This window comes from Paramisgurnus dabryanus, chromosome 2, assembly GCF_030506205.2.
Source record: "Paramisgurnus dabryanus chromosome 2, PD_genome_1.1, whole genome shotgun sequence".
In the NCBI taxonomy this organism is placed as follows: Eukaryota; Metazoa; Chordata; class Actinopteri; order Cypriniformes; family Cobitidae; genus Paramisgurnus; species Paramisgurnus dabryanus.
Window position 1 is genome coordinate 57,258,520 of NC_133338.1, and position 288,358 is coordinate 57,546,877.

Consider the following 288,358-nt stretch of genomic DNA (forward strand, 5'->3'; position numbering starts at 1 on the left):
CTTAACCAACATATATGTACAGAATTTATGAACAATGGTTAAATAAGAAATTCAGAATCTATTTTTGTACGTTCTCTTTGTTTTAATTTGTTTAACTGAAATCTTAGATCTACATGGTTAACTTGCATTTTAGTATTCTGAACTAATAATATGGTTGTTCAAATATATAGGCATATATCATATAAATATCATATTATGTATACCTCATATCAAATATCTGCATTTCATATACACATATAATTACATTTGTTTGCATTATATTTGAAAGGTATTGTTATTATATGCTTTAATGGTATATACTACTGGTAATTATGCAAGTTAAAATAACTTTTGCCACACTCCCTTTAAAATACACAGATTATATCAAAATTCCACTCTATGTTCAATATGCATAATAGAGAAGAAATTGGTATTTAAATGGGATCACCTTTTGGGACAAATTACTTTGAAAAAGGAAATGAGACCTTATTTACCATTCGCACCAGTATCATGAAACATCTAATGATGTCATTTGTTATTGTAACCTTGCACAACCATTTCCTTCCAATGAAAGTCAAGTTTATCAGTGTTCAGCCATTGCATGTCATGTGGATGATGTTCAGATGTTCCACATACAGTGGTGCATTCTCAGTGTGAGGAATTCCTTCACCTATGGAGGTCTGACTATTCTACGAAAATACCTTCTGCCAATAGGTAACAGAGGATTGTTCAAAGTGTCAGACAAATTTCAAGGAAAGGATCCCACTAGACACACGTCTCTCCGTGGTGGGGAGACACCTTGAATGAACAGAGCACATGAGTTTCAACTGACACCATGGACTTTGTACAACAAACTTCAACCAGATACAGGTGCTCATCTTTCAAAGAATGTTACAATTACACATGATGTATGCAGACCAAAGATGTCCAAACAAAATGACCCCTTGGGTACTCTGAGAGTGCCCCAAGTGGTCAGGGGTGGAATTGTAGTAGCTGTTTAAGAGATCAGCATTGGGTTTGCTTGTGGAGATACCCATAAAGCAATAAAATCCCCAGGTGGTGCTAATAACCAGGACTCAACCTCTCTGTCTTCCTTTCACAAATTCAGTTCACTAAAGGTCTATTGAATCTATGTAATGTCATATTCATTCTATGTTGTGATGCTACAAAGGTTTCATCTTCATGTTTGGTTTCAATTTAAAGGTGATGGTGCGATGGTTAAAAAGGTCTAATTTCTATAATACTAAGAGAAAGTGTATCAAAGTTTAAAACTTAAAGACATAATCTGTACTCCTGTGAGGGGTGTCACATCATGGGAAGATCTAGATTACAGATGGTTAACAGTCCCATTTGGTGCTCCTTCAGGTCACGAGAACCGACCAACCAAATACTGATTTGAGATTTTATTATTCTTTGTCTCATTCTGTGTATATAAGGTGGCTTGGCAAGAGACTCGGAGAAGTATTCTTTAGCAAGAATCTTCCCCACACTTTGGGTGTGTGTATTCAAACATCGTGGAAGAAACCTTTAACAAGAATCTTCCTACACCTCTTCAACTTTTTTTGGGTGGGGGACCCCTTAGATGAGAGAGGCATGGAGCAAGGACCCCCTAATACTAAATGTTTAAAACAGAGATATTTAAGTAAGCAGTAAGGTACGAGAGGCTGCCTTTTCGTATTAGGCACAACGCAAAGTGGAGTAAAGTACAACTGATGACCAATCAGAATCAAGGACTGGAACTGTTTTATAAATAGAAACAAACCATATTGTCACACAGCCATACTATATTAACATGCATAATTTTTTTGTTAAAGTAGATTTAGTTTTTATATTAATAATAATAATATAATATTATTTTAAGTTATTTGCAGTGTAATATATTTTCATTTTACTGTGAGTTGCACAAGGGCTTTCAGTTTATAAAGAATACTGATCATGGTGAATGGCACAAAGACTGTCTATTCTGGTGGGGATAGAGGTTGTGCTACTTTATAATTCTGAGGTCTGTTGCCTTTCTCGTGTATCATCATTGTCACGAGTTTGAGTAACGCAGGTTTATTTTCTGTATAGCTTCATATCAGACTCAGGAGAACAACATGCAACGAGTCCGAGCGCATCTCTTTGGGGCAACTTTTAGAGAGACGGATTTCAAACTGACTATAAATCTTGCACAAAGCACCATCACGGCGCGCGTTTCATTCATTTTTAAAATCGAGCGATAGTTTAAAATGCAGGCGCGGTGTGGTGTAATTGCCTGTTGAATTAGCGCTTTAAATCTGAACCGCGTGAAACAGCCGTCCAAGTTCAGAAATATAGATGAGACAAGATGTCCCAATGATTCTAAAATGACATTCTGAAAGAAAGACACACATAAGATTTACCTGTTTTATGATGACTTCTCTGTCGCTACTGCTGCTTCCTGAGTGGACATTTATAATCTTTAGATATTTTATTTTGGTCCGCTGGCTAAACTGAACACGCGCCTTCTAACCTATGCGGCCACGCACGTGCACAATTTAAAGGGGACATGTAACGTTTTGTACATATATTTTACGTTTTAAGCCAAAAATAGCTTGTCGTTAAACATAATTTGGCGGACCCCCTGCAGTTCCGTCAGGGACCCCCTGTGGGCCGCGGACCCCCGGTTGAAGACCCATGTCCTACACCATTTTAGGTGTATTATATTCATGATAGAAGTACTCTGTAGCCAGAGTGTCTATTGCCAGGTATGACTTTGTAACGTTTGCAACTGTTGATCATTTTAATTGGAATTGAATCATATTCTGTATTATATGATATTCTTTAAGCTGGAACCTGCCTGGTATAATAAATTGTTATAATTGATTCATTTTAATTCTTCAGAAATTGTATTGATTTATTTTAATTCTTTCAGAAATTATTATGACTAGTAGATTAGAAGGAGTCTGGGATTACCGCAAGATTATTCTGTCAGGATATGATCACACTGGTGTTTTGATGGTCGAATGGAGCATTGGGCACATTCATGAAAACTCTCAGATTTATGTCTATCACCTGCCTTAGCAAGTTGCATGAGCGCTAAACTAAAGTAACTATTTTTATGATCGGAGCAAGCATGGAGCGGCCAGACATAAAAATATTAGTTTTCCCGGCAACCTCTGACTAAGATCAGACTGACAATTTTGTGTCCGTGAGATATACGCAACGGCCGGCGTATACTCTGTGCGATACCGGGTCCCTAATGAACGAATAACTAAGACTATGGGAATTTATAAATAATCAAATATCTAAATTATGATCAACAGATAATTGGAATAATGCACTACATTTTTACTTTATTAAATTGGAGTCAGATTATAATTTAAATACAGAGGTCAAAAATTTTTTAATTAATCCTGATATGGAATTATTCTTCTAGAAGCGCTAAGGACGGCAAGAACACCTTCACCACACCATTGGATTCCGTCGTTGGGCCAATAGGGTGGCGTCTTACAGTACATGCAAACATATTTTGTCCTTCATCTTTGCAAAAAAAATATATAAATTATAAATGAAAGTTTTATCAAATGCTTCAAAATCAACCTGACAGTACAAAATTGAATTGATAAGAATAAAAGGTTTAACAATCTAAAAATAAATTGAATTACCACAATAATAAATTCTTCCAGCTATTTTATGCATACATTTAAAACAAAAAAATCAGGATTTAAGCACTACACTGAAAGCCCTAATGTTGTTTGTACTAAAAAAGTCATGTAATCATTGCTAAAATTGTGCATTTTGGATTAATAACGTAACAATTATATTTATTTAAACTTAAAAAATGCAAGTGCAATGGACTTAAAATTATCAGTACAAAAGTCACAAGGTTTACCCATCAGCCTTTGCTACTGAGCATTTTTTTTAACTCTTGGTCAAAAAATAACAACTGGAACATATAAACAATTTCTTTTTGAGAGTTTCAATTGATCAGTGTTTTCCCTGTTCAACTCATTGTATTTCTCTTTACTATTGTTAGATCAGGTCTCCACACTACAGACAAAATAAAAACGATCCAGCCCGGGACGCCAGATCATGTCAGAAAATATTTAAGTTTACTTGTTTAACAGGCTTCTGTCAGTTAAGAGGTTGATCATTCGTTGCTAGAGAAGAGCACAAGCAGAGGACGTGAGACGAAGGATTAGATGATAAAATAGAACAGAGTTTTATTAATGGACAGCTTCAGTTGCATATGTCTCAATGTTCAGACCTTGTTCAACCCTCGTCCAACAAGCATGAATTCAACATGCTCTGTTATACCAAAACTTAATAGCAACATCCTACAAACCTTAAGCTTCCATAAAAATTCTCTTTATTTATCTCTGTTTACAGAGAGACAGGACAGCTCGTGAAACTTCACAAATGTGAGATAACTATAAGACTGAACAACAATGAAATCAATAAGACATATGAAATATAGAAATATAATGAATTAATGAATAATATAATAAAATATAGAAATATAATGATGAATGAATGAATAAATAAATAGACAATATAAATGAATAAACAATAATGTAATTAATAATGATAAAATAATATTAAATAATCAAATAAACAATTATATGGATAGCTAATGATTATGATGATTATGTAAATAAATGATTAGGAATAAAACAAACAAAAACAAAACACAATAAAAAAACATTCTGCACGTGAGGATCTAATGTAGGATCCTTCACTAAAATGGAGAGAATTGAACTTTTAAATGGACTAACTCCTTCCTATGTTGTGGATATTGCTAACAGGGTATTTAAAAATAGATTCTTTGTATATTTGATAACACTTGAACAGACTCTAAGATATATTCAAGCCTGGGCCAGTGATCAAACAACATTGCTCTTTAATCTTTATTAATTAAGTTTAATGTAAATCACCAGACAACAAAAACACCAGTCTACATGACCACCACGTGATGTGAACTTGAATATTACATTTTTATAAGACCCAGATTACTCATTTAATTGAGTTCAGTCAACTTATTGGGGTTTTCAGTGAACAAATTCAAAGGTGGACTTGGAAAAGATATGGCTTTAAGATATGTTTTAATAAATGCTGAAATACACAGAAAGACAGCGGCACAAAAGTAACAAGTGTCAATTTCACCCCAACAGGAACTCCTGACATTTAAACCTTATTTACTTTTATTTTGAAAAACTCTGAGAAGTCAAACTTCAGGATGTGTTAGAGCACTAAATGACCTGTAGATTGATCAGTACTTTAACAAATAAAATAAGAAATGCAACTTGTAATTAAAAAATATGACCACTTCAGTAATTTACTCTTCATGCTCAATAAAAGCTTTACGGACCTTACCGCAGGAAACGATGATGAAATCATGAGATATTTGGCAGCACTATCAAGGGTTACCTGCTGAACGTGCTGGAATGCAAATGTAGTCAGGGCTCTGAGAAAATCACTTTGTTTCTTTTTTCCCGCATTAATTTCGATCCTTTCGTTCTTCCCTATTATTAAGTCTAGACTTAAATGAATGTTTGATTAAACTACCTAAAGGTCCTAATATATCAGAAGCCTAGTTTAACTAAAAGGGGACGTGGTGCCCTCAGGAGCTCAGTGAAGGTAAATAACTGATGAATGGGTTTGGTTCAGGTGAAGGGCAGAGTCTCATACAAGCTCCTCTTCTGCCAATGTAATCTAACATCATTTATCATCACTGTTTGTGTCCAGATTTCTGAAACTGATCATTATTGGTTTGTCTGTTGGAGGTGTTGAGTAGAGATGCTGTGATCTGTGGGTGGGATGGCTAATGGAAAATAGAAAGTAAAATATATTATTGTGGACCTCTGCTTATAGCAAAAGGTAAAATAAACTAAATTTGACTAAAATCATTTACCTCAAGTTCTTTATAAATCAATTGTGTATATTTCTGCAACAGTTCAGATGTTCATGTTTAACTGAGTCGACTATATGCAGTGTTATCGCTCCTCTATCACACACATGTTAAGATGAGAACTGTGGCACCTGACATAAGCAACGTATCAATCATGTTTACTCTTTCAATTTTTTTTATTAATTATCTGATTAAAAAAGCGCAAAGCCCGAAACAGTAATAAAATTAATGTTTTGTTAAAAAAATTAGAAGAGAATGTGGTGGACATCTTGTGGTCCTGTATGAGCTCAGCAATTCCCTATCAAAAGCTATACTCGATGCTGCACTGCTAAGCGCTATGGGGAAACGTCTTTATTGTTGACCAGCTGAATATAGTGTGCAAACACGTCAATGGAATTGACCCGGAGGTATATAGCCTCGGTTGATAACGACATCACAGCGCACCCGATGCGAGGCTATAAAATAGATGAGCACCAGCTGTGTCATCAGGTCTTTTTATTTTCAAAAAAGTCCCATTGAAGCCCCCTGTCTTCAATGTTAAAGGCCCCCCATGTTCCCGCTGTCATTCAAGGTGCAGGGTTTTTTAGCATTCCCCCAAAAGGAAATGACAAAATTAATACCATTATCAGAGAGTCTGGCAGCTTGGAAACTTCTGCCAAGCGTTTCTGCTTGGGTAATAAGCACAGTACACATAGGATACAGAATCCAATTTATTCATCGTCCTCCGCACTTCAATGGTGTGATATTCACTTCCGTGAGACTGGAACGAACGCACATACTGTTGCAAATAATACAAACTCTACTTATGAAAGGGGCCATAGAACATGTTCCCCTTCCAGAGAGGAGGTCAGGCTTTTACAGCAGATACTTCCTAGTTCTAACAGTCAGCCTAGCTTTATCACCCCGCACATTGTGTTAGCACATCTACTTTTTCTAGGGTTGAGACTCAACACCAAGAAATGCGTTCTTTCTCATGCCCATAGAACGACTTATTTAGGGATAGTTTGGAATTCGATTACGATGCGGGCACATCTGTCTCCCCCACGAATCGTGACCATTCAACATACCCTGAGCCCTGAGTCATACCCTGAGTCAGGCTAGGCCAGGATCTCACTGTTAAACGATATCAGAGGATATTAGGGCTCATGGCATCAGCATCCACTGTGATTCCTTTGGGACTGTTGCATATGACGCCGTTTCAGTTGTGACTCAGAGCCGGAGGGTTTCATCCAAGGGCCAACCCTCAAAGGCTAATAAAAGTGACGCGCTGCGGGCTCCGTACACTAACTATGTGGATAAGACCCCGGTTTCTTGCCTTGGGTCCCACGCTATGGGCGACTTGTCATCGCAGACTGCTAATGACAGACGCCTCCCTGACGGGCTGGGGTGCAAACTTAGATGGTCGTCCAGCTCAAGGGGAATGGGAGGGTCATCAGCTCAGTTGGCACATCAATTGCCTAGAGTTGACGGCTGTATTTCTGGCCCTGAAATACTTTCTCCCCCAACTAAGAAGCTGTCATGTCCTAGTGCGGGTAGACAACACAGCGACAGTCTCATACATAAGTCACCAAGGAGGTCTGCGCTCGTGCAATTTGAACAGGAGAGCGAGGCAGATTTTTCTCTGGGCTCAGGAAAAGTCCCTGTCACTCAGAGCAGTGTACATCCCGAGGAACCTGTATGTAGGAGCGAATTTACTGTCCAGGCAGACATTATTGACTGGGGAATGGAAACCCCACCCAGACATAGTGTCTCAGATATGAACCTGATTTTAAGGAGAGGAAGTGGACCTCTTGGCCTCTTTTCAGATGTGAAGAGTACCAACTGAGGGACACAGTCTTGTCGCCTGATGTTATTGACACTATTTTCAGTGCTAGGGCTGTAATGACACGAAATGCGCGGAAGCAAATGCAGGTGAATAAGACAATGTTTATTAAATGTAAACAAAGAGAGAGTATTCAAAGTCAATGCGGAAGTAGCACAGTCCGGTGTTGTGGGCAATGGTGACGAAGACTACGGTGGAAGTTGGTGATGAAGGTATTGAGTGCGACGTAGGTTGAGTGGTGAGCAGTGGTGAAATCCAGGCTGAACACGGGGAACATCCACACGAAGACGACGACAATACATATCCAACTGAAACACGTAATCCAATGAGACACGAAACAACCACGCAACACAGGAGCCGAACATAGAGTGAGAATCTGGCAGGGAACAGAAAGTCATGTGAGTATTTATGGAGGTGATGCAATGATGATCAGCTGGGGTGAGTAAACAAACACACACACACACACACACACACACACACGACACGGAGGAAACAATGGATTTCCTACCGTGACAGTACCCCCTCCCCTAGGACGTCACTTGACGTTCCCAGCCTGCTTTACCTGTAGATTGTAATCATCTATAAGGCGGTGATCCAGTATATCCCTAGCAGGAACCCACCTTCTCTCCTCCGGACCGTAACCTTCCCAATCCACCAAATACTGAAATCCGCGTCCCCTCCGTCTAGAGTCTAGAATACAATTAACCGAATACGTGGTCTCCCCATCAACGATACGAGGCGCGGGGGGGGGGGGGGCGGGGCAGGCGGATTAAGACGGGAAAAAATCACCGGTTTAAGTTTGGATACATGGAACACGGGATGAACCCTCCTGTATGCCGGAGGAAGGTTAAGACGCACTGTTACCGGATTAATGATTTTGGTAACAGAAAACGGGCCAATAAATTTGGGAGCAAGCTTGTTTGAAACGAAACGCAACGGAATATTCTGGGTAGAAAGCCACTCTTTGACCGACGACGTAACGGGGAGGCTTCGACCGGTGGCAATCGGCCTTAGCCTTGGTGCGCGACCTTGCCTGGAGCAAAGCTCTACGAGCCTTGGTCCAGGTACGGTGACACCTCTGGACTAGAGTGTGTGCGGAGGGGACAGACACCTCGGATTCCGTACTGATAAAATTAGGTGGTTGGTACCCTAAGCTACACTTAAATGGAGACATGCCCGTAGATGACACTGGCAGAGAATTGTGTGTGTACTCCACAATTGAGAGTTGTTGACACCAGGACGAAGGATTCTTGGAAGCCAAACATCGCAACACCTTCTCAACGTCCTGATTGGCTCGCTCGGTTTGACCATTGTTCTGGGGGTGGAACCCTGACGAAAGACTAACAGTCGCTCCTAGCAATTTACAAAACTCTCGCCAAAATTTGGACACAAATTGGGGACCCCTGTCAGAAACCACGTCTGTCGGGAGGCCATGTATTCGGAAGACGTGATCAATAACAGCTACCGCTGTTTCCTTGGCTGATGGTAATTTGGGCAAGGGAATGAAATGAGTCGCCTTCGAGAACCGGTCCACTACGGTTAAAATCACCGTATTACCCTTAGAGGGTTGGAGGGCGGTAATGAAATCTAGCGAGATGTGGGACCAGGGTCTCGAAGGGACAGACAACGGTAAGAGGAACCCATCCGGAGGTCGATTGGAAGTCTTACCAGTGGCGCAAACCGAACAAGCCAAGACGAAGTCGTGGACGTCACGAGCCATACCAGGCCACCAAAATCGTTGGCCCCACTGGAGAACGTCAGACCGTAACTTCTCCTGCACAAACAATCGGTTCGGTGGGCAACGAGCCGGGGGCGTTACCCCTTCTAAGGCTTTCAAAACCTTCGATTCGACCTCCCATCTGAGCGCGGAGATAATGATGGTCTCCGGTAAAATGGGCTCGGGAGTAGCAGTACGATCGGAATGCTCAAAAAGACGGGATAAAGCATCGGGTTTGATGTTTTTGGAACCCGGCCGGTAAGAAAGTGTAAAATCGAAACAACCGAAAAAAAGTGCCCACCGAGCCTGCCTGGAGTTAAGTCTTTTGGCGGTTCTAATGTATTCGAGATTCTTATGGTCCGTCCAAACAATGAAGGGTACACCCGACCCTTCAAGCCAGTGACACCATTCTTCCAGTGCTAGTTTGACTGCCAACATCTCTCGATTGCCAATGTCATAATTAACTTCCGCAGGAGATAAACGGTGAGAATAATACGCGCAAGGATGAACCTTTCCGTCTGAGGATGCGCGCTGGGAAAACACTGCTCCTACCCCCACCTCTGATGCATCGACCTCCACTATGAATTGACATGAGCGATCAGGGGTGACGAGAATGAGAGCTGAAAAGAAGCAGCTTTTCAGTTTGGCAAACTACCTGAACGTCAAGCTAGGGGAGGTCAAAGCGTTCAGAGGCGCGGCTAGTTGGCTGAAATTGCAAATAAAACGCTGGTAAAAATTGGCGAACCCCAGAAATCTCTGCAGGGCCTTGCGAGACTCTGGGGATGGCCAATCTACAACAGCCTTAACCTTTTCAGGATCCATGCGAACACTCTCAGTCGAAATGATGTGTCCTAGGAAAGAAACAGACTGTGCATGAAAAACGCATTTCTCCACCTTGACAAAAAGCCCATTCTCTAGCAACCGCAGAAGCACTCGTCGTATGTGTTGCAAATGTTCCTGGAGAGACGAAGAAAAAAATCAATATGTCATCCAGGTAAACATATATGAACTGATCTACCATGTCTCGCAACACGTCATTGACGAGTGCTTGGAAGACTGCTGGCGAGTTCGTTAGCCCGAAAGGCATGACGCAGTTCTCAAAATGGCCTATGGGGGTGTTAAATGCAGTCTTCCATTCATAAACACACACACACACACACACACACACACACACATGACACGGAGGAAACAATGGATTTCCTACCATGACAAGGGCTCCTTCCACAAGAAAGAATTATGCCTTTAAATGCGGTGTCTTTGAAAGCATGGTGCACGACACATAATGCAGATCCTGTTAACTGACAGATTGCTATAGTTCTGAGTTTTCTGCAGGAAAAGCTGTCAGCAGGCTTATGCCCATCCACTCTCAGGGTTTATGTGGCCCCTCTTTCGGCTCGCCACGCTTTGGTGGATGGGGCGCCACTTGGGAGGCATCCTCTGCTCGCTCGCTTTATTCGTGGGGCAAAACGATTGAGGCCTCCAGCAAGAACTAAGATCCCTTCGTGGGACCTAGCTATAGTCCTTGAGGGTCTGGTTCAGACCCCCTTTGAACCTCTAGAGTCAGCGTCTGATAGACTTTGACACTAAAGATGTTTTTTCTAATGACAATAACTTCTTTAAAAAGAATTGGGTATATGCAGGCTCTGGTGGTCTCGCCTCTTGTCTAGATTTTGCCCAAGAATGGTGAAGGTGATTTTGCTTCCTTATCCTGATGAATGGGGATACCTGCCTAAGGTTCCCTTTTTGACTTCACATCCGGTCATTCTTGAGACTTTCTGCCCTCCGCCGTTCACCACGCCAGAGCAGGAGTTATACTAAAGATTGTGTCCAGTCCGTGCTCTTCAGACTTATGTCCACCGCACTAGCCAGTGGTGTAATTCAGAGCAATTGTTTGGCTGTTTTGGGGGCCGCAACAGAGGTGCTGCTCATGTCACTCCAGGGTCTCATGTCCGCGAGGCAACATCTCAAGCTGCTGTCTAAACAATTAGTTCCAAGAGGGGGTATCCCCCGCTGCTACTATGAGAAAGGGAGGCCTCCTTACAGAGCATTTGTGTTGCGGCAGGCTGGTCCTCTCCGCAAACATTCATAAGATTTTATAGCTTGGATGCTCATGTCACTCCAGGATCTCATGTCCAAGAGTCAACATCTCAAGCTGATTGTCTATACCATTTGTCCATAAAGGGGGTATCCCCCACTGCTACTATTAGTAAGGGGTGCCTTCTTATAGGTGTTTTTGAGGTAGCAGGAGCATCCTTTCCGCACACATCCACTATTTTTTGCTTGGTTGTTTATGTCTGAGATTTTCATGCGGATGACACAGCTGGTGCTCATCTATTTTATAGCCTTGCATCGGGTGAGCTGTGATGTCGTTATCAACCGAGGCTATATACCTCCGGGTCAATCCTATTGACGTGTTTGCACACTATATTCAGCTGGTCAACAATTAAGACGTTTCCCCATAGCTCTTAGCAGCGTAGCATCTCGTTCCGCTTTTTCAATGAACAAGGTTACACTCAAGTAACCCCTCCGTTCTCTTACTTCAACAATGACATTGCTTTTATGATATAAAATATATCTTTTTGTATAATTTGATTAACCTCCTAAGACCTGGATGTCCACATATGTGGACATGAAATTTTATTGATGTTTGCACCATAATACTTTATTCTGTGTGACTGGAACCTGTTGTACACAAACATGGACAAATATACTGCTTCATGTTCTTAGTAAACAATTCGATTGTTATATTTATTGATTCTTCCTAATCCCAAAATAGCTGGTAGAAATCTGAATAAAAGACAAACCAAAACCATGGAATATAAAATCACTTCATCTGTATGTGATAATGTGTACACAGAACATTTAGACAAACACTTTTTACCAACTGTACAGAAGCAATAATGACTGTGACAGCAAACTAGTCAATATAAAATAAATATACCTTTATATACAGTCAGTCTTTTTCAGGGTGATTCAACATTGACCTGTAAATGAAACACATGGATTCAATAAATCACAGGATTTTACATATTTCATACTGGATACAATTATAAAAATAAGTATTTTTGTTTGGCTGTATGGTTCCATTAACACAAAGATTGCTTTGCACAAAAGTTTCTTTGAGGTGGAAGTTTTAAGAACCTTACAAATTTCTTTGTGGAACCAAAAATGTTTCTTCTGTGGCATCACGGTGCAGATTTGAAATTTACCTAATGTTTTAATTGATTACATATTTTACAGAAATATGTTATTTATTATTTAAATTAACAAAACCTGCATTATTGAGAACATAATCATACATAACAACTTTTGGTTTTGTTTATAGATATCTGTTGTTTTATTAAAGCTGACTTTTAATTTACTTCACATTAGATTAAGCTAAAGTCCATTAGCTACACAGGGTGCAGAAATATAGGATATGATATATAATTGCCTATTTGTGTTATACAATTATAATCTATAACAATAGTATTTTAATAAAGTTAATCAATAAATTAGTCGATATAAAAAATAGCCGTTAGTGGAAGCCCTACTTGGGAACAACTCTGTGACCATTCTTGACTGGCCCAGCCAGAGCCCTGACCTTAACCCAATTGAGCATCTCTGTAGAGACCTGAAAACGGCTGTCCACCAACATTCACCATTCAACCTGAGGGAACTGGAAAGGATCTGCAAGGAAGAATGGCAGAGGATCCCCAAATCCAGGTGTGAACTTGTTGCATCATTCTCAAGAAGACTCATGGCTGTACTAGCTCAAAATAAGGGTGCTTCTACTCAATACTGAGCAAAGGGTCTGGGTAACACTTTATTTCGATAGTCCACTTTTGACATTTTACTAATTATAAGTAACTTTGCAACTACTTATCAACTACCAATCTTTAGAGAATTAGTAGACTGTCTGCTTAATATCTACTTACACTTTATTGTGATGATATCTCAACAGACATTTAACTGACTATAAGTATCTTTTCAGGTGCATGTCAACTTATTCCACTAACCCTAACCTCTTCCCTAACCCCAACCCTTACACTCTACTAATACTCTAATGACAGTTAGTTGACGTATAGTTGCAAATTATTGAAAGGTAGTTGGCATGTAGTTGCAAAGTTATTTATAGTTAGTAAAATGTCTAAAGTGGACTATCAAAATAAAGTGTAACCAGGGTCTGAATACTTATGACCAAGTGATATTTCAGGTTTCTTTTTTAATAAATTTAAAAACATTTCTACATGTGTGTTTTTTTCTGTCAAGATGGGGTGCTGAGTGTACATTAATGAGACATATAATGAATTTTTTTATTTTAGCAAATGGCTGCAATGAAACAAAGAGTAAAAAATTTAAAGGGGTCTGAATAGTTTATGTACCCACTGTATATAAGCATTTCAAATTTATATTTTATATGTAAATGTTTATTGTTAATTACAGTAATTAAAAAACAAGATATTAAGCATACGTAATTTATCTTTGCCAGAGGTGGAAAGTAATGAATTACATTTACTAGGGAGAAGACGATAAACGTGGCACTCATCTTATTATATGTTCATATAAACGAGCAGCAGAGTTTTGAATGTATTGTAATCTCTTGATATTTTTTGCAGAAAGGCCATAGAGTAGTGAGTTACAATAATCTAGTTGGGATGTGACAAAGGCATGTATTATTGTTTCAGAATCCTGCTGACTAAGTGAGGGTTGAATGTGAGATATATTACGTAGGTGAAAAAGAGCTGTCTTGACCACTTTACTAATGTTCATTTAATGAAAGAGTAGAATCAATAAGAACAACAAGATTGCGAACAGTCATAGAAGGTATTATTAAGTCACCATCCAAATATATCTGCTGACCAGAGAACCTAGAGACAACTGATTTAGAGCCAATCAGTATAATTTCCGTTTTATCAGAGTTAAATTTAAGGAAATTTCCTGCAAGCCAATGCTTGAGTTCCTTGATGCAGGTTGTTAATGCAGGTGGTGGAAACACTGAGGTGGGAGGTATGCTGAAATAAATCTGAATGTCATCAGCATAGCAGTGAAAGTTAAACCCATATTGTTTGATAATTTGTCCAATTGGAAACATGTAAATAGTGAAGAGAAGAGGGCCCCGAAACAAAGCCTTGAGGTACACCAGAACAGATAGATCTGGTGGATGACTTGTGCTTCTGCTATACAACAAATTGTTGCCTTCCTGATAGGTAAGAGGAAAACCAGTCAAAGGCTGTGCCAGTAATCCCAATTGCTGTAAACCACGACAGCAGTATCTCGTAATTTACAGTGTCAAATGCTTAGCTGAGGTCTAATAGAAGGAGAGTGCTGAGAGAACCAGTGTCGGAAGCTATGAGGAGATTGTTTCAGTACTGTGCAGTGTCCGAAAGCCAGACTGAAAGGGCTCATTAAGGTTATGTGCTGTCAGATGGCTCCAACTGAGAAGCAACAACTTTTTCCAGTATTTTAGATAGAAAAGAAAGGTTTGAAATGGGCCTGTAGCTACTTAGAGAAAGAGACCATGTTTTTTTTAAAACAGGGGTGACAGCAGCAATCTTAAGCTTAGATGGAACAAAACCAGAGGACAGTGATTTATTTATGAAATGAGTGATAGGTTGTGATAGAGCAGTCAGGCAATGTTTTAGTAAAGAGGTAGGTGCAGGGTCAAGGGGACTAGTGGAAGAATTAGATAGCCTGATTATCTCATCAACCACTGTAGGGATAGTAGGGTCAAAGCTAGAGAGGCTGTGTGTAAGACATGAAAAGAGTGGTTCATTAGAGGTAACAGCCGGAAAGGGTTGATAGGTTTGAAGTGTTTTCCTCTGAAAAAAGTTCAGGAAAGCATCACAGATTTGATCGGAATCTTCTAGAGACTGTGTAGGTGGCTGAGTTAATTTTTAATTTTTTAATCGTAGCAAATAAAGTTCTTGGCCTGTTTTTGGCCTTATTAAATAATGTTGAGAAATGGGAAGATTGAGCCACATTAAGAGCTTCCCTGTACGGCTGAATGTGTTCAGTTTATGCCTGAGAGTGAACAGCAAGGCCAGTTTTCTTATAAAGCCTTTCTTACCAACGGCCCATGGTTTTCATAGCCCTAAGGTCAGCATTCGACCAAGGAGAAATGTGAGAGGATGGAACATATCTAGGTTTTAAAGGGGCATACTGATTCAAAATACTCAAAATACTTTCATCATAGACATTATGAATTTCCTCAGCACTAGAGTGGTTGGAACAGGAAGAAAGGTGGGAGTTATTGATAGAAATAGAAAATGACAGATGATCAATCATCTTCCAGGCACGATAATGAATCAAAGATTTCACAACAGACTTTGGAATTAAAATATTACAGGAAAATTTCAGGGCAGTAATATCAATACCAGTAGAGCATACTAAATCCAATGTGGCCACGAACATGAGTTGGAAAATCTATATATTGCTGCAAATAAAAACCTGACAGACAGACATGAATTCATAAGCATAAACAGTATCACCATCAACATGAATATTGAAATCCCCAAGCAATAACTTGCTTACAAAGCTTTAGATTGAGATGAAGCAATTGTGAGCAATTCACACAGATCTGATAAAAACTGAGTGTTCATCCTAGGAGGCCGGTAAACCAGTATTATAAGCAGAGTAAAGTGGCCAGTGATTTTAAAAGTCAAATATTCAAATTATGTTACATCATGGAAAGAGGAAAGTTCAATATGAAGACTCTGGCAATGGATTACCGCCAGGCCCCCACCCCTGCCCCTAATCCTGGGTTTACTCAAAATACTGAAACCAGGAGGTGAGAGCAAATTGAGTTTAACAAAGTCATTTGATGTTTGCCATGTTTCTGTGAGCAACAACATATCATAGTTATTATCAGAGATGAGGTCTCGGTGAAATGTTCCTTTACCAGTCAAAGAGCGAGTATTAAGTAGGGCAAAATTACAACATTGCTGCACACTTTTATTAACCCTCGTGTGGTGTTCATATTTTTGTTACTTAGACAATGTTTGTGGGTCTAGTGGACCCACGGCATTATTCGTATCCTAAAACAATGCAGTCATACAAATTTATGTATAACTGTTTACAGATGTTTACTTTAGCCTTATTGCAAGTAATATAGACAGAATTTATGGTTAATATTTGTCATTTACCACTAGTAGAGGACTATTTATAGATTAAAGTGCTATTCGTTTTTGTGATATATGAAATAAGAGAAGAAAATTCTATTCTCTCCCAGATATTGGGGAAAAACATGTTTATCTTAAATAAGTATTAATCACTTTTTCATCTCAACATTTTACCATGTAGCTGTGTTGCATATGCATTTCTTGCATTTTATAGACATATACTGTGTCGTCCTGTCCATCTTATGTCCACACACACTGCAGTAAAATGTGTTGCTATTGGCTACAACCTAAAATGATAAAAATGCTTGGATATAAATTTTTTCTTTCTCTATTTCTACTTCTCTATTTACTTTCTCTCTCTCACGCACTCATACACACACACACACACACACACACACACACACACACACACACACACACACACACACACACACACACACACACACACACACACACACACACACCATAGGTTTTGTGGTAAACCCATGGTTTTACAAATGGTAATCAATACACCAATTTACCATGATTACTACACTTTTACTATAATACAAGCATGGTTATTTTTTGTAAGGGAGATAATGGTAAAATGTAGAATGGTTCCTGTTAGACAGAAGGTAAAGTGTTTGGGACAGTGGGGCCAGATGAGTGTTCATGCTTGATATATAACATGTTGTATCCTTGTGCTGTTACAGCAAGTGCAGAAGGACAAAACTCTGACATGCATCCATCACATATGTACAGACATATATACAAACACACTCATGCACTCACAGGAGTCCCAGATAGAAGAAAAATAGAGTAAAGTTACATAGCACATTCAATTTTTTCACTCTTATTAACCCCGGGTCCAGTGGACCCGAACACCACATATGTAATATAAATGCGTAGGGGGGTGAACAGTGTACAGTAATGATAAATTTGTTTATTTTTATGTTCTTTATAGAAAATGAGCCAAGGCCAATGAATCTGAGGTTGAAACAATAATTAATTGCATAATTTTTCTTTTAGTAAACATTAAAAACGGGTCCCACAGACCCGAACACCACACAAGGGTTAAGCACAGAGTCATTTCTAGATTTTTCAAACGGCCTTAAAGCGGATAAGCAAGCTCCGCGATGTGTGAGTAATGAATATTACTCATTAAATGCAAATTCCATATATTTTTTTGGAGCGTCTCCAGATGCTATACACCAAATACGACTGCTTTACACCAGATGCTTACACCACCAAAGAAAATGATGCAATAGAGTGTATTTGAATAATTATGAGCCAAGGAGACAGAGAAAATAAAGAAAAGAGGAACAAATTTTTAGTTTTGAAAATAACGAGGAATTTTAAACTGATGGTGGTGCTCAAGGGTTTGAGATAGAGACAAATTTGCTTTGGGAACAGTTTAGACGATCTTATACTGTATATGTGTGTGAAATTTTCACAATAACAAAAAAAGAGCCACAGCCCTTCAAGAGCCCTTCAGGGATTGACCCATAATTACAAAAGATACAAACATTCAGTGATGCTCAGGAAAGCAAAATCATCAAACATTATGGGGTGATTTCCCGGACAGGAATTAGACTAGTCCTAAACTAAAATATATCTAAGAGCCGTCCAAACTGAAAACAACTTGTACTAACAACTTAAAGGACAAGTTCTGTATTTTACACTTAAAGCCCTGTTTTCAGATTGTTTATGATGAAATAAAACGGTTTTGACTGAAATTTGGACATATGCTGCTGGCCGAGAATTTTCGTTTATGTGGTATCACCCCCCCCACCCTCACAATGGCTGCATAGGTTTACAAAGACGTGAAACTCACGGAGTGGTCAGGGGTGTTCACTCAAAAATCGCTGCAAAAGATGCTTTCCAACAGGTTTTATCGTAATTTTTGTCCAACTTCATTGACTTTTATTAGATGTGCTGTGAGGTACGATATTACTCCGCCGCCAGAAACGGAAATGAAGTTGTTTGTATTCTTGCAATTGGCAAAGGTGGATTATCACCACCAACTGGGCTGAAGTGTCTATTATTCATTAGTGTTGTCACGATACCAAAATTATTGGTTCGATACCGATACTATGTCAATGGTTTCGATTCCGATACTTTTTCGATACTTTTTCTGAAAAGGGAGAAACACTCTCAAATCTCATTGCTGTGCTTTATATTAAAAACGGGACAACATTCTAATCATATAACACACTAATAAATGAACATATGAACAGCAGATATATTAAACATTTAAGCAAAATATAAAATATATCAAAATTTAAAAAATAAATTAGAGCAATGGCATTCAAGGTAAAAAAAGAATAATTTTAGCAGCATTATCTTAGTTTTTCTCTAGTGAGCATTAGCATAGTAGAAAAAGATAAACAAGTACTTAAACAAATGCATTGCTTTTTGTTTGTTAATGTTAATACATTTATATGATAAACAGATTATAGTGTAAATGTGAAAATATACCTCACTGAACGACATGAGGGTTAATAAATGACGTGTTTTTGTGAACTTAAAGCACAACAGTATCTGGGTTCATTTACTTTTTACCACAGTAAAAGTATTTTCTTGTCAGCTAAAATGCTGTCTAATTTCCTAAGTCTGATAACTGAGAGGCGATTGTATTAACTTGGATCATTACAGGCAAAACGTGACAACACGCATATCAACAACAATTTGGTAAGCCTAGAATTAATACTTTGGGATGATTATCAATCTCTCGTCGGCGTGTCGGTCCTTCAGTGCTTTGCTAGCGCCGTTAGCACGCGGCTCTGTAGCAACGCATATTTGGCTTACTTCACTTGTGTCCTTCGGGTTCGCATGTTTATTTGACTCGCATCCGAAAAAACCTCCACATAGCAATGCTGCTTGGCTTTCTTGTACTGTTAAACCAGAGCGAACGAGATGAGTAGAGGAGACGGAGCACTGTATTCACGTGCACTGTGTGTGTGGCGCCGTTTAAAAGAAAAAGAGAGAGAGCGAGAATGCGCAGCTGGTGTTTGCAGAGTTACATAAAAAACTCGCAGCTCGTCTCGGAGTATCGATTCCGTGGGACACGAGTATTGGAATCGTTTTAAAATTTCAGTATCAATTTGTATCGAAATATCGATAATTTTGACAACACTATTATTCATCTCTCAACGGAAGAATTTACGGGTGTGAGGCGTTTGGAAAAATAGGTCCACAAGTTTACAACGAATGCTAAAACACCTGTTGGAATGCGTCTTTTGCAGAGATTTTTGTGTGAGGATATCAGTGAACACCCCTGACCACTCGGTGAGTTTCACGTCTTTGTAAATGAAAGTTTAATGCATTTTAAAAAGGATTGTGTTCAGTGTTCCATTGTGAGGGTGGGGGGAAACCGAAAATTATTGTGCCAGCAGCATATGTCCAAATTTCCTAGTTAAACTAAGGCCAAGTCCTGGCTTAAGGTAATCCCTGTCTGGGAAACCACCCCTAAAGGTATAGTGGAAGATTCTCCTGAATTTTAGAAAAGAACCACCCTCTCTGCCTTTTTAAAAAAATGCAATTGCTCAACACTGCGCGGTTCGTGACTTGTGCCAGGGCATTGCTAATCATAGCTTACATCAACTTTTACCAGCAGTGATTTTAAATGGATTTCTCCAAATAGCATGCCAAACTTTATGTGTCGAGTAGAAACTAAGCGACTAAGGCATCAGTGCGAAGCCCAACCTGTGTGAAATATTCTCCCAAAAACACTCTGGTCTTGTTTCTTTCTTCAAAGGCCTTTCTTATCTTGTCATACAATTCGTAAACACTTTTTCTCTTGCGACCCTTAGACATTTTGAAAAAAACACATTGAGAACGCGAGCTTCAGTGAATGGCTGAAGCCGTAGGCCACCACCTCAAAGTGCGCATGTGCAGAAAGCGACCTAGGGACGAGCACGTACGACGGCCTTACATAAACATATCACCAGAATGATTGACAACTAGGATGACCAATAGTCTTGTTAATCCACCCGGAAAAAGAAAATCCTCCGCTATACCTTTAAAAGCTGATCAGTGTGAAATGTCATAATTCAGAATTGTAACGTAAATAACTTTATGTAAATAGTTTTAAAATGACTTTATACTTGCCTGTGTTCTGTTGTTTCACCTTCTCTTTATAAGGGCGTTGTGTCCAGGACAGTTTAAAATCAGAGATGTATAATGACAGAGCAGACTCCAGCTAAAATTCATCAATACACACATTAATTTATTCACATTTAACACACTTACAGTATCACATCTCTCTTTTTATAACACATTAATTTATTTGTATTTAAAGACCCTCTCAATTTTTTCTAACCTGAGAGAGGATTTTGTCGCTCAGAGCCGCTGCATCAACACTGGAGAGAAATTTCAGTCTCAAAATGTTTTTTTTTAAAACACCTAAAACACAGCAAACACAAACTCAACAATCATATACATATTCAAGCACAACTTTACAAGAGAGCAAAACAAACAAATGAAAAGCAGACCATTTATGGAAAATCTCATAAAAAAAAACTTCCATCTAACTGTAGAGAATTATGTATCAGAAATTACGTTTTCCATAGACCTCCATCTCACACACAGTGACATGACCAGGTCCAGGTATGATCACATTCACATAACGTCCCTCCATTCCATCACACGCATAACTGACGGTACTGGTACTGACAGTAAGACCAGATATTACAGCACATCTAGGCAAAGAGAAAATCAATCAATCTCTGGAAGTCTTTAAGTAAATCAATATGTATGCATTAAGGTACGATAAGCTGTGCTGTATCGTAAATAGGTATTGTTACTTATTCAGGATACAGCACTTGCCTCGAGTACCTTTTTGCTTTTAAAAATGGTTACCACACAATATTAAAGTAGAAAAATATATTAGTGCAACTTTCATGAAGTTAAATGAATAAAAGCATTCCTTCTGCCAGAAAAAAATAGTCCCTGACAGTGAACAACAACGTTCCAAACCGTTCTCAAACTGACCCGTGTGGTTGTTAAGGGCGCAGTGATACATGGAACTGTTGGGTGAAGCGGTCATAGCCGTGTTTTATTAAGCGGATTTAAAAGAGGAACTATATTGTATGGCGGAACAGCACTTTTGGGAGTACTTCGACTCGGCGCAGTAACACCCTCCCTCTCCCTTTATGAGAGGGAGAAGGGGAGCGGATTTTTCAGGCGAGTTAAAGTACTCCCAAAAGTGCTGTTCCGCCATACAATATAGTTCCTCTTTTAAATCCGCTTAGAAAAGCGCTACGTTTTATTTTGTACCACCAAACTTGGTCGTATAACTACTCGTCTTAAATAGGAAAAACATTGATGTGTTTGGTCACTTCTAAATTTATCTCTGATTGGTACAATTGAATGAATGGGGCTAAGCTAAATGCTATCGAAGTGTGGCAGCGCGCTCCAGCGCTTAGGTGCACGCACACAGATGATAGAGGGATGTATCAACTCTTCTTAGTTAAGTTAATAACATATTTTAATATTGAAAATGAGTAGATTATTCCTTTAATGGTCCAGGAGAAATCCGCAGAGATGTGGGTGCCCAGAAATTTAAAGGTAATGACAATTTCCACCCTATCTCCATTTATAAGGAGGGGGGTGTAGTCCTGTCTGTACTTCCTGAAATCCAATATTAGTTCTTTGGTTTTGCAGATATTCAAGTTCAGGTTGTTTTCTGAGCACCAGCGTGCCAAAACCCTCACTTCTGCCCTGTACGCCGTTTCGTCCTCATTGAGAATACATCCCACTACTGTGGAGTCATCTGCGTATTTTATAATGTGGTTGGTAGATTGAGTTGTAGAACAGTTGTAAGTGTACAGTTCATACAACAGTGGGCTCAAAACGCAGCCTTGAGGAGATCCAGTGCTGAGTGTGAGTATGGAAGAGTAATGTGGACCGAGTCTCACAGTTTGTGGGCGACTCGTTAAAAAGTTTTTAATCCAATTACAGGTGGGTAGGGGGATCTGTAACTCTATCAGTTTACTGTACAAAATGTCTGGTATAATTGTGTTAAAAGCTGAGCTATAGTCCACGAAGAGCATCCTCACGTAACTATTTTTGTTTTCCAGGTGGCTCAGCGCTGTATTAAGTGTAAGGGCAATGGCATCCTCCGTGGACCTGTTTGCTCGGTAGGCAAACTGGTAAGGGTCGAAGGAGGGGGGGGAGGCAGTCCCTGATATGCTGGGAGACCGATCGATCCAGACACTTCATGATTACAGAGCAATCGGTCTATAGTCATTCGGGGTGTCTATAACAGATTTTTTAGGAATGGGAATGATGGTAGAAGCCTTTAGACATGTGGGAACGGTGGCATGTGTCAATGAGAGATTGAAAAGTTTAGTGAGGATTCCTGCCAGCTGGTCTGCACATGCTTTAACTACTGCTCCTGGTATGCCAAATAACTTGATTCTTCTTGTTACTAATATGCATGGACAACACACTTCTCATTTTCAAGGCCCTGCTTGCTGCCTGTCCTAGTGTTGTAGACAAGACCACCTAAACCGAAACCAAGACATGACCAAGAGCAAGACAGGCTGAGACCGAGACAAGACTTTAAAGGGTCGAGACCAAGTCAAGACCAAGACAGGCCGAGACCAAGTCAAGACCAAGACCAGTGTAAGTCACTGCATTAAAATGTGGAATATGCATATGATTAGGCACTTCTTCTGTGTGTGTGTGTGTGTGTGTGCGTGCGTGCGTGCGTGCGTGCGTGCGTGCGTGTGTGTGTGTGTGTGTGTGTGTGTGTGTGTGTGTGTGTGCGCCATCAGAGAAGTTGATAAAAGAATCAAAGGCATTGCAGATATGTTTGAATTTATATGTGTCTATAAGCAAATAAAAGTGAACAAACACTAAAGAGCTGAAATCAACTTAACCATTTATTCTGAACTGTCTTTCCATGGCTTGCCATCCACTAAACACAATGCAAGTGTTTTTAGTAATAAAATTAGAAAACTGTCATTGGGAGAAACTTAAAACAATGCTTAAACAATGCCAATATCATATGCCAAACCTGAATAAACTGCATAAAATTAATGATAAAAAATACATTTGTCATCAGTTTTGGTCTTGACCGGTCTTGAAATAAAATTCAGAGTCCTCTTTGTCTGAGACCGAGACGAGACCGAGTAAAAATGCGGTCGATTCCAAGACGAGACCAAGACCTTTAAAAAGTGTTCTTGATACCGGTCTCGAGAACTACAACACCAAATCAGAAAAAAGTTGGGACACTGTAGAAATTGTGAGTAAAAAAGGAATGGAATAATTTACAAATCTTATAAACTTATATTTTATTTACAATAGAATATAAATAACATCAAATGTAGAAAGTGAGACATTTTGAAATGTCATGCCAAATATTGGCTCATTTTGGATTTCATGAGAGCTACACATTCCAAAAAAATTTGGGACAGGTAGCAATAAGAGGCCAGAAAAGTTAAATGTACATATAAGGAACAGCTGGAGGAGGACCAATGTTTAGGAATAGGAATGTTGTCCCATTCTTGTCTAAAACAGGCTTCTAGTTGCTCAACTGTCTTAGGTCTTCTTTGTCGCATCTTAAAATCCAAAAATTTTCTGTGGGTGACAGATCTGGACTGCAGGCTGGCCATTTCAGTACCCGGATCCTTCTTCTACGCAGCCATGATGTTGTAATTGATGCAGTATGTGGTCTGGCATTGTCATGTTGGAAAATGCAAGGTCTTCCCTGAAAGACAACGTCTGAATGGGAGCATAATGTTGCTCTTAAACTTGGATAAACCTTTCAGCATTGATGGTGCCTTTCCAGATGTGTAAGCTGCCCATGCCACACGCACTCATGCCACCCCAAACCATCAGAGATGCAGGTTTCTGAAATGAGCGCTAATAAAAACTTTTCTTTTCTTTTGTCCGGATAAAATGGCGTCCCAGTTTTCCAAAAAGAACTTCAAATTTTGATTCATCTGTCCACAGAACAGTTTTTCACTTTGCCAAAGTCCAATTTAAATGAGCCTTGGCCCAGAGAAAATGCCTGCGCTTCTGGGTCATGTTTAGATATGGCTTCTTGTTTGACCTATAGAGTTTTAGCCAGCAACTGCAAATGGCACAGTGGATTGTGTTCACCAATAATGTTTTCTGGAAGTATTCCAGAGCCCATGTTATGATTTCCATTACAGTAGCATTCCTGTACAGTATGTGATGCAGTGCCGTCGAAGGGCCCGAAGATCACGGGCATCCAGTATGGTTTTCCAGGCTTGACCATTACCATTAGTAGATTTAAGAAATTATATGTATAAAAAAAATTACAATTATATAAAGCAGATCAAATGTAGTTTTTTTTCTTTTAGTCATTACATGTAAGATGAATTTGGGTCTTTGTGTTGTGTGTAAAACAAATGATATGTAAAAAGGATTGGCGTAATAAGCATAAGATTCAGCCAATACCTTTTCGGTCAATCTTTTCTTTTTAATATTGTTTACATGGTAATTTAATGTTTGTGTTTATGTTTGCTTGTAAATTGTCTTTTTTTCTTTTCTTTTTTTTTAAATTGACCGAAATAAACTAACTAACTAACTAACTTACGCACAGATATTGTTCTAGATTCTCTGAATCTTTGGATGATATTATGCACTGTAGATGATGATAACTTCAAACTCTTTGTAATTTTGTTCTGAGAAACTGTGAAAACTCGTTCTCGCCGCAGCATTGGGGAATTGGTGATTCCCTGCCCATCTTGACTTCTGACAGACACTGCCACTCTGGCAGGCTTTTTTATACCCAATCATGTTGCCAATTGACCTAATAAGTTGCAAATTAGTCCTTAAGCAGTTCCTTATATGTACATTTACATTTTCTGGCCTCTTATTGCCAGAGGTGGAGGGGAGGGGAGGAGTTAGCTATCCTCCATTTGTTTGAAAACAGTTCAAACATCAACAAAAAGTGACTTCTCACAGATTCGCTTAGATCGCCTTTAAGCTAATCAGGCCACAGTTTAATTGCAACATGCATTGCTAGCACAGCTTACTGATAAGACATTACAATAAACTAAAACACTCAGGGGAAAATAAACACATAGGTGCGGTTTCCCAGGCAGGGATTAGACTAAAATAAATCTAAGAGCTGTCCAAGCTCCAAACAACCTGCACAGACATATCTTAAAATACATCAGTGCCCTGTTATTGCCTCAAAATGTACACAAGTAATGTTTTTAGTAAGGCATGTTTTTTAAAACTAGTTATATTTCCTAATTAAACTAAGGTCTAGTCTTGGCTTAAGCTAATTCCTGTCCGGGAAACCACCCCATAATGTTATAATCGTACTTACAGGTTGTGGTTTACGTTGTTTCAAATAAAGTGGGTACTGAACCATCTTTCATTGCCAAACGTTTAGTAAATACCTCCGTGAAAAAGTCATTTTAAACACTGATTCTTCATAACACAAACTTGCCTTCACAGCTGAAAACACTGCATCTTCTTGATATGATGTTTACACACTAACTAGCTGAAGTGTCTGTGGGCAGGTCAGAGTTTTTGTTTCTCCCGGGCAAGACTGTAGGCGGAGATTATTATGCAAAGTGTTCGTATCTACGTAGATAGAGACAGGCTGGAGATTCAAACTATATGACGACTTGTTTCAGTGATTCAGAGTCAACTCCCTACTTTAGAAGCCAATAACTGTATTAATCGTGCACTTTTTGGTTTAACTACTTTGCACATTGTTTATATTGATGGACAGTTACATGACACACTGCAATACAGGTAATTTTCGATTTTGGATTTGCGTGGCTCTTTAAAGTGCCCCTTCTGGCGTCCGATCATTTTAGGAAACTGGCAGAGGTTCTGACATGCTCATACATTTGGTCTTTTTTCAGTTGCTTTAAAACATAATAATGGCAAAAGTCTCATAACACTGCATTCAGAACAAACTGGGCTACAAAATTAAATGAGCTACATGTATGTACATGTTTGTGTTTTTGAGAGAATAATGTTTATGCGTGGTTTTTAAAAAAAGCAAATATTTTAAGTCACTTGATTTAAGTCCACAACCCATACTAAGCATGTTTTAACAATACTTTTCAAGTTATTAAAACCTGTTGCTAAGGATTTAAGTGTGCAGACGTCTTCATTTTCATTTACTACTTTATTGTCTGGCACCTTATTGATCGTGAGTGCAGTGTTACTCTTCAAACAAGACTTTTCTAAACAGAATCTAGTAGTCTAGAGTTTTTTCTTTAAAATGATGTGAAAATCATCCTGCCTTCTCATTCACATAAAACTATATATTGATTTAGAAAGTGTAAGACACAGGGGCCATATGCGAGAAGGATTGATTGACAGCTGAGGAAACAAAGACTAGCATAATGAGCTGCATAATGAGCCTTTGGGCAGGAATGTGAGAGAGAACTACAGTAAAGAATGTAAGGACAAAATAAATGTATACATGTTTGTTTGAGGTTTATTAAGAAGTTAACAATATAATCAAAATAGAAATGAAGGTCAGTAGGACATTTTCAGTTTATTTGGAAACAAACTCTATTCAAAAACTTAACTTGTATAAGAAACTGATAAACAACAGAGCTGTAAACTTCATGTGGCTCATGTTACCATATAACTTTATGTCCAAAAAGTGTGAATATGTTTTTCCACTTCATAGTTTTGTACTGATGAGATGGATGCAGACCTTTAAGAGAGTTATAAACAGCTGTTAGCATAAATTGTCCACAGAAATACCACATAAGCTTACATACATAACTGATGGGTAAATATCACTGATAGCCATGGGTGGACTTACCATTGGGCTTGATTGGACTTGAGCCCAGGGGCCCCGGCCAATAGGGGCCACCGTGCTTGCTTGCGTTCGTTTGATTTGTTCAGTCGTTTTCATTTTTTATTTTACAGCCTATTGGTTGGTGCGGAATTGTTTGGTGCTGTATTTAATTCGTTAATATATATATAAATATATATATATGTCAGTCATCTTGGTGCTGAATATGATGCGTTTACTGCTTTTGAAACCCATAGATGCTAGTAGCACAGCGCCAGTAGCTAGCCTACCTGCATTTTCAAATAGTACACCTTTGTACCTAAATATAATGGGTAAAAATGTACCTATATCTGTACCTAAATGGTAAACATTAGGACCCATTTAAAGGGTACCGTCCCAGTGACAGCTTTTGTACCTTTTGTTCTGAGAGTGTGGGGCCCAAAATTTATTCAAGCCCAGGGGCCTCCACCCTGGTAAGTCCTGGCCTGCTGATAGCACTAGATTCAAATAAACTATCATGTACATAAACTAAATTAAGAACATCTCAGATAAACATCTGCAGTGATTAGTTTTATAAAAAGCTGTTTTCATATGCCCATAGACTGATCATCTAGCTTCTGTTTTTAACAATGTTTTAATGCATTTCTATAAGCGCGTATGAACTTTAAAAACACATCGCATATGGCGTCTATGTGCGCGATTACTCGCGTCTTCGTGTAAACAACACGGCCCTCATAAAAAATGGTGTCACATGTAAACCCTTCTGAAAAAAACAGCATACCAGCAAGACCAGCATATGTTGTGTTTTGGTGCTGGTTTGCTAGTGAACACCAGCTAAACCAGCATCAAACCAGCATCAGCATCAGCACCAGCATTAGCACCAGCTAAACCAGCACCAAACCAGCATTAGCACCAGCTAAACCAGCATTAGCACCAGCATAATTCCCATGCTGGTCCATGCTGGTCTGATGCTGTTTTTTCAGCAGGGAAGTGCAATGTATGGATTTGCGTTGCATGTAAACAATATATGGAATCATATTACATCACACTTAAAAGATCATGCAGTGCATCCTTACTGAAAGTTGCCACGAAGGATACGAAAGTGAATTACTGTGTCTAACACTGTACGGCATGTAACAGTTATCCGCCATTACGTGAGTTTACACGGCCTCCTTTGGTAAACAATGCAAACGTTTTCAATCCTAAGCGTGCAGTCTGCTGAGGTCGCTTATGTAGGCTGATATGCACACGCCATAACATATTACATGATAGCAAATATAAATGAGGATAAATAAGTTACTTACTTTAGAAATATATCCTCCTCCAGTGCGTCTTCCATTGTTCTTCTTCTTAGGTAACATTAACCTTAAAGATAAACGCTTCTCTTCCTTAATGTCCAGACAAAAATGAAGATCTTCCTCACGTGTGTGTATAAAGTTTATCATTCAAACATGCGGTAAAGTCTTTAAATCTGATAAAACTTTATGCTTTTTTGTTATTGTTTGAATTGTTTGTCTGTTCATTACCATGTGAACAGTGGGTACCGCCTCTGGGCGTGACCGCATTAGAGATAATGAAGTCAGCCAGGAAAACTGTATTTTCTTTACTTCAATGCAGATTATATAAACAGGCATTATTTACTTGTTTAAAAATAGACATTTCAGGCTTTCTTTGGATATTTGTATCATGTTTGTGTGACGAGTATTCGCGGAGTTTCCATTGATTTTTGTAATGTGTTTTGAGAGACAGCTGGCAGAGACAGAAATGTCTAAATGCGCACCCTGTTTATTTTCTTTATTTGACAAAAACACAAAGATTTGTTGTTATTGTGAATGTACACAAATGAAAGAAGACCCTTTACAGTTTCAAATGATGTCAAACACATAAGTGTATGATTGTTAATGATGGAGTATTTTAAGTTGATTCTGCTATGATAAGGAGAAAACACGTCAAAACGCGGCGCTGCGTTTTTGGACCCCAGGAAGTTGTGGGGTTTATAATGTAGTGCTAAAGGGACATGATGGGAGTTATTGTCTTCAGCATTTGACATCAAAGTATGATGAAAGCAGACAAGGCTCAACAGCATCCTCGCAATACTTTGATGTCAGATGCCGATCGGTCTGTGGCACCAAATGAAGTCAAGTGGAGAGCAATGATAACCGAATATGACACCATTGGCAGGGGAAGAAGGAGGGACATTTTAAAGTGTTAAATATGCTAATTTCTCTGGATTCAAACATTGCTGAAAACATGTACATACGCATGTGAACAATATATACAACACTCTGATATTTTGATATTTTCATGCAAAAATGTTCTTATTGTGTTATTAAAACTGATTTTATAAATAACCGTACATGGGATTGTTGTTTCCATTGTTTTCCAGTGAGTCTCCAATCCGAATCTCTGCTCCATTGGTTTCTTCAAGATAACCGTCTGATCTAGCAGTGATGATTATTGTAATCATCCCATAATAATCCAAGAGATCCAATCTCCACCATGGTGTAGCTTCAAGTCCGGTACTGGAGCAATAGGTATCAACTGATCCATATCTTATTCCATCTATGGCGTTTTCAGCTACCCTAATGTAATATGTTGATGGCTGTATAACTGTTCCTTTATGTGCTAAATTCTCTAAAAAGAAGATGTTTAAATCAGTGGATCAGTCTTACACATGAAGTCATACATTTACATACACCTTAACCTGCTAAATGTTTTTATCATTAAAAAATTATTGCATGATTTTTATAAGTATCAAGAACAAACTCTAATACTATAATACACACTTTAATAACTACATTTACAACAAATAATCCAGTTCTCAAGTTACCATAAAGTACGCTTGATTCTGTGGAATATTAACCAGAGAATCAATGACTGTATTTATGGTTTGACACATTCAACTGTTTACTGGTCTTCAGAAAAACCCTCAACACAACCCAAATTAATGATATATAATTACAGCATGTTTAAAATGTCACAATGTAGGTGTGAGTAAAAATGTGTTGTTTTGGGGTGTGTTCTTTTAAATGCAAATAAGCTGATATCTGCACTAAATAGCAGTGCCATTGTTGGATGTGGTTGGAATGTTCGAGCTGCACACGTGACAGATCAACTAAGCAATATGATGACATGTGAGAGGGCTGCGTTAAGAGAACGCTTTACTTTCTGTTTTTTTTTTTCAAAACAATCGCATCCCAATAACGAAAGCGCGCCTGGGCTCGGATCAATAAAAGGACAGTGTGAGTGCGTGCTTCTGGGGGAGTAGGGAGGGGGGACAATCACACTGGGGCATATTTTGGTTTGGATAATATGAGTGCACCCTAAGGGTGGTATTATATTATCCTTCTGACATCACAAGGGGAGACAAATTTCAATGAGCAATTTTTTCACATGCTTGCAGAGAATGGTTTACCAAAACTAAGTTACTGGGTTGATCTTTAATAAATTTTCTAGGTTGTACTGGGGACCCAAATTATAGTCATATTTTCATGTTATGTCTCCTTTAAAGGCGTTCTAAGCGAATCTGCGAGACGTTAGTTTTTGTTGACGTTTGAATTGTTTTCAAACAGACGGAGCGTAGCTAACTCCTCACCCTCCCCCTCCCTTCCGTGCTTTCATGAACGCGCCCAACCCCTACCCCCAAATCCTTCTTGTCGTTTATTGGCTGAAACACTTTGTTATGGTTTGTGTTTGTAGGTTTGGCCACTATGTTCTTATTGCCGTTTGTGAAGCCGGGGCTGTCTACAGAGATCGCGTTTTTTTTACAGTTTGGTCAGCGGACAGGCAGCAAGCAGATAGTGAGGAGATGTTTGCTGTATGTAACAAAAAATGTTTTATGGTCTAAAACGCGTCAATTCGCTTAGAGCACCTTTAATAAAGCAATATGGCTCGAGTGTGATTAGGCCAGAGATGCAATTACAGCCGTGATGATATAGAGCTATATCACACGAATCCAAGAACGATATTGCTTTTATACAATCATTTGATGGCACAAGTTTGAAAAAAAAAACTAGAAAACAACAACAGAGTAACACACGATAACCCGGATGCTACAACTCATTTTGATAGGTACAGTTTAATATTACACAAAATTAAATATAAATATTTATTTTAACAACATATATGACATTATATTTACAAATGATTAAACCAAATAGTGTGTTCATGACATTTGAACATCTTGTCTTTTCTTAAACCGGAACTAAACAGGTTTTTCTCGCAGAAGGTCTGCATTCATTATAAATGAGGAAATAAAATATTTTAAATCAACATTTAACGTTCCTTACCATGCTAATGCGGTAAATAGCCATGTAATAACCGGAATAATGTACAAGCAACAGGTTGTTATCGTAAAATAACACACTGTCGGGCCTTATTTCTGCATATGAAGTCTCACCTGTATCATAGACCTCAACCTCACAGAGAGCGAAATTAGATGTACGTCCAGTCAAGACCACATTTATATAACGTCCCACCATTACACCACATGAGTAACTGATAGTTTGACCAAATTGAAAACCTGAAGTTACAGCACATCTAGAATGAGAAATAATCAGTTAATCTCTAGAAGTGTTTAAAATTATATCTATAAACTGATGTCATGAATAACTTTACCTGGGATTGTTGATTCCATTGTTTTCAGTGGAGTTTCCAATACGAATCTCTGCTCCATTGATTTGATCAGGATAACTAGCAGTGATGACTACTGTACTAATCTCATAATAATCCAAGAGATCCAACCTCCACCATGGACTCAATTCATATGCAGTAACAGAGTAGTACGCATCTTCAATTGGTCCATATCTTACACCATCTATAGCCTTTTGAGCTACAAAGAAGGAATATGTGGATGACTGTGTAGCTGTTCCTCTACGTGCTAAATTTTCTAGAAAATAAACATCAAAGACAGTTAAACAGTCATTGTGGAGATATAAACACATCTGTGATAACATCTGAATCTCATCAACCCTCATGTTCAGTATAGACCTTTTGCGTGTTTGCAAACAGAGATGACGTTTTTTTGTGGGGCAGAAAGTGACAGCTCTGCAGTAGTGGTTTGAAGTGTTTTAGCGTTAAACTGTAATTTTGATAGATCTGGTGTTCTGTCGCAGTCTGTTTCCCCTATGTTTCTCATTAGTGTAATGTTTCTTATAATAACATTTTATTGAACCATTTCATTGAAACAAAACATATTTAAAACAAGATTTTAAACAATATTAAACATATAAACAAGTAAAATAAAATAAAACCAACAAGTATAAACAAGTTTGGAAATATTTAACTCTGGCAAATAGAACACTAGGTCATAGTTTTAAGTTTAAAGTCCATCATCGACTAAAAGGTAACATTTCACTGTGGTAAAAAGAACACTGGCCCATAGTTTTACATATCCTATTTGAATTTCATTGAACACTAAAAATAAATGCATTAATCTCTGGCAGACAGACCACAGTGGCCTTTAGTTTGAAGTCGCCCATTCAGACTCCATCAGGGACTGCATGAAGCTGTTCACATGGGGGTTAATGGCTACAAACTTTGGTGTATTGACACGAAACTTGGTATATGTTATTACAGTCATGACCTGAGGGTGCATGCAACGTTTCGTCACAGCGCCACCTAGTGGTCACGAGATTTGAAAAATGCCTATTTTCGCTTAGAACTACCGCAAACTTGACTCTAAAATCATGAAGGTGGTCTTGTTAGATTCCTTGAGGCATGCCGAGTCAAACGATATCGTTTTTTGGTCGGCCATTTTGGGTGTTGGCCATTTTGAATCTTCTTCTTAAGTTCAGTATTTCACAAACGCAATGGCGTATCCCTACAAAATGTAGTATGGTTCATCAGTGACATGTTCTGAGCGCACCTATAAATCTTTAAGCTGGCGCCACCTAGTGGTCAGGATATGTAAATAAATTATTTTAAATCTTTATAGCATTTGATTCAATTGCCACACTGACGTAAGACATCACTTTATAAATTCCTTGGCTCATGCTGAGTCCGACGGTGCCAAAAATGTCAAAGTCAAATCTACTTCCTGTCAGCCATTTTGAATTATATTGCACACATACTTTTTCGAACTTCTCCTAGAGCGCTTGTTTGATTGGCTTGATTTTTGGTACGCATCATCTAGAGACACTCCAGACAAAAAGTTATCAAAAGCTATTCGATATACCTATCTATTGTCATCTAACGCATCAACGAATACGATGGCAAGCACGCAAAATGTATTTGAGTCTGTATCTTCGCAAAACTTTTGCTTATTGATATGAGACTTGGTATATGTCATAACAGTGATGACCTGAAGGTGCATGCACCGTTTCATCACAGTGCCACCTAGTGGTCACGAGATATGAAAAACACCGATTTTTGCTTATAACTACTGCAAACTTGAGTGTAAAATTATGAGAGTAGTCTTGTTGGATCCTGTGTCACATGCCGAGTCAAGCGATACTAATTGGTTTTCGGTCGGCCATTTTGGGTGTCGGACATTTTGAATTGTCTCATTAAGATCAGTATTTCACAAACAGAATGGCGTATCGCTACGAAATTTGGCATGGTTCATCAGTGACATGTTCTGAGCGCACCTATAAATCTTAAGGATGGCGCCACCTAGTGGTCAGGATATGTAAAGAAATTGTTTAAAGTCTTTATAACATTTGATTCAATGGCCACACTGACATAAGACTTTAAAACTCTATTGATTCCTTGATATGTCCGAGTCAAACCTACTTCCTGGGCGATTTTGAATTATATTTGATTTTTGGTACACATCATCTAGAGACACTCCAGACAAAAAGTTATCAAAAGCTTTTTGGTAGACCTATCCGTTGTCGTATAATGCATCATAGAATGTGAAGGCGAGCACGCCGAAATGTATTTCAGTCTAGTGGTCAAAAAGATTTGGGGCTATATCTCTGCATCTCTTCATCGTATTTACACCAAATTTGGTGGGTGTTATAACAGTAATGTCCCGAGTCACCATCTATTGTTTCATCCAGTGCGTCCTATTGGTCAAGAGATTTGAGGTTATATCTCTGCATCTCTTTATTGTATTTACACCAAATTTGGTGGGTGTCATCACAGTCATGACCTGAGGCACCATCTATTATTTCGGCACTAATGCAAACATAGATCTTAAATCATGACAATTATCACGTATGAATCATTTTTTGCCATATTCGGCTTAACCCCGGTATTGCTGCTTGCAGCTATATTTTTCTATTCTAATTATTAAAAAATTTCCAATTGATTTCATCGCTCCAGTCTGTCCGTTTAAGGGCTTATTGCAACCATAAACACATACGTTTATCTTTAAATGGTGCATGCTTGCAGTGGCTTAACTGTGATGTCGACTCGCAAATGGTCTATAAAGTGAACACTTTCCTCCTTTTTCACATTTAAATATATCCAAATGATAGTTTACATCTAATCTATTAATTTATTATCAACAAGGTATAAAGTTCCACTTAAGTTATACACACAAAACGATTCTTAAATATTTAATTAATATAGAAGTTAATGTTTCACTAGTTCGCCAGAAAAGGATGCAGTTGGACAGGGAGGCCTGAAGGCTGCCTGATATACGCCCATGATGATGATGATTGACAGGCCTGAATGTTTAGGCTCCTCCCAAACCTACGTTTAGAACTACATTTAGCAAAAATTTTGATATCAATACTGCCCTACAAAGGCAAAAGACCTTAACTCGCTATAGTGTAGAACTGAGAAAAAATTACTTTAAAGTTTCGACTTTTTAGTGACTTTAGTAGTCAGTTATTTTTTCTTGATTTAAATTTCCTTGAAAAACAACAAAATGGACTCAAGATACTTATCCACATGATAATGGAGGTTGTGAATGTCCCAAAAATATCAATAACTCATTTTCGACCAAAAACGAAGTTACTGCCTTTTGCCTTTTTAGGGCAGAATAAACATTAAGAAAGCCCTAAAATAACCGAACACCAGAAGATAATGATCAGAAATGATCCTGAAATCTAACTAAAGACATTTACAACTTTACATGACTTTACATTTGTTTGAAATATCATAAACGTGTTACCTTCTAAACTCTCTGGAATGGAAATGAGAACTGTTGAAAGAAAGAAAGTGTTTAATATATTAGATAATATTTGACATTTAAAAACATTTAAATTAAGTTTATACAAAAAGTCTTTCATTGTCAACTTTTAAAAAGCAGTATTAAGATATGAAAGAAGAAACACAGCAACTGTAATGTTAAGATCTTGTTTTTTAACATCATCATGTGTGTCAGCTGCTGTACTCACCACAAACTAAAATCAGATGAATGAGTTTCTCCATCACTGACTCTATAAAGATCATTAAACAGACGAGAGAGAGAGATTACTGAAAAGAAATGAGAGAGAGAGAGAGAGAGAGAGAGAGAGAGAGAGATATTATGAATTATAATGATGATATAACAGACCTGTGTTGAGTTAGATATAAAGATTTCTCTCTGTCTATCTCCTTATTTTCTTCTTTACTCTTCAGTCAATCCAATATATCAGTTTGTCTGCTTGAATTTCAGTCTCCTCCCTCCTCACAACATCACTGATAGTTTCATGAGATCATCTCACATCATCTGACCTCCAGAAAAACATCATCTGTTATTTCAAGTCTTATTTTAAAAACAAATAAGGAACAAATGCAAAACTGCACATTTAAATAAGGACCTGACCCGTTTAAGTGCCAGGCTTGATTTCTACACCTAATGGAGAAGATCAGCAGGTGTGTATGGTTGTTTATTCAAAATAGGCAGACCTACGCACAGGCTACGGATAACCTACACACAGTAGCTACGGCGTAGAGCTTACGCACAACTATAAATTGGGCTTAAGATGAGGATGTCATGTTGAGTTCTACTTGATCAAAGTTAAAATGGTGTATAATTCAGTCTTGCCTTTAGTAATAACGGAGCACCAACATATGGAAAATTAACTTTTTACTGTATTTTCCGGACTATAAGTCTCACTTTTGTTCATAGTTTGACTGCTCCTGTGACTTATAGTCAGGCACGACTTGTAAGTCAGTATGAATTAATTTTGACCTACATGAACCAAAAGACAACATAACCGTCTACATCTGCGAGAGTCCGCTATAAGCTGCTCCTGTATTTATGTAATTTAATGGATTCAGTGATGTGGAATGATGAGCCTGCAAACTTGATGCTCATTGGCTTGTTCTGTTTACTTAGCTTATTCAGCCTTCCGGGTATGTTCAGTATGCTATTGTGTATCGTGTAAATAACTGATAATGTTACGTTAACATACAGACATTTATTCAGCCTGCTGTTCTGTGTGCTATTGTTCAGTTGAATAACTTGCCTTTCCAGAAAAATTTCTGTTCTTCGGCTTGGATTTTGTGAAATCATTTTATAAATAAACGTGACGTAGTCCTTTGCGACTTATGATAAAACGGTTAATTGGTTGTTTTTATGAACTAGCTTCAGATGTGTTAAAAGCAGCATGTTAGGGCTGGGTGACATGACAATACATATCGTAGCGTTAACATAAAGTGTGAATTAATTCGTTAACATAAATAGGTCTATCGGGGTAAACGATATCCATGCATCTTACTGTGGCCAGGAATTATTGTAATGTTGGAGTGGAAAAAGAAGCATGGAGGCAAATGACTAACAGCATGTGATGTGCTTTGTGTTATTATAAGTGCAGTATGCAGTGAAAGGAAATTCAAATTCACCTTTGCAGGCAATATTTTGTGTGCACGCTCTGAGATGGACTGTAACGCTGACAACACTTTTGGCCCTAAGGCCCTTTTACACGGGACACTGCAAGAGGTGGAATCGGTGCACAGCTGCCGTTTCTCTTGGAGATGAAGTGTTTTGTTTAAACTTTCACCTGGCCAAGCACTGGATGACCAATTTCACATGTATTCTGTCTTGTTTCAAGATACAAAATACTGTTTTTGAATTTAAATAAATTTTCCTACACAGTATTTTTTATTTTAAATACATTTCCATGTATTCATGCCCATCTCTGAATAAAGGGAGCCCATATCGGAGCAGCACACACTGACACTCGTTGACTTCTCAATACTGAATCAGGTAAAGTTCATCAGCCCTGTTTATTCTGTGGTGCATTGAAGACACTTCTCTCAATAGGTTTTGATGACACAAGTAAACACGACTGATTTTGACAGAAATGGAAATTTTGAGGAAATACAGAAGAGAAAGATTCAGCATGCAAAATGAACTCAAATTTTACAATTTAGTGAGTAAATCAGAAAGACAGATGGCAGGCAACCTTGAATAACCTTATAATACTTTGAATAAAATAGTGAGATTGACAGTTTTGGCATTGTTGCAGTAAGTGCTGTGTGTGCAATTCAAATCTAAGACATGCAAACTGTGTGGAAAAGAAAACAGCTGTCACCATTCAAACATCTTCTAAGAACTCTGTGGTAATTTTCTCTAAAGCCTTTAGCACTAAATCTTCAACAAGACACCAGTGTTAAGAGAGCGTAGAGTATGTTTTCAGTTTGACAGCAATACTGCACAATAAGTGAAGTGGGAAATTTACTGTCTAGTCATTGTGCACAAATTCTGTGAGAGTTGTCCTGTGGTTTTATTCAGTTGAATTCTAAAACACCAGATAGCATCATTAGCGCAATTATAATTGCCATGAAAGACACACACCTATTAAGGTGATTGATCAATGAATTTGACCTTTATTTTTAGGAATGTAGTCACACAAATTGCAAAATATGAGAAACAAAATCACATTGAGTATTCTTGTGACAGGTGGAACCGTGCAAGAGACAAAATCTGCATCTGAAACCGCATACACTATGAGTAGAAGGCATGTACTGGCCATCAGACAACCAGGAGATTCCCGGTGGGCCGTGGGCTTTATGGACCAGTGGGCATTGTAAAAGTTTTTAAATGTAATTATATTACTTGCTGTCTTAGTCAAACTTCATGTCTTTGCATCTCTCACTGGACAAAAGAAGCTAATGCATGCTGCAAGACTGACAAGTAAACAAGCATGTTGATTGCATGGTGTATGTATGTCACACTAGCCAATCAGGATCAAGTTATTACAAACAGCTGCATTTGACTTCATGCATCGCTGCGCAGAGTGATCGACGTACAACATTTGTGTATTGCGAGAACTATTCAAAAGCTGTCCTATCTGGTATCTTCCACTGATTAGTCTGCAAGTAGTCAAAAACAATTTACTGAAATCAACTGACAAATCTAACAAAATCTCTGAACGTAATAATGAAGAAGTGGAGAAAAATAAAAAGCCAAGCACTCAAGAAAAAGAACTCCATATGTTAAAAAATGTATATTTTTTTCCTAGATGTAGGTAATGATGTGCTAAAGCACTTATAAATCTTGTTTAACTCTGTGTTAAAAAATCACTTATTATGACTTAATATAAAATATTACTTTAATTTTTAATGGTCTGTCATGGACCCCAGCACCACATATGAGATACTGTTTGAAAGCTTAGAATCTCTACTTTCTGCAGATATGCATCTCTTTGAGATATGTTTTACTCTAAGTGTGATGGATGCAAAATTACACACTCACACGTGGGGGTTGATTCTTCTTGTTTTTTTATCTTTGATAGAAAAATTAAATATAAATCAAAACCGGCTGGTGACCTGATACTGCAGACATTATAAAAGTCGCAGCAAAGACTATCAAATCTGATACATGTAACAATGTTACATAAAATACATGGTAACATCGTATAACATGAAACTGTAACTCAATATATCTTTTTCACATAACACAATATGTGATAAATCATAACTGGTAACAAGGAAAACATCAAGGGTTGCTAAATACCACTATTTAACATTAATATTGAAATAAACATTAAAGTAACATACCTTTGATAGAAAAATGAAATATAAATCAAACCGTGAGGTGACCTGAGTACTAGGGATGTCCCGATCAGGTTTTTTTGCCCTCGAGTCTGAGTCCGAGTCATTTGATTTTGAGTATCTGCCGATACCGAGTCCCGATCCGATACTTTTATAATACATAAAAAAAAAAGAATAAAGAAGAGCGAAAAAACAGAACCAGTCCAGGATGTTCCTTATGTCATGAGTCTAACTCTGTGCCAGCGCATAACTACAGATGTGTTAAAAAATAATGAATATATACTATATATGTTCAGGGGTTAAATTGGGGTTTGTTTTGTGGGGAGGCTCTGTTGGGAGGGAGGGTTCGAGGGGTAACATGTTTAATCCTGATGACAGCAAAGCCACTGGTGTGTTTCAATGACATTTTGTATCTCTGATAGGATTTTATAAGTTTCAGTTTTAAAGCTTTGCCACATGTTGACCCAAACTTTAAAACCTGAACTTTAAATTATGCAAATCTATGAGTCTGACACCCTATATGCATTTGGTGCACATGTCATTATGCACAATTGATCAAACTTTGAATGAAGTTATAAGACTTAACCTCCTTGACTCATTCTAGGCATAAGATGGGCTACCCAAAAAGACTCAATTAACAAGAAAAACAACATACTGATTCAGCAATATCTCTTATAAATTAGCCATAGAGATTCCCTAAGCTGGTCAGCAGTTAGTTATAAAATACCTATAGTTAGGTCGTGATTCATTTGTATAATCAAAATACATTATTTTATTAAACTATACAATCAGTTGTATCCAGTTAGCTAGTTAACATTTTGTAATGAGATGAGTGACATGGCTATACATACTTTAATACTTTGTTTCTAGACTTCTATTAATTTTTTTCGATATGGGCACCATTCTTACCTCTCTCTCTCTCTCTCTCTCTCATCTCTACAGTAATGTCAAATGATCCTGCGCGAATGCGCGTTCTTGAGGTTCTGAGTGAGACGCGGAACTGCGTCTGAGCACATGTTGACAATAACGATCAACGCATCGTTTAAATGAGCGGTAAAAACGCGGTTTTGTCGTGGGTTCCTTGCACGCACGAGTGTGAAGCCTATGAATGAAAGCACGTCAATAGGCTTGTTCGACTTCATGCGGCGCCGCAACAATCGACAGCCGGGTGACTTCAAACTACCGCGAGAGTGATCCGCGAAATCATACGGAGGAGTTTGCTTTTAAATCGTTCTCGCGGAACTTTGACGTTATGCAGCACCACAAGAACCGGCAGCCGGATGAAGTCAAACAAGCCTATTCTCTTCAGTTCACACGCACCAGCGCAGCGCGTACACTGGCGCGGAGCAGAGCGAGAACTTAATGGATTTTAAACCCTGCATATGTATCCGAGTCCTGATCGGGAGGTAACGTCCGATTCCGATCGAGTCTGAAACCACGTGATCGGGGCCGATTTCCGATCACGTGATCGGATCGGGACATCCCTACTGAGTACTGCAGACATTATAAAAGCTAGAAGATAGGGAGTTCACATTCACACAACTATATTATAATTGTTCAGCATATCTTTAGACACAGATAAGGCCTACACATGTGACACACAATGAGGTTCGATACATTTCCACCCTGATAACTAATTTAACATAATAAATTTAAGCATATGTTCATATACTACATGTGTGTGATCAATCACATTGAGGATGTTCACAAAAACCACATTATTTCCACAATTATTTCATTATAAGTTGGAGCCCTGAACGCAGCAAAGACTCTCAAATCTGCTACGGTAAGAGAAGCAAAGAGGGACAAAATACAATATGTGCAGTACCATCACTGGCCACAGGAGGGAAGCCTTTGAGCACACAAACCATTCTAATGCTTATTTTTTGGAATTCATCAAAAACTCTTTAACTTAAATGTTCTTTTTCACACCGTTACATCCACCCTCACTGAATAACATAAAATAATGGTATGGCAGGTGCAGTATCACCAATAGATCATACATTTGCATAAAAAACACCTTCAAAATTGGAAGAATATCCTGTTTAAGGAGCATCAAAAATACAATTATCCCATAAGGATGAAGTGATGAGAGAGTAGCGCTAAACTCTCCCAACAGCTTCTGACAGTAGAACATCTACATACATTCAACAATATTTCCCATACACATTTGTTCATAACCTTACTCAAACAAAAAGACAAAGCCATATTATCCCATCAGAGTTTGTAAGGTTACCCATTCATCATGTATGTTCCTTCAGTACTATTGTTTAACACCAACAAACAAAAACATTTGAACATACCATTGCATGTTAACGAATGGCTTCTTAACCAGAGAAAATTGTTCGTACAGCCTGAACATTGTGTTTCGTATCTTGAGCCATAACCTGTAATGACATAATATGTATTAATCTGTCAACGTGTCTAATTATACGGCCAAAATGTGATCTGACTTGCGTAATCGAACTAGAATGCTGTGGTTCATTCTCAGTGTTATTCACAATTGTGTCGGTAAAAGTCTGTGAATGAGGTAGGGTAGACAGTACTGTCTCAGTGTTCATTTTATGTGAATCTGATCTGCTGCCTGCATTGTCACAAGAAACAAGCTCCCTTGTAGCACTCAACCCTTCAGGTGTGTGACATTCTGGTACAACAGGAGTGACTTTAGCTAGAGGGTCTACCTGAACTTCAGTTGGGTTTTGGTCAGACTCATCTGTGACAGATCTTACAGGTAACTCTGAGGCCCAACGTATGGTCATGGTCCTACTATCAGATTCCTGAACTAATACAAATTCATCCACATTGCCAATATTAGCACTCTCACATGTGGGTAATGACTTGCCCTTTGTCCTCATAGAATCATCAACTGCAACACAACTGCAACTGTCCTCTTTGTATTTAGACACATCCGCATCTCTTTCTAAGGGCTCAACCTCTACTTCACTCAATGACTGAATGGAATGCTATCTCGAACAAGAGTTGGATATGTCTAAAAACTGATCAGACAGGGAAGTCTACATGTTCACTGGTAAGAAGTTCACTAACATCAACAGGTTCCGATGAACAACTTTTTCCTGACCTGTGGTTTGGTTAAGGATCTTGTAATTGTGAGTGTCTGGCTTACAATCAACCACAGTGTAGACTGTCGACTCCCATCTGACAGCGACTTTCTTTTTACCTCTTTCAGTTTTATTTGCAAGGAGCACCTGATCACCTATTTCAATGACCAGTCCTTTCACTCTTCGGTGAACTTTGCATGTCTTTTCTGCTCCTTCATTGCATGTTCTTGTGCGATCTGCAATGCTTCTTTCAGATCTTTGGTCAAATTAGACACAAACCTCAGGGTTGTGCAATTGTACCGAAAAGTAAGTGTCTGCAACTGTCTAGGCCAGTCCCTCTTTTTATCTGGAGACAAAGCTCATATAATGTTTCCGAGGGTTCTATTAAAGCGTTCCACACTTCCATTACCCATCGGGTGATGCGACGTTGTGCGTGACTTTTTCACTCCACAAGTCTGCTTTCAAAACTCGGACCCTGATCACAACTGTCATGAGTTCCTCTCAGGATCTCAGTCACCAAAGATTCTGGGATTATGAACTGATGGTGTTTTATTCTTGATAGCTTGTCACGAGACACTCTGTACAAGATGCCATTTCTGATGCCCAGTCTCTGAATGACAACTGCTGATTCTTGTGCTCTTTCTCTCCTCGCAGGTCTACGTCGACGTTCAACAATAATACATGACTCGAGACAGAATCCTGTCATTGAGCTGTTTCTCTCGTAGTTCCTGTTCTGAGTAAGCTGGTAAGGTATCCTGTCTTACAGACATCATCTGAGGTAAGTGGTCAATGACAGACATAGCTCGCGTCCTGGCACCGACGTTCCACTCAACGTGTGAGTTCAATACAGCAGAGATGTCTACTTCTGGGAAAGTCAGAAGATTTTGCCGAGCTTTATACTCACATGAAAAGTCTGAAATAAGGACTCTCTGTCTTCTATCCAAATCACACAAACGTTTAAAGGCCTCCTGCACTGATCCAGTAGACATCCCTTTTTAATCGGTCAGAAGAGCTCCGTATGGCTCCATGAGTAATCTCTGTGTGACATCCGTTTTGACAAAAGGAACCCGGCTTAAGGCATCAGCGACTGTGTTTTGTGGACCAGGCACATAATTTATACTGAAGTTGTAGCTAGCCAATTTAGCCACCCAACGTTGTTTAGACCATTTCAAGGCCAATAACTCCAAGCAATGTACTGGGTAATTTAGCTGTGAACAGCTAATGGACTTACTGGTGAAGGCTACAGGCCTGGCTTTTGTTTCCCCTTCCGGGACTTGTGAGAGCACAGCCCCGATACTACCTAGAGAGGCATCTGTTGCCAGTATGAACGGACGGTTAAAATCCGGATGGGCAAGGACAGCACTCTCGACCAATGATGCTTTTAAACTCTCAACCGCCTGGTCTTGGATTTGTGTCCAATCACCTTCAACTTCTGGTTTTGACAAACCTGATTTGGCTTCTTCAGGCGCTTTGTCTTAGTTTTCTGACCCTTCAGAAGACTGAAAAGTGTCTTGGCTGTGGCAGAATAGTTTAGAATGAAGTGCTGATAATAATTCACCATTCCCAAGAACAATCTTATTTTTTTCTGGGAAGGTGTTATGCCTTCTGGCTCCATTAGGTCCACATTGCTCAGCTTAGTAATGCTTTCGACTTTACTTGGATCTGTGGAGATACCTGTTTGGTCGATAACATGCCCAAGGAACTTCACCTACTTCCTCAGCAGGTAACATTTTTTTGGAGCTGGCTTGAGATTGTATTTGTGGAGTCTGCCGAACACCATTTCCAAGCAATCTATTGCAGTTTTCTCATCTGGCCCTTAGACGATCAGGTCATCCAGATAACACAGGAGACTGAGAAAATTTTCATCCCCGAAAATGCTGGTCATCATCCCTATGAAGCTACCCGGACTGTTGCAAAGGCCTTGTGGTAACCTATTATACTTGAAGAGGCCCATAGGTGTCGTAAAGGCAGTGAATTTGCGGTCCTCTTCATGCAGCGTCATGTTATAGAACCCGGACGTCAAGTCCATTGAACTAAACAAGGTGTTCCCGCCAAGTGCTGCCAGATAATCTGCCTTGTGTGGTAGAGGGTGCGCATCTTTCAGTGTTTGTCAATTCAACAAGCGAAAGTAAGTAAGTAAGTAAGTAAGTAAAATTTATTTCTATAGCACATTTCATAGATAAAAATCACAAAGTGCTTCACAACAAAAGAAGAATACACAACAATAATAAAAACATTTAAAACATCTAAAAACAGCAAAAGTACGCATTAAACAACAGAGGTACACATAAAACCAGCCCAAACAACCCTACAAACTAGTAAAGGCCTCTTTAAAAAGAAGGGTTTTCAACTAAGTTTTAAACGTTTCTACACAATTCAAACAGCGAATGGAAGGAGGCAAGGCGTTCCACAACCTAGGTGCCACAGCTTGAAATGAACGGTCCCCTCTTGTTTTAAAATAAGTACGGGGGGCAACTAAATATCTCTGATCTGTTGATCTCAAACTACGTGAGGATATACTCGGCTGTAACAGGTCAGTGATATAAAGGGGGGCCTGTCCTTGTAGGGCTCTAAAAGTTAGAACCAAAATTTTAAAATGTACTCTAAATTGCATTGGCAGCCAATGGAGTGCAGCTAGAACAGAAGTGATATGAGCCCTTTTACTAGTATGGGTTAAAAGCCTAGCAGCGGAATTCTGGACTGTCTGAAGACGGCCCAGGTTCTTCTTATTAAACAACACAGAAACCCTTGGAAAGTTAGAGTCGATGTTAAAGCATCTCTCTGTTGACCAATGTTCTGATATTACGACTTTAATAAATGAATATGTGACTCTTTTTCCAGATACTCCCACCCAGACAAATCTCCTTCAGCATGATATTGATGTGGGGGATGCCAAACCTGTACGTCAGCAATACTATCGGGTACCTTTCGACAAAAAGCGAAAGCTAGAGTCTGAGGTTGAGTATTTGTTAAAAAATGGTTTGGCGGAACCGTCTTTTTCAAGCTGGGCATCCCCTTGCATACTGGTTAATAAAGCTGATGGCTCTTCTAGATTTTGTACAGACTATAGGAAGGTGAACGCATTAACTAAACCTGACTCGTTTCGGTTACCAAGAATTGATGACTGCATTGATCAAGTTGGATCTGCCACCTATGTTAGCAAATTTGATTTGCTAAAAGGCTATTGGCAGGTGCCTTTAACATCTAGAGCCCAAGAAATCTCTGCATTTGTAATTCCATCAGGATTATATTCCTATAAAGTGATGAGTTTTGGCCTTAGAAACGCTTCCGCAACATTCCAACGACTAATGAATAGAGTTATCGGAGGCCTAGAAGGGTGTGCTGTATACTTAGACGATGTAGTCATCTGTAGTGATACTTGGGTGGAACATCTAACTCGGATTAGGGCTTTTTTGATCGTTTGGTTGATGCTAATCTTACTGTAAATTTGCGCAAATCTGAATTTGCTAAGGCCACTATTACCTATCTTGGAAAGGTTGTAGGCCAAGGTCATGTCCAACCGGTCCGTGCTAAAGTGACTGCCATCGATCAATTCCCTGTCCCTACCACAAAAAAGGAGCTTATGAGATTCCTTGGAATGGTGGGTTTTTATAGGGGATTTTGCCCAAATTTCTCTACGGTGGTGGCTCCACTAACCAACCTCCTTCGACACAAGGTCAAATTTGAATGGTCCACTGTGTGTCAGAGAGCATTTGAGGATGTTAAATCTCTCCTCACTGTGTCTCCAGTGTTGGCTGCACCCAAGTTGAATAAACCATTTAAGTTACAGGTTGACGCAAGTAATGTAGGAGCGGGTTCCGTCCTGTTGCAAACCTCAGATGATGGTGTGGATTGTGTAGTGGGATACTTTTCCAGAAAGTTTAATTCTTATCAACTGAATTACTCTGTGATTGAGAAAGAAGCTTTGGCTCTGATTTGGGCACTGAAGCATTTTGATGTTTATGTGGGTTCCTGTGGAGAACGATTGGTGGTATATACCGATCACAATCCTCTAACGTTTCTTCATTCTTTACAGAATCCAAATCAGAGACTCATGAGGTGGTGTATCTTTTTGCAGGGATATCACCTTGATATAAGACATATTAAGGGAACTGACAACGTGATTGCGGATGCTCTTTCACGGGTATAACGTGAATTGTTATGTTGTGGTTTTCCTGTTTTCTCTTCCTCCTTCCCAATCTATCTCTGATCCTAGGGCCCGAGGTTGAGGAGGGTGATGGGGGACGGAATCCTGAAATTTGGAAGACTCCATGACATCATTGTATTTGGGAGTTATTTTTGTAAAGTATTGATGTTAATTTATATTTATGGACATCCCAATTTAGTTAGTGGGGGGTTTGGTTTTTTTTTGTTTTGGGTGGTAATCCTGGGTGGGGGTACACTTCAGTGTCTCTCTGCAGTCCTTGTTTTGGGGTTGTTGAGGATGCGGAGTTCAGTATTTAAAGTTGCCCCGAGCTCGGCAAGCCACTGAAGACTAGAGAGGCCAAGGTAGAGTTTCTATTTAGGTAGGAGGTTGGGGTGTTCACTTTTGGAATTAGTTTTTGTTTAATTATTGTGATATGTATATGTATCAATTTTAAGGGGGGATGTGTGACGTGCCTTGGGTTCATCCCACTTTAGCCGGCAGGTGGGATGGGTCTTTATGGGTATTGTAATTTGGAACACCTGTTGACTCCTATTTAAACCTGTGTGATGTTGTAATGGGTGCTCTTTGTTCTGTTACCCCTTTGGCTTTTGGTTCATTTTTGCGGTCTCCGTTTTGTTTATTCTGGTATGTCTTAATTTAGTTATTTTGGATGTTTGTGCTTGCGTTAATTATGTAGTTTTATTTTAAAATTATATTCTCTTAAGTGATTTATCCTTGTTTAAAATGTTTTGAAGTTTATTTTTGTTAAATAAATTTCCTTTGCAAAGAAATTGTTTTCGTTGCCTCCCTCATTTGTCACGGCGTGAGCCGGTCGTGACAATGCTATGCAGTGCTTGCAGTGCTGTCTTTATCTTTCTTATGACATGGTCTTTCAACGAATTACAGTACAAACAGTAAAAGCGTAAATGTAAATTTTGTCAAGTCTCTTGCAATCAAACTCGCACATAACTTATACTAAGTGTAACTTACAATTTACAATACTTGTTGTCAAAACTTTAGCCATAGTTTACATCAGAACATCACTTCAGAGTAAACTGTTATATTGACAACATGACTAAACAATCACTATTTGCTATTTGTACAAAATTGTTGTGAGAAATGCACTTACTCTTTTGCAAATTGTGAGTATGATTCGAGAAATGTACCAAAGCGACTGAGAAAAACTGTAATAAGGTTTTCACTTTAATGTTCCAATATTTTTTTTTTATTCTGGGCAGGAATTTATAAAACTGCATTTAGTATCCATCATTAATAATGTCTATAGTGAATCTGATCTTTTAATAGATGTGTTAGCATTGTGTTAATGTCCCGATGGTTTACATGAAGTTCTGGGCAATAATTCATAAAACGTGGGCACGATTTAACTTAAATGAGGGAACGAATTACTAAAACGTGGACACGATTTAGCTTAAAAAAAAATGTTACCATGTCATGAGACGGGCTCGGTATGTTGTCATTTATCTTTGCATATAATAATTAAATTACATTTTCATTATAAATTAAATTTTTATCAAATGCTTCAAAATCAACCTGACTACAAACTTGAATTGATAACAATAAAAGTTTTTAACAATATAAAAATAAATTTAATTAGCATAATAATAAATTCTTCCAGCTTTTATATGCATACATTTAAAATAAAAACATCAGGATTTAAACACTACACTGAAAGCCCTAATGTTGTTTGTACTAAAAAAGTCATGTAATCATTGCTAAAATTGTGTGTTTTGGATTAATAACATAACAATTATATTTATTTAAACTTAAAAAATGCAAGTGCAATGGACTTAAAATTATCAGTACAAGGTTTACCTATCAGCCTTTGCTACTGAGCATTTTTTAGACTCTTGGTCAAAAAATAACAACTGGAACATATAAACTATTTCTTTTTGAGAGTTTTACACTCTTTGAAGTTTTTTTTAAATATTGTTCTGTTGTAAATTATAGTTTGTTGTGAAGTCACCGTTCAATTGATCAGTGTTTTCCCTGTTCAACTCATTGTATTTCTCTTTACTATAATGGAGAGATTGAACTTTTAAATGGACTAACTCCTTCCTATCTTGTGGATATTGCTAACAGGGTATTTTAAAATAGATTCTTTGTATATTTGATAACACTTGAACAGACTCTAAGATATATTCAAGCCTGGACCAGTGATCAAACAACATTGCTCTTTAATCTTTATTAATTAAGTTTAATGTAAATAACCAGACAACAAAAACACCAGTCTACATGTGATTGAATACGTTGACGTGATGTGAACTTGAATATTACATTTTTATATGACCCATTACTCATTTAATGAAGTTCAGTCAACTTATTGGGGTTTTCAGTTAACAAATTCAAAGGTAGACGTGGAAAAGATATGGCTTTAAGATATGTTTTAATAAATGCTGAAATACACAGAAAGCCACCACATTAGCAGTGGGAAAAAAGTAACAAGTGTCAATTTCACCCCAACAGGAACTTTTTACGTTTAAACCTGGTTTACTTTTATTTTGAAAAACTCAAAACTTGAGAAGTCAAACTAACACTATTATTAATTCTAGACTTAAATGCTTGTTTGATTAAACTACCTAAAGGTCTTTATATACAAAAGCCTAGTCTAACTAAAAGGGGGTGTGGTGCCCTCAGGAGCTCAGTGAAGGTAAAGAACTGATGAATGGGTTTGGTTTAGGTGAAGGGTGGAGTCCTGTACGAGCTCATCTTCTGCCAATGTAATCTAACATCATTTATCATCACTGCTTTTGTCCAGATTTCTGAAACTGATCATTATTGATGCGCTGTTGGAGGTGTTGAGAAGAGATGCTGTGATTTGTGGGTGGGATGGCTGATGGAAAATAGAAAGTAAAGGATATCATTATTGTGGACCTCAAGTTCTTTATAAATCAATTGTGTATAAATTTGTGCAACAGTTCACATGTTCATGTTTAACTGAGATGACTATATGCAGTGTTATCACTCCTCTATCACACACATGTTAAGATGAGAACTGTCACACCTGACACAAGCAACGTATCAATCATATTTATGTGATTACTTGACTGATTCATTATCTGATTGAGAAAAAGTGCAAACCCCAAAACAATAACACAATTCATGTTTTTGTTAAAGTTAGAAGAGAATGTGGTGGACATCTTATGGTCCTGCATGAGCTCAGCAGTTCTCTTACTTCAACAATGACATTGCTTTTATGATATAAAATATATTTTGTTATATCATTTGATTAAATAAAATGTGCTTCCTCCATGGACTGTAAAATCACTTCATCTGTATGTGATACAAATATTAACTGCACATAATACAAACCCCAAAATACTAATATTATCATCAGTTATCAATAAATAAAATAACATTACAGAGAATATACAGTAAAATTATCTTTTTAAACTAAATGAAGTGACTGTAACGTGTACACAGAACATTTAGACAAACACTTTTTATCAAACATACAGAAGCAATAATGAATGTGACAGCAAACTGGTGAATATAAAATAATATACCTTTATATACAGTCAGTCTTTTTCAGGGTGATTTAACATTGACCTGTAAATGAAACAAATGGATTCAATAAATCACAGGATTTTACATGTTTCATACTGGATACATTTCATACTGGATACATTTCATGTATCCCAGTGTAAATGTTTTGTGCCCCGGTGTAAATCTCAAGTTTACATTTTAGCAGTTAACTTGTGTATTAATTGACAAAGATAATCGCGGCAAAATGGATTTATATTCATTGTAGTTACCCAATTCACGTTTGAAAAACGCAGCACTCGCACAGACGCACCATTCATGTCTGCGCGCACAGCCTCACAAAAAAAGTCAAAGTGACGCCACGCGATTGAGTTGCCTTATGAAAACATGAAGAGACTAAAGTAAGTTTTAAAAAAATAATGATAATCTTATTTTGACCTGATCACTATTGGCTTATGTAAATGAACATCAGAAAGGTTTTGTGCAAAGCAGGGAAAGGGAAGCAGAAAGGAGAGATGATAAGTTTTAGGGAGGTAAGACACATTACATCTTCACCCAGTCAGGTCCTAAACATTAGAGGAAAACCTGTCAATAGTCTAATTGCGTTGTTGCAGTCAAGACAGTCAAGGGAAATACAGGAAATTGTATAGAAGTGTTGCACACTTCTTTCACACCGCAGGCTTTGAAGAAAAAGTAAAATAAAAAAAAATTGGGGGGCCTGTACCCCAGTAGAGTTTTATGTCTAGTTGAGACATCTTATATCTGTGTGTAAAAATGCCATATGTTTCCTATTTACAGTTCTGTGGGCTGCCATTGACTTCCACAGGGGAAAAATATTACCAGGGATTGACCCGTAATTACAAAAGATACAAACAGGAAAGCAAATTCATTAAACATTAAAGGCTGATCAGTGTAAAATGTCATAATTTTGTCTTGTGAGTAATGTAGATTATTTACTGTAACTAGTTTTAAAATGACTTTATACTTGCCTGTGTTCTGTTGTTTCACTTTCTCTTTATAAGGGCGTCGTGTCCAGGACAGTTTAAAATCAGAGATGTATAATGACAGAGCAGACTCCAGCTAAAATTCATCAATACACACATTGATTTATTCACATCTAACACACTTATAGTATCACATCTCTCTTTTAGTAACACATTTATTTTGTTTTGTATTTAAAGACCCTCTCACTGTTTTTCTAACCTGAGAGAGGATTTTGTCACTCAGAGCCGCTGCATCAACACGGGAGAGAAATTTCAGTCTCAAAATGTTTTTTTTTAAAACACCTAAAACACATAAAACACAAACTCAACAATCAAACAAAGATAAACACTGATATTCAAGCAAAACTTTACAAGAGAGCAAAACAAACAAATAAAAAGCAGACCATTTACGGAAAATGTCATTAAAAAACGTAACCATCAAACTGTAGAGAATTATGTATCAGAAATTACGTTTTCCATAGACCTCCACCTCACAAAGAGAGAGATTAATTACACGTCCAGGTTTGATCACATTTACATAACGTCCCTCCATTCCATCACACGAATAACTGAGGGTACTGGCAGTAAGACCAGATATTACAGCACATCTAGACAAAGAGAAAATCAATCAATCTCTGGAAATGTTTAAATAAATCAATATGTACGCATTAAAGGGACAATATGCAATTTTTGGCTGTTAGATGTCACAATTAAACAATAACAAAGGCGTAGCTTGAAGAAGTTGTGTATAGGGATGTGCTTTGGATTCAGTATTTACATCTGTAACAATCTCATAATTATTTGTATTTGTATTCAGATGGGTGGGGCTTAACCGAAAGTTTGTCAAATTACATGAAATTTAGTTTTTTATTATTATTATATTCAAATATATTCATGCACATCTGACATTTTTGTTTTGGTTAAAAAAAAAACATGAATTTGAAAATAAAATGCAGGACTTATTTGATGTTAAAAGAGTTATTAAGAGAAATAAAGTTCGGAATCTGATTGATGTTAAAAAAGTTATTAAGATTGTTAAGTCTTGAAAATTATCTTCCTCGTGCTGACTGATACAAAGCGTGCATAGACGGTTGAGTGCGCAACCTTGATATATAGACATACACAGAATTACAGTTTAAAAATCTGTTTTGACAAGAATTCACAAAAGCATAATAAGCATTACAACAAACTTGCTTATGTCCTATAAGTGCGAGTTTCACAAGGGGTCGGTTTCATTCTTAGGGTTTGTCATTGCCACTGAAGAGTTACGTCACGATCCGGCCAAGGTTGGAGCAGTCGCCAAGTGGCCAGTTCCCGACTCCCATAAGGCGCTGCAACGCTTTCTGGGTTTCGACAATTTTTATTGCTTCTCCCCTTACTGCACTTACCTCCGCTAAAATAGGGTTCAGATGGAATATTAAAGCCCTCTCGTACCAGCTGGGCCCTAAAAATGTCAAGCCTGACGCCCTCTCTCGTTTGAGGACCCCGGGGTGGAGCGGGTGGAAACCATCCTCCCTGAGGGGAGGGTGGTGGGGGATCTCACCTGTGGAATCAAACAGCGAGTGAGGGAGGCCGATTGCGAAGAGGTTCCCAGTGGGTCGGCTGTTCGTTCCGGTCATGTTCGTTCGCTCCGTTCGGTGGGGCCACGAATCCAAGTTGGTCAGCCATCCTGGAATTTGGAGATCATTGTCTTCCATCCTTCAACAATTCTGGTGGCCCAATATGTCACGATAATCCGTGACAGGTTTTGCATTTGTTCCGATTGTTGTCACCTGGACATTCATTGACTGATTACTTACCTCATCACACCTGTATGTCATTTTGTCTGTCTATTTCAGCCCTTGTTTGTGTAATGTTCACTGCCGGATTATTGTCGCCATTCCCACGTCTGTTCTTGTGCTTCATGTCAGTGTTCCTGTTGTGCTTTTCCTGCCCGTTGTTGTTTCTCGTGTTTTATTTTCTGTTTGTTAATAAATGTTATTTATTCATCTGAACTTTGCAAATGTGTCCTAACTCCTGTTTCCTGGTGTGACAGAATAATCCGGCCATTCATGGATGCAGCAAGTTCTCAGAGGGGAGCTCCCCTTAATTTTTTTTTTTTTTTGAGGGGGAGTACTAGGAGTCGGGATCCTTCGTCTGCAGGGTCCCGATTTCCAATGGAGCTGGCCGAGAGGAAGCACTTGGAACTCCAGGCTGAGCTCAGAGTTGTTGTGGCCACGCTCGAGCATTTCCACAGGGTGGTCACCAAGACACATGAGCCGGTTCCTGCGAGGGTTGAGTCCTCTGAGTTGGTCCTTAAAACGGTCGAGTCTTCTGGGTCGATTCCTGTGATGGTCGAGTCTTCTGGGTTGGTTCCTGTAATGGTCGAATCTCCTGAGTTGGTTCCCATATGGTCGAATCTGCTGAGTTGGTTCCCGTGGGGATCGAGTCTTCTGTGTCGGTTCCAGGATAGTTCGTCACCATCCTCCATTCAGCTCTTGGGACAGCTGTGCCACGCTCGAGTATTCCACGGGGTGGTCGCTGCCGTGCACGAGACTGTCTCTCGGGATGGTCCGAGTCTGTTCCCGGGTCGGCCCCTGTGATGGCCAGTTGGGAACATTTGGTGCGGGCCAGGGTGGCCACCACGGTTTTCACCTGGTCTGCTGTTTCTGCCGGCTCTGCCGGGGTCTCTGGTCCCTCCCTCCCTCCCTTGGATTCATCCTCCCAGACTTTTGTTTGTTTCGTGTGGAGTGTCTGGGAGCCACTCCTTAAAGGGGAGTTATGTCACGATAATCCGTGACAGGTTTTGCATTTGTTCCGATTGTTGTCACCTGGACATTCATTGACTGATTACTTACCTCATCACACCTGTATGTCATTTTGTCTGTCTATTTCAATTCAATTCAATTCAATTTTATTTATATAGCGCTTTTCACAATTGTTAATTGTTGCAAAGCAGCTTTACATGAGTAGATGTAGAGGAGAACATTGAAAATCAATACATAGTATAAGAAGTAGAATATAGCGGCTAAGGATAAAAAACCGTGTAAGCGAGCATATTAATAATGTAACGTATACAGTAAAGTGCTAAGTTAAGCCAAAGTTGGCTGACTCTCCCTGGGACTAAAAAACCCCCTAGGAGAAAACCCAATGGGAAAAAATCCTAGAAGGACAAAAAACCCTAGGGAGAGATTAATATTTATATTTATAATATATAGACACGGTAGGGATAGGAAGCGTGTAAGCGGATTAAACTGGTTCAGCCGGTGGCCGTTGGTCGCGCATCGGTTGGGCGTCACGTTGAAGGACAGCCAGTTGATTAGTGGTGCGATGACCTTCACAGCAACAGGAACTGGGTCTGTTTGTCTCATTGTCCTCAGAGTCGAGGACGAGACAGGGAGACAAAAACAGAATTCTATTAGCGTAGGGGCCGTTCGCATGTAATGCAAGTGTCATACATTATAGTGGTTTAATTCAGCTCGGTTCCAGACAGGCTAACTATAGCGGCAAGAGTAAATTACCCGTATGAGGTATGTGAGTGCTTTGTTCTAGACAAAATAACTACTGCGGGAAAAGTACATTTACTGGACATTCTATGTGAATGCTTTGTTAAAGAAGAATGTCTTAAGTTTAGATTTAAATTGATCGACTGTGTCTGATACTCGAACATTATTTGGTAAATCATTCCAGAGCTTAGGGGCTAAGTAGGAAAAGGATCTACCACCTTTAGACACTTTTGATATTCTAGGGATAATTAAGTAACCCGAATTTTGTGATCGCAGTTTACGTGGTGGATTGTATTCTGATAGTAGTTCTTTTATATACGAGGGCGCTAGGCCATTTAAGGCTTTGTAGGTGATTAGTAATATTTTAAATTGTATGCGATATTTAACTGGTAGCCAGTGTAAAGATGCCAGAATTGGACTAATGTGGTCATACTTTTTAGATCGAGTAAGCACTCTTGCGGCGGCGTTTTGAACCAGCTGTAGCTTGTTTACCTGATTTGCATGGCATCCCCCGAGTAACGAGTTACAATAGTCTAATCTAGAGGTCATAAAAGCATGGATAAGCTTTTCTGCATCTGATGCAGACAGCATATGGCGTATTTTTGAGATATTTCTAAGATGGAAAAATGCTGTGCGGCAGACGTTGGAGATATGACTATCGAAAGATAGATTGCTGTCAAACATTACGCCTAAATTCTTAACCGTGGAAGATGGCACCACCGTGCAGCCATCTATGGGCAACTTGTAATCTGACATATTATGTTTGGAGCGATTTGGTTCAATAATAAGTATCTCTGTCTTATTGGAGTTTAGCATAAGAAAGTTATGTGCCATCCAGTCCCTAATATCACTAATGCAGTCTGTTAGCTTAGCAAACTGGTGGGTTTCGCTAGGATGTGACGAGATGTAAAGCTGGGTATCATCCGCATAGCAGTGAAAACTTATGTTATGTTTCCTGATAATGTCTCCTAGAGGTAACATATATAACGAGAATAGGATAGGGCCTAGAACTGATCCCTGAGGTACGCCGTATTTAACGGGGGAGTGATGTGACTCTTCCTCATTTACATAAACAAAGTGATATCGATTGGTTAGATACGATCTAAACCAGGCTAACGCCTGACCACTGATGCCAACATAGTTTTCTAGTCTATTGAGTAGGATTCTGTGATCTATTGTGTCAAAGGCTGCACTAAGGTCTAGTAATATAAGGATTGAGATTTCACCACGGTCGGATGTTAATAGGAGGTCATTTGAAACTCTAAGCAGCGCTGTCTCTGTGCTATGGTGGGGCCTGAATCCTGATTGGAACTTTTCATATGTATTATTATTCGCTATGAATGTGCGTAGCTGGCTTGCCACTATTTTTTCTAATATTTTAGAAAGAAAAGGTAGATTTGAGATTGGTCTAAAGTTATTAAGATCTCCCTGGTCAAGGTTTGGTTTTTTAATGAGCGGTCTAATAACTGCTAGTTTGAAAGCTGTTGGAACGTATCCTAATTCTAGCGATGAGTTAAAGATATTTAGTACCGAGTCGGACACTACATGAAATACCTCTTTTAGTAATTTTGTGGGAATGGGGTCTAATATACAGGACGATGATTTAGATGACGTTACTAATTTAGAGAGCTCTTCTATTGTAGTAGGTTTAAATGACTCAAGATGTTCGTATGATAATCTAGTGGTAAATGTACTATTGGGTTGAGTGGTGGCTGCTTGCGTAGTTTCTATGTTTTCCCTAATAGAAATAATTTTGTTAGTAAAAAAGTTCATGAAGTCGTTACTATTGTGTTGGAATTTACTATTGGTTTCTGTTTGTTCTTTGTTTCTAGTCAGTTTCGCAACTGTGCTAAAGAGGAAACGAGGGTTGTTATGATTTTCTTTAATAAGCGTACTGAGATAGGTAGATCTGGCGGTTTTAATAGCCTGTCTGTAGTGTTGAACACTCTCTTTCCATGCTGAACGCCATACTTCTAACTTTGTGTTTCGGTAGTTTCTTTCCATTTTTCTAGCTACTTTTTTAAGGGCTGCAGTATGATGGTCATACCATGGAGCTGGCGTTTTTCCTTTGATTCTCTTTTTTCGTATGGGAGCAACGGCATCCATCGTGCTAGAGCAAACGTTGTTCAGGTTTTCTATTATAATATCCAGATCTTCACGGTTATCTGCTACATGTTTCATTTGAGACAGGTCTGGAAGAGTGCTAATAAAGCTATCTTTAGTGGTGGAAATTATTGTTCTGGCTAATCTGTAGCATGTTGTAGACTGAGCGGTCCTATCTAGAAGTATTGTGTATGACACAAGGCAATGGTCTGAAACGGCATCGCTCTGGGGTGATATTTCGATGTCATTAATATTGAGTCCGAGTGACAGAATTAAGTCTAATGTGTGCTTACGAGTATGCGTGGGTCCAGACACGTTTTGTTTAATACCGAGAGAATTTAGAACATCCATAAACGCACGTCCTAATGCATCTTTTGAGTTATCCACATGGATGTTAAAATCACCAACTATAAGAGCTTTGTCTACAGTGACTGTAATCTCAGATAGGAAGTCTGCTATTTCTTTAAGAAAATCTGTGTGGTGGCCCGGAGGCCTATATATGGTAGCTAAAATGAACGAAAGCTGTTTGTTGTTACGATCAGTTATTTCCATGTTTAACAGTATTATTTCAAACGAATTAAATTTTAGTTCTGATTTATGGTTTACTTTGAACATTTTGTTGTATATTGTAGCTACACCACCCCCTCTCCCTTTTAGACGAGGAACGTGTTTATAATAATAGTCTTGTGGGGTGGATTCGTTTAAACTGATGTAATCGTCTGCTTTAAGCCAGGTCTCTGTTAAACAGAGTGCATCTAAGTTTTGGTCAGTAATTATTTCATTGATAATAGGTTCTTTATTGGTAAGCGATCTAATGTTAAGAAGGCCGAATTTTAACATTTGAGTTTCATCTTTTAGTGTATTGTGTTCTAATTTTATGTTAATAAGATTTGTACGAGACGAGGTATACGGTGCTCTGTATTTATTTGTTCGAGGAACAGACACAGTCGAGATGTGTTGGTACTCTGGTAAAAAAGGCTCTATGTGCTGGGATATATGTGATCTTGACATGTCAAGGCAGCTAACAGACTGATGGGTAAGCCGATCTGTCTGTTTCCTGACCTGGGCCCTGGATAGTCAGACTATATCAAAAGTAAGACTATTGGTCAGATTTCTAGAGAGTATAGCACTACCTTCCGGAGACGGATGGAGGCCATCTCTCTTTAGCAGGTCAGGTCTTCCCCGGAAATGCTTCCAATTGTCTATAAACCCTACGTTATGCTGAGGGCACCACTTTGACATCCAGCCATGAAGAGACACTAATCTACTGTAAGTTTCATCTCCCCGGTAGGCGGGGAGGGGACCAGAGCAAATTACATTGTCTGACATTGTTTTTGCAATTTCACACACCTCTTTAATAGTATCTTTGGTGATCTCCGACTGGCGGAGTCTGGTGTCATTCGTGCCGGCGTGAATAACAATCTTAGAAAACTTACGTTTAGCATTAGCCAGCACTTTTAATTTGGATCTAATGTCAGACGCTCTGGCTCCCGGTATACAATCGACTATGGTGGCTGGTGCCTCAATGTCAACGTTCCTGAGTATAGAATCTCCAATAACCAGGGCACTTTTAACAGACGTCTCAGCCGGTGTATTGCTGAGTGGAGAAAATCTGTTTGATATTAAAACAGGAGCGTGATTTGGGTGCCGAATGTGACTATGCCGCCTGACAGTCACCCAGTTAGTCAGCCGCCTTGACTCTGAAGTCGGAACCGAGCCATGTGTATTACGCTTAACACTAGGCGCACCCGAAACAGTGTTTGTAACAATAACATTAGCGGTCTTACTGTCCTCAACTAGCGTTCGGATGCGCGCTTCTAGTTCAGCAACCTTCTCCGTCAGCCTTACTACTTCAATACACTTAGCACATGTAAACCCCTCTATGCTGACGGAAGAAGCTAAACTGTACATGTGGCAAGTAGTGCAGGTTACAATGACAAGCGGAGTCTTACCGTGTTCATGCTGGGCGATGGCGTCTCCGTTCGCCTGAACGCGGTCCGTGAAGCTGCATCGAGACGGGTGCTGGCTCGCAGTACGCCTCGGCCGCCTACGAGTGTCTGTGGTCAGGGTGATGTGAGGCACGCTGACTCTGCGAAGGCCGGGCAGCACCTCCTTCACAGCTTCCCGATCTGGTGTGGACAGATCAGAAAAGCATACCTCGGATGAATCCGCCATTAGATCGCCAAAGAAGGCAGGTTTAAGTAAACAGACGGTAAGAAATGCTAGAGGGCTATATGCTAAACTGGGTGTTACAAGTGATAAAATCGTTTCGCTTAGTAATACAATTCAGTAATCGTCAAGGTAAAGTATTCCTAAGATAAACTAATAAGTTATATTATATAGATAGGAATAAGATAGTGAAAAAATAGGATTTAGCTGATAAGCTCAACGGAGCTTCGGGCTTGCGACTCCTCTCTTCGTCTTTCTCTCAGCGTCTCTCTCTGATGACGTTGCGTCTCTCTCTGATGACGTTCTCTGATGACGTGCTTAGAGATCAGTGGACTGAAAGGTGTGTGAAAGACGGCGTGTTTGACTCCGGAACCGGGAAAGTTTTAGAACTCGAAAAATTTAAGCCCTTGTTTGTGTAATGTTCACTGCCGGATTATTGTCGCCATTCCACGTCTGTTCTTGTGCTTCATGTCAGTGTTCCTGTTGTGCTTACCTGCCTGTTGTTGTTTCTCGTGTTTTATTTTCTGTTTGTTAATAAATGTTATTTATTCATCTGAACTTTGCAAATGTGTCCTAACTCCTGTTTCCCGGCGTGACACAATATGGTTCCAGACGTCAGACAGCCTGTCAGGTATGTGCGCATAATAGATAAAAGCCCTTGTCAATCACCCGTTGGTCTGCTCCAATCACTTCCCATGCCATCCTGACCCTGGTCTCACATAGCCATTGATTTTGTCACTGGCTTACTGGCTTCTAATGATAACCCTGACTGGTCTCCCGATCGACGTTGTTTCAGATAGGGGTCACAATATCAGAGTTATTGGTGCCAACAGCAATCCTGGGTCGAGTATGCCCATAATTCTCTTCCCGTATCCTCAAGTGGTATGTCCCCGTTTGAATCATCTTTTTGTTTTCAACCCCCCCCCCCTTCCCATCACAGGAACCCGATGCTGCAGTCCCGTCTGCACTAGCCTCTATCCACTGCTGCAAAAGCACGCGGAGGAGGGCTAGAACTAAGGGTGTGACAGTGATTATATAACCGTGACACCAACGGTTATAGTTGAACACTGTCATTAGAACTCTATAACCACTAAAACCATGTTATTAACATTTTTTTTTTTTATTATCAAAGAGAATGTTTAAATACTGATTAAAAACAGTTAAAGGTAGGGTAACAGATTTGATCCTGAAACATTTTTCGTTATGCTGGTTAAAAGTCTCCTCACATCCTGATAGCAATCACTGTGTTAAGTTGTTTAAATGTATTTGTAGAAATTTATGTCATCTGTGAAAGGCGTAGGACCAAAAAATGTTCAACAAATCATAGATTTCGGTCCGAACAGACGTTTCCATTTTTGTCCCTCATACGTAAGCGTAATTTGAATGCCCACCGCGCAGCGAGTCCACGCAGACACCATACGTCATCGGCGCGTTCACGTGCGCTCACCTCCTGTCTGTAAACAGTGAGAATAGCAAACTTTTCTGCTGAATTGACAACCTACACAGGAGGCACACAATGAAAGACATCTTTTATAACAACAACAGCAAAAACTGCCTGGATCAGCAAGAGCAAAAACCCAAATTAACATCGGTAACTTTACTGCTTTACCACGAGATGAAACAGCTGCAGGAGGCAAAGAGTCTGAAAGGGTCATTGCACTGTTTATTTTGGTAAGGTAGGTACGCGATATGTTTGTACTGAGATGGATTCAGATATTCTACTTTGATGAAACATTGTGTTGCTTATGAAATTTGTGTTCGTTTACGGATTAGCGTAACGATATAGTTACTACGTCTACACAACCGAACGTGTGCTTAAACTAATTCTGATGTAAACCAGTTGTTTGGTTATTTTGGAAGTGTTATTTGACTTTGTACTGCAAAGTTTTCTCACTGCTGAATGAGACATGAGATGTGACCGTCTGATCTGTGCGTGTTCATGTGTTTGGAAAGAGGCGTGACTTTGGATGGCGATTTGACTTGAGGGTGGGATCGGGATTTCATTGCTAGGCGGCTACCGTTAGCATTTTTCAAAATGTGTTACCCTACCTTTAACAGTCCATGTTATTAATGGTCTACGTCGTTTCCAACTGTAGTTGATACTTTGGAAAACAGCGTAAGTGGGATGTGCAGATGACTCATGAACATGGAGAATATATCAGGTCAATTGACCGTTCGCAAAGACGCGACCCCCTTAGTTACTATCGCTATGTCCGACAAGATACGCCGCTCTCATGCCCCATGTTCTCACGCAGTAAAAAATACATACATAGCGGAGCAGAGAGGACAATGCGCTGACAGACAGGACAGTCCAGGTTACTTTTGATATTGAACAAAGTCTCACCTTTCAAATCATCTCTTCCTTCTAGTTAATTTATAACATCAAATAAACATGAATGACCCCCCCCCCCGGACTGTTATGTTACAAATTGTCACATTTGACTCGCGTCGTAACCGTCATCAACATTTCTGAAACCGGCACACCCCTAGCTAGAACAGTCTTAATTCAGGCTTCCAGATTAACCAAGGCAGCAGCTGATTGTCACCGTCGAGCTTCACCCCGCTATATCTGTGTGCAGAAAGTAGGATCCTTTCCTCCAAGGATCTGCCTCTCTGAGAGCCTTCCCGCAAGCTGGCTCCTCAGTTGCTTGGGCCATGCAGTATCATCAAGGTCGTCAGTCTGGTAGTGGTCAAACTCAAGTTACCTCCCACTCTTGGTCGGATTCACCCTGTTTTTCATATGTCTAGGGTTAAACCTGTTTTTTTCTCGCATTAATCCAGGCCCCTTTGTTCACGCCCCCCTCCCCCTGCAACTAGTGGATGGTTCTCCTGTCTATACCGTTAGGATATTACTAGACGTCCATCGCAGAGATTATCAGTATTTAGTGGACTGGGAGGGTTATGGCCGGAGGAGAGGAGCTGGGTCTGGACCAGGACATCCTGGACCCTGGGTTGATCGAGGAGCCTTCGCTGAGACTGCCCAGTGGCAATCATGGGGGGGGGGCTACTGTCATGACTTTGGTCTGATCGGTCGCTTCTGTGTTTATATTGACTTTTTGTTTTGACAGCTCAGCACGTGCACGCCTGTCACTTGCCGTTCTTTCCTCCCACCTCGTTATCTCATCTGCCGTCCCTCACCTGATCCCTGTTTAGTCCCGATTCAGTTTGCTATTTAATCCTGTTATGCTTTTTTAGGTCCAGTTGTTGTCTGCATCTCACCTCGGCATTGGTCCAGTGTTTATCGCCTCTCTTTCAGGCTGAGCCCTGTGGTTTTCCCATCGCTCCCGGGCATAGTACCATGGTTTATATTCAATAAAGACTATAGAAAATCACTGACTCTGTGTTCCTTGACAATGTCATAGTAAAATACAGTTTAAATTTAGCTTAAATGACACATTTTCCTATTTTAATCTATTTACTTATTTATTTTACAGTTGGGGAAATTAGTATTGAACGCATCAACTTTTTTGTTCCTACATATATTCAAATGAGGTTATTCACATAAAATCTTCACCAGACATTAGTAATAACTCAAGAAATCAACAAAATATAAAGAATTCACAACAATAAAGTCTTTAAAGGGATAGTTCGGCCAAAAATGATATTAAACCCATGATTTACTCACCCCCAAGCTGTCCGAGTTGCATATGTCCATTGTTTTTCAGACAAACACATTTTCGGATATTTTAGAAAATATTTTAGATCTTTCAGTTGATTAAATGTAATGTTACGGGGTCCACCCATAGTCCACGACCTTAAAGTCCAAAAAAAGTGCGTCCATCCTTATATAATTATTAAATAAAATAAAAAGAAATATAATTACTTTCTAAATACTTATGGATTTCAGCTTGTTCCTTGCCCTGGTGACCTGGTGTTCATTCCTGTTAGTATTGCACATAACTTTATGTGTGGACTTTAATGTTGTGCAGTTACATTTGTGGTTCCCTTTCAAGGGATACTTGACGCTGTGTCATGTAATGACATTATGGGGAACGCTATGCAGCGTGTGGGCATTGTGAGAAAATACCATTCAAATGCTCCACTCTCGATGGGTTTTCGCAAGCGTGGTTCAATGGGTGCCCGTGAGCGGCTTCACCCGTTTATCCGCGAATGTTGTGAATTACTCTAGTTCTGAGGATCTAGATGTAATTAATGTTTATACAGAAAACAAACCCCGCAAGCCTTGTGGTTTAACGGGTGCCCGTGAGCGGCTTCACCCGTTTATCCGCGAGTGTTTGTGAATTACTCTAGTTCTGAGGATCTAGATGTAATTAATGTTTATACAGAAAACACAACTTACTGATCTATACCCTTTCTCCATGTTACGAAGAACTATTATGTTGTGACCCGATCGGCTGTAACAATCTAATATTGACTTTACTGACCAGCACAAAGTGAAGGCTGCCAGTGAACTTGACGAAAGAGGTTTAACTTTCTTCCCTGATTTACACTGATAAGTTTTTAAACGGAAGACCATGCAGATATGCAGACTCCTCTCATTTATTGTTAAACACATCAGCGAGTTTCTTAACCCTTTTTGGGGGGTTTTTAAATAATGCAGATACGGCAAATGCCCGTATTGAAAGTATCTCGCGGTTTATTTGTTGCGAGAGACAGCAACAATATAAATGGATTAACAAGTTTATATGGTCGCGGGTCGCGCTGGAGCATGCCTTCGCAATATTGGCATTCTTCACGCATATCAAGCAGATATTGTATGAATTAAAGGGTGAACCTGAATCCTGTAATATTAGATGAGCTCAGGAGAGCGGCGGAGCTTTCTCTCCGTGCTACTAAAGAAACGGGTTTTTCCTCGTCGCAGTTTCCCCCGAGAATCTGCATCTAAACAGTATTAATCAACATACAGATAACAAAAACAGAGTGTTGTCTCTCGTGCCCCCCCTCTCCCTCAGAGAGCTTGGGGGACGAAACAACAACCAGCAACCAGAGAGGCATACTGTATAAGGCTGATCTGAGAGCAGTCATTGTCTCAAAATCATAAGGCTGCGTTAAAGGGGACCTGTCGTTCACAAGTGGCCTCTTAGGGCACTTTTCATAGAGCACAGATAAAACCTGTGCCCGATGTGCCCTCACATACAAAATAGTTTGTTAACCCCTTATGTTCCGTCTTCATTAAAGAAGACCTAATTTTTGTCTCCATTAAAAAAGACATATAAAACAGAACAATAGGGTTTTTCTTAGTAGCTCAGCTGTGCCCTGCCGGTCCTCCGCTTCAGGGCAGTGAGCATTCTGGAGTCAATCTCCTTTTTAGTGCATTTTTCCATGAGTGGAGAAAATTAAAAAATGTCACAAAATGGCTGCTAGAGGTTATAGAGAAAGGCTACATAATTCAGTTTGTTTCCCATCCTCCCAGGTTCGGAGGGGTTTTACCCACTGAGGTGGGCCCCGGAAAAAAGACCACCTTATTAAAGGAATAGGTCATTGCTTTATAGCCATTATTTTATTGGACCAAAGAAGGATGGAGGGCTGAGGCCTATTTAGATCGATCTCTGAAGAGATAAAAATTCTAAAACTGACAATTCCTTTTATTGTGGCGTTAATCAGGTCTGAGGACTGGTTCGTCATGATACATTTTAAGGACCCCTATGTCCATATATCTATCCTCCTGCAGCATCTGGAAATCCCAGGTTTGCTTTCGGGGGCAAACCATACCAATATCGGGTTCTGCCGTTCAGAGTAGTTCTTTCACAGCGCATAATGCATGGATTTAACCCTTGCTCCTCTGAGACTTCAAGGGATCCAAATACTTAATTACATAGACTATTGGCTTGTGTTAGTCCAGTCTCGAGACATGGCAGTTCGGCATCGAGATGTCGTCCTTGCCCATATGAAGCGCCTAGGGCTACGGAACAACGCCAAAAAGGGCATTTTAACCCACTAGCAGAAAATATTATTTCTTTGGGTAACTTGGGACTCAGTGAGGATGTAGGCACGTATGTCTCCTACACACACAGAGTCGATCCTGGCATCAGTGTCTAGGATCAGATAAGGCCAATTTTACACCGTAAAGCACTTTCTAGAGTGTTAGGTCCGTTGGCGGCAGCATCTAGTATTAGGGAGGCCTGAGGTCGCGCCCTCTATACAGACTGGCGCATCAGGTTCTCCTTTGGTCTCACGGGAAATTTTTTGTCATTCAGACATCCCCAGGGTCCAGAATGTGAGAGCAGACACCCTGTCGAGGCAGGGGCTGAGGTTGTAAAGCCCATACTATTCGAAAGATTATGGTTTAAAATGGAGATTACTCCAGATTTAAGATCCACTATTTCTGTTTTTATGCTCCTATTACTAAGGGCTCTTTTTAGTGTTTCGAAAGCCCTTTTCATGGCCTCTTTCAAACACATTTGACTTATGTGCAGATACATTTCTGTCACTGAAGTTAGCTTTTTTATTAGCCATCATAGTTCAACAGGTGCCCGCAAGTCGGCTTCATCCGTTTTAACCGTGAGGGCTGTGAATTACTCTAGTTCTGAGGATCTAGATGTAATTAATGTTTATACATAAAACACAAATGAGCTCCACACGAAATTAAAACTATTTTAAATGGAGACTATTCACTACTCGGTTTAGTGACAAACATTTATTTCCAAACCTGCCCAGTGGCTTCAGTTCTGGAATTTTCACAAAATCGGTTTTCATCCGGTTTATATCCATTTACTACCAGAGTATATGCTGCGGCTATCTCTGTGTCTATGCTCCTATTTCTAAGGGTTCTATCTGTGGTGCTTCGAAAGCCCTTCTCATGGCCTCTTTCGAACACATTTGACTCATGTACAGATACATTTCTGTCACTGAAGTTAGCCTTTTTTATTAGCCATCATGGTTCAACGGGTGCCCGCGAGTCGGCTTCACCCGTTTTAACTGTGAGGGCTGTGAATTACTCTAGTTCTGAGGATCTAGATGTAATTAATGTTTATACAGAAAAACACAAATGAGCTCCAGATGAAATTAAGGCTATTTTAAATGGAGGCTATTCACTACTCGGGGTAGTGACAAACATTTACTTCCAAACTGCCCATTGGCTTCAGTTCTGGAATTTTTACAATACCGTTTTTTCATCCGGTTTATATCCATTTACTACCAGAGTATAGGATGCGGCTATCTCTGTTTTTATGCTCTTATTACTAAGGGCTCTATCTGTAGTTGTTTCGAAAGCCTTTCTCATGGCCTCTTTCGAACACATTGATTCATGTACAGATAAAGTTCTGTCACTGAAGTTAGCCTTTTTATTAGCCATCACTTCTCTGAGGAGAGTGAGTGACTTCTTATTCATGCCTGGAGTTCGCTTCAGACGAATTAAGGCTATTTTAACTACCTGGTGTAGTGACGACATATTTAGTTCCAAACTGCCCAGTGGCTTCAGTTCTGGAATTTTTTACAATACCGGTCTTTTATCCGGTTTATACCCAGAGTATATGCTGAGGCTATCTCTGGTTTCACACTCATATCCCTGAGGGCTCTATGGGTAGTAGCATCACTTCTCTGAGGAGAGTGAGTGACTAACAAGCTTATCAGCTGCTTCTTCATGCCTGGAGTTTCGCTCCAGGCGACATTTAAGGCTGTTTTAAATGGAGATTATTCACTACTCTGTGTAGTGACAAACATTTACTTCCAAACTGCCGACTGGCTTCAGTTCTGGAATTTTTACAATACCGGGTTTTCATCCGGTTTATATCCATTTACTATCAGAGTATATGCTGCGGCTATCTCTGCCTTCACGCCTTATTGGGTGGTACATTTAGGATGAGGCCTCCTGCTCAAATCAGAGTTCCAGTATGGGACCTGGCAGTAGTTCTGAAAGGGGTTCTTTATGGCACCTTTCGAACCCATTAACTTGTGTACAGTTAAGTTTCTGTCACTGGAGTTAGCCTTTTTATTAGCCATCACTTCTCCGAGGAGAGTGGGCAACTTCCAAGCTTATCAGCTTCTTCTCTATCCTGGAGTTTGCTTCAGGACATATTAAGGCTATTTGCACCCAAGACCGGGTTATGTTCCCAAGGTTCCTAGCAATGTGGCTAGAACATTGGTCTTTCAGGCTTTTTCATCCTCCTCCTCAAGAGTCGGCGGATCAACAGAGGCTACATCTTCTATGCCCTGAGGGGTTTTTAGAGGTTTACATTAATAGATCTTCCACCTTAGAAGATCCGACCAACCTTTGGTCTGTGTTTGGTTCTCCAAGAGAGAACATTCTTCCTCTAAACAAACAATCAATAATTGATTGTGGAGGCTATTTTTATAGCGTATGAGGTGCACATTATGTTTTCACCTCTGCGAAAATTAGGGCACACTCGACTAGGAGTATGGCGTCTTATCTGGCCCCTTTGTCAGGGACCTCCATGCTTTGTGGTGTGGCGGGATAATCTCCCCCACACATTTTTATGAGGTATTATGTTTTTAGACCTCCCTTTTCTACCGGGATCTCAGGTCTTTATGTCTTAAGTTGTGCGTGGACACCTTCACACTAACAGACAGTCACAATTAATTATGGCGTAGTGGGTATCTCGTTCCCCATAATGTCATTACATGACACAGCGTCAAGTATCCCTTGAAAGGGAACGTCAGGTTACGACTGTAACCGTGGTTCCCTGAGATAGGGAACGAGACGCTGTGTCCCTTTGCCATAACTCCTTGTGCCTGTAGCATTCGCTTCAATTTTAACAGAAGCTGTTTGACCTATATTATTTCCGCATATTTATAGCCTCGCGTTGCCACGTCACTCTTGACGTCATCCGCCGGCGTCTATATATAGACCCAGTTGACACAATATTCACGCGCGTCACGCTGCATAGCGTTCCCCATAATGTCATTACATGACACAGCGTCTCGTTCCCTATCTCAGGGAACCACGGTTACAGTCGTAACCTGACGTTTTCTTGAGTTAATACTGATGTCTGGTAGTGCTGGGCGATAATTCGATAACGATAAATTTTATCGATATAAACTTTTACGATAAAACGATAAGGGAAGTTCGATAAGTGATTGATAATGTTTACGCACTGTGCGTAATGTTGCGCGAGCACTTCCGGATGCGGCATGCGCTCTTGGTTTACAATCACAGTGTCAGTTAGACTTGAAGGAGTGGAAGATGAGGCAAGTTATTCATTTATTAGTAGAGACCTATGATTTTCGCGATGCGGATAACGCGGACGGAATCACGAAATCCAAATGCGCGGAAACATTTTCTTGTGTGTAATGTTGGACGCGCAAACAGGGTTCGTCAAACACAGCAGACACAATAGGTGCAGTATACTGTACTTTCATTCAGCGTCCGCCTTGCGCACGCACATGTCCGCACAGCTTTAAAAGTATATTTACAGGACATTCACAAATTCAGGAAACTGAGGAAAAGCAGCAGATCCACCACTGCAGTGAATATAGTGTTTGCGTATGTGCGCTCCCACAGCAACGTGACACTCTTGACATCCATTTATCACCGTCTATAGCTCGTATATGTATAACACACGCGTGATCACTGAACTAAGTTTTCTTTCTTGTTTAAGTGAACATAAACAGCTGTTATTCAGTATATTGAAACTTAAAGCAGTCTGTCTTGGGTCTTAAAGTGACAGTAGTCTGCTGCTTTTGTGTCAGAAATGTGTTGATTTCATAACAAATAGATTTACATTTAATACAGATGCAGTAAAACAAGATTTTTGTATTTGTCATGTTCTGAATAAAAAGTAGTTTAAAACCATTATTAATTGTCTGTTTTTTACAATTTTCATTCAGGAGCAGAAATCTGCCTTTAAATTTGACAGGAGTAAAGATTTGTTATTTATCATGATAATTATCGATATCGACTGATATGGAAAACATTTTCTCGATAATTTTTTTGGTCATATCGCCCAGCCCTAATGTCTGGTAAACATTTTATGTCAATAACCTCATTGGAAATATATGTACTGAAAAAAAAAACTTATTTCCCCCACCGTATATTCACCTAGGGCAGAACCTAGCAGAATGACAATAAATCTTGCTTCTTCTTAAAGTAATTGAAAGATCATCTAATTCTGGAATCTGTAATTAATAACAAATCATTTATCATTATTTTATTATTATTTATCATATTTAGAGTGCAGCATTTCATCTGGACCTTTCAATAATTTTATCCACAGTGAAAGCCGTGCTTTTCTTTTTCTGTGTAATTACATAAAATACATAAAACCCGAAAAGGGTCAATACATTTTTTTTACAGTTGGGTTAAAAAAGGTTTGCTTTTAGCAGCGTTTTTAGGATTTTCTAAATTAACTCTAAAAAAGAGACAATTCCGAGGTTAGACTCATTCACCTCACACACATATTGTAGTGCTCTTAGGGGTTTATAAAGTAGCACTGTTCCAGTAAACCATTATCCATTATCTGTGACATTCCAAATAATGTATTCTGCTTTAGGCACATCCCTGACATGATGGGAGTTATTGTCTTCGGCATGTAACATCAAAGTATGATGAAAGCAGCCAGGACTCAACAGCATCCTCGCAATACTTTGATGTCAGATGCTAATCGGTCTGTGCCGTGCCACATGAAGTCAAAAACACCATATGATTTCTACAGCAGTAAAAGTGGAGAGCAATGATACCCAGATATGACATGAAACCATCGACAGAAAGAAGGAGGGACATACTAAAGTGCTAAATATGCTTATTTCTCTTGATTCAAACATTGCTGAAAACATGTACATAAGCATGTAAACAAAAAATATAACACTCTGATATTTTGATATTTTCATGCAAAAAATTTCATATTGTGCTATTAAACTGATTTTATGAAGAACCGTACATGGGATTGTTGTTTCCATTGTTTTCCAGTGAGTCTCCGATCCGAATTTCTGCTCCATTGGTTTCTGGAAGATGACCGTCTGATCTAGCAGTGATGATTATTGTACTAGTATAATAATCCAAGAGATCCAACCTCCACCATGGATTATCTTGAACTCCGGTACTGGAGCAATAGGCATCTACTGATCCATATCTTTTTCCATCTATGGCTTTTTCAGGTACCCTAGGGTAATATGTTGATGACTGTATAACCGTTCCTTTACGTGCTATATTCTCTAAAAAAAAGATGTTTAAATCAGGGGATCAGTCTGTATATACACATGAAGTCATACATTTACGTACACCTTAACCTGCTAAATGTTTCTATCATTAAAAAATGAAGAACGATTGCATGATTTTTATTAAGTATCAAGAGCAAACTATCATACTATAATACACACTATAATAACTGAATTTACAACAAATAATCCAGTTCTCAAGTTTACATACAGTACAATACGCTAGATTCTGTTCAATATTACTAAGAGAATCAATGTTTGTTTTTATGGTATGTATCTGCTCTGAGACATTCAACTGCCCACTGGTCTTCTGAAAAACCCTCAAGACAACCCAGCATTTTGAATACTTCTTGTATTTTAATAAAGCAATATGGTTTAAGTGTGATTAGGCCAGAGATACAATAACAACGGTGATGATATAGAAGGGGTGGTGATGGCGCAGTGGATAAGACACTCGCCTTTGGTGTGAGAGATAAAAGCGTCAGCTAAATGAATAAGTAAGTAAGTAAGAACTATATCAAACGAATCCAAGAACAATACTGCTTTTATAAAATCGTTTTATGGGACAAGTCTGAAAAAGAAAACTAGAAAACAACACCAGAGTAACACATGATAACCCAGATGCTGAACTCATTTTGACAGGTAAAGTTCAATATATACAGCTTCATTTTAACAAAACTAAAGAAATGTGTTGTGGGACTTGTAATGTGTGTTCACTTTTCAAGCCTTTGCTACCAAATGGATCTTTTAAATATCTGGGTACAGAGATTGACTCCCAGTTTAATTTTGAAAAGCATTCAGACAGGCTCAATGTCTAGGCTTATTGAGAAAATTGAGAAGTTTTAACATTGAGAAAGATATTTTGACTCATTAGCCTCTTTCACACAGTAATACTGGTAAATTACCATGAATTTACCAGAATGAATTTACCAGTAAATACAAAAATGTGCTGTTCACACACGCAGTGACATTCCGTCTTTTTACCAGTAAGACATCATTCACACATCAGTATCAAAATACCGGTAAATTCGTTGAGAAAGCGGAAGTACCTGTGGCGCGCGGCAAGCTCAGTGTTGTATTTGTAAACAATCCACGTCGTTCATATCCACGGTCCGTATTTTGTTGTTTTCACGTCTGTGGTAAACTCTGACAGTCGCGAAGTTGCTCATGACCAAACAACATTGCATGAGGCGACGTCAAACCGATGGCGTTTTAAACAACAGTACTTTTTGCACATTAGGCTTCACATAGGGCGTGCTAAGGACGTCGGCAATTCGACAAGTAGGTGGTAAGATGTTTTAAACAACTTTGGTGAAGAAATGTGGACGTAAACTTCAGGTGTGCTCGACTTTCAAGCACTGCATGTGTGGAAACGTCCGTAAACAATCTGGGCGTAAACGCGTCATCTGTTTTAAATCATTATGATTGGCCCGAAGCTGTCAGCGCGGTCTGACGTCGTCCGTTCTAAATGCCGGTAATCCTATATTTTTCGTTCACACATAGCGCTTACCGGTAAATTACTGGTAATCTTACAACCTGTCTTACTGGTAAATTGGGAGCACTGATTTACCGGAAAGGTTCTGTTCACACATGATCTGTTAACTGCAATTTACCAGTAAATTACCAGTAAAGACTGTATGTGTGAAAGGGACTATTGAGTCTGTGCTTACGTTTAATAATGTGTCCTTGTTTCATTCTCTTTTTGTTAAATGTAAGAACAACTTTAAAGGATTGTAAATATTGCTGGAAAATTATTGGAGAGAATCAAGCATCTTTGTCTGATCTTTACATGGTTGCAGTAAAAAGAACATCCTGCACTATTTTGGCAGATACTTCTCACCCCCTTTATAGTTCATTACCAGTAGGCTATCCTTCAGGCAGACGTATAAGATGAGTTGAATTGAAAATTAAATATAAATATGCCTTTTAATAACATATATGACGAAAGTAAACAGGTTTTTCTTGCAGAAGGTCTGCATTGTTTATAAACGAGCAAATAAAATATTTTAAATCAATATTTAACGTTCCTTACCTTACTTATGAGGTAAATAGCCATGTAATAACCGGAATAATGTACAAGCAGCAGGTTGTTAGGGATAATGTAGAGGCAGCCGGTAGTTATTGGGAAATAAGCCCCGACAGTGTTATCAGGACCCGACGCGAAGCGGAGGGTCTTGTATCACACTGAAGGGGCTTATTTCCCGATAACTACCGGCTGCCTCTACATTATCCCGCTTATTACACGGCTACTTGCCACATAAGAAAAAAAACTGGACATGAATATGAATTTGAAACATTTTATTGGCATATTTGTTTTAAATTAACATTTTTATCCTTCCGCAAAACTTTGCACAGATGCATAAAATGATCGTAATACCTTATTAAGATCCTCTACTTCATACTTGTCTGTCTCCATTTTTTTCTCTTTTAGCCAGTCTTTGAGAAGTTTTAATGCCCATTCTGTATTTTTTGTGTGTTGGCTTCGTAGCTGTCATGCTTTATTTTGTCAAGTTAAGTCTCAGTAAGCTCTCTGTGTCTTGTCGTTGTTCGTTCTTCTATTCACTGTTTAAATGTTTTGTTTTTTCCGTACATGTTAAAATTAATGTCAAAATGTTCCATTCGTAGTTGTGGTTGTCCAGTGTTTGTCACAAGATGGCGCCAAACAGTAATCTTTATTGGCGCGGAACGATTTTAATCCTACAAGTAGTACCGGCTATGCGTTATTACTTTGGAGCGGTTATTATTTGAAAAGAACGAACCTGCAAATGTCTCAACTGACCAATCAGAATCAAGCATTCCAGAGAGCCGTGTAATAGTGCAAAATAACAGACTTATTTCTGCATATGAAGTATCAGATCTCACCTGTAACATAAACCTCAACTTCACAGAGAGCGAGATATTCTGTAAGTCCAGTCATGACCACATTTATATAACGTCCCACCATTACACCACATGAGTAACTGATAGTTTGACCAAGTTGAAAACCTGAAGTTACGGCACATCTAGAATGAGAGATAATCAGTTAATCTCTAGACAATATATGATATTTATGATGGTGTCATGAATAACTTTACCTGGTATTGTTTTTTCCATTGTTTTCAGTGGAGTTTCCAATACGAATCTCTGCTCCATTGGTTTGCCAAAGACAACAGTCTGTTCTAGCACTGATGACTACTGTACTTATCCGATAATAATCCAAGAGATCCAACCTCCACCATGGACTCAATTCATATCCAGTAATGGAGCAGTATGAAGGTGAACCTGATCCATATCTTACACCATCTATGGCATTTTGAGCTACAAAGATGGAATATGTAGATGACTGTGTAGCTGTTCCTCTACGTGCTAAATTATCTAGAAAAAAAAATTAAAGACAGTTGATCAGTCAGTGTGAAGATATAAAAACATCTGTGATAATTTACCAGTGGCATTCCGTGCATAGTTTTTAATTCATAAAGTTTTAAATATGAAACTACAACAAAACTGCACCGATTACCCTCAGGAGGCCTTTGTTTATCATCGCGGAGTTGTTTGGATTTCTTTTGTGAAAGATTGATGCAATTTTTTTTGACTTGAAGGAGTGGACCCAGTAACTTTACATTTGATTAACTGAAAGATCTAGGACATTTTCTAAAATAACAAAAAATGTGATCATCTGAAAAACGAATCTAGGATGGTTGGGGGTGAGTAAATCACGGGTTTAAAATCATTTTTGGCCGAACTATCCCTTTAAGATAGAGAACGCTTATTTTTCCCGGTATGTTTAAAACTACTTAGGGTCAATCCAATCAAAGGACTTAGAGGAGCATTTCACCCGTAGAAACGTTAATCTTTACTGAAAGTGTGTCATAGTTGTAGTCAAAATGTAACATACTTTTAGAATTTGGTGCCTATTTGACTAGAAAAAGGGTGTTTGTAGTCTCACCCGCTCAACAAAGATTTTGGACTTCCTTCTTTCAGTGATGCAAAATAAAGCAATAAACCCCGAGAAGCAGTGGATTACCAGTGCATTTTATAACAGCTAAGGGGCGTTGTTAACCCCCTTAGCTGTTTTAAAATGCACTGGTAACCCAACGCTTCAAGGGGTTTATTGCGTTTATAAAACGGTTACTTCATATGCATAACGTTAGCGGGATTTTATAAAATAAAACACAAATAAGTTGTAATTATATTAGTACAAATATTACTCTTCCGCCAAACAAAGTAGTTCCTCAGAATCAAGTGTGACTGAAACAGAGCGTAGTTCCCAACCAACAGAGATGCAGCAAAGACACAATGAAAATATGATTTAAGACTGTGGTGTTTATTTTATAAATCACCATTTATCTAATTTATACATTAACATTTATATTGTGCTGTTGAAGTGATGATCAAATATGTTTGGAAGCATGCTGAACTCTTTCCCCGTCAGCGTTTTTTTTAAGTTGCCACCCAGTTTTAGTTTAATGCCTTGCAGAAAAATTATCTTCTTTAAATAAACATAAAATATCAAATGAAAGAACAGACCATCCGCTTTCAAACAAAAACAAACAAAAAACTTTCATTCATCCTACCTTCATTGTTCCCTTTCAATACGGTTCACTTCGCATTGCGTCAGTTTGCTGACGCTATGGGGGAAACTCCTGTTTACTCCGTGATTGAAGCCTATTGGTTAACGTCTGTAGAAAATACAGACCAATGACGTTTGAGCCCGCGCGGGGCGTGGCACACGTCCCTATATAAGCCGGTGAAATACGTCAAGAGCTCATTACTTTTCTCCTTCAGCGCGAACCTTCTCGCTGCTCCGAAGAAGAAGCCCTTACTCGCCGTCGATCCAAGGACTGCAGCGGACTACGACACACCAGCGTGTTCCCCTGCTGCTTTCCGGTGAGCCTAAAAAGAGAGATTTCATCTAAAAGAGCAGAAGCGCGTTGAGATAATGTCGCTTCGGCATTGCGGCTCCTGCCGAGCCCCTTTGCCTGTGGAGGATTTCCACAAAGAGTGCGTCATCTGTCTGGGTCCTGCCCACGCCGAGGCCGTACTCACCGAGGCGGGCTGCGCCCACTGCGAGCTCCTTCCCATCGCGGTGCTGCGCTCCCGCCTCGAGATCTTTAAAAGGAAGGCTTCCCGTGCTCTCCCGCCTAAACAGCAGCGGAGCCGTGAAGCTGGAAGACGCCCCGAGACCGAGTCCACGCCGGCTCATCCCCCGCGTGCTCTGTCTCCCCGCCGTCATCCTGTCACCTTCGCCCATGAGGACCTACGCCCCCTGCCGAGTGCTAGCTGCATGGTTTCCTTTGGGTCCGGTGACAACTTGGAGATGATGTCATCCTCTAAGGAGTTAGAGGATTGGGCGGCTTCGGATGACGACGCCCACGCAGCCGCCGCTGAAGAACCAACCGAGTCGCGTCCTCACGACTCTGAGCTCATCCGCATCTTGATGCAAGCTACGGCGGAGCTCAACATCAAGTGGTCGCCGCCGTCAGAGCCTCAACTCAGCCGGTTGGACGAGTGGTTTCTGCAGCCCGGGCGCTGTCAATCATCCCGCCAACGGCAGGCGACGTTTTTCCTGAGGTTCACCAAGAGCTCACCAAATCTTGGCGTGCTCCCCACTCCACCCGAGCTCAGAGCGCCGTCTCCCACGTCCTCTCTGTAGTGGACGGCGCCGACGAACACGGCTACTCCAAAATGCCGCCGCTCGAGGAAACTGTCGCCGCCCATCTCTGCCCGTCTTCAGCCGGCAGATGGAGAGCGAAGATGAACCATCCATCAAAGCCCTGTCGTCTGACATCAACCCTGGCGTCGAAATCTTACGCCGCCAATGGCCACGCTGCATCCGCTCTCCATACGATGGCGGTGCTGCAGGTATACCAGGCAAAACTCCTCCGTGACATGGACGAGGCAGGCCCGGACCCGTCGACCTTTAAAGACCTGCGCAGCGCGACTGATCTGGCCCTTCGCGCCACTAAAGTCGCCACTCAGGCTGTAGGAAGAGCCATGGCCAGCCTGGTTGTTCTGGAGAGACATCTGTGGCTGAACTTGACGGAGATCAAGGATACGGATCGGGTTGCCCTTCTTGACTCGCCCGTGTCACCGTCTGGGCTCTTCGGCTCTGCTGTGGAGGGGTTCACCCAGCGCTTCACTGAGGCACAGAAATCGTCGCAGGCTATGCGGCATTTTCTACCAAAACGATCTGCCTCAGCGTCTGAGACCGGCCGCCCAAAACCGCCGCCTGCTCAACGCCCTAAGCCAGCACCAGCTCATCCCCAGCAGAGAGCTGAACCGGAGGTCAAGCGCCAGCGTCCTGCACGACCGGCTGGCCCGCCTCGACGCCGCGGTCCCCGTCCTCGGATCACGCTGGACCCGACGCCGGCGCCGCCTCCCTGAAGAGAGTCTGAGGAGGAAAAGAGGCTCTGGTCCCGCTTCGGCCGGCCCGCCCTCGAAAGTTCTGCGTGTTTCAGTCCCCTCGGGCGCTGGACACACCCTCACTGTAACAGCGAAACACAAATTTTTACCTTTTCACAAAAAGAGCAAATTTCCTCCTCTGTACACACACACACACGGCTTAACGTCCATAAGCATATCGACGCTCGCCGTCAAACTTCACGTTTGGCAATCCACCCCCGGTATGCCGGGCTGGATTCTAAACGTAATCCAACACGGTTATTCACTTCAATTCGCTCGGAGACTACCCCGGTTTCGCGGCGTTCTCTACACCACTGTCCCAGACGATCGTATGCAGATCCTCAGGGAAGAGGTGCGTTCTTTATTACTAAAAGACGCGATAGAGACGGTCCCGGCGGATCAAAGCGAATCAGGCTTTTACAGTCGTTATTTTCTCGTTCCAAAGAAAGACGGGGGCCTCAGAACGATATTGGATCTACGCGTTTTGAATCGCGCTCTTGCCAAACGGCCGTTCAAAATGCTTACAGCTAGACGAATCATGGCGTTAATTCGACCGGGCGATTGGTTCATATCAGTGGATCTGAAAGACGCTTACTTTCACATTCCGATAGCGCCACGTCACAGGCCGTTTCTAAGATTCGCGTTCGACGGGACAGCATACCAGTACAAAGTTCTGCCCTTCGGATTATCTCTGGCACCACGCACATTTACCAAATGTGCGGATGCGGCTCTCGCCCCTCTCAGACAGAGCGGCATCCGCATATTGAATTACCTCGACGATTGGCTTATTCTAGCACAGTCAGAGAGGGAAATTATTGCGCACAAGACCGTTGTACTCCAGCATTTGGAGAATTTAGGGTTCAAAATCAACCTCCAGAAGAGTTTGCTCACCCCCACGCAGCGAATCGCGTTCTTAGGCATGACGCTCGACTCGTTAAAGATGCGGGCATGGCTTACACAGGAACGCGCGCTCACGGTCAGACGCGAGGCGGCATCGTTCAAAGCGGGTTCACATCTCCCTCTCAAACGATTCCAAAAAATGCTGGGTCTGATGGCAGCAGCATCCCCACTAATACCGTTGGGAATGCTGTTCATGAGACCGCTTCAGTTTTGGTTGAAAGCGAAAGTTCCGCCCCGTGCTTGGTTGTCGGGCCACTTATTAATCAAAATCACGTACAGGTGCGTGAAAGCGCTTTCGATATGGACATCCCCTCACCTTTTCCTCTCGGGCACGGAGCTCGGCTTCGTGAGCAGGAGGAAAGTGGTGACTGTATATGCGTCTGCGACGGGTTGGGGCGCTCACTGCGACGGCGAACTCGCCTTCGGTGCGTGGAACAACCAGTTGTCTCAGCTACATATCAACCACCTCGAGATGTGGGCGGTTATCTTAGCGCTACGACACTTTCGACCGAAACTCCAACATCAACACGTTCTAGTGCGGTCGGACAGTATGACGGTGGTTTCGTTCATAAACCACCAAGGAGGGCTGAGATCTCGCTCCCTATCCAGGCTGGCGAAACGGCTTTTATTATGGGCTCACGCGAACGTACGTTCGTTAAAAGCGACTCACGTACCGGGTGTAGCCAATACGGGTGCAGACATTCTCTCGCGCAACGGTCCGCCGCCGGGAGAATGGAGACTGCATCCTCAGACGGTCGAGAGAATATGGACCGTCTTCGGCCGGGCGGAGATCGATCTGTTTGCATCCGACGAGAACGCGCATTGCCCGATCTTCTTCTCGAGACATCACGATGCCCTGTCGCAAACATGGCCGGCGTGTCTTCTATATGTTTTTCCTCCGGTGGCTCTGTTACCACAGGTCCTTCAGAGGATAAGAGAGACGAAATGCGCGATAATTCTGGTCGCCCCGTTTTGGCACAATCAACCGTGGCTCCCCGACCTATGGCAGCTGAAAACATCAGCACCATGGCCAGTACCGCTGAGGAAAGACCTCCTATCTCAGGCGAGAGGGACGATATGGCATCCACAGCCGGAGCTATGGAATCTACACGTTTGGTCTCTGAACGGCAACCATCACGCCTTTCAGGACGAGTGTTAAATACTCTAACTGAAGCTAGGGCCCCATCTACCAGGCGCCTTTACGCTCAAAAGTGGTCTATTTTTTCTGACTGGTGCACGACGAAAGACTTAAACCCAAACACCTGTGAAGTGGAGCATATTCTCTCCTTTCTGCAGGAAATGCTGGACAGCGGTCGCGCGCCCTCGACGCTTAAAGTGTATGTGGTGGCGATAACAGCGAATCACGCCCTTATCGCCGGTCGCACCGTGGGAAAACATGATCTCATCATTAAATTCCTCAGAGGCGCTCGCAGACTACACCCACCGTGACCTAACACGGTCCCGTCTTGGGATCTGTCCACGGTTCTGAAAGCGCTGCGCGGTCCCCCTTTCGAGCCCATCAAGCAGGCTGACCTGCGCGCTCTCTCGTTTAAAACCGCTCTCCTCCTGGCGTTGGCATCGGTTAAACGAGTGGGCGATTTACACGCGTTTTCAATTGACCCATCGTGTCTGGAATTCGGTCCTAACGATAGCAAAGTGATCCTTAGACCGAGAGCGGGATACATTCCTAAAGTTTTGACCACGCCATTTAGAGTTCAGGTGGTTTCACTTCTCGTGCTCTATTGTATATGCATCATGGTGCGTTTAGAAACTTCACTGTATGCGTATTACTGTCTCATATATGGTGCTTACACTTGCGCTCGCTAGAGCTATGTATACGCTGGGTTAGGGCCACATGCAGTGTCTCTCCGGTAAGGGCACCTCAGTCCGTTGTGTATGCACGGCGGGATGGGATTACGTTCCCCCATAGCGTCAGCAAACTGACGCAATGCGAAGTGAACCGTATTGAAAGGGAACGCTTAGGTTACTCACGTAACCCCGGTTCCCTGAAATAACGGGAACGAAGCATTGCGTCGCTGGCCGTGCTACCAACGTCTACGCAGCGAGTGTTATTCGGCTGCGCGCTTCAGTCGAATAATAATGAGCTCTTGACGTATTTCACCGGCTTATATAGGGACGTGTGCCACGCCCCGCGCGGGCTCAAACGTCATTGGTCTGTATTTTCTACAGACGTTAACCAATAGGCTTCAATCACGGAGTAAACAGGAGTTTCCCCCATAGCGTCAGCAAACTGACGCAATGCTTCGTTCCCGTTATTTCAGGGAACCGGGGTTACGTGAGTAACCTAAGCATTCTCTTATCACCTCTCAAAGCTAAAAGCGGAGATAGGTTTTAGGGGTGTCAGATTGAGATCAGATTGAGCCATCAGAACTTACACGCTGTGTTTTCAGTGTTGAGTGAATGCGTCAGTGTTTAAGTTGGGTAAGATCGCCACCCAGTGGATAATAGCGGACGTATGAACTTGACTTATAAACTCCTCAGACAACGTTTTCTCTTTATCGACGAGATGACTCAACAATATTTATTGACATTTATCTGGATATCGCCATTAATTGTGCAATTGTAGACAAATTAAAAATATGATTAAAGACTGTGGTGTTTATTTTCATATATCAGTACGCAGCAACAGTGGCGCAGTGATACTTATGTAATGTGGTCTGAACCGTGAGGTTACCAGTGTATTTTATCACGGCTTAGAAGGCGTTTCAACCAATCAGAATGAAGAACCAGAACTGCCCGTTTTATAATGATGATTTTTACATCATTGAAAGAAGGAAGTGCAACACTGAAATCTGTATTTCTCCTTTCTCAGCGGCAACTGAGAAAATGATGCATGACCATTCAAAAACATGACTGGGGTTCTAACTATACAAAGCTTAATGGAAATGGGTGAAGTGTCCCTTTAAAAATGCTGCCGTTATTGTATGCTTAGAAGGCCCCAACGATGCCAACTCGAAATCTGACTGGTTAATGCAATGATTTCATTGCCATTTATCTTAAGCTAAAGACGCCCGCATTGCTCAATCTGAAGGCCTAGGCAGATTTCTTTGACCTCTTTGACATAACTTAAAAAATTAAGTTTTAGTAATTTAGTAAAATAGTAATTTCAACTTGATTTTATAAGTTTAACATAAAATATCTTGAAAATGCTGCATTTTTTTTTACAATCGATGTCAATAACCACTAAGAAAATATTCTTTACCAGAACACCAGAATAAAATGATGAGAAATGGTGCTGTTATCTAATCAAGAACTTTACATCACTTTACATTTGTGTGAAATATCATAAACGTGTTACCTTCTAAACTTTCTGGAATGGAAATGAGAACTGTTGAAAAAAAATAAAGTGTTTAATATATTTGATAATATTTCACATCTGAAAAACATTTAAATGAAGTTTATACAGAATTGTTAAGGGTTTCATTATTAATTTTTAAAAAGCAGTAATACAGATTTGAATAAAGAAATACAGCATATATAATATTAAGATCTTGTGTTTTAACATCATCATGATGTGTGTCAGCTGCTGTACTCACCACAAACTAAAATCAGATGAATGAGTTTCTCCATCTCTGACTCTATAAAGATCAGTAGACAGATGACAGAGAGAAGAAGATTTCTTTCAGTCTCTTTCCTTACTCACTTCTTTACTCTTCGATCAATCCAATCCATCACATTGTCTGCTTGAATTTCAGTCTCCTCCCCTCACTGATAGTTTCATAAGTTCACTTTACATCATTTGACCTCCAAAAAAACCATCATCTGTTATTTTAAGTCTTATTTACAAATCAAATCAGGTATGCAAAACTGCACATTTAAATAAGGACTTCACCTGTTTAAGTACCAGACCTGATTTCTGCAGCTGATGGAGAAGATCATCAGGTGTCTGTATGGTTGTTTCATTTATTTCAAAATGACAAAACAACCTACAAACATACATAAACATACACTGTAGAAAAAAATTCTGTAGAAATTACAGTATTACTGCTGCCAGAATAACACTAAAATTACAGCATCATCCAAAGCATATTGGGAACCAAAATCTGAAGGGGAAAAAATGAAAAAGGTTTCCCAGAATGCTTTGCATATTTTATACTCTTTATTCTGTAAAGATGCGTTAATGTTTACTGTTCATTTAACTTTGAACAAACTGTTGCCAGTGAATAACATATAATGAATAACAAAAACATTTATCTACAGTAAGTTTCTGGCAAATTATCTAAAGTTGTCTGCTCACTGTCTTTTCCATTTTACCACTTGTTTGCTCTTTAATGTTTTTCATGTTAAACATTTACAAGATAATCTTACAATACTTTGAATAAAATAGTGAAGTTGATACTTTTGGTGTCACGGCAGTAAGTGGTTTGCGTGATTCAAATGTGAGACATGCAAACTGTGTGGAAAAGAAAACAGCTGTCACCACCCAAACATCTTCTAAAAACTTTGTGGAAATTTCCTCTAAAGCCAATCGACTTGCAAACTAAACTATATTGTCTTTTTCAGCATCTTAAACAAGACACCAGTGTGAAGAGAGCATACATTAGGTTCAGTTTGACAGCGATACTGCACAATAAGTGGAGAGGGAAATTTACCCAGTAGTCATTGTGCACCAATCCATTACTGTATGAAGTTTGTCTAAAATATGAGTCGTCCAGTGGTTTTATTAAGTAGAATTTAAAACACCACAATTACAATTACCATCCAAGATGCATGTTTGTCATATAAAGAAGTATTTAAAGGAATAGTCTACTCATTTTCAATATTAAAATATGTTATTACCTTAACTAAGAAGAGTTGATACATCCCTCTATCATCTGTGTGCGTGCACGTAAGCGCTGGAGCGCGCTGCGACACTTCGATAGCATTTAGCTTAGCCCCATTCATTCAATGGTATCAAACAGAGATAAAGTTAGAAGTGACCAAACACATCAATGTTTTTCCTATTTAAGACGAGTAGTTATACGAGCAAGTTTGGTGGTACAAAATAAAACGTAGCGCTTTTCTAAGCGGATTTAAAAGAGGAACTATATTGTATGGCGGAACAGCACTTTTGGGAGTACTTCAACTCGCCTGAAAAGTCCGCTCCCCTTCTCCCTCTCATAATGGGAGAGGGAGGGTGTTACTGCGCCAAGTCGAAGTACTCCCAAAAGTGCTGTTCCGCCATACAATATAGTTACTCTTTTAAATCCGCTTAGAAAAGCGCTACGTTTTATTTTGTACCACCAAACTTGCTCGTATAACTACTCGTCTTAAATAGGAAAAACTTTGATGTGTTTGGTCACTTCTAACTTTATCTCTGAGTGGTACCATTGAATGAATGGGGCTAAGCTAAATGCCATCGTAGCGTCGCAGCGCGCTCCAGCGCTTACGTGCACGCACACAGATGATAGAGGGATGTATCAACTCTTCTTAGTTAAGGTAATAACATATTTTAATATTGAAAATGAGTAGACTATTCCTTTAAGCATAACTTTTATTATATTGTAAAGAACTAGAAGGTGGTGAAAATTGCTGGTTAAATCATCACAATCGATTTCTACTCTGAAATGTATGTTATTTTATTCTATTTTATGTTTAATACTAAAATATAATCAAGTAAGTCAGCTAATCAGAATAATGAAAACATTCTTAAAAAACATTCACTGCAGAAGCTGCATCAGAAGACATATGGGTAACACTTTATAATAACTTCACACTATGAAGCATTAGTAAAGCATTAGTTAAGCATTATTAAATAGTCAATTCATAATTTATTAAACATTAATAGACATTAGTAAATAGTTTATCAATGCTTTATTCTTGATTTATAAGCATATATATATATATATATATATATATAATGTGTTTAATGATTGTCTTTTCATGCTTTATTAATTATCAATTCATCATTTCTAAAATAAGTATTACATTATTTACAGACCAGTTTTTAAGATGTTGCCAGTGGTTCATAAGATCATTTAGGAAGTGTAAATAAATTATTAATAAACTATTTAAAAATTCATTTATACATCTTATTATTTAGACGTATAGTAATAAGTTAGTCAGTGTGTTAATAAATGCTTCATTAACACATATTCCTACTGTATTCATGATTAATTTAGGTAGTTATAAAACATTTAGAAGTGGTCAGTTAACTATTTTTGTGAGCTCATCTAAAGTGAGGACTATTTATGCTTTGTAAAGCTTTTATAAAGGAGATTTAAAGTCTCCATTATCTTTTAAAAAGGAAACAAACACAACACAGAGTAATACAAAACATGAAACATATTTATTTCAAGATGCAAAAATTACACTGTACAACTGTACACTTCCAACGTGATCTCATGAGAATATGTGTGTATTTTTAAGTTTCCTTGTGGTTGTACCATACGTACATTTACTTACATTTAAATGACAGACAGGACTAATACGTAAAATAATTACGTATTTACAGATTTACAAACGGTACAAATTTGCACGTAAGTTATTCTTATTCATAAATATTTAAATCGCGGGCATTAACGTTTCTTACTCATATTAATGACATGTTTTCAGTCATATTGTCTGACTTATTTATTTAAGACAGTTTATCCATTTACTTAATGAAATGATTATGATATTCAGATAATTTTACAATATTTATCATTTTAAAACTTTAAAAAAATAACATTTCTGTATTTATTTAACTATTTTTTAATATTTAGTTTGCCATGACAAACAAAAACGCGTTTTCCCTATGCAATACGTGTCATCTATGCAATACGTTATTATTACTACTAAGCAACAATTACACCAAAATACAACATAAATTCACAAAAGATGTTACTTTTATTCATTTGCTGTAATCCACATCTTTAAAATTCATACGATTCGGAGAAATAGATCCAAATTCAGCCCTCGCGCGTTCGTCATAGGCTAATATAAATTTGATTTCAAATATCCCGCCTCAAGAAGCTTTACGGCAGTGATATCAAAAGCTCATTGGCTCTTTGCGTGCCACGTGACATATTTGCGTCATTTCCATTTCCGTTGGTGTACTGAAATGTAAAAAAAAATGCGTCGTGACAGAGGGAAGGTGGATCAAAGTTCTCTTGGATTAAAACTTTAATACTTTTCTTTACTTTACTTCATATACTCCAGAGAGGACCTTGGCATTAAAGAACGTTTCAAACGTTCCAGACCAGAAGTGCAGATTGTGGACATGTTTCAGTTCATTATACAACGTTTAAAAAAATATTTATATATTCACTTTCTTTGTTGTTGTTTATTTATTGTAATTTTTATGATATAGCAGAGGTTTATTTTTACTTTGATATGAAGTGTATTGTACAGTTTAATTTTTGCATCTTGAAATAAATATGTTTTATGTTCTGTATTACTCTGTGTTGTGTTTGTTTCCTTTTTAAAAGATAACGTAGCCTTTAAATCTCCTTTATAAAAGCTTTACAAAGCATAAATAGTCCTCACTTTAGATGAGCTCACTATAGTTAACTGACCACTTCTAAATGTTTTATAACTACCTGAATTAATCATGAATACAGTAGGAATATGTGTTAATGAAGCATTTATTAACACACTGACTAACTTATTATTATACATCTAAATAATAAGATGTATAAATGAATTTTTAAATAGTTTATTAATCATTTATTAACACTTCCTGAATGATCTTATGAACCACTGACAACATCTTAAAAACTGGTCTGTAAATAATGTAATACTTATTTTAGAAATGATGAATTGATAATTAATAAAGCATGAAAAGACAATAATTAAACACATTATATATACGCTTATAAATCAAGAATTAAGCATTGATTAACTATTTACTAATGACTATTAATGTTTAATAAATTATGAATTAACTATTTAGTAATGCTTAACTAATGCTTCATAGTGTGCAGTTATTACAAAGTGTTACCGACATATGTTTATTTAAACATTGTAAAAAACAATGTGATCAATAAATCCTGCGAGCATGCCGTATGAACCTCAAAATACATAACTGAAGTCATACATATTCCTTTTTCTGGTGAGTAAATTACATGCTATTTTTCTGTAAATTATTCCTTCAAAGTGTAGTGACCTTAAACATTCCCAAAATGCAACACAAAACTCCGTGAGCATCGATGCTCACCATGTTCCCAAGGACAAGTAAGAGAATAATGGCAGCATTTTTCACAATGTATTGTTTCAAAATGAAGTCAGTGGGTGAATCCCAATTCAGGGGCAAGGCCACACACTTTGAAGGCTAGGCTTGATATTTGAAGGCAGCAGCCTCTAAAGGCCACAAAGCGAACTGAAATGAGACGGTCTAGCCTACAGCGGGAGTTGCGTCACTTTAATGATATTAATTCACATCACTAAAACATTATTTATGTGGACCTTTAATTTGCAAAATATACACTTTTATTTAACTTCAGTTCTTAATATTTATTTCAAAATACCCAGACATCAAGGGCACGCATTGCATCTCGGGATAGCCAAGGCTTGGTGCATCACAATTCAGGGGCAGAAGGCAAATGATGTCACCGGGCCGCGACGAAGGCTGTCCCAATTCGAAGGCTCCTTCACATACAAGCCTCCAAATGTGGCTCTTTCCCCCCTGAAACCAACAATCCATAAACGTATGGAAGCCAAAGCCTTGGCTTTCCCAAGATTCAATGTGTTTCCGTGACGTCTGAGTCTATGTATTTTGAAATAAACATTCAAAACTGCAGTTAAATAAAAGTGTATATTTTGCAAATTAAAGGTCCTGATGTAACATGGCAGCAGCAGGTGTAGTGATATTACGCACTGTCCGAAACTAATCCCCTTGGTTACTTTCAATAGCAGGGGACTATTTCCGGGCACTGTGTAATATCACTACGCCTGCTGCTATTCTTTTTTTAGCGCAATGCTAATGGTCTAACCAGATTCAAAGGATTTTTCTAAGCCATGCTAAATGTGCTAGTGCCAGACCCGCAGATCAGCTGAATGGATTCCAAAACAGAAAGGATCAAATGTTTAACTATAGGGGAGCTGAAAAATTAGCACATTTTCAAAAAAGTGCAGTGTCCCTTTAACATAAGGTGACAGAACAGCAATATTTACATTTCCTGTATCATCTACATCACTATACACTAAGCACTATGGGGCGGTTTCCCGGACAGGGAATTTTCCTAATTGAACTAAGGTCTAGTCCTAGCTTAAGCTAATCCCTGTCCGGGAAACCGCCCTTAAAACCTCAGTTTTACTATCATTCAAACCTTTTTTTATACATATGTTTAAAATGTCACAACTGTGCCACTAGAGTGAGTTTTTATAAACCTTTTTTTTAATAATGTTTGAATTTCTATGGCAACATATCAAGTTTATCATTTTAATTTGGCATTTTGTCCTGACAGTCAGCTGCTGTATTTTTCTCATTTAACACATTATGAATTATTCGCACAAACCATAATAAACATAAACCAATTACATTTATTCAGTATTGTTTTCGTTTTATAAAAAAGTTTATTACATCGCTTCTTATGCACTAGAGTGAGACATGGACAGGAAATTTAGGAAATTATTTGCTTTTTCATTTAAAACATAACAAAAATGCATGCAAAAAATTAAGAACTATAAACATCAACCAATGAGCATTTTAATTAGCACATTTTTTGTAGTAATACAGTATATAATAGCAGAATTAAATACCAGCTAAATAAGCATATACTGTATTTATCAGCATAATGGTAGTTGTTTTTTAACAATTCTTGTATTTATTAATAACTGCATATTTTTGTTTAGTAAATAAGATCTAATTGAATTGTAAACTATAGATAATCTGGACAAACTCAACCTTACATTGTTTGTATTGTACACTTTTATATATTATTTAAATATATATGGTTTATTTTATATACATTTTAGCTAGACACCTTAAAGGGACACCATGAAACTTTTGGCCACTAGGGGGTGCTAGACACGTATTTTTCACTTCTAGCGCCCCTAGAGCCCACAAGCGCCGCAGCACTGTCGCAAAGGAAAGGAACTGGCCAACCTTAAAACTAAACTAAAAACTAAACATTTAAAATGCTAAACGATCAACATTTTGAGACAACAATGAGAAACGCAGTCATGTTACAACTTTCTGATGAGGAACTCGTCGTGGCAGAAGCCATTTCTCAATCTGAAGGTTGCAGTTGTCATCAAGACTGTCTTATTTCACAATATTAACAATTACAAAGTTGACTATTATACTTAGTTAATCGTAAATTGTTGCAGTATGCTTATGACTTGCGAATGTAATGCTCAGTTTACCTTAATAACCCAGGCTTGATGACGTGTGCAGCCTGCATATTTGACCTCCGGAGGCTGCAGCCTTCCAATTCAGAAACGACCAGACGTATTTCCTTGCCTTTTTCCAAACAAATATTGTTGCATCCTCTCTCTCTCCCTCGCCACCAGGATTTTCCGCAATGGCGCTCGTTATTCCTCTTTTTTTGTGTGAAAATCGCTCCAAATCCAAGTAAACCGATGCGTTTAGGTCTGCCGCTTTGTAATACGTCACGCGAGTGACAGCGGAACGCAGCAAATGAGGAAGAGAGAAGAGAGAAATGCTCGGATCTGATTGGTGAATGAATAGGGTTTGGTTTTACACTGTGAGCAAGTTTGAGTGCTATAGCATCCTGGATTGTAATGTAAATATCATAGACACAGTAAAAAGAAAGGTAAATACGTGAACACAGCATCTGAATACAGGGAACTATATGCAATATAATCGCCGTAATTTATAAAGAACATCGCATTTATGTATGAATCAACAGTTTATATAAAAAATTGCCTTAAAGGGGAATCGAACCCGGGTCGCCCGTGTCATAGGTCCGTGACACTAAAGACTGTGCCACAGAGTCACATATTAGAAACTGCTCTCTACACTCCTTAAGTAGCCTCCAGCAAAATTCACGTTAAAAACAAATCGTGTGGAGGAAGTGACGTATGGCGTAAAGCAGTCGAATTTTGTAGTTTTTTTTTGTGCTCTGGTTACTACCACAAACCCTAAATTTTAAAATACGAGTAAAAGTGATACAGACCCCGTCAGGCTATGGTAGACATGTCATTCAACCTATTTAAAGTCGATGTACTATCACAAGGGTCTTGAAAATGTATTATGAAGGTTGAAAAATTACATGGTGTCACTTTAAATAAAATGTACAGCGAGAACAATAATGTAAATATGTAAATAAAAAGACATCTTCTGGATCTCTCAGGTATTTTAAGAATCTGGGGATGAAATATAAGGATACAGTTAAGTATAGTATACATTTATTTATACACTCACCTAAAGGATTATTAGGAACACCTGTTCAATTTCTCATTAATGCAATTACCTAATCAACCAATCACATGGCAGTTGCTTCAATGCATTTAGGGGTGTGGTCCTGGTCAAGACAATCTCCTGAACTCCAAACTGAATTTCAGAATGGGAAAGAAAGGTGATTTAAGCAATTTTGAGCTTTGCATGGTTGTTGGTGCCAGACTCACTCACAATTCACTCAGAACCATTTCTAGGGTTTACAAAGAATGTTGTGAAAAGGGAAAACACATCCAGTATGCGGCAGTCCTGTGGGAGAAAATGCCTTGTTGATGCTAGAGGTCAGAGGAGAACGGGCCGACTCATTCAAGCTGATAGAAGAGCAACTTTGACTGAAATAACCACTTGTTACAACCGAGGTATGCAGCAAAGCATTTGTGAAGCCACAACACACACAACCTTGAGGCGGATGGGCTACAACAGCAGAAGACCCCACCGGGTAACACTCATCTCCACTACAAATAGGAAAAAGAGGTTACAAAGCTCACCAAAATTGGACAGTTGAATACTGGAAAAATGTTGCCTGGTCTGATGAGTCTCGATTTCTGTTGAGACATTCAGATGGTAGAGTCAGAATTTGGTGTAAACAGAATGAGAACATGGATCCATCATGCCTTGTTACCACTGTGCAGGCTGGTGCTGTAATGGTATGGGGAATGTTTTCTTGGCACACTTTAGGCCCCTTAGTGCCAATTGGGCATTGTTTAAATGCCACAGCCTACCTGAGCATTGTTTCTGACCATGTCAATCCCTTCATGACCACCATGTACCCATCCTCTGATGGCTACTTCCAGCAGGATAATGCACAATGTCACAAAACTTGAATCATTTCACATTGGTTTCTTGAACATGACAATGAGTTCACTGTACTAAAATGGGCCCCACAGTCACCAGATCTCAACCCAATAGAGTATCTTTGGGATGTGGTGGAACGGGAGCTTCATGCCCTGGAACACCTTCCCGACCACCTTGTGTAGGTAATCTTTCAGTTCTGTCAAACAAATAGTAAAATACTGTAAATACTTTGTAGGAATACAAAGTAGGAATCCATTTCCCAAATACTTGAAACATACTTTATTTTTACAGTCCACATGCAATTCTGTACTACTGTACTCATTGAGCACTGTATTGATTTGCAGTAATGCAATTTTCTAGTGTGAATACATTTCTTACCATTTCGGAAAGTCCGGATGATGGATTCTAAAGTGTACCCACTCAAATTTGTCTGTACCCTTTGCCCACCCTCCCTCCTTGTTAGACCAATGCCACATGGTCAACCAAAAGTCATCGGATCTCATTAGAGATTACGGTCCTTGGCCTTTTTTTATCCTCGTCCTCCTCCTCTTACTCTTACTCCTCTGGCTCTGCCTTCATTGTTTGCATCCATTGCTCCAAAACAGAAGAGCTCACCCGTTGCCCTTTATTGCTAAAGCTCTGTTTGCTAATTGTAAAAATGTGTGACAGGTCTTTGCCCATGTGATGAGTCAGTGTGCATATTTGAATAGCAGTGTGTTCCTTGTGAAAACAATATCATTTTCAGCCCGAAGATTGTGACAAATGCAGAGAATTGTGTAAGAACTGCAATGTGAGTGTAAAGCAGGAATTGTGCTTGTGTCACGACGCGGGAGTGGAGTGAGCACACAAACGCAGAGTTCGGACAAATAAATAACATTTAATAATAAAACTGGAACAAAACATGAGGAGTACAGGTAAGCAAACACAGGAACATCCAAAATGTGACACGGGGAACAGACAGGGTAGTAATGACAATATAGAACAGACACAAAACATGACACGGATCACCGTGACATAACCCCTCCCTCTACGAGTGGCTACCAGACACTCACATAAACACAAAACAAAATCAAAGTCTGGTAGCGAGAGTCCAAGGGAGGGGTGGAGGGCTTGGGGACTCTGGCAAAGCCGGCAGCCACCGGGATGAGACCAACAGGACGGTTGGCCGGACTGCACCAGGAGAACCGGAGCGATCGCTTCGAGAACCGAGGCAGACGATTTACCCCCCTCCTGGGAATCGTCGACGATCAGATGCCCCCAGAAATCATCTCCCATCCTCTCGCGGAAATGGAGACCCTCGCTCGGTAGCCACCCCGGGGAAATGATCGGGCGTGGTCCGTTCCGGATCCCCCTGCGAGCAGGATGGCGATCCTCTGAGGAACCGTCAACGACGACTCAACCGTTGGGGGACCGCCTGGGCCGATCCTCCTCCCGCAGGAGCGAGCGATCGCTCACGGTGGTCCCCAAGAGACATCGGGGCTGATGGGGAATGAACCCTGATGTCACTACTCCCCCTCGACAAAACTCCTTGGGGAGCCGCCCTCCGTGAACCTGCTGCGTCCAGTTTGGCCGGATCATTCTGTCACGACGCGGGAGTGGAGTTCGGACACAAACGCAGAGTTCGGACAAATAAATAACATTTAATAATAAAACTGGAACAAAACACGAGGAGTACAGGTAAGCAAACACAGGAACATCCAAAATGTGACACGGGGAACAGACAGGGTAGTAATGACAATATAGAACAGACACAAAACATGACACGGATCACCGTGACAGCTTGTAGTTTAGCAGAATTGGTTCAGGGGGTTGGTGCATGAGTTACATTCAATTCAATTTTATTTATAAAATTGATAAACAGTCATTGTGTCTCAAGTATCAATTTGTGTGTAAACAATTGTTCCTCCGCTTTGTTTCTCAGTTTACAAATTTTGTCATCTACATGTGCAGAAAACATGTTAAGAGTAAACTAGTTAATTCTGGGACATGTTTACAGTGTTTTGCTAAACAGTGTGAGAGTTTAGTTTACAATTTGTGATGTTGAGCATAAAATTAACAATTTTGCCAGTTGTGTGTTATAGGTGTGATGGTGCGTTAGGAGTTTCCAAAAATTGTTAAAAGAATTGAAAAATCTGGCATAGCAATCGTTAAAAAAACTGTAATGAATAAAAATGTGCTAATGCATACATTGATTGTGTCTTTTTTCGTCATGTGAAAAGGTTTTTGAAGGGGAGAATCACAAGCAACACAACTTACCAGTTTTGGATATACTGTACTGTATATTGTTGGGTAATAGTATGTTGTAGTGTGTGTGTTTTCGAAGCATGTGTGTGATGTCTGAGGGAAAAGTTAGGTTTTTCAGTAAGAGTGAATTGTTTTGAGTGTAGAGCTTCATTTTGACCTGAATATATGATGTTTGGAGAATTGATGCGTTATGGATTTGTGTTTACTGTTTGGAGGATATGAGGCATAGTTTCAAGAAATGTGTTTAAGCAACCAAGAAAAACTGTAACAGCGTTATCTAGCTCAGAAGACCCAAAGATAATCAATTCTGTTTTTGATTCATTTAGACTTCAAAAATGTTTAGACCATGCTTTGACATCATTTAAACAAGCCAGCAATCTTTCCTTATAGATAGAAGCCACACCACCTCCCCTTTCCATTTCTCTGGGAGTATTAAAAACTGTAAAGTTGCCAGGCACCACTTCTCCAAAAGCAGACATATCCCCAACATTCAACCAGGTTTCAGTGATAAACAAAAAATAGAAATTTCTGACTCTAATGAAGTCATTTAAAATAAAAGTCTTGTTTCTCAACGAACGGACATTTATTAACGTCAACCTGATTGCTGGCACTGAGGCATCGTCATACAGCTGCCTCCTAAACGGTACAGGGTAAAGATTCTGCGGATGAACTTCATTCCAGTGGAGATGCAAGGCACACCGAAGACACGGCGCCACATCTTCCATTGGTCCAACTGGCTGAACCAAACGCTGCCACACCACCCGGCCGCCACACCATCCCCAAAACCGTGTGCATCTGGATGTGGCCTTCTCAGAAGAGAGACCAGGTAAACCTTCAGCAACTTTTCTCCCCGGTTTTCACGACAGCGTTGTTTCTTTTCCAGAGGAGGCCAGGGCTCACGTTTCAGCCAGGTGGAATAGTCAGCAGCGGCTTAGTAATAGTGAGCTGCAGCTTACCTCTACCTTCTTTAAAAAGTTTTTTGTATGAGCTCCCAATATTTAAAAGTGTATGACAATCGTAAATCAGTGAGGGGGTAGCATTTCATATAGAGAATGTTGTTAATAAAACAGCAATAAAAACTAACTGGAAAGGACAGAGAGACTGCATAACATGTACACTGGCGCCATCTTGATTATGAACTCTTTGGGTACAAAAATGTACTTTTGGAAAGAGCTGGGGTATCGACAGTGGGGAGCTGATGTAAAATCATGTTATTTCTGTCAGACTTTTTTGTGAGTTTTATACCAAACACAGAGTACAGTTAATTGGTTTCATTTATAAAGAAGTTGAACTAAACCCAAAGAGCTTATAGTAAATGAAGTGATTTACAGATAAACAATAGAGGCCGTTTTTATTGTCCAGAAATCACAAGTTGATGATTAATTCAGAAAGTACACACTGACATTCATGACACTCCAGTATCTGTTATATAAAGCTGAACACCATTGAATTATAACATTTAAAATCTTGTGTTCTTGTGTTGTATTATTAATATATAATAGAAGAGACAACAAAATGAAAAAATGGATCAAACTAAATTACATGGAGATTAGAGAGACAATAAATACATCTAAACAGTATCTATGATGAATATTATTGTACTTAAACAATTAAAATGATATCTGAAAATAAAATATAAGGATGTCCATTGCTTTTCTAAATATATAAAATATATTGTGTACATCTTTTGATTTTTTATTTGCGTATATTTTTATGATCAATTGAATTAAGTTCGATGAACACGCATCTGCATTACATAAACTATAACCAAGATATTGTTTTTACTTAAACAATTAAGGAAATATCATATAATATTTTGTGTTTTGCACATACTTCATACAATTTTTAACTGTATAAAATTCATTAAACTAAAACATTCAAGTGGAATGAACTTAAAATGATCAGTACATGATGTAGAGAATAATCCTTTGTGCCTGGATATTTTAAACATTCAAGCCTTTTCACGGAAAAAAAATGTATAACTTTAACTACTTAAATATTTGTTTTAGAGGTTTAAGCTCTTATATTGTTGTTTTGTTGTAAAGGATAATTTTGTGAAGTCACTGTTCAGGTGATCAGTGTTTACTTACACACACTACTGACAATCAGGGGCAGCGTTTGCGTATGGCAGGGTCTGGCAATTTAGACAAAACAACTTTAGCTTAATCACCTTATAAGTCCATATAAGTCCTTTTCATCTCTGTGTGTCCTGCAACTCTGTTTGACGCAACCACCACTAACCTAGCCTAGCACAAAGACTGGAAGTAAATGGCTCCAGCTAGCAATAAGTGACAAAATAATGCAATATTTTCCATTTTATGTTGTGATTTGTATAGTCACAGCATGTACAAATAACAAGGTCATATGAGACACATCCATCTTTTAATCGTATACATACTGGGAACTATATTTTCAGAAAGCAAAGCACTGCTGATTCGCTCGCAGCACCTGAGAAGACCCGTAGTGCAGAGCAGAGAGATCGCTCGGAGCTGTGCTAAGAGTTACGTCAGACAGAGTTACAACACGCACAGAAATGAAAAGAGTATGTAGGCCTATGGACTTACCTAACTTGTCGGCGTATACCTTTAAAGATCATTTTTAATATATTAGAACACATCTGAACATTAGTACATTACTAATAGTGATCATTTACCAACAGGCAGAGGACATCAAAGTGCAGTGAGAGCGTTTCGAAAGTAAACTTTTCCGTGTAATTTTTTGAATCGCCTTTGCGGTTCTTTGATGTCCTCCGCTGCCGGTTCTTGCAGAGCAGCATTAAGTCACACACAACTTGATGGTCGCTGCTATTTTCACAAATAAATTCCTTTCTGGTTTTAACATTCAAGACTCACGGTTCTCTCCCACCCTCGAGCTAAGATGCAAATTGCCTATATTATCCCAGAAGTAAGATTTGTTGTCTGTGTATAAATAAACAGGTCCACTGGGAATTTGTACCGGAGTCGCAGTGATTTGTATTTTTTAAGGGTGTAGTTTTGATTTTGACATTGATGGACACGAAATTAATGTCATTATATTAATCTTAGGTGTCATGTTTTTTTATGGTTAGGCTACATGATTTGGCTGTGGAGTAAAATGTTTTGTGTATTATCTTGTTTTAGTTTATCTGTTGCTGGAGTTGCACTTCAAACTACCATGATCAGGGGCGCTGTAAAGGGGGGGGGTAAACAATGACGATTCTCAGGGCCCACGAGTAAGAGGGGGCCCAGAGAAGCTCCCAAAGTTGTGGTGCTAAAAAATATTTAATAGTAAAAATTATTAACTTTAAATTATTCTATTTGTTTATCAGTAAAAATTATTAACTTTAAATTATTCTATTTGCTGTTTCATGGTATAAAAAAACACAAACGTCAAACAGAAACTGATAAAAATCCTCTGCCAGCTACTGTACAAACTACTATCAGCTGTTTGTGAGGTTTCAGTGCATGTGGAGTTGTAATACTTTCACATTATCTGATTCAGACCAACTCGGCAAAACTCAATTTAAACAGCGTAAAATGACTGCCTGTGGATGTTATAGATAGAAATGATTATATTTCTGTTTAATTCACACAATAACTATTTTAACTAGTTTTAATGAAAATTCATGTAGTTTAGGAAAAGTCAGGGAGCAGCAAGGCTTTATGATTTATTTAGACAAAGTTATTGACTATGCAAATTTCAAAACGATCAAAATGACGCCTTGTTCGTTCTAGTGTTAAAGATAATTACCATAAGTTTAAATGTTACGGTTAAAATGACTGCTGGTGGCCATTTTAGTGTTAAAAGTGCATGATATGGGAACTCAATTTTCTCCCCATCTTAGGTCAAGAAAACGCTGGAAAAAATAACAATACACAGTTTTAGTTAAACTTTCAACACTGTAAAAATAACTTTCTTAGTATTTTTGTCTTGTTTTCAGTAGAAATATCTAAAAATTCTAAAATTAAAATGTTTTTTCTTGATGAGCAAAATGACCTTAGTAAATAAGTCTAGTTTTAAGACAAATTAACATACAATTTAAGTGATATTGTGAAATAAGATTTCTTTTTTTCTTAAACATTTAATTCAAGTAAAATTTTCTCACCCCATTGGTAGTCAAAATACCATAAAAGCGCATGATTTTATGTAAATTAATATGAAAAATAGTCTTAGCTGTGTTGGGGGCCCTGTCAAGATTCTTTTCATGCGGCCCAAAATCCTTAGCAGCGCCCCTGACCATGATCTTCAGTTTCTATTTTTGTTTTTTGTTTGTATCTATTGTTGTTGTCTGTAAGTGTACATTCGTGCAATCTTTAGTATGATTTTGTACACGTTGGTGGAGTATACAGTATACACATATAATTTGGTTTTATATATTCGTTATTTGAGAATGTCTTGTATGCCATACCCTAGGTTTTGTGAAATGTCGCCACTGCTCACAATTCATGTAAAAAACAGTTTTTTGTGTGTTTATGTGGAGAATCAAGTTTATTCAATGATTAAGTCATACATTTTGTGTTTTAATGCCATTTATAACACTTAGGGCCAAATTTACTAACAGCTTGCCCCAGCACAAACCATTAGCCCTGTTTAGTAAATTTGGCTAAGAGTAACTTGGTTAACTAAATGGAGATGTTGTACAGAGCAATTGATATTACCAATTATTTAAAGTTAAATCAACTTCAAATTCAATTTATTGAGCTTGCCAAATTAAGTTGGAATTACTGAAAATTTTATGAAAAGTTAAATGTACTCTTGTTTTAGTTCACATTAGGGCAACACATTTCCTCAAATTTTTAAGTAAATTCAACTTGTCCGGGTTTACAGTGTGAATAATCTGAGCAAACAAAAAAATAAACTGCCAGCCCCACCACCAAATATATAGTTCACATCTAATCACATACTGATTGTGTCTATTATATAAAGTTACTTTATGATATAATATATTTTGTCAATTAATTAATCCTATTAAATAAAGTGCTCTTCCTCTATGGTTCAAAACTGACTAATGTAATTAAAACCAACCACATTTTTTTTTTTCAGATAAATTGTGTAAAATCCAGAAAAACTTTACATAGACATCTTAAAGACATGTTGTACTGTTTATAAATTGCAGCTAGATACTTACTTTAAATGAAACATACAGCAGGAACAATAATGTAAATAAGTAAATAAAAGAAGACATCTTCTGTATCTCTCAGGTAGGTATTTTATCACATGAACCTGAAATACCTGAAATATAAGGATTCAGTAAATTATAGTATGCATTGCGTTCATATAAACTTTCTTGTTGACATATTTGTGAGTTTTTCCTAAAATACCAAAAACACTTTTTTGTTACTTTGAAAAAAATTTCAGCTTTCATTTTCAGTAAATAAATGCAAAAAGAAAAACTATTTTGATAAAAAATTTGGCAGCAATGTTGTTGGTAGTTGACAGAAGGAAAGATTTTTTAAGTATTTTTAAGTTGATCCAATTTTTCACTTGTTACAGTGTACACTAATCCTCAAATTAGCGGACTTTCCACTATCCAATTTGGCCAGACATTTAAATATTATTGACCCCAGCAAGACTTGGTTTGTCTACCAGTGATTTTCAGGTGCAAATTGAATAATCAAATGTAAAATAACACTGCTTAAATGAAATAACAATTTGAGTGTTGGATTAAGATTAAAAACAAATAGCAGAAAAATGTTTAGGCTGCTATTACTTTAAACCCTACTATAATGCGAGGATCATACAGCGGGGAAAATAAGTATTTGACACATCAGCATTTTTACCAGTAAGGGGATTTCTAAGTGGGTTATTTACACAAATTGTCCACCAGATGTAGCCAACAAGCCAAATATTGTACACAAAGAAATCAAAACATTTAAATATACAAGTTGAGTCATAATAAATAAATAAAGTGAAATGACACAGGGATTAAGTATTGAACAAATGAAGAGAACGAGGTGCAAAATGGCAAAGAAAGCCAAGAGATCACCTGAAATCTGTCAGCATTGAGAGAGAAACCCTGCCCCCTATCAGTACTAATTAATTAGGGCTGCATAACGATTAATCGCGACTAATCTTTTGCAGAATAAAAGTTTTTGTTTACATCATATATGCGTGTGTACTGTGTATAAAAATTATGTATATATAGATACACACATTTATGTAGAATTTTAAGAAAAAAACATATATTTATATATTAAGTATTTATATTTATATATAAAATAAATTCTATATAAATATAAAAATTTATATACACAAGTAAATATTTCTTAAATTTTAACATGTATGTGTGTGTATTTATATATACATAATTATTATACCAGTACACACACATATATGATGTAAACAAAAACTTTTATTCTGCAAACGATTAATCGCGATTAATCATTATGCAGCCCTATAATTAATATCAACCGCTTTAGTCCTATTTAGCCTATAAAGGCTTCTCATTACCCAGAAGGCACACAGGAAAGATTTCATGATCTTTCATTTTGATGGGAATGGTTATAGGCGCATTTCCAGAATGCTGAATGTTCCTGTGAGCACTGAGGGAGCCATTATCCAGAAAAGGAAAGAGCATCACTTCACCATAAACCGACCACAATCAGGTGCTCTACGTAAGATCCCTGTCCGAGGAGTCTAAAGAATAATCAGGAGAGTTCTTCAAGAGCCAAGAACCACAAGAGGTGTCTAGAAGCTGTAATCACCAACAAAGGCTTTTCTACAAAGTATTAAGTGTGTTTAATACTTATTCCCTGTGTCACACCCAACTTGTATACTTAAATGATCTAATTTCTTTGTATGAACTCAATATTTGGCTTGATGGCTACAACTGGTAGAAATATTGTGGCAATATCCCACTGAAAAATCCCCTTACTGATAAAAATGCTGATGTGTCAAATACTTTATTTTCCCTGCTGTATATACAGTACTGTCACACATGTAACATGTGTTTTACTTCTTAACAGTTACAGTAACTTTCACTAAAGACCTAACAGGATACAGGGCATTTTGACATAATTTTGTGTTAATTTATCCTTTAAAGTGAAAGATGATGTGAATGTCAAATCAATTCTGTATTTGTGTGCAGTTTGAGATACAACAATCTGGCCATGTGCTTCAGATGTGAACACATTAAAAACTTATCAAACCGAACGTGAGTAAAAGATTGGATTCTGTTTTGCACCTTCTTGCGGTTGAATATTTAACTCATTCCCGCTAGCCTTTTTTTGAAAAGTTGCCTGCCACCATTTTTGTGATTTTCACAAAAGTTTCATAAAACGCCTTCGAGGAAAATTTTCTTTAAAAAAAAAATATAAACATGTAGATATATCAAATGAAAGAACAGTCCCGTTGCTTTCAAACACACAAAACAGTGAAAAAATTGGGGGGTTTTCTTTAAAATAAATGAAATAATAAGCTGAAATAATAGCATTTTTGTGAAGGAATTTTATAAAAGATCAGATTCAGAACGATTATCAAAACATACACATTTTTTACACAGTAAAATTAGTAAAATTAATTTATAAATTGGGTAAGTGCGCCATCTCGTGGATAATCGCGATATTACAGATTAAAATAAAAATTAAAACCCATCAGAAACACATTTTTTCATGCAAAGATTTTCTCTTAATTGATGAGCTAACCCGTCAAAGGCAGGGAAAGAGTTAAATTGGAAAGGCTAAAATGCTCAAATTAAAAACTTTTATGAAATTGCAGCTGTGGTTCTGTCAGCTACCCTGTGGGATATTTTAGTTTTTAAACTGTGAAACATCAAAACATGTTTTGAAGTTACCTTTCTGTCGGTCACTGCGACGTCACGTTGTGATTGACGAATTGGGAACACGCTTTGCAGGACCAATCTACTTCGACCAACAACTAAAGCGCCAATGACATGCAGTTATTTGCATCTGCTGGCACTGACGAAAGTCACCACACAGGCCTTGAAATGTGCAATGTCCACCTTGGTGGTCCAGGAACGCCATTCCTGGCTGTGTCTGGCGACATGCGGGATGTCAATAAAAGCAGACTCCTAAATACTCAGATTTCACATGCCAGCCTGTCCAAGGAGTTTGCTCAGCAATTCTCTGCTGCCTTTAAACAGACTGAGGCCATCGCTCACATCATGTGTCGTAAGAATCCAACACCTGCCCCTCAATGTCGGCCCCTCAGTCTGCCTCTCGCCAATGGCGTCCTGCGGCTGCTGAGATGGGCGACCTGGAGATGGAAGGGATTGCTTTTCGGGAGATGGTGACAGCACCGGACCCCCCAGAGGAGGGCCGGGTGGGGAATCCTCGATTACCCACTCAACAACAAAAAGAGCGGATTCTCCTTACGTTTCCAGAAAAACAGTGGAGCTATGACCGGGCTCATAACCCACTGTCCTCCTCTTCCTTCATCATCGCCAGCGGGTGCGTCGAGCGGCTTGGGACCCACACATCTCACCTGTTCAGCCACCCATCTGAGTTACTTTACACAAAACTTCTGTCAGTGTGGCCAAAATGCACACACCAGCAATCACCTCTGCTCAGCTCGCTGCGGGTACACCGGTTGTGCCATTATTTCCTTTTGTCCAGTACCTGGGGGCAAGGAATCAGCTTCCCAGCTCATCATGTTGGCTTTTACGCACGGTCTGTCTCGGCTACGCCATTCAATATCCCCAGCGACCCCTCAAATTCTCTGGCGTTTGTTACACTGTGGTGAGAGCTGCTGATGTGCACGTTCTATGTGCAGAGATTCTGTCTTATAAGGACGCAATCGAGCCGGTCCCTCCAATCGAGATAAGGTCAGGGTTTTACAGCCCTCACTTCATAGTACCCAAGAAAAGAACTGGACTGGTCCCGGCGCCATGGGTGGGAACTGGGCGGCCTGGCCCCCTCTGTTGTATTGCATCAATGGAGAGGTACGTCAGTTCTTGCTTATTTTTTGTACATTTAATTCATAATTAATGATATTATGCATTGCACTGAGGTTGAACTTTGTGCCCCCCTGAAAAAAATGAAATGCCCGTCCATGAATTTGTGTCTGGCACCAGGTCTGTACGATGGGCTTGCGGCTTTGGGGGTCTGGACGATACCCCAGCTGCATTGGCATATAAATTGCCTAGAACTGTGGGTTGTATATCTTGCTCTCATCCATTTCAGCAACAAGCTCCAAAGCAAAGATGTATTAGTTCATAGCGACAACACGTTGTTGCGTATATCAATCACCGAGTTGGTTTGCCTTCTCATCACCCGTGACGTCGGGGAACATCAGCTTGTGTGTCGGCTTGCAGCTCCATTTTGGTGCCACACGATTGCACCATTATGGAACATTGTAAGTGTCAAAACATCAGAAAAAAGGTTTTAATTCTCCTTCACCATCTCAGTGGGCGATGTTGTGGAGCATTGGCTGTAAGCTTCTAACTAGATGTATTTTCTGAAAACCTGTGCTTAGCTAGGGGCCCACAAAGCACACCTTTTCACTGACGTAATGACGCAATGACGTGCACTTGCTAGCCTGTTCCATTTACATGTTCTCCGAATGCTAAAGAGGAGCCTCGCCTAGTCTCTGAAGGAAGTGACTTGTAAGGACCAGTCTTGCCCAGGAAGTATCTTTGACATTGAGAAACAGCTCCTGTGAATGATCAGAGACTTCTATATGGGGAACCTATCAGTTGTTCCATATTATATATGCCACCCAGTAATACCTTCTTAGGCAGCATTCCTAGTTCCGCCCAGGCTATTTCACCTCCCAGTTTGCCTATGCACTACCGTGGGTCAAGTAACAAGTAGTGACTAGCCTTCTGCAGTAAGCCCAGGTTCTGCCAATTATGTAGAGGGCGGAAGGTTTACGCAGACACCCGAAGGGTCAGCCTCAGTGGCGCTTTGGTAGGGATTCCCAATTTGTCAGTCACGACATGACATCTTATTGACCGACTGAAAGGGTTGTCTCGGTTACGGATGTAACCCTCGTTCTTTGAAGGAAGGGAACGGAGACGTCATGTCCCGTCGCCACAGTTTGCTGTTCCACTGCTAATACCGGCTGGGCACTAATGCTTGGCTTTCTCAGCAAATAAAAGCTGATTGGGTATTGCGCCAGGTCGGTGCCAGATGCAAATACATGCATGCCAAGTTCATTGGTGCTTTAGTAGCTTTTCAAAAAAGATTGGTCCCGTTAAGCGCATTCCAAATTCATAGGTCATGACGTGACGTTTGCAATCCCTTTCTTCAGGGAACGAGGGTTACCTCCATATCCAAGACGTTGTATGTACTTGCCTGGGATGTTCTGCGTGATGTTATGTTTTTTCACTTTCTCTTCATAAGGGATTTGTGTCCAGGACAGTGTAAAATCAGAGTTGTGTAGAGACAGAGCAGACTCCAACTAAAATTCATTAATGCACATATACAATATACTGTCAAACATGTTGTCATCAGATTTCTAAATTATTTACAGAGATGTAATTGCACACAATGAAACACTGCCTTATATGACTTCTTTTTTAAAGTGGTCATGAACTGAGGAATAAAATTTGCCTTGATCTTTTGACATATAAGTGTCTTGATATCATTAATAGATCCAGCAAGCTTCCCAAAGAACCAACACCAATTTAAATTTTAAATGTAAAAAATATTTTTCAAATATCTTTTTCTAACCTGGTTGAGGATTTCATCACTCATAGCCGTTGCATTAACACTGGAGACCAATTTCAGTCTTAAAGTGCTTTTTATATAATGACCTGAAACACAAAACCTCAACAGTCACTTACAAACAAAAACACTGATATTTGAGAAAAATATTACAAGTGGTCAAAATGAACAAAAAGCCAAGCAAAAAGAAAATTCTATCCAATTATGAGCAATTATGTATACATGTCCAATTACTGAAGACTAAACTAATATAGGTGATCTTATAATGGATGATCATAATTTGTGCAGGCAAGATTCTGCCATTGAGATGAATGAGAATGCAAACAGATTATTTCTTCGGGTTTTACCCATTTGAATAGTCAAATCTCATTAATCACTTCAGTAATTTCTACATTGTAATTGCAGTATTGTGTTAGACAAAATTTTATGTAAAAATATTAGTTGATTCAACTTTTTTGAGTTATTGAATATTTTTAAGTTGAATTACCTCAAATTTTGAGACCAACAAATCTTTTTTTTTTTTACAGTCTATTAAACCGCATGTAAGTCTTAATTTTAAATTATGCCTTAAACATTTTTGTTGAATCAACTCAGATTTACAAGTAATTTCAACTTACTATCTTGACAAAAGATGAGTTGCTACAACTTATAAAATGAAGTTTACATATTTCAACTATATTTTATAAGGATTTTGTCTAGTTTTGTCATGTTAATTTATTTTATTTAGATATCGTTCAGTGCCATGTTTGTCTCTTGTTTCGTCCTGATTGGCTCCCTTCTGTTATGTGTATTATGTATTATGTGTCATGTTCCCATTGATTTCCTGTCCAAGTCCTCTTGTTACCATTGTTCTTGGTTATTGTTCATTTTAATGTGTAGTCATTGTGTCTTATTTATTGGTTTCGTTTTGCCATGCCATGTCATGGATTTATGTTTCTATCTAGTTTAAGTTATCTGCATTTAGATCCTCCTCCAGCTGTTTTCTTGGACTATTCGTTATAATCGTTATAATTTGGTAGAACTTCTAAATAAATAACATGAACGTGACAAGACGAGACAAAACCAAAAAAATGTGCAAGCAAAGAATTGTTTACAGTGCACTTATAGTATTCAATCATCAATTTACAGAATGTCAACTCTCAAATTTCCCAATTCTACCAAAATATATACAATTTGGTTTGAAAAATTACGTTTTCCGTAGACCTCCACTTCACAGAGGGAAAGATTAGCATGTCCAGTCATGACCACATTTAGATAGCGACCCTCCATCCCATTACATGAATAACTTATAGTTTGACCAACTTGAAAACCTGAAGTTACAGCACATCTAAAAAGAGAAAATCTAATAATCAATCAATCAATATCTAAATCAAGGTGTTTAAATCAATAAGGTGATTTATGAATACATTTACATGGGATTGTTGTTGCCATTGTTTTCAGTTGAGTTTCCAATCCGAATCTCTGCTCCATTGGTTTGAGCCACACAACAGTCTGATCTAGCAGTGATGATGACTGTGCCAATCTCATATTCATACTGAAGATCCAAACTCAACCATGGGTCACTCTGATGTGCAGTAACGGCACAGTATGCAGCTTCACCCGGTCCATATCTTACACCATCTATGGCATTTTGAGCTACAAAGGGGTAATATGTGGATGACTGTATAGCTGTTGCACTTAGAGCCACATTCTCTACAAGATAAAACCAAAGACAGTGAATCAGTCTATCTGAAGATACATTGTGAATTATCCATTAAATTCAATATAAAAATCTATTTTGTCAAATAAAAGTAATTTCCTCAGTGTTATCTAACAGTACAGAATAAATTGTCAGATCTCACCTGTATCATAGACCTCAACCTCACAGAGAGTGAGATAAGATGTAAGTTCAGTCATGACCACATTTATATAACGTCCCACCATTACACCACATGAGTAACTGATAGTTTGACCAATTTCAAAACCTGAAGTTACAGCACATCTACACAAAACAAACAAATCAATCAATCAATAAAACTCTAAAAGTATTACTCAACATGTAGATGTTAAACTGATGTTATGAATAACTTTACATAGGATTGTTGTTTCCATTGTTTTCAGTGGAGTTTCCAATACGAATTTCTGCTCCATTGGTTAGAAATTCAGGATTGTCTGATGTAGAGATGACTACTGTACTAATCCCATAATAATCCAAGAGATCCAAGTTCCACCATGGGCTCAATTCATGTAAAGTAATGGAGCAGGTCCCATATCTTACACCATCTATAGCGAATTGAGCTGCAGTTGTTGAGGATGATTGTGTCACTGTTCCTTTACGTGCTAAATTCACTAGAAAATAAATCATCAAAGACAGTTAAACAGTCAGTGTGGAGATATAAACACATCTGTCTGAAAGTCTAAAAATAATATCTAAACATCAGCATCGCTCATGATCAGGGCCCGTATGCATAAAACATCTTAGAAATGCTCTTAAGAATAGTCTTAAGCTATGACTTAAGTGTCAAAAAATTCTTAGTAAGGAGTAGAACCAGTCTGAGAATAGGAGACGTTTATATAGAAGCTGAATGCAACTTTCAGTAAAGTATAAGACTCATTCTTAAGTGCTGCAAACTGAGGACTACAATGATTTCAACCTAAAATGGCCGCCCTTAACCTCTGAATCAGCCAATAGAAAGCCGGCAGCGGTACATTCACAGCAGCATGTGACACCATACATTCATGAATCATGAAGACATTACAATTATATTTGTATTTACATATATTAATTTCTTCTTCCTTTCTTCTTCCTTTATTTCTTAACGCCATTCCAGCATCTACACTGTCAGAAATAAAGGTACAAAACTGTACCTTTTCTGTCACTGGGGCTGTACCCTTTCAAAAAGTACAGCATTGCACCTAAGGATTTCATTTTAGTACTTCAAAAGTACATGCTGGGACCAAAGAGAGCTCATTAGTACCTCAAAAATACATATAAGTATTTCAAAGGTACATATTGGTACTAAATATTTACATATCTGTACCTTCATAACAATTACCTTCTTAAAGGGTGCTGCCCCACTTACAGCTAGGGTACATATTTTGACTTTTTTCCAACAATGTAGATCCTAAAGGTACGGTAATCTACCCAAAATTGTATTCTGTTTTGTATTCCTGTAAGGGTACCAAACGGAAACTTAGGGTACAGCCCCAGTGACAGAAAAGGTACAGTTTTGTACCTTTATTTCTGACAGTGTACGGCTATATTCATGGCGAGAACCAGGTAATCCATACACAAATTTATTTATACACAAGTTGGGGGAGGGACAATTTGGTATCTCCAATTTGCCTAACTTGCATGTTTTTGGCCTGTGGGAGGAAACCGGACTACACCCACGCTGACACAGGGAGAACATGCAGAAACTCCACACAGAAAGGCCACCTGCCCTATCCGGGGCTCGAACCGGGAACCTTCTTGCTGTGAGGCAACAGTGCTACCCAAATATATTAATTTAAATTAGCTTCAAGAAATGTTTAATAATATTACAAATAAGTACATACCTTTATTTTACACGATTTTGCACCATCTTGATTAAGTTTTTAACATGTTAATGAAATAGACAAATGTAATACTATTTAAAAAATGAAGATGATTAATCACATCATTTGATTTCACTCACAAGCTGTTTATAAGAAAATACTAAAAAAAAAGTTTGCAAACACTTAGATAAAAAATACTTTGATGATCAAGCCTGAACAAGATGCTCAAGTTAAGCTGGATTTCTCCACTTAAACACCATTGAAATGTTTGCCATCTTTGTCACTTTGACATGTGGCTTGCTCACTGCTAACATTATGTTTTGGGTCAGGGTTTTATACTCTATTATTTAATATCACTTTACATGTAATGATGTCACTACAACCTTGTAGATACTTCACAATTTTTGAAGTTGATAATGCTATTGTAGATTTTATTTACATTTTATGGTATTTTATTTACCTGTCATAAACTGTAAAACCAAAAGCCGCTGTACTTAAAAGAACTTACTTCAATTAGTAACACCTATATTTAAACATTTTTAACTTTAATTATTTCACTTAAACTGAGAAAATTTAAGTTGAAAAAACATTACATTTTTAGGTAATATCAATAATTTGATCCAACTTTAACTTTTTACAGTGTATATTATGCAAATGTATATACCATTTAAGTATGCTGTTTTGATAGTCCCATAAAAAATCTTGGTACTGTGCAAGCACTTGAATAAGTTTCACTAATATACATCTTATACTGTATATTATATTGTGTAAAATAATATTAATTGTATAAAAAACCCTATACTCTTTATATTTCATAATGTTATATTAATTCCTATACTGTCTATATACTACTAACATGTGTTTATTGTACATTTTCTGCTCTGCAACAATGCAACAAGAAATTTGTAAAAAGTGCTATAGAAATACATTTAAATTAAAGTAATTCCAACACATTCTTTGTTGTAAAGTGCATGATCTCCACCTCTCTGCTGCCCTCTTGCTGCTCTTAACTAGGTTAAGAGACCTCTCCAGCTCTCTTAAATAATTTAAGAGCTGAGACCTAGTCTTAACACTTAGGAGGCTTTATAAATCAAACTTATTCTTAAGTCTAGGAATAAGAGTAAAATGACGTCATTCTTAGAATTTTGACACACTTAAAGGAATAGTCAACTCATTTTCAATATTAAAATATGTTATTACCTTAACTAAGAAGAGTTGATACATCCCTCTATCATCTTAGTGCGTGCACGTAAGCGCTGGAGCGCGCTGCGACACTTCGATAGCATTTAGCTTAGCCCCATTCATTCAATGGTACCATTCAGAGATAAAGTTAGAAGTGACCAAACACATCAACGTTTTTCCTATTTAAGGCGAGTAGTAAGGCGTAATGTATGGTGTAATAGCACTTATGGGAGTACTTCGACTCGGCGCAGTAACACCCTCCCTCTCCCATTATGAGAGTGAGAAGGGGAGCAGATTTTTCAGGCAAGTCGAAGAACTCCCAAAAGTGCTGTTCCGCCATACAATATAGTTCCTCTATTAAATCCGCTTAGAAAAGCGCTACGTTTTATTTTGTACCACCAAACTTGCTCGTATAACTACTCATCTTAAATAGGAAAAACGTTGATGTGTTTGGTCACTTCTAACTTTATCTCTGAGTGGTACCATTGAATGAATGGGGCTAAGCTAAATGCTATCGAAGTGTCGCAGCGTGCTCCAGCGCTTACGTGCACGCACACAGATGATAGAGGGATGTATCAACTCTTCTTAGTTAAGGTAATAACATATTTTAATATTGAAAATGAGTAGACTATTCCTTTAAGACCAAAATTTTACTCTGAGCAGCTTTATACATACGGGCCCAGGGGCCGTATTCACATAGCATTTTATCTTACCATTATGAGTACTCCTAAATCGCACTAAAAGATTTTAGCTAGGAGTTTTCTCTTAAAAGTTATTCACAACGCCTTTCAGACCTTTTTTTAGTAAGGAAAAATGATAACTCCTAAACTAAGAGTGAGTCTTCGTTGCTATGGATGACGTCAATTCTCATGCACGAGCTGCCTCACAATGACCACAGTGATTGGTTGTTAGATGACAGGGCTGTCATGCGTAACATAACACAGACGCACCAAATCATGGAATTACAACATCGAAATATGTCTGTGTCCTACACAAAATAATAATAGTACTGCCATCGAAATGCATATATAAAAGAAAAGTCGTGAATGAAATTAAATTAAATCAAGGTGGCCTAATACCCAAATGAAAACCGCCTAATAAATGAAAATTGCCTAATAATAAAAAACGACATTGCATTAACACTTGCTTGATTAATTTACATCATATTAGCCTAAATAGACTACTTAAAGCAAGGAAATGTTGCCCATATTAAAGGACAAGTTCGGTATTTTAGACTTAAAGCCCTGTTTTCAGATTGTTTATGATGAAATAGAACGGTTTTGACTGAAATTTCGACATTTTCGGCTGCCCTGAGAATTTTCGCGTGTTTGTGTTTCAGCTCAGACCTCTATAATGGATTTAATGGTGCACTGGAACAATCCTTCCTAAAATGCATTAAACTTTCGTTTACAAAGACGTGAAACTCACCGAGTGGTCAGGGGTGTTCACTGGTATGCTCACACAAAAATTGCTCCAAAAGACGCATTCCAACAGGTTTTATCGTAGTTTTTACCAACTCCATTGACATGTATTAGATGTGCTGTGAGGTACGGTATTACTCCGCGCCGGGAACTTTGTTTCTATTCTTGCAATTGGCAAAGGCGGATTAGCGCCACCACCTGGGCTGGAGTGTTTATTATTCAAGCTCTAAGCGGAAGAATGTACGGGTGTGAGGCGTTTGGGAAAATAGGTCCACAAGTTAACAACGAATGCCAAAACAGCTGTTGGAAAGCATCTTTTGCAGCGATTTTTGTGTGAGCATATCAGTGAACACCCCTGACCACTCGGTTAGTTTCACGCCTTTGTAAACGAAAGTTTAATGCATTTTAGGAGGGATTGTTCCAGTGCACCATTAAACCCATTGAAGAGGTCTGAGCTGAAACACAAACACGCGAAAATTCTCAGGGCAGCCGAAAATGTCGAAATTTCAGTCAAAACCATTCTATTTCACCATAAACAATCTGAAAACAGGGCTTTAAGTCTAAAATACCGAACTTGTCCTTTAAAGAAGCCTAATGTAATAAATAAATGACGGTGGATTATGAACTCGCCAAAACGGAAAAGAAAGCCCAAATGGATGCCAGATCAGTTCCTACTGCTGGTCCAGTTGGTGCTGGAAAAAAGAAATGCAATAAAAGGGAAATTCGGCACTGAGATATCAAGCAAAACTAAGCGTGAGACGTGGGAGACAGTGATGCGCGGGTCAATGTACAAAATAACTGGCACCCGACCAACGTTTTCAACTAACCCGCCCGCAACTCGGACCACAAAAAAAAAATTAAATAGTGTAGCCGACCCGCTCCCCCGCATTTTTTTTTAAAGTAGTAATTGTTTAAAATAGTTAACTGGCATCTGTATTTCAAACGACCCGACCGACCGCAACCCGAATATCATACAAAATATTTTTGGATGACTCGTAACCGCAGGTGACCGCAGGCATCCGCTCATTTCAGATCAACCCGCGCATCACTGATGGGAGAGGATTTGTTTGCAGATCAACGCAGCATTCCCGCTTGTGTCGCGGACCCCGGACGACTGCGAGAGGCGGTGGTATGCATTACAATCGCAGTCGAGGGTTTAGATTGCAGCCTTTAAACAGGCAAGCATGGCAACAGGTTGGCGTACAATATTAAATATATAATATCATTATTGTTTCATGTAATTCTAAAAACTTCCTGCATGAATGTAATGAATTATGAAACAAATGTCATAATCAATATGCTTACATTAAAGTGTGCTTTTAAGTCGAGGCAATGCTTTTGAGTTGGTGAAACTGTCCGTGTTAAGGAGGATCAGCACCTAAGGCATTTTAAGATTCTTTGTGAATAGATCTTAGTGAGTTAGGAGTCCTCTCGACATTTCTTTTAAGCTGTCCCAGACGTAGGTGCTACTTTTAGGGCTAAAATGCTTTGTGAATTACTCTTAGTGAAAAAAATTAGGAGTCCTAAATTTAGGAGTGACACGCCCAGTATTTTTAGGAGTTGCTCCTAAATTCGCCAGTTAGGAGCTACTTTTAGCCTTAAAATTCTTTGTGAATACGGCCCCTGGTTGGAGTCTGATACTTCATGACGAACATGATGATCTTCATGACAGAAGTTTAATACGAATTTATCATAAACAAGGTATGAAGTTCTTTTAAAAATATTTGAAGTTTTTTACTTACAGAGGAGCAATTGTGACTGATATAATAAAGTATCAAGAATTTATTATTTTCAATTTAAACAAATAATCAAGACATCAGTATTCACAAAAATAAGAATATATTCATGAAAATTTTTCTCAAAGTTTTTTTTTAAATGACTGAATGCAATAATGGAGGATTATTTAAAGAGCACCTATTATCTCATTCACGATTTTACATTTTCTTTGGTGTGTAGGTATGTATTAGTTCATGTTAAAAATATGCAAAAGGTACAAATCCCAAAGTAAACGGTGACACGAGTTATCGGCTCCGACGTAAATCTCTTTTCTTGGACGACAACAACAACAAACACATGGAATGTAGGCAACAGTTCACTTCCTTGGCCTGTTGACGTGGACACGACGGTCATTATCATAACTCCGCCCGCTTCTGACTCGCAGCCTGTTAGTTATCAATGTTTTCATATTCAAAGAATTTACTACTGACTAAACCATGATTCAAACACAAGTTTTGTGCAGTTCAGAGTAGTGCTTGTTGTTTGTCGTTTCTATGATCACAAATGCAGACATGGTTTTATGTTTTAATATTCGTATGTTACCAATCTGTTACGTTCTGCTCAAGCCTCGCTGGTAAAGTTGATTGATCTGCTTGGTCATCTGCATTTTCTGGATCAGATTTGATAAGGTAATAAAGATGATATTAACTCCTGTCAGCATTGCATTGTAAGCTAATCTTCAAAATACAGTGAGGAGTGTCACATTTTCGGCTGATGACAAAGGTATTCTTTCTTTCTCTTATTCTTTACTCCATTCCATCATCTATGGCTATATTCATAGCGAGAACTGGTTAATCCATACATAAAGTTTATTCACACATGTCAATCCAGACACAGGTTGGAGAAGGGACAATTTGGCATCACCAATTTGCCTAACTTGCATGTTTTTGGCCTGCAGAGAGGAAACCAGAGTACCCAGAGTAAACCCACGCTGGCACAGGGAGAACAAAGGTATTCAGGCCAATTACAACGTACTGGTAAGCTGGCCAGTTGGAGGACACTGCACTTGTCAGAACGATGAGCTTTGCACAAAATCAATGCGTTTCAGGAAGGCAGGGCATAAAGGAGGAACAATAATGTACGCAGGGCCGCCTTAACCTAATGTGAGGCCCTGGGGCTGAGAGATTTTGGAGGCCCCCCATCCCCTAAATTTATAGTCTCATTTAAAAAAAGTGTAATATCTAGGTAATCTACATCACAAAATGCATTAGTTTCTTTAAATACATACAACAGTGAGTTTTCCCTCTTTGACCCAGAAAACACCATAATATCATTATTAACATATCACTGAGCCCACTTGAGCATAAACACAAGACACTTTATTTAACAACCACACACAGCAACTTGTGGTGAAAATAAAACCAAAATGTATGAGAGTGTTTATAAGCTTTATGTTTATATAGATTTTGGAATATACAAATTTGCAGAAAATTGCCACTCACTAACTAAATGCTCACCACAGTTTTAAAAATATAAGAAGTTAAAGTTAGTTTTAAAGTGAAAATGCATTAATGTTAACAAAAGATAAGTCTTACAGACAGAATCTTGTTTTTTAATCAGTTATTTATTTTGTAGGCTATTGAAGGTATAGTATGCATTGTATTTAATATTTATGCATACGCATGTAAAACAAACACGTATGAATATGCACAAAACAGACAGGGAACATACCTGTATATAAGATCTTTAGATAAGGACATTATAAATGGTGCGATCAGGGGATGATCATTTGAGATGGTCTTGTCGCGCTTTGACTTGCACATTTACCGTTTCGTCGTCTTTCTAAACCAGATGTGTGTACTGTGAGCTAACATCGCATCAAACTACATCGCTCCGGCTGCGCACGGGTCACTGATATAAACGCGAGTAAACTTAAACTTTATAACAACGAACAGCATTAATATGTTCGGGAACTCCTTTCTTTATTTGGCGGCCGCGGCACAGTATCTTGCGCACAGTTGGAGAGGCTTCTGCATGCCAGAGACGCAGCTGTACGAGCACAGAGAGAGCGAGCGCGCGCGCGAAAGAGAGAGAGAGACCTGCACCTCAGTGCTTATTATGAAATTTCAGAAATTACTCTTTCATTTGATGGTGGATTATTTCCTGTTTCTCTGTCACACTCAGTCTAACATGCAGGAATGCCAAGTTGACAACGCGCACTTAATTACATTACGCGGAATAGAAAAATCTGTTACGTCTGATATTTTATTTCACGGTAAGTTACCACGGACCAATCAGCAGCCATGTAACGTGCAGTTAGAGTGATTGACAGATAACCTGACAAGTTACAAAACAATATAAACGTGAACTTGGGAGGCCCCTGAACTTGGGAGGCCCCTGGGCTTCAGCCCAGGTAAGCCCGTGCATTAAGGCGGCCTTGAATGTACGTTATGTGGAAAAGAATGTGTTTTCTTTAACCTTAAACCACACAAACCATTGTATAATATCAAATACACAACATAAAGTTGTTTTTAGCAATGTAATAGTTACTCTTTAAACCATAAAACAAACAGAATCAGAAAAGAATGAACAAAATTCAGTTCAAATTAAGATTTTAGATTATTTGTGTCAAATATCAATAGGAGGTTACCTTCAAAACTACCCGGAATGGAAACAAGAACTGTTGAAAAAATAAACAATTTTAACAATGATGTTTGAAAATAATTTAAATTCAGATGAACACAAAAGTCATTTATTCTTAAGTTACTAGTATTTCAAATGATCATCTTGTGTGTGCCCACACAGCAAAAATTACTTTCTTACTTATTTTTTTGTCTTGTTATCAGTAAAAATATCAAAAAATTCTTAAATTGAGATCCATTTACTTGATAAGGAAAGTGGTTTAAGATTTTAAGTCTTGTTTACTGAACTAAAGCAAAACAACACGAGCACTGACCACCCACATTTTAGGCAAAAATATAGAATTTAACCCTTGTGCATCAATTAAAAAAAGTTACACATAGGTTCACAGGGGACAAAAATGTCCATGTCCAAAAAGTGTCATAAAAATATTATAGATTTATATTTTTTTCCACTTTCACTGAAGCCATTTTTTTAACCAACATCAGCTCTAATCACAATGACCAAACATTCATTAATTTTCAGAATTCTAACCCTTTAAATGCTGGTTTGTTTACACAATGCCACTGTTGTTTTTTATGAAAAAAAAAACGACACCTCCTTTGCAGCGGTTGTAGTCTTGTGATTTACAGTACAAAATATTTTTTTTCATTCAAACTGTTCACACACCACAAACGCTCACACAAACGCTCACACACACGCACACACACACGCACATTCTGGTTTCCATGTTTTGTGGGGACATTTCATAGACGTAATGCATTTTATACCATACAAACTGTATATTCTATTCCCCTTACCTACCCCATTCTCTAACCCCAACCATCACAAAAACCCTTTCTACTACTTCACATTTTCAAGAAACATCATTCTGTTTGATTTATAAGCTTGTTTTCTCCTGGGGACCTCAAAATGTCCCCACAAGGTCACAAAAATACTGCTATTCCTATCTTTGTGGTGACAATTGGTCACCACAACGTGATAATTACCAGGTACAGTACACACACACACACATAAAATTTTCAGTACACACATACAAACCACACTCTGACATCCATACCAACACACCCACACAATTATAGCTTCATAATATATCTAATTGGCTCTATAATATGCATAAGCAGAAAACAACAATAAAGCGATAATTTGCTTTATATGCCAAACCTAAAAAAACGGCACCATCTGGTAATTTTTTTTATAAATTTAAATTTTGAAGCCTTGCCAACAGAATGAAAGCCTGTTAACAAAGATTGCATCATTTTATAGTTGAATGGCACCAGGATTAAAAATTGCAGTTTTAATGGGTTTCAATGGGGACATTTGTGTCCAAAAGGTCCTGAGATGAAGTATTTTGTGTACCTAGTAGAAAATAGATTTTTTAAAGGAAATGAAGGTGAAATATTAAAATTCCAATAAAAATGCACACCTGTGGCAAATTTTATGCAGTTAGCATTAACGCAGGCAAAGTTATCAAAAAACAAAACTGTAAAGGACAAAAATGTCCTCAAGGATGCACAAGGGTTAAGTAAATTTGTGCTTAAAACAAGCAACAAAAATCTGCCATTGGATTAAGAAAAAAACCTTAAAATAAGTTTACTTTTTCTTAAACACTTACAAAAAAATTGTTCTTGTTTTTATCACAAATTCACTTAAATTGTAAATTTTTGTTTAAAAACTAGACTTATTTTCTTGAAAATCCATCATGATTTAAGAATTTTCAGATATTTCTACTGAAAACAAGACAAAAATATTAAGTAAAAAAGTTATTTTTGCAGTGCATGTGTGTCAGCTGCTGTACTCACCAGAAAGTAAAATCAGATGAATGAGTTTCTCCATCTCTGACTCTATAAAGATCATTAAACAAATGAGAGAATATAAGAGATATTCAGCATTGACCTTCTGTATCACTTTGAGTTTCTTATTATTTTGTTATTATTATGATGATAACATACCTGTGTGGAGTTAGATATGATGTCTCTCTCTCTTTACTCTCTTCTTTACTCTGAAATCAATCCAATCTATCACTCCGTCTGCTTTAATTTTAGTCTCCTCCCTCATCACACCCTCACTGATAGTTTCATAAGTTCATTTAATTTGACCTCTAGAAAAACATCAGGGGTCATCTTGAGTCTTTTACAAATCAAATCAGGTTCATATGCAAATCTGCCAATGACAATGAGGTCTTTACCTGTGTTAGTACCAGCAGGGCCGTGCAGAGACCTTATGAGGGGCAGGTGCTCAAAAAGGGTATGTTCCTCACTGACACGCACGCACACAGTTGAAACTAATAACAAAGCAAAGCAGAATAGAAACGATCATTTTAAATCTAATATTTTATTTTCCTTGCAAATAGAGTGAGAAAAAAATCTACAGTATATAGAAAGAGTTTTATATCTATATATTTATATGTATGCAATTGGCATAAACTTTTATCCCAAGCGACTTACAGTGCATAACAATGTATACATTTTGTGTCTGTTTTGAATGCAGTATGCAGTTTTGATATTATATGATATATTGCATTGTGACATTAAGATATGATTAGGTTCACAGGCTTGTGTTTTTTTGTCATATTTAAAATCTAATTCTATTGTAATCCTGTTCTGAAATTATTCTTTTTAATTATTTAAATAATAATAAAACAGCATTTACAGTATGAGGATAAATCAAAGAATTATACAATCAGTATGAGCCTGATAATTAGTAATGTGAAAACTATTTTTATGGCACTCTATGTTTCATATAAACTGTTATGATAGTAATTCGATAATAATTTTTGTTTGCAGATCAACCCCCCCCCCCCCCGCCTCGCATGCCTAAGTACCCGACACAGGTTTAGTTTTGTGTATATAATTTTACTACAAATGACCAACTAAATTTAATCTGTTTGGCATGTGATATTGATTGTAAAGCTAAGTCTTGTTTCTCTCAAGGATTTGGTTGTGTCTCAATCACCTCCATCATTCGGTAGTCAGGACACTGATCAGAGAGTCAACCATTTTACAATAAGAAAAATTTGTGTCTAAGTCTAGTTTTAGACAAAAAATATACAATTTAAGTGACTTTGTGCTAAAAACAAGCAATATCGGGTAGAGGGGTTAGAAAAAAATCTAGCTAACTTTTTGCAAGCAACAAAAATCTTGCCAATGAGGTAAGCTAATTTTTCTTGAATTTTTCTTGAATTTAGTGTTTAAGAAAAATGTTCAAGATATTTTGCTTACACCATAGGCAGATTTTTTTGCTTGTTTTATGCACAAAATCACTTAAATTTGATATTATTGGTCTAAAAACAAGACTTATTTTCTTGGGTCATTTTGCTCATCAAGGAAAAGCATCTTAATTTAAGAATTTTTAGATATTTTATACTACAATTTTTTTCTTGAAAATAATTTTTGCAGTGTACTGTATCTAAAGTCTGATTCAAGTCTGAAGTCATTTGTCACGAGTCAAGTCATTTCATGGCTCATTAAAAAAAAAATCTCATACTCAAATCCTATTTCCAATGTTGCTTTAAACAAAACATACCGTATTACAAGTCTGAAAACAGTTCTGCTGCTTAATGATTAAACCTTTAGCAAGTAAATAAAACAAAAGTTTGCAGCAGGTCAATTTGTTAGTACTATAATACATATTTATATTAAGAAATAGTAAATTTGTCCTTGATGCTGTAAGTGAGGTGCGCAATTCAAATCAAAGACATGCAAATTGTAAGGTATAGACAAACAGCTTTCACGCCTCACACATTTTCTAAGAACGTCTACTATTTTACTACAGGTGTGTCCAATTGACCTTAAAGAGAAATTAAGCAGCTCTATTACAAATATATACAGTTGAAGACCAAAATATTGGCACTCTTGGCAAATATGAGCAAAGAATGCTGTGAAAATAAATCTCCAATGTTTCTCCTATTGAGATCACAAAAAATACAGTTTTATTAAAGTAAAACAATTGAAAGTGGGAATTTGCATTATTAAATAATGTTTTTTTTTTTAATACACTATAGACAAAATTATTGGCACCCCTAGAAATGTTTATGAGTAAAATATCTCTGCAAAAAAAATGATTTTTAAGAAAAACTATTCTTAGTATTTTTGTCTTGTTTTAAGTAAAAATATCTAAAAATTCTTAAATTAAGATACTTTTTCTTGATGAGCAAAACAACCCCAAAAAATAAGTCTCGTTTTTACACCAAAAATATCAAATTTAAGTGCTTTTGTGTATAAAATAAGCAAAAAATCTGCCAATGGGGTAAGCGCATTTTTCTTGAATTTTTCTTGAATTTAGTGTTTAAGAAAAATTTTCAAGATTTTTTTGCTTGTGTGAATAACCCATGGAAATCGCCATCCAACAACTGAATGACCATTTTTGTCCACAAATGCGTATAATTCATGAAATATAGATATATAGTCTGTTGGTCACATCAGATTTCGCATGAACTTCTTGTAATAGAATATAATATAAAATCTGAGGACTATTTACGTTGTAACACTGTATATGAGATTACGCTTTAGATAACGAATCCAACGATCTTTGTGTGACGTTTTATTTCCTGGTGTGGAAACTTCATTTTATATGCTAACATAAGGATAAATAATAATAAGAACGAACGTGTATGCATGTAAACAAAATACTTTTATTTTGGGGCTGACTGGCACTTAGAAAAGGCACTAGTCTTACAAAAACCCTTGCAAGAACCTCATTTTTGGGCCTATTGACCTCAAACGTGAAACATAACTTCTTTAGACTTGTGGCATTTCTGGGTTTCACACACATAGTTATCATTAAGATTTTTAGTAATAAAAAAAGATGCAAAAAAGTTTTATTCCAATGTACTTCAGCCCAGTGGCATAGCAAGTCAGTCCCAGGCCCATATGCAACAAAAAATTTACAGGCCCCCTTAAGCCAAAGCCCCCATGGCCGTAGCTACCACTGAGGACACAGATGTCATGTCCACGGTAGTTTTTCTTGAAGTTTTGTTTCATTTTGATGTGAAAGTAGCAGACGAAACAATTATCCTTGCATCTACGGACCATCACGTGAAGTGATGGAAATAACTGCGTTATAAATAAATGTCGTTACTAACGGTGTTATTTTTTCAGTAACGAATAATCAAATCAATTTCCGTCGTTACTGTTACTGACATTAAAATGTTGCGCGTTAATCTCACTGAAGCGAGTAGACAATCAGACAGGCAATGTTTTTCTCTTCAACTGATGATGATTGGCCTGTGTATGTTAGAGGGGGTGGGACAACCACATACCCAATGATGACTGGCTGAATTTCCATTGTTAGCCAACCAGAAGCAGGTTTAGTTCAAGTTCGTACACTGTATAAACATGCACACAGCAGTGCCGTGTTGCCAACTTGATGATGACTTTGTCCCTAGTTTTAGCCATTTTTAAACCCCTTTAGCGACTTAAAAAAAGCGAAAAAGGACAAATCTAGCGATCTTTTCTGGCGTGGTTGGAGATTGACGCGAGAGGATGTATCATTCTCTCCACTCAACGAGCAGTGGGTGCTGCTGCTAGACACTCACAGGCAGCTCGGTCCTCACATGCAGTCTGGCCGACAGAGCGATGACAAGTACAACAAGCTCAAAGGTAGCAGTCGCAAACACAAAGTATGATAAGCACTGCTTTTATACCAGAATAGTATGCAAGAAAGGCAAGAATGTTTATGTAATGTGCAACTTATGCTGAGTAAAGAGTCTTTCCACGTCTGTTATTCTGATCTAATAAAGCAAAATGAAAATGAAAAGGCTGCAACAAACTAAATTATCATTTGGAAAGCCAGCAAAAGATGAGCAGACAAAGAGAAGGAGGGAAGGGGAGATTTAAATAAAGAAAAACAAAATGTTTTGGGTAGTTTTTGACTCTTGACTAACTTCTCCGCCTTCTCTTTTCTCTTTAAGGCCCCACTTTTATGTTTATATTTGTCCATGCTTAAAATGTTCATGTAGATAGCCACTATAGAAACTTCTCACACTGTGTTTTTTTTTTTCTGGCACAGCAATGCGTCATGTAAAAAAATTATGGCATAAGTTCTACGGCAGCCGCGGAGTGCAAAAAAAATAAATGCAAACAAGACATGACGGAGAAATTAGACATTACGGAGAAATAAGAAATCACTACAAATTATATGCATACAAAAATATATTTCTTGCGGCCACAAATAAAAATGTAATGAAAAAAAAATGTCATTAAAAGCTGGGGCGGGCCCAGGGCCGGGCCCCCTATTGGCCCGGGCCCATTTGCACGTGCATACCCTGCATGCCCAGACCCTACGCCACTGCTTCAGCCTCTCTAACTTTTTTAATTTTTAACATAGAATAATTTTGAAACCTGAAAAATAAAGCTCAAAGTGTCTTCTCTAATGATACCAGTTATGCTTATACTCTAAATGGTTTAGTAAAAACAACCCTTTTAGTAAAAGTAGGTATATTTTCATGGTTTGGACTAGAGTGCACTGAAAAAAATTATGCTTGTTTTATGTACAAAATCACTTAAATTTGATATTTTTGGTCTAAAACTAGACTTATTTTCTTGTGTAATTTTGCTCATCAAGAAAAAGCATCTTAATTTAAGAATTTTTGATATTTTTACTGAAAACAAGACAAAAATACTAAGAATTTTTTTCTTGAAAATCATTTTTTTTTGCAATGTGGATGTGCTTTTCAAGAGGTTAAAAAAACTTTGCCAACTAATGAAGATCATCAAAGACTCCTCCCACCCAGATCACAATTGGATTGCATTTCTTCTCTCAGACAGATGCTACAGATCCTCGTGCACTAAAACATTCAGAAACAAAAAGTGTTTCTTTCCACAGATCGTCTGTACATTAAACAGCTAGCACCAGGGGTCTCAAACTCAAACTGGCTTGGGACATTTCATCGAAAGAATTTTAACATTTCAAAAAGTAAAATTTTACTGTATATATATATAATCAGTGTTTTTTATCTTTTTAATATAAATTATTTTATAAAAGTAATTTAAGTTATCTTTAATAACTAATGCCTATTAAATACTGGCACTAAACTAACAAATTAAATTTCTGAATACATTTATATACTATTATGAAAAATACCACCAGTAAGTCTTTGTTTTATTTTTATTTTTTGATTGTTTTATATAAAGTCATGTTGACTTTATGTTATGTACACTGTAAAAAAAAAATTGCCTCCCTAATTCAAAATTTTCTAGTGACTGATAACATTGACATTTTTCACTTGGGCCAATAGATTTTCTGTGAATGGAATTTTATCAATTGTGGCAACGATCTTTAAACATTAGCTCAATGGGAAATAACATGTTGAGCCAATTAAAAATAATAAACCATGTTTTTTGCCCAATTAACTTTTTTAAATTGTGGTAGCATTCTTTTTTTAATTTACCCAATCTGAAAATGTATATTGGTAAAATTATATTGGTAAGGAACCATGCTGAATTGTTTATGTCCCATTGTCCTAATAGGAAAAGAAACACTTCTAAAAAAAGCTATTTTGTAACATTTTATTCATTTTTTATTTATTTGTAATACCTTAAAATTGTAAACATACAGAAATGGTCTGCAAACAATTGTACACACTGTAAAAAATAAAATGACCCTTTGTTCAGAAAACAGTTTTTTTTTAGTTACAGATAATAGGAATTGTGAATATTGTGAGTTTATGTAAAAATGCATGTAAGTACAAAAAAATTTAGCAAAATGTTATAGCAACATCATTAACCAAGTTGAATGAACAAACATTTTTTAATTGAACTGCGCGCGCATGCATCTACGGGGTTTCCCTTCTCATTATCAGCATCACCACGTTTTCTGGCTGCCATTTTGGACTTGGAGCGGAGAGAAGCAGGTTTCAGGTGAGTAATTAATGTTAATTAATTTTAGGCACTTGAAATGAAAAGTAGACACAAGTTTTTCTTCTTTTTTTTTTTTACAAACAACGTCTGTCATTAGTGATGCAAATATGTTTGCGTAGTGGGCGCATAGTTTTCATAAAGACTTATTGTGGCAGGTATTTATCATTTTCATTTTAAAATGATAGGCTATAAGTTATAATGTTGGCATATAACTTACTAATATTTATCTTTGAAATTTAAAATGAGATGTAACGTTAAATATGTTGCAGTTGAATATGAACCAGTGATTCGGAATCAATAAAGCAATCCAATCAGGACCTCGAAGCAAACTATATATTAACGTTAACTTACGCTGTTATATTAGCTTACGTAATTAAAATATGGTTTCAGCAAAACATGTCCAAAGTTAATATTGAAGGCTTTTTGTTGGACTATTGTTAGTTTAGGTTGAGTCTCAACGTGGCGCTATTGCGATGTTTAAGGTGGTTGCACTAATATTAACGAATGTAAAGATATTTTAAATGATGTTAAACCGGATATTTTTATAATAATGTTATCCAGTCTGTGGCCAGTTACCGTTAGTGGTAGTCGAGACACAGACGTACGCTGTACAGCAATACTGATTCTAGAACAGTCTGCTTTGTGCTCTCGCTGTACTTTGACGTCATACGCCGTTCAGTCTGCGCAGCGCTGTATGCATGTTATGTATATTCAGTCTATCCGTCATACGTGTCCTTGTCGACGTCAAACGAAACCCTCGTCGTAATCGACCTTTTTCCAAAGTCTGGAAAAAGCAGTTTACATTAACAACTTCGAGATAAAATTCGACTATCGGACTATCACGTGGGTTTGTTGTGTGTGTTACTGAAGCGCCATTTGGAAGGCATCGTAAGTTCACTGACTACGTAATAGATGAGACTGTTACTCGCGAAAAGAAGTCGAATTTGTTCATCCAGCTTCGTACTTAAACTCGTAAACTATCTTTATGGTATGTACATGTGAACAATTAACAAAACTATAAATCTGCTGAAACCTATAAACATTTCACCAATGACTGTGTACAGGATTTATTTACATTTTCACCAAACGGTAATTTTCTGTACAGGTTTTTCTCTGAAGCATGCTGTGTTCCAAGGTGAACAGACTAAAGTGTTATTTGCTATACTTGCTTAAATATCAGTATATAAAATGTACTGACATTGAGTTAAAGTACTCATTTGATAATATATTTTGTCTGTGTGTATCAATGCACACCATTTTAGTTAGCACCTTTGTAATTAGTTGTCTTAAGCAGTAAACCTTAACCCGTTTTTGTTTCCATAGTGAATGTAAGACAATAAAGAACATTACATTTATTAAAAATGGCATAATACATTATTATTCCTCATGCAAGGCTGATCAAGCATGAAAAGGGATTAGCGCAAATTATTTTCTGCATCAAATAAAAGGTATAATGAAATCGAAATAATAACATGTATAAAAAAATATAAATTGGAACTAGATTATTATCATGTGAACATTGTTTGACATTAGTTAAAAAGGCTGAAGAATATTACCATTTTAAGTGCAATACATTTTCAAATTCATTTTCAAATATGTTTCGAAATAAAGTTGTAACTTATTTATTTTTCTGTTTTCCAGGATTATGAAAATACTTAATGCAGTGTAAAAACTGCAAATTCAGCAGTTCGAGTGAAGACGTCCTTCTAAAGCACTATCGGCTGCATCACCCAAGCATTTCCAGCTGGCCTTGTATTCATACTGGGTGTGTTTGTGTCTTCAGGACAGCAGGTGCTTTAAAATCCCACCTATCTAAATCACACCAAAACCGTCACAAAGTCAGTCAAGAACTTTCAACAATAAGTTGTGGACTGTGTGAATTCCGAGAGATTTGCAGTGAGAAACGTTTCTTCATTCACCTTGGAAATCATCTTAAACGAAAAGAAACAATTAATTGCCCCTTTAAAGGATGTGGATTTAAAACAAACAATCGGCCAACGTTCAGCTCTCATAGAAGCAGAATTCACAGAAAGCATACACTAAAAGACTTTCGGACTGCAATACAGACGGCCTTCGAGAGTACTGATAATGAAGTGCCCTCTATCTCACAGATCTCTTCAGAAGTCAAAATTGGAGATGATGATAGAATACAGTTTGATGAAGATGTAAATAGTCAAACACTTGAACACAAAATTGCATCTCTTTTTTTGTGTATGCAGACTGTGTTCCATGTTTCAAAAGAAGCAACTCAGAAAATAATTGAGGAACTTAAAAGTATTTTGTTGTTCTCCAAATCTCAGGCCCTTCATAGTGTAGAATCAATTCTCACAAAGCACAACGTTAATGTTGAAAGTAACATTGTCAAAGAAATTGCAGATTCAGTGTGTTTGACCAATCCACTTTTAACCGCAATATCTGCAAAGGGTATTTTGTCTACTGACTACAGAAGAACTCTGTATTTCAAACAACACTTTCCTTTAATAGAACCTACAGAATATCTTTATGAACATACTCATAAAGAATCCTTTGTTTATGTGCCAGTCATTCAGGTACTTGAAACTCTGCTAAGTTTACCATGTTTTTTGGATAAAGTTGAATTTACAAACGAACATTTAGCTGGACAGTACAATTCGTTTCAAGATGGAAAGTACTACAGGGAGAATGTATTTGTTGCAGAAGAAGAGGTTGTTCTGAGTTTGGCCTTTTATATAGATGAGTTTGAAGTTTGCAACCCATTAGGCACATCAAGAAAAATTCATAAAATTACTGCTGTCTTCTGGATGATCTTAAATTTACCTGCAAAGTGGAGGTCTACTTTAACATCAATTCAGTTAGCGGTTTTAGGAAGGAGTGTTGATGTTAAGAAATTTGGCTATGACAAATTACTGGAACCTTTGATAAAAGATTTGAAAGCTTTGGAGCAAGATGGTGTGTTTGTGGAGGCTTTGGGGCATTATGTGAAGCCAACTGTTTTCTGTGTATGTGCAGATAATCTCGGAGCCCACAGTCTTGCAGGATACCAGGAAAACTTTAATGTTGATAAATTCTGTCGGTTCTGTTTGATAAGTCGTGATCAAATAGCAACTGTTAAGGCTAGTGATTTCCCTCTGAGGACTGTTGAAGAGCACAATTCATTTGTGGAACAGCTTAAGCAGAGTGACACCCTGCAGAGCAGGCACGTGCAGAGGGGGGGGCGGTGGGTGCCCAAGCACCTGCCCCTTTACCCCTGGATGATCAAAGTGCCCTTTTTGTCAAGGCATTTTTTTTGTAATGAAATGCCCTTTTGTGAAGGCCTGCCCAATCTAACTATTAGTAAAATTAATAAAAAATAATTTAGACGCAAATAAAATTAGTCACATGATGACGTATTGACCTTTCATTGGACAATCTCTTTAGGGACTATCACTAGCTAGCTCACAGCGTCAACAGCGCCCACACGTGCACGACACGGTGCGCAGTAGAGGGAGGATCCCCCTCGAGCCGGCATTGAACCGAAGCGATGCTTGTTATATTGTTATTATTTTACAAGAACAACGTGAGGAGAGCATGCACAGCTTTTGTTTATTGCTGTCTGTGTGTATTAACATCTCTAGAACTTTAGATGCAAACAGGGCTCTCAAGTCTCACGCATTCGGCGGTAGACACATGCATTTCAGCCAGTTTACTCGCCACACCTTGCATTTCTCACGCTGAAAATAAAACATTCTTCCCATATAAAAACAATGGATGAGGCAAAGGCAGGGACGTTCTCTGCCGGGAGTTCATACAGGTAGCTGTCTCGAGTCTTTAGGTGTGCTCAACTTCACGCAGCAAGAACCGAAACGCACATGACATCAAAGTACCGCGAGAAATATTCGGGAAATCATACGGAGGAGTTTGATTTCAAATTGCTCTCGAGCTGTTCTAATGTCATCCACCTGTCACGCGGAGGTTGTTGGAAGAGCAAGATCCGATGAATACGGTAAAAAAAAACTCGTTTAATTTTGTATCATATTGAATTTACGATTCCTGGACTCGCCTTTGATAAAAGACAATGTGAGCTGATGTTGGGTAATATAGCCATACTCGTGCTAAATTATTAACCAGTTTTAGTTTACCTGAAAATAAAGAAAGTACTAGAGGCTTCATGAAATGAATGAAAGGAGAGATGAATGTCATTATTTTATTGCCCTGTCATCATCAAGGCATCAAAGTGTGCAAAAACACAACACAAACACGATTCAAAACTAAAATATGTAGGCTACTCTCTTTGTATACAAATTTCGAACAGGATTAGAATAGAATTATATTTTAAATATGACAACAAAAACACAAGCCTGTAAACGTAATAATATCTTAATGTCACAATGCAATAATATCATATAATTTTAAAACTGCATACTGTTGACACACACAAACACAAAATGAAATGCACTGTAAGTCGTTTTGGATAAAAGTGGCTGCCAAATGCATAAATATATAGATATAAAACTCAGTCTATATAGATTTTTCTCTCTCACTCTATTTGCAAGGAAAATAAAGAAAAACGTTAGACTTAAAATCATCTTTCTAGTCTGTATTACTTTATTATTTGTTTCAGTTGTGTGCTTGCGTATCAGCGAGCAAAGTGCCCTTTTTATTCTTTGAGCACCTGCCCCTCCAATTGTCTCTGCACGGCCCTGCTGCAGAGTGTTAATGGTGTAAAGAGTGAGTGTTCATTAAGCAAACACTTGAGAAACTTTCATCCAGTAACTGGGTTTCCCCCAGACATTTTACATGATTTTTTTGAAGGGGTCATACCTGTGGAATTATCTTTGTGTCTCAGAGATTTGATCTCAAAAGGTTACATAACTCTTGAAGGATTAAATCACTCAATCAAAACATTCCCTTACAAGTACTCTACCCAGGCAGCCACCACTCTACCCATTAGTTCACTTAACACTAGACTACCATACGAACATCTTGATTCATTTAAACCTACTACAATAGATGAGCTCTCTAAACTAGTCACATCATCCAAATCATCGTCCTGTATATTAGACCCCGTTCCCACAAAACTACTTAAAGAAGTATTCCCTGTAGTGTCAACCCCGGTTCTAAATATCTTTAACTCATCGCTAGAAATAGGATACGTTCCAACAGCTTTCAAACTAGCAGTTATTAAACCGCTGATTAAAAAACCACAGCTTGACCAAGGAGAACTTAATAACTTTAGACCAATCTCAAATCTCCCTTTTCTTTCGAAAATATTAGAAAAGGTAGTGGCAAGCCAGTTACGCACATTCTTGACAAATAATAGTACATATGAAAAGTTCCAATCAGGATTCAGGCCCCACCATAGCACAGAGACAGCGTTGCTTAGAGTTACAAATGACCTCCTATTAACATCCGATCGTGGTGAAATCTCAATTCTTATATTACTAGACCTTAGTGCAGCATTTGACACAATAGACCACAGAATCCTACTCAATAGACTAGAAAACTATGTTGGTATCAGTGGTCAGGCGCTAGCCTGGTTAAGGTCATATCTAACCAATCGCTATCACTTTGTTTATGTAAATGAGGAAGAGTCATATCACTCCCTGGTTAAATACGGTGTACCGCAGGGATCAGTTTTAGGTCCTATCCTGTTCTCGTTATACATGTTACCCCTAGGAGACATTATCAGGAAACATAACATAAGTTTTCACTGCTATGCGGATGATACCCAGCTTTACATCTCCTCGCATCCCAGCGAAACACACACGTTTTCTAAGCTAAAAGACTGCATTAGCGATGTTAGTGACTGGATGGCACATAACTTTCTTAAGCTCAACTCCAATAAGACAGAGGTACTTATTATTGAACCAAATCGCTACAAACATAATATGTCAGATTACAAATTGCACATAGATGGCTGTACTGTGGTGCCATCTTCCACGGTTAGGAACTTAGGTGTGATGTTCGACAGCAACTTATCCTTTGATAGTCATATCGCCAACGTCTGCCGCACAGCATTCTTCCATCTTAGAAATATCTCAAAAATACGCCATATACTGTCTACATCTGACGCAGAGAAGCTTATTCATGCTTTTATGACCTCTAGAATAGACTATTGTAACTCGCTACTCGGGGGATGCCATTCAAATCAGATCAACAAGCTTCAGCTAGTTCAAAACGCTTCTGCAAGGGTACTTACTCGATCTAAGAAGTATGACCACATAAGCCCAATTCTGGCATCTTTACACTGGCTACCAGTTAAATATCGCATCCAATTTAAAATATCACTAATCACCTACAAAGCTTTAAATGGCTTAGCACCCTCATATCTTAGAGAATTACTATCAGAATACAATCCATCACGCACACTACGGTCGCAAAATTCTGGCCTATTGATTATCCCTAGACTATCAAAAGTGTCTAAAAGTGGAAGATCCTTTTCCTACTTAGCCCCTAAGCTCTGGAATGATTTACCAACCGATGTCCGAGAATCAGACACAGTCGATCATTTTAAATCTAGACTTAAAACTTTTCTCTTCAACAAAGCATTCGCATAATTTGTCTAGTAAAGGTTCTTAACTCGCAATAGTTATTTTCACGGAACAAAGCACTCACGGTCATAACACAGACCAACCAAATAAATAAATAAAAACCTTTTCTGCATGAACACTTAAAATGAATTGCATTAAATAGTTTGCCACCGTTTGCCACTGAACCTGCATTAACGACGACAGTGGGGCTTCCGGCCTTAGTCAAACGGTTTGGCACGTATGGTCGGGTTGCGATTTTGGTGCTTTCGTGTGTCTTGTGAATAGTATGCCATACATACCCGTTTGCCACTGAACCTGCATTAACGATGACAGTGGGGCCTCCAGCCTTAGTCAAACGGGTTGGCACGTATGGTCGGGTTGCGATTTTGGCGCTATCGTAAGTCTTATGAATAGTATGCCATACAGACCCGTTTGCCACTGAACCTGCATTAACGACGACAGTGGGGCCTCCAGCCTTAGTCAAACGGGTTGGTATGTATGGTCGGGTTGCGTTTTTCGCGCTTTCGTGTGTCTTGTGAATAGTATGCCATACAGACCCGTTTGCCACTGAACCTGCATTAACGACGACAGTGGGGCCTCTCAGCCTTAGTCAAATGGGTTGGCACGTATGGTCGGGTTGCGATTTTGGCGCTATCGTAAGTCTTATGAATAGTATGCCATACAGACCCGTTTGCCACTGAACCTGCATTAACGACGACAGTGGGGCGTCCGGCCTTAGTCAAACGGGTTAACACGTATGGTCGGGTTGCGATGTTTTTGGCGTTTTCTCCTGGTCCTGTAAATGGTATACAATATAGACCCGTTTGCCACTGAACCTGTATTAACGACGACAGTGGGGCTTTAGGCCTTAGTCAAACGGGTCGTCAGGTTTCATTTTCTCTTAAAGATCGGAAGGTGACCCTTATTTACCATATATACCCTCGCATTGGGCCCCCAATTTGCTAAATCCTCAACTGTGGATAACATAATTATGCCGCAATATTTAGTCTGTCTGGAACTAAGCTGAGTTAAACCACATCACTGTGTGACACTTCAATACATATGAACGGCCGCTACGCTAATACGATTTTGTTTTTCTCTCCCTGTCTCGTCCTCGACCCGAGGACGAGACAAACAGACCCAGTCCCGGTAGATGTGAAAGTCGGCACACCTCTGATCTACTGGCTGTCCTTCAACGTTATGCCCAGCTGATACCTGACCAACGATCACCGGCAGAACCGCTTAATCTCCGCTAAATCTCCATTTCCGTTCTCCCAAGGGTTTTTCCCTCCTAGGACTTATTTTTCCTCGGATAAAAGCACGGGGTTTTTTTTTTCTCCTAGGGGGTTTTTCACCCCGGGGAGGCAGCCTTTTTGGGCTTTACCTAGCTTCCTCTTCTATACGTTGCTTTAGTAATACGTGCAATTATAATATTGAGTCATAGCCGCAGCAAATTTAACTGCTCATGCTTTCATGTATTTTGTTGTGCTATCTGTCGTTTTCTGTGCTTTTCACTGCTTCTATTTATGTAAAGCTGCTTTGAAACAATTGACTTTTGTGAAAAGCGCTATATAAATAAAATTGAAATTGAATTGAATACTCTGACAAGGTCAACAAACCAAAGGCAATTCTAAAATCAGGCCTAGTTAAAGGATCAATTGGGGGTAATGGTCATGAAAATTGGTGTTTGTTGCGCTTACTTCCTTTAATGATTTGGGATTGCATCCCAACATGAGCCATCATGGGAAATATTAATGGATCTAAAAGAAATTGTAGAAATTGTCCTATCACACAGTCTCTCTGAAGAAACTCTGTGTTACTTGTCATGTAAATTGGCAGATCACCGCTTGCTTCTGACTTCCACGTTTCCAGACTTCAAATTAAAGCCGAAGCACCACTTCATTGACCACTACCCACAACTGACAAAATGCTTTGGACCTTTGGTGAACTTGTGGACTATGCGATATGAGTCCAAGCACTCATTCTTTAAGAATGTAGCACGTGATGTTCACAATGTGAAAAATTTGCTGCTTACTCTTTCTGTTAAACATCAGCAAATGATTGCCTATCATTTGAATGCTCAAAGCCTTTTGAAATCAGAGTTATATGTTGAAAAAGTGGATGTGGTTAAAATATCACTGTTAGATGCAAAACTGAAATGTGCTATACAAGGAAAGTTTCCTCATGTGTACACTGTGTCACTGTCCAAAAATGTTTGGCTGTATGGAACTCAATATGCTAAGGACATGATTATATCTGCTGGACAATGCAATGGACAGCCTGAGTTCTTCAAGATAGAGCGCATGTTGCTCTGTCCTGACAAAGTCTCCTTTGTATCTAAAAGACTTTCTGCCTGGTATATTGAACACTTGAGATCTTATGAACTTGTGGAAAGCAACTATGCTGACATGGTTGTACTTGATCTTGATGACTTAAATGATTATCACCCATTGATTCCATACAGGCTTAGAGACCGAGTCCTTGTGACCCTGAGGATATACCTGCACCATTAAACTTGCCTGATGGTATGTGTGAAGTTATTTTTTTATTTAAATTGGAATTTTTATTATTTATTTTTACTTAACTTTCTCTGTCTTCCTCTCGGTTTACAGGCTTTACTACTGCGAGTTGTCATTTCTACAACTGATGCCCAGCGACTTCAGCTTTTTGAAGTGCAACAGTCTGTGGAGTCCCTTATTAGTATTCTGAAGGAGAAACTGCAGTTACAAGGCCAGTTCGTCTTGCAGTTTCAGGACCCTGATTTTGGGAATGCCCTTTGCAGCCTGACTGACATCTCGGAACTGCCAAGTGACAAAGCAGTCTTGCATATTCACTGGTGCAATTCATCATTGTCCGAAACCAGCCTTTCTGTGTCATCTCTTGATACTGCTAGTGTTGATGACTCTGATGGATCCTTTACCAGCTCCACACCCTCTGTACAAAGGTATTTGCGCACAGCCTCAGAATGGCCACTGCCATTCCCCATCCCACCCCTGTCATTTAATGTCGAGCTAAAACTACGACGAGGGAATGAGACATATGCAGAAACACAGACAGGCATTGATGTGACCAGAGACATAAAGATGGAGATTCTTGAAAATAGTTCAGGCTGTTTTTGACATAAAGGCATATCCCAACAATCAAGAAATTGAGTCCATTGCATCTGCACTGATTTCCAAGTATCCATGCCTTAAGGAGCCTGGCAAAGGTAAGGGCTATGAAGGATGGTTGATCAGCCTAAAGAACAAGCTAAACAATTACCGTTCAAAATTGAGAGCAGCAGGCTGCAATGAAGTTTGTGTGAACAAGAAGCGTAAGGATGTTGAACATGGACATGGTTTCACCATGAAAAAAGCAAAGCGTGGAGAAGTGAATTTTGTCCCGGAACATCCATGCAACCATACTGACGCTTCACTTGAAGAACAAAGACTTTTATTGATCGATGAAACCAAAAAGGCAAGAAGCAACATGGTGGTCATAAGTGAAAAAATGGAATTAACTTTTTCCCTGAGGAGAAAAGAAGTGGTAGAAGATCAACCAATGGTTGTAGACGTGCAACAGAGGTGGCCTGCACTTTTTCTCCAGGAACAGGTCATTATTTTAGGGTTTTCCTTGTTAAAAAGGCTAATTTTAATGATTTTGTATTGTTTGTTTATTATCCTAAATTTGTTAGAAACACATGAAATGTTTTTATTACTTTAAGGGTTAGTTCACCCCAAAATGATAATTTTATCATAAATCACTTAACCTTGTGTCGTTCTAAAACCCCCAAGTGATCTGATTGTCTCCAGATCGCATTTTTAGATATTTTTGATGAAAACCAGGAGGCTTCTGTCTGTCCTATTAACTTGAGGTAGTTTCAAAATTCTTTTTCCCAGAAAAAAATAAAAGACATCACCAAAAAGGTCCACGTACCATCAGTCATTCAATAATAATATTATGAAGCGACAAGAACACTTTTTATGCACAAGGACAACAAAACAAACAATTTTATTCAACAATTTGTTCTCAAAGTAGTTCAGTGCGCGTTCACGAGCAGACTACGGCGTAGGCTGCTGACGTCACCTGCAGATGTAGTTGCCAATGTTTGTTTTTTTTTGCTGCTTTTTTATTTAAGCCATTATGTGTAAACATTGTAAACAATACTGGAACAGCATGTATAAATGTGCACATTACTTGCCAGTGTATTCTGTGTCTGTACACTGACAACCACATCAGCAACATACACCGTAGTCTGCTCGTGAACGTGCACTGAACGAACAAGGAGGAGAACAAATTGTTGAATAAAATCGCTCGTTTTGTTTTCATTGCTCACAAAAGTGTTGTTGTTGCTTCATAATATACTTGAACTACTGATGGGACGTGAACCTTTTTAGGCGATGTCTTTTATGCTTTTCTGGGGGGAAAATTGTGAAACAAACTGAAGTCAATTGGACAGAAAGATGCCTCCTGGTTTTCATCAAGACAATCAGATCACTTGGTGTTTTAGAATGATAAAAATTATCATTTGGGGTGAACTAACCCTTTAAGGCACCACATGTAATACACATTTTAACCATCTGTGACTGCTATTTGTAGCTCGATGATGTTTATTTCCACTAACAAGGTCAACTTAACTTGAAATACTATTCATGCAGAAACACTACTTCTTGCAGCAATATCAGCGTGAATCTAATGTCAAGTACTCACAAGTCAGTCAGGATGTCCTTTAATACAGGTCAGTCCTTACGACCCCCTCACGGAACATTTTTGTTTTCTTTCTATGTAAAAGATGGACAATTTTGTTTCCATAGTTAACACACTAACAGACTGATAAGTTGAATCCTGCATGTTATATTGGAAGGCCTGTAAAAAATATTGTGGTAGGTGGGTGACGAGGACTGGAGTTGAGAAACACTTTCTTAATAGGCGTTTAGACAATAAATAACATTAAGTATGGAAACAGAATTGTCCATCTCTTACATGAAAAAAAAATGTTCCGGTAGGGGGTCATAAGGACTGACCTGTATTAAAGGACTTCCTGACTGACTTGTGAATACTTGACATTAGATTCACGCTGATATTGCTACAAGAAGTAGTGTTTCTGCATGAATAGTATTTCAAGTTTAGACTATAAATGTTTTTTTAATCCGGTTTATCCTTTAAGTTTTGTTACTGTAACTACAACATGTATTTGTTAAAAACAGATTGCTGAGGAATTCTTCAGAATCACGAATAAAGACCTTCTTGACGTCTTCAGGGCAGCAACAGACAGATTTACACCTAAGCTCTTGAAAGTATACAGAGCTCGAAAAGCTGCATTTGGAGAGGATATGGAACAGCTCCTAGAAAGACTTGATGAAAGGGCAAGTTTAGTTTCATAACTTAAATGTTGTGGAGGTTTATTCACATTAGGTTGTCTGATATGAACTGTTCTTTTACTTTGGCTAATTGGTTGTTACCTCTGTATGTTTTTAAGATGACAGATATTGTTAATCACAGAAGGACTACTGCTTTGAAAGGCCTGCCTTTGTTTCTTCGAGAGGACCCAAACAAGCTGTTCAAGACATGCAAAGTAAGTAGTAAATACTTCAAAAGGCTTAAAGTTTTGAGATTTTATTATTTTTGTTCATTAGGTTTCTTTAAAAAAGTGAATATTTACTAGTTCTAGTCTTATGTTTGTCAGTCTGCAAGTGTTGACGGTTTAATGACTATTGACTTTTACAGTCTATTATGGATAGAATGCAACTACAAAATATCTGTTCAAATAGATTATTGTTTGTGTAAAAGGACACCGAAGATGGGGCAAAAGGAGTGTCTATTGCCATTCTGTGTGTTTTGGAAGATGACACCCAGGCGACATCACCCGAGGTTGTAAACATTGCTGTGGTGTTGGAGCAGGTCGTCGTTTTGAAAGATCTCCCAGATATTTCTACTGCTCTTGCATACCTTTTTGGCCTTCTGTATGCATTAAACATGTCCTATCCTCAAGCTCTTAAAGGGATACTTCACCGATTTAGCATTCAGCTTTGTATCTGTAGAAACCCGGCAGTATTACTGAATGACCATGTTTCCCTCCCTCATATCCCCCTGAGAGGAGAGATATCTGCATTTTGGTTCTGCAAAAAAGTCCTCCGATGATGTAATATGACGATTTTTGCATCATCGGAGGACTTTTTTGAATCGCCGTCATTTAAAATGAAGATCGCCTATATGTATGAATCGAGATCGTGATTATTTTTCGATTAATCGTGCAGCCCTAGTATCCAAGCGCACTTTAGGTCTTGTAACAAATGAACAAGGTATGTTTTTTGTTTTTTTGCACCTCTATTTCTTGATACAGGTGTCAAACTGTTCCAAATGCACCAATTGTGTGCTTTCTCTGAAGAACAAACTGTTGTAAAAAAATCAGAACAGTGTTTTGGGATCCTTTGTGGCATTCATTTGTTACAAGACCTAAAGTGCAACTTGGATACAATGTGATTCTTTTGGTTGGCATCTTTTTCTTGTCGTCAGATGTCAGACTGTTCTTAATGTGTTTTATAATTGTAATTTTGTATTACAGCATACCATACCAGGTTAGTGGTTGCAGTAAGCATGTCTGTTCTTATATAAGGATGTTTAAAATTGAAATTGATAAAGGGATAGTTCATCAAAAAGTGAAAATTGTCACATTTTGTCACTCTTATTTTCTTACAAACTTCTATAAATGGCCAAGTTCCGAGGAACATGAAGAAGAATGCTTTGAGGAATGTTTGTAACCAAACGTTCATGTGCCCCATTCACTTTTATAGTAGGAAAAAGAATACTAAAGAAATGAATGAGGTTCATGATCTGTTTGGTTACAAACATTCTTCAAAATATCTTATGTTCATCAGAACAAATACATTTATACAGGTTTGTAACATCATGGGAGTAAGAAAATGACACAATTTTCAATTTTGTGTCAAAAGTGTTTTAAATGTTGGTTTAAATGTGGTAATTTGAAAGGTTTTAGATTACGGAACATGTCAAGATATTAAAAACATTTTATTGTTGGATACAAAGAAAAATCCTAAATTGATACAGTACCAACAAGTTTTATGCTGTTTTTGTGTACAGTTGAGTGATTTTATGAGAAATTGTATTGCACTGATTTTTGTTGCTGTTAAAAATGGTCTGTATGCTTATTGTATGCAAAGTTTAAGTTCCTACTGAAGATCTTTGTGCAGCTGCTGTGTCACAACTTTAAAGAAAAGTTAAATATTGTGAACAGAGTTTGGGCTTTTGTAGCATCTTATTTCTAATTGAAATAAATGATGATGATAAGTAAATGGTTTATGTCTTTATTTTGCCAATTGAAAAGTTTTCATCCACAAAACATAAAAAAGCTAATTAACTGAACAACAGCAATTGTGGTGACACAAATATCATTATTAGGAAAATTAAAAAATCTGAATTGCGTAAACAAGCAAGTGTTAGTTGGCTAACATGCATAATAATTTGGCTAATTGAAAATTCTTCATCCACAGAACATAAAAAAGCAAATTAACTGAACAATAGCAATTGGTGTAAAACAAATATTTTAATTAGGAAAATTTGAAAATCAGAATTGCAAAAACAAGCAAGTGTTAGTTGGCTGAACATCGTATTATTACTATGTATAATTATTAAAAATACATTGAGACAATGCAAAAGTCTTAATGCATCAGGTTGACTGACTTTTTTACGTTTTCGTTTTTTACGTTTTTTTACAGTGCAGTAGACATTAGAAAATAATTATTTTTAATAAAAAGTTTTATACAATAACAGTCACAAATATTTTGTGAAAATTTAAATAAAATGCAAGTAACTGAGTGTCCCTTCCCAAGGGACGATTTCCTGGACAGGGCTTATCTTAGTTCCAGACTAAAAAGCATTGTAAGGGATCTCAGGTTTCGGAAGGGGAACAAAACTGCAATCGTTCCCGGGTTTCGGACAAAATATGTCTGAGAGCGTTGCTAGAGTACGAATATATTGTATTGCAATATGGAGCGTTTAAGTATTAACACTAAATCAAAACCAAACAACAGATTTGTAAATGAAAAGGTTTAATTACAGTACTGACTTAAAGTTACAATTGAAATGGTTACACTATGAATGCATGAAATGGTAAATAATACAAACAATTGACTGTTTCCAATGTATGTGAGATATTACCTGATAAAATAGAGAAAGAAAGAAAGTTTAGAAGAAAGAGATTCACCCTTGAGAACTGAAATCTAGGCCTAATGGCCGAACCCCAGAACTTAGGTGAAGAAAGAAAGGAAAGGGGAAAAGGCCAATGCAAAGGCAAAAGCTCAAATGCAAAGGCCCAGAGCTCATAAAAACTTTGACCTATATCCTCCCTTGACCATGTGACTAAACCTAACTTGATACATTCAAATTGATCAATCAGAAGATCACCTTTAACCCCCAATGTACTTGACCAAACCCAACATAATACATTCAAACTGACCAATCAGAAAACCACCTTAAACCCCCACTGTATTGGATAAACAGCTGTGACAATAGTCTTTGATCACTATCAGCATAGGGGGTTGTGACAAGTTGTGACCAAGTAATAAATTCCTATATTTTTAATCTTACAGCATGTTTAAGCTGACTTTATTTAAAATCATCTTTCACCAACATATCTTAACAAGATGCTCACCAATAATGTTTTTATAAGGTTTGTTTGTAAAAACTACCTAAATGTCCTAATATAACTAAGACCTGGTCCTGGATTAATCTAGACCCTGTACAGGAAAACGCACAAGTGTTCAGTAAAGCCTCACATAGATTTTAGCATTCTTACTCAAAGCTCACATAAAGTACTCAAAGCTCATGGAAACGCCACTTAACAATTCAAACGTTAAACATGTAAAACATTTTACAAATATCTCCAAAAACACCAATATAAAAGTGGGGAGAGTTCCTCACCCAATGTTAATCACAATTTCACTTGAATTTAACATTCTCACACTAAGTAAGAGCTTATGAAACTACTTCAAACATTTAAACAATGCCTCATAACAGTTTAAACATTAAACACCTAAAACATTCTACAAATTAAAGGCATAAAGTCTTGACATGGATCAGCAACTGCTCAGTGTTTCACGAATTCCCATTTTCATGTCACATGTGTAAATCTCCAAAACCTCAGTACTCTGTAAGAAGTAAAAAAGTATCACTGAGTGTACATGTACCAAATGAAGCCAATGTAATAAATAAAACCAGATCAATATAGAATATCCTCAAAGTTTACACTTCTGAACATAGAAAAACGGCTGCTCTTAGCTATATTGCTGTTCAACATTATGAAAATAAAACAGTTTTAATTTAATACTGGACATTTTTCATTACTTTATTATAGTTTCACTAAAAATATCCTTTAGTGAGACTATGGTAAATGTGGGGTTATATGTTTATCCAACACAAACAATAGTAAAACAGGTAAATTTTCTAAGGGATGGGCAAATTGTTCAAGCAATCCTATACAAATGTCAAACGCTACTTCGTGTTGGTTTTATATTCGATTACTTACAGTACAGTCAACCTGCTGATTATTTAAACATCTCGTCCGTTTTGTTCGGTATCTACCCCTCATGGATTTCCTGATGCAAGATGACGACGGCAGCATGCGCGGCGCAGATCGATTGGCACGTGAGATCAATTTAACGCGAGAGTGAAGCTTTTGAATGGCTCTCACGAACTTTGATGGCATATGTTGACTTATCTGCACACTGCTGCACGCAGTCGAATACATGTAAACAATGCGCCCGTTTCGTGATGTCCAGGGGCCTGTTTCAATAAGGAGGTTCAACCAACTCTGAGTTTAAACTTGAACTCTGAGTTGACTTACTCTGAGATAGGAAACTCTGAGTTTTCGGTTACAGAAAAGCTGATCTGAGTTAGTTCAATCGACTCTGAGTAGGTTGACTCTGAGTTAAGCGCGTGCACAGCCACAATGAAAAGCCATCATCAATGGATCTCAGATATTACGATTTACCATGGCAACAGCACTTGACAAAGAGGTCTTAATCCTTTTTACTACTTAAACTAAAAGTGTTGCTGCAAGTGTACAGCAACTACGAGCATATATTTTAAAGAAGAGTTGTTGTTGGAAATTGCTACTCTAGTAAATGTGTACAATTAATTTTTTATCACAGTTAAAATATCCGAAGTAAATAAACTGAGGACTGTACGTTATTATATTCATTTTCATGCGGATGCAATCCCATGGACAAAAATATGACAGCAGCTCAGCTAAAAATGAAATTAAGCATAATACTTTGGCATATAAGGCTACGAACTTTACAAATGTTTGTCATGAATAAAACAGAAATTCGCCAAGGCGGGATTCGAACTTAGATCACTGACAGTACGTCTGCCCAAACTACTGCACAGAGCACTACCCACTGGACCAGCGATAATGACAAATGAATACAAACGAAATGTCAAGGCAACTGTTTATATGAGCACGGACACAAAAAGACTGATATTAGTGACGTAAGGATATTTATATTTCTAAAATGACTGCAAAAAAAATAAAAAAATTCTGCTTACATAAATGCTAGTGGATATGACAAAAATCCACTCGTGGTCTCAAAATCCTCTTGCAACATAAATGTAAATTTCTACAAATGAATGCAGCATCATCATCTACAGGATCCTCTATAAAAGCACTTTCTCTATAAAAGCACTTACGTATCTGCACCTAAGTATATCAAATTGGCTTTACTAGTCATCTCAATATACTGTTTATTTTTTTTGTTGTTTAAATTTAAGTGTAATTTATAAAATATATAAAGCACTAAGGTAAAATGATTTGCACTGGCAATTTGATTATAACTTAAAGACAGCTAAAAACATATTTTACAGTGTACATAATTAAAATGTGCGCAATGAATAAATGAACTAAAGCAACTAACAAGATTAAACACAGCTACTCCTTTAAAAAAGGGGAGGAGACCACAAGAAACTCAGAGTTTACAGGATAAAACCTGCTCCTGACCAGGTTAGGTTCAGAGAGTAAGTTACTCCGGAAACAGACTCTGAGTATAAGTTACCTCTCCTTCTGAAACAGGCTTGACTTACCCCGCTGTCTCAGGTTTAACCTAACTCTCATTTTGAAACAGAAAACTCAGAGTTTCCCTTATTTCAGGGTTAACAAACTCAGAGTTTGCACTTAACCACCTTTCTGAAACGGGCCCCTGGCCAAATATAGAAGCCCCTACACTCGTAATATATTCAATAAAAAAACAGCACTTTCTCTCTAGAAAGGGTCCGGTTCTCAAACAGCCTTTCATGTGCACGTGTGTGAGCACCATACGGCGCAGCGGCTCTTAATAAAAAAAACGCGCAGAAATCTTGAAAAAGCTAACAGTCTTCACACAAATACAAATATAATCTACTCACTGTGAAAGTTTAAAAAAACATGGTTGACATGGTTTTGTCAAAGTATAATCGCTGAAATCATTTGTTGTCAACCAGTATTGTTCACTACATAGAGCTTATTTGGCAAAACATACTTGTTATAAAGATAATATTATACTTGGTAATTAAGTTATAAAAGCAGCAGGCCACGCGGAGGGATGTACTTATTTATCTGGGCGAATTATCCCTGGGAAAGGACATGTGTCATAAAGAAGCCGACGTGAAGCAAACAGCCGATGTGAAGCAAACAGGCGAAGGAGAACACACACATTAATAATGTGGTAAAAAGTGTGGTTAATTTGGGTGTTTTATCTAACGTTACAACGCTTTAAACCTCAGAATCAAGTATCAGAACTAACCTCTTAATAATCACCAGGCAAAACAGTTATATTGCAGCTAGGCATACATTTTTCAATAATATTATACTCGAATGAGCTCATAAAAAACAAATATTCGATTAATCGTTTATTTAAATGATGTTTATAGTAAACAGTTTTCTCATTAGTCACAATTTTACAAAACCCTTAAAATTAGGAAATATCCATAAGACACTTTAATTATTCCTGCTAAAAACAATAGAAACCATTACAGAAATTATATTGGATTTAATGGGAATTTTATTGGTTGTATATGGAAACTATAACTGTCTCTGTGGGCCTCTACTGGTATGTCCCAAAAAGGAATTTCGTAGCGGTTTAAACACTAAAACCGACACTGTAAAAAATATTTTTGGGATTTTTAAATTTTAAATAAAGTATGTTTAACAAACAAATACTATTTTGTCTTTCTACTTCAAAATGTCTTGTTTATTTTATTGACTTCAGTGTCTTTTTATTATTTACTCAAATACATTCATATATTGTGCATTATTTTACAGAGAGCAGATAACGCGTGACACAATGCAGAAGATTATTTAACACGTAACAGTTTGTTTGAAAGGCCAGGGGAACATTTTAATCAAAAATATTGTTTGCCAAGCCATGTTATTTAAAAAGTTAATAAAAGAGGAGTCTCTATGAGAAGTCACACAATACAGACGTTTCAAAATTTCTTGTACACCTTCACTTTTTAGTGTGAATGGCTTTGTTATCTGATCCATGGTGCTGAACTGAAGCCCATCATGCGTAAAATTATCAGCTCTGCATATTTGCGACCCTGAACTAATTTGCCCTGCCCTTAGTAGATTGCGTTGGTCATTATGAAATTCATCTGTTGCGCCTGTGTTATTTAATTTGCATTTTTTTAGTAAATAACCCGCAGATATTAGCACTCCCATTGGCGAATTTCTGGAATTGGTATGCTGTAAATTCTGTCATCTAATGTCATGGTCCTGTCAGCCCTGTATGTATTTTATGTGTTTCATGTGACAGGATCATGGCAGCCCACTGTTGTCTTGTTTTGTGTGGAGAGTCATGTGGTCTGTGTATGTTTTGTGTACCGCATGCTCTCCTGTCTTTAGTCTTAACCTTACCCTCCTGTTTCCTTGTTAAGTCTTGATTAGTTAATTCCCTTCACCTGTTTGTCATTGTTCCCTAGTTTAGTTTTCCCTATTTAAAGCCATTGTGTCTTACGTCTTGTGCCGGTTCATTGTGTATCGTGAGATACTGTCGCGTGTGCCTTGTTTGTCCAAGTCATGATTATTTTCTAGTTATTGTCATTGTTTGCCCCCTCGAGGGGATTTATGTTTATTAAACATCTTTAAGTTACGAGCTGTCTGCGATTGGGTTCTATCCACCCCCACACCCTGACAGAATGAACCGGCCATTCTGGAACCCAGCAGACAGCTCTTTTGTTTTTGTCAAGTTTACCTGGTCGTCGAGTCTGCTGTTGTCTGTCTTTTGTCTTCGGAGTCCGTCTGTGTTCCTGTGGCCGTTCTACGAGCTCTGCGGGAGTGTTCCTGATCAGTGGTCTCTACGGTAGGGCTACTGGTCGGCAGATTTCGCGGGTGTGTTCCTGATCTGGGAGCTCCGCGGGACTGTTCCGGGCCGACGAGCCCCACGGGAGTGTGCTGGTCGGTGAGCCCCGTGGATAGTGCCGGGATGGCGAGATTCGCGGGAGAGTTCCTGGTCGGTGGATCCCGTGGGTGTGTTTGTTTCATCGGAGAGTTACCGCGAGGGAGTTCTGGTCAGCGAGCCCCGCGAGAGTGGGTCGATCAGCAAGCTCCGTGATTCTCACTGGTCAGTGAGCCCCGCGAGTGTTCTTGGACGGCGGGTCCTGTGTCCTGTTCGGGATCGGTGGGCAGAGCGGTGCTGTGTACTGGACCCTTTTCATGTGCGGTGACCATCCGTCCCGCTTCTCGTCGTGGTGGTCCTGTTCTTCAGTACTGTCGGCCATTCTGGACTTTGTCTTTGTTTTGTCGTGTTTGTTATGTTTAGATGTTGCCTGGGGACGCCTGGAGGCGTCCGTTAAGGGGGGAGTACTGTCATGGTCCTGTCAGCCCTGTATGTATTTTATGTGTTTCATGTGACAGGATCATGGCAGCCCACTGTTGTCTTGTTTTGTGTGGAGAGTCATGTGGTCTGTGTATGTTTTGTGTACCGCATGCTCTCCTGTCTTTAGTCTTAACCTTACCCTCCTGTTTCCTTGTTAAGTCTTGATTAGTTAATTCCCTTCACCTGTTTGTCATTGTTCCCTAGTTTAGTTTTCCCTATTTAAAGCCATTGTGTCTTACGTCTTGTGCCGGTTCATTGTGTATCGTGAGATACTGTCGCGTGTGCCTTGTTTGTCCAAGTCATGATTATTTTCTAGTTATTGTCATTGTTTGCCCCCTCGAGGGGATTTATGTTTATTAAACATCTTTAAGTTACGAGCTGTCTGCGATTGGGTTCTATCCACCCCCACACCCTGACAGAATGAACCGGCCATTCTGGAACCCAGCAGACAGCTCTTTTGTTTTTGTCAAGTTTACCTGGTCGTCGAGTCTGCTGTTGTCTGTCTTTTGTCTTCGGAGTCCGTCTGTGTTCCTGTGGCCGTTCTACGAGCTCTGCGGGAGTGTTCCTGATCAGTGGTCTCTACGGTAGGGCTACTGGTCGGCAGATTTCGCGGGTGTGTTCCTGATCTGGGAGCTCCGCGGGACTGTTCCGGGCCGACGAGCCCCACGGGAGTGTGCTGGTCGGTGAGCCCCGTGGATAGTGCCGGGATGGCGAGATTCGCGGGAGAGTTCCTGGTCGGTGGATCCCGTGGGTGTGTTTGTTTCATCGGAGAGTTACCGCGAGGGAGTTCTGGTCAGCGAGCCCCGCGAGAGTGGGTCGATCAGCAAGCTCCGTGATTCTCACTGGTCAGTGAGCCCCGCGAGTGTTCTTGGACGGCGGGTCCTGTGTCCTGTTCGGGATCGGTGGGCAGAGCGGTGCTGTGTACTGGACCCTTTTCATGTGCGGTGACCATCCGTCCCGCTTCTCGTCGTGGTGGTCCTGTTCTTCAGTACTGTCGGCCATTCTGGACTTTGTCTTTGTTTTGTCGTGTTTGTTATGTTTAGATGTTGCCTGGGGACGCCTGGAGGCGTCCGTTAAGGGGGGAGTACTGTCATGGTCCTGTCAGCCCTGTATGTATTTTATGTGTTTCATGTGACAGGATCATGGCAGCCCACTGTTGTCTTGTTTTGTGTGGAGAGTCATGTGGTCTGTGTATGTTTTGTGTACCGCATGCTCTCCTGTCTTTAGTCTTAACCTTACCCTCCTGTTTCCTTGTTAAGTCTTGATTAGTTAATTCCCTTCACCTGTTTGTCATTGTTCCCTAGTTTAGTTTTCCCTATTTAAAGCCATTGTGTCTTACGTCTTGTGCCGGTTCATTGTGTATCGTGAGATACTGTCGCGTGTGCCTTGTTTGTCCAAGTCATGATTATTTTCTAGTTATTGTCATTGTTTGCCCCCTCGAGGGGATTTATGTTTATTAAACATCTTTAAGTTACGAGCTGTCTGCGATTGGGTTCTATCCACCCCCACACCCTGACAGAATGAACCGGCCATTCTGGAACCCAGCAGACAGCTCTTTTGTTTTTGTCAAGTTTACCTGGTCGTCGAGTCTGCTGTTGTCTGTCTTTTGTCTTCGGAGTCCGTCTGTGTTCCTGTGGCCGTTCTACGAGCTCTGCGGGAGTGTTCCTGATCAGTGGTCTCTACGGTAGGGCTACTGGTCGGAAGATTTCGCGGGTGTGTTCCTGATCTGGGAGCTCCGCGGGACTGTTCCGGGCCGACGAGCCCCACGGGAGTGTGCTGGTCGGTGAGCCCCGTGGATAGTGCCGGGATGGCGAGATTCGCGGGAGAGTTCCTGGTCGGTGGATCCCGTGGGTGTGTTTGTTTCATCGGAGAGTTACCGCGAGGGAGTTCTGGTCAGCGAGCCCCGCGAGAGTGGGTCGATCAGCAAGCTCCGTGATTCTCACTGGTCAGTGAGCCCCGCGAGTGTTCTTGGACGGCGGGTCCTGTGTCCTGTTCGGGATCGGTGGGCAGAGCGGTGCTGTGTACTGGACCCTTTTCATGTGCGGTGACCGTCCGTCCCGCTTCTCGTCGTGGTGGTCCTGTTCTTCAGTACTGTCGGCCATTCTGGACTTTGTCTTTGTTTTGTCGTGTTTGTTATGTTTAGATGTTGCCTGGGGACGCCTGGAGGCGTCCGTTAAGGGGGGAGTACTGTCATGGTCCTGTCAGCCCTGTATGTATTTTATGTGTTTCATGTGACAGGATCATGGCAGCCCACTGTTGTCTTGTTTTGTGTGGAGAGTCATGTGGTCTGTGTATGTTTTGTGTACCGCATGCTCTCCTGTCTTTAGTCTTAACCTTACCCTCCTGTTTCCTTGTTAAGTCTTGATTAGTTAATTCCCTTCACCTGTTTGTCATTGTTCCCTAGTTTAGTTTTCCCTATTTAAAGCCATTGTGTCTTACGTCTTGTGCCGGTTCATTGTGTATCGTGAGATACTGTCGCGTGTGCCTTGTTTGTCCAAGTCATGATTATTTTCTAGTTATTGTCATTGTTTGCCCCCTCGAGGGGATTTATGTTTATTAAACATCTTTAAGTTACGAGCTGTCTGCGATTGGGTTCTATCCACCCCCACACCCTGACATCTAAAGCGTTACTCTGTTTTTACTGAAATGATTTGAATAGTGTATTACTGGGTAAGAGCACCACCTGGTGGATAATAGGCATGGATGCGTTTTTTCTTAATTAACGATCGAGATAACTCATCAATGGTGGAAAAAGGAGTAAAATGAGACAAATCCTCTGAACGTGTTAATCATGCATATAAAGAGATCCATTTGAACAAATGCCTTTTAAAACTTAATTAATTTTCCTGGAGTGATAGCAGAAGGGTATCAAAGGCAAAGCATATTAGCATTTGTCTGCATGTCGCTCTCTGTTGGATTTTTCAGAGATCTACTACTCTTCCCTGTGCACACCGGAAGCTTGAACTACACTCTAAAAACAAACGGTGCTATATAGCACCAAAAGTGGTTCTTCGCTCGTAATCATAGAAGAACCGTTTTTAGTGCCATATAGCACCGGTGAAGCATCTGTGTAGAACCATATGGGGGCCATATAGCACCACTATAGCACCAAATATGGTTCTACATGGCACTATGTGGTTCTACACAGGTGCTTCACCGGTGCTATATGGCACTAAAAACGGTTCTTCTATGATTACGAGCAAAGAACCACTTTTGGTGCTATATAGCACCATTTTTTTAGAGTGTATGACCCACTTTCTGTACTTTGAATTTTAGAAAATTGAATTTGTTGTTTTGAATTTCCTCTTTTTCTTGAAAACCTGAAGCTGTATTTTTCAAAATTGTAAATTCACTCTTTGAAAATACATATCTTTACAAATACGGCATCAATTATTAAATTACACTTGTCTATAATTCAAGTTTATGGATTTCAAATTCAAATCGTTTTGTCATATTTTAAGCTCCATGTACCTGGTGGTACATATTTGTGGCGCTGCAAGGTACGTATTTCCTATGAGACCAGGTTGAATAAAATGTAAATTAAAAGGACAATTATTATGTTTACTGTAGCAGCAGCTCACGCATTGCTGGTTGCTTGGTAACAGACCTGACAGTAGAACATGATTAAGCAATTTGGGATTTCCTAACTAGAGATGAGATCAGATTTGGTGAGATAAGATGAGAATCCTAAATCAACTTAAGATTTGCCTCTGTAATATGAATTTGTGAAAAATCTTAACTCTTTCACTGCCAGCGTTTTTTAAAAAGTTGCCAGCCAGCGCCACCGTTTGTTCTTCTTTAAATATATAAACATACAATATACCAAATGAAAGAACAGACCCTCTGCTTTCAAACAAAAAAAACCCCGTTTCATCCTACCTTTAGTGGTTCTTTTGTAATCAGCTTTTGAATATGGGTAGGTTTCTGCAAAAACACCACATTTTGAGCAAAAAGCAGAGATAATTCCATTTTTGTGACAGACTTTTCATAGAGATCCCATTCAGAGCGATCTTTGTGAAAGAGTTAATTTAACACATCATATCTTAAGTTACATTTTTTTACGATTGCTTACACACAAAATCTTTTCATGTCACACGATTTTTGAAAGCTCTCACTCAAAGTGCAAAACTACATGTCAAATCTTCAAAATCATAAGCTATTTCTCAGCCTTTGACTCAGTTTTCAATTGCATAAAACACTTTTTTCAAAACACTACACACAATTCTCTACTTAAAACACAAAGATCTACGAGGAAGTCACTTGCTTTCCTTTTTCAAACACAACCAATCAAAATGCTACACTTATTCACCAGGTAACACAGACACACCTCACATGTGAAAACACTAATTGCTTTACTGATCACTAACCAATCACTGCTTTACTTTACAGTAGTATAGATAGACATATGAATAGGTCAAAGGTCAGATTACATGTTTTGGCAATCTGCAACCCCCCCTGCCAATTCCTGGACCCGGACCCCACACACAATGTACTGTAATGTACTGTATTCTACTGTAAAGAATATAATTTTGGTTTACATGTTTATAGTTTTGTTGTATGCTAATGTATACAACAGTAATGTTTGGACTAATAAATATTTTCTGTTTCTACATTGCATTGGCGTTTCCGGTGTACTTGTTACCAGGCACGTGCACACATAGACATCAAAGGGGGCTTGAGCACCTGCCCTTTTTATTCCTGGAGAGAAAGTGCCCTTTTTTTCTGGGGTGCTTTTAAAAAAAAAAAATAATATGATCTTTATTCATATAACAACTGATGTCTGTCTGTTTCCTGTGTTTTTTACTTGTTGCTTATTTAATTTAACATGAATTTATTCAGAAATCATTTAAATGAGATTTAAACTCTTATATAAAGAAAAATAGCGCTATTTGTGGCACACAAACGGTTAACAGATGAGTCCCGCCTCCAAAATTCACATCGCTAATATGATTGGCTTTACCTTTCCTTAGTCCCGCCTCTCTAACTTACTGCGCTTTATGATTGGTTTGTCTACACTCGTGCTGCATCATTCGGGCTTCAAGCGCCAAAGCTCAGCCCGAAGAACGAGAAGCGATCATGTGCATGATTATGCAGGCAGGCAGCTACCGGTAAGTGTGTGAGGAAGAAAGCATTCTTATATTAACAGTTTTATGCACAAAATATGGGACACGTTGTTACACATAACGATTCAGGGACATTGTTTTCCATGGCAATCCCATATTAACCTGAAGAGTTGCAAACTTGTAACAGTGTAGTGTATGTAGTTTAAACAGACTGCTCAGAAAATAATAAAGCACAAACAAAAAAATAATTGCTAACTGCAGTAGTAAGCTTTTGTTTGCGTTTTTTGTAATGGCTGTTAAATAAGTATAATGTGTTATACTGGAGTGCTGGAGTAGATTGGGAAGAAATCTGATGGATGGTTCAGTATTTTACTTGCCCAGTCTGAATTTTCACTGACATCACAAAAAAGTAAAATATAAAATACAAAAAAATAGGCCTAATCTATATTTGATGTTTCTGACATGTGTAACCCTAATAAATATGAAACCTAAGATTAAAGGTGCCATAGGATGTGTTGTCATAATATGTTAAATTGTTCTTTGACAATTACATAGAAGGTATGTTGCTTTATTAAGTGCAAGAATTATCCAGAAACGTTTTTACATGTCCATTTACAACCCTAGAATTTGAAATTTTAATGAAATGGTCTATTTTTGCCACATGAATAATAATGTTGAGCTCTGCTCTGAGGCTCATGCCAGAAGCTCACATTAGTAAACAGACCTTATATTTTGAGCCCTTATCAGACAAAAATACATTTTGAGTAACAACTAACAACTAATCAGCTAAACGCTAGCATATGATATAGCATTTATTGGCATGTAGCGCTAACTCAGCAGTCACAACTTTGTTTTTAGCATTTTAACAAATTTGTAATTAATGTTATTGTAATGTAATTTAATGTTTTCAAAACATGCACATTGTGTAATGGCTTCCTTTGCTGCTCTATAAACCTAGACTACTAAGGAGACCATGGTGTCTGTGTGAACTGATTATTTTGTAGACATCTTTTGAAAATTAAACAATTGCGTGAGTTTGAGGAAGATAAAATTAATTAACTTTTTTAATATTTTTTTTTATAAAAGGAAGTCAGAATTGCGTTAATATATATACTTTTTGTTTAAAAAAAAAAGAAGAGAAGTGCCCTTTATTTCACTTGAGCCCCTGCCCCTCAAAATGTCTGTGCACGTCCCTGCTTGTTACCCCTCTCAGCAGATTACTTTCACTGTAGAACATTGTATTGAAATGTAGATATAAGCCCATAAAAGACCAAAGAGCTTTAGATTTAGAACAGCAGTGTTTACATGGTATATCCAAAAATGTATTACTATGAAAGAAGTGTTTGCCATTTGATGCAAATGCTTCATTCTGACATGTGTTTGTGGCATTTTGAATGCAGTGTTGCATTTTGAAGGAGATATACGCTATTTTGCATTTTGTGTGTGCAGTTTTGAGAATTGTGTGTAGAGTTTTGAAAAAAGGAGACTTAGTTTTGAAAACGTGTGTAAGCAATTGATAAAAACTGTAAAAGCTTGCTATTTTTACTTCCATGACTGACAGAAAATGACTTTTAAAGGTTTTAATTAGGGCTGGTAAACAATTAAAATTTTTCATCTAATTAATTACATGATGTGGCAATTAATTAATCTAATTAATCACATTTCATTGCACGTAAATATTCATTGAGAATTTACCCCAAAATGTAATTTAAAATAATTGTGTTTAATGAAGACTGATCCATTATAACAAAAAGCAGGGTTTTTATTTAACACAAACCTATCATTTAGGTTACAATGGCCATAACATTTTTTTTTATTTTTGAACACAAGCCTATTACCCAGGCTACAATGGCTGTAACATTTTTTTTTTAATACACAAGCCTATCACTCAGGCTACAATAGCCATAATGTTTACATGTTTTAACACAAGCCTATCAACTCAGACTAAAATGGCTGTAAATTTTTTTTATATACAAGCCTATCACTCAGGCTACAATGGCCATAACATTTTTTTATTATTGAACATAAGCCTACTCGGGCTACAAGGGCTGTAACATTTTTTAATAAACACTGCATGAAAAGTGGGATTTTCGTCCCCGTAAGCGCCTGTAGGCTCCCGAAAATCTCCCGAATTTTCGGCAGCTTTCCTCAATTTACCAGCAGCGAGCTTCGCGTTTGTCTGTGTCACAAATCGTCATAAACGAACCATGACGTAGGTGGAGAGCCCCGCGCGGGTGCGATGCCTCTAATTAGCATATGAATAGCAGCGAAATCTCTGCCGGCCAGTTAGAGCGTCTCTGGCCTAATTAGCATGTGAATAGCAGCAAAACTAGAGTAACGGCCCACTTGAATGTAATCACTCAGTATTGGCTGAAGCCACAACTTTTAAACAAGTAAAATCCCCCGTGAATGGTTGGCAGATGACTTCAAGCCAATCACAAGGGATTTTTCTTGTTTAAAAGTAGTGGCTTCAGCCAATACCGAGTGAGTAAATTCAAGTCGGGCCGTTACTCTAAAGAGGGGGGTTATTGGGCACCCTGGCTCATTATAAATGTAAACCCCAATAAATAATAATAATAATAATAATAAATAATTTATGTTATCATTTTTTATATATTAATGTCATTGTGCTATGTACTACATTATTCACAACATCAAGGAATATAAGATAAAACAAAGAGGTTTATTTATAAACACACAGCTGTTTATTCAAAGAAAGAGCTTTATTTATAAACACACAACTATGTACAAAGCAGCATAATGTCTCTTATATTGTACTCCAAACACGTCAAAAAGTGCCTAAGATGTTCGGGAAAGATCCCTAAAAATCTTTTTCAAAGTGTTGAAAAAAAACCTCAAAAACGTTGTAAAAAAGTCACTTTTTCACGCGTATATGGTGAGTTGCCCGGTACTTTGGTATCGCCTCTAATCTGGAATGCAGTGTGGCACAGAGCTCGGAGAGTTCCAGGCTGCGAGAGGGCGGTGGCCGCACAATCCATCCAGACACCCCGCCAACAATGCCGTATTCCTCATCAGATATGAGATCTATGGTGGCGCACTTCCAAATGTCCATCTCATCCTCAGCCAACACACTTCGTCTTGCTTCCAGTAACTGTAATACAATCAATAAGGACAATAAGTGACCTGAAAAATACTCACATTGACAAAAAACTGATCTAATATAATAAATCTTACCATTTTTCTTCTGGATCGACTCCGAGCTAAACTTTTCGCATTTTCCGCCTGCGATGCGAGTTCAGGTTGTTTGTATCTGAAACTCCGGCGTACCGACTCATAACACGTCTTACGGGCAGCTGGAAAACAATTAAATGAGACTGGTATTAATAAAAAGAGTCACGGTACAATTAAACAAGAAATGAGGAAAAACATTAGAAGTTATACTTACAAACAATGTCGTCATTCTCAGCAGTAAATCTGGACTTGCTGAAATAGCCCCAAGCAAATCGGAGGTCACGTCTTTGTTATGAGGCGACGTTAGTCTGTGAAAACAAAATGTGTGGGTTTAAGCTCGGATCTGTTAACGTATCTATTTCCTTATACAAGAATAAAAACATATTCTTTAAATCGTAACGTTACCTTTGCTCTGGTTCATAGCGCCTGCAGTGTGCCTCAGAGACGCCGTACAGCCTCCTGTAAATTACAAGACAAAAAACACCTCTTAGTTATAAAACACACAGCTTGGGCTACTTCAAAAAATATGCTTATACATAAAATTATTCTTACCGCAATCTTGGGATTGTGCACCCGTCTGCTCTTGGAGAGTTACAAACACCAAACCAAACGTCTGTTACGCTTGTCGACACTGCTGTGTGAGCCGTGACCATGACCTCGCACATGATTGGACGAAGGCGAGAAGCCTGTCGGGCTCCTCCAATCACATGCGAGGTTATTGATATAAGGAAAATCTTGTGAGACGTGTGCGCATGCGTATGATATAAACAACAAACGCGATGTGCCGGAAGCTCTGTGTGAAATCAACACAGTGTGCTGTCAGTTGAAAGATGTAAGTCCCAAGACTGAAGAAACGACCTCGGCGCTTCTGTAAACATTGCAACACTGAAGTGTGTCATACACAGTATTTTGACCACAGAAAGCGCTATTTAAAAAATGGAGTTTGGGAGAAAAAAATCCAAAAGGGCTACGTCAGATAACGTACAGAGCCTGCTGCTACCCAGTCATGAATCCGCTGTGAGTGATGTCCCGTCATGTGTAAAGACCCGGAAGATAACTTTACTGGAGTTAGAGAGATTGGTGAAAGTGAAATGCACTCCGAGGACCCAGAAAAAGAAGTGATTGAAGAATTTGAAGAAACGCACCCAGCGAATTTCAGTTCAGACAACGGTGAGCATAAATACATATTTTTTATATAAGCTTGGCTTGCTTTACGTATGTTATCATTTTAAACAATACTAAAACATATCAACAAGTAAAGTAAAATAAAATCAACAAGTTAAACAAAAACGTTGGAGTTAAATGTGGTTGATTATCACTGTTGTTGTTATTTTAATAGTAAATTATAATTGAATAGGAATATCGCGTTATAATGCATAACGTTATCTTCTGTTTGTTGTTTTTCAGACGAAACAGCAGATGACCAAAGCATTCGTCTTTTCCTGGACATCTCCTGTTGTGTGGTAAGCATGAAATTACATTTGGATATACTAGTATAAAGTTCAATACATGCTAATCCAGAGCTGAAATGGGAAAACCTAACAATTTTCACCCACATGATTGTTTTCCACTCTTAAATTTCTGTTAGTTAACTAATGAAAGCAACTAAAGTATAAACACACTTTATAAAGTATTAAAAAATCCTAAAATGAAGTTGAAGTGGATGAAGTTCCCACAAAGTACTTAACTGGTTCATTGCACTAAAGCTAGCTGTTTGAGATGCACATGATCTTTTTCAACTACAGTTTTCAAATCTTTTCATACTCAAATGGCCCTATTGATGAGAAATGAACATATTAATTATGTTCTTTTTAAATCTCAAATGACCATATTAACGATGGGCTTTTCAATCTCAAATGGCCACATTTATGATGGACTTTTCAATCTCAAATGGCCACATTCATGATGGACTTTTCAATCTCAAATGGCCATATTAACGATGGGCTTTTCCATCTCTAATGGTCTAATGGTGGTGCTGAGTATGTGCATTGCATGTGTTTTAAATATGTCCTTTAAAATTTCATAGGATGACTATGTGGATGAAGAGGGGGAAATCCTTGCTGAGGAGCAGAGTGAACCCTATCCTCACATACAAGATGGGGAGGAGCATGGAAGTGATCAGGCCAGAAGTGAAAAACCAGAACACTTGTTAATGAAACTTTTGGGCATGATGAAATTGACTGGTATCCTCCGTGACGACTTCTTACAGTATGTGGGTTGTCCAAAATGTATGACAGTGTACATGCTTACTGAAACCTATGAGCTCAGACGGGATGGTACAAAGGTTTGCAGGACTTGTGGTCACATCCCATTCTACAATAACCCACAGCAGAGGTCTGCATTAAGGAAGAAATGTGGCTCTGCCTTGCTAAGAAAGGCTACATATTTGAGCAGTGAAGAGTATGTCCATCCAATACGTTCTTACTGATACAAGAGTGTTGTGCAGTCTCTGGGAGGACTTGTTAAAGACTTGGATTTGAAGAGAAATTAGATGAAAGGCGAAAGCGGGAAATGCCAAAGGGTGTGTTAGGAGATGTATATGATGGACAACAAGTATGGCAGGATTACCAGTATGTGAATTCAATAACTGTAGTCATGCCACTATGCACAGTATTTGAGCTGTGATGTAATTGCACAAGTTTCCTTGCTTCATTCCCTTCCAGACAGACATTTTGTTGTTTGACATGTTGTTTGCATAGAATGCACAAATTGAGCCTGATTAAAACTCTGTTAAAACAATTAAAATTGTTGAAATAAATTGTTTTGTGTATCTTTTTTTTACCTAACATTGGTTATTGCTAATGACATACAGAGATATTCATATATACTGTTGGCCTGGACAAACTGAATCTACTTAAAGGGATAGTTTAAAAAAAATTAGGGAAAAATATTTTGATAGTATTGTGATAAATGATGAAGAAAATATTTTGATAAATGAATGTCATTAAACTTAAAGATGATTTTGAATTACTCTGTCCAACATCTCCGCTTAGTTAACTGAGTTGAAAGATTTTCTATTTTTAATTCATTTATAATTATAATTCTCTTAGTGTTATAAATGGTATTATAACACAAAACTCATGAATAAGTCAGTCATTGAATAAACTTGATTCTCCACTGAAACACACACAAAACTGCGAAAAATACAGTACAATGTGCTGTTTATGTCAATAAACACTGATCACCTGAACGGTGACTTTCATTAACAAAAATGGTAATTTATCATTTAAAACTAAACAACATGAATAATATTAGAGCAAAAAACCTCTATAACATTTTAACAAATATTTAAGTAGTTAAAGTTCTTATTAGTTCTTAATTCTGTAAAAAAGCTTAAATAATCATAATATTCAGGGACAAAGGATTATGGGTATAATATATTTTTAAGTATATGTCCAAAACTCAAAATATTAAGTAATGTTTATATCATTAAGACAATATCTGGGTTAACAGTGTAGCATACTTTGAAAATAAATCAATTCAAGCTACAATTTAAGAGTTTGTAATTTGGCTATACTGATACCAGAGATTTTATTAAAATCAAAGTTTAAAACCTCTCAGAATGTCACCTGAGTAAAACTCCCCCAGCTGCTACCCTCATTTGCATTTGTATAGCTCACAGCATGTTCATTTACATGTTAAAGCCTCCCCTAGAATTAGGGGAAGGGGGGACAACTTCAGAGCAAGACCCACGTCAACTTCTGACAACTTATGGCAGTTTTCGGTGTTGGCTGCAAATTGTCATGCGCAGTCGTATACTTGGAGTTTCACAACAATCTACAGTGCCACATTCTGGCGAAAATTCCACTTTTCATGCAGTGAAACACAAGCCTATCTATCACTTGGCGACAATGGCCTTAACCGTCTTTTTTAGCCTGTGTCTTAAACTGCAATGGTCAAACAATAACAGAACAAGAAATCTTAATTTCTTATTTCTCCTTCAACCAGTTGCTGAGACAAACTAATTTGTTTACATTTTCTGAGTTTAAACATGCCCTCTTCTTTTGCACAATGTTGCCCGCCAGTGAGAAAAGTCTTTCGCATGGTACAGTGGTTGCAGGCGTGGCCAAATATTTGCGAGCTAAGGCAGACAGTTTAATATGGGCCTCTGCATTAACTGATCACCACTCTAAAGGACACTTATCCATCTCAATAATGGGTTGAGCTCTGTAGTTTTGTAGTGCATTGCTAACATGATTTTCTTCTTCTGATTCCGAGTCTGACTCTGAACCCAGCAGAAGGATTTTCCTTTTCTTAACTGGCTCATGTTCTTCCCTGGGTTGTGGAGTATGTGTGCTGGGTTCTGCCTCTTGTAGTATTTTTTCAAGGCTGGACCACACCTGTTCTCTCTCTCCTCTGGCCATGCACTTTAAGTCCTTAAAACGTGGGTCAAGAGCTGATGAAAGTTTCAGCCATTCATTGTTCATGACAGCTTGGCGTTCAGCAAGGTCTTTCTTAAAGGCAGTCTTGAACCTTGCCACATATGCTGGATCATCATCAGAGACCCTCATTACATGGTTAAGGTGGCAGAATGCAGGCAGCACCACAGAGCATGAAACACAGGTTTCACCCCCAAGGAGTTCAGTCACATACCTGAGGTGGAAGATAACAAGGTCAATAAATTTCAGTACATAGGCTAAGATAAGCATATTTAACACATGGTGGATTTTAAAATCCTTAACATTTTTTAGAGTTCATTTTATGGATTTTTTAAAAGGGTTTTTTTTAACAAACATATTTATCTTTCTCAGTAAGAGCTGTACACATTTTAGCTGTTTAACAATACAGCTGCAACTATAAATGGGATGGATGTGTGACAGACTTACTTGCATGGTTCAAGAAGCGTCTTCAGCTTGTGCAGTTTGTCCCATTCAGCAGCAGTCAGCATGACTAACTTGTGTTTCTGTTGGGCTAAAGTTGCCTTAACAGCCTCTTCATTCCGTAAGAGACGTGTGATCATATCGAGCGATGAGTTCCACCTCATCGAAACGTCCTGTATCAGTTGCTCTCTTTGTTGTCCGATTGCAGTTTGTTGCTGATGTAGCTCCTCTGTGTTAGCAGGGCTGTGCTTAAAGTGTCCTACAATTTTGCGACACTTTGTCAATGCATCAACAAACCCACTGTCCGTGAGGCAAACGGTAATGGTCCTCTGCAATATGTGCGCGGCACAGGGGATGTGATCAAACGGAAGTTTTCTTGCTGCTGCAATCATATTTCGAGCGCTGTCCGTTCCGATGGTGGTCACTTTTTCGGTAATGTTCCACTTGTCTGCCACTGTCAAGAACTGTTCGGCACATGCATCAGAATAATGTCGTGTCTCTGTTTTAAGTACCGTTAGCACGGATGACTGAAGTGTCCAGTTACGATCAATGAAGTGCGTAGTAACACCTAAATAGTTGTGATTACTCACTGAAGTCCAGTGATCTCCGGTCAGAGCAACATATTGTGCTTGAGACAATTTTTTCACTTTTGATAGTTTTTCGGTGTCATACAGCTGATTTATTCTCGTAAGTACGGTACGTCTCGCCGGTAGTGTGTAGCTTGTATCGGAAGACGCAATACAAAAGCATCCATTAACCCCTTGTCTTCCACAATATTAACAGGCCTACAGTCCATTGCAATCCATTTAGATATTGCATTTGTAAGTGTTTCTGAGGACGACTTACTTAATTTGCAGCGATTCTCAGTCAGCGTGGTTTGGTGAAACTTCCCTGGAGCATCCGGGGTTGTGCTAGCTGCAGAACTCGCAATATGTTTTGAGTTCAGGTGCTATTTCATGCTAGAACTGCTTCGATGGTATGCAAATTCCTTATTGCAGAGAACGCAAAGGACTTTGGTTTTATCAATGGCTCCATTGGAAAGAGTTTTGAATTTAAATTTTCCATTCAGAAAGCCAGGCAGATTTGTGTTGTCGTCGTTGGCCATCATGCTTGATTGACTCGCCACTACAGATTATTGCACGTTGTACGTACAGGTCTGGTGTGGGGCGCAGTGCGTTAAAAGCGTTAAAAATATTAACGTGTTTTTTTTCTCAATTAATTAATCTAATTAACGCGTTAAATTACCAGCCCTAGTTTTAATACTTAAAAATAACAATTTTAGACAATCTTGATTGTTTCTTTTTGGTCATGTGCAATATACCACAAGCAATATAACTTACCAGTTTGGGATATATTGTTTTGATGTCATTGCACCACTGTGTAATACTATGTTGTAGTGTGTGTGTTTTTGAAAGCTTGTGTGTGTTGTCTAAGTGGAAAGTTTGGTTTTTCAGTAAGAGTAAATGGTTTTGAGTGTAGAGCTTCATTTTGACCTGAATATATGATGTTTGGAGAACTGGGTGAGGCGTTATGGATTTGTGTTTACTGTTTGGAGGATATGAGGCATAGTTTCAAGAAATGTGTTTAAGCAACCAAGAAAAACTGTAACAGCGTTATCTAGCTCAGAAGACCCAAAGATAATCAATTCTGTTTTTGATTCATTTAGACTTCAAAAATGTTTAGACCATGCTTTGACATCATTTAAACAAGCCAGCAATCTTTCCTTATAGATAGAAGCCACACCACCTCCCCTTTCCATTTCTCTGGGAGTATTAAAAACTGTATTAAAAGTATTAAAAACCACTTATCCAAAAGCAGACATATCCCCAACGTTCAACCAGGTTTCAGTGATAAACAAAAAATAGACATTTCAGACTCCAATGAAGTCATTTAAAATAAAAGCCTTTGTTTCTCAACGAACGGGCATTTATCAATGCCAACCTGATCGCTGGTACCGAGGCATCGTCAGACTACCGCCCACTAACCGGTTTATGGTGAAGATTCTGCAAATGAACTTCATTCCAGTGGAGATGAAGGGCACATCGAATACAAGGCGCCACGGCTCCCATCGGTCCAACTGGCAAAGTCCACCGTGGAAGCGTGCCCCCCGAACGCGCCACACCATCCCCAAAACTGGGGATGAGACCAGGTAAGCCTTTAGTTTCACCAAATTTCCTCCTCGCTATCCATGACGGCGCTGTTTCTATTCCAGCAGAGGCCAGGGCTCATGTTTCAGCCAGGTGGGAATAGTCACTTATATTATGGCGCTTTTCCATTGCACAGTACCCCACGGTTTAGTTTAGTTTGGGTCGGGTCAACTTACTTTTGGGAGCTTTTCCATTGGGTGCAGTACGTAGCACCCGATACTTTTTTCGTACCACCTCGGTTGGGGTTTCAAGCGACCCGAGCTGATACCAAACATGACGCGAAAACACTGTAGATCACTGATTGGTTTGACAGACTCGTCACTACAGCGTCATCGCTATAATGTAAATATTAGCTTTACCTTAGTGCTAGCTTGCTGTCTCGAGGAAACATGTTGTCTTCTGTGCTCTGCTAAGTTCCCAAACTCCCTTTTAGCGATAAAAAAAACATTCACAGGTTGAAAATCAGGGACACCATAACAGTTTTTTCCATTCTTGCAGTTTGTGGCGGAACATTCGCGATGCGCACGTCCGCATATATGCTTAAATGCAACTTCAATGAGGCTCAACGGAGCGCCGTCGACTGACGCCACTGGTGTTTGAACAGAAACTGTCATGTGAGACAGAGGTAGTGATAAACGCGATGAGCAAACATCTATTTGTGGTGGCCAATTTTTATTTTGTGGCGGACTGAGAAATAAATGAATGTATGAGAATGTACAACAGCGCTCTCACTAGTATGATGTCACAGCAGTAGGCAGCGCAAATATAACTACACGCCTATAATCCCTCCCACTACAAAGTGATACTAAACTCGATGGAAAAGCTAACCACGCCAAAGTGAGGTGAGCTGACCCAACCCAAACTAAACTAAACCGTGGGGTACTATGCAATGGAAAAGCGCCATTAGTGATAGTGAGCTGCAGCTTACGTCTGCCTCTTTAAAAGTTTATCGTATGAGCTCCTAATATTTAAAAGTGTATGATGATCATAAATCAGTTGGGAGGTAGCATTTCGTATAAAGAAAGCTGTTAATAAAACAGAAATAAAAAAACTAACTGAGAAGGACAGAGAGACATCATGCCATGTAAACCGGCGGCATCTTGAGAGATGTGGAGACGAATATAGTGTAACTCAGCTGTCACTGGGGCAGTGCCCTTTTACTATTAGGTAAATATATGTACACATTTGGTACTATTGTGAACTCTTTAAAGATGTACTTTAGGAAAGGGCTGGAGTATTTTGTTTCTGACATTGTGGAGCTGATGTAAAATCATGTCATTCTGTCAGACTTTTTTTGTGAGTTTAATACCAAACATTGAGTACAGTTTCATTTATTTCATTTATATAGAAGTCGAAGTAAACCCAAAGAGCTTAAAGTAAATGAAGTGACGGTTTACAGATAAACAATAGAGGCCGTTTTTATTGTACAGAAAACAGAAGTTAATGATTAGTTCAGAAAGTACACACTGACATTCATGACACTCCAGTATCTGTTATATAAAGCTGAACAGCATTGTGTTCTTCTTGTGTATTATTGATATATAATTGAAGAGACAACAAAATAAATAAAAAAATGGATCAAACTAAATTACAAGGAGATTAGAGAGACAATAAAAATATCTAAATAGTATATTTGATGAATATTAATTAGGTGTACTGTACTTAAACAATTGAAATTATATCTGAAAAGTAATGTTAGGATGTTAATTGGTTTGCTAAATATATAAAAGTAAAGAGTAGTTTTGACTGTTCTGTATTTTTGAGATCTACTGTTTACATCTTTAGATTTTTTTATTTGCGTATTTTTATGATCAATCAAATTAAGTTTGATGAACACGCATCTGCATTACATAAACTATACACTGTTAACCCAGATATTGTCTTTACATAAACAATGAAGTAAACATCATATAATATTTTGTGTTTTGCACATATAAAAAATCTTACTTCATATAACTTTTAAGGGTATAAAATTCATTAAACTAAAACATTCAAGTGAAATGATCTTATTAGTTTTTTTTTTTTTTTAATTATCAGTACATGATGTAAGAAATATTAACAATCCTTTGTGCCTGAATATTTTGATCATTTAAGCATTTTTTTTACATAATAAGAACTATTAAGAACTTAACTACTTAAATATTTCTTATAAAATGTCTTAGAGGTTTAAGCTCTTATATTATTAATGTTGTTTTGTTGTAAATGATAATTTTGTGAACTCACTGTTCACGTGATCATTGTTAACTTACATGAACCCTGTTCAGTACATTTTTTTTTGTAGTTCTCTCCACAATAATAACAAACAGGGGCAGCGTTTGCGTATGGCAGGGTATGACAATTTAGACAAAACAACTTTAGCCTAAGCTTAATCACCTTACCCCCCAAGTTAGATAAGTCCATACATACCCTTTTCATCTCCATTTGTCCCGTAACTCTGTCTGATAGACCCATCACTAACCTAGCTTAGCACAAAGACTGGAAGTAAATGGCTCCAGCTAGCCATAAGCAGGCCCGGAGTGGGTAATCGGGAGAACCGGGAGAATTCCCGGTGGGCCGCTTCACTTTTGGGCCGGTCGAGTTTTTTTTTTTTTACATTTGTCACGTTAGTGAGTCTATCTTCTCTTAAAAAACACTTCACACGTTTCGCATTGACACTGCAGCGCGCAGCCTCTGCATGGGTTGTACCATGTGAGGGAGTTTTTCCCTCCCCTCCCATAGAGTTGGTTCGGTCCATAGCGCGTCCAAGAAAACTTTTCTCCGGTAGGCTGGGCCGGCCCTACCGTAACAATACGCATCTGAGAGGAGGAGGGCGTAAAAAACAGGTTGAAGAAAAAATCCATTAGAGGATGATGCTGCCGAATGTGCCAAACTTTAAACTTACAGATTTATTTTCAAGAGGACAACAACAGGTAACTTAAAGAGAAATAAGCCTAGTAATGATTAGCATTAGCAACGTAATTATTCGGCTAATACCGATGTCAAACTATTTACAAGCCAACATTTTTTTTTAAGTTAAAATATTACCCTTTTGTGTATACATGACGATTCATAGACTTTGCAAATATTATGCAAGCAGCTTCTGAGCAGCAGATAAGCCAGTTCCCCGCTAAAAACGAGGAGGCAATGAGTAAACAATATGAATTAAAGTTATGTAACAATCAGGTTGTGTTCAGTTCATATAACGCCTTTTGTGTCCCCAGTCAAAAATGACCAGCCGAAAAAAGCTTATAAATCACTTGTTATGCTATATATTTACCCAATATTGGATTCAATATTTTTGTCAAATTGTTTTCTTTTTTAATTCGGACTGGGTTTTATGTTTCTATTTGCATCTGATTAATCATAGCCCTCATAGCATTAGCAATGCTAATAATTTATCAACCTTTTCTTGTGGAATAGACTCCAAAAAGGGCTGGATTATTTTTGACCCATAATGTGTAAATATTGGACAGAACACGCTGCTGGGTTAAAATTGACCCAATGCTGGGTTGTTTTAACCCAACTGTTGGGTTATTATAATCCATGGTTGCATAACAACAATCCAACATTGGGTTATTTTTAACACAACATGTGTTCTGTCCAATATTTACCCATTATGGGTAAAAAATAACACAGCCTTTTTAAGAGTGTAGAGGAATATTTTTGTTAACTTCTCATCTTAAGTGAAATATTATTTAACTTTTACCTTATTTGTTTAACCATGATATTAATAGAAACTATAGTAAGAGCTGAACTGTTGCTTTATTTATCCAATTTGAAAAAAGTGCTAATTTAGAATAACACTTTGGAAAAAGTGGGCCGGTCTTGGGTACGAAACTCCCGGGCTGAAAAGTGGCCCCACTCCGGCCCTGGCCATAAGTGACAAAATAACGCCAACATTTTCCATTTATATGTTGTGATTTGTATAGTCACAGCATACAAATAACAAGGTCATATGAGACACATCCATCTTTTAATCGTATTGGGAACTATATTCTCAGAAGGCGAAGCACTGCTGCTTGGGCGGAGTGATTTGTTCGCAGCACCTGAGAAGTCCCGTGGTGAGGAGGAGAGAGTTCGCTCAGAGTTGTGCTAAGCGTTGACTCAGACAGAGCTACAGTACAGCACGCACAGAGATGAAAAGGGTACGTAGGCCTATGGACTTACCTAACTCTGAGGGATACAGTGAATTAGCTAAAGTCCCAAAAAGTCTGCATATTCCTTTAAAGATAATTTTAAATATTTTAGAACATATCTGAACATTGGTACATTACTAATAGTGTTCATTTACACGTGTGTTCGACTTCATGCTACACCACAACAACCGACAGGCGGATGACATCAAAGTGCAGTGAGAGCGTTTCAGAAGTAAACTCTTTTGTATAATTTCTTGAATCGCCTTTGGGGTTCTTTGATGTCCTCCGCTGCCGGTTCTTGCAGAGCAGCATTAAGTCAAACACAACTTATGATAGTGGGGTTCCCCCTGCAGGAGGTTTCATGAAGACCGCTGCTGTTTTCACAAATTAAATCCTTTCCGGTTTTAACATTCAGAACTCACGGTTCTCTCCCACCTTTGAGCTAGATGCAAATTGCCTATATTATCAGAAGTAAGATTTGTTGTCTGTGGATAAATAAACAGGTCCACTGGGAATTAGTACCGCAGTCGCAGTGATTTGTATTTTCAGCAAGGGCGTAGTTTTGATTTTGACTTTGGTTGGCACTAAATGAATGTCATTATATTAATTTTAGGTGTCATGTTTTTTACGGTTAGGTTACACATGTATAGAATATAATGTATAAATATAGAATAGGCCTATGCATTTTAGGAAGGATTGTTCCAGTGCACCTATGCAGCCATTGTAGAGGTGGGGGCTGATACAACAGAAACCGAAAATTCTCCAGCCAGCATCATATGTCCAAATTTCAGTCAAACCCGTTCTATTTCATCATAAACAACACTGTAAAAAAGTTCAGTAGAAATTACAATGTTATTGCAGCTGGGTTGCCGGTAATTTACCGTAGATTTACATTTATGTAATTTACTGGCAAGAATTTGTTCAAAGTTCAATCAATTTTAAATATTAACAAGTATTTATCTTTACAGAATAAAACTATACAATAACAGCCTCATGCAAAGCATTCTGGGAACCAGAAGTCATCATCAACCTTTTTCTGTTTTTTGCTTCAGATTTTGTTTCCCAGAATGTTTTGCTTGATGCTGTTTTTTTAGTTTTACTCTATAAAGACAAAGACTTGTAAATGTTTAATGTTCAGTTAACTTTGAACAAAATGTTGCCAGTTAAAAACATAAATTTAAATCTACGGTAAATTACCGGCAACCCAGCTGCAATTTCTACGGAATTTTTTACAGTGAATCTGAAAACAGGGCTTTAAGTGTAAAATACCCAACTTGTCCTTTAAATGTACTCTTGTTTTAGTTCACATAAGGGCAACAAATTTTGTCTACTTTTTTAAGTAAAATAAACTTGTCTGGGTTTACAGTGTTAATAATCTGAGCAAACTAAAAAATAAACTGCCAGCCCCACCACCAAATATATAGTTCACATCTAATCACATACTAATTGTGTATATTATATAAAATAATTTTATGATATAATATATTTTATCAATTAATGAATCCTATTAAATAAAGTGCCCTTCCTCTATGGTCCAAAACTGACTAATGTAATTAAAACCTATCCACCTATCCAGAGTCATATTTGTTCAGATAAATTGTGTAAAATCCAGAAAAACTTTACATAGACATCTTAAAGACATGTTGTTCTGTTTATAAATTGCAGCTAGATACTTACTTTAAATGAAACATACAGCAGGAACAATAATGTAAATAAGTAAATAAAAGAAGACATCTTCTGTATCTCTCAGGTAGGTATTTTATCACAAGAACCTAAAATACCTGAAACATAAGGATTCAGTAAATTATAGTATGCATTGCTATCATATAAACTTTCTTGTTGAACTATATGTGAATTTTTCCTAAAATACCAAAAACACTTTTTGTTCCAATTTTTTACTTGTTACATTGTACACTAATCCTCAATTTAGGGGATTTTTCCACTAGCCAATTTGGCCAGACATTTAAATATTATTGACCCCAACAAGATTTGGTTTGTCTACCAGTGATTTTCAGGTGCAAATTGAATAATAAAATGTAAAATAACACTGCTTAAATGAAATAACAATTTGGATTAAAATTAAAAACAGACAGCAGACACTAGGCTGCTATAACTTTAAGACCTACTATAATGCAAGGATCATACAGCTGTGAAAATAAGTATTTGACACATCAGCATTTTTATCAGTAAGGGGATTTCTAAGTGGGTTATTGACACAAAATGTCCACCAGATGTAGCCAACAAGCCAAATATTGTATTTACACCAAGGCTTTGAACCGGTTCACGGAACGAAAACGAAAACCAGAAACTTTTGATGTTTTGCAAGGAACAGAAACGAAACCAGAAACTTTAAAAAAATATATATGTTCTGGAACAGAAATGTTTATTTAAAAAAAAATGGTAACCAGTTAATACCGTTATTTTTTTTTTCGTTTTTGGTTGTTTTTGGTAGATTCTCCAAATCTACTTCTCCAATTAAACGTGATTATCCCTATGCCCTTCAAAGATCAGAACTCTTGATGTGAGAGAGAGTTGCGCTACTGTGTCTCATACTGTAGTCCATTAAAATACATTTGACGAATAAATCACTGACAAACAAAGTAATTTTCACTTTATGTGGAGCGACTGTTTATGCTGCATCTTCTTCTGAAGCGTTGTTTGGAATTCGTCCTCCGTCTGTGTGTGTGCGCGTGTTTAGGTGCACTCAGCAAATGTAGGCATGTCAGAATTACACTTATGCCACTTACATAATGTAGCCTTTTTTAATGTTTGATGGCAAAATAGAGACATATGGAAAATTAAATTAGACTAATAATTTAAGTTTAATGTCCTAATGATCAGCCTACTTATTTATATGTCCCACAGCTGACATAGAATGTTATTAACCGGTTTGAGAATTTTTTTTATTTTTTGTTCTAACCGGTTCAGGAACGTCAATTTTAGGGTTCGGAATGAACCAATTGGGGAAAAAATCTGGTTCAAAGCCCTGATTTACACAAAGAAATCAGAACATTTAAGTATACAAGTTGAGTCATAATAAATAAAGTGAAATGACACAGGGATTAAGTATTCAACAAATGAAGAGAATGAGGTGCAAAATGGCAAAGAAAGCCAAGAGATCACCTGAAATCTGTCAGTATTGAGAGAGAAACCCTGCCATTATCCGGAAATGTAAAGAGCATCACTTCACCATAAACCGGCCACGATCAGGTGCCCTATGTAAGATCCCTGTCCGAGGAGTTTAAAGAATAATCAGGAGAGTTCTTCAAGAGCCAAGAACCACTCAGGCAGAACTTCAGGAAGACCTTATCAGGAGGTACTGTTGTTTCAAAGAAAACTATAAGCAATGCACTTGAACCCCCTTGGCATCCATGCACGCTTCCCATGCAAGACTTCATTGCTGAACAAAAAGCATATTGAGGCTTGGTTAAAGTTGAAAGAGAATTTGGAGAAGCCTGTGGATTATTGGGAGACTATAGTATGGTCAGATGAAAGCAAAGTTGAACTTTTCGGCAGTCATTCTACACACCATGTTTGGAGAGGACATGGCACTGTCCACCACCCCAAGAACACCAAACCAACAGTTAAGTTTGGGGGTGGAAGCATCATAGTTTGGGGCTTCTTTTCAGCAAGGGGTACTGGCAGACTTCATATTATTGAAGGCAGGATGAATGGAGAAATGTAGCAGAACATTCTGGATAAAAATCTGCATCTAGAAAAGTTAAAAAATGAAAAGAGGGTGGACATTTCAGCAAGACAACAATCCCAAACAAAAGGCCAAGGAAACAATGAAGTGGTTTCAAAGAAAAAAAAATCAAGTTGATTGTATGTCCCAGTGAGATCAAAGTTCATAAAAGAAGGACCTTTCAAGATTTAAAGACCATTTGTGTTGAAGAATGGGGCCAGAATCACTCCTGAGCAATGTAGACAACTGGTCTCTCCATATAAGAGGTGTCTAGAAGCTGTAATCACCAACAAAGGCTTTTCTACAAAGTATTACATAAAGTGTGTTCAATATTTATTGCCTGTGTCATTTTACTTTATTTATTATGACTAAATTTGTATAGTTAAATGTTCTGATTTCTTTCAAAACTCGCCTTCAAAGCGTATCAAACAGAACGTGAGTAAAAGATTGGGTTCTGTTTTGCATCTTCTTGCACTTGAATATTTAACTCATTCCTTGCCAGTCTTTTTTTTTAAGTTGCCCGCCAGCATTTTTTAGTGATTTTCACAAAAGTTTCATAAAACGCCTTCCAGGAAAATTTTCTTCAAAAAATATATAAACATGTAAATAAATCAAATGAAATGACAGTCCTGCTGCTTTCAAACAAACAAAACGGAAAAACGTGTGTATTTTTCTTTGAAAAAAATAGCAAAAGGCTGAAATAATTGCATTTTTGTGAAGGAATTTTATTAAAGATCAGATTCAGAAGGATTATCAAAACACACACACAGTTTTTACACGGTAAAATTAGTTTTTACACAGTAAAATTAGTAAATAATGTTTTGCTTTAATGTTTTATAAATGGGGTAAGTGCGCCATCTAGTGGATAATTGCGATATTACAGATTAAAATAAAAATCAGGAACACGTTTTTTCATGCAAATGTTTTGTCTTAATTGATGAGCTAACCTGTCAATGGCAGGGAAAGAGTTAAATGGGAAAGGCTAAAATGCTCAAATTAAAACTTTTATAAATATACAGCTGTGGTTCTGTCAGCTACCCTGTTTGATATTTTTGTTTATAAAATGTGAAACAACAAAACATGTTTTGAAGTTCCCTTTCTGTCGGTCACTATGACGTCACGTTGTGATTGACCAATTGGGAACACGCTTTGCAGGACCAATCTTCTTCGAGCAGCTACTAAAGCGCCAATGACATGCAAGTATTTGCTTCTGCTGTCACTGCCCATGTATAAAACGAGCTTCAGGTGCAATACCAAATCAGCTTTATTTGTTTTGAAAGCCGACAGTTCATCCAGTGGCTGATCCACCGCCAGTGGAGGTGCTGATTAAAATGAATGGTGCCTGTTCTACATCGTCCTCGGTCGATCCTCCACCAGATACTGTGTCTGTCTTAGCAGCTTTGGGGGGGCATTGTCAGCCTCAGACGCCGATTCGGATCCGCTCACTCCTTCTTGTAGGGTTGTGCAGCCCATTTAGACCCTGAGATGGCAACTATGCTATCTTGAGCAGTAACGGCAGTCCGCTTGGAGTGGATTCAACCTACCCCACCTGACCATCACACCTCAATGATTGGTATTTCGGGGTGCCCAGGCATCACAGTCCTCACCCTCCGTGCCCTTCTGCCCCGAGGTGCATGAGGAGTTGGGGACTGGGTCTTGGAAAACCCTGTTTTCCTCCTGGAACCGGCGGCATCAGCCCTTGCCTCTCTCGACGGTGGAGCTGCTATGGGTTACATTGGTACCTTTCCCTCACAGGCCTGCAAGCAGTCATCCAGTCTCACGGCAGCTGCCTACCGGGCTTGTCGGGAGGCAGCTTCAGGCCCTGGCTGTGCCTGGCGGACATGCGGGATGTTGATAAATGCAGATTCATAAATAATCAGATTTCCCTTGCCGGCTTGTCCAAGGAGTTTGCTAAGCAATTCTCTGCTTGCCTTAAAACAGACTTAGGTCATCGCTCACATCATGCGTCTTTAGAAGCCAACACCTGCCTTCTCAATGTCAGCCCCTCAGCCTGTCTCTCGCCACGGGGGCCTGCGGCTGCTGAGAAGGGTGACCTGGAGTTGGAAAGGATCACTTTTCGGGTGACAGCACCGGTCCTCCTAGAGGAGGGCCGGGTGGGGAATCCTTGGTTACCCACTCAACCACAAAAAGAGCGCATTCTCCTTCAGTTTCCAGAGAAACAGTGGAGCAATGACCAGCCTCATAACCCACTGTCCTCCTCTTCCTTCATCACCAGCAGGTGCGTTGAGCGGCTTGGGACCCACACAAAGAAGTCTCACCTGTTCAGCCACCCATCTGTGGAGCCAGGTGAGTGTTATTTTACACAACACTTCTGTCAGTGTGGCCAAATCTCACACACCAGCAATCACCTCTGCTCAGCTCGCTGCGGGTACACTGGTCGTGCCATTATTTCCTTTTGTCCAATACCTGGGGGCGTTGAATCAGCTTCCCAGCCCTTCATGTTTGCTTTTACATACGATCTGTCTCGGCTACGCAACATCTGTCTTTGACCCCCCAAATTCTCTGGCTTTTGTAACACTGTGGTGAGAGCTGCTGATGTGCACGTTATATGTGCGGAGATATATATACTTGGCCTTTAAAAAAATTCACTTATCCCTGATCAGCGGACAAGCATTGATGTTGATCCCTGCAACATGTGTTTAGACTGCTTCAGTAGGCTCGGTCCAAACTTTACGACTCCTCTGTTGTATTGCATCAATGGAGAGGTACGTCAGTTCTTGCTTGTTTTTGTATATTTAATTCATAATTAATGATATTATGCATTGCAGTGAGGTTGAACTCACTTGTACCCCCCTGAAAAAAGGAAAGCCCGTCCGTGAATTTGTGTCTGGCACCTGGTCTGAAGCCACGTACGATGGGCTTGCTGCTTCGGGAGTCTGGACGACACCCCAGCTGCATTTGCATATAAATTGCCTAGAACTGTGGGTTGTATATCTTGATCTCGTCCATTTCAGCAACAAGCTCCAAGGCAAAAATGTATTAGTTCATACCGACAACACTGCGACTGTTGTGATATCAATCACCGAGGTGGTTTGCACTCTCGTCACCTGTGCATCTTGCCTGTCATCTCCTCATATGGACTAAGAAGAATCTGAGGTCCCTTTGTGCCATTCACATCAAAAAACATCGGGCATCGGCTTGCAGCTCCATTTTGGTGCTACACAATTGCACCATTATGGAACACCGTAAGTGTCAAACATCAGAAAAAAGGTTTTAATTCTCCTTCAACATCTCAGTGGGCAATGTTGTGGGGCATCGCCTGTAAGCTTCTAACTCGATGTATTCTCTGAAAACCTGTGCTTAGCTAGGGGCCCACATTTGTGTCCCCTATGCGGGGTTCCTATGTTTGTATAGTCCATGGGGTTAATACTACTAGCCCACGTTTCCTTTAGCAGAGCCCGCACTACGTCTCTGTCACACCGTATGTGTTTCTCAATGTCAAGGAAGGATCCTCAGAAGCCAGAATTTTGAGGATGTTACGTCGAAGGACTGTTCCAATGTCAAGGATCCTCTGAATTTCAACCAAGGACTAAGTCCTTCGTTTGAGAAATATCCCATATACAGGAAAGGATGCATATGTGTAGCCTTTGCTCTGTTTGCGCTCTGAAATCACCTACAATCCTATGCGCGCAGCACTGAAAGCACACCTTTTCACTGACGTAATGACGCATTGATGTGCGCTTGCTACCCTGTTCCATTTACGTGTTCTCTGAATGCTAAAGAGGAGCCTAGCTTCTGAAGGAAGTGACTTGTAAGGACCAGTCCTGCCAAGGAAGTATCTTTGACATTGAGAAACACCTCCTGTGAATGATCCGAGACTTCTATATGGGAAACCTATCGGTTGTTCCATATTGTATATGCCACCCAGTAATACCTTCTTAGGGGGTGGCTTGTGCAGCATTCCTAGTTCCACCCAGGCTATTTCACTTCCAAGTTTGCCTATTCACTACCGTGGGTCAAGGAACAAGTAGTGACCGGCCTTCTGCAGTAAGCCCAGGTTCTGCCCCTTATGTAGAGGGTAGAAGGTTTACACAGACACCGGAAGGGTCAGCTTCTATTTGTTTTGCTAGGGATTCCCAATTCGTCGGTCATGACATGACATCTTATTGACCAACTGAAAGGGTTGTCTCGGTTACAGATGTAACTGTCGTTCCCTGAAGGAAGGGAGCGGAGACATCATGTCCGGCTGGGCACTAATGCTTGGCTTGCTCAGCAAATAAAAGCTGATTGGGTATTGCACCTGAAGCTTGTTTTATACTCACGCACCGGGTCGGGGCCAGCAAATGCAAATACATGCATGCCAAGTTCATTGACGCTTTAGTAGCTTCTCAAAGTAGATTGGTCCCGCAAAGCACATTCCCAATTCGTAAGTCATGACATGATGTCTCCAATCCCTTTCTTCAAGGAACGAGGGTTATATCCATATCCAAGACGTTTTATGTACTTGCCTGGGATGTTCTGCGTGATGTTATGTTTTTTCACTTTCTCTTTATAAGGGATTTGTTTCCAGGACAGTGTAAAATCAGAGTTGTGTAGAGACAGAGCAGACTCCAACTAAAATTCATCAATGCACACATACAATATACTGTCAAACATGATGTCATCAGATTTCTAAATGATTTACAGAGATGTAATTGCACACAATGAAACACTGCCTTATATGACTTTTTTTTTAAATCTTTTTCTAACCTGGTTGAGGATTTCATCACTCATAGTCGTTGCATTAACACTGGAGACCAATTTCAGTCTCAAAATGCTTTTTATATAATGACCTGAAACACAGAAAACAAAACCTCAACAGTCATTTACAAACAAAAGCACTGATATTTGAGAAAAAAAACATTACAAGTGGTCAGAATGAACAAAAATCCAAGCAAAAAGAAAGTTCTGTCCAATTACGAGCACAAGTATTACTGAAGACTAAACTAATAATGTGTAAGTGCTATTATAATGGATGATCATCATTTGTGCAGGCAAAATGCTGCCATTTAGACAAATTCAGGTTTCACCCATTTGAATAGTCAAATCTCATTAATCACTTCAGTAATGTCTACATTGTAATTGCAATATTGTGTTAGACAAAATTTTACGTAAAAATATTAGTTGACTTCAAAATTTGAGACCAACAAATCTTTTTTACAGTCCATTAAACCACACGTAAGTATTAATTTTAAAGCCTCAGAGTCATCATCACACAAAGTCTTTTCTATCACATACTGTAAAAAAATATTTTCTGCCTTAAATATTTTTGTTGAATCAACTCAGATTTACAAGTCAATTCAACTAACTATTATTTATCTTGAAAAGAGATGAGTTGCTACAACTTATAAAATGAAGTTGACATATTTCAACTATATTTTATAAGTTATAACAACTCATCTGTGTAAGGATTTTGTCTAGTTTTGTCACGTTAATTTATTTTATTTTGATATTGTTCAGTGCCATGTTTTTCTCTTGTTTCGTCCTGATTGGCTCCCTTGTGTAATGTGTATTATGTGTCATGTTCCCATTGGTTCCCTGTCCAAGTCCTCTTGTTACCATTGTTCTTGGTTGGTTATTGTTCATTGTAATGTGTAGTCACTGTGTCTTGTTTATTGGTTTCGCTATGCCATGCCATGTCATGGATTTATGTTTCTATCTTTAGAGTTTAAGTTATCTGCATTTAGATCCTCCTCCAGCTGTATCTTGGACTACTCGTTATAATTGTTATAATTTGGTAGAACTTCAAAATAAATAACATGAACGTGACAAGACGAGACAAAACCAAACAAATTTGCAAGCAAAGAATTGTTTACAGTGCACTTATAGTATTCAATCATCAATTTACAGAATGTCAACTCTCAAATTTCCCAATTCTACCAAAATATATACAATTTTGTTTGAAAAATTACGTTTTCCGTAGACCTCCACTTCACAGAGAGAAAGATTAGCACGTCCAGTCATGACCACATTTAGATAGCGTCCCTCCATCCCATTACATGAATAACTTATAGTTTGACCAACTTTAAAACCTGAAGTTACAGCACATCTAGAAAAAGAGAAAATCTATTAATCAATCAATCAATCAATCAATCAATCAATCAATCAATTTCTAAATCTAGGTGTTTAAATCAATAAGGTGATTTTATGAATAACTTTACATGGGATTGTTGTTTCCATAGTTTTCAGTGGAGTTTCCAATCCGAATCTCTGCTCCATTGGTTTGAGCCACACAACAGTCTGATCTAGCAGTGATGATGACTGTGCCAATCTCATATTCATACTGAAGATCCAAACTCAACCATGGGTCACTCTGATGTGCAGTAACGGCACAGTATGCAGCGTCACCCGGTCTATATTTTATACCATCTATGGCGTTTTGAGCTACAAAGGGGTAATATGTGGATGACTGTATAACTGCTGAACTTAGAGCCACATTCTCTACAAGAATAAACCAAAGACAGTCAATCAGTCTATCTGGAGATACATTCTGAATGATTCTTTAAAGGAACATGCCCACATTTTGGGAATTTAGCTTATTCACCATATCCCCCAGAGTTAGATAAATCCATACATACCTTTCTCTTCTCCGTGCGTGCTGTAACTCTGTCTCACACAGCCCCCGCTAGCTTAGCTTAGCACAAAGACTGGAAGTGAATGGCTTCAGCTAGCAAATTGCTCCCAATAAGTGACAAAAAACGTGAAAATTTTCCTATTTATGTGTTGTGATTTGTATAGTCACACAGTGTACAAATAACAAGTTAATATGAGACACAGCCATCTTTTAACCATATACATACAGGGAACTATATTCTCAGAAGGCGAAGCACTGCTACTTTGGCGAAGTGATTTGAACATCTCTGACCGAACTCTCTACTCCTCACCAAGGGCTTCTCGGGTGCTGCGAGCAAATCACTCCGCCCAAGTATCAGTGCTTCGCTTTCTGAGAATATAGTTCCCAGTATGTATGTATACTGTTAAAAGATGGCTGTTTCTCATATGACCTTGTTATTTGTACACTGTGTGACTATACAAATCACAACACATAAATAGGAAAATTTTTGCTTTTTTGTCACTTATTGGGAGCAGTTTGCTAGCTGAAGCCATTCACTTCCAGTCTATGTGCTAAGCTAAGCTAGCGGGGGCTGCGTCAGACAGAGTTACAGCACACACGGAGATGAGAAAGGTATGTATGGATTTATCTAACTCTGGGGGATATGGTGAATAAGTTAAATTCCCAAAATGTGGGCGTGTTCCTTTAAATTCAATAGTTTTAAAAGTCAATTTTGTCTAATAAATGTAATTTCCTCAGTGTTATCTAACAGTACAGAATAAAGTGTCAGATCTCACCTGTTTCATAGACCTCAACCTCGCAGAGAGCGATATCCTCTGCAAGTCCAGTCATGACCACATTTATATAACGTCCCACCATTACACCACATGAGTAACTGATAGTTTGACCACCTAGAATACCTGAAGTTACAGCACATCTACACAAAGCAAACAAATAAATAAATAAATAAATCTATAGAAACGTAAATCAATTTGTAGATATTAAACTGATATCATGAATAACTTTACATGGGATTGGTGTTTCCATTATTTTCAGTGGAGTTTCCAATACGAATCTCTGCTCCATTGATTTTATAAGCAGGATTGTCTGATGTAGTGATGACTACTGTACTAATCCCATAATAATCCAAGAGATCCAACTTCCACCATGGACTCAATTCAAATCCAGTAATGGAGCAGGTCCCATATCTTACACCATCTACAGCGTATTGAGCCGCAGTTGCTGAGGTTGATTGTGTTGCTGTTCCTCTACGTGCTAAATTCACTAGAAAAGAAATCATCAAAGATAGTTGATCAATCAGTGTGAAGATAACTTGGGTTGTTTTGCTCATCAAAAAAAGCATCTTCATTTAAGAATATTAAGATATTTTTACTGAAAACAAGACAAAAATACTAAGTAAATTTTTTTCTTGAAAGTCACTTTTTTGCAGTGTAATCCACGGTTTTACATTTCCTTTGGTGTGTATGTGTGTATTAGTACATGGTAAGGATATGCAAAAGGTACAAATGCCAAAGTAAAGATGACGCGAGTTATCGTCTCCAACGTAAATCTGGACTACAACAAACACACGGATTGTAGGCAACGGTTTACTTCTTGGGCCTGTTGAAGTGGACACGACTGTCATTATTATAACTCCGCCCGCTTCTGACTCACAGCCAGCAGACAATGTTTTCATATTTAAAGAGTATATGTCACAGGTCGGAGCGGACCACAGGTGTCGTGAGTCCCGCCCCTCCCTAGTTTCCACCTCGAGGAGGTCCCAAAAGCACCCCAATGACCAGACACACGAGAGAGTAAGAATCAATTAAAACAAACTTAATTAAATTATTTAAAAGAGATAGGGGCAGGGGAAAAGGGACACTTAAAACTATCACTCTCCGGCCCAGGGAGAGCAGGATCTCCAGAGTCGCCTGGACTCTCACGGGACAGGGGGTAAGTTGCTCCGCCTCCTTCGGCTCGTGTCCATCGGTGAATTGCAGTGGGTATTCCTAATCGAGCTCTTTCTTTTTGGAAGAGCCGTAGCAGCCCAATTCCTCCACTCCTGGCTCCTGGATGGAAAGGACGCACACAGGTAAGTATGAAGGTAAGTATGGGAGAGAGCGGGTACCTGGGGTTGTTTAGTCCAAAAGATACGTATCCTGCGGTCGTATACGGAGACGTCCAGTGAATCGATGGGGTCCCAGCGGTCAGCCTAGAAAACACACAGGTGAGTATTCGGCTATTTAGGAGAGTACAAAGGGTCCAGCGTTCCGTCTCCAGACGTCAGGGGGACTTCTAAAGGTAAGTATAGAAGGTATTACACTGAACTCGTAGCATGGATACTCAGGTAAGTGTAAAGGGGCATTGCACTGAACTCGTAGCTTGGATGCACAGGTAAGCGTAAAGGTACAATGCACTGGGCTTGTAGCTTGGATGCTAAGGTAAGTGTAAAGGGGCGATAAACTGGGCTCATAGCTTGGATAAACAGGTAGGGGTCAAGGGGCAAATACACTGGGCTCGTAGCTTGGATGCACAGGTAGGTGTAAAGGGGCAATGCACTGGGCTCGTAGCTTGGATGCTGAGGTAAGTGTAAAGGGGCGATACACTGGGCTCTTAGCTTGGATATAAACGTAGGGGTCAAGGGGCAAATACATTGGGCTCGTAGCTTGGATATACAGGTAGGCGTCAAGGGGCAAATACACTGGGCTTGTAGCTTGGATATACAGGTAGGGGTCAAGGGGCAAATACACTGGGCTCGTAGCTTGGATATACAGGTAGGCGTCAAGGGGCAAATACACTGGGCTCGTAGCTTGGATGCATAGGTAAGTGTAAAGGGGCGATACACTGCGCTTGTAGCTTGGATATACAGTTAGGGGTCAAGGGGCAAATGCACTGAGCTCGTAGTTTGGTTATACAGGTAGGTGTCAAGGGGCAATTCCACTGGGCTTGTAGCTTGAGTGCACAGGTAAGTATAAAAGGGAATTACCTCCGGCTTACGGATATGACTCACCAACCCGGAGACGGCGGGGGTACAACTTTAGTCTCCAGACCTTCAACCCCGAGAGAGAACGTAGTTTCACACGGATTCTGGTGGCCACACACTTAGACAGGGACTCCCAACGTATCGTGACACAGTCCCTTGTCGATGCAGAGCCCTTGGCTCGAAACTAAGTATTTGCAGCAACATACACAGAGCTTTATAAGCGATGACAACACTTCAGTACCACTGGACTCGGCCCAAGGGAGCAGGTGGAAATACAAGGCAGGTTGCTGCACGTCGGGCCTCACACGGCCACAGGTAGGATCTCTCAGGCGGGTATCCCAGATTGAAGCACGCACCAAGGATGTACTATATGAGTCGGCCTAACGCTTCCCTCTCCTCTCTTCCACAGCGGGCATCTGAAACACTCACAGCGTGTAATCACACACAATACAGCACGTCCACTTCTCCACACAGTAGTTGATCAAATTTTAACGCCTTTGTACATCACACAATACGCACAGCAAACTCCTCTCCTTACAGAGTTTACAGCACCAACAGTTGGAAAGGATGGATTATAGATCGCCGTCTGGGTATGTATAAAAGTAACAGTCATCCAACGACACCAGCTCACTCTCTTTCATCCAGAGCTTCCTCTTCGGCCTAAGGGGCGAGTGCTGACAACATTTACACACCACTGCACGCAAATCTTCAAGTGTAAACACAGCAATGACAAGACTCACCCACAGCAATCCACACACTCATGGTGACTTAAGGCTGCACCGCCACAAGAGCTGGGAGTAGTTCCGGGATGGCAGACAGAAAGGCTGACGTGAAGGATGGATGGATAGGCGTCACCCCGCGACCGTAATCCACACCGCTGCTCTGTTTCAAGTCGTGCTAGCAGACACCGCTCATACAAACATTCCAAGAGCTGTAACAATGCATACTCACGGGTTTGTTGATCCACGACAATTCCCTTCTCCTTATCCTTCCCAAAGCGTCCTTTAATGACGCCGATGATCAATACGGGAGACTGAAGAGCAAGCAGTGCATGTAAACACAAGATTGCAATGAAGACTTCTTACATATATGGAACTCACTACTCTTTTAATTCCTCTTCGTGTGTGCTACCAAATCCACAATATCCTTAGTACGTCTCTCTCTCTCTCTCTCTCTCTCTCTCTCTCTCTCTCTCTCTCTCTCTCTCTCTCTCTCTCTCTCCCCTTCTCAGCCCACTCGCTGTTCCGTCTCACCTCCCGTCTCGACCGGAATAACAAGTGCCTTTTCCTGTTCCTTCAATGCTCTTTTTATACTCTACCTCTTCCTTGATTCACCCAATCATCAATCGCCACGTTTATTTTCACACCTGCATGCAATGAAGCCCAAATTTGGTTGCCCAGAGTAACCAGGAAGTAGTGGTGCATCACGGATTCTCGTCCGGGTGGAACCATTAGTTGCCACTTTTAGTTCCGCTCTTGAATCACCCCGTGACATAAACTACTGACTAAACCATGATTCAAACACAAGCTGGCAAGATGGCGCCTGTGTGTTGTGCACGCCGTCTGTCACTCTCGTGTGTGTGTGTGTGTGTGTGTGTTTGGTTGTCTGCACTATTCTTAAACTGTTACTCGCTTTTAACATACGACCGCCAAACATTGTTGGATATTCGCAATTCTGTTGCTAAATCTTTGACCAACCAAAACACTTCTGAGCTGGACTGCCTTTTCAACTATACCTACGAATCCATCAAACCAACCTTACCTGAATGTTTTTGCCGGTGGCCTCCTAACATCATCCGGAAAAAGCGTAGGAGGAAACGGGGCATCCGTGGAGGATACGTTGTGAAGCTAAAAGCTCATCTACGGGCGAACCTTCGTGTGAATCCTTTCTACGAACCGATGTATGGCGGCTATGCGCACTGGAGATCGCTGGGGATGTCACACAAGTGCCTTCACTTTGTTTCACCATCGCATCCGAGCCCTGAACACAACCGTGAGCTCTCTGCTGGTATCCACAGAATTAGTCTTGGCTCTCGGGGTTGAGGAGTTACACACAACAACCTACGCGAGTTGGAAAGAGTGTCCTCCTCACCTGTTACCCTCTCTTCGCCGAAGATGGCATTATTAAATGCCCGTTCACTGGTAAATAAGACTTTTCTACTAAATGATTTCTTCTCCTCCCACAACTTGGATATGATGTTTGTCACAGAATCCTGGATAAAGGTTGGTGATTTAACGCCATTTTCTGACCTGGTCCCTGTGGACTGTACATTTTTTAACACGCCCCGTCCAAATGGACGCGGAGGGGGCATAGCTACCATTCAAAAAGCTCTCTATTTGATCGCTGTCGTCTAACTCCAACTAGAATATTCACCAGCATTGACGCTCAGATTCTTCATTTAGACTGGAATGGTCCAGTGTGTTTAGGGGTGATCTACCGTCCTCCACATTCGACCATGGATTTCATACAGCATCTCACTGAACTAATTGGAAATATTGCTATGAGTTATGATCGCTTTTTACTGATGGGCGATTTTCACATGACTTTTAAAACTTGCTTGAAACATTCAATCTATCCCAGTGGATCTGCGACCCTACCCATATCCAAGGTCGTACGCTCGATCTAATTTTAACATATGCACTTGATGTGACTGATATTGTGCTCTCTGATGCTATGATTTCAGATCATAGGCCTATAACTTTTTCCCTGTCTCTTCCAGCCATCTCTAACTTTTCAAATGCGCCTGAAAGTGTGTCTCGTTTTTATTCTCCACAGTTTAACACAAATTTTAACTCGTATTTTGCCAACTGCTTCTCGGAGTTGCTCATGGAGCAGTCACTATCTGACTTGGATGCTGACCAGCATCTTAGCCTTTTAAATTCTGCCTGGCTTGAGACGGCAAATGAAACTGCTCCCCTTAAACCTCGCAAGAAAAAAACAAAAACTGAAGTTTGGCAAAATGATGAGACTCGCCTCCAAAGACAAATCTGCAGAAAGGCAGAACGCAAATGGAAAAAGGACAGGTTGCATGTTTCTCTTCAAATTTTCAGAGACTCTCTTAGATCTTTTCAGAATATAGCCAAATCTGTGAAAGTCTCATATTTCTCTGATTTAATTGAAAGAAACCACTCTAAACCGAAAGTTTTTATTTTCTATTATTAAATCTATGACAAATCCTTCTGTTAAAGTTGTGCCTGCTGCCTCTACTGCTGTCTGTGAAGGCTTCTCGAGATTCTTTAGTGACAAAATCACCAAACTAAGATTAAGTGCTCCCCCTATTAAAATTCTTATCTCTTCACAAACCTTGTCAATGGCCTCTGCATCTTTTAAAGCTTTTGAGCCCATCAACCTCCAGCAACTGAAGGAGGTGATTGACAAGCTCAAACCCTCCTACTGTCCTAGTGATATAACTCATCCTAAATTTTTAAATCAGATTTAAACCTAACCGATAGAAAGTTCATAGTGAAACTAGAAAACTTTACATCCTCTCCTGCCTTGCTATCCTGTGGCCTTCCACAAGGCTCTATTCTAGCTCCTTCTCTATTCTCATTATATATGTTACCCCTGGGCTCAATTCTCGGGGAAACATGGTGTATCCTTCCATTTCTGTGAGGACGACACACAAATCTATTTACCAATCAGGAAAAATAATCAGACTGCAATTTCATCTCTTTTACAATGCTTGGAAGAGGTCAAATTATGGCTGGCACAAAACTTTCTATTCTTAAATGAAGGAAAGACTGAGGTTATAGTGTTCAACCCAAATGAGAACCGCCAGTCTTCAAGCATTAATCTAGAGAGTTTATCGGTATTTAGATCTTCACGAGTGCAGAATCTCTGCATTTTCATTGATCAACACTTAAAATTTGACAAACATATTTCTTCAGTAGTTGGGTCTAGCTTTTTCCAATTACGGCTTCTCTCCAAAATTAAACACTTTCTCTCTCCTAAGACTCTAGAAATGGCTGTTCATGCATTTGTAACCTCGCGCTTAGATTACTGCAACTCTTTATACTGTGGTATATCTAAATTGCAGATCAAGCGCCTCCAGCTAGTTCAAAATGCCGCTGCCAGATTTCTCAGAGAATAGATTTAAAAATTCTACTCTTTGTTTATAAGTCTCTTCATAATACCGCTCCCCTATCTATCTGAACTTCTACATCTCTACTCTCCTCTCAGAAATCTTCGCTCATCTGACCAGGCTATGTTAGCGATCCCTCGTGTACGACTCAAGCGTAGAGAAGAGCGTGCTTTTTCCATGGCTGGTCCTCGTTTATGGAACGCTTTGCCTTTAGCAATTAGGACGGCACCTTCCATCTCTAGTTTTTAGTCATTGTTAAAGACCCTCCTTTTTTCTCAAGCCTTCTCATGATTGCCCAGGGGTTCATATCTGCTCAATGAATAAATATATTTATATGAATACTTTTTTTTCTCATATTTTATTTTATATTTTAATCTTTCTTAAACAATTGTTATTTTAGCTGTGAATGTATTGAGCTGTGTATGTGGTTTTTTTTGTGTGTGAAATGTTAGATGCACTGTGAAGCACTTTGGTCAGCCATGTGGCTGTTAACCCCCAGGGGTCCAAAAACGCGGGGACGCGTTTTGACGTGTTTTCTCCTTATCATAGCAGAATCAACTTAAAATACTCCATCATTAATAATCATACACTTACGTGTTTGACATCATTTGAAACTCTGAAGGGTCCTCTTTAATTAGTGTACATTCACAATAACAAGAGATCTTTGTGTTTTTGTCAAATAAAGAAAATAAACAGGGTGCGCATTTAGACATTTCTGTCTCCGTCAGCTGTCTCTCAAATCACGTTACAAAAATCAGTTGAAACTCCGCGAATACTCGTCACACAAACATGATACACATATCCAAAGAAAGCCTGAAATGTCTACTTTTAAACAAGCTAATTATAATCAAAAACAATTATTTACTGTTTATATAATCTGCATTGAAGTAAAGAGAGCACCGTTTTTCCTGGCTGAGCTCATTATCTTTAATTCGGTCACGCCCACAGGCTGTTGACATGGTAATGAAGAGACGAGCAGTTCCAACAATAATAAACAAAGCGTAAAGTTTGATCAGATTTAAAGACTTTACCGCATCTTTGGATTATAAACTTTATACACACACGTGAGGAATATCTTCATTTATGTCTGGACATTGAGGAAGAGAAACGTTTATCTTTAACGTTACCTAAGAAGAAGAACAATGGAAGACGCAATGGAGAAGGATATATTCCTGAAGAAACTGTAAGTCATTTGTCTTCATTTATATTTGCTATCATGTAATATGTTATGGCTTGTGCAGTTCAGCCTACATAAGCAACCTCAGCAGACTGCACGCTTCGGATTGAAAAACTTTCGCATTGTTTACAAACGAGTACGCATGATTTCACCTAATGGCGGATTTCATTGTTACATGCTGTACAGTGTTAGACACCGTTATTCACTTTCGTATCCTTCATGGCAACTTTGAGTAATGCTGCACTGCAGGATCTTTTAAGTGTTTGCTGTAATATGATTCCATGTTTACATTCTTATTTACAAACGAGTTCGCGTGATCACGTAATGGCGGATTTAATTGTTAGATGCTGTACAGTGACACAGTTATTCACTTTCGTATCCTTCATGGCAACTTTGAGTAATGCTGCACTGCGGGATCTTTTAAGTGTTTGCTGTAATATGATTCCATGTTTACATTCTTATTTACAAACGAGTTCCGTGATCACGTAATGGCGGATTTAATTGTTAGATGCTGTACAGTGACACAGTTATTCACTTTCGTATCCTTTATGGCAACTTTGAGTAATGCTGCACTGCGGGATCTGCTGTAATATGACATTGTTTACATGCAATGCATTCCATACATTGCGCTTTACACGCGACACCATTTTATTATGAGCGCCGCATTGTTTCCACGGAGACGCGAGCTCGCGCACATGGACATATGCGATGTGTTTTTAAAGTTCATACTCGCTTACAGAAACGCGTTATAAACAGAAGCTAGACGATAAGGGGATGGGCATCTGAACACAGTCATCTGAAAACAGCTTTTTATATAACTAATCATTGCAGATGTTTATCTAAGATACTAATTTAGTTTATGTGCACAGGGCCGGAGTGGGGCCACTTTTCAGCCCGGGAGTTTCGTACCCAAGACCGGCCCACTTTTTCCAAAGTGTTATTCTAAATAAGCACTTTTTTCAAATTGGATAAATAAAGCAACAGTTCAGCTCTTACTATAGTTTCTATTAATATCATGGTTAAACAAATAAGGTAAAAGTTAAATAATATTTCACTTAAGATGAGAAGTTAACAAAAATATTCCTCTACACTCTTAAAAAGGCTGTGTTATTTTTTACCCATAATGGGTAAATATTGGACAGAACACATGTTGTGTTAAAAATAACCCAATGTTGGATTGTTGTTATGCAACCATGGATTATAATAACCCAACAGTTGGGTTAAAACAACCCAGCATTGGGTCAATTTTAACCCAGCAGCGTGTTCTGTCCAATATTTACACATTATGGGTCAAAAATAATCCAGCCCTTTTTGGAGTCTATTCCACAAGAAAAGGTTGATAAATTATTAGCATTGCTAATGCTATGAGGGCTATGATTAATCAGATGCAAATAGAAACATAAAACCCAGTCCGAATTAAAAAAGAAAACAATTTGACAAAAATATTGAATCCAATATTGGGTAAATATATAGCATAACAAGTGATTTATAAGCTTTTTTCGGCTGGTCATTTTTGACTGGGGACACAAAAGGCGTTATATGAACTGAACACAACCTGATTGTTACATAACTTTAATTCATATTGTTTACTCATTGCCTCCTCGTTTTTAGCGGGGAACTGGCTTATCTGCTCCTCAGAAGCTGCTTGCATAATATTTGCAAAGTCTATGAATCGTCATGTATACACAAAAGGGTAATATTTTAACTTAAAAAAAAAATGTTGGCTTGTAAATAGTTTGACATCGGTATTAGCCGAATAATTACGTTGCTAATGCTAATCATTACTAGGCTTATTTCTCTTTAAGTTACCTGTTGTTGTCCTCTTGAAAATAAATCTGTAAGTTTAAAGTTTGGCACATTCGGCAGCATCATCCTCTAATGGATTTTTTCTTCAACCTGTTTTTTACGCCCTCCTCCTCTCAGACGCGTATTGTTACGGTAGGGCCGGCCCAGCCTACCGGAGAAAAGTTTTCTTGGACGCGCTATGGACCGAACCAACTCTATGGGAGGGGAGGGAAAAACTCCCTCACATGGTACAACCCATGCAGAGGCTGCGCGCTGCAGTGTCAATGCGAAACGTGTGAAGTGTTTTTTAAGAGAAGATAGACTCACTAACGTGACAAATGTAAAAAAAAAAAAAACTCGACCGGCCCAAAAGTGAAGCGGCCCACCGGGAATTCTCCCGGTTCTCCCGATTACCCACTCCGGGCCTGTATGTGCATGATAGTTGATCTGAATGTAGTGCTATCATTTACCCATCAGTTATGTATGTAAGGGTATTTCTGTGGACAATTTATGCTAATAGCTGTTTATAACTCTCTTACAGGTCTGCATCCCTCTCATCAGTACAAAACTATGAAGTGGAAAAACATATTCACACTTTTTGGACATAAAGTTATATGGTAACATGAGCCACATGAAGTTTACAGCTCTGTTGTTTATCAGTTTCTTATACAAGTTAAGTTTTTGAATAGGGTTCGTTCCCAAATAAACTGAAAATGTCCTACTGACCTTCATTTCTATTTTGATTATATTGTTAACTTCTTAATAAACCTCAAACAAACATGTATACATTTGTACTCACATTCTTTACTGTAGTTCCCTCCTGCCTCATTATGCAGCTCATTATGCGAGCCTTTGTTTGCTAACTGTCAATCAATCCTTCTCGCATACGGCCACTCTAAACAAAAAGTGTCTTGCAATTTCTAAATCAATATATTGGTTTATGTGAATGAGTAGGCAGGATGATTTTCACATCGTTTTAAAGAAAAAACTCTAGACTACTAGATTCTGTTTAGGAAAAAAATTAAAACATGTTTAGTATGGGTTTTGTGGACTTATATCAGTGACTTAAAATGTTTGCTTTTTTAAAAACCACGCATAAACCTTTTTCTCTCAAAAATACAAACATGTACATACATGTAGCTCATATAATATTTTAGCCCAGTTTGTGCTGAACACAGTGGTATAAGACACTTGCCATTATTATGTTATAAAGCAACGGAAAAAATAACAAATGTGAGAGCATGTCAGAACCTCTAACAGTGTCCCAAAATGGTCGGACCCCAGAGGGTTAAGAAAGGTGCTATATAAATAAAGTGAACTTGAACAGGAGCGCTTGTTGTTTGTCGTTTCTATGATCACAAATGCAGACATGGTTTTATGTTTTAATATTCGTATGTTACCAATCTGTTACGTTCTGCTCAAGCCTCGCTGGTAAAGTTGATTGATCTGCTTGGTCATCTGCATTTTCTGGATCAGATTTGATAAGGTAGTAAAGATGATATTAACTCTCAGCATTGCATTGTAAGCTAATCTTCAAAATACAGTGAGGAGTGTCACATTTTCGGCTGATGACAAAGGTATTCTCTTTCTTTCTCTTATTCTTTACTCCATTCCATCATCTATGGCTATATTCATAGCGAGAACTGGTTAATCCATACATAAAGTTTATTCACACATGTCAATCCAGACACAGGTTGGGGAAGGGACAATTTGGCATCACCAATTTGCCTAACTTGCATGTTTTTGGCCTGCAGAGAGGAAACCAGAGTACCCAGAGTAAACCCACGCTGGCACAGGGAGAACAAAGGTATTCAGGCCAATTACAACGTACTGGTAAGCTGGCCAGTTGGAGGACACGGCACTTGTCAGAACGATGAGCTTTGCACAAAATCAATGCGTTTCAGGAAGGCAGGGCATAAAGGAGGAACAATAATGTACGTTATGTGGAAAAGAATGTGTTTTCTTTAACCTTAAACCACACAAACCATTGTATAATATCAAATACACAACATAAAGTTGTTTTTAGCAATGTAATAGTTACTCTTTAAACCATAAAACAAACAGAATCAGAAAAGAATGAACAAAATTCAGTTCAAATTAAGATTTTAGATTATTTGTGTCAAATATCAATAGGAAGTTACCTTCAAAACTACCCGGAATGGAAACAAGAACTGTTGAAAAAAATAAACAATTTTAACAATGATGTTTGAAAATAATTTAAATTCAGATGAACACAAAAGTCATTTATTCTTAAAGGGGAAGTCCAATCTAGACATTTTAGCATGTTTATCACGGGTAATTTATGTCCACTTTGCATTATACATGAAGAAAAATCAATAAATTTGCACGATTTCGATTATTAGATTGATAGTGTGTTGAAGCGGAATTTTCGTAACGGTCTTTAATGGACACAATTAACCAGAATGCACTGCGCGAAACTGAGTCATTAGCTCCACCCACTAACCACTGTTCGATGCAGTCGTCAGGTTTGTTTGACTTCATGCGGCGCCGCAGGAACCGACAGCTGGATGACGTCAAGGTTCCGCGAAAGGGATTTAAAAGCAAACTCCTCCGTATGATATCGCGAATCGCTCTCGCGGTACTTTGACGTCATCCCGCTGTCGATTCTTGCAACGCCACATGAAGTTGAACAAGCCTAATAACTTCTTTTACCGCTCAACTAGCTCTCAAATCAACTCAAGTCAACTTGAAGTTAGCCGGCAGACGAACCCATCCAAAGAGCAACTCCGCTTTAACCGTCTCTGAGGGGGAAATCACCAAAGCCCTCGATAAAAGATGACTAGAACCTGTGCAGTATGTGGATGTAAGGACAACAAATTCAGGCCACCGGGAGTTTTTATTGTTGACATCAACGCGACCCTCAGCTGACCCACCACTACACTACTTTGAATATGCAGCCAGCACTTTCGTCAGGAAGATTTTGAGTACTGTTTTCAGCCCAGTTTTTCCGCGGACTCAGGTAATGTAAAATTGTTAAAATATCTAAAACATCATTTGGCTTAGTTGTTGCTTGTTTTGTGTAACTACGGTAAACATACTACGTAGAAAGTTATTATCATGTTGTTGTTATTATAAACACGAGCAAAGCAAGCTAACGTTAGCTCCTGTGCAGCTGTCAATCAAAAACGTTATCATCTACTGTCAATCATCTCGCCTCAAGACCCGCCCCCATTTAGAACATTCAGAATTAATGTAGTCGTGCATTTTTCTTCCGGTGATTTGATGACGCGTCAAATCACCGTTACTGTAGCAGTTAAAAGCTTTAATTTTTTATATGGAGTTAGTACATTTGATGGCAGCACAATCAACTACATATATGGCATGAAATATAGTGTTGGAGCATAATGTTGTTTTAGGGTGGACTTCCGCTTTAAGTTACTAGTATTTCAAATGATCATCTTGTGTGTGCCCACACAGCAAAAAATGACTTTCTTACTTAGTATTTTTGTCTTGTTATCAGTAAAAATATCAAAAAATTATTAAATTGAGATCCATTTACTTGATAAGCAAAGTGGTTTAAGATTTTAAGTCTTGTTTACTGAACTAAAGCAAAACAACACGAGCACTGACCACCCACATTTTAGGCAAAAATATACAATTTAAGTAAATTTGTGCCTAAAACAAGCAACAAAAATCTGCCATTGGATTAAGAAAAAAACCTTAAAATAAGTTTACTTTTTCTTAAAGACTTACAAAAAAAATTCTTGTTTTTATCACAAATTTACTTAAATTCTATATTTTTGTTTAAAAACTAGACTTATTTTCTTAGGTCATTTAGCTCATCAAGAAAATCCATCTTGATTTAAGAATTTTCAGATATTTTTACAAGAAAACAAAAGTCATTTTTGCAGTGCATGTGTGTCAGCTGCTGTACTCACCAGAAAGTAAAATCAGATGAATGAGTTTCTCCATCTCTGACTCTATAAAGATCATTAAACAAATGAGAGAATATAAGAGATATTCAGCATTGATCTTCTGTATCACTTTGAGTTTCTTATTATTTTTTTATTATTATGATGATAACATACCTGTGTGGAGTTAGATATGATGTCTCTCTCTCTTTACTCTCTTCTTTACTCTGAAATCAATCCAATCCATCACTCAGTCTGCTTTAATTTTAGTCTCCTCCCTCATCACACCCTCACTGATAGTTTCATAAGTTAATTTCATTTGACCTCTAGAAAAACATCAGGGGTCATCTTGAGTCTTTTACAAATCAAATCAGGTTCATATGCAAATCTGCCAATGACAATGAGATCTTTACCCATGTTAGTGCCAGCAGGGCCGTGCAGAGACTTTGGAGGGGCAGGTGCTCAAAGTACAAAAAGAGCACGCTCCTTACTGACACACACGCACGCACACAGTTGAAACTAATAACAAAGCAAAGCAGAATAGAAAACATAATTTTAAATCTAATATTTTATTTTCCTTGCAAATAGAGTGAGATATCTATATTATTTTATATCTATATATTTATATTTATGCATTTGGCAGAAACTTTTATCCCAAGTGACTTACAGTGTATTACAATGTATACATTGTGTGTGTGTGTGCGTGTGTGTGCGTGTGTGTGCGTGTGTGTGTGTGTGTGTGTGTGTGTGTGTGTGTGTGTGTGTGCGTGCGTGCGTGCGTGCGTGCGTGCGTGTGTTTTGTATGCAGTATGCAGTTTTGATACTATATGATATTATATATTGCATCGTGACATTAAGATATAATTAGGTTCACAGGCTTGTGTTTTTTTGTCATATTTAAAATATAAATCTAATGTAATCCTGTTCTGAAATTCTTCTTCTTAATTATTTAAATAATAATAAAACAGCATTTATGAGGATATATCAGAGAATTATACAATCAGTATGAGCCTGATAATTAGTAATGTGAAAACTATTTTTATGGCACTCTATGTTTTTTTATATAAGCTGTTATGATAGTATGAATATTTTTTAGTCATTAACAAAGACCAGAACCCTCGAAGCCTGTGAATTTTCACCCTCACAAACAACCCCCCCCCCCCCCCCGCCCCGCACGTGCGTAAGTACCAGACACAGGTTTGGTTTTGTGTGTTTAATTTTACTACAAATGACCAACAATCTGTTTGGCATGTGATATTGTTTGTAAAGCTAAGTCTGGTTTCTCTCAAGGATTTGGCTGTGTCTCAATCTGATTTATTAGTCAGGACACTGATCAGAGAGTTAACCATTTTAAAATAAGAAGAATTTGTGTCTTAGTCTAGTTTTAGGAAAAAAATACAATGTAAGTGAATTTGCGCTAAAACAAGCAAAATCGGGTAGTGGGGTAAGAAAAAAAATCTAGCTAACCCCATTGGCAAGATTTTTGTTGCTTGCAAAAAAAATCTGCCAATGGTGTAAGCAAAATTTTCTTGAATTTTTCTTGAATTTAGTGTTTAAGAAAATGTTCAAGATATTTTTGCTTACCCCATTGGCAGATTTCTTTGCTTGTTTTATGCACAAAATCACTTAAGTTTTATATTTTTGGTCTAAAACAAGACTTATTTTTGGGGGGTCGTTTTGCGCATCAAGAAAAAGCATCTTAATTTAAGAATTGTTAGATATTTTTACTGAAAACAATACAAAACTACTTTTTTCCTTGAAAATAATTATTTTTGCAGTGTATCTAAAGTCTGAGTCAAGTCTGAAGTCATTTGTCACGAGTCAGAGTCAAGTGATTTCATGGCTCGTTAAAAAAAATCTCATACTCAAATCCTATTTCCAATGTTGCTTTAAACAAAACATATAGTATTACAAGTCTGGAAACAGTTCTGCTGCTTAATTACTAAACTTTTAGCAAGTAAATAAAACAAAAGTTTGCAGCAATTCAATTTGTTAGTACTATAATACATATTATATTAAGAGATAGTAAATTTGCCCTTGATGCTGTAAGTGAGGTGCGCAATTCAAATTAAAGACATGCAAATTGTGAGGAAGATGTCTCACACATTTTCTAAGAACGTCTACTATATATTTTACTAAAGGTGTGTCCAATTGACCTTAAAGAGAAATTAAGCAGCTCTATTACAAATTTATACAGTTGAAGACCAAAATATTGGCACTCTTGGCAAATATGAGAATTAAGAATTGTAGTGTTGTGCTGTGTCAATGTTGTCAGCGATCACTCACTAGGCCGAAGACGAGAACCCTGACAGAGGGAAGTGAGCTGATGTTGGTGGACGACTGATACATCTATTATACAACCCGACTGTGACTCGTAATCCCTTCCTCCACCTGGTGGTGGCATGCCGACTGTAAGAAGTACGAATATTGTGTGGAGTATTTGAAGGAGGGAGAGTGTTAATTGGCTGCTGTGTGGAAGAAAGTACATGTACTGTCTTGGTGTATGATTATATGTGCCTGTTGAGTGTTTGCAGGTGCCCGCCCCTGTCTAGATCTCTTGTCCCGCTGTTCGGAAGAGAGGAGAGGGAAGTGATTGGCCCACTCGTACGGTATATCATCTGGTGTGGAGTCCTATTCCATCTTACCCACTGTTCAGGATTTTATCTGTGGCTGTGTTAGGCCCAACGTGCAGCAGCCTCGGGCTGTCCCTACATCTGTACGTCTGTTCGAAGTCAAGAGGTGTTGTATCTCTCCCTACATATTCACCGAAGTAGTCTATTGTTGAAGAGACTCTGTGTGTGTCTGTTGCCAGTCTGCAGGTTTGAGCCAAGGGCTCTGTGTCAACGTGGGACTGTTCCACGATGTATTTTAAGTCCACGTTCAAGTGTTACACTAGAAGTCTGTCCTAGCAAGGAAGGCTAGAAGTTCGCTGTGTGTACATACGTCCTCTCCAGCCACCTAAGCCCCAAAGAGCTAAAGCTTGACGTCTGCCTACCTACGGGTCTGTGAGTTGTATTTATTTCAAGCTCTGTATACTCACCTGTACACCCAAAGCCAAGTGCCCAGTGTACCTTCCTGTATACTCACCTGTACGCCCAAAGCCAAGTGCCCAGTGTACCTTCCTCTATACTCACCTGTACGCCCAAAGCCAAGTGCCCAGTGTACCTCCCTGTATACTCACCTGTACACCCAAAGCCAAGTGCCCAGTGTACCTCCCTGTATACTCACCTGTACGCCCAAAGCCAAGTGCCCAGTGTAACTCCCTGTATACTCACCTGAACGCCCAAAGCCAAGTGCCCAGTGTACCTCCCTGTATACTCACCTGTACGCCCAAAGCCAAGTGCCCAGTGTATCTCCCTGTATACTCACCTGTACGCCCAAAGCCAAGTGCCCAGTGTACCTTCCTGTATACTCACCTTTATACCTTCTAGACGTCTCCAGCTCAAAGTCCAGGCACGTACTTGTATACCTTCTAGACACCGTGCTGTAAGCCCAGCTTATTCCTCTACACGCCGAAGGTGGCCTGTTAAGGTATTTAACTACCCACTCCCCAGTGTACTTATCTGTCTCTGCTTTACGCCCAGGAAGAGAGGTTGGAGCGTCCATCGGGAGCCCATCTGAAAGACACAGAGTAGAAGTTGAGAATGTCCTCTCGTGAATTAAAGGGGGACAAAGAAGATAAAGGGGTCGGACAGGCGCAGTGGAAGAGGAGGTGAGCCTTACGGAGTGGTTGGATTGCCACCACCAGCAACTTCACTTTGCCTACGGGCAGGTATCCAAACGGATACAGATTGCCACAGAGAAGAGTAAAAGGTTGTATGACCGAACAGCACGAGAGGCCCCCCTACTCCCGGGAGAGCGAGTCCTGGTGCGGGACAATCGGCGACAAGGGAAAGGTAAATTAAGTGATCGATGGGAAGCCACCCCCTATGTAGTATAAGGGCAGCGGCGGCCAGGAAAACCTGTGTATACTATCCGCCCTGAAGGGAAGGCCGCGCCGGACATAGTGGTCCATCGGAACATGATCCGACCCCGCCCAAATTACCCCAGACCTGTGGAAGAAACTCCAAAGGAGCTGGTGCCCGCAGCACCGTGGATAGGTGGATGGGACGCGGTCCTAGGTAACCGTGTGCATGTGCCTGCCCGGGTCGACCCTGTTTCACCTCCCTGTCGGTCCCAACGAGAGAACCGAGGAAGGCCCCCTGTACGGTATGGCGACTGGACAGGCGATCGACGTTCTAGGGACTAGAACGATTTGGCGGGGGAGGATGTCACGGGGTGATTCAAGAGCGGAACTAAAAGTGGCAACTAATGGTTCCGCCCGGATGAGAATCCGTGATGCACCACTACTTCTTGGTTACTCTGGGCAACCAAATTTGGGCTTCATTGCATGCAGGTGTGGAAATAAACGTGGTGATTGATGATTGGGTGAATCAAGGAAGAGGTAGAGTATAAAAAGAGCATTAAAGGAACAGGAAGAGGCAGTTGTTATTCCGGTCGAGACGGGAGGTGAGACGGAGCAGCGAGTGGGCTGAGAAGGAGAGAGAGAGAGAGAGAGAGAGAGAGAGAGAGAGAGAGAGAGAGAGAGAGAGAGAGAGAGAGAGAGAGAGAGACGTACTAAGGATATTGTGGATTTGGTAGCACACACGAAGAGGAATTAAAAGAGTAGAGAGTTCCATATATGTAAGAAGTCTTCATTGCAATCTTGTGTTTACATGCACTGCTTGCTCTTCAGTCTCCCGTATTGATCATCAGCGTCATTGAAGGACGCGTTGGGAAGGATAAGGAGAAGGGAATTGTCGTGGATCAACAAACCCGTGAGTACGCATTGTTACAGCTCTTGGAATGTTTGTATGAGCAGTGTCTGCTAGCACGACTTGAAACAGAGCAGCGGTGTGGATTACTGTGGCGGGGTGACGCCTATCCAGCCATCCTTCATGTCAGCCTTTCTGTCTGCCATCCCGGGTCTACTCCCAGCTCTTGTGGCGGTGCGGCCTTATGTCACCATGAGTGTGTGGATTGCTGTGGGTGAGTCTTGTCATTGCTGTGTTTACACTTGAAGATTTCTGGCACTGGTGTGTAAATGTTGTCAGCACTTGCCCCTTATGCCGAAGAGGAAGCCCTGGATGAAAGAGTGAGCTGGTGTCGTTGGATGACTGTTACTTTTATACATACCCAGACGGCGATCTATAATCCATCCCTTCCAACTGTTTGTATGTGCGTGCGCAGATGCATGTTTTTATAGTTATTAAGTAATCATGGTTAGGGTTTTAATTACGCGCTCGCATTAATGGCATCAGTTTTAAGAAGGTTGCGGTCATGACGGTGTTGCTCTTGTTCTTTTTTGTCCACCCATCAAGTGACTTTTATAATGAGTAAAAAATTTACAAATAAAAAATGAGTAAACTACTGCCCCGCCCCCCGATACTATCGTGTATCGCCGATCTCAGAGGCTGACGATAGGACGATCTCAAAATAGGGCATATCGCCCAACACTACTACATAAGCAACCTCAGCAGACTGCACACTTCGGATTGAAAAACTTTCGCATTGTTTACAAACGAGTACGCGTGATCACGTAATGACGGATTTCACTGTTACATGCTGTACAGTGTTAGACACAGTAATTCACTTTCGTATCCTTCATGGCAACTTTGAGTAATGCTGCACTGCTGTATCTTTTAAGTGTGTGCTGTAATATGATTCCATGTTTACATGCTTATTTACAAACGAGTTCGCGTGATCACGTAATGGCGGATTTCATTGTTACATGCTGTACAGTGTTAGACACAGTTATTCACTTTCGTATTCTTCATGGCAACTTTGAGTAATGCTGCACTGGGGGATCTGCTGTAATATGACATTGTTTACATGTGCTTTACACGCGACACCGTTTTATTATGAGCGCCGCGTTGTTTCCACAGAGACGCGAGCTCACGCACATGGATGCCATATGCGATTTGTTTTTAAAGTTCATACTCGCTTACAGAAACGCGTTTAAAACAGAAGCTAGATGATAAGGGGATGGGCATCTGAAAACAGTCATCTGAAAACAGCTTTTTATATAACTAATCATTGCAGATGTTTATCTGAGATACTAATTTAGTTTATGTATGTATGGGTATTTTTCTGTGGACCATTTATGCTAACAGCTGTTCATAACTCTCTTACAGGTCTGCATCCCTCTCATCAGTACAAAACTATAAAGTGGAAAAACGTATTCTCACTTTTTGGACATAAAGTTATATGGTAACATGAGCCACATGAAGTTTACAGCTCTGTTGTTTATCAGTTTCTTATTCAAGTTAAGTTTTTAAATAGAGTTTGTTTCCAAATAAACTGAAAATGTCCTACTGACCTTCATTTCTATTTTGATTATATTGTTAACTTCTTAATAAACCTCAAACAAACATGTATACATTTGTCCTCACATTCTTTACTGTAGTTCCCTCCTGCCTCATTATGCAGCTCATTATGCAGCTCATTGTTTGCTAACTGTCAATCAATCCTTCTCGCATATGGCCACTCTAAACAAAAAGTGTCTTACAATTTCTAAATCAATATATTGGTTTACATGAATGAGTAGGCAGGATGATTTTCACATCATTTTAAAGAAAAAACTCTAGACTACTAGATTCTGTTTAGGAAAGTCTTGTTAAAACATGTTTAGTATGGGTTTTGTGAACTTATATTTATATATTCTCTCAAAAATACAAACATGTACATACATGTAGCTCATATAATATTTTAGCCCAGTTTGTGCTAAACAGTGGTATAAGACACTTGCCATTATTATGTTTTAAAGCAACTGAAAAAAGACCAAATGTAAGAGCATGTCAGAACCTCTGATAGTGTCCCAAAATGGTCGGATCCCAGAGGGTTAAAGTGCACCACTAGCGTTTATGCATAAATATGTAAATACATATGCACATTTTCAAATTTATTAAACACAGTTGTGAGACACAGTTTTTTACTATGTAAATCTGTATTTTTTTGTATCTGTACATTTTTTGTCAGGTTCAGTGATCCTATACTGTGCTGAGTTGTTTGTTATTATGTAGGAAAAAATTCCTAAATAATCTGTTATTATAGAGAAATGAAATATTTTTGATGAAAATTCTGTTCTATTTCTGTTTCAAGGTAAGCAGGTACCAGCAAGAGAAGAGTAAATGATCATCACATGACATCTGAACAAGGACTGACCTGAAGAGAAATCTGTTTATAGAGGTGACTGTTTTTACAATGTAAATGACTTCTCACTGAACCTGAAAGCTGCTTTTACAATTGGTCATGCATTTTAACTGATAGGATAAGTATTCAAATATAAAGGTAAGTTATAAATGCCCTTGAGACACACAAATCTGAACATATTGAATAACGTGACTGACTGTGATAGATTTTTATTTGATTATAAAGAAAAAGAGGCAGACCCATGGAGAGAAAAAGAGAGAGAGAGAGAGAGAGAGAGAGAGAGAGAGAGAGAGAGAGAGAAAGGGGCTGTTAACAGCATCAGTTAACTCCTCAAATGAAACTAAACTATCCAAGAGTAGGCAGCTGTTGCAATAGATGTGAAACACATACAGTATACGTTACCATACAATTAAACTCCTGCCAATCCCCTTAATTTACATACACACTGATGCTGGGGAATACATTCTTGACTATTTCGGTTTGCAATGGTATTGCAGGAAAAGACACCTGAATCTCAGATAATACTTTTTCAATCGCACAAACAGAATGGATCCCAATATTTATGACTAGATTTTCTGCAGAAATCCATCGGTCCATTGATCTAAGATGACAGATTTTATATAGAAACTGTAGGACAGTGCCTGGTTGCATGAAGCACCCTAAGTTTTTCCCCTTAAGTATGACACATAAGGGGCAATTTCCCCTTACCTAAGATAATAACTTAAAGGAATAGTCTACTCATTTTCAATATTAAACTATGTTATTACCTTAACTAAGAAGATTTGATACATCCCTCTATCATCTGTGTGCATGCACGTAAGCGCTGGAGCGCGCTGCGACACTTCAATAGCATTTAGCTTAGCCCCATTCATTCAATGGTACCACTCAGAGATAAAGTTAGAAGTGACCAAACACATCAAAGTTTTTCCTATTTAAGACGAGTAGTTATACGAGCAAGTTTGGTGGTACAAAATAAAACGTAGCGCTTTTCTAAGCGGACTTAAAAGAGGAACTATATTTTAATAGCACTTAGGGGAGTACTTCGACTCGCCTGAAAAGTCCGCTACCCTTCTCCCTCTCATAATGGGAGAGGGAGGGTGTTACTGCGCCGAGTCAAAGTACTCAAAAAAGTGTTGTTCCGCCATACAATATAGTTCCTCTTTTAAATCCGCTTAGAAAAGCGCTACCTTTTATTTTGTACCACCAAACTTGCTCGTATAACTACTCGTCTTAAATAGGAAAAACGTTGATGTGTTTGGTCACTTCTAACTTTATCTCTGATTGGTACCATTGAATGAATGGGGCTAAGCTAAATGCTATCGAAGTGTCGCAGCGCGCTCCAGCGCTTACGTGCACGCACACAGATGATAGAGGGATGTATCAACTCTTCTTAGTTAAGGTAATAACATATTTTAATATTGAAAATGAGTAGACTATTCCTTTAAGGGTGTTGCATAAATTTCCTTAAACAGTTCTCTTAGGTAAGGGAAACTGTAAAGTGTTTCACGACCCTGGAGATCCTGTTTTAACGTTATAAAAGTCTAGTGTTACCATAGAAACACTACTAAACCCTATCACACAACGGAGCAAAGCGAATACTGGACAAAGAAATTGATAAGGAAAACAATAGGAGAAAGCCAAACTGGATGGAGGATGAGAAATGTATACTTCTAGAATAATATAGGCAAAGCCATTTTAAAAAGCAAACTAAATCCGAATGTAACCGCGGCAAAAAAACAGGAACAATGGAAGGTAATAATAGAGAAAGTCAGTGCGCAAAATATCTATGTAAAGAAGACGATCCTGAAGGTTATAAAAAATATGAAAACATCTCTGTTGTGGCAAAAAAAGGAACTAACTGTTTTTAAGGAGTCCAACATAACTGGACACAGGAGTGGCTCCACTGCAAAGCATATAACTGAACAGACAGTGAGCATCCTTGTTGTATACCTTTAAGTTATCTCATTGGTTTGCTTAAACCACAACATATTTGGAGAACACAAAAGACATTTGTATATAAGAGTTTGATCCAAGAAATCATCTCCAAACCCCAAAGTACTCATTGTTTCAAACAAGAAACCATAGTAAACTCTATCAAATGCTTTTTCCTGATTCATAAAACAGAAAGACAATATTCACTTCATATGCCATATCACCCTGTAGCCCAAGACAGCTTGCCCACTGATGCTAAGCAGGTTTGAGCCTGGTCAGTACTTGGATGGGAGACCACCTGGGAAAATCAGGTTGCTACTGGTAAAGGTGTTAGTGAGACCAGTAAGGGGTGCTCACCCTGTGTGGGTCCTAACATCCCAGTATAGTGACTGGGACACTATACTGTCAAAAAAAGCACTGTCTTTTGGATGAGACGTTAAAACGAGGTCCTGACTCTCTGTGGTCATTAAAAATCCCAGGATGTCATTCGAAAAAGAGTAGGGGTGTGCCCCGGCATCCTGGCCAAACTTGCCCATTGGTGGTGGTCGAGGAGATTCCCCCATTCATATGTAAAGCGCTTTGAGTACTGAGAAAAGTGCTATATAAATGTAACGAATTAAATGATATGGTTAGGGTAGTCTAACTGTCTCTATGTATCATATATTGTTCTTCTGGAATGCAGTAGGATTTATCTTGATGTATTAAATCTCCCAGTATAGTTTTAGCCAATTTGACAAAACTTTAGCTATTACCTTATAATCAGTTGTTAAAACTGACACAGGCCTCCAGTTTTTAAGAGCACTCAGGTCACCATATTTTGGTAAAAGTGTTAATTCTGCCATTTTAACTTCCTTCCAACTTTTTAATGTGTAAATTCAAACTAAAAACATCAGGATTTAAACACTACCCTGAACGCCCTTATGCTGTTTGTACTTAAAAAGTCAAGTAATCATCATAACCTACAAAAAACATAACATAGGCTTTGTCATATTTGATCCTAAACTGTGGAACAACAACTGTGCTTTATAAAGAAACTGAGATTGAGATATAATGAAGAAACATGTGAACAACACAGTTTGTTGTGTGCTTCTGTAAAGAATTAAGTTAATTTGTTGATTGGCATAGAGTCCTAAATACCTTTCATTACACCTTGTTATACAAAGTTAAATGACTATTTAACTTCAGTCCTTGTGACCTTCAAGTGAACTTAGTTCAGGTTTGATAAACTTAACAATTTAAGTTCAGTCTACATGACTACCAGTAAAGTGAACTTAAATATTTAGTATTTGGAAGACCCATTAATTAAATTGAAGGAAAAAGTTTACTTCATTAAATCAGTTCAGTCAACTTCTTAGGGTTTTTTTAGTGTACATATTCAAAAGTGGAGGTGGAAAGGTAAGATATGGCTTTAAGATATGTTTTAATAAATGCTGAAATAAACAGAAAGCCACCACATTAGCAGCGGGACAAAAGTAACAAATGTCATTTTCACCCTGACAGGAACTTCTGACATTAAAACACGATTTACTTTTATTTTGAAAAACTCTGAGAAGACAAACTTCAGGATGTGTTAGAGCACTAAATAATCTGTTGATTGATCAGAATTGTAACACATGAAACCAGAAACACAACTTATATTTTAAAAAAGGCCACTTCAATAATTCACTTTCATGCTCGATAAAAGCTTTCTCCAAGGGCGTAGGTTTGATTCTGGCATTGGTGGGGACATAAATAAAATGGTTGCATTGCAAAAACTGTTTATCACCGTTTACTTGACACAAACAACAGACAACTCAGTATGCACTTTACTCAGTAACATCTGACTCGCCACCCCCGGCCATCCCAAATTTATAATAAACAATTCTTATGTCCTAGAGCCTAATAAACAGTAACTGTTTAAGTCTTTGTCAAAAAAAAGAAAATCACATTGTGAGATATAACCATATTTACTTTATAACAATGAAGAATATGCAATTAATATTTAATTCTTAATTTAATTTTGCCAAAAAAATCCCAGTGTTGAAGATGGTATATCATGCTGTTTCCTGAACACAGTTTATTAACGTTTCTGTAGTTCACATTAAATCTTCTTTTCATTAACAGACAGTTAATCAGTGTGAAAAAATAATAATTTTAAGTTTAAAATGCAACCTTACATTATGTCTACATCTGTGCAAGTAATGACCACAGTGCAGTAATGTAAAGTATTCAGCAATCATGACATGAATTCATGTTTTTACCATGTTGGGGTTATTTTCTTTCATGGATTAGGGACCCCCTAAATAACCTTGCTACCCCATTTATAAAAGGTTGACAAAAGTTTGCAACTCCTCAGGTTAACATGGGATTGTCGTGTATTGGTGAAAACACTTTTCTTGAATCATTAAGTGACACAACTTGTTCCGTATTTTGTGAATGAAACAGTTACAGTGGGTATAATAATACTTTCTTCCTCACTTACCTGTAGCCCGAATAATCACGCGCGTCTTGTTGAGTGAACTTTGGCGCGTTGTACAAAGTGAAACCATCCTATCACACGTAGCGAGTAAAGACAAGCCCATAAAGTGATGTGATTTAGAGAGGCGGGACTCAAGAAATGCTAATCCAATCATATTAGCAATGTGATTAGAGAGGGGGGACTAAAGAAATGCAAAGCCAATCATATTAGCGATGTGAGTTACGGAGGCGGGCATTGCAGAGAAAGAAAGCTGTTAACCGTTTGTGTACCACATAGAGCGTCATTTTTACAGAACGGGATTGCAAAAGATTTCTAGTCTCATTTAAATGATTCCTGAAAAAAAATATAATAAGTAAAAAACAGAAAACACAAGAATAAGAAGGACATTAGTGGTTATATATAAATACAGATTCATTGTTTGGTCGAAATTATTGCTAGGGACAATTCAGTCTTCCCTGAATATTGCTAGGGACATGTCCCTAGCGTCCCACCCTAAATCTACGCCCATGGCTTTCTCGGCCGACTCGCACAAAACGATTATGAAATCATAACATATTTGGCTGCCATATGAAGGGTTTTGACCCACCTGGTTTATTCATTATTATTAATTCTAGACTTAAATGTTTGATTAAACTACCTAAAGGTCTTTATATAACAAAGCCTAGTCTAACTAAAAGTGGTGCCCTCAGGAGTTCATTTAAGGTAAGGATCTGATGAATGGGTTTGGTTCAGGTGAAGGGCGGAGTCTCAAACATGCTCCTCTTCTGTCAATGTAATCTAACATCATTTATCATCACTGTTTGTGTCCAGATTTCTGAAACTGATCATTATTGGTTGGCTGTTGGAGGTGTTGAGTAGAGATGCTGTGATTTGTGGGTGGGATGACTGATGGAAAATATAAAGATAATTATATCATTACTGTGGTCCGCTACTTATGGCAAAAGGTAAAATGAACTGAATTTGACTAAAATCATTTACCTCAAGTTCTTGATAAATTAATTTTGTATGTTTGTGTAACAGTTCAGATGTTCATGTTTAACCGATACGACTATATGCAGTGTTATTGCCCCCCCAACACACACATGTTAAGATGAGAACTGTCACAAATGTACTCAATAATATTTACTGTTTAGCTCGAAATCTAGTGAATAAAAAATAAATATACCTGTATATACAGTCAGTCTTTTTCAGATCATGTAACACAAGGACCTGTGAATAAAACACACAAATGCAATTCTTCATATCATTTCATATTATACATACTGTATACAATTATACAATTATTTTTGTTCGGCTGTATGGTTCAATAAACACAAAGATAGCTTTGCAACCTAATGTTTATATATATGAGACTAGTCCTAGACTAAAATAAATGTAAGAGCTGTCCAAACTGAAAACAACTTGCACTGTCATATCTTAAAACACATCAGTGACCTTTGTTTTGCCTCAAAATGCACACAAGCAATGTTTTAAGTTAGGCATGTTTTTTTAGAAAATGTTATATTTCATAATTTAACTAAGGCCTAGTCCTGGCTTAAGCCAATCCCTGTCCGGGAAACCACCCCTTAGAGACTATGTGTTTGTATATAAGCATTTATCATTTTAATTTTTATATGTTAATGTTTATTGTTAATTACAATTGTTATTTATCTTTCCCTTCAAAGATGTTTGTAAGAAAACCAGCATGGGTATATGACAGATAGCAGCCGTTTGCCCCACCGGCTCCCTTTAAAGCGATATTTTAGCAAACAATTTTAAATGACCCTATTCACCATCAAGCTATCCGAGATATATAAGTCCATCATCTTTCAGACGATCACAAGTTGAGTTCTTATTATTATTATTTGCAGTCAACTCATGCAGATGACAGAGAACCCACAAAATTAAATATTCATGTTACATTTACAGGTTCTGTACACATGAGAAGAGATACAACAGTATAGGTTTAGACAGATTTCTCGCTGGCTTTGTGAATGACTTGGCAACCTATACTGTAGGTGCTGACCTCACTGCTTGGGAAAAACCTAACAAATCTACAAATCTTCTGTTAACATAGTTTAGGGTGACCAAGGACACAAAGAAAAATATATGTGGACATCTTTCTTTTTTCAAATGGTGTTTGGAAAAATTTAACATGTGTGTCACGTATTACCAATAGGTGATGCTGTTGCCAAATTAATATCAAGCAGATAAGACATGCTCATAATGACACATAGTTAGTTTTGTGCCAATACACAGAAGTTTTGCAAAGATACAGCCACATGAACATTTGCATGCCTTGTCGTCAGATTTTGTAAAGTTTTTACACCAGATGCTTACACCACAAAGTAAAATGAGGCCATAGGGTATATTTGAATCGCCACAAACCAAAGATTCAGGGTAAATAAAGAAAATAGGAAGACATTTTTTAAACATGAGGAATTTTGATATAGACACTTATATATTTGTGTTAAATATTATATGTTTTAGAGGCCGCCATTGACTTCCACAGCAGAATAAAAATAATAATAATGAAAACAAGAGGGATCTTCAGCCCTTCAGGGATTGACCCTTTATTACAAAAGATACAAACAATTTAAAGTAAATAGTTTTAAAATGACTTTATACTTGCCTGTGTTCTGTTGTTTCACTTTCTCTTTATAAGGGGGTCGTGTCCAGGACAGTTTAAAATCAGAGATGTATGAAGACAGAGCAGACTGCATCTGAAATTCATCAATACACACATACAACATACTTATCACATAATATATATCACTTCTACGTCTTAATTTGGCCACCACTTCCTCTGTGTATCAGCAAATTGAATGATTTTTGGTGAACAATGTTATATTTACACATATTTTAAGAAAACCCATTGAAAGTGTTTCAAAAAACCTTAACAATATACTGTGGGCAAATTCATTACCCTTTCATGTTTTGTTTTTTTTGTGGCAAAAAGGCCACTAAATCTAACTGCTGTAAAATGTATCAGATGTTATCAGGGGCGCCGTAAAGGGGGGAAAAGTTAGGACGATTCTAAGGGCCCATGAACTTTTGAGGGCCCCAGCCAAGGACTGTGCCGCAAACGAAATCCCCTTAAGCTGAGCCCTCTTAGCTCCGCCCGCGTCTTTACTCTGCGTGTTAGCGCCGTCTTCAATCCACTGTCTCACAGAGTGCGCGTGAACTTCACAAGAGAGAAAGGTGTGTGTATTTACTGCTATTTGCTATGATATCTGCATATGTGCACTTCCTTACTATAAATGCAGTTTACACAATGTGACGCTGGAGCAATACAATGCAGTTTTCTTTCCACTGTAAAGTCTTCGCTCTGTTCACCTCAGTTTAAAAATAAACAAGGTGATTTACGTTCCCTGTTTTGTGTTATGATTCTAATGCGAAGTCAGCCCTTATAAGCTGTTTAAATTAACGTAGCCCGTATAAGCTAATTAACATAAACTAGAAATGCGATCGGTTACACACTTCAATGTTTTGCAACGCAATATGCCAAAGAAGGATTTTTATGCAGTCGTGAATCGAGTTGATTGTGATAAAACTGAAATGCAACGAAGGCTAAACTAGTCCAGTTATGTTTATTAAAGCTTCTCACCTTGCAACAGGTTTAAGAAATCAATGGAAATCTATGTTGTAATTTGCTATAGTTGTCATTCATTTCATTTTAGAGTCCCGTTGATTAAAAAACAGTCTGAAGAATCATTTAATAACAGTATAACTTTCTCAAGTTCACATTTTCACTGATCTGTCGTTATTTTTGCTTTACTTAAGCTGCTGGTGTGTGAAACTTGTTCTTTACCTTATAAATAATGCTAATAATTATAATACAGGCTTTGGTCAAGCATTGTTGACCCAGTCTTATTTGAGGCATAAGGTATAGAAAAGATGCATTGTTGTTGTTCGCCATTTTTAAATGTTACAATGTTATTGATGTGTGTAACAGCTCAAGTATGTCACTGAGACTGCATGTGAAAATCAGACTAAAGTCTCAAATCTTATTGTGAAATAAAAAGCATCACAGTTTAATTTCAAGCATTAATTTCACTATGATTTCAATCGCTGACATGACATTACAGATATCAAGTTTATACTTTTACAAAATGTTCTTTACATTATGTAGGATGAGTTTATGTGGAAAACAGTAAATCACAAATAAATACTTCAGCTGGGTTTTCACAGGCATGGTCACATTTATCTTTAATCTTTAAGAACGTTGCATTTTCTCTGAATATTCGATTAATGTACTGTATTTTTCAATTAAATTTACATTGGACAATAAATTATCTTAGCTGCAGACATTGTAGGTGTCTATAAATACTGATAATTGTGGTCATAACAATAGAAAAATAAATAGTTCTGTATTATTAAATTACAGACAAAGATTTTGAATAGCTACAGTAGGTTGGATTGTATGTTTGGTGCGAAATGGGTATGGTGGGGGCCTAACCCCCTATTCTTTCATAGGGCCCAAAATTGCTGGCGGCGCCCCTGGATGTTATACACCATATAACTCAATGTACAAAGCAGAAATTAAGCTCTGTTTTATACACAGGCCTACTAAAGGGTGCCACATGATGATCAACAGTAAAAATGACAAATTGCACCTCTTTGCAAAAGGAAAACCACCAACAATCAAGAATGAATGATAATATGGTGTCATTGCTTTGCAACCCAAAAATGTTGTTATAATGGAAGTCAATGGGGCAAAAACGGCCACAAACCATAAATGAGGGAGGGAAAAATTAAATATGATGTTGCAGAAAAACTAAAAATACATCAAAGCCAATGTTTTTACTAATTTTTGACATGCTCAAGGCTGTGAAAAAGGTGAAAAAAGTCCAGTCCACAATCACTTTTTATATTGAAAATCAGTCATTGTGTGTTTTTTTTCCATCAAATCAGTGACATCACTTATGAACTTTGCAACGAAAGAGTTGGAATTTTTGTAAACATTTGGTAGTTTGGATCAGTACTAAGGTTGACTAAAAGATGTATGCCAAAAAAAATTGAAAAATATAATCTGATAAATTTATACAGCCGTTTAATTTAGTGGCCTTTTTTGTCCACTAACAACAAGAAAGGGTAGTAAATTTGAACAATGCACAAGGGTTAAAAACATTTATTTTTGTTTGGTTTTTTAAGACTCATTTTTCAAACCTGAGAGAGGATTTCACTGCTCAGAGCTGCTACATCAAAACTGGAGAGAAATTTCAGTCTCAAAATGCTTTTTTTATAATGACCTGAAACACAGAAAACACAAATTCAACAATCACATCAACTTAAACACAGATATTCAAGCAAAACTTTACAGGAGAGCAAAACAAAGAAAATTAAAAGCAGCCCATTTATGGAAAATCTCATTAAAAACTTAACCATCCAACTGTAGAGAATTGTGTATCATAAATTACGTTTTCCATAGACCTCCACCTCACAAAGAGCGAGATTAGTAGCACGTCCAGGTATGATCACATTCACATAACGTCCCTCCATTCCATCACACGAATAACTGACGGTACTGCCAGTAAGACCAGATATTACAGCACATCTAGACAAAGAGAAAATCAATATATCTCTGGAAATGTTTAAATAAATCAATATGTACGCAGTAAAGGCACAATAAGCAATTTTCGTCTACTAGATGTCACAATTAAACAATAACAAATGCGTAGCTTGAAGAAGTTGTGTAGGAGTCTGTGCAGTGCCACATGAAGTCAAACACACCTTATGATTTCTACTAGGGATGTGCACGAATATGCAAATATTTGATCTGCAATAACAATTAAAATAGAAAAAAATGCTATTCCAATGTTTATTTCTTTTTAATGCACCACCTAAAGTTAAGGCTACTGCTTATTCCACCTGTCTTTTCAGACTTTAAAGGGACAATAAGTAGGATTTACCCCCATCTAGTGGTGAAATTGTATTTTGCATTCAAACGAACAGTGCTCTCTAGCACCTCGCCTTTTCAAATGCATGTTGCAACTACGGTAGTCGTTATGTAATCACCGATCTCCTTGTCCGTTGCAGCTGGTTCATGTGTTCTGAATGAAGACGCCTTGTGGAAATGCGTTGTTAGGCTAGTGCTTTTTGTCCCTCTCTGTTATTATAGTTTATCAATACGGCGGAATGACATGGAAGCCTCCTTGGACTTATCCATTCAATGTAAGTAAAGAGAAGAAATTCTAAGCTTACAAAGAAAAGTCAGATCACTGCCAGAGGTCATTTGACACCAACAAGGACATATTTATGAATAAAGACATTGACTTTGCTTAATAAAACACTTCAAATCCTACTTACAGTGCCTTTATTGCTAAATATACATGAAAATTAATTTGTATGTATTTCTGGTTGTTTTGGCGATTCAGATTGCAGACTTATTTAAGTGTTAAAAGTTTTAACGCTGTGTTATCTGTCACTTGGGGTTAGGGTATAATAATTGGTATAATATAATTACTGTAAGGTTGAACAGTACTGAATTCTTAGTAATGGCGGACATAAAACACCAAGGTCTTTGCTCCGAGTGGGGTTTTAACGCCATTTTTCTGTAGGCTTATTTTTTTAAAGAATTTATAAAAGAGTTAACTATAAAGTACGTAAACTGAGAAATGCCTATCCCCAATTTCTACAGCAGTAAAAGCAGAAACCAAGGATTGCCGGACATGACACCATTGACAGGTGACTGAAGAGGGATGTTTTACACTGTTACCTTTGCTAATGTCTCTGGGTTCATTGCTACAAACATGTACTGTAAGTAAACATGTGAACAAAATATATGACACTGTGCTAGTGATAATTGGATAAGTTCACGCTAAAATCTTAAATATTGTGCTATTAAACTGATTATATAAATAACCGTACATGGGATTGTTGTTTCCATTGTTTTCCAGTGAGTTTCCAATATGAATCTCTGCTCCATTCGTTTGATCAAGAAAACCGTCTGATCTAGCAGTGAGGATTATTGTGCCAATCTCATATTTATACTGAAGATCCAACCTCCACCATGGAGTATTTTGATATCCACTAGTAGCACAATAGACATCAGGTGATCCATATCTTACACCATCTATGGCTTTTTCAGGTACCCTGATGTAATGTGTTGATGACTGTATAACCGTTCCTTTACGTGCTATATTTTCTAAAAAAAAAAAAAAAAAGATTTTTAAGCCAGTGGATCACTCTTACATTTACACCTTACAGAATCTGCAAAATGTTTATATAATTAAAAAATGAAGAACGATTGTGTTATTTTTATTAATATCAAAAACAAACTATCATACTTTAATACACACTCTAATAAATGAATTTACAAAAAAATCCAGTTCTCAAGTTAACATACAGCACGCTTGATTCTGTGCAATAATAACCAGACAATTAATGTTTGTTTTTATGGTTTGTATCTGCTCTGAGACATTCAACTGCCCACTGGTCTTTGCCCACACAACCCAGCATTTTTAATTCTTGTACCTTAATAAGCAACATGTCTTGAGTGTGATTAGATCAGAAATACCATTAGAACTGTGATGATACAGAGCTATGTCACACAAATCCAAGAGCGATATTGCTTTTATACAACCGTTCAACCGTTCAAAGTTTGAAAAAAGAAAACTTGAAAACAACTTACTTGTGAGGTAAAGAGCCGTGTAATAACCGGAATAATGTACAGACAGCTGGTTGTTATTGCAAAATAACACACTGTCGGGCATTATTTCTGCGATAACAACCTGCTACCTATAGATTATACCTTACTTAAACATTTGATTTCCCAGATATATCTAACAGTACAGAATAAGGGGTAGCGCTTTATATTACGACCCGCAATGTACGGCGTAATTCAACAGAATTTACAGCGTACCTATTTGTAACAACAGAGTACTTCTACAGTACGTAATTGTAGGTATAAGGGGACAATATGTTAAGTTTGGGATAATAAATGTTTGTATTTATAAATTGTATTTATTTATATAAAGTATATTATAACTACAGGGTACCTATGGTAATATGACTTAAGCAAGTCTATGGGAAAATTATGTATTGTTTTTTTAATGATTTTATTGTGCATTTTTCATATTCGCTACTTACCTGACGAAAGTTTATTGTATACAGTCGATGTCTATGATCCATGTCGGCAAATAAAATATAACAGCACATCAATTTTATTTTAGTAGCCTATAGTATGATTTTAATAGCAAGTCCAGCTGATTTCATGTGTTTATTTGTGTTTTAAGGCAAGTACAATAAAAATAGCAAGTTATCTGTAATTTGAAGTAGTGCTTTGTTCCCCCTTGATATATGAAATTATAGTGTAAATAAAGTGTGCTGTTTATACAATCGAATGTGATAATCCTTTGCAACATGTGTAAATAGAAGCAGTAGTATCAGATTCAGTACTAAATATCTTTAACTTATCGATACATTCCAACAGCTTATTAGACCCCTTATGAAAAAGCTGCACCTGGAAGATCTTAATTATTTAAGACCAATCTTAAATCTCCCCTTTTTTTCTAAAATATTAAAATGTGAATTATAGTATGTATGAAAAGTTCCAATCAGGATTCAATTCAGGCCCCACCATATCAAATAGACAGCACTGTTTCTGACCTCCTTTTAACATCCAATCATGGTGAAAACTCAAATCTTATTTTATTTGACCTAAGTGCAGCCTTTGATCACACAATCTTACTTAATAGGCTAGAAAACTATATTGGCATCAGTGGTCAGGCGTTACCCTTGTTTAGATTGTATCTAACCTACTGCTATTACTTTATTTATGTAAAGGAGAAAAAGTCAAATCACTCTCCGGTTAAATATGGCGTACCACAGGGATCAGTTCTAGGTCCTAACCTTGTTATATGTGTTATCTCTAGGAGATATTATCAGGAAACATAACATAAGTCATAACATAAGTTTTCATTGCTATGCAGATGATACCAAACTTTACATCTCACATCGTAGCAAAACCCACCAGTTTTCTAAGCTAACAAGAATACAATTCATCACGTACACTGCGGTCGCAAAATTCTGGTTACTAGAGATTTAAAAGTATCTATAGGTGGTAGATCATTTTTCTACATAGCCCCTAAGCTCTAGAATGATTTACCAAACATTGTTCAAGAATCAGACCGAGTCGATCACTTTAAGTCTAAACTGAAAACATTTGTGAGACGACATCAATTCAACATACAAGTCATTGGAGGACAAGAAGACCAACAGAGGAAGCTAAGCCACCAAAACAAACAAAAATTGTCTTGACTTTTTTAAAATAAAAGTTAATACGTTTTGACCTAAATATAGTGATGTAAAGGTGTCAGAACTCACCGGTATCATAGATCTCAACCTCACAGAGAGAGAGAGTACATGTACGTCCAGTCATGACCACATTTATATAACGTCCCACCATTACACCACATGAGTAACTCATAGTTTGACCAGCTTGAAAACCTGAAGTTACAGCACATCTAGAATGAGAGATAATCAGTTAATCTCTAGAAGTGTTTAAAATGATATCTATAAACTGATGTCATGAATAACTTTACATGGGATTGTTGTTCCCGTTGTTTACAGTGGAGTTTCCAATTCGAATCTCTGCTCCATTGGTTTCCCAAGCACAACAATCTGATCTAGCAGTGATGACTACTGTACTAATCCCATAATAATCCAAGAGATCCAACCTCCACCATGGACTTAACTGACTTCCTGTAATGGAGCAGTTTGCAGCTGTACCTGGTCCATATCTTACACCATCTATGGCATTTTGAGCTATCCATGTGGAAAATGTGGATGACTGTGTGACTGTTCCTCTACGTGCTAAATTCTCTAGAAAATAAATCATCACAGACAGTTAAACAGTCAGTGTGGAGATATAAACACATCTGTGATAATCTACTACTAACATCTGAATCTCATCAACACTCATGTTCAGTTTGAAGTGATCTACACACTTCCCTCCTCTTTCACATTTAGATATATTAATCTGATACTTTATATCTAATCTACAATCTATGTTTAATATGAATCTATTATAAAGAAAGGTATAAAGTTCCACTTTTACACACAAAGTCATTCTTAAATAATTTATTAATATCGAAGTCAATGTTAAGCAAAAATGTTGATATCAATAAACATTAAAAAATATTCTTCAGCAGAACACCAGAAGATAAAAATCAGAAATGTTGCACAAGAACATTTAAAACTTTACATCTATAGGAACAGCAGATAACAAGCATGCCAGACCCCTCCCCAACTGTTACATTTGGATTGGATTTTGGTGGGTTAACACAAACAGGTGTCCAGTTCGATCAAATAAAAGGGCTGCTCGGACATCTTTTATGGCCAACCTCAGTGTCAAAGCAGAGAAGAAGAGGACGTTTTAATTGGTCCACAGCATTCTTATCATACATTAAAACCCCCTTCAGCCTCATCCGAAACCAGGATGATTGTAAAATCCTTAAGGAAACAGCATGCTATGCACAAGTATTGGCTAAACTGAGAAAGCCAAGCATAAGTGCCTGGCCAGTTATCAGCAGTGGAACAGCAAACCATGGTGACGGGACGTGATGTCTCCGTTCTCTTCCTTCAGGGAACGAGGGCTACATACGTAACTGAGACGTTCCCTTTCAGTCGGTCACTTTGACATCACGTCTTGACCACCGAATTGGGAATCCCTACCAATGCGCCACTAAAGCTGACCCTTCCAGTGCCTGTGAAAACCTTCCGAATCCGCTAAGGAGATGGAAAAAATGGTTTACTGCAAAATGCCGGCCACTACTTGTCCCTTAACCCACGATAGTGAACCAATGAACTGGGAAGCGACCTAACTGAGCGGAGCTAGGAGCGATGCGGAAGCCACCCCCTGGAGGGGTAAATGGGTGGTACATGATATGAACAACCGATGGGTTGACATAAATAGACAGTAATAAGACATACTGGGGAAACACAGAGCGGGCTCTACTGAGAGAAAACGTGGGCTAGTAGGATTAACCCCACGGAAAATACTCACAAAAGAACCCGGCGTAGGGCACGCAATGTGGATGCCTAAGCCCGACACATAGGATTACAGAGAATGCAGCTAGTGAGACGCTGACAGCCAGCTGAGTTTTTAGTTATTTTTGTTTATGTTTTGTTAATACATTCCATTTTATTACCACTGTGTCTTCCTTGTGTTGATAATACAGTAAAAGGTTCTACAAGCTGGTCAGAATCTCACAAAAAAATCCTTCAGATAAATTGGATGACACACTCCCTCCAATTTATATATTTTCTTATTTGTTGAATGATCTATTTAGATCAGTGGTTCTTAACTCCAGTCCTCGGCCCCCTCTCCCAGACCCTTTAAGATGTCTCCATATATAAAACACCTGATTCAGATCATCAGCTTGTAAGTGTTTTAATTAAGGAAAAGTTTCAAACATTCTGAAAGGAGCCTAATGAGTGAGATCAGGTGTTTTATATAAGGAGACATCTAAAACATTATGGGAGGGGGGGGCCGAGGACTGGAGTTGAGAACCACTGATTTAGATCATTCTTATTGTTAAAGTGAAATTATTTAGCTGGTGCCCCGAAGTAGAGGAGGGAGGGGTCATCTGACACACACACATGCACACACGCTTGAGGTGAAACCTCTAGTGTTCTGTGTATGGTATACTACCCAATTGTTGCCCATGTAAAAATCTCTTCACATCACTTTACATTTCATATCACAAAGAGAAATATCATAAACGTGTTACCTTCTAAACTATCTGGAATGGAAATAAGAACTGTTGGGAAAAAATAAAGTGTTTAATATATTTGATAATATTCCATTTCTGAAAATAAGTTAACTTTTAAAAAGCAGTAATAAAGATTTGAATGAAGAAATACCGCATCTATAATGTTAAGATCTTGTGTTTTAACATCATCATGTGTGTGAGCTGCTGTACTCACCACAAACTAAAATCAGATGAATGAGTTTCTCCATCTATGACTCTATAAAGATCATTAAACAGATGAGAGAGATGACTGAACAAAAGAAATATGAGAGAGAGAGAGAGAGAGAGAGAGAAAGAGAAAGAGAAAGAGAAAGAGAGAAAGGTAAACCTTTATCTTATAACATACCTGTGTTGAGTTAGATATAAAGATTTCTCTCCGTCTCTTCTTTATTCTTCAATCAATGCAATCCATCACTTTATCTGCTTGAATTTCAGTCTCCTCCCTCCTCACAACATCACTGATAGTTTCATAAGTTCACTCCACGTCATTTGACCTCCAGAAAAACATTGTCTGTTATTTTAAGTCTTATTTTAAAAAAACAAATCAGGAACAAATGCAAAACTGCAAATGAAAATAAGGACTTTACCCATTGTACTATTTCGTGTTTTGTATTTTAAAGCCTTTGAAAAAATATACTGTAATTTGTATTTAAATACACTGAAGATGAGTATTTTTTGTATTTTCACAACACATGCAATACTTTGTGTCAGTCAATCTCTTTAGGGTGCTGATATCGTTCATCAGCTAGTTCAGACATTATCCACTTCCCCAACCCATCATTCATGCACCTGAGCTGCAGCTGTTCTCAGAAATGGAGCAGCAACTTAGAATAAGATAAGGTAACTCCACCAGTTTTGACAGACATCATTGTTACATTATTCCTTATTGATATAAACACACAGGCCTCCTCTGAGAGAGTCTTACCTGACAGTGCTGAGTCAATAAGTGTTTCTCAATGTCAAAGGTACTTCCATGGCAGGTCTGGTCCTTCCATTTCGCTTCCTTCAGAGGCTAGGCGAGGCTCCTCTTTAGCATTCAGAGAACACGTAAATGGAACAGACTAGCAAATGCACGTCACAGCGTCATTACGTCAGTGAAAGGTGTGCTTTCAGCGCTGCGCGCATAGGATTGTGGGTGATTTGAGAGCGCAAAGGCCTACACATATGCATCCTTTCCTGTATATGGGATATTTTTCTCGAATGACGGATTCAATCCTTGGTTGAAATTCCGGATGTCAATGACATAGCATCCTCAAAATTCTGGCTTCCGAGGATCCTTCCTTGACATTGAGAAACACCTACTTTCTGCTCGGTAGCAGGTAGTGCAGCTGATGGTTGAAGAGTGGGGGGTGTTGTTGTTTAGCCATGTTTCAGTGAAAATAAACACACACCAGTCATTTGCCTTATGCAGTGTAGACCAATTGAGTTGAATTATGTCCAGTTTATTTTCCAGCAAGCGAATATTTAAGAGCATGAGTGTTGGAAGAGCTGGTCTGGTGGGGTTAGCCCCTAGCCTCGCTCGTATACCTCCGCACATGCCACACTTCTGTCTTCCCTCACACTGCAGACGCCTCCGCTTTGTGCGGGTGGCGTCAGTAAGCAAGGCCGTGGTCTCAGGTTTTTAGCAGGGTTGTAGCTGTAAACTGACCCTACTTTGAAACAAACAGTTGACATTAAAAGACTTAAAAGCACCGTTTTTGGGACACAGAGTAGGCGCTGCGTCTGGTGCAACTAGCTCTAAATATGTTTAAAGCAGCATGTTAGGGCTGGGTGATATGACAATACATATCGAAGCAATGATCGCCCTGTCCCAAATGGCACACTCCGGACTTGTGGTCCTCCTCAGAGTCCACACTTTGATGACATCACGTAGTCCAGACTTTAGGGACCCTTGATGCGAGTCCACGTGGGTGCACCGGAGTCGAATTTTGGGACAGACTCGAGCATCATACCGGAAATAGGTAGAGAAGTTGCCCGTCAGCGTGAACTCCTCCCTTCCGTCGTCTGATTGGTCTGATTGCCCTTTCGCAAGGACTTCTGGGTTGGCAAAGTGCGCGAAGCCTGCTGCAGTGCGGGCTTCGCTGAAGACCGCATCAAGGGGGCAAAGGAGGCGCTGATGAGCACACTTCAAAGCGTAAAAATGACAGATGGGACACCCTACGGACTCGTAGACTAAGCGAGAACGCGCAATTTAAGGCCACGAGACCGAAAGTCCACATGAAGTGCGCCATTTGGGACAGGACCGATATAAAGTGTGAATTAATTAGTTTAGGCCCGCCTATCAGGGAAAACAATATTCAACCAGCTTTTAGTTGCAAGGAATTATTGTAATGTTGGACTGGAAAAAGAAGACCAGAGGCAAATGACTAATATCGTGTGATGTGCAGTGTGTTATTATAACTACAGTGTGCGGTGAAAGGAAATTCAAATTCACACGTTGGCAGGCAATTTTTTGAGACGGACTGTAACGATGACAACACTTCTCTGAATAAAGGGAGCCGATATCAGAGCAGCACACGCTGACACTCGTGTGAGTCAGCAGACTTCTCAATACTGAATCAGGTAAAGTTCATCAGCCCTGTTTATTCTGTGGTGCATTGAAGACACTTCTCTCAATAAATTTAAATGACACAAGTAAACAGGGATGATTTTGACTGAAGAAAACACAGAAGAGGAAGAATCAGCATGCAAAATGAACACAAAAATTTTTACAATTTAGTGAGTAAATCATAAAGACAGATGGCAGGCAACCTTAAATAACCTTACTACTGTATACTTTGAATGAAATAGTAAGATTGATACTTTTGGCATTGTTGCAGTAAGTGGTGTGTGCAATTCAAATGCAAGACATGCAAACTAAGTGGAAAGGAAAACAGCTGTCATCACTCGAACATCTTCTAAAAACTAAAACCCAATTGACCTTAAAAGACCTGCAAGGTAAACTTCATTGGCTATTTCAGCATCTTAAACAAGACACCAGTGTGAAGAGAGCGTACAGTATTTATCATGTGACTCTTGACGTAATAGCAAGCATAAAAACTAATTTGCTTGTGTGAATTAGTTACAGTCTATGAAGCCTTTGCACTTAAAGGATAAGTTTGGTTTCATTTCAAAGCAGACACTTTATTGTGTATTCTCAGTGGCGGAGCTAGACTTTTAAAACAGGGGTGGCAAAGGGGTGGCGAGGTATTATTTTGGGGGGTCAATATACAAAGTGTTCAAGTACACTGTATATAGATTAAATTAAAGTTGTTTATTTTCCAAAATGTACACAATTATTTATGTATTAAGTATACAGCAAAAATAGAACAACTGGGATCTGTTTGGACCTGATCTGCACCTGACTTTTGCTTCTTTAGAAAGAAGTTGGTAATATCGTCCCTATAGTTACACACCTCATGAAGAAACCAAAATTTTGAACATTTTGCTTGTTAGTATTTACCATAAGTACACCGTTACTAATAATACAAATATTAAAATAATACACTACGAAAAAATCTGAGTATATTGAGGTCTAGCCTATTTGACAACACAAGGAAAATTGCTTACAGACATCTAGACATGTTATGTTAAGGGAGGAGGGAACTAGTTTCCGTTAACTTTAATGTACTTATGTAAATAGACTTCTGTCCCTCACATTAAGCTATGGAATGGCTTCAGATGACTTTGTGAAATTATAATCCAACCCTCTCAGACCCAAGTCACCCAAACTGACGTTTAAAAAGCGTGAGGCGCCGAAAAGCGCGCTGTTTACAACCCTGTTCTATATCCACGGTCGTTTTATTAAGTTCAATATGCTGCATTACACGTGACAATATGAATAAGCCTACCCGATTGTTGCTGAACATTTGCTAATGACAAGTTTTTTATTGTTTTAAGCATCTTCACGCAGGCGTGACAGTATTAGTCAGTTTCACAAGACTAGTAATGCTCATTGAAGTATTAATGCTAAGCACTACAGTGCAATGTCTTCCTTACTTCCCGTTAAAACAGTACTTCGTTTAATTTAATACCAATAAAAGCCGTACATACCAGCAAAACACTCTTCATCGATCATGTGCGTGTTGGCGCGTTATGTTTTGGAGTACGAAGGAGCTGTGTGTCAGCTTAACCAATAGGCTTGTTCGACGTCATGCGGCGCTGCGAGAATAGACAGCTGCTTTACGTCAAAGTACCGCGAGAGTGATTCGCGAAATCATACGGAGGAGTTTGCTTTTAAATCGCTCTCGCGAAACTTTGACATCATCCGGCAGTCAGTTCTTGCGGCGCCGCATGAAGTCGAACAAGCGTAATGAAAAGATAGCAGCAACACCACGCTTGTGCGTGCTGCGTAGGATGCATTCACGTCCGCTGGGAGATTTAAGAAATGTTCGTAAAAATCAAACAAAGTAATGTTTTCAGCGGGGTGGCAACAGGGGTGGCAAGGACTTCGTCTGGGGTGGCAATTGCCACCCCAAATGGCCCTCTGGCTCCGCCACTGTGTATGCTTTGAAATGAAATCAAACTTATGCTTTTTGTTATCACTTCATAAAAAACCTCTTGTAATGCAGGCTCATGCAAAACATGCTGGGAACTGGAAATCCTACGGACAGTTGTGTTGATTTAACGTTAAACAGAAGTAAATTTGCAGTTTATTGTAAAGACTAAATATTTTTTTTGTGATAACGAAAACACTAGTTAAAGGCTAAAAATTTTTTTTTTCATAACTTTACAAAATACATTTGATACATCTTTATCAAAAACTAATTGAAATTGTCCCTAAAAGAATCTAGAAATGCACTGCAGCTAAAGCCACAGGTCTGACCTTGGTGTGTTTCATCTTTAAAACTGAATTTTATAAAAGGTATTTTAAAACTATGTCATGGCGTATTTTTTAGAGAAATCTCAGAAATGCTTACAATTTCTTTACTCATATCTATGCATTGAATATAAATATATTGTATTGCAATATGTAGTGTTTAAGTATTAACAGAAGAGAAGATAAAGACTGAAAATGTTTCATGTTCATTTAACTTTGAACCATCTGTAAATAAATTTTTTTACATTTTTTTACAGTGTAGCAATTGGGGAGGGGTCTGGAGTGCTTTGTTGTATATGATGTAAACAAAAACTTTTATTCTGTAAACAACTAGTTGCGATTAATCGTTATGCAGCCCTAGGTGTACTGTATACTTTAACAACTGAAATAATTGCTGATAATCTCTGTTGCTTTAGCTACATATGTAAATGTTTTGAGAAAGTGCCAAGTACTAATTGACTGTTCTCGATTTTTAAGATCTATTATGTACAGCAGGATGGTTTAATGTTTTTCTTTGGTTGTTAACTGCATATTTTTGTATAGTAAATAAAATCTGATAGAATTATGAACTATAGATAATATGAGCAAACTCAGAAAATAAACTGCCCCCCCCCCCATATATTATTCATTCATTGATTATTTTTCTTGTATAAATTACAGTATCTTTATTGTGTGATTTAAGAACCTGCATTTCCTCTATGGTCCAAAATGACTTCATCTGTATGTAACTGTATGTGATACAATATAAACTGGAGATTATACAAACCCAAAATACTAACAACGTAAACAGTCTGATGTTTAACTTTCAAGACAATATGAAACTATGAGGCAAAACCTATCCACAGTCATATTTTTCAGAAAAATAACTAGATCAAATCCATGAAACCTGTGTTTGACACTTATAGATTGTAGCTAGACACTTTAAATGAAACATACAGGATCAGTAACAACAAAAACAGTGATGGAAAATGTTAAATAAAAAATAATTCAATTCAATTCAATTTTATTTATATAGCGCTTTTCACAATTGTTAATTGTTGCAAAGCAGCTTTACATGAGTAGATGTAGAGGAGAACATTGAAAATCAATACATAGTATAAGAAGTAGAATATAGCGGCTAAGGATAAAAAAACGTGTAAGCGAGCATATTAATAATGTAACGTATACAGTAAAGTGCTAAGTTAAGCCAAAGTTGGCTGACTCTCCCTGGGACTAAAAAACCCCCTAGGAGAAAACCCAATGGGAAAAAATCCTAGAAGGACAAAAAACCCTAGGGAGAGATTAATATTTATATTTATAATATATAGACACGGTAGGGATAGGAAGCGTGTAAGCGGATTAAACTGGTTCAGCCGGTGGCCGTTGGTCGCGCATCGGTTGGGCGTCACGTTGAAGGACAGCCAGTTGATTAGTGGTGCGATGACCTTCACAGCAACAGGAACTGGATCTGTTTGTCTCATTGTCCTCAGAGTCGAGGACGAGACAGGGAGACAAAAACAGAATTCTATTAGCGTAGGGGCCGTTCGCATGTAATGCAAGTGTCATACATTATAGTGGTTTAATTCAGCTCGGTTCCTTCTGTATCTCTCAGGCAGCTATTTTAACACATGGACCTGGGAATGAAACAAAGATTTAGAAAATTATAGGATGCATGTATTTTATATAGTATATAGGATTGTTGTTTCAGTGTTTTGTCATGTGGTGATTACTCAGATCTTATTCTGTTATTAAATCTTTGTGCGCCAGGGATAAAGGCCAAGACATTTTTTCTACTGGCTTCATTCAAATTTTTTACTTACCCATACTATATGTTCCTGCCGGCCATTTATCACAAGTTATACATAAAATAAAATATCCCTTGTTATTGTTTTCATTGTTTTTGACCCATGTGACTAATAAATAAGGTTATGACTAGCCTAACTCATACAAATTTCTAACAAAGTAAACAGTAACAAAATAAGAACAAGTACTCAAATTATGAAAAACCAAACATAGAAATGAAATAAACAGTGCTGTTCATGTTGGTCTAACAATAATTTTTAGTTAGTAATCGGTCAAGAGCAGTTGTTTGTCTCGGTAGTGACTGAACTGACCTCAGTCTGGAACAAATTTTTCTGGACAATAATTAAAAAAAAATTATAAACAAACTATTGGTCCTGTACCATGTACAGCAGATATCCCGGGTTTTGTTGACCCAAGCTCATTATAAGGATGTTCAGGTTCAGCTGCAGTCGGTCTGGCCTCATTTGTAGATTGCCTGGATTTACTGCTAAATCCAGGCATATCAAGTTTAGGAATGCATATCTTAGAATAACATCTTAATGTTTATATATAGCTGGAACATCATTCACTCTTTAACCCTCTGGGGTCCAACCATTTTGGGACACTGTCAGAGGTTCTGACATGCTCTTACATTTGGTCTTTTTTCAGTTGCTTTAAAACATAATAATGGCAAGTGTCTCATAACACTGCGTTCAACACAAACTGGGCTAAAATAGTTTATGAGCTACATGTATGTACATGTTTGTATTTTTGAGAGAAAAATGTTTATGCGTGGTTTTTTAAAAAAAGCGAAATTTTTAAAACACTGATATAAGTCCACAAAACCCATACTAAACATGTTTTAACAAGACTTTTCTAAACAGAATCTAGTAGTCTAGAGTTTTTTCTCTAAAATGATGTGAAAAAATCCTGTCTACTCATTCACATAAAACAATATATTGATTTAGAAATTGTAAGACACTTTTTGTTTAGCGGGGCCGTATGCGAGAAGGATTGATTGACAGCTAGCAAACAAAGCCTCGCATAATGAGCTGCATAATGAGGCAGTAATGTGAGAGGCAACTACAGTAAAGAATGTGAGGACAAATAATTGTATACATGTTTGTTTGAGGTTTATTAAGAAGTTAACAATATAATCAAAATAGAAATGAAGGTCAATAGGTTTTCAGTTTATTTGGAAACAAACTCTATTCAAAAACTTAACTTGTATAAGAAACTGATAAACAACAGAGCTGTAAACTTCATATGGCTCATGTTACCATATAACTTTATGTCCAAAGAGTGTGAATATGTTTTTCCACTTCATAGTTTTGTACTGATGAGAGCGATGCAGACCTGTAAGAGAGTTATGAACAGCTGTTAGCATAAATTGTCCACAGAAATACCCTTACATACATAACTGATGGGTAAATGATAGCACTACATTCAGATAAACTATCATGCACATAAACTAAATTAGTATCTCAGATAAACATCTGCAGTGATTAGTTATATAAAAAGCTGTTTTCAGATGACTGTTTTCAGATGCCCATCCCCTTATCGTCTAGCTTCTGTTTATAACGCGTTTCTGTAAGCGAGTATGAACTTTAAAAAAACATTGCATATGGCGTCCATGTGCGCGAGCTTGCGTCTCCGTGTAAACAACGTGGCGCTCATAAAAACACTGTTGCGTGTAAAGCACAATGTATGGAATTGCCTTGCATGTAAACAATATGGAATCATATTACAGCAGATCCCGGAGTGCATCTTTACTCAAAGTTGCCATGAAGGATACGAAAGTAAATAACTGTGTCTAACACTGTACAGCATGTAACAGATATCCGCCATTAAGTGAAATCACGCATCCTCGTTTGTAAACAATGCGAAAGTTTTTCAATCCGAAGCGTACAGTCTGCTGAGGTTGCTTATGTAGGCTGAACTGCACAAGCCATAACATATTACATGATAGCAAATATAAATGAAGACAAATGACTTACAGTTTCTTCAGGAATATATCCTCCTCCATTGCGTCTTCCATTATTCTTCTTCTTAGGTAACGTTAAAGATAAACGCTTCTCTTCCTCAATGTCCAGACATAAATGAAGATATTCCTCACGTGTGTGTATAACACTTATAATCCAAACATGCGGTAAAGTCTTTAAATCTGATAAAACTTTACGCTTTGTTTATTATTGTTGGAACTGCTGGTCTCTTCATTACCATGTCAACAGCCTGTGGGTGTGACCGCATTAGAGATAATGAAGTCAGCCAGGAAAAACAGTACTCTCTTTACTTCAATGCAGATTATATAAACAGTCAATATTTGTTTTTGATTATAATTAGCTTGTTTAAAAGTAAACATTTCAAACTTTCTTTGGATATGTGTATCATGTTTGTGTGACGAGTATTGGCCAGACCTGCAAACTTGTCGCTTTTCGGCGACAATCGCCGTTTTCTTGGTCAGTTGGGTCATTCACGTGAATCGCATAGAACCGGAGAGTTTTTTTTAAGGCAGGTGTGGGGGGGGGGGTCGGAAGGCTGCCCTTTATCTGAATGCCATGCGGGCTAGAATTGCCAAACATTATTGGATAATTCTTATACTTGACGTTTCTCTGGGCCAATCGGAATCTTAGCATGCTTTCCCCTGGGCCAATCGGAATCTTAGCACTTCCTTCAGAATCTTGAAGACAGCGCGGTCCTTTGGATGAGACACACCTGGCTACCGCGCGAGTCTGATGGACACTTTTAACGTGAAGGAACCATCTTATTTGAGGTAAGTCAACTTTTTGGACCAAAAACGACAACTATTTGTTTGCTTGATTTAATTAGCGTTAGTTACCGCTTATATTGTATTTTTAGGAACGAGTCAACGCCGAGTAATGCACAAACGTAGACCTTGCATAAAGTTTGCCTATGCTTCGAGCAAAATGACTAATGTTAGCTAACTTAGCAGGACGATTGTTAGCTAGGCTTATCGTTACCCGGGTGTTCTGCCCGGAGTTCCGAGATATACGGCTACTAATCGAATTCTGAGCTAACGTTACCCTGAGTAACTTATTCATTATGGTGGCTGTGGTGCGCGCTTGCGCAGGCAGTCATTCGTGATGTGGGTAAATTTGACTGTTTACACAACAGCTGATGCGAGAGTAATGTTAAAGGAAAACCCACCCTTTTTCAATATTTTCCTATGTTTTTACCTCAACTTAGACTAATTAATACATACCTATCTTTTTTTTCAATTCATGCACTTAATCTTTCTACATCGCGTTGTGAATGTTTTAGGATTTAGCCTAACCCCATACATTCCTGGTGGCTGTATACCTGGTAAACAGTAATTTTTAACAACATAGGGCTGTTTAGATAAAACAATCTGGCGAGCGTGTTGTCCTAGGATAATACACCAACAGCCAATTTCTGTATAATAAAGGGCTACATTTTGAAGTCTGTCAATGAAATCTTTACATTGTATTGTTAGTTGAATTTACATTATGAACACTAGCACTTTGAGATTGTTTATTCAATGTAAGGAGCCCTACATATAAAATGCATTATTATTATAATTATTGAACAGAAATGTATTTTGATATTCACTGCATATCAGCCATACAGTATGGAGACACGTTGTTTTATCATATTAGTCCTATGTATGATAGTTTGCAAGGTTATATTTTAATGATTTTAATTTACTTTCAGGCAATGGTTCTGGGCACTTTGGTGGAGCACTCACTGCCATTCACAATGGCCCGTCATCGTCAACCTTGCACAGACGCCGGCTGAGGACAAAGTGGCTCTGTTGCACGAAGCTTTCACGAACATCAGCAAAATATATTTTTTTTCATTTCTGTTTGTCTCTGGTTGTTTTTTATTTCAGTGTCATGCTTCACAACACCTCCAGGCGTTTCCGTGAGTTGTAAATAAAAACATTTGTAAAATATTAAATGTGTCATTCTCTTTAAGCTTCAAGGATGTTTTAACATTGTTTTTTTGATTAAAGTATGCTGATTTTTGTTAAGTCACGCTCAGAATCATATTAAAATCACAAAAATATAGAGCTGGGGTAACCCTAACAACCCCCCCCCCCCCCACCCCCGTGCGTGCGCCACTGTCACCTTTTTTACTCTGAGGAGTTTGCAGGTCTGATTGGCGGAGTTTCAACTGATTTTTGTAATGTGTTTTGAGAGACAGCTGACGGAGACAGAAATGTCTGGATGCACACCCTGTTTATTTTCTTTATTTGACAAAAACACAAAGATCTCTTGTTATTGTGAATGTACACTTATTAAAGAGGACCCTTCAGAGTTTCAAATGATGTCAAACACGTAAGTGTATGATTGTTAATGAAGGAGTATTTTAAGTTGATTCTGCTATGATAAGGAGAAAACACGTCAAAACGCGTCCCCGCGTTTTTGGCCCTCTGGGGGTTAAACATATTTGACCTTTAATTTTAACCAGTGTATTAAAATTTATTTAGGGAGATAAAGCTTGCATTGAATCAGAATTTGTATTAATTATATAAAGTTACAGTGTGATAAGACATTCATTCATAACCTTATTTATCATTATTGTAGTTAATTGAATTGTTCATACATCTGTTTGTATGGCCACAATTCAAGGTGGGTGCTCACCCAGACCCACTCGCAGCTTCGCCACTGCTCTAGAGAGATTCTGTGATTATATGTGCAAGTCTACTGGAAGTTAAGTTTGGGCCACAAAAGCCATTTGTTTATGTGGTTGGTTCGGTCGGGTTCGGGCTTCATTTCTAACATTTTACACTGACTCGGGCCGGGCTCGGGCTTACGCTCCGGCTTTGTGTAGTAAATGAGCGGTCAAGTTCAATGCTGCTGGATGCACTATCAGTAAGCTCAGGACCACGCTGAGGCCATTTACAGTGGATTTAATAATTTTCCTCAACAAAACATGTAGCCTAATCTTGGTGGGTAAAGGTTTTTCAATGTATAACTAAATATTAATTGAGTCTTAAATATATCATTTAGACAGAGGATATTAATGGAGAGAAGTGCCGAAGCAAATCCCGCGGAGCCTTTATCTTAATTTCGTTATTGCCAAATACCCATCTTAATTCAGAATGTATTATATTATTTAATTTGTTAAGAAATACTTATTTTTATTGTCATGTTGGCCTGTTTATAGTGTATTGCATAGGCCTATTTAGAGTGAGATGTTACAGATGACTTCTTTTATTTCTTTGTTTTTATCTTCCAAGTGGCGTATAGCCTAGTTAGTCATAAATAAATAATGTTAAAACCTGTGTAAATTACTCATTCTTGACGAAAGCTGTGTACGTGCGCACATTTAAATAATGTCGGGCTGTAAATGGGTTCGGGCTTTAAAAAAGCTGTCAATCAAAATGTACTTTCGGGTTCGGGCCGAATTATGTCGGGCTTCGGTCATTTCGGGCCTAACTTTAAAGGACAAGTTCGGTTTTTTACACTTAAAGCCCTGTTTTCAGATTGTTTATGGTGAAATAGAACGGTTTTGACTGAAATTTCGACATACGCGGCTGCCCTGAGAATTTTGGTATGTTTGTGTTTCACCTCACACCTCTACAATGGGTTTAATGGTGCACTGGAACAATCCTTTCTAAAATGCATTAAACTTTCATTTACAAAGACGTTGTGATGTCACTAGAGGCTGTGTCCTGGAGGGACGCTACATTTCTCTGAGATGGCTAAAATCACAAACAGCTATGGCTCCATCTGCTGGGCTAGTCGGGAACGCCACCCCTCAAATAAATCAGTATTCCCACACAGCTGAGACTGATCAGGATCTGATGAGCTGAAGGCTTTTTAAGGGTGAGAGACACACTCAGTGTGTGTGTGGGGTTTGAGAAATAAAACTCTAAGCTGCACTTGTAGAAGAGGAACACAAAAACTGGAGAAACTTAACACTGGAAAACCTTGCCGTTGGAAATCCTTACCAGACTGAAGAAGGGCTTGTTACTGGGTTGACCACAATCTACATGGACTGAAGTAAAAATAGAAGAATGTTTATTTACCTGAGGGAATCAGGACTATGAGAAAAGACCTCATTGAAGTTTGATGCTTGAAGGTCAACAAGATGCCAGAATGATTTTTGTTGTTAATTCCCAAAAACTATAATAAAATCCTTGTTTTGTTTGAACTTTGTCTCCTCACACTACTTGAGCCATCCTGCTGAAAACTGTGTAGCCTCTCATGACATCACAACGTGAAACTCACCGAGTGGTCAGGGGTGTTCACTGATATGCACACCCAAAAATCGCTGCAAAAGATGCTTTCCAACAGCTGTTTTAGCATTCGTTGTTAACTTGTGGACCTTATTTTCCAAACGCCTCACATCCGTACATTCTTCCACTTAGAGCTTGAATAATAGACACTCCAGCCCAGGTGGTGGCGCTAATCCGCCATTGCCAATTGCAAGAATAGAAACAAAGTTCCCGGCGCGGAGTAATACCGTACCTCACAGCACAACTACAGTAATACAAGTCAATGGAGTTGGCAAAAACTACGATAAAACCTGTTTGAATGCGTATTTTGCAGCGATTTTTGTGTGAGCATACCAGTGAACACCCCTGACCACTCGGTGAGTTTCACGTCTTTCTAAACGAAAGTTTAATGCTTTTTAGGAAGGATTGTTCCAGTGCACCATTAAACCCATTGTAAAGGTGGGAGGTGAAACGCAAACCCCCCAAAATTCTCGGGGCAGCCGCATATGTCGAAATTTCAGTCAAAACCATTATGATTTCATCCATAAACAATTTGAAAACAGGGCTTTAAGTGTAAAATACCCAATTTGTCCTTTAAGGCGCGATTACAGCTCTAGTTGCTGCTGACGCCGTCTATAAGAACTAAGGTTATGTTGTAGACTTGATCATCTGTTTCGGCTGTAGGACGAACCACGCCTCTTACCAGTACAGCAAGGTTGCTTAGTTTAATGTACAGCTGTGACGAACTCTTAATTACTGTAACACTGAGAAACATGCAATTTACTGTGCCTTTATACTTGCCGGTGTTCTGTTGTTTCACTTTTTCTTTATAAGGGCGTTGTCTCCAGGACAGATTAAAATCAGAGATGTATAATGACAGAGCAGACTGCAGCTAAAATTCATCAATACACACAAACAACATACTTATTAAATGTGATATATCACTTCTCTCTCAAACACATCTGTTTTTGAACTTTAAAGTGGACATTACATGAAAATCTGACTTTTCATGTTAAAGTGCTATAATTGGGTCCCCAGTGCTTTATCAACATAGACAATGTGAAAAAGATCAACACAGTAACTTAGTTTTGGTAAACCATTCCCCGCAAGCATGTGTAAAAATATCTCATTGAAATTTGGCTCCCCTTGTGATGCTAGAATGAGATGTTATTATGATAATACCGCCCTTTAAAGCAGACATATCATGCTTTTAAATCTGTCCTTTTTACATATAAATCATCTATTTGTGGTCTGTGTAAAGCGAAACTCCAATGCTTGGGTCTGAATTCCTCATTATTATAGCCCCACAGGCCCCCTTTCTACCCCTTTTCTGATGTGCATCTGAGAGCAACTCGTTTTGGTACTGTCTTTTTAAATGCACGTCATACCCTGCCCCCACTCCAGGTTGCAGAGGTGACACTCGGTTAAACTCCACCCCGTTCGGCCATTTTTGTAGTTTTATAGCAGAGATACGATTATCTAGCTGCACAGAAACTTTTTATTTACTCGTTATTCACAAAATGTCAACAACGGAAGACTTGTCCATCCAGCCTTATATGTTCGCGCCAGAGTCGGAAACGTACTGAGAGGAAAATGAAGACGACGAACCTGCAGAACAACGTCTTCATATGGAGGTATCGCAATGGTCTGAGGCTGCAGCCTCCGGAGGTCGCATATCTAGGCTGCATACGACATCAAGACGGTCTTATTTCAGAATATTAACAATTATAAAGTTTACTATTATTCTTAGTTACTCGTAAGTTGTTGTAATATGCTCATGACTTGCAAATGTGATGCTCAGTTAACTTAAACCAGGCTTGATGCCCAAAAGCGATCTCCGCAGGCTGCAGCCTTCGGAGTGAGAAACAGCACTGCTAAACCATGACCACCGTGTACTTTACTTTTTTACTTTAAGTTATAAACTGCTTACCGAAGTGCTCTGCTCGTCGTCTCCAAAGAAAGAAGTAATTGACCCCTCAATCAGACGAAGTCTATCGGCAAATCCTTCTTTATACTGGCGGAGATTGGTGAAGTAGTTATCCTTAAAGTGCCTCGGGCACAGAAAAATGACTTTACCCACAGATGTGAGTACATTTCTTACGCTCTCGTAACTTCTGCATCCTTGAGCTTGGACTACAATATCGCAGCGAGAAATATAAAATGGCGGATTGCTCGTAGTGTTGGGCTGGAAGTCGATGTCCTTATTTAGCAGTTCCGCTGCAAATACTGTGACGTAATTGTTCAAAAAACGTAATAGATAATAGAAAAATCAGAACCAGTTGGAAAATATGACCAAAACAGAATATAAAGATATCAACAAAGCACCTGAAGAGACTAATTTCAACTTTTATGTACTTATAAACACTACAAATATACAACAAAATGCATTTAAGAGCCAAGAAAGTGGATTTAGCATGATATGTCTCCTTTAATCTGCACTATTCAACCACAGCACTGTCATTTAGTACAGAGATCAGCTCATTTGCATTTAAAGGACACAATCAAAAAACGGCACATTTTTGCTCAGGTGGCAATTTTAACATGTTGTGATAAATGTAACACAAAGTTCCGTGGGATAGTCACAGAATTTGTTGTTCATTTTTTCTGTGGCATTCTCACGGATCTCCGCATTTTTCTGTGGCCCTGCCACGGACTGTCTTTTCCGCGGTATTCTCACAGATTGGTTACTCAACTGCTTTTTCCTATTTTCAAACCATTTTCGCTTCAGTTTAGGGTTAGATTTGGTGTTTGCGTTAGTATGTCACTTTAACTACTGGTTTAGACAATTTTTTCTGATTTATTATTTATATTTTCTAAACTTCAAACAATTGTCGCCTGGCGTTAGTGTTAGAATTGGATTTGGGTAAGGATGTCATTTTATGTAAATCTAACCCTAAACCAATGCGACAATGGGAAGAAAAAAGGACAAAACAGTTGAGTAACCAATCCGTGAGAATGCCACGGAAAAGACAGTCTTTGGCAGGGCCACAGAAAAATGCGGCGATCCATGAGAATGCCATGGAAACATGTTTTGTGACTATCCCACAGAGATTTGTGAGATCAGATAAATTATCTATATGGTATTTTAAGCTAAAACTTCACATACATACTCTGGGTACACCAAAGATTTAATTTACATCTTTAAAACATTCTTGTGAAATGTCAGATTTACGACTTTCTTTCTAACCTGAGAGAGGATTTTGTCATTCAGAGCCACTGCATCAACACTGGAGAGAAATTTCAGTCTCAAAATGATTTTTTTATAATGACCTGAAACACAGAAAACACAAACTAAACAATCATATACAAACAAACACCGATGTTTTAGATTTTTTTTCAAAATTAACAAATAAAAGTCCTTAAGTATCTGAAGCAAAATCAAAAAAGCAGAAACTCAAAATTAAACAATTGTGAGTACAACAAGTATTACAAACGACATCCTGAAGACTAAAATAATCACGTGTAAGAGATCTCATAACTAATGGTAGTAAAAGTATTAATTTATTGTTTGCTTTAATAAACAGTCAACACCACCCAGAAACCAATCGAGCCCCGCCATCATGTAGGACATCTCAACTTTTTAATTGGAAAAGAAACGAGGATGCACAAATAAGATTTGATGGAACCCATGGACTCTTCTTTCTTTTTCTCTCAATAAGTATTGTTTCGGAATAGTGAAAACAACAAGTGAATCTTGTTATAAGCACATTTTTTACTATTGCTTCTCTGACATATCGCTTTTATTGTTTCCTAATCTTTTTAAGTTACTTTGGATAAAAGCGTCTGCTAAATGCCTTGATGTAAATGTAAATAAAGTTTCATTTAACAAGGAATTCCCTAAGTGGAATGGATTTGACTAACCCTGCTCTGACCAATGAACAGACATTAGCGCTAAATGAAAGAAAACGTTAGTGGGTCCAAAATCATTGGCTTTAAAAAGTGGGTGGGTCTTGGCTCAAATGATTCTATCTGAAGTCGGCTGAACGCTGTGATTTTCAGGAACGGAATTTTGATAAAAACATGTTTAAAGAGAGGCAATAAAAATAAAAACATAACAATCAAGTACTACAAGTAAAAGGAAATTCCAGATTTAGCTCAAAAGGGAATAATACGTATAATTGACTGCAATTTTGCAGAATTAATATTAACAATTACTTAATGCATTCGACCAGCCATAATTGTACTTTAACTCGAAGAAACGTTAATTCCATGGCCTTAGAAAATAAACTTTCTTACTGATATACAGTACTACTTCAAAGCATGTTACGAGATCGAGGCAGATAAAGTGACATTAATTTTGATGAGCATTTAACACAGAAATAATCACTTGTAAAATGCAAACCGATTTATTAACTAGGCTACACTACAAAAAACTACAACAACTACACATACAAACACAATAACATGATAGAGACAGAGAATAAAGCAAAGAAAAACAAGAGAGAGTAAAAGGAGGCCAATATCACTATAGGCCCTCATTTGGGCAAACCATCAGAACCTCTTAGAATCGCCTTAATTATTAAGGGGTAATAACTTATTCCCCACGATACTTGCTTTGGCTTTGTGAGGCAGTGCAAGACCCAAATGCATTTGTGCGTAAGAGCGTGAGTGTTGGGATTCGGTTTGTGTGTTTTTGAGATTTATTATTTCCTTGTCATGTTTTCTTTTATTGTACTTATTGCTATCTTTGTTTCTTGTTCATTGTATTGGGTACTGTTTTTGATTGGGGTTTTGTCTTTGATTATGGTTTTGATTTGCATTATATCTTGTTTTTGTTTCTTATCCTGTCTTTGTATTTGATTAGTATTGTTTCTGTGGTTAAGTATTATTTCTAGTGTTTATGTTTGTATTTGAGTCTTGCCTGTGTCTCCTCGTGTTGATTTATTGTTACCACCTAGTCATTTGTTACTCATTGTCTTCATGCTCCTCCCCCTTGTTTGTTGTCATGGTGTTTTATTGTTCTGGTTATTTCATTGGTTTACATCGTGTATTTATTGGCTTCCTGTTCACTCCCTTGTCACGGTCCATTGTGTTTGATGTTACGGTGTTTGTGCCCTGAGTTTGTTTCCGTGTTTGCTTTGCTTACCTGTGGATTAAATCATTTAACTGCACTTGGATCTGTTCTCTCCTCATTCGTGTGCACATCGTGACAGTGAGGAAGAGAGTGAAAGGTTGTTAATCCAGCAGGAAAACTTTGTCTTTGTTTTACCCTGCCTAATTTGCATAGTTGGGCTATCCCAGATGGTTTATCTAATAATAATTTGGAGTAATATTGAACGAGTTTGATACCAGTTATGTGGTAACATGATGAAATTAACAGACGGTTGCCTAGAGGGTAATCAAGACATTGGTTTTAACACACATCAAATACTAATTTCATAACTGTGAAGTATAAGACATACTAAGGTAAAGCAAACATATCTATAGTGTTTAAACACAGTGATACAGCATAGATCCAATCGTGCAGTACAAGGATATATTATATATACATTTTAAACAGCTTATTGCAGGGAACTCAAACTCAAACCGGCTTGGGGCCATTTCTGAGATTTTTTTTAAGGTAAAAAAAATATTTTATGTATAATAATACTTGGAAATATATGAGCAGTGTTTTTTATGTTCCATCTTTGTTATTCCACAGTTCTAATAAATTTGCTATTATATGTTGAAAAATATTAATAAGTGAAAGTGATGCTAAAACTTTTAAATGGGTAGTCAATGTTACATAAGCTAGTTGGACAGAAAATAATTACAATACTGCTATATGTGTAATTGCATAGCTAGTTACATAATAATATATTAGACTTCATTATATATAGCAGCATACTTTTATGCTCTGGACGTTTCTCCTCATCTTTCCTCTATTCTTAACCTAGGCACTTTGATGACTCTTTTTCTTGTATGTAGTTTATGTGTTGCATTACATCTACCGCTCTGCCTCCCTATGCGGTGTCTCCACTAGAAGATGTGACTTGTTGGTGAATCCCACCGCAGCTCTTCTCTGAGCTGAGTATCTACCCGGAAGTAACAAATCTTCTGTGGACAAACACTACAAAGACCCAACCAGATTAACTGATCGCATGGTGACAATGATATGATTGACGCGAGGTTCAGATGAGGAATTAAAATCCGATCACGCATTCCATTATCCTCGCAATCACGGAGCGCACCCGATCACTTTAGAACGTAAGCAACACCTTGACTCGTTTAACACGCGTTGTTAGAAGCGACATGTGAACGAACCTTTAAACATTGAATTAAATAAACAAAATGAATAAAAATCTTTCTGCAGGCCAGATTATGTTATATTGTTGGAAGGTGACGTGGGCCGCAATTGGCCCGCGGACTGGGAGTTTGAGACCACTGGCTTGTTGTGATCTTTAACTGTGATCTTAACTACAGAGACATAGTCAGTGTCAGCCTTTTGCTAGTTTCTGGCAAATGTCTTCCATCTTAGGTCTCAGGTTTCGCAATGGAATTTGTTTGAGGCTTGTCAATAATGATTAAAATTGATATATTTATACAGCCCGTGACTGTGCTCAGATGCTGATGACGTCTGGGACTGCACTGTTACGTCTGCTGCGCCTGCCGTCTGAATTAAAAGAAAAAGGATGCAGCCCAGATTTGATAATATTGTGCATATTAAACAGATAAAAAGACAAGTAACCGATTAATGAATGCTGCTTTGATTTGGAGGTTGCATGCAAAATAGTTTGTGTTACTTTTAACTCAACCGGTGGCGTCACTTATTTATTTTAACACAAAATCAACACAAAATAACATATAATGTGTTAAAGGGATAGTTTGCACAAAAATTGAAAATGTTGTTATCATTTACTCACCCTTGTGTTGTTCTAACCCTGTATGAATATTTTTTTTTTGAAGAACACAAAAAAAGATATTTTGATAAATGATGGTTAGCACACAGTTGATTGTAGCCATTGACTTCCATATTAGGAAAACAAATATTATGGAAGTATTGTGATAAATGATGAAGAAAATATTTTGATAAATGATGATAAGCACACAGTTGACGGTACCCAGTGAATTCCATTGTATTTGTTTTTTCTACTATTGAAGTCAATGGTTACAAACAGCGGTGTGCTTACAATCATTTCTCAAAATATGTTTTTTGTGCTCATCAGAAAAGAGAAATTCATACAGATTTAGAACAACATGAGGATGAGTGAATGATGACAGAATTTGAATTTTTGGGTGAACTATCCCTTTAAATAGCATAACTGTGAAAAGTCACACAAAGCTGAGTTTGATGATTCAGATCGAATTTTCAGTGAGCAAATGGTGTGATGTCAAATCTCAAACTGGTTTTAAAAATTACGTTTTCCATAGACCTCCACTTCACAAAGAGAGAGATGAGATGTACGTCCAGTCATGACCACATTCACATAGCGTCCCTCCATCCCATTACATGAGTAACTGATAGTTTGACCACGAAGAAAACCTGAAGTTATAGCACATCTAGAAAAAGGGAAAATCAATCAATCAATCAAATCAACTTCTAAAACATTAACATAAACTGATTTGATGAGTGATGTAAAGTCCTTTTAAGGAAGTTGCATCACTCCGCCACCATATTTGCAATGCAATTCCTTAAGAAAAAACAAGAGCTTTCGATCCTGCGCATGCTCAATGTCCCTCCTTCCTAGAGGATTCTGATTGACAATTGAAAGGCATTTTTTTACTGGGAGGCGGGACTAGAGAAACCATTTTGACTGTTGCGATCTCCCCCATTCATATTAATACCAGTGACGCATCTTGGTAATATTAAAATCTTTGGTAACTTTACCTGGTATTGTTGTTCCCTTTGTTTTCCAGGGAGTTTCCAATTCGAATCTCTGCTCCATTGGTTTGATCAGGAAGACCGTCTGATCTATCAGTGATGATTACTGTGCCAATCTCATAAATATACTGAAGATCCAACCTCCACCATGGACTCAATACAGATCCAGTAATGGAGCAGTATGCGGCTTCACCTGATCCATATCTTTTACCATCTATGGCATTTTGAGCTACAAAGGTGGAATATGTGGATGGCTGTATAGCTGTTCCTCGACGTGCTACATTCTCTAAAAGATCAAATCAAAGACAGTTGATCGGTCATTTTGGGGCTCATCAAAGTATCGGGACAGTGATTCAATAGCAGTACTGTCGAGTCTCTCTTGCAGACCTGCCAACCTGTACACATGTTGACCTCAAAGTACGCTGGTACGATTTGTCACTCTTAACTACACTAAAACCTGGTGGTGCCTCTGCTGCGCCGTGCTCAAAACAAGCAACAGAAAAAAAGTCCAATCATAGCAGAAGGTTCATCCGCCAAATAGAAAGCGGGGATGATTGACAAGTCGTATGGCCTATCAATAACAAGAGTCTGCAATCGACGGAACCACAAAATCCTGCATGATCTACTTCCACCCGCACTTTCCTTCAAATACAAATTTTCCTTTTTACCAAAATAATTGAAATTATTTTAATTTTCATTAATAATAATTTTGTGTTTCACACAAGAAAAAAAATCATAAAGGTTAGTAACAATATGAGCCTGAGGGTAATTTAAACGATAATAAAATGTCATTTGTGAGTGAACTATCTCCCACTATTTAACAGGAATATCACTATTTAACAGCGTTTGTGCAGACCTGCTAAACTTTGGAGAATACAGTATTTAACATGAATAATGTTATTAATGATCACGTATCGCAAATGTTGTTAAACATAATTTTATTCACATTTATAATTATTTTAAAGCAGATTATGGCAGGATGGGAAAAAAATGAGTGCATGTGCAGCATGTTAGCTTGAAAGTTACCAAGATTTGTGTGCGTGCGTGTGTTATATTATATGTTAAAAATTACATATTGTGCCTTTAAATATAATAGTTCCAAAAATATAATTTGTTAAAAAAATTGGAAAAAAAAGTTAAAGTCTCTTCTTGCCTCCTTCTCCACAGATATCTCCTCTGCTAAGACCCTATACTACCATTCAAGGATTAACAACTCACCTGACTCTAACACTCTCTTCAATACCTTCTCTACTCTTCTTTGTCCCCCTGGTCCCTCACCTTCAACCGACTTAATGGCTGATGATTTTGCTTCCTTCTTTGTGAAGAAAACGAAAACTATCAGCAGTCAGTTCTCCTTCTTGCTTCGTGCACATGCTCAAACCTCTGAGACATGCTCCCTCCCCTCCTTCTCTCTCCTTTCTGAAGCAGATGTTTCCAAGGTCTTTGCTTCTAACCATCCAACTTCCTGCCGGCTAGATCTCTGACACAGTGCTTCTATGGTTCAAGTCGTCCCTCTCAGGTGGGTCATTTCGGGTATCCTGGAGAGGAGACGTCTCCGAACCCCATTGTCTCGATACCGGGGTGCCTCAAGGCTCTGTGCTTGCACCACTGCTCTTTTTGATATACATGACATCCCTGGGCTCTGGCATTCGAAAACATGGCTTTTCCTACCACTGCTATGCGGACGACACTCAACTCCACTTGTCGTTCCACCCTGATGATCCCACGGTTTCTGCACTATCTGAAGTGGATGTTTACAAGGTCTTTGCTTCTAACCATCCGACTACCTGCCCGCTAGATCCCATTCCCACGTATCTCCTTTAGGCCATCTCTCCATCAGTTATCCTTGCTCTCAACCACATTATCAATTCATCCCTTTCCACTGTGTTGATCTTACTGGATCTATCTGCCGCTTTTGACACGGTCAATCACCGCATCCTCCTGTCGACCCTCATGGCTATGGGTGTCTCTGACACAGCGCTTCTATGGTTCAAGTTGTACCTCTGGCTCTGTGCTTGGACCACTGCTCTTTTTGATATACATGACATCCCTTGGCTTTGTCATTCAAAAACATGGCTTTTCCTATCACTGCTATGCAGACGACGCTCAACTCCACTTGTCGTTCCACCCTGATGATCCCACAGTTTTTGCCCGCATCTCGGCATGCCTGAGGGATATCTCACTCTGGATAAAGGATCACCATCTCTAGCTTAACCTTGCAAAGACAGAACTGCTTGTCATATCATCTGAACCAAAGATTCAGCACAACCTTCCAGGATGGCCAAAAACCTGGGAGTAGTATTTGATGATCAGCTTCACGGAGCATGTTGCCAGCACCGCTAGCTCTTGTAGATTCATCCTCTTCAATATTAGGAAAATTAGACCTTTTTTGAATGAGCACACTACGCAGGTCCTAGTCCAAGCTGTTGTCCTGTCCCTGCACGACCAAACCCCTACAGATTCAGAACACAGCGGCAAGAGTGGTCTTCAATGAGCCAAAGGGGGCACACGTCGCTCGTTCCTCTCTTTGTCAAGTTACACTAGCTTCCTGGCCTTTAAAACCACCACTGGGTCAACACCCCCTTACCTTCACTTACTTATACAGCCTTATGTACCCTCTCGATCACTGCGCTCTGCCACCGAGCGACGGCTTGTGGTGCCATCTCAAAAAGGGAAAAAACATTAGAGCGTACCTTCTCAGGAGCTGTTCCACAACTGTGGAATGATCTGCCAGTCATGACACGATCTGCTGACTCTGTAGCAGTTTTTAAGACTCAGCTAAAAACCCATCTCTTCCGCCATAACTCACTTCCTAATATAGGACTAGCTATCTTTCTCTATTTTTCCTTTCTCTTTATCTGTACATTTCTTTAAAAAATTAACCAACCCTCGCCTATGTATACTGTGTTGGACTTGATGAGACTATTTCCAGTGCACTTATGTATTGCTGTTCTTGTGTTGCTATGTTTGCTTCTATTGTTTACCTCACTTGTAAGTCGCTTTGGACAAAAGCGTCTGCTAAATGACTAAATGTAAATGTAAATAAATCCCAGTCCTATCTAATGGTACAGAATTGGGTGTCAGTAATCACCTGTTTCATAGACCTCAACCTCACAGAGAGAGAGATAAGATGTACGTCCAGTCATGACCACATTTATATAACGTCCCACCATTACACCACATGAGTAACTGATAGTTTGACCACCTTGAAAACCTGAAGTTACAGCACATCTAGAATGAGAGATAATCAGTTAATCTCTAGAAGTGTTTAAAACGATATCTATAAACTGATGTCATGAATAACTTTACATGGGATTGTTGTTTCCATTGTTTTCAGTGGAGTTTCCAATACGAATCTCTGCTCCATTGGTTTGAGCCACACAACAATCTGATCTAGCAGTGATGACTACTGTACTAATCTCATAATAATCCAAGAGATCCAACCTCCACCATGGACTCAATACAGATCCAGTAATGGAGCAGTGTGCAGCTTCTCCTGGTCCATATCTTAAACCATCTATGGCATTTTGAGCTACAAAGATGGAATATGTGGATGACTGTGTAGCTGTTCCTCTACGTGCTAAATTCTCTAGAAAATTAATAATCAAAGACAGTTGATGAGTCAGTGTGGAGATATAAACACATCTGTGTTAAATTACCAATAATATCCAAATTACATCAACCCTCGTGATCTGGTTGAAGTGATCTACACACTTCCCTTCTCAACATTAAATTTAAATATATTCATCTGATACTTTATATCTAATCTACAATCTATGTTTAATCAATTTATTATGAACAAGGTATAAAGTTTCACTTAAAATCTCAAGACATTCTTAAATAATTCATTAAAATGTCAGCAAAAGTGTCAATAGTCGCTAAGAAAATAGGTAATGATCAGAAATGATGCACAAGAACATTTACAACTTTACATCACTTTACATTTGTGTGAAATATCATAAACGAGTTACCTTCTAAACTCTCTGGTATGAAAATGAGAACTGTTGAAAAAAAACATAGTGTTTAATATATTAGATAATATTTCATATCTGAAAATCAGCAATGTGATCTCATGAGAATACGTATGTATTTTTACATAAAGTGTGGTTGTGCGTACATTTTCATATACACTGAAACGTATTATATCGACATGTTGACATGACTTATATGTTAATTATTTACATATTAACAGCTTTACAGATTTGTAAGTATTCCTATTCATAAATATTAAAATCTCAGGCATTGGCGTTTCTTACTCATATTAATGACATGTTTTCAGTCGTATTTTCTGACTTATTTATTTAAGACGGTTTACTCATTTACCTAATGAAATGTTCATGACTTTCAGAAAGTAACGTAATATTAAACAAGACTACCCTTTAAAAGCTTAAAGCAATAACATTTCTGCAATATTTGGTTCATTTCCAATGACACACAAGACATTTTCTACTATACAACAATTACAACAAAACACAACATAAATTCACAAAAGATGTTAATTTTATTCATTCGCTGTAGTCCACATCTTAAAAATTCATACAATTGCAAGGATAAGATCCAAATTCAGCCCTTTTCCAGCGATCTTGATCACCGACCGTAAACGTCATATTTCATGTTCGTTATGAATGTTAATATTGCACTTCAAGAAGCTTTACATCACATTGCTTTACGGCAGTGATATCAAACGCTCATTGGCTCTTGTGTGCTCTTGCCGTCTTTCAGTCGATGTACTTTTGAAATTTGAAATGTTCACCTTGACAGAGAGAATCTGGATTAATATTCTGGTGGATTAATAACTTTGGGGCTTTTTACACCTGGTCACTTCATGCGTTTTCTCTGATCGGATAGCTATCTGATCGTAAAAAGACCAGGTGTAAATGCCCTCTGAAACGATTTCGAGACGGATTTAAATCCGATCGCTCAAACCACTTCAGGAGGTGGTCTGGGACGCATTTCAGAGAAGTGTAAATGCATCTGGTTGATGAAACCACATAAGTCGCGCTTTACTCCTCCCAAACGTCAGCACGTCACTCGCAAGTAAGCTGGAAGAGCGCCAAACAAACAAAGCTGACACGCCTATTGCTTTATGGAGAGATGACAGCGGGTAAAAAAGCTTCCTAGAATCAATAAAAGAGTCTAATGACAAATTCAAATGATATTAAACAAAGAAATATAACGTTAAGAGAGAGTTTTGTGAATGCTTTTCCCGTCATGGACCTGCATTAAATCATCGCGCTGTCACTCTCCTGCTGCGCTGTACTGCGAGCTTCAGCTCATGCCGAGCAAGGAGACGCGCGTCCCCTGCCCAACATTCAGTGCAACATACAGTAAGTGCTGCATATTGTTGCGTAAACGTCATGTTAAGTTTTTTAAGGCGGAGTAATAAATAGTGTATTTGCATTTGGGCGGGGGTAAAAGATCGGATTCATATCTGTTTTGCCAAGACGCATTTATGTGGCCAAATGTAAATGGAACAGTTTTAACAAATCAGATAGCTATCCGATCAGAGAAAACACATGAAGTGACCAGGTGTAAAAAGGCCCTTTGATATTTCTCTGTACTTCATATATTTCTCTGTCTCCAGTGGTGTTGGGCAAGTTATTGAAAATTAGTAATTTGTTACAGTTACTAGTTACTTATTTTAAAAGTAATTGAATTACTAATTACCAGTTACTGTATATCAAAAGTAATTAGTTTCTAGGGAAAGTAACTTTTAAGTTTATGTCTGCTTTCTAAATGTAAATATGAACAGTCAAACGATTAAATGATAGGCTGTGGGCCACAGTGGGCATCACTCTTTTGTTAGTTTGGTTATGTACTGCATTATTTCAGTAAAGATGGGCTATTTAACACATAAGACTCTAATATATCATACTGTAGGAGCCTTTGAATATTTTTGTTCTTGAAATTGAAATTATCTTAATATGTAAGCTTACATTATTCATGTATATCATTTAGACAAATATTCTGTATGTTTGCATTGAAAATATGTAATGTTTAAAATTGTGTACTGTCCCTTTAAGAATTTGGGGCCTGTGAAGCTTGCGGGTAGTGCGCTCTTTGGAATACAGTGGAGTCACACAGTTTTATTTAAGATTTAAGATGATATATTGTTTGTATATTTTTATGTTTTATTTAAATGATAAACAAGATTAAAGGAAGATATTTAATCAGAAAATGGAGTATCTGGATTGTTTTGTCGGACACGGAGTGAAACCAAAACTGAAACTAAATTCGCACTCACACATATGGAGTTTCAACACGGTTGTACAGCGCAGGGTGCATATTTTACTGGAAACAACAATCGCGGATCTTTCTCTACCATGAAAGCCGATGTAAACATCTGAGAATATATTAACATTTCTCAGATGTATAACTTTTGTGGACAACAAATGCAAGTTGATGTCATACAGTACTGGGATTTTTTATTGTTTTTGATTGTTCATACTATACGCACTGTCGGCCCTGATGAAGTTTAATGATTCATTGCACCGCCCACCACGGTCCTCGATGTTAGATCATAAATGTCTTGTCTGCAAGTGTTAAATTTTTACTAAATCGAGTACGCGAGTAACTAACTCATTACAATTACAGTAATTGTGTTACTTGATTTAAAAAAATACTTAGTTACATGCTCATTACCGCTAAAAGTAATGGAATTACAGTAACGTGTTACTCCCAACACTAGTCTCCAGTGGCTACAGCACATCTGCATTTTAACTACTTTTGGTTCTGCTTTTGAAATTTCACAATGATAAGTTATTATGATTACACTTGTCTGTTTGTTATGCTTTTATTTCTAACAGTACATGATTTTAATGAACTGTTTTGGGTAAGTAAAGGGATATGACTGCATTAGCTTATATTGGCTTATACTATATACTCCTATATATTTTTATATTTTGGTAAATAAAGGGTTTGGGTTAGGGTAAGCTTTGAGGTAGGGTTAAGTTTGTAATATTATCGATAAAATTGTTAAAAGGAAATTATACAGCAATCTGTATGGTAGAAATTATTGCCACACTTGAATGGTTAAATTTATTTATTATATTGATCATTCGGACACATGTTGTACTCTTTATTTGTACACATAACTCATTATCTGGTTGCTTCCTTAGATGGAGCTTCTTCCAAAACGACTGCTATATGTTTTATTAACCAACAAAAGGCGATTTTTCGACAATCTCGAAGCTTTGAATCTCAGTTAGAAACAGTCAGGGGAAGTTTTGGTGCTTCTTTCGAGGCTTGACTTTCCCATCACTAGCTGTAAAAACGTAATAATGTTGCAAATACGTCTACATTGTACACTTCAGCATCTATTTAAACATACAAAATTTTTTGTGTTTTTGAAAGTTATGTAACGTATTAAAAGTGAGACCAGGCTGGGAAATCAGTTAAAATAGGTTCATAATTTTTTTTATACAACAGTCTTTCATTGTTAAAAAAAACCTGTTAAAGATTTAAATGAAGAAATACATCATCTATAATAAGATCTGTGTGTTCCCATCATCATGTGTGTCAGCTGCTGTACTCACCACAAACTAAAATCAGATGAATGAGTTTCTCCATCACTGACTCTATAAAGATCATTGAACAGATGACACAGAGAGATGACTGAACAAAAGAAAAATGAGAGAGATCTTTATCTTATGGGTTATTATAATGATAACATACCTGTGTGGAGTTAGATATGAAGATTTTAACTCAGTCTTTTTCCTAACTCTTTTCTTTTCTCTTCTCTGCTTGGATTTCAGTCTCCTCCTCCCTCACAACCCCACTTATAGTTTCTTGTGTTCATTTCATGTCATTTGACTTCCAGAAAAACTTACATACTGTAACAGCAGCTGTCATTTTAAGTCTTATTTACAAAACAAATCAAGTACAAATGCAAAACTGCAAATGAAAATAAGAAATGTACCTGTTTAAGAGCCAGACCCGATTTCTTCAGCTAATGGAGAAGATTATCAGGTGTCTAAATGGTTGTTTATTATGTTAATATTACAAAACAACATACATACAAACATACATACACATAAATCACAATATTGAACAATTCAAAGTGTAGAAACGGATTATTCAGTACAATAGAAAAATAAAATAAAATAAAATGTAAGTACATTATGGGCAGCATTAAATCCATGTATTGAAAAAATATATTTGAAATACAAAATACTATTGTATTAGTATATCATATATATCAACCTCTTTATCAAGTTCTTTCCACATTGACTGAGTATAATCTATGCAAATGTTTGAGGCAATAATGCACAAAAACAATTTATTTCTATGAATGACTTCACGTTGGCCGCAGTTATTTGCGAAGTGATAAAGCAAAGTTTTTTTACAATCGGTTTACAAAGTGCTTATCAAAGCATTTCATGTATTTTGCAACTCTATGCATCTTTGCATCAGAACATCGTAGAAACACAAGGCTGGGCTCGTTTCACTTATGGCTAGGAGGAGTATAATCATCGGTGGATGCCAATTTACTCATTAGCAAGAAATGAAAATACCCTAGGAACAGTTTAGCAAGACCTATATCTCTGCATCAGTACATCATAAAGATGTGCGGGTGGCATGAAATCACAATCAATACCTGTGGTTTGTCCATCTATTGTTTGGCTTAACCCCACAATTGCTGCTTGCATCTTTATTTTTATTTAATCCCATATTCTGGGCACGTTCCATCGAAAACCATTTCTTTCCTTTTTTCCATGCTCCCAACATTTTTCTAGATCTTTTTACACTGGTTTATTTTTAGAGTGTCCCAAAAGTGTGCTCCAATATGTCATTTTGAATTTAACACTTGGAACTTTTAGAGCCATTTCTGCCATTTCTATACTCAACGTTTGTAAATGCACCAGAACTCATGTATTTTTTAGTTATGAAGGCCTAAATCAAAACAAACCAACTGCAGCTTCATTGATATTAATTGGAATGCACAATCAAAAAAACAAGATTATTTTTTATTTAAAAAACTGAGTTTGGAACCAAACTCTTCATACATTTGAGTAGCACGATCCGACATTAGTTAAAATAGTGTCTAAGGCTATGTCCACACGAAGCCGGTGCATTCCCTATCCGATAATTTTTTTCCTTGCTCTAAAAAAATAATTCATAAACACGAAACCACTGAAACCGACTGAAAGCGGTGTAGTATATTTGCCGGACCAGTATGGGGCGCTGTAATTCTGCCACAGATATACACTATACACAGAGAAGAAGAGTTTGAGCATGCGCATAACCAACGTATGGTGTTGTCCATTATCGCTTGTTGCTCACCACAATTGCATAGAAGCAATAGATTTTGCTGTAATAAAGCTAGTAGACCTTAGTAGCTTCTGTAGCACGAACACAATCACGTAGTCCGCCGTTATGGTTGTTGCTGTTACGTGTGATGCTTCCGACACGTGATGTGATGACGTTTTCGCTTCACAAAATATACGGATTGGCTGTACAGACGAAACCGCAAGGGTGTCGGTTTCAGATTTATCCACTTTAGGACCCGATTTCAAAAAATAGCGGATTCAGTCTCCCAAAACGCCGGATCCGTGTGGATGAAACGCCAATACGATAACAAATTTATGCGTATACAGTGATCCGCGTCTCCGTGTGGACAGCCCCTAACTCAGACCTGCTTTCAGTTAACAGGAAAGAATAAAAGATCACCAACAAGTAGAAAATACAGAAGTGGTCTTAGTTAACTGGTTGTTTTATTACTTGGCTTGTCAAATGTGTTTAAAGCATTACTGCATGTTATGGCTGGGTGACAATACATATCATAGCGATTATATAAAATGTGAATTAATTTAACTTTTTTTAAATCATTTACATAGATAGGCCTATTAGGGTTAGCGATAACCAGTGTTTGATGGTCAGGAACAATTGGAATGTTGGAGTGGAAAACAAGCACAGAGGCAAATGACTAACAGGGTGTGATGTGCTTTGTGTTTTTATAACTCCAGTATGCAGTAAAAGTAAATTCAAATTCACACAATTCTTTTTGTTGCACACTCTGAGGCGAACTGTAACACTGACAACATCGACTTCAATGCCTTTTTCCACGGTGCACGACAAGCGGTGGAATCAGTGCGCAGCTGCCGTGTTCTCTTTTAGCTGAAGCGTTTGTTTATCGGTTTAACCAGGCCGAGCAATGGATGGACAATTTTTACATGTATTTTATGTAGTTTCAAAATACAAAATATTGTATTTGTACTTCAATACATTTTTCCACATGGTATTTTGTATTTTTATTTTAAATACTTTCCATGCATTTATGCCCATCTCTGATTAAAGGAAGCCGATTGATTTCTCATTCTGACAATTGTGTGAGTCAACTTCTCAAAACTGAATCAGGTAAAAACTAAATCAGAGCTCAGGTCTATGACTTGTTCAATTGTAAACTATATTCTTTTATTAAAGTGTAACTAAACCCCTGTTCAGAGCCTGACTCCACCCACTGGCAATAGTTGAAAAATGCAAGAAAAGTGGGCAGATCGCAACGGAGATAGAGGGGACGAACTAAGCTCATACCAAGTGTGTGGTGAGATCGTAACAAGGGCGTGGTGAGCTTGAACCTGCTTACGTCACGAGTTATTTTTTGGACCCAACATCCAATAGGAAAATTCAACTTGATCATCTTCTAAAAACTAAAAGCCAATCGACCTTAAAAGCTCTGCAAGGTAAACTTCATTGGCTATTTCTGCATCTTAAACAAGACACCAGTGTGAAGAGAGCGTACAGTATGTTCAGTTTGCTGAGGTGGAAAGTAACGAATTACATTTACTCACGTTGCTGTAATTGAGTAGTTTTTTTGTGTACTTTTACTTTTTTGAGTAGTTTTTAAAATCTGTACTTTTACTTTTACTTAAGTATGTTTTGTTTAAAGTATTGTACTTCGCTACATTTTAAATCATATCCGTTACTGGGTAAAAAAATATCTAAAAAAGCAAGGTGAAAAGACGCGCAACGGATGATTGATGGGCGGGGACGCGCAAAAAGAACCATGGAGACGGACGAGACAGGCGCGCGCTAATGCAGACCCGCCTCAGTTCAAATCTTATGAAAGAAACCCATGGTCATATTTAAGGGACCACTATCCACTGACGCGAAGCGAGTGTTTCATTCCTATTAAAGGTAGGATTCATTAGCCTGGCTCCGCCCTCCTACGTGCTTCCGCTTATTTTTCATTTCGCTTCAGCAGTACGTCTGGGATTTCTCTATAGAGTTTCGTTTTCTCCTGCAAAAATCTGCAGGACCAATCAGCGAACAGATGGGGGTGGCTAAGAACAATGACGTTGAGGTCGTGCGTCAGTTTGAGTTGTAGTTCAGTAATGGCAGCGGAGAAAGACGTGAGAAAAGCTATTCGGTCCGTTGTTGCAAAACTGCCGAATATACACAAGTTAAAGCCGGAGCAAGAACCAGGTTTGCTAACTTTTGTTTGTTTGATTATTCTGACTTGTTGTTTCCAGACGGTTTCGGTGCATGATATACGTCACGACCACATGTTAGCGATTGGCTTTGGCAGATCCTGAGTGACTCTGGGCATATCCAATAGTTTTAAACTTCAACAATGGACCCTCCTTAACGGAAGTAATGCTTTGCTATGGAGCGTGGCCAGACTCTCTGTACAAATGAAATGAACGTACGAGAGTCTGGTTATACCAGGCTAAGGATTCATGCCCTTGAGTACGAAATTGTCGAGCGTGTTTTTATCGCTTATTTGCACGACGTGTTTTTAATACCATGCGCATTATCTTCCGAGGTCTAGCAGCTTCGCGTCAAGTCAAACACAACTTCAGAACGTCCTCGAGAATGCGCAGGTCATTAGACATTGCAGAGAGACAGAGAGAGAGAGAGAGAAGAGAGAGAGAAGAGAGAGAGAGAGTGGAAGAAGAATAAAGGTCTGACATCAGGTACCCAGGTCAGGGAAGCTAGAAGACAATAAACGTGTCAAAAGTATATAGCCATGGCACTCATCTCATTATAAGCTCATTTAAACTATAGTTTAATAAAATAATGTATGTTACCAGCAATACATCAATTACAACCTTACTATAGTGATTGTATTTACTAGCTGCTGACCACCTTCAAAAGTGCATAAATCACATGTAAAAATCATTAAACAATTCCATAAATGTTTCTTAGTTTAAAAAAGCTTTTTTTTATTAACTTTTTGTTATTGCACTTTAATTGTAAAGATGTTCCTACAATTAAAAACAACTAGTTTGAGATTTATATCCCCATGTATGTCGTTTTTGAATTATACTAGAATCCTCCACCTCTCCCAGTTGTAAAAAAAGTAACTTTTACTCTTGAGTACATTTAAAATAACTTACTTTTTACTTTTACTTGAGTAGATTTTTAGACCAATAACTTTACTTTTACTTAAGTAAAATATTATTAAAGTAACTTTACTTTTACTTGAGTACAATATTTTATTACTTTTTCCACCTCTGTCAGTTTGACAGCGATACTGCACAATAAGAAGAGAGGGAAATTTGGTCATTGTGCATAAATCTTTAACTGTATGAAGTTTGTCTTAAATAAGAGTTGTCCTGTGGTTTAATTCAGTCGAATTATAAAACACCAGATAGTGTTGTTAGGCCAATTATAATTTATATCCAAGATACTCCTATTAAGGGTTTTGATTAATGAATTTGACCTTAATTTTTAGGAGTGTATGCCACACAAAGTACAAAATATAAGAAACAAAATCACAATGAGTCTTCTTGTGACAGGTGCAAGAGACAAAGACTGCACAGATTTTCACATGAAAGGTAAGGTAAGGTTTTTTACAAGGGGGAAAAACAGAAGACGCATTATACTTTATGTATTCCAATATAACATAATCCAATATTAGATATCCTTACACAGACCTTATTAAATGCGTGTAAAATTATGTTAAATTTCATCAACTAATCGGCTAATCATAATAATAATCAGACAGATACTAATAAAATATTATCAACAATAATAAAAAATTCACACTGCAGAAGCTACATCTAAAGACATGTTTATTTAAGCACTGTAAATACAATGTGATCAATAAGTCCTGCACACATATGAACTCTTTGGGGTGGTTTCCCGGACAGGGATCAACTTAAGCCTGGACTAGACCTTAGTTTTATTAGGATATATAACTAGATATACAAACATGCCTTACTAAAAACATTACTTGTGTGCATTATGAGGAAAAACAAAGAGCACTGGTGTATTATAAGATATGTCAGCGTGGTTTGTTTTCAGTTTGGACAGGTCTTACATTTATTTTAGTTTAGGACTAGTCTAATCCCTGTCAGTGAAACCGCCTTATAAGATTAAAAGGTGTACTTTTTTAAAAGATCCTGCCCCAGTGAAATCTGAGGACCATTATTGGACAAGTTTACTGACAGCATAAAGACTTGAAGCTGGCATGCTTCTATTTTCGTGTCGTGTGTAATTCATTGTTCTGATAATGGACGGGCTTTGGTGACTTAATTATGGACTAGTTTTCATTTTTCTGTGAACTATTTTTTTTCTAAGTGTTATTGAACAAAGAACAAAATGTGAAGGAACTGGAAAAACTTGTTTGCATGGAGATGAGAAAAATTATCAACAAATAATTATTAGTTAGGTGTACTGTGTATAGAAAAGCAGCTTATTGCGCTGTAAAGTGAAGTATTAAGGCATTAGTGTCCTCTAGAGGCAGTAGCTTATAAATACATCCTGTTGTTACATTTTAAGGTTTTTGTCTTATACATCAGATTAGACACATTTAATTTTATGATTTTGTAAATGTAGAAACGGTTTCAAAAACATTATGGTATTAAAGAGCATCTAACCTCACCCTCACCCTTACCCTAAACCCAACCACTTCTCAACCATATAAAACACAACACGCAAGTAAAAGTACAGTCAGGTATTTATTGCATAAACAGTATTAAAGTTTTACAAATCATTCGCATTGCAAACCTTGCGAACTGAAGCCATATAATTACTTTATATAAAGAACGCACAGTCAGATCTCATTCAAACATAAACCAGCATGATGTAGTCGGTCACAAGAGCTAATAGCACTTCACATTCTTAGCTGATCTAATGATGCAATCGGTCAGGAGACACACAGAGCCAATGCCTTTTAACAATCATAAATTACATAACAATGCGGCCGTTTTTAAATCAGTTTACACAGGATCTGATATTTACAGCGGATTGTCATCACTTTTGCATCTTCAAATAAACTGATCTTTTCACCTTTGTACACTTGGAATATTTTAAGTACATTTTTAAAAAGCTGTGACTGTTTTGTATGCTGTGTTCATATCAATAATAAATAAATGGGTACATTATCTGCCCTAAATGCCTGAATAGTGTAATGTGTAATAAAATACAATTAATCCTGGCAGTTTAAATTGAAAATCTTATCCCAGTACATGTCATCATAGCAAAATTATACCCCAAAATATCATTTTATACCCTAATATATTAAGTTTCACCTGCTGCCGGTAGAGGCACTAATTTAGTAAATGCATCTATTGGTCGTATTTGATGAAATGTACAAATGACCAAAGCAATCGTATGGATTGAAGGATATGTTGATAAAAAATGTATCACTAGTTTAATGTTCATCTCTGATACATATCTGATGTTCAACTTTTAAGACGATATAAAATGATGAGGCCCAAACTATCCACAATATTTATTTCAGATAAACACCTGGATTGTTTAAAATCAAGGAAACTGGGAAGTGTAAAAGTGTTTTTATATATATTTTAAATATAGCTTGACACTTTAAATGAAACATAGGCTACAGCAAAGAACAATAATGTAAATATGTAAATAAAGAAAGACATCTTCTGGAGCTCTCGGGTAGAAATTTTAACAAGAACCTGTGGATGAAATATAAGGATTCAGTAAATTAACATGGATTTATTTTATATATCCTTTCACACAGACACACACGCACGCACACACACACACACACACACACACACACACACACACACACACACACACACACACACACACACACACACACACACACACACACACACACACACACACACACACGCACACACGCACACACGCACACACAGCCCTTGGGCGGAGGAGGCACAAGAAAAGGGGGATGTAGGAAAAGGTGCCCCATTCTTATTATGTGAGAGAGTCTTCCTCTTTCAAAATCCCTGCTGTTTTTCATATATCTGTCAATCATTCGTGTCTATCTATGCCTATTCTTCTTTTGTATTTCTGACGTCTTTACATCTCTGTCTCTCTTTCTCTGCTGGTGTCTGCAGGCTTAACACAGGATTTTTATCATCCATGGCTGGCGTCAGAAGCCGCCCAGACAGACCGAACAAAACTCAGTCTGTTCAACTGGATGCCTCCTCTGGGCTTCCTTCTGACTGCATGTGTGCTGGTTTTGCTTGTATTGAAATGGGGGTTGTATGTGCTTGTATGTATTGTGTACTGGTCATGAATTGTAATCTGAGCCTCAGCAGGGGAAACAGGCTTTCCTTCATTAAAGGGAAGCACTATTATACACACATACATGCACACATGCAAATGCAAACAGGCTTGTGGATGATTAACTACATTTACAGTACATCAATCATAAATCTGGAAACTGTTCATTTTAAGGAATAGTTCACTAGAAAATGAAAATGGTCATCATTTACACATTCTCCTGCATATGACTTTCTTTGTTTACTGTGCACCACAAAGGGTGGCAGATGATAGGCACAGAACATACAGTGGCAAGAAAAAGTATGTGAACTCCTGGGAGTGAACAGTTTTCTACAGTGATTTGCCATAAAATGTGATCTGGTTTTCATCTAGGTCACAACAATAGACAAACACAATGTGTATAAGCTGACAACACACAAATAATTCTAGTTTCTTTTGTCTTTTTTTGAAAACACCCATTAAACATTCACAGTGCTGAAGGAAAATGTTAGTAAACCATTGGATTTAATAGCTTGTTGAACCTCGTTTGACAGCAATTACTTCAAGCAAGCGCTTTCAGTAGATCTGAATCAAACCTGCACATCTTTGCACAAATATTTGTCCATTCACCTTTACAAAACCACTTTAACTCTAGTGTAAACTGCTTTCTTGAGGTCATTTCTAAGAGGTTAAGGTCTGGTCTTTGGCTATGCCACTCCAAGTGGCGCATTTTGTTTTTCTTAAGCCAGTCTGTGGTGGATTTACTTCGATTATCCTGCTGCATCAACCAACTTCTACTGAGCTTCAACTGCCGGACAGCCACTCTGACATTATCCTGAAGGATATTTTGTTAAACTTGGGAATTTATTTTCCCCTTATGGATGGCAAGTGGTCCAGGCCCTGAGGTAGCAAAGCATGCCCAAATCATGATGTTCCCTCCAACATACTTCACTGTTGGGATGATGTTTTGATGTTGGTAAGCTGTGCCCTTTTTGCATCATGGTGTTCTGCCATAGACACCATGCCTGTTCAAAGACTTACACATAGTAGACTCATGAACTGAGGTGTGTGCCAGTTAAACCCCATTCACACAGACCTTTGGTCCCAGAAAATACCCGTAAAATTGCCAGACAAGCGTCTGTGTGAACACAAACTCGTCCCGTTAATCTTCTGGGATCGTTGCCGGAAAGAGGACCTAGTCAGATACACGGAAAACCCTCTGTGTGAACAAGAAGCGGAAACAATGCCGTAATGGGCGTGTCGTAGTGAGGACGCGCGTGACATGGCAACATGAAGTTGGTTCAACTCTTTAAAATGAGGGATTTACAACATTCACGACGAGAAATGTCAGCAAACTGGACTGAAGCAGATATCAGGTAAGTTAGCTCGTTACTTACTGTGTTGAAACGGAGATCATTCAGCAGCATAAAAGAATATGCCGTCACGCTCTCATTTCAGCTATAATAAACGAAAATACCCGCGCATCATCCCAACAATATATACTGTTCAGCTCCTCAAAATGAGGGTTTTAAATATAAACAATCACAATGAGACATGTCTGAAAACTGTATTAAAGCAGAGATCAGGGAGCTCGTCAAAAATACATTCTGAAGCTGAGATCATTCACCAGCATAGAACTGTGCGTTCACGCACTCCTTTATAGTCTTATCATAAACAAAAATGCACGCGAGTGGTTTCTGGAGAGAGAAATAATAAATAATTTGCAAACTTCATACGCTGCGTAGAAGAGAGGGCGGGACTTTCAACAGGTCACGTGTCTTTCTGGCACCATCAGATGCCGGGTAATAATGGCAATGTGAATTAACAAAAAATCTAACGATTCCGGAAAAATCCAGGATGCATATCCCGTGTATTTTACGGAATGTCTGTGTGAAAAGGGCTTTACAATGATGTCTTCAAGCCTTTATCTGTTACTCGTGGGTACTTCTTAACTTCAGTGAGTATTCAAGGTTGTGCTTTAAGAGTCATCTTGGCTGTGCGCTCACTTCTAGGAAGGGTAGCTATAGTATTACATAGTCTCAATTTTAGACAATTTGTCTGACTGTAGACTGATTGATGTCTTAACATTTTGAGATTGTTTTGTATCCCTTTTTAGCCTTATAGAGTGCAACAACTCTTGATCTGATATCTGTAGCCTCTTATGGAACGGCTGAAAATCCACAAGGGGGCGCATTTGTTCCTCAGACGTTGCACAATAAACATGACATCCGAATATATTCATTATAAATCGTGAATGAAAAGTGAGATTCGAACGAATGTCTGTTAGTGAACTTATTGTATACACTATTTATATCGTAATTCGGTCAGAAACGTCAAGATTGTGAGATGAACAAATCGTTTTGGATTAAAAGGCTTGGATATTCCATTTCCTTGGACTTTTGGGGATTTATGAACAATTTGTTTTGGACAATTTCACCGAAGCGGATAAAGGAAAGATTTTGAAGGTAAGTAAATATCCTAAATCGGCGCCGCCCGGTTCAGGTAACTAACAACTAGATTACAGTTTTATGACTGCTAAAAATCATATTATGGTTTCTGTGTGCGCTTATTGGAATCCCGAAAGTCTAAGCTTTACAACGATGTGCCGCATGACCGTATATTTTGAAGATTTAATGCTTCAAAGTTACAATGACGTAATGCAGCCTCACGTGCAAGGGAGGGGGTGTGCCGTGTACGGCACAGTGTTCCTTATCAGGTTAAAGAGGCATGGTTCATAAGACCTGACAGCAATCTTAAATTGTTTTAATGTCTTTTTATCAATCAAAGTAGCTCTAAACCAGACCTTTAAACTCATTTTATTAATTGGATTCCAGTTTGCCAGCTTCCGACACAAATTAGCTTTCATTAAAGTAATTAGTCTATGGGCCCTATCTTGCACCCAGCGCAATTGACTTTGTCAGTGACGCATGTATCATTCGTATTTTGCACCGGCGCACAGCAGGTTTTTCCCTTCACAGACGCACGTCGGCAAACTAGGGAATAAACTTGCGCTCCCTGGGCGGTTCAGCGCAAAAAAAGAGGCGTGTTCCGGCGCAAACCATCCCTGATGCTATTTTGCAGTTTCAAAAAACAATTGCGCCACTGACCAGAAATATTTTTTTTAAAGTCAGTGGCGCTTTGCGCGTTGTTCATTATGCTATTTTAAGGGTGCATGCTTGACCATAATGTATAGCGTGCACAACGCGCATACACTTTGCATCTAATCTACACAGATGCAACAGTTATTTTTGCAAATCATAAATTGTTACACTAAAAAATATTAATACACGAGATAAGGGGAATCATAGTGGTGAGCGTTGTGGTGATAGTTTTTATTTATTGTGTGGCTGCGTTAAAAAATTCTCATGCAAATAACGATTAAAATATTTTCATAAGTTTGTTGTGTGGCTGTATTACGTTTATTTTATGTAAATAATAATTAAAATGTTTTCATAAGAAACCTTAATGTATATGAACTTGATTTGTAAGTGTACTTTGGTGTTGGACCTTGCTTGCGTTTCTTGGATCCGAATTCAAAGCCCCCAAACCCTTTCAGCGGTGAGAGTGGACGCAGCGATGTCCTCTGCTGGCATCTGTGTAGAGGCAGATCCACCTCCCGGTACACGGCGTGCCCGATTTATGCTGGCATGCTTGGGATTCCCCCGTCATCTGACATCATTGTAGCGCTTGGCGCAACGATGGGGATTCCAGCTGATGAGACTGTGGCTATTTCCTCTCACGCCTGTTTAATCTACGCTGATTTGGGCAGGTTTCTCCTATAACCCATACAAAACAACTTCTCTTTCTTTGACTGCTCTTACAAGAACGTGGGTCTCCTCGGCTGTAAACCGCTCCTGGCGTGCGCCTGGTAAATCCGTCATAATAATAGCAACGCGCCATGGAACTTGCGCCCTTGCATTTATAGGGAATGTTGGATAGCGTCAGAGGTGTAAAGTACTCAAGTAAATGTACTTCGTTACTGTACTTAAGTATTTTTTGGGCTACTTTGTACTTGTACTGAGTATCAAAAATATAGGCAACTTTTACTCTCTACTCAATTACATTTTTGATTGGGAATTTGTACTCTTTACTCCACTACATTTGAAATGACACTTAACGTTACTCGCTACATTGTTTATTCGTCAAATAAAAACGAGACGAAAGTGTCAGAGGGTGATGATTGATAGAATCTGTGGTCGCGAGGTTACACGCGCACACACACAACTGAGGGACTTCATTTGGCGCTGCGCAGAGCAACCGTATGAAATCAAAGTACTGCGAGAGCGAATCAAATGCATATGGAGAAGTCTGGTCTCGCGGTACTTTGATGTCAAACGCTGAATGGCTTGCATTGAGCCACGTAGCGGGACATCTGCGTGCTGCGTATGTCATAAACTGTAGAGAAAAGTTCGCGTCTGGTCTGAGAGAAGAGATAAAGAGCAAACATATGGATGCATATCACATTTGCTTCAGTCAAGGGACCATTTTTTAAACATGTGATGCTACAATCAAAACAAAAGTGATGCGCGATTGCAGGAGGGTCATCCCGCAACTCAAAGGCAAGCACAAATGTTTTATATACTCTGATGCTACTTTATCAGCTAACCTGAGTTACATAACTTGATATAACTTACTATATAAGCCAAAATAAACCAGCGAGGTCCTGTACTGATTGCCCAAGTAACTAAAGTAAATTATAAGATTGATAATAAGTGTACAATTTCACTGTCTTCACATTTAATCAAGTATGCTGTAATGTATTTACTGTAAAGAGGGATGCATGACGGAAGAAATGTAGTGCACTTGTGAGAGAGTCGTGTTACGTACTACATGTGTTTACAATTAATCTTTCAAATGAACAACGTCACGTTTTTAATATGCATTATCATATTTCTGTTGGTGTAATTTTAGTTTACCGGAATTTTCTAAATTTAAAAATTATATCTTTTTTAAGATAGGCCTATATAAGAATATTTGGTAACACTTTACAACAAGGTTCATTAGTTAACAGTAGTTAATGTATTAACCAACTTGAACAAACCATGAGCAATACATTTGTTACATCATTTATTCATCTTTGTTAATGTTAGTTAATAAAAATGTAAGCTTTAATTGTTTGTTCATGTTAGTTCAGAGTGCATTAACTAATGTTAACAAGATTTTAATAAAGTATTAGTAATTGTTGAAATTAATATTAACAAAGATGAATAAATGCTGTATAAGTGCAGCTCATTATCAGTTCATGTTAACTAATGTAGCTAACTAATATTAACCAATGAACCCCAATGTAAATTGTTACCATATATTTATATCATAAAGTTAGGCTATATATTTTTCAGCATGGCACATTCAAGTACACAATGACACTAGACTAAAATTAAATGGGTTTAAATTTAATGTAATTTAGATTTCTAGACTAAAATCTTATGGCATTTAGTTGAATAAAATTAGACAAAAAACTAAATCAATTCAGATGACAAAAATATGACTAAAACTAAATTAAATTTTAGTCAAAAGAAGACTATGACTATGTTTAATCTGTGTTTGTTCTGCCAGGTCAAAATTTTGAGGTGTTTGATTTCTTTTCTATATTAGGAAATAAAACCTCATAAATAAACTTTCTTAGTTTTCACTGCCCAGACCTACAATGTCTCTTTGTGTTGAGGACTAGTGCATCTTTGAGCCAACATTCAGTACGAGTAAAAATACTTGAGTACTTTTAAATTGGGTTACTTTAATACTTTTACTCAAGTCGTATTTAAATTGGTGACTTGTAACTTGTAGTGGAGTAATTTTTACAGTAAGGAATTTGTACTTTTACTCAAGTATGGCTTTCAGCTACTCTTTACACCTCTGGATAGCGTTCTGATTGGTTTATTTGACGTTACGCCCAAACCACACCTATGAATAATGAACCTACTTCAGACCAACCCCTTATTGATTTGCGCCCAAGATCCGCCCACAAACTCACTTGCGTTTCAGATCGTTAAAATAGGGCCTTATGTGTTCACTTACATTTTCCTCCAGCACTGTGAATGTTTAATGGGTGTTTTTCAAAAAAAGACAAAAGAAACTAGATCTATTTGTGTGTTTTCAGCTAACGCACATTTTGTTGTGACCTAGATGAGGATCAAATCACATTTTATGGCAAATCACTGTAAAAAACAGTTAATTCCTAGGAGTTTACATAATTTTTCTTGCCACTGTTTGGATGTGCATAAGAACAAGTAAGTACTGCAGAAGAGTAAAAGATTTTCAACAAATGCCTAAACAAATAAATTTGGTCTGGCTAACAGGTTCCCAATATTTTTAGCCCAAAGTACCCTCACAGCCCTATCAGTAAGGCTCAAGTACGAAACTAAATCAAAGTTGTGTTGTGTGAAGACAAATTAGTAATATCACTTAATAAATTAAATTTTTAACATTAAAGTAAAAAGCTTATGAAGCATGTTTATTTGACTTGAGGTTTAACACCCGGGATAGAGCTTAGGTTAGAGCTCAGTCTGACATTATTATGAATTGTCATTCAATCCATCGAAAAGATTGGTGCATGCAGACATTTAATGATCTGCAAATAAACAAACCTTTAATCACCAAAACTTGTAAACTATCAAAACATTAATGGATTTACTAACAGCTTGAGCAAACCATCATTTTGGCGTAAAATAACGACTGATGGGACATAAACTGACGGGACTTACTTAGATGCAGTGGATATATGTAGCTCTGAAGAGGTGTTATTTTTGTGACTGACCTTATTGCATAGGCATTTGTAGACGTTTTCCTTTCAGACTTAACATTAATAGGAGGAAAGTATTTAAGTGTAGTTTGCATTTTTGAATTATTGGTATTTGCGCCATAATGTAACAGTGAAATAAACAACTTTGTGTGTGAAATGTCTTCTTGTAACCCTTCATCTTTTGTCCTCCTGTTCTTCTTAGAGTACTTTGACTTTGTTGGCTTGAATTTCACACTCCGCATTTTTAGCTGAGACATCCGTGGTTCTGAACTCAAGTGCATCAGGTAGATCACCTGCAACTGAGGAGCATCAGCTCTGCTTATTTGCAACCCTGAACTAAACGGCTTTGTAGTAAATCCCCACAGACTTTTCAGTCCCATTGGTGCTTGTTTGGAATTGTGCTCTCACACTTATTTGCCCCTTTAATAAATCTGGCCCTGAATATACTAAAATCTCAATTAAAGTTACTGATAATTCAAGTGTGCAAATAATTGAAATTATTTTATTCAAATTATAAAGAGAAACAAAGGTTAATAAACCCTTTATTTTCATTTAAAATAGTCAGATCTTTCTTGACTTGAACATCGCTATTGCATTTTGGAGCATGCAGAGCATTTACTCACCACTGTTAATAATACTAATGTTAAGATTAATATTACATTTAAAGTGGTTATTATTACAATGATTTCCTAACAAAAAAAATGTTTTAGGTTAAAGTGTGAACAAACAAGACACATTTATATTTAAAGTAAAATCTTTTTACATACCCCTGGAAACCCCCGATTGGGAATCACTGGTCTAACACACAAAGCTATTAATGACTATAATGCATACAACATAATAGACAATTTTTATTTTCAATTTCTTTTACTCCTTTATTTAGCTTGACATCCAGTAATATGTTTTAATTTAGACATCTTTCATTTGCCTAGTATTCCTGTAGTTGTAAATTTCTGCTATTGCTGTAACTGAAGAAACTTAACTTGACAAAGCTGCTGATATAAAATCATACGACTTACTCTTGTTATAATGTTGGTCAGCTAACTTGTGATTGGACAGTTTCCCTGCAGCTATTAACATGTGCAAACTGATTTCTTTATTGGATTGCTTACATCCTTATGCAAAGCCACTGTTACTTTGCCTCCTTCAAACACACAAACACACACACACGCATGCACGCATGCACGCACGCACACACACACACACACACACACACACACACACACACACACACACACACACACACACATATTTATAATTGATGTAACGGTAACACAGATACATTTAATGAGTTGTGCGTTTATACTTGCCTGTGTTCTGTTATTTCACTTTCTCTTTATTAGGGAGTTGTTTCCAGGACAGTTTAAAATCAGAGATGTATAATGACAGAGCAGACTCCAGCTGAAATTCATCAATACACAAATACAACTTACTTATCACATGTGATATATCACTTTTCTGTGAATATCACACATTTGTTTTTTGAACATTAAGACTCTCAGACTCTTTTCCTAACCTGAGAGAGGATTTTGTCATTCAGAACCGCTGCATCAACACTGGAGAGAAATTTCAGTCTCAAAATGTTTTTAACATAATGACCTGAAACACAAACAACAACAATCATATACAAACAAAAGTGAAACAATTATAAGCACAAGTATTATAAACATCAGCCTAAAGACCTGGGCTGGTTCAAACTTTTGGAGACCATTTATTATCCACAAAGCCACCCACTTTTGCCATATTTTTATACAGTAAAATAAAAAAACAACATCACACAGCAAACAAAAACTACAGGTTTACACGACATGAGTGACAGTGACCGTTGGTGACTGAGTGGGGCGTGTCCAGCGCAGAATGAGTTCTGTGTTTAACAAAGGTTTATGACACTTATGGTTCATGTTTTGCCCAACAAAGTAATATTTACATATGAACGCAACTTTTATGAATTTTGAAGTCTAAATGCATTTTCTAAAAAAAAAAAAACTAATTCATGGTGCACTAACTCATGTTAACAGATAAAACTTATATCTGATTTAATCTGACTATGTAAGGTCACACAATGTCCAGGACCATGAATGCTATTTGATAAAGTTAACTTTAAATGATGGACTGGCTGACCCTTACACGCTGACTCAATAAATGGACGATGTGACAGGATTTTCCCCAGTTAAGTGCCCTGACATCCACTCCTCTCTCCGCACCTCAGAGAAACCACATGTGTACACAGAGGCGGCCTTACCTATGTTTCACCCGTTTCAATTGAAATGGGCCCCGCCCTCCAAGGGGGGCCCCAGCCCCGGCGACAGAACGCTTGAACCGGGGGGCTATGATTCCTGCACTCTCTGACGTTCCTACGCGCTTACGATTGACATTGGATTATTACAGTTTTTTACGATTGCTATGACACCTTTTTCAATACTTTTAACAAATTTTCTAAACTCTTAACGCACCAACACACCTACAACACACAACTGGCAAAACTGTTAATTTTATCCTCAAAATCACAAATTGTAAACTAAACTCTCACACTGTTAACAAAAACACTGTAAACATGTCTCAGGAACAACTAGTTATACCAAATCACCAACACATGCTCTCTTCCAACAGAAACATTTAGTCAATCATAACACAATGTCATGAAAAACACAAACATAAGATGGAAAAACAAAAACTGCATAAGTTTATGTGTAAGTCTGTCCTTATACAATAGACAGTAGATTGTATTGATTATAGACTGAGTTTTGCACTACAGTTTCTTTTGAAAACTTGTTTATATTTTTGTTTAGTTGGGTTTAGTAAATGCATGCATTATGTTTGTTTTGCTGCAGAAATTCAAGACAAAAATGAATAATCTATCTAAGAGAACGGTTTATGAAAAAAGTAGACAAAATTGCTGCAGTAAAGACTTTACAGTATTTACAACAGGACATTACTGCAAGATAACAAACATATTCAATAATGCTTCCTTTTACAGTAAAAAAGTAAAAATAAAAAAAATACAAACAGAAAAAGCCACTGAAAATAAAGTAAAAGGAAAATCTCATAATCGAATCTATTGCGTTTCTATTTGGCCACATGTTCTCATTCACATCACACCTGATAACTTCTCTGGCAAGGCATCTTGGAAATCATCTTTTGCCATGTCTTATCCACCCCTGAAAGTGTTCAGGTGTAATGTCTGGGAATGCACCATCTATTGCATCTAGGTGGGACTGGAGGAAAACCTTCCCCTTGTCCTGGTTGTCTTCCGTTGACTTGTGCAGCCATATATCTTATTTTTTGTGTTGCTCATATTTTTCCTTTTCCACACAAGATCAACCTATAGAGGCCGTCCTTTACTGTATACCATATAGTCATGCAATCGAAAGAACCTGAGTGTGTTTCCTAGGTGGGAATCAGCTGTGATTTACAGTTTTTCTGAATTGCTAAAACACTAAACCCCAATCTCTGAACCAAATTCATAGTGGCCTAAACCCATTTGTCAAATCATGCACTCTTTTTGCAAAATTCTAAACACAAACTTCTCACTAAAACACACATTTCACACTGCAATTAACTTGTTTTATAAATGCTAAACACAGGCAGGCAAAAGTTGAACACAACTAAAACACCGTTATCATCGAGTAAACACAACAACTCAAAATTCTACACACTTTTATCTAATGGTATTTTTTACCAATTGTGTGAATTGAAAACAGTCTGAGAGGCAGATGAAGAGTATGAGGAAGAAAAGGACACCAGAGACGATGCAATTGGCAAAATTTGCAGTTGGATTGCTGACTTTTTACAAAATACAAGTGCTGCTTACAGTAATATTGAAAACTTACTATTACTTGCAGTACTTACAGTAAAGTATTCACTATATTCACTGAACTAAACTTGTGATTACAGTAATAGAGATTTTTAACAGTATTTGTCAAGTGTGTTGTTATGTACAATAAACATGTATTTTTTTGTAAGCAGATGTCTGAATGTTGTGTTTTCCATTTTTTAAGGTAGTGTCTAATGGATGGTTTGTAGTGTTTTGTATTATAGACTTGTGTGTGTATGATTTGAAAGCTTAGTTTGATTTTGAGTACAAGTGAAATGGTTTTGAAGGAATTGTTTGATTTTGCTAGAAGAGTCAGGGGTTCTGTGAATTTTGTTTGAAATTGGGATTTGTGTTTAAGGTTTTGAGAAAATGAGTGATGATTTCAAAAAATGTGTTTTAGCAATTCAGAAAAACTGTATTTGCATTGGTACAATACGTTGTTTTTCAATCCCAATGGAATAAAATACAGGGAATATATTTATGTTTCAAGTCAACATATAAACAGCTGTTTACTTTGACAATAAGTGAGGTTTAGCACATGATGTTATCTGTTTTGACATGCTGTGTGAAAGCATTTGTAAATTTGACTTTAAAAATCTATTGTTTTGGTCTTGTTTGAGCTTGTTTGTAAAAGAAGTTCAAGCATTTTAAATTTGTGTTAATTATATGTATTTTGTGTTAAACCAACAAGAAATGTGTTAATAGTATAGCTTACACAGGTGGATGTAGTGCTAACTGTGTTAAGAGTTTTGAAAACTTGTTAAAAGTATTGAAAAAGGTGTCATAGCAATCGTAAAAAACTGTAATATGAAATGAATGTATTTTATTTAATCTAAAATAAAACTGTAGAACTGCAATAATATGTATTATAGGCCATTTAAATTATGTTTTAAATTAAGTAAATTCTTTCATTTTACATAAATCAATGTAGAATCGTTTACAGCAGTATCACAATGCTTCATCAAAACTCTCAGACAAAGTGCACATCAGGGCATGAAATTAACACCCGACCACGCGCCAAATGCGGGTGGATTTTGCAATTGGCGGGTAACATCAATCTACCAGCCACATTGGCGGGTAGCCAATGCGAATCAGTTATGCGCGGGTCATTGTATAAACAACCCACTCCCGACCGACATTTTCAACTAATGCGCCCGCAATTGTTCAAAATAGTTTTTAAACTCAACCAACTAACCGCGGCTCGAATATCATTAAAATTTTTTTGAATGACTCGTAACCGGCACCCGCTCATTTCTTATCAACCTGCGCATATCACCGATGCAAATTGAGTGATTCATTGAGAGGATGCAAGCGGTTTCGCAACGTTCATGCGATTGAAAAGAAGATGAGGCACGTAATGCAGACATAGGCTACAGTACAATCACAGTTGCACAGATGTGTAGTGCTGCTGTGACGGATCAGAACTCTTGATGTGTAAACTTTAGAGAGAGTTGCGCTACTGTGCCTTATACTGTAGTACATTAACATACATTTTGCGAATATAGAAATGAAAAACAACGTATGTGCAGCGTTTATGTGTGCAGTTTGTGCCCCCTCCGTCTCTGTGTGCGTGCACGGGTTTTAGGGCACTCAATAGGGCACATCGGAGAGACGCGGTCCTAAAAGCAAGCGTACATAAAATCTTTCTGCTCTTGACAGGGCACATATAAACAAAATGATTTCAACAGTATTCTTTTTCTAATAAAACATTTCTTTATGTCTTAAGTGTATGTATTAAACCTCATTCACACAGACCTCTGGTCCCAGAAAATACCCGTAAAATTGCCAGACAAGCGTCTGTGTGAACAAAAACTCGTTCCGTTAATCTTCTGGGATCGTTGCCGGAAAGAGGACCTAGTAAGATACGCGGGTAACCCTCTGTGTGAACAAGAATGCCATAAAGGGCGTGTCGAAGTGAGGACGCGCGCGTCATCATCACAAAACAAAGTTATGGTTCAGCTCCTTACAACGAGAGATAACATGTATATAAACATTCACCACGAGAAATGTTGCAAACTAACATGTATATAAACATTCACCACGAGAAATATTGCAAACTAGATTGAAGCAGTTATCAGGAAATGATATATGAGACGCATAAACAATGACGCACGTGCCGTAGTGAGGACGCGCGTGTCATGGCAACATGAAGTTGGTTCAACTCTTTAAAATGAGGGATTTACAACATTCACTACGAGAAATGTCAGCAAACTGGACTGAAGCGGATATCAGGTAAGTTAGCTCGTTACTTACTGCGTTGAAACAGAGATCATTCAGCAGCATAAAATAATATCGCGTCACGTGCTCATTTGAGCTATAATAAACGAAAATACCCGCATATCATCACACCGAGATATATTGTTCAGCTCCTCAAAATGCGGGTTTTAAATGCATATAAACAATCACGATGAGAAATGTCTGAAAACTGTATCAAAGCAGAAATCAGGGAGCTCGTCAAATATCCACTCTGAAGCTGAGATCATTCACCAGCATAGAACTGTGCGTTCATGCGCTCCTTTGTAGTCTTATCATAAACAAAAATGCACGCGAGTTGTTTCTGGAGATAGAAATAATATATAATATGCAAACTTCAGACGCTGCGTAGAAGAGAGGGCGGGACTTTCAATAGGTCACGTGTCTTTCCGGGACCATCAGATGCCGTGTAATCTTGGCAGTGTGAATGTAAAATAATCTAACTATTCCGGAAAAATCCAGGATTCAAATCCCGTGTATTTTACGGAATTTCTGTGTGAAAAGGGCTTTAGACAGTCAAAAACCAGTCTGTGCTGGTCTTAAAGAGACAGTAACCTCAATTAACCTACTTAAGTCTGTGTCATTAATGTTAATCAAACAACCTAAGACAAAGAGAAAATCACTTTTGTAGCTCTAAAAAAATATATATATTTAATTCATACAATAAAGACAGTGTTATCATTCACTATTCAGGCAAAAAAAAAAACTGACTGGTAAAAAGTGGTCAAAAAAGTTAACTTCAGGCCCTGGTGCACATGTAGACAATTCTAGAGGTTTAATTATTCTTTAGCATCGGGATCACTAGACGAGAGCTTAATAGCCTTATTTTTGTGAAAACCGACATTTCTTTAATTGTGTTAGCTATCGTAGTTAGCCCGTGCGCATTCATTCTGACCAATTTTCTGTCACAAATGGAGAGAATACCAATTGAAAGTACTCATCCCTATGCCCTATTCATTCCCTTCGAAGATCAGAGCTGTGCATAGAGTTGTGCAATTGTGTTTCATTGTGTGACCGCTAAAATACACTTGGAGAATAGAGCAATGAAAACAAATTCATTTTAATTTTATCTGGATTGAGAGTTTAAGCAGCGTACCCTTCCCGAAGGACACAAAAACGCAGTTTTGACTGCGACCATGCTCTCTCTCATCAGGCTTGGCTGTGCAAGTGCGATTCTAGGTTTTTAATAATAGGGTTTTTTAGGGGCTGATTTCAATGGTTTTTTTTATAATATGATTGGATTTTATACTAACCTTAATGCAGTATTTCATTGTATTAAAATATGTGTATAACATCTGTGTGCATTTAATGACTGCCTTTAATATATTTTGTGCATGACTGCATTTTCCTCTAACGCAACATCCACACAATGTTCCATTAAATGAACATAATGACCAAGAACTTTAGATAAACAAGGGGTGCTTTTTTTACTGTGAGTAGGAAATCTTCTTGTTTTGCTCCCGCATCACATTATTAAAACTGTTTTTATAATATTGAACATAGATGCCGGCAGCTCTAGCTCAGATTTCAATTGAGCACGAGGTGACAAAGTCGCTGGACAAAGATGAACTTATCAGGGCATCCTCAGCACTCAAACACAGAAGGGTGGATTTCTAAAAAGGGCTCAGGTGAAATCTAGGCCCGCCGCCAGGTGAGCTGTCGACTGTGCTGAAAAATGCGGAGCCCCTCGTTATTTATAAATTCAAGATGAGGGGATGTTTGAGATGTTTTTTTAAGTCAGCCCAGACATCTGAAAATATCCAGCGCAAATCAATTAAGCGGAGAAGTTAACGTCCATGAAAAGGCGAGGCTTATTCCAACTATAGTTGTATATGAAGAGTTTGGTTCCAAAACGCAATAAATCCATTTTGACAAATTTCGGTAAAAACGTGATTTCTATACCAAGAAAGTGACAAGATGAAAACCACTATTTTCTGTTACAAACTTTCACATAGCATCTTTAGGTTATAAAAACATAAAAAATTAAAATCCATAACTTGATTTTCAAAGATTTATTATAAAAACAAAATATTTTTTCCACAAAATGCAATAAATCCATGAAAAGTTTTTATTTCGAAAATTCTATAAATCTATTCAATCAATGTATAAATGTGCATTTATTTTTGCCATGATATATTCATTTAGTTGAACAGTGGTATACACTGATAAAAAATAAACATTAATAGACTTTAATCAAAACACTTACTTTGTTATATTAATGACACTGTCATTGCTGCGTTTATTGACACCGTCGCTTAACATTTTTCAAAGCGATCCACTGTAAAATGTTTTGGTCCTGCTCGATTTTCGTTGACTTTGAGTAAAATAATGGAAAGTTTTTCATAAGATCCCCTGGGGTCAATGTGTTAGAATCACATAAACTTCACAGATGCTGTCGGGAGAACAAGCACCCGTCTCCCGAGTGCCTCTCGCGTAAGTTATTGGATGTTGATGACTTACAATCTTTCTCATCACAGAAAACAACCACAGGTTTATCAATGCCATTAAAGTATTATTTTGCTTTTGTTTGTTTGTTGATCACGAAGCACAAAGTAGATGAGGAAAACTAGGATTCCGTGTACTCAACGCGCCGCCATTGTTTGTTTACATTGCGTGTAATGGTAAACAGACGCACGTCGGCAAACTAGGGAATGAACTTGCGCTCCCTGGGCGGTTCAGCACAAAAAAAGGGGCGTGTTCCGGCGCAAACCATCCCTGATGCTATTTTGCTGTTTCAAAAAACAATTGCGCCACTGACCAGAAAAAAAAGTTTAAAGTCAGTAGCGCGTTGCGCGTTGTTCATTATGCTATTTTAAGGGCGCATGCTTGACCATAATGTATAGCGTGCACAACGCGCACACACTGTCTTTGCTTATCTAATCTACACAGATGCAACAGTTTTTTTTGCAAATCATAAATTGTTACAATAAAAAATATTAATACACGAGATAAGGGGAATCATGGTGGTGAGCATTGTGGTGATAGTTTTTATTTATTGTGTGGCTGCGTTAAAAACTTATCATGCAAATAACGATTAAAATATTTTCATAAGTTTGTTGTGTGGCTGTATTACGTTTATTTTATGTAAATAATAATTAAAATGTTTTCATAAGAAACCTTAATGTATATGAACTTGATTTGTAAGTGTACTTTGGGGTTGGACCTTGCTTGCGTTTCTTGGGTTCGATTTCAAAGCCCCCAAACCCTTTCAGCGGTGAGGGTGGACGCAGCGATGTCCTCTGCTGGCGTCAGGTCCTGAGGTAGATCCACCTCCCGTTACACGGCGTGCCCGATATATGCTGGCAAGCTTGGGATTCCCCGTCTTCTGACATCATTGTACTTGGCGCAACGATGGGGATGCCAGCTGATGAGATTGTGGCTATTTCCTCTCACGCCTGTTTAACCTACACTGATTTGGGCGGGTTTCTCCCATCCCCATACAAAACAACTTATCTTTCTTTGACTGCTCTTACAAGAACGTCGGTCTCCTCGGCTGTAAACCGCTCCTGGCGTGCGCCTGGTAAATCCGTCATAATAATAGCAACCCGCCATGGAACTTGCGCCCTTGCGTTTAAAGGGAATGTTGGATAGCGTTCTGATTGGTTTATTTGACGTTACACCCAAACCACACCTATGAATAATGAACCTACTTCAGACCAACCCCTAATTGATTTGCGCCCGGCGCAAGAGTTATTTCTCACGCCGAGAAAATAGCAACAGCGCCCAAGATCCGCCCACAAACTCACTTGCGCTTTGCGCTTCATACTTGCATTTCAGATCGTTAAAATAGGGCCCTATATCTTAAAATACTGCAAATGCAGGCAAAAACCTCAAAAAATAGTCACGAAATATTTTATTTATTTATTCATTTTCATGGATATGATTTTCCTCTTTTTATGTGTCAATGAGCACCAATTTCTATTTAATGTTTTTTGAGAATTACTTTTTATTGATTGGTTTTTCAATTTTTTTCTTTTTCGAGGGGTTTGGATTAGATTTGGGGTTTGGGTTAGGATGTCTGAAAGGCAACAAAATAGAAACATTTTCTAGTTTTACCAAAATGTAAAAAATAGGCTGTACAAATTACGTTTTCCATAGACCTCCACCTCACACAGAGAGAGATAATATGTAAGTCCAGTCAGGACCACATTCACATAGCGTCCTTCCATGTTATTACACGAGTAACTGATAGTTTGACCATTAAGAAAAACTGAAGTAACAGCACATCTAGACAAAGAGAAAATCAATCAATCAATCAACCAATTTCTAGTAGCGTCAAACATTGAATATATCCACTCACTGGCCACTTTATTAGGTACATCACTTGTTAACAGAAATTGCTAATCAGCCAATCACAGTGCAGCAACTTAAGTCATTTAGGCATATAGATGTAGTGAAGCCGCTTGCTGAATTTTAAACCAGCATCAGAATGAGGAAGAAAGGGGATTTAAAGTGACTTTGATCATTGTTACTGGTGCAAGATGAGCTGATCTGAGTATTTCAAAAACTGCTAATCTACTGGGATTTTCATGCACAATCATCTCTAGAGTTTACAAATAATGGTCAGAAAAGAGAAAACATCCAGTGAGAGGCAGTCATGTGGATGAAGATACCTTGTTGATGTTAGAGGAGAATGGGTAAAATTGTTTGAAATTATAGAAAGGCAACAGTATCTCAAATAGGGCTGCACGATAATGAGACAATATGCGATAGTTCTGTTGGTGGGTGCGATGGTGATATGCCTTGCGTTTAGAGAAATTATATTTTTATTTGCTTTTATTTTTATAATTTAGATATGTAATGAAATAAACAGATAATGCATATTCTAAAGACGTAATTAAATCTAATTCAGGCAACAACAAAAAAAACGATGCTATACATGTGACAAAAAATGTGTAATGTGTGACCATAACGCAGTACTTTGATTTATTGAATATTTGTATTAATTTCATAAATCCAACCATGCCAAACTCTCTTTGCTTTCTCTTTGACATGAACAAAGCTGAATGAACTTGTGAATATGACCCCCTTTAAAGGAGTTTATTAACATTGTGAGAGGTGTAGAAAGACTAACTTTATACAATAAAATGTATAGTATATTAAAGCTATGGTCTACGATTTCAAAGATTCTTCATTATTAATAAACTCGTTTAGATGCTGGTTATGGTTCTACAGTAAAATCCTAACAATATGAAGAGAAAAAAGAATTTGAAAAATCCATTCAGTCTATTGGGTGTACGGCGGCAGATAAATTGACCAATGTAAACTGTCCGGCCGGATAGCTTACATTGGTTAACTGCTCTCATCAAATCCCCATACACTTGAAAATCCACCTCGCGATCGCGTCTCCACCCCATCGCTCACCACCCCGCCCCTCTCGTGCCTGCGACATGACATTTGTGTCAGTGTATGTTAGCTAGCGAAGCAGCAACATCTCACTAATGGAAAAAAACTAACTGACAGCAGCAAGCTTCTTGTCCCTACAGTAAAGGTTAGAAGAAAAGGGAAGTCTGTAGAGGAAAGAGCAGAGGTAAAAAAAGTGTGAAAAACGCCGGACTCTAAGTAGAATCAATAAAGGGTCCGCAATTGACCGTTGGAGGAAGCTTCAGGGAGATTTGGGGCTGAAAACCGACGCCGACACGGCAGACTTTTTGTTGAACAGGTACGCATCTATTTATAATTTTATTGTGTGAGGTTACATAAATATATTTTTATCAGTCTGACAACATGCTGCCGGTCGGCAGTGGAATGTTAGCCGTTTAGCATTGCGTATCACGGGTCAAAGTAATTATATTTACAAAGATTGTGTGCGGTGTTACATAAATCTTTTTATCAGTCTGGTAACAACATGCTCATGCTGCCGGTCGGCATTGGAATGTTAGCCGTTTAGCATCGCGTATCACGAGTCAAAGTACTTATATTTACAAAGATTGTGTGTGGTGTTACATAAATCTTTTTATCAGTCTGGTAACAACATGCTCATGCTGCCGGTCTGCATTGAAGCCGTTTAGCATCGCGTATCACGGGTCAAAGTAATTATATTTACAAAGATTGTGTGTGGTGTTACATAAATCTTTTTATCAGTCTGGCAACAACATGCTCATGCTGCCGGTCGGCTTTGGAATGTTAGCCGTTTAGCATTGCGTATCACGGGTCAAAGTAATTATATTTACAAAGATTGTGTGCGGTGTTACATAAATCTTTTTATCAGTCTGGTAACAACATGCTCATGCTGCCGGTCGGCATTGGAATGTTAGCCGTTTAGCATCGCGTATCACGAGTCAAAGTACTTATATTTACAAAGATTGTGTGTGGTGTTACATAAATCTTTTTATCAGTCTGGTAACAACATGCTCATGCTGCCGGTCTGCATTGAAGCCGTTTAGCATCGCGTATCACGGGTCAAAGTAATTATATTTACAAAGATTGTGTGTGGTGTTACATAAATCTTTTTATCAGTCTGGCAACAACATGCTCATGCTGCCGGTCGGCTTTGGAATGTTAGCCGTTTAGCATCGCGTATCACGGGTCAAAGTAATTATATTTACAAAGTCATTCCTTGAAGCTCAGGAGGGGAAACGTATGCCAAACGTTGTTGTGAATGTAAATAACGTCAATTGCAATCATAATTGTAATTGTTCATTCCTTCAAGGCTTTATGTGTTTACCGCTCGGTAAATCTCTGTTCTGATGATGTTTACTACCAGTGATCAAAGCATGAATGAGTGACGTTGTTCAGTTCGTTTCCCGGTGGAAGGGATCAGGTAGCACAGAGGGGCGGGATGAGTTTTTTAAAACTTACTAACCGCCTTAGGCTTTCTCAACCGATTTTCAACATCGTAGACTACAGCTTTAATGATAGACAATGTACGTTTATAGATTATAAATAGGTCTAAAGATTATAAAGTTGATAGGTTTGTGTAGAAGCAGTAAAAGTGATTCTCTCTTTCTATTCCTCTCTTGCAGATTAAAAGATCTTAATCCCTCATTATTTCAGATTCATATACTCTATATAAAGTATGTAGATTCAGCTTTTGACTGTTTGAGCTATAATGGCTCGTTCAGTGCAATGGGCTTGGCATTAACATTGGTTATTTACTGCGAACATTTTAGATATAAAAAGACGGTTCATTGGTAATAATACTATAAACTTGGGAGAAAGAAAGTGCAGCGTGTGGCCGTGACTTTATATAAACAAGAGTCAGTTTTCATCGCCAAAAAAACGGGAGGTGCTCTTGACACTGCACATTCACTAGTGCGTTAGTGCTGACTGACTCTTCACGGCCATTCTCTGATCGACTCGGGTTTAAACAGACCCGGTACCTGAAGTAATTAAAATGGGACCAATTTTGGCCCGACTGACCTTTCAAAATATAGACCTGTGTCCTTCTGTGAAGACTTCTAATGGATACAACGATGATCAAGTTCATGAACATGGAAGGATACAATGTGACACTGAGCTTTGCGTCGCACCCAATTCATCAAGAAACAGAGAACATGTGAATGCACAACGAACTCATTGGAAAAGACACAACATGCTCGCACGCATAATGTCATTATCCCGGACAAAAAATAAAAAATTTGATGCCAAATATACGTGGGCGGTTTTTAATATACTTGAGAGAGCTGCCCAAACACCTTCTGATCAGTGTAATTTGGACAATCTAAGCATGCAACACACACATGATAGACAAGTAAAATAAATGCAAGTTATTGCAGCGATACATTTTGGATATACCGTACAGCCCTAATCTTAAATAATCATTTGTTATAATCAAGCTATGAAGAATAGAATCTCTGAATGCACAACACCTTCAAGCAGTGGGGTTAAAGCAGCAGAAGACCACACTGGGTGCCACTCCTGTCACTAAACAACAAGAAACTGAGACTACAATTCACACCTGCTCACAAAAATTGGACAATAGAAGATTGGAAATACGTTGTCTGATCTGAGTCTTGATTTCAGCTGGACATTCAGATAGTAGGGTCAGAATTTGGCGTAAACAACATGAAAGCATGGATCTATCTAAATGGGCCTCTAATGGGGATCCTAATAAAACAATAAAATCCTGTTGTAATAGTTTGGGATATATTTTCTTGGTATACATTAGGACTCTTAGTACCAATTGAGCATTGTTTAAGGCGGTGTTCGAACACATTCAACCACATGTGCGTTTACACTACAAAAGCAATCCAATCGAAAGGGTTTTCGACTACCTCTGAATGTTGTTGAAAGTGTTTGAAAGTGGACGAGCTCAAAACTTTTTGAACACCGTTTACACCTGGCATTAACATCGTCCACTTGTGATCCGATCGATGAAAACACATGTTATTGTCAAGTGTAAACAGCCTCTTTGGGATGGTGTGGAATGGGAGATTCACATCATGCTGACAAATCTGCAGCAACTTAGGAAACTCGGAGGAATGTTTCCGACACCTTGTTTAATCTATATCTTAAATAATTAAAGGAGGTCTGAAGGTAAAAGGGGGTCCAACCCGATAATTGCAAGGTGTACCTAATAAAGTGGCGGGTGACTGTACGTTAATCTGATTATATTAAAAACGTTACCTGGGATTGTTGTTTCCATTGTTTTCCAGGGAGTTTCCAATACGAATCTCTGCTCCGTTGGTTTGAGCCACACAACAATCTGATCTAGCAGTGATGATGACTGTGCCAATCTCATATTTATACTGAAGATCCAACCTCCACCATGGGTCACTTTGATATGCAGTAATGGAGCAGTATGCAGCTTCACCTGGTCCATATCTTTTACCATCTATGGCATTTTGAGCTACAAAATATGTGGATGATTGTATAACTGTTCCTTGACGTGCTACATTCTCTACAAAATAAAATCAAGGACAATGAATCAGTCATTTTGGATCTCATCAAAGTATCTAATGGTACAGAATTGAGTGTCAGATCTCACCTGTATCATAGACCTCAACCTCACAGAGAGTGAGAGTATATGTACCTCCAGTCATGACCACAGTTATATAACGTCCCACCATTACACCACATGAGTAACTGATAGTTTGACCAAGCTGAAAACCTGAAGTTACAGCACATCTAGAATGAGAGATAATCAGTTAATCTCTAGAAGTGTTTAAAATGATATCTATAAACTGATATCATGAATAACTTTACATGGGATTGTTGGTTCCATTGTTTTCAGTGGAGTTTCCAATACGAATCTCTGCTCCATTGGTTTGATAAGGACAACAGTCTGATCTAGCAGTGATGACTACTGTACTAATCTCATAATAATCCAAGAGATCCAACCTCCACCATGGACTTAACTGATATTCAGTAATGGAGCAGTATGCAGCTTCACCTGATCCATATCTTAAACCATCTATGGCGTTTTGAGCTACAAAGGCGTAATATGTGGATGACTGTGTGACCGTTCCTCTACGTGCTAAATTCTCTAGAAAATAAATCATCACAGACAGTTAAACAGTCAGTGTGGAAATATAAACACATCTGTGATAAACTACTAATAACATCTGAACCTCATCAACCCTCATGTTCAGTCTGAAGAGACATACACATCTCTTCTATACGGAACTTTTTTCAGATTTAAATATATCCATCTGATACTTTATATCTACTCAACAATTTATGTTTAATATCAATTTATTATAAACAAGGTATAAAGTTTCACTTAAAATTTGTAAACATTCGTAAATAACCATAAAAAATAATCTTCACCAGAACACCAGAAGATAAAGATCAGAAATGATTCTGTAATCTAACCAAGAACATTTTACAACTTAACATCAATTTACATTTGTGTCAAAAATATCATAAACGTGTTACCTTCTAAACTAGCTGGAATGGAAATGAGAACTGTTGAAAAAATAAGAGTAAAAAAGTATTTAAGTATTTAATATCGCGATTAATCGCATACAAAATAAAATTGTTTTTTTTTGCATAATATATGAGTGTGCTCTGTGTGTAATTATTATGTATATTTAAATAAACACACATTCATGTATGTTTTAAGAAACATGTACATGTGTATATATATATTTACATTTTTATATATTCTATATTATATATTATCAATTAAAATGGATATATAAATAAAAATGTTCTGAAATGTATATATGTGTGTGTGTGTGTGTGTGTGCGTGTGCGTGTGTGCGTGCGTGTGTATGTGTGTGCGTGCGTGTTTAAATATACTTAATAATTACACACAGTACAGACACATATTTTAGGCAAAAATGCACTTTTATTTTGTATGCGATTAATCTTTTCCCAGCACTATATTTTTGACAATATTTCATATCTGAAAATCAGTTAAATCGAGTTTATACAAAATTGTCAAGTCATTCATTGTAACAAGCATTGATAAAGATAAAGACTTTTAACAAGCAGTGATAAAGATTTGAATAAAGAAATACAGCATCTATAATGTTAAGATCTTGTGTTTTATCATCATCATGTGTGTATGCTGCTGTACTCACCACAAACTAAAATCAGTTGAATGAGTTTCTCCATCTCTGACTTTCTATAGATCCTAAAGAGAGAGAGAGAGAGAGAGAGACATTGCGTGTGTCTCAATCACCTCCCTTGTTCAGTAGTCAGGGCACTGATCAGGGAGTCGGCCATTTTAAGGGCTGTCTCAATCGAAAAATCCGTTCAGTGCACTGGAACGTTCGTTTCCTAAAAATTCCCACAATGCAACGCAAAAACCAGTGAGCATCGATGGTCCCTATGTTCCCTAACCGGAAATCACGTGACCTTTTCTGAAGCTCGCCAACCGAACATCACGTGATCCAACTCAATAAACTTTATGAAATGTTACAGAACTTTTATAAAGACAAACGTTTGTTTTAGTTGTAAATATAAACATACATTGCTACACAGTAAGGGACCACAATCTACTCAATATTTAAAATAATAATATTTATTTAAAATTGCAAATATATTTATTACATTTAAAATGTAATTATATGCCTCCAATTTTATGCACAGATATGTAAGAGAATAATGACAGCATTTTTCACAATGTACTGTTTCTAAAATTAAGTCAGAAAGATGTTGGTTTTGCCGGTTGTTGATGAGTAACAGCTGTGAGTGATTACAATGCGCTTAAGCAGCCACGTGACAGAAAAATAAGTGAACATTGTCCCAATGTGAAGTGAGCTAGGGTCCTTACCAGTGCCCGAACCTGTGTACACGATATACTGATTCACGACCTCGGGAGCAAGGGAACGAATTGAGACACACGGATTGTGACATATCATGAACCATACACAAAAACTTACATTAAATCATATTACAAGAACCACTTAAACATTTCAAATTAGGTTGTCCTCATGATCTAAAGCGGCCAAAACTGTGGTCCGTGGACCACTAGTGGTCCGTGAGGGTACTGCAGGTGGTCCGTGTAAAGGCAAAATAAGAATATGTACATTTTAAGAATATGCAGTGTTGTGCCTGAACGAGTTCATTGAACAAAAGTTCATGAACTCGTTCATATTTTAGGCGAACGTGAACTGAACGTACTGTATTACTGCCTGATGAGCGTTACTGTGAACTCGTTCATTCTGGTGCCTGTGAACGCCACGCTCTCTCAGTTTAACGTCGTTCAATACAATGTAAACAACACAATGTAAACAGGCCTTAATATGTAGCGGAAGAAATACCCAATCTGGCAACACCGCCACCAGTCAGTGTTCACCAGACACGCTGCATGCGTCATCAAAACAACACAGACGCTGCTGAAATTCCTGCCGCGCCACTCAAATAGTTTAACATTAAATAACATCATATTTGTCTTAAATCGTTAACGATTAACATAGGCTGCTAACGCATATTCTGGATCTTGAAATAGACTCTGACTAAGCTCACGCTATTTAACGTGCACATGTGGTGTGCAATACCTGCAAGTTGTCATACACGCGATGCCTCACAGCGCTTCTCACCTGGAAAACCCCCTTGAAGCACTCTGCTAGCCTTTCAAGGTATGTGCAAGCAAATACAAAAATTAAAAGACAGTCAATGCTAATGTAAACCCTGGTTGGATAAGGATTTAAAGTTGCATATGAAGATGAAATCTGACACATTTAGCTTCAGTGTTAAAACTGATAAAATAATTGCTGTCTGTGGTTCTATATGGGCTATAATTGCAATAATTTTTTTTTAAATAATATGGGAAAAACAACTATAAATTAGTTCATTTTTGAAACTGTGAACTAGTTCAAAATTTTATGAACTATGAACTGAACTGTGAACTGAACTAGTTCATTTTAAAATTTGTGAACTGTGAACTGAACTAGTTCATGTAGAAAGTGAACTTTCTCAACACTGAGAATATGTATATAAATAATATTGATATAAGAATATTGATATAAATTTTAATTTAAATTGTCAAGTTATTGGCCGTCACATTCAAGTTCAGTGCCGTACAAAATAGATTGGTGTATGAATATGTGGCAGCCGTTTTGTGCAGTAACTTTCTTTTAAGAAACCTGTTGTACTGATGTGATGAACAGTGCTAGTAAGACTATTTAGATGTGCAGATTAATTCAGGACTTTGTGTAGACATATTTTATAATGAGTATTAGGTGGTCCGCGAAAATTCTTGATTACAAATAGTGGTCCACACACACAAAAAGTTTGATAACCCCTGATCTAAAGTACACGACAACCAAACCAGATTATTTGTCAGTTTAAAATAAACAAATGCTGCTCTGATCCTAAGTCACAAAAGCACATAAGATTCTCTCAGGATCTATTAACGCTTCTTCATTTACTTTTATTCCTTGTTACCCATACTGCCATTTTGGTTTCTGCTTTTAGAAAATTCATTAGACAAATTCTTCTCTTTTATAAAGCCTTATAATTTTGTCCATAAATGAAGACATTCACATTGAACTCTTCACCTATTTGTTTAAACCAATTTTCTAATATCTGAAATAGACCTCTTAATATACACTTACCTAAAGGATCATTAGGAACACCAGACTAATGCTGTATTTGACCCCCTTTCACCTTCAGAACTGCTTTAATTCTACTTGCCATTGATTCAACAAGGTGCTGAAAGCATTCTTTAGAAATGTTGGCTCATATTGATAGGATAGCATCTTGCAGTTGATGGAGATTTGTGGAATGTACATCCAGGGCACGAAGCTCCCGTTCCACCACATACCAAAGATGCTCTATTGGGTTGAGATCTGGTGACTGTGGGGGCCATTTTAGTACAGTGAACTCATTGTCATGTTCAAGAAAACAATTTGAAATGATTAGAGCTTTGTGACATGGTGCATTATCCTGCTGGAAGTAGCCATCAGAGGATGGGTACATGGTGGTCATAAAGGGATGGACAATGTCAGAAACAATGCTCAGGTAGGCCGTGGCATTTAAGCTATGCCGAATAAGCTATGCCTAATTGTCACTAAGGGGCCTAAAGTGTGCCAAGAAAACATCCCCCACACTATTACACCACCACCACCAGCCTGCACAGTGGTAACAAGGCATGATGGATCCATGTTCTCATTCTGTTTATGCCGAATTCTGACTCTGACTGTCTAAACAGAAATCGAGACTCATCAGACCAGGCAACATTTTTCCAGTCTTCAACTGTCCAATTTTGGTGAGCTTGTGCAAATTGTAGCCTCTTTTTCCTATTTGTAGTGGAGATGAGTGGTACCCGGTGGGGTCTTCTGCTGTTGTAGCCCATCCGCCTCAAGGTTGTGCATGTTGTGGCTTCACAAATGCTTTGCTGCATACCTCGGTTGTAACGAGTGGTTATTTCAGTCAAAGTTTCTCTTCTATCAGCTTGAATCAGTCGGCTCATTCTCCTCTAGCATCAACAAGGCATTTTCGCCCACAGGACTGCCGCACACTGGATGTTTTTCCCTTTTCACACCATTCTTTGTAAACCCTAGAAATGGTTGTGCATGAAAATCCCGGTAACTGAGCAGATTATGAAATACTCAGACCGGCCCGTCTTGTACCAATAACCAGAGCTGTAAAGTACTTGAGTATTTCTTGATTACTGTACTTAAGTATTATTTTGGGGGATTTTTACTGTACTTAAGTAAAAGTATTGATTTTTAATTGTACTCAATTACATTTTGTAAAGAAAAAAGTACTTTTTACTCCTTACAATTTTATTTAGTCAAAAGTACTTCTATTTTAGAGATTACTTCATTCTATTTTCTCTTGCTCTTACCAAACCAATTGAATTGTGCTGATGGCCAGTTTAATTTAAATGTTATTTATTCTGGAGCCTTTGCACCACACTAAGGAATTGGCGAACAGTTCATATGATGATGAAGATTTTTTTCGCTTCTTTGAAACCGACAACACCTGAAGTATGTTCCTGTGTGACACGTTCCCTGCTATTTGTAGCATCTCTATCAAGACTAAGAACTTGTTCACACTGTCAGTCCAAAACTGATTTTGGTGCATATCCAATTTGGCAGACTCATTGTCCACATTGTGTACAGTATCACAACTGTTCAGATCCGATCTGTGCTTACTGTAGCGTTCTACATTTTTTCAGATTATCTGCACTGTTTCTATGGCAATGGCGTTGCAGGCACGACAATCTGCCTCGACGTCTGACGTGTTTTACGTGACGTGACAGCATGATGTAACTGAAAAGCTACACAAATGCGATCAGGGCGGTCAGACTGAAATAGATTTCCAGAAATGCGATTTGAAAAGGATTTCAAACCCCCTCTCGATGTAGCCTGAAAGGGATTAGAAAAAATGGATAAGTACAATTTTAATTTGGTATTTTTTTACTTTTATTCAAGTATGATTCTGGCCAGATACGTTTACTTTTAATTGAGTAAAATTTACACTTAGTACTTGTACTTTCACTTGAGTAAGATTTTTGGGCACTTTTTACACCTCTGCCAACAACCATGCCATGCCCAAAATTGCTTAAATCACCTTTCTTTCCGATTCTGACATTCAGTTTGGTGTTCAGGAGATAGAGACAGAGCGCAGCGCGTCATAACATGAAAACCACGCCCACCGGGGGGGAAACAATCCAACCGTCTCCATTGACTTTGTATTGCGAGAGGTTGCCCCCTTGTCATTTCTGGCTTATAACAAAAAACAGAATAATGCCTAAAAGCTGCTGTGTGACAATATGTACAGCTAACAAGCCAAAGAACCCAGAAATAAGTTTTTATAAGCTGTCGAGCCGTTAAACCAAGCTTTTAAGGAGAAAAAAGTGGATCGCCGACTACGTTTCCCCCTAGTGGACGCAGTTCTACTAATAGAAGTACTATGAAAAATTGCCTGTTTCCACTTTTGTGTCTTTAAACGCTCGTTTTTTGGGGTCGACAGCTTATAAAAACTTATTTACAGATTAAACTTAAAAACAGAATAATACTTAAAAGCTGCTGTGTGACAAGGTGTACAGCTAACAAGCCAAAAAAAAAAAACAGAAATAAACATTTTTCTCTTGCATAAACCACGTATAAACATTTTTCTCTCAAAAATACAAACATGAACATACATGTTGATCATATAATATTGTAGCCCAGTTTGTGCTGAACACAGTGTTATGAGACTTTTGCCATTAATATGTTTTTAAGCAACTGAAAAAAGCACAAATGTCAGTGCATGTCAAAACTTCCCCAGGGCCCTAAAAACCCCTTAGACCCCAGAGGGTTAAAAAAACATAATTTAAAGTCCATTTCTGTCAATTTCATTAAAACAAATGTAAATCATATTTAAAAACATCCACTTGTAACAGGGTTTTAGCAGTGTCAGTCCAGCACTTATTCGAGTACATTAACTTTTGTTAATTCTATTTTCAATGCCCATTAATCCTTGACCACCTTCATTTACTGGTAAATAAAGAATAACAGCTTTTGTCCAGTTCAAAAAAATCCACAAATCTTCTTTGTAATTCATGAACAATGCCATCTGGTGGGTCCAGGACATTTATTTTGTACCACAGTGTCAATGCTGCTAGATTATTTCCCCTATAGGACAGCTGTATTAGCACCCACGACCACTTTTAAACAGTGGTGGGCCGTCAGGACCAGCAGGGCCTTCACTGCTGGCCCTATAAAAAATAAAAAAATATATTTTTTCAAAGTGTTAAATGTTTTTCTTTAGTATGCTATTATTTATTTTTTCCATTGGTGTAATGTCCACAAAATTCGTTAGTTTTGTTAAGGTTGAACCGGATTACCCTCAAAAATTCACATAAAAGTCAGCTTATTCAGCTGGGACCAGCTCTACAGATACTGCTAGGCTTGTGTTGAAGGACAACACATCTGATTTGGTACAATCATTAGTGACAGAAACATCAACCAATCAAATTTTGACGTTTATTGACAGCACATCCTCCAGGTCTAGCGACGCGCCCAGCGCTACCCCTTACGTCTGTCATCGATTTCCAACGTGAGCGGGAAATTCAGTTATTATTAAAGAAAATAATCCGCTGTTGCAGATACACGCGATCTTGTTGCCCCCAGCACAAGAGGTTATTTTGTTGGCCGTGTTTACTTTTTAATACGAGTAAAGGGACATGGAATGATTCTGGCTTTGACAGTCTGAACAGCTTCACACAGGCAGCTCTTAAACACCAAGGTTCCGAGCGCCATAATAATGTCAGTCGTGCATTTAAAAACTTTTGGTGAACGTCTTGTGGATTTGCAACTTAACGGGTAGAGAAAACGGGAGATCAGCGTCCACAATGAGAAGGTCAGAAAGAACCGGGACATTCTGAAGCGTCTTAGTGAGTGACTGTGTTCTCTTTTTGGGACGGCGAGAATTATCAGGGGACACGATGAAGATTCGCTGAACAGGGGTAATTACTTGGAATTATTAGCGGAGCATGATGCTGACTTGCGACATCAACTTGCCACGGCCACAGTTTTTACAGGACCGTCAGGAAAAATCTAAACGATATAATAAATGCAGTGGCAGAAGTGTTAAATGATCACATCAAAGAAGAAATTAAACAAACAAATTTTGTGGCAGTTATGGTGGATGAGACGACTGACTTCAGTAACACAGCGCAGCTTCATCGGGAATGTGACTGAAAAGTGACGGGTGAGTGCTTTACTACTTGTCGAGTATTGTATCATGCAGATTGTGGTTTGTATCTGATAATAAGCATTATTCAGGGCTTATGCACATTGTTATTGAGTGGTTCGTGTTGCACTGATAGTAGCCTGTAGCATGTGGATGTGACACTAAGCACACAGTGTGCATAGGGGGATTACATGTATTGATACATGCAGTGAAATTTAGTCTGAGTTCAACCCACCCTTACCTAGCATACTGTTTTAGGCTAATTGTTGATCAGCTGTCATGTTGCTGAGTGCCTGTATGTGCGGCCGAATATGCGCATTATTTGCATATGGGTGGATTAGCTGAACAGATGAGTATGTATGGGGTTTACATGCTTACTGAAGGCCCTGACTGAAACCCCACGGCACGTCACTGCTTTTAAAACAGGCTACACATCTTTCCACCATTCCTTCATCCACCAATGTTTCATCTTAAAAGCTTCGTCCCTAAATTAACTAAACATTGCAGTGCCTCTTTACTCCACTTAACACCACCTGGGAACTCCGTTTGCCCACAATGGAACAACTCACACTCTTTTCAGCTCATTCTTGCATTTTAAAGTTTTCTTTAAACCAGACAAATCTCTCTAATTTTTAATGAGACTTTCTAAAAATGGTTTTAATCTATCAGAAAGACACTTTGACATACCTTTATAGTCAGTGCATAAAAAAGCCACTGGCCTACAATTTTTCAACATACCCAGATCACGTTTTTGAATGTGCATGTAAGCAAACTCTGACCCATGCGTACGTACATTCTGAAGACAATTAATGGGAATTGGTGACGAAAGTGAACTGAAATCAGATTGAAGAAAGTAAATATGACAAGAACGATTATAAGTATTGATAACACAAACTCATTTAATTTCACTCTATCATACGTTAGATCCACATTATCATGACAATGAAATCCAGAGTGATAATTGTTTCATATACATCTTGTAAAATTTAATCTTAAATCAAAATCATTGTAAATATTTAATCAGTGCTGTCTCACGGTCACATTGTCTACTACGGGATCACAAAATGGTCGGACTGCAAGGAATACAGGACAGCATGTAATACAGATCCATTAGAAAACTGCAGAACACAGCATAAATAATCAAATATTTTCCTAAATTACTGTTAATTTTTATTATCAAATGTCAAAGTGTGGAAATATAGCCATCAAGCTCCCGGACAATCGTTTCTCTCTATGATATTGTTATAATAGTCCTAATTATGATGTTCATAACAAAACCAGCATGAAGAAACATGTGTTCGCCTATTACATTAAAATAAATATTTACTCACGCGTGTACAAGTTAATGCAAGTCTGTTAGGCAAAAGGAAATTACTATTTATGTTTTAAAATTTAAATTATTCATTTTTATGTGTCTGCTTTTTGTATAGCGGAGGAGAATGCTCGTGCTGCTGGAGAACAGTCCGCATATATCAGACGCGTGCACTGAAGAAGCAGAAAACACTTATTTTATTTTAGTGATACCTCTCATTAATGCATTGATTTTGGCAAGGTGTATGAAATAATTGCTGTAAAAATATATAAATGCTGTGGTGATCCCCGTGTGTAATGCCGCTTGATTGCAATGCACCAGGATTTCGACAATGGCTTGCGTTTATTGGCTGGGCGAATTTAGCTCATGCACTAACTTTGAACTAGCAATTCAAAGTTAAACAATTCGATTTGTATGAGCTAACAATTGGATGCCAGTCCCATTAATATGAGGATCAGCATTCAGGAGGTGATTTGCATTGACTATTTATGGTTAGAAATGGGCATGTATAGGGCGGGACATGAAGCAGATTTCTGGTACGCACACTTTCAGGTGATATGTGATTTATAAAAGGAACATTTCTTGCTGGTGTGCGTATGCATGGTTTTATAAATCTGAATATTTTTAGCGTATGCTATTTTTGGCTTTTGTTCATACTTAGACTTATAGTAAGGATCCTACGCACAGTTTTATAAATGAGGCCCCTGGTGCTTTTCCTGTTGAAAGCTTCAGACAGTTTGTTTAGCTGGAGGCCAGAGTCACCATTCATCAGAAAGTTTCATTAAGTATTATGTAGCTCCTCCATGCATTTGACATCACATTATCCTTCTACAAACGAGTCCATATAAATGTTCAAAGCCTTTTTCTCATTTCATTTGGATCTGAAATCATATGCAAATTCATATATTTCAAATGCAGCATATTTTTCTTTCTGCTCTAGATTAAAAAAGAAGACACTTGGTGCATCCATATCTCTAAAAAAATGTGTAAAGTGAGCTCTACAGCAGATAAGGGATGGGGTTCCTCTCCATTTTTGTCTAAAGTAGGGCTGTGCAAAAAATCATCTGCAATGAGGAACCGGCTTCACTGATAAAACATGCATGAGAATCCTGAAATCACTTCTCCAAACCATTTTCTATTCCACTTTATTTTTCATATCACTATGTGTCTCTGCTTCAAATGTTACATCAATATTCTTACTTTGTATATATTAATTTAACTTGTTTTTGTCCTACTATCTTTTCCCCATTTATATTAATAGATCCTACACTGAAAAAAATTATTCATTCAATTTACTCAATATTTTAAGGTAAGTGGTTGCAATCAATTTATTTAAGCTAAATAAAAAAAAATAGAAATAGAAATGCAAAGCAAAACAAAAAACTTTTGTTTAAATGTAGCCTAAATAAATTAAGTGACCTTAAAACATTGAGTAAATTGAATGAATGTTTTTTTCAGTGTATTTGAAAGCTCAACATAAAAATAAAAGGATAGAAAAGAGAGAGAAAAAGATAACAAGACAATGCGAGACAGATATTTCACCCCTTGTTGTTCCTTCATGACCAATCCATAAAGGTTTTTCACACATTTTGTTTTCTTAAAATTGTTACTAAGTCTTTCAGTCATATCAATACTTACAGAGAGTTGAGATAGAGATATCAATTTGTTTCTCATCAATGTTCACATCAGAACCCTCAAGATAGCATTTCTTCACTTGTCCCTGCCTCTTCAAAATTCCTAATTTTGTTCTTTCCATCACAATTGTTTTTCCTCTCCATTTTCCATTTTTCTTTTCATTTAATTCCTTTTATTTTAAATCTTCAGTAGAATAACTTTGTTCATGTATACTCTGCTTATTGTTTGCGCACTTTTTGTCGGTTTCATTGTCAGAATCTGTCTCTTTACTTTTATCCAGAGGTGAAAAGAGTAATAAAATATTCCACTCAAGTAATAATATTTTACTTAAGCAAAAGTAAAGTTACTGATCTAAAAATCGTAGGTCGTTTTAATTTTACTCAGAGTTAAAATTACTTTTTACTAGGGATGCACCGATCCGATATTCTGGATCGGTTTCTGGGCCGATCCGGCCTTTTTTGCTGGATCGGATATCGGACTAACAGGACCGATCCAATTCCGATACTGCACGTTACCCATGGTTGTCACTGACAAGCGATTAAAATGACCAAGTATTATAAGAGCACCATAAACGTTTTTATGCACTATAATCAAAGTCATCTTACACTCAATAGCTTCATGTGAAGGAACAACAAATTTAAGATATTAATGTTCACAGACACACTGTAACTTACTTGCAAACTGAGTTAATCCACTGGTGAGAAGCAGAAGGATGAAAACGCGTCATTCAACACACGCAGACACACAAGATAACTGTAACGTTAGGCTTTATTAAAGATCTGATTTTATAAAGTCTCAGTAAGCTGTTGGATGGATGCAATTCAGTATGCGCTGAGTTAATGCACAGGTGAAGCGGACGGATGAAACGCGTCATTCAACACATGAACACACACAATATCTGTAGGCTGTTTTAAAGATCTGATTTTATAAAGTCTCCGAAAACTGTTGGATGGATGCAATTCAGTATGTGCTGAGCACACGATGCATCTAATCTCTTTGGGTTTTAATAGTTATGAACGTAACTTTCCTTTGCGGCGCGAGGATTCCCATGTGAGGATGCTTCTAGAGCATCAATGCTGCACCCAGGAAGCGCAGTATGATTTAGACGCACTCACTATGATTTAGGCGCATCAATTCTGCACCCGAAATGTGCATAAAAGGTCCGGTTAAGTGCATAATTCCCAAAATAACCATCTGCACACTAAAGCTTTTTTACTGTGACTTTTTGCGCAAATAAGGAAAATATATTTAGCATACTTATTTGATCAAACGTGTCTATTTTATTTTCTCCTAAACACTGCCATGGTTAATAATTACTAATGTTCTTGTAACTTGTAAATCATTTTAAATTATTGGTTTTTACATTTAAAAGTATAATTATATATAATATAATTATATTATGCTAGATTAACCAGAAAGCACTATACACATTTATATAGTGTGTGTATGCGTGTGTGTCTGTGTGTAATTTAAATTGTTCAAGAAAAATACAGTAGTATCGGATCGGCAGATATCGGAATCGGCCAATACTCAGAATTCGGGTATCGGAATCGGATCGGAGATGGAAAAAGTGGTATCGGTGCATCCCTACTTTTTACAGCGGGGTGATTCTAGTTAAAAAAAGGACAAGGATATTTAAATCTCAAACTAGTTGTTTTTAATTGAAGGATCACATTTACAATTACAGATCAATAACAAAAAGTAAACAAAATAAAAAGATTTATTATAAAAACTGATTTTTTTCTGAAAAAAAAAGCTCTAAATCTATTGAATCAATATATAAATGTGCAATTATCTTTGCCATGTTATATTCATTTAGTTGACTAGTGGTATACACTGATAAAAAAAAAAACATTAATGGCATTAATCAAAACACTTACTTTGTCATATTAAGAACACTGTCATTGCGGCTGTCACCCTTGGGATGTAGTCGCTGAACTATTTTGACAACGATCAGCTGTAAAATGTTTTGGTCCAGCTCGATTTTTGTTGACTCCGTTTGAGAAAAAGCAACAGACGGCATTTTACCTTTGCCCGAGTGCCCTCTTGACAGTGCGTAGAATGGTGCGCTATTATTGGTTGGGCGGATTTATTGCATTCTGCAAGGAGGACTGGCGTTATTTTGGGAATAAAGGGAGAAATATATATATAGACCTTTATTCTTCTCTCTCTCTCTCCCTGCAATGTCTAATGACCCTGCACATTCTCAAGAACGTTTTAAGTTTTTGGTTGATTCCCCCCCATCTAAAACCCAATTATCATTAAATTACCTGAACATGCTTGGACAGGTTTTATGTTGAGTTGTTTAAGATGCAAAGTCATTGCTTAAATATGGCCAGGGTCATACAAATTGAATTAAGGGTCTGCATCATCTGGCGCCTGTCTCATCTGCCTACATGGTTTGTGAGTTAAGCGCATGGCAACACATGGTTTAAGTCCTTGTTTTTACTTCAGAGTGGAGTTTATGTCATTCCAATTAAGATTGTTCCCAACCTTTGCAGGTCATTTTCAATTCACGCATTACAAATGGTGAAACAATAAAAAACTCCACTTACCTAATCACCGCTCACAATTAGTTTATTCAAAAAAATTTTATCCTTAAGAAAAAACACATTGGCTTTCATCCTTGATGCGGATACAATATTTATAAATCCTATCTGTTCTTCATTCGTCACTAGCACGTCCCTGGCCATTGCATGTGTAACACTATGAGTTATGATGATAATAACATACCTGTGTAGAGTTAGATATGAAGATTTCACTCAGTATCTCTCCTTATTCTCTTCTTTACTCTCCAATCAATCCTCTGTCTGCATGAATTTCATTCTCCTCACAACCTCACTGATAGTTTCTTGAGTTCATTTCACATTACTGCACCTGCAGCAAAACAGTTCCCAGCACCTCCAGGTGTTATTTTAAGTCTTAGTTTACAAATCAAATCAGGTACAAATGCAAAACTGCCAAAAACTTTAAACTGTACCCGTTTAAGTTCCAGAATTGATTTCCATAATGGAAAAGATCATCAGGTGTCTGTATGGTTGTTTATTTATGTCAAAAATACAAAACAACATGCAAACATGCGTTAACATAAATCACCTGACTGAACAAGTCACAATGTAGACACTGATTATTCAGTTCATTAGTAATTTAAATGTAATACATGTACATGAAATGCAGGGATGGGCAGTATTCATGTATTTAAAATACGTATTTGAAATACAAAGAACTATGTTGTGTTTTGTATTTTAAAGCCTTTGGAAAAAATCTACTGTATTTGGTATTTAAATACACTAAAGATTTTTGCCAATCAACCTCTTTATCAGTGAGCTGATATTTTGCATCAGGTAGTCCAAACACAACCTACTTCCCAAAACTGTCATTCACGCACATGAGCTGCCGCTGTCCTCAGATCTCAGAATTAGATAAGCAACTTTTCAGGAATAAGGTTAGGATGTCATTTTAAATTTTACTTGTTGATTAAAGTTAAAATAGTGTCTAACTCAGACCTGCCTTCAGTTAACATGAAAAAAGAAAGAGTTGGTGACAAGTGGAAACACAAAAAGACAACCTTAGATAACCTTACAATACTTTGAATGAAATAGTGAGATTGATACTTTTGGCGTTGCTGCAGTAAGTGGTGTGTGCAATTCAAATCTAAGACATGCAAACTGTGTGGAAAAGAAAACAGCTGTCATTACTTGAACATCTTTTAAGAACGTTCTAAGAACCTTGTGGTAATTTTCTCTAAAGCCAATCAACCAAGTTCTGCAAAGTAAACTTCATTTGTTATTTCAGCATCTTCAACAAGAAAACAGTGTTAAGAGAGTGTAGAGCAGGGCTATTCAAATCATACCCTGGAGGGCCGGAGCACTGCATAGTTTAGCTCCAACCCTAATCAAACACACCTGAGCAAGCTAATCAAGGTCTTCATGATCACTAGACAATCACAGGTGGGTAAGTTTGATTAGGGTTGGAGCTAAACTATGCAGTGCTCCGGCCCTCCAGGCTAAGATTTGAATAGCCCTGGTGTAGAGTATGTTCAGTTTGACAGTGATACTGCACAATAAGTGAAAAGGGAAATTTACCAAAATATAGATAGGGTCTTTGATGGAATATATTGACTTTGCGTTGTTATTTAGCGGAACTTACTTTACTGTGGGTGAGGCCAAGGAGGAAACCTCTCCTAAACATTTTTGGGGGGCAGTAGGCAACAGGCTCCATGTGCTGGATTGCCAGACCAGTCACAGATGCCTATGTGCACTACACTAACTCTGTCTAGCCCGGTCTTTACCACACCCGAACAAGTTTCCAGGATGGCCGCCGCCATGCCTTAACCAGTTCCCAAGATGGCCACCACCATGCCTGTATCTTTTCCCAAGATGGCTGCCATGCATGCAACTGTTCACAAGATGGCTGCCACATATTTACATTTTGTCATTTAGCAGACGCTTTTGTCCAAAGCGACTTACAAGTGAGGTAAGCAATAGAACAAACAGCAATACATAAGTGCACTGGAAATAGTCTCATCAAGTCCAACACAATATACAAAGCCAAGGGTTTGTTAGTAATTTTTTTTAAAAAGAAATGTAGAGATAAAGAGAAATGTAAATAGAGAAAGAGATAAGAGAAAGGTAAATAGAAAAAGAAAGTAAGTCCGTTATTAGGAAGTGAGGTAATGGTGGAAGAGATGGGTTTTTAGCCAAGTCTTAAAGACAGCTACAGTGTCAGCAGATCGTGTCATGACCGGCAGATCATTCCACAGTTGTGGAACAGCTCCTGAGAAGGTACGCGCTAGTGTTTTTTTCCCTTTTTGAGATGGCACCACAAGCCGTTGCTCGGTGGCAGAGCGCAGTGATCGAGAGGGTACATAACGCTCTATAAGTAAGTGAAGGTCACTGCTGATCCAGTGGTGGTTTTAAAGGCCAGGTGCAGAGCCTTCAATTTGATGTGAGCTGCTATTGGAAGCCAGTGTAACTTGAAAAAGAGAGGAGTGACGTGCGCCCTCTTTGGCTCATTAAGGACCACTCTTGCCACTGCGTTCTGAATCATCTGTAGGGGTTTGGTCTTGCAGGCTGGAAGCCCTGCCAGTAGCATTGCAGTAGTCCAGCCTGGACAGGACAAAAGCTTGGAACAGGACCTGCGTAGCGTGCTCATTTAGGAAAGGTCTAATTTTCCTAGGAAAAGCCACAATGTGTACACCACACGTTTGTATAACAGAAGGCATTAAATACATGAAACTGAGAGCAGACTTGGGTTACGAAGGGAATCCCGGTTGCAAGCATTTGTTTGTAGATGGTTCATGCTATAAAAATAAAATAGGCTTAAGTTGCATGGGATATAGTGTGATCCTGGGAGGTCCAGCGACTGACAGATTTATAGTAAGGTGTGAGAGGGTGTTGCATGGAAACCTGTCCGCCCAGTGTGCAGAATTAAAAGCCTTAATTGAAGCTTGTGAAATTGGAAAAGTTCTGGAAATCAATGTCTATATGGCATGGTGCATTATTTTGGGGGAATATGGCGTAAAAATGGGTAAAAGCAAAGTAATGGCAACCAAATTAAACATTTACAGAGATCACATAACTATTTGTGTAACTAAGTGTGCAGCACACACTGAAGGAGACTAATTTATTGACAAAGGAAATTAAAAAGCAGATGAGGAAGCAAAATTAGGCGCGGCAAAACCAGAGTGAGCTGAAACCATGGCCATGTTAGTGACAACGTCAGGTAAAAAGACTGACAGTGAACAGGTGAGCATTTTCACAGACGTAACTGTAGATGACATCAGAGACATGCAAAATACAGCGTCACAAATTGAAAGATGGAGTGGCAAAGCAGAGGTGTTGTTAACTCTTTCCCCGCCAGCGTTTTTTAAAAAAACGTTGCCAGCCAGCGCCAGCATTTTTCATGATTTTCACAAAAGTTTAATGCCTTCCAGAAAATGTTTTTCTTTAAATATATAAACAAACAATATATCAGATGAAAGAACAGACCCTCTGCTTTCAAACAAAAAAACTGTTTCGTCCTACCTTCATTGTAATCACCTCTCAAACATGGGTAGGTTTCTTCAAAAACACCCAATTTTGAGCAAAAACCTGAGATAATTCCATTTTTGCGAATGACTTTTGATAGAGATCAGATTAGGGCTGTGTTGAAAAAATCGATTCATCGATTCTGAATCGATTTTCATAATAATTGCGAAAGATCGATCCGTAACTCAGAGAATCGATTTTTTTTTTTTTTTTTTTTTGAGTAGAAGAATATAAAAAAACTAGAGCATAGCATTATACATGTTTTATACAAAACAAAGTATGGTGTTAATTGGACATCGGGCATTTGAAAATAATCATAGTGTTCAGAGAATCAATTTATAATTAATAACTTAAACTTGCCACGTCATTGAATTCACGCATGCGCGCGAGATTAAAGGACGTTAAAATAACGAACATGTCGGTCAGTAAAGTACAAGCGGTTAATTTGAAAACGCCGGAAACGTTCAAAGCTGCGATCTGGCACCATTTCGGCTTCAGAAGCAATGCAGAGAATGAGCTTGACAAAAGCAAAGCAATTTGCAAAGCCTGCCAAATGGAGGTGAAGTATTGTGGAAATACTACTAATCTCAGGAACCACATGATGCGCCATCATCAAGACATCATATCCAAGCCCGCCACCGGACCGCAACAGATGACACTGAAACAAACTCTGCAACTGCCATTGCCAACTAATTCTGCACGCTCTGTCAAAATAACTGAGGCGATTGCGGGCTTCATTTGCAAAGATATGCGCCCGTATTCTGTTGTTGAGAACGTGGGATTCAGGCGGCTAATGAAGGTAATGGAACCAAATTATGTCATTGTGTCTCGCAAACGTCTGTCTGAAGAAGTGATCCCCAACATGTACCAGACAGTAAAAGATGGTGTAATGTGTAAGCTTAAGACCGCAGAGAGGGTGAGCATTACGAGTGACACCTGGACATCCGTAGCTACGGAATATTACATGAGTGTAACAGCACACTACATAGACGAGCAGTGGAACCTCGTGTCTTACGTGCTGCAGACAACCGAAGTTCAAACGGACCATCGCTCTGTCAGTCTAGCTGAAATGTTAACCAAAGCTATGGAGGAGTGGGGGCTGATGAGTAAAGACCCAGCCATAGTCACTGACAACGCGGCGAATATGGTCCGTGCGGTTGAGATTATGGGGTTAACCCACGTCGGCTGCTTCGCGCACATAATCAACCTGGCCTCGCAAGCCGGTCTCAAACTGCCGAATGTTGCGCGCCTTCTTGGGAGAGTAAGGCACATCGCAAAGTTCTTTCATCGCAGTACAAATGCCACCCGTATCCTCAAAGAAAAGCAGAAGCTACTGCAGCTGAATGAACACAAGCTCAAAATTGATGTGGTGACTCGTTGGAACAGTGCGCTAGAAATGCTTGAGCGCTTTTTAGAGCAGCAACCCGCGATCTCTGCCGCTCTGCTCTCACCTGATGTGCGGAGAAATTAAAAGGATCTTTGCAGCCTGAAGGAAGAGGACATAACAGATGCAGAAGATGTGGTCCGAGCTCTTAAGCCAATGAAGACAGCCACGCAAGTGATGTCAGTAGAAAAGTGCCCAACTCTCTCAGTGATAGCACCTCTGCATGCTCTGCTGCTGAAAGAGATGACCAGTCTTCCAGAAGACTCCAGAGTTGTTAAGGACATGAAGGATGAGATAGAAAAAAACTTAAGCTCAAGGTAGGCGTGCATAAGTGTGTGTGTGCACGTGAGAGTGTGTGTGACTGCGTGTGTGTGATATATATAAAAATAAAATATATAAATAAATATATACGAGATAACTCCGTTTTTAACACATGTTTATTATTATGTTATCATGTTATTATTTTTGTTTTATGGTGCTACTTAGCTGTATTTTTTAAGTTATGAAGGTTTAAATCAAAACAAACCAACTGCAGTTGAAGTGATATATTAATTGGAATGCACAATCAAAAAACGAGATTTCTGAAAATTTTTCAAAACGTAGTTATCTCGTTTTCCAACAAAACATATATATATATATATATATATAAACTTAATTAAAGACATTACTGTCCTTCTCAGGGGGGATAAATTGATCAAAATGTGTGAAATTTAAATTCCAGGTATGTAAACCAGAAAGACATGCTGTACGTAGCTTCAGCTATTGATCCACGTTTCAAAGCTCTGCCATTTCTGAATGAGGAGGAGCGAGACAGGACCTTCTCCAAACTCCAGACTGAAGCAGTGTGTGGGATGGAGGAAGATGCATATAATGTAAGTAATCATTTAAAAAAGAAACTCAGTGAAAAAAGTCCACTCTCTCTTTCACTCACACACACCTCCAAAAAATACAAAATTCTCTCTCTTCTTACACAGCAAGATGATGCTGCTGATGAAGTTGATGAAGTGAATGAAGAGGTGGAACCCCAACCTCTGGCACCCAAGCAATTCAAGCAATCCAGTGCTTTGGAGTCTCTCCTTGGGGAAGCCTACAGACCACAACAGGTAGTAGGACCACAGAAAACTAAAGCGGCAGAGGCAGAAGATGAGATCAAAAGGTACAGGGCAAGGAGACCTGCGGGACTGCAGGACAATCCTCTCATCTGGTGGCGGGAGAATGAAAAGGAGTATCCTCTTTTGGCTTGCATGGCAAAGCGATATCTCTGTGTCCCAGGAACCAGCGTCACATCTGAGAGGGTTTTTTCAACTGCAGGTGATATCATTACTGCCAAAAGAAGTTGCCTTACACCTGGGCATGTCAATGAGCTACTGTTCCTGCAGAAGAATCTTTCCATTCCTGAGTGATGGCAGTTCACACTCTGGGTTAAAAGACAAGTTTAATTTCCAGTTTATTTGTATTTGCACTTTAATAGGCAAGGCCTTTCCAGTTTTTATTTATTTTTATCTACTATTTTAGTTTAAAATGACCAGTTTACACAAATACACTTTAAAGGCAATTTAATGTCTTATACCTGGAGTACCTGAAGGTTTTACAAAAAACTGTGACACACTTGTGTTTTCTAAAGGTTTTTGTAAGTTCAAGTTTTATTTGCATTTTTACATTCTGTGTAATGCTATCTGTTTACTGTGAAGCCAGTATCCAACAATCTGTTTACATTTGCACTGGCTTAGAACAAATGTGTTCTAAATGTTGATCATTAAAATGAAAAATAAAGGTGCATTTGCATCTGAACTGTTGGAGCTTTTTGTAAAATTCTTAATGTCATTTTTAATAATACATCAGGTTCACGTCTAAATAATCGTTCTACTGCTGCTGATTTACCTCTTTTTCAAAAACACTTATTTAAATCCCGAAGATCGGATCAGATCGGATCGAATCGAATCGAATAGTGATAATCGATTCAAGATCTTGAGAATCGGAATCGAATCGATTCTTGAAATTTGAATCGAAACCCAGCCCTAGATCAGATGCAGAGCAATCTTTAAAACATACACAGAGTTCTTTCTCTTTCACCTGAGGTGCTACTTCCGGGTTGTATAAGTTGCCTGGTTGATAATAGCGGTATTGCAGGAAGACGGAAAATCTCGTCATTGGCGTTTTCTCTTAATTGACGAGATATCTCGTCAATGGCGGTGAAAGAGTTAATGTTAAAGGTTTGTGGAGAACAGAGCAACAACAATTAGTAAAACCACCTACAATGGAGAAAATAGTAAGCATGATAGTGAACACTGCGCGAGGGGGGAGATGATAGATATGATTTTGAGACAACAGGGTTTCTGGTTTATCAATATACAAAACAAGATTAGCCAATTTTGTCAGAATGTGACATATTTATGAAAAGAAATGTCAAACCAGCAGTACATCCAATGCGTCTGTTTCCAAGTGTGGAAGGACGATTTGTGCATCTAGCAGTGGTGGACAGTAACGAAGTAAATGTAATTCGTTACTGTACTTAAGTAGTTTTTTCGCGTATCTGTACTTTTCTCAAGTACTTTTATTTTGGGAGACTTTTACTTTTACTTAACTACATTTTAAAGTCAAATATCTTACTTTTTACTCTACTACATTTTGAAAAATCGGTCGTTCCTTTTTATTTATCAGTGGATAAAAAACGTAACTGGGCAAACTAAAGTTGCAAAAAAAAAAAAAAAACTAAGGCTACGTTCATACTGCAGTCTGAAACGACCCAATTCAGATTTTTTTTGCCCCTATGAGACCTGTATCTGATCTTTTCATGACAGTCTGAACGACACAGATCCGATCTTTTCAAATGTGACCCAGGCCACTTGGGTATGTGGTCCTGAATCCGATACGTATCCGATCTTTTGAAATACGACCTTCGTCTGACAGCCAGGCCACATGGATCCGACCCGTACGTCATTGATACGCTACAAATGTCATAATTCTGCATTGAAGTAGGCAAGAACGATAAGATAAACAACATCCATGGCGGACATTGCTAACACTATTATAGCATATTATTATAATGTTGCGAATAATATGTGAAGTAGCAGCTTTCAATAAATATTTTTAAAATGCGTTTATAAATCCAACAACCCCTGTGACCGGTCTACACGTCCATAAGAGGTTTCTAGGTTTATAAACCATTGCCTCTTTGTTTCTACATTAAAAGACAAAGCTGGCAATTCTGGTTATACTTTCGTTCATTTAATAATTTCTTTATTTTATTTATAAATCACTTTGGGTTATCTGATTTATCTATTTGGCTTGTGTTTTGTTTTCGTGCACTTGAGGCATTTTGCACATTTGTTCTGCACTTTGTTACATCTGACCTTATTTTATAAAAAATTTTTTATTTATTATAAACGTAAATTCTGATTTAATTTAAGTCTGTACATTTTGGATTGCTTTTCGTTGTATTGATGTTGCGCTATTGCGTGCTGGCCATGCTTGCGCATGCAATTTAGCCGAACGGGCTAGGAGCTCTGCGTCTCATATTTAGGAGTTCATCAAACTAAACATTAAAAAACGACGTTTTTCGACGGGTATAAGTTTTTAAAATGTATTTAAAACAGACTGGTTATCTTGTCAAAAGTTAAACTACTAAACAGGTAAGCCGTTTCTTTAAAATTCGGCGCTGAAATGGAAAATATCTGCACCAAACCTATATTTATGCCTGACACGACAATATTATATTAAGTTCGGTGTTCACTTTCAAATGATAGCAAAGAGATTCCTGAAATAAATAATATCATCAGGTCTTTCTGTATCTAAAGTGAATACAGAGATGATCAAAGTCAAAGCAAGGAAGCAGGTATTTCTATGCTAAATAATAAGGCGAAGTGTCTATAAAATCATTAATTTCAGTGTTTTTCTCCTTATAAATTAACGTTTAATGAATTGTATATAAAGCTTAGTTTTTATCATTTACAGTAACAAACACAAATTATTTGTCATTTCTCATTTGTCGTTTTTTTTTTGTCATGACTGCTTTGACGCGCTAAATCTCCAGATTAAATAAAAACACTGAATTGTTGAGTTTCCAAGGCAGGATCACCTTTGTTATTTTTTTAGGTTTAGTTATCAAAATGTTTTTTGTGTGATGTTCTGTAGATCGTGGCTTTAAAATGTTATGAGGAATAATTAAACAAATGTTACCTTACATTTTACCTTAAAAAAACATTATTATATATATAAATGCATCATCAGTTTTGAATTCGTTCATCACTTGAAAGACAGTTTTGGTCACCTTATTAGAAAGTTGTTTCTGTGCTGCTTGTGAAAGAAATTAAAGTTGCCAATTTGTACCTGGTCTGGCCCCCTCCCAACCCACGCACACAACCATATGATTTTACTATCGGTCGACTATGGAAAGATTCGACAATTCTGATTCGAATATGTAAATCCTTAGTCGAGGACACCCCTAGAAGATTGTAATTGTGCTGGCTCCTTTGGGAAAATAACTTTAATATTGCAAAAAGAGCTCGACTGTTGACTACACCGTTGTTGACATCCATGTTTAACGTTAGCTTACAAGTGACGTCCTTGACCGTTGAGTACTCTTATGCGCATGCGGGTCACTTCTGGGTCATTTCACGTTCACACAGGAGATCACAAAAGGTCGCATTTAATTGGAAATGTGAACGGCCTTGCAAAAAAATCTAATTTTTTCAAAAAATCGGAATTGAGCATTAAGCCCTGCAGTATGAACGTAGCCTAGGATGCACACGTGATGCGTCAAACCACCAATCAGGGTACAGCATGCGCTTCGTTTTGAACTTGTTTTGGTTGCCGCGCTGGTTCACGTAAGCGATGCGAGTGCAGAAGC

General features: G+C 38.3%; 5 protein-coding genes, 2 long non-coding RNA genes and 1 pseudogene across 7 annotated transcripts; 2 read left to right on the plus strand and 6 right to left on the minus strand.

Annotated features, from left to right (window-relative positions):
• Positions 1-12,350: 12,350 nt before the first annotated feature.
• Positions 12,351-52,477, minus strand: LOC135743656 (uncharacterized). The gene is made up of 9 exons (XM_065261427.2): positions 52,169-52,477; positions 50,787-50,877; positions 31,834-32,104; positions 31,616-31,755; positions 29,574-29,850; positions 21,027-21,166; positions 20,788-20,870; positions 20,596-20,667; positions 12,351-12,371 (listed from the first exon to the last, which is right to left on the minus strand). Exons 1-9 carry the CDS (start codon positions 52,475-52,477, stop codon positions 12,351-12,353), a joined length of 1,404 nt encoding a protein of 467 aa, XP_065117499.2.
• A 1,179-nt stretch (positions 52,478-53,656) lies between these two features.
• On the minus strand, positions 53,657-195,683 carry LOC141281493 (uncharacterized). The gene is made up of 2 exons (XM_073813290.1): positions 195,602-195,683; positions 53,657-58,497 (listed from the first exon to the last, which is right to left on the minus strand). The coding sequence occupies exons 1-2, from the start codon at positions 195,666-195,668 to the stop codon at positions 57,446-57,448; spliced, it is 1,119 nt and encodes a 372-aa protein (XP_073669391.1). The 5' UTR covers positions 195,669-195,683; the 3' UTR covers positions 53,657-57,445.
• LOC135743842 (uncharacterized) lies at positions 120,945-129,348 on the plus strand. The gene is made up of 4 exons (XR_010530596.2): positions 120,945-121,197; positions 121,851-122,000; positions 129,162-129,222; positions 129,310-129,348. It is a non-coding gene; the product is annotated as an uncharacterized lncRNA (long non-coding RNA).
• On the minus strand, positions 148,724-149,394 carry LOC135743964 (uncharacterized). Its single transcript, XR_010530622.1, has 3 exons — positions 149,205-149,394; positions 149,014-149,107; positions 148,724-148,921 (listed from the first exon to the last, which is right to left on the minus strand). It is a non-coding gene; the product is annotated as an uncharacterized lncRNA (long non-coding RNA).
• LOC141281872 (E3 SUMO-protein ligase ZBED1-like) lies at positions 152,627-154,724 on the minus strand (annotated as a pseudogene).
• Positions 195,684-227,425: 31,742 nt separating the features above from the next.
• LOC135743657 (fucolectin-5-like) lies at positions 227,426-228,303 on the minus strand. Its single transcript, XM_073813424.1, has 3 exons — positions 228,294-228,303; positions 227,905-228,184; positions 227,426-227,576 (listed from the first exon to the last, which is right to left on the minus strand). The coding sequence occupies exons 1-3, from the start codon at positions 228,301-228,303 to the stop codon at positions 227,426-227,428; spliced, it is 441 nt and encodes a 146-aa protein (XP_073669525.1).
• Positions 228,304-264,694: 36,391 nt separating this feature from the next.
• LOC135743659 (fucolectin-like) lies at positions 264,695-278,930 on the minus strand. The gene is made up of 6 exons (XM_065261429.1): positions 278,830-278,930; positions 266,600-266,652; positions 265,950-265,979; positions 265,278-265,557; positions 265,060-265,199; positions 264,695-264,972 (listed from the first exon to the last, which is right to left on the minus strand). Exons 2-6 carry the CDS (start codon positions 266,631-266,633, stop codon positions 264,695-264,697), a joined length of 762 nt encoding a protein of 253 aa, XP_065117501.1. The 5' UTR covers positions 266,634-266,652; positions 278,830-278,930.
• Positions 278,931-284,175: 5,245 nt separating this feature from the next.
• Positions 284,176-285,300, plus strand: LOC135745838 (E3 SUMO-protein ligase ZBED1-like). The gene is made up of 2 exons (XM_073813670.1): positions 284,176-284,381; positions 284,484-285,300. Exons 1-2 carry the CDS (start codon positions 284,250-284,252, stop codon positions 284,910-284,912), a joined length of 561 nt encoding a protein of 186 aa, XP_073669771.1. The 5' UTR covers positions 284,176-284,249; the 3' UTR covers positions 284,913-285,300.
• Positions 285,301-288,358: the final 3,058 nt, after the last annotated feature.

Excerpts from the sequence above, each read along its gene's own strand:
- LOC135743659 (XM_065261429.1), bottom strand. The coding sequence starts at position 266,633 with ATGGAGAAACTCATTCAACTGATTTTAGTTTGTG. Across the intron at positions 265,200-265,277 it reads AATGGAACCAACAATCCCAT|ATGTGCTGTAACTTCAGGTT; the intron begins GTAAAGTTATTC and ends CTCTCATTCTAG. Across the intron at positions 264,973-265,059 it reads GGTTGAGGTCTATGATACAG|AGAATGTAGCACGTCAAGGA; the intron begins GTGAGATCTGAC and ends TTTATTTTGTAG.
- LOC141281493 (XM_073813290.1), bottom strand. The coding sequence starts at position 195,668 with ATGGTTTCACTTTGTACAACGCGCCAAAGTTCACTCAACAAGACGCGC. Across the intron at positions 58,498-195,601 it reads CGTGATTATTCGGGCTACAG|ATCGGGAAGCTGTGAAGGAG; the intron begins GTAAGTGAGGAA and ends TGTCCACACCAG.
- LOC135743656 (XM_065261427.2), bottom strand. The coding sequence starts at position 52,477 with ATGGAAGACAATGATCTCCAAATTCCAGGATGGCTGACCAACTTGGAT. Across the intron at positions 31,756-31,833 it reads AATGGAATCAACAATCCCAG|ATGTGCTGTAACTTCAGGTT; the intron begins GTAAAGTTATTC and ends TTCTCATTCTAG. Across the intron at positions 29,851-31,615 it reads GGTTGAGGTCTATGATACAG|AGAATTTAGCACATAAAGGA; the intron begins GTGAGACTTCAT and ends TCTTCTTTTTAG.
- LOC135743657 (XM_073813424.1), bottom strand. Across the intron at positions 227,577-227,904 it reads AAAGGGAACAACAATACCAG|ATGTGCTATAACTTCAGGTT; the intron begins GTAAAGTTACCA and ends CCCTTTTTCTAG.
- LOC135745838 (XM_073813670.1), top strand. The coding sequence starts at position 284,250 with ATGCTGTACGTAGCTTCAGCTATTGATCCACGTTTCAAAGCTCTGCCA. Across the intron at positions 284,382-284,483 it reads TGGAGGAAGATGCATATAAT|CAAGATGATGCTGCTGATGA; the intron begins GTAAGTAATCAT and ends CTTCTTACACAG.